Source organism: Vulpes vulpes, chromosome 12 (genome assembly GCF_048418805.1).
Source record: "Vulpes vulpes isolate BD-2025 chromosome 12, VulVul3, whole genome shotgun sequence".
Classification (NCBI taxonomy): domain Eukaryota; kingdom Metazoa; phylum Chordata; class Mammalia; order Carnivora; family Canidae; genus Vulpes; species Vulpes vulpes.
In genome coordinates, this window is record NC_132791.1 from 160,248,296 (window position 1) to 160,536,653 (window position 288,358).

A 288,358-nucleotide genomic window follows, 5' to 3' on the forward strand; every position below is an offset into this window, starting at 1 on the left:
AGCAGTTCTGCTGCCATTTGTCTGATCTTGGAAACAAGGCAACATTATAGGGAATGGTTGAGAGAGACAACTGAAAACCCTCCTACCTCCACAGATTTTTCTGACCAATCTCCCTAGAGGAAAACACTTTCTAACCTGACCCTTCCTGACTTCCTAAAATAAGAAGAAAAAAAAAAGCTGAGCAAGATATAATATGGTCACAGGCATGGCCAGGATGGAGATTTGACCTTGTGACTCCCTGTCCTTAGAGAAAGAGCTTTCCAGTCAGGAAAATTGGCATTCCTATTCTGTACTACACCCGCAGTTGCCCTGAAAGTTGAAGCTTCATGTGAGAGATACATTTATCAAGGACAGGACAGTTTTGATGGTTATGAGAATATATGAAAGTGCTGTTTGGCTGATATTAAGTGGAGCAAAGTAGGTCAATATTGTCTGGAATAATGAACTTGAGTTTAATCAACATATCATAAGCAAAATTATGTGAAAAAGCATAGCAAGTTATTGTTGCTGTATTTGGTTATTTGACTATTTAATCTTCTAATATATGCACATAATAATAACATAATCTTACATGTGGATAGAACTCATTTTTCTACAATCATGCAACTGTATTTAACAATACGTTAATAATGCATCATGCTATATTTGTGGGGAAAAATTTTTAACATTGTACTTGTTGGATGACATTGGGTTGCCCTGTGTCCTCACACCCATAGGCAGCACAGTGGTCTCAGCACATAGTAGGTAGTTAATAGAAGTGGGCAAAATTAAGTTGAGTGTATACCTGTTTCCCAGATCATCAGCTGTAGCTGGATGAAAGAAGAACTTTTTGCTGGTATTGTGTGGTTGTTCCATGATACATAACAACCTACAAAAATTTGAGGATGTTCCTATAACCTTGAGAAAAACAGAAATGTGAATCTGGTGCTTTAAAGAGACCAGTCTTTAGCAAGCTGGATCCTTATCTATGTCCCTTATAACTCTTGCACACCTTGGAAGATGAATCTGAGTAAGGCAGGGAGGAACAGAGAGAAAGATTCAGGGACCTCCACAGATTAAGTGCTAATGCTTGGGGAGAGACTGAATCCCAGAGCAATCCCTCTTGGCTGCATGGCTATAGGGAGGTCACTTACCCTGGTTAAGCTTTGGCCCCTCTTATTTTGAGAAGGGCTAAATGGAGTAATTCTTGTTAAGTAAGTATCTGGTGCAGGTAAGTGCCTTCAACAAACATTGATTCTCTTGCCATGATCATCACCACCATCACCAGCATCATCACCACCATCACCATCAACATCACCGTCACTACATCATCATCATCATCACCACCACCACAACCACCATCATCTTCACCATCATCACCACCACCATCACCACCATCAGCAGCAGCAGCACCATATCATCATATCATTGTCATCGTTAGGGTCAGAGAGGAGGCATACCCACATCTAAGTGAATCTATATTTGATTCACTCAGCTTGATGTATTTTCTTTGGCCAAAACAAAACAAATTGATAAGTCCATTTCCATTCTGATCCTATTGGCACCTTTTGCAGGGTGGGGTCCTGTCTTTCTTAGGTGTTACTGTTTCTTACCTGTTGATAGTTCAGATGCCCTTGGGTCTATGACACCTGAAGTAGAGGAGGTAATGAACTGAGCTGTTTGGGGGATCAGGGCATTTGTTATATGACCCCAGGGATGGGCAGTTCAGGCAAAAACCTTGTCCCTCTACAGATACCTAGACTCCTGATTGTGGCCAGCATTGCTCATCAATCCCAGGTCAGAATGAGGAAGGGGCTGGGCCCTAGGGTCACCCACCCTTGTTGTTCTGTTCTTCTTATGAAAGTGACCTTCACAGTTTAATCAGTTGGTAGAAGAAAGCCAGATTGCCTCCTAGTAAACCATAGTTTAAGATCACTTTCAGGAATTTTCTGTGTGTTTTTTATCTTTGCAGTGAAGCCATAACGGCCCTTGCAGCAGCTGGGCAGGCTGAAAAGTTGATGCTTCTGAGCGGCTCATTAGGGTGTAATGGCATTTCTGAGAGTAGACGCTAGTACGAGCAGCAGGCAGAAGCTTCATGCAGCAGCAGCTTGATGTATATTCCTCATCACTGGCATCCTGGCTGATGTATAGGCACTCAGGGACTGCTCTGAGGGCAGCTCTGGATTCTGATGGGGTGCTGAGAACACTGTTTCCCAGAGTAGGGGGTGGGACATTTCCTGGGTGTGCAGGTGCAATTGGAAAAGCAGAAGAGCCTGGTGGGACCAGTTGGAGTTACACCATGGTGGTGGCGGGAGGGGTTAGGGGTGACTTAGAGCTTTTTTCCCAATTCAGATTGAGCAGTAAATTCTGACTCTAATGTGGCTATCATTTTTGTCGGGATTAAGGTTTAGGAAGGAAAGTAGTCTTTGAAGACAGGCAAATTCCCATTTCAATCTCAATCTAACCCATTAATGATCTCATGGCTTCAGATAAATTACTTAATTCTTTTGGGGCTTCACTTTATGAGTACGAGTGGGACAACCAAGTGTTCTTATATTCTTTGCCGTGTAGTAAACCACCATAAAACAATTTAGTAATACCCTTTGTAGTTCTGTAGATTGGGCTCAATGTGATGATTTTTATTTGATATCTTCTGTGGATATATGCAGACTGTGGTTGCATCTAGAGATTTCCAAATGCTTTTCACGGAAGCCTTGGGCACCTCAGCTGGGATGGCTGGCAGGTTCCAAGATGCCTATGTGAACATGCAAATACATTACCAGGATCGGTGACAGGTTACCTATCCTGAAATCTGCCGGGGTTGGATATTTAGGTCAGCCCTAGAGTGCCAAAAACCAAGGGCTCCAAGACATGAGAATCTGTAAAATGACTGATGAGTGGTAGACACCCATTCTCATGAGCGCCTGGACAGGGAGGAGGAGACAGGTGAAGAAGCATAACCTTTGTGGGGAACTGTGATGGGGACCCCAAAGAGAATGTGAATTGTGTGTAAATCACATCCTAGCTGGGATGCTGTTTGTGATTACCCAGTGATGCCACTGCCACTTGGTCTCTCAGGTGCCCGAGAGCAGGTGGAGGGTGTTGACAAAGTCATGCCAAGGTGGGTATCTCTCTGCTACTAATCACCTTCGGTGAACACTGAGTGGACTGTTCTTCTCTCCACATTTAACACCCATATTCATAAAACAAAATGTTGCACGAGACCCATGCTGAAGGGAAGGACTCCATTTGGTTCCCATCAAGTCCAGGATGGCGGTGATGGATATAAATAGCTGACTTTTGCCAGGAAACTGCTGAGCAGGTACAAATATTACCCATACCTTGAAGGTATCTGCTGAGTCTTATTATTCTTGGGTAATTGGGGTTATGGGCAGTTGCTCTGTCTTATCGGTCAAAGTTTTTGTTCTGAAGCATGCACCTCCAGGGTGAATTGGCACCCCCTTTCATAAGCAGCTATCAGCCAATTAACCCTTCGTCTCTACCAGGGCAAGGAGAGTTGCTCCGAACTTCCTCAGCTGCCCCTTCCCCACAACAGCCGCCCTATCCTGCCCTTGCAGCTGTGGAAGGGGAAGGCACCAGCCAGGAACAGGGGGCAGGGGTGGATTAATTAGGTTGCAGGAAGCAAAGGGATGCTGGAGCACTGTAATTGGTTTCTGATGAGCAGATAACTGGCCTGAGCGCTCTGACTCACTGGTTCACTTTTTAGGTGAGAGCAGAGACTTGGAGGGCCAGTTCACCTAAACAAAATGCACACACGATGATCTGCACACACCTTGCTCATCAAATATGATGGAGCAGTAGATCTAGTAGGAGGAGTAGGGAGCAGAAGTTACAGGATTGTTCCTCATCTGGAGTTTTCATCTTCCCTGTGTCTGTTCGGCTTCACCCTCCCAATGAATAAACAGGTCTAGGCGGGCCCCATTCTCCTGGGTGAGCGTGGACTCAGCAGGGAGGGTCACAAGGATTCTGCAGAAGAACATGTGAGACAAGGGGGCTCGGCTGACGTAGAGCCAAAGGCAGAGAGGAGAACAGAACAGCTTTTAAAAGTCTATGATGGTTCCTATGAAAAACTGACTTATACAAGGTCTCATAAAGTATTTTACCCCTTTTTAAACAACTAGTCTTTGAAAATGAGAGGTTTTATTAATTTTGACTGTCCATGTTGTGAGTAGCTAATTTGTCACCAGCCGAATGACCTGGCCTCAGGCATGGGATGCAGACTTACGCGTACATCGTCTGTATCATTTTCCCTGGAGTCACCAGAACAGAGCGCCACAGGCCGAAGACCCGGGGAGTTCAAACTGCAGAAAGGTACTGTCTCACAGCTCCGGAGACCAGAAGGCCAAGATCAGGGTGTGCACAGGGCGGGTTCCTCCGGAGGCCTCTCTCCCTGGCACCTGGGTCTCCTGTTCTCCTCATATGCTCATCCCTGGTGTGGGTCTGTGTCCTCATCTCTTACCATGAAGACATCAGTCACATGGGATCAGGGCCCAGCTCAGGGGCCTCATTTAAACCTGATTAGCTCAGTAAAGACCTTATCTCCAAACACAGTCATGTTTTGAGCTACTGGGGTTTAGAATTTCAAGGTATGAATTTGAGGGGGTACATAATTCAGCTGCAGCATCCTGCCCCTCGCTGCCACTTGGCACAGCCCCAGTGGGGGGCCGGGAGGGGTGTAGGCTGTGGAAGGACCCCTCCACCCTTCACGGCCACCTGCCTGCCCTAGTGTAGCTCCGTCAGCCCCAGCCAGCTGGCTGGGTTCCGGAGGGTTATACACCTTGTGATAATGACCTTCGCCTCCTCACCGTGGGGTTATTTAATATGGCAGCTTTTCTTTCCACCTCCCACAGCCATAAACGAAGACAGATTGCTCCTCTCATGTTTAGGGGCCTTTGAATATAGAATAGAATCGATTTTATCTATGGGGGAGGTAGCATTCCTTGTATGCGCCAGCACGAGGCTGCGTCTGATGACAAAGCCCCTCGCTCAGCGGATTCCTTCTCCCGGGGAGATCATATATGAACCCTCCATACGGAGGTGAGAGCATAGCAGAAATAATGCTTAACTACCGCCCAATGGGTCTGAGTTAAACCTTCGTTCCCTGAATCCCTTACCAAGGATCTGCTGCCTCTCGAGCAAGCAATTCTGCAGGTCATGTACGTCGTACCCGTCAGCAGTTTGCCTCACTGCTTTCCCGATATTGTGGGTCTCGGTCTTCCTTCCCAAGCGTCTCTTTGTTCCAGAACCCTCTGTGGCTCCTCATTGCCTCTTTGGACAGGTCCAAACTCCCACTCCCTTCACACACCCGGTCTCTCTCTCTCTCTGCCAGTCAGAACTTTCTTCTCTGAGCAGACCAGCTCCCCACCACCCACCCTCTCAGCCTGGCCCTGCAGACTTACCTGGAGGGTGCCGGTTTCATGTGCGTGAACCTTGTTTCTCTGAATTGTGAGAGAAGACATGGCTCTAATGCGTCTGAGCATGTGCTGGAGCTCGGTATGGGCTAGACAGGGTGTGTTTTAGGGCCCTGGTTTCTACTTCACCAGTCTCCATGCTGGAGTGGCAGCACGGTTTATGAATGTGGAGGCTCCCAGTGTTTCACTGTGCAGGTGTCATCTCTGTGGGACTCGGTGTAGCTCCCTTCAACAAAAGGGCATGGAGGCAATCATCCTCCTTGCTCTCCTGCCACCCTGGGGCAGGGGCATCTCGCCAGAGCGGAAAGAAGAGATCCCCTGTCACCTGACTTGCTGAGTGACAACTCTTGTTATTTCTAATTAAACTGTGAGCTTCATGGAGAGCAGATTTCTCTGGCTTCTGTTTCTCCAGCATACTTTCTGGGCTTGTTTTTATGAATAGCAGATAATGTAGAAATGGAGGACATGGGCTGGAGAGCCACGCTGCCCAGGGTTCAAATCCTGGCTCAGCTGCCTACTGGCTGTGTGGCTTTGGGCAAGTTACTTAACGTCTCTGTGCTTTACTTTGTTCAGTAGTAAAATGAAGGGCAATAATAGCACCTACCACAAAAGATGGTCGAGAACCGAGACACTGACAGATCCATGGCTTAATTATCAGCACCACATATTATTTGTCCCATGAAATTCTTGCCCAGGAAGACATTTCTGTCAATGAGTAAATCACAGAGTCATCAGTTTCATCAACATCCTGAAATTCGACTTCGCTGAATAATGGTTTGCTCACATGGGCAAAGAGCCTCATTCTCAGGGCAATCGTCGCTCACCTGAGCAAATCCACTTATTCACCAAATGACTGTTTATTCATCAAAGTTTGGGCCAGCCCCTGGCCTGGCTGTGTCCCCCAGGTCCAAATGGCCCAGTCAGGTCTATGCATTGAAAAGCTCGCCTTCCATGACTCAAATCAGACCCCAAACTTACAAATCTTCACCTCTCACCTCCCAGCCATTCCTGCCAAGATGGGGTTTTCCCTCACCAGTAGGAACTGAGGTGAACTGAGGCATCCCCTCGGCTCTGTCCACTTGACAGGCTGTCCCCGGGGCCGTCTGTGCCAGGAAACTGGCAGTTAAGAGCATCCACTGAGCGGTCGTCTGTTATAATTTATAGTTTCTAAGAAGCACTTAGAACGCTGCTTGGTACTTAACAGGCAATGCAGGTGTTAGGTATTCCTATTATGCTCCACTTTAAAGCTGACTTTGGCGCATAAAAACAATTATTTTGTACTCTTTGTGTCCTACTAATGCTGGAGAGGGACTCAAAGTGAACAAGCGAACAGAACAAAGACAATTATGTCTCAGGGGAGAAAGCAACAGTGCTTGCTGGGTCCGGGGACGAAGACCCTCGCGGCGGCTCCCGCTCCTGCCTCTGCCTCCCTGGCCACGAGCGTGGCTCACGCAGAGCCGTGATAACTGCCCTCAATTCTGCAGCGATCCTCGTGCGGGTGACGGAGGAAGGCAGCCTGGGTGTAGGGCCCGGTCTCCTCACCCCACCGCCCTCACCACCTCTGGAGACTCTGATGCACCCCGCCCACCCCTGCCGATACCCTGAGGGTGGAAAGAGCAATAGGAATTCCAGAATTTGCCCTCATTCCTAGGTCTATGGGGCCTCGATCTTGGAAACTTCAGTTTTGCTGCCCAGCGTACTTTTGGGGAGCGTGACCTCCACACCAGTGGGAGAGGACAGGAGTCCGCAGAGCCTCCGTAGGACGAGCTCACAGAACGGACCCACCTGGACAGGCAGGTGTGTGAGAAGTCCAGAATGCTCTCTTCCGAGTTTTCTCTAATCTTTTGCATTTGGATGCCAATTCTGTTGGGTGGAGGGTCCCACAAGGGCGTTTCATCAGTGGCAAAGTTTGAAGAGGATGTTGTGTGTGCTGCACGCACATCGAGCTTTCTGATATGCTGACATTTTCCATGTTTTGACCAATGTTGATTTTTGTCTGTGCTGACGTTTGATGTTTTTTGTTCTGACCTGATGCTGGAGAAAGTTCTGACCAGGACTGGGAGGTGGGCACCATGATGATCACGGATGAAGGTGGGCAGATGTAGGGAGTGATTGGTGGTGGGGAAGCTCAGGGACTCACTCCACGGAGGGCTGGTGTGTCCAAGCTAAAAACATGTGCACAGAAGGCTGTCACGCCTCCTGTCTAACGGCTGATGACCCCGTTTCCACTGGAAGATGGTATCTGAGACGACTTTACAGATTTGTTGGGATGAATTGTCTTTCTTTTTTTCTGTTAAGTGCACACCACTAAATTACTTTTTCTTTTCCTTCTAAAAACAGGTTTTATTGGAAAAATACAGCTATCCCGACCTCCCTTTCATGCCCTATCCTAATATGCAAGCTGTAGAATTCTTTTGAAGTATGTTTTCAAAAGTAGGACGTATCCCTTTGTTAGTAAAGCACAAGGAAGGTAGAGATGTTGATCCCGATAGGAAATGCCAGGCCCTTTGACCATGTCATTTTAAACCTCAGAGCACTTGGTTGCTGCTCTTGCTTCCCGGCCTGAATCTCCCAGAGGGACTCTTACGAGGCCACGCTAGGTGTCAGATGAGTCCTCAGTTGCTCAGAGGCCATTCTCAGCTTGTTTTGCCAGGAAACTGGAGCTAACAGAGAGACTTATTTGTATGTACCCACATCTGATCTGAAATGTATGATAATTTACATGGATAGAAGCTATGGCAAATGCAGGCAGCTTGCAGAGAGGGCTTCAGCTCCCTGGAGCTAGCAGCCTCTTCCCAGGGCCTGAGGGACACTCCATTTATTTTATCTATAATTGATTTTCCAATTACCAATTTATCTTAGCTGGTTTTCTACCAGACTGTAAAGCAGAGGCCTGATGAGGACCGGGACTGGCACGATGCTTCATACTCTAAGTTACTTGCCGATTGAAGAAATGAATATTTTTTTTATCAACATAAGCATCGAAGGGAAACACTTAATTTTGGTAGTTCAGTATTTGACTAATTCATCTCCATTTCTTTCTTTATTTTTTCATCTCCATTTCTTTTAAAATATCACATATTTCAGAATCTTCACTAATCTAGATCAGCAGTTCCCAGCTGGGAGCAATTCTGTCCCCCAGAAGACATTTGGCAATATTTGGAGATAATTATGGTTTTTATAAATTGGGAGGGATGGGCAGGCGCAACTGACAACCAGTGAGTAGAAGCCAGCCCTCACAGCAAATGTCACCAATGCTGGTGACCCAGACCTTGAGGGGGCCTTCTCAATTCATCAGAGCAAAGGAGCCTCTGTGTTAGGGTCTCTACTGGTGTTCACCATGGTTCTAGAAGGACTTGACATTTTTGCTTCCTGTCCATCATCTCAGACTCAAGGGGACCCATAAGATAGTAAAATCTGAGGAGAGCTGATTCATCACTGTTATTTTATAGATGAGCAGGTTAGAAAAGGGGAAGAAAGAGACAGTTGTCACTGTCAGAGAAATCATGTGTCTCGTGAGAAATCCCATTTGTGCCACCAGGGGCATTTCCCCTGGGAAATGGTACCTGTGAATGGCAGCATTGTTCTGGGCCTGTCTCTCACTTCTGGAGAAACTCTGGGAAGGGAGCAGATGCTGACCAACAGCTGGTGCAGTGCAAGGATTGAAGCCCAAGTGAGAGAGATGGCTCTGGAATGTCCCCTAATTAGTGGCATGAGAGACTTCTGTAGCTAATTTGCTGACCTAATAAATTATCCCCTTGGGTAAACTGGGGATTTGTTAAGTCTTGACATCTTTTCCTCTTGGTTTGGCCAAGAGTTTCATAAAATGCAATTTTGTGGCTTTAAAAATGTAAAGGGAAATCTGTCCCAAGGCCATGACTTGGGGAGCATCACAAGGATGCAGATGTATAAGTGAAGCAGAGGTCTCACCTTCTCCAGAAAGCCCTAATCTCAGCCATCTGTCAATTCCCTCTACTCCCAGGCAGGCAGAGCCTGATGTGAAGTCAGGCTCTGCACTGGGTTGGGATTTTCCATTGGGTTCACCCTTAGGATCAAGGGCAAGACTTGCAGCGAGGCAGCCATGGGGAGCCGTCCAGCTTCATCACGTCTGCCCATATCACACGGGGCCACTTCAATCTGGCACCCCTCAGCGTCTTCATATTTGAAGCTGCCCAGCCTCTGGGATTGTCGTGGAGATAATGAGCATGTGAAGGCCAGCCCGGTGTTTGCCATGAGGAAGTTCTCAATGATGAAAGCTGCATACCCTCTGAGGTAGTATTTCTGAAAGTGAGCATTAATAGGCATAAGGCAGAACTAGTGTCTTATGTCCAACAAAGGCTAGAAATAGTAAGTGAAAGTTACAGAGGTTTCTTTTTCACTGTAGGACTTCTCAGAAACATTAATATGTTCATATAAATTAGGGCTCTCCAAGACAGAGGGATAGTGGGCAGTGTTTTCCAAACCTAATTCATTTCACACCTAATTATTATGTTCTTATATATATGCAAAACATCTTTTGAGGTGTTTGGGATCACTCAGGAATAAGACAAAGTATGCTGTTCTGTAGGTCTCAGGTCTCGTAGTAGTGAGCAGGTGTGAAGAAAGAAGGAGAGGAGGGCAAGAGGAGGAAGGAGGAAGGTGTACATGAGTGAAAGAAGCAGTGCAGAGAAGGGAAATGACAGAGTGACGGGGGTAGGGACTACTTTAGATCACAGCATCAAGGCAGGACTCCGAGGGGATTTCGGTTGAGGGCTCAGTGACAGCAATATGACCAAGGGACAGTGGGGCAAAGGACATTTCATGTAGAGGGAGCAGCTTGTGCAAATGTCCCGCAAAGAGACTGAGTATGATATATTCAAGGAACAGAAAGAAACTCTGAACAGCGGGAGTGGAACGGGTAGAGGACAGAGCAGTCTGAAATGGGGTCAGAAAGGCAGGAAGGACCCAGCCGTGAAGCATGGGATTTAGGTTTTGAAAGGACCACTCTGGCTGCGCTCTTGTGAAGAACACTGCAGGAGGCAAGGTGAGAGCGGAGAAGCTGTCAGGAGGCCATTGCAGAAACCCAGGTGGGGGGTGACAAGGACTTGGGACAGAGGAGCAAGGAGACTGATGAAGGGGAGGACTTCCAGATCTATGTTATTATTCCTTTGAATCAACATTTTATGCTTAAATGTGTGCTCATATTGTGCAAACCCTGTGTAAGCTCACACAGCTCGATGAATTATCATGAACTGAAATGTTCACATTTACCACTCAGGTCCGAAAGGTCTTCCCGGCACACCGTTCCATCACCCACCCCACCATCCACTTCCTGGGGGCGGCCAATACCTGAGCTATAAAGCCGTAGACTAGGTCCCCCCGCTTTTGCATTTACACAATGGAATCAGACACTATGCCTTCTCCTCCGTGAGGCTGCTCTGTTCAACATCATGCAAAGTTCATCCAGTTGTTGATTCCAAAAAGAATTCATGCATTTTATTGCTTCTCATGTTCAATGGGAGTGTTTAATTTCATTTAAATGTTCAAATATACCACAACGAATTTATGCATTCTGCAGCTGATGGTCATTTTGGTTGATTCCTATTTTGGCTACGATGAGTAATGCCGTGACAACATTTTGCTCATGCAGTTCTGTTGTGTACATATCTAGGAGCGAAGCGGCTGTGCCATAGGCTGTGCATGTACTCAGTGTCAGTACATATTACCAAACACATCTCCGAAGCACGTGTACTGTTTTCCAACCAAAAAGGCAAGAGGGTTTCTTCTCATTCACAATCATCAGGCTTTTTAACCTTAGCTTTTCTGGCTAGCCTGTGGTAGTAATCTCTTGTGACTTTAATTTTCATTCCCTTGGTGATTAATGAGGTTGAGCATCTTTTCATGTTTAATGGACCGATTTGGATATCCTCGTCTGCAAAGTGCCTATTTAAACCTTTTGCCCATTTTCCATTGCATTTGTGTCTAAGTACTTAATTTGTGAGTGTTTATTTCTAAGTTCCAGAATTGCCTTTTGATTTATTTTGTATAGCTTCCAGTTTACTGCCAAAATCCTGTCTTGTGTGTATGGTTTTTTTTTTCAGTTTCCTGAACATATTAATCACAGGTACTTGAAGGTATGTGTCTGAAATCTCAGCATCCGTGTATCACTGTGGGTTTGTTTCTATTGTCTGTTTTTCTCTTGGTTTTCATTTAATTCTCACATTTTTTAAAGCAATAAGACATTGAGAGCCAATTGGGTTTAGTAGGGCCTCTCATGGTTGGAAGGTCCTGGATTTCCATTTTATCTCCCTGTGAATCTATCTCCCTGTGAATCTCTCAAGATCTGTGTTTTTCAGCCTCAGGACTTGTGCTAATAAATCGTCAAATGCCGTCATAGAAAAAGCAGCACTGCCTTAAGCCCTGTTCTCTGGAGTGTGGGTTTGAAGTTTGTTTTATGGTTTTGTTGTTACTGTTGCTTTCCTGCTCTCTCTTTTCCCCTTCTTCTTTTGGGGGCGTGGGTGATGAGTCTATTTCGGGTCTGCTCTCATTCTCAGGCCACAGCACTTCCTGCATCCTAGCTTGATGCCCACATGCTCACTGGGACATATCCTGCTTGACAGCGGTGAGAGTCCCTCACCCGCCCACCCCTGTGAAAAAGCTCTGCTTGGCTTCTTAGCCTTCAGCCCCCTTCAATCAAGTCAGCAGGTGCTTCAAGCAGAAAAGCCATGCCAGATTCTTGGCTGTCCTCCCTGAGATGGACTGCTCCCTGGGATGGTGTTCCCACACGTCCCCACTACCTTGATTGCACTCGGATGCCTTCAAACTCATGCTTCTTTTAAAGACATTTTTTCTCTGAATTTTCTACACAAAAGAAATTTTCTGTACAAAATTCTTTGTACAGAAATTGCGTTATATGAAGATCATCCAAAACAAGCTTGTCTAGCCAGGTGTGGAGCATGTGAGCATATTTTAAAGGGAGAGCCAGAGAGTTTGTATGTGGGGTATGAGAGAAAGAGAGTCTTCTTCAGGGATGAACTCTGAGGCGAGGACCCTCCAACCATGGCCTCAGAAACCAGAAGGGCAGAATGAAAATAGTTTGGGGGAAGTAGAGGGGTTAGAATTAAGTCTTGACATGTTGAATGTGAGATATTAGATGTTCAAGTAGCGATGCAGATCAAGGCTTTGGGTACATAAATCTAGAGTTAGGGGAAGGATTCTGTCCGAATGTGCAAATGTACGGTGATTGAGCAGAGAGTCAGTTATATGGATTTGGACTTTTGGAGGAGGTCCTGCCTGCAGATGTAAATACAGAGTTGCACAAAACATGACATTGATCACCTAGGGAGTGAATAGACATAAGAAGAGAACCAGGGTCAGCTCTTCAGTACTGTCACTACAAGGAGCTGTGGAGAAGAGGAAAAACCCAATATGAGAAAGTGCAACCATTCATGTAGGGTGAAAACCAGGAGCATGTGCGGTGTCAGAAGCCACAAGAAGAAAACCATCAATGAAACAAGAGAAATAATCAATCTTAACAAAAGATGGTGTCAAATTGGAAGAGTATGTAGTTAATTTCTGGGACACTCCAAAATTTTGGGACCAGTCACAGAGGGAAGAACTAACAGAAGACTGTATAAGAACTTCCCATGAGATAGGAGAAAACCTAGAAGAGTATGGGATCATGAAGGTAAGGAAGATACAAATTTCAAGAGAGAGGAAGCACCAAATGAGCCAAATGCTGCTGACAGTTCAAATAAGATAGAGATAAAAGCCACTATTGTTTTGACAATATGGAGGTCATTGGTGAGCTCAGGAAGAGCAGGCATTGTCAGATGGTAGGATTGGATGTCCAAGACAGGGGCCTGAGGAAAAAGTGGTAGAGATTATATTAATCAGTGTTCCCAGAGCACAAAACCAGTAGGATGTGTGTGTGTGTGTGTGTGTGTGTGTGTGTGTGTGTACGCGCATGTGTAGGGGGGAGAGAGAGAGAGAGAGAGAGAGAGATTTATTTTGAGGATTGGCTCACATGATTGTAGAGGCTGGCATGTTCAAAATATACAGGGCAGACCAGCAAGCTGGAGACCCAGGAAGGAGTTGATGCCACAGTTCAAATCCAAAAGCAGTCTGGAAGCAGAACTCACCATCCCTTGATGGAACCTCAGTCTTTTACTGAAGGTCCTCAACTGATTCGATGAGGCCCACCCACACTATGGACAGTCATCTGCTTTGCTCAATGTCTAATGATTTAAACATTAATCACTCCAATAAGAAAGGACTTTATAGAAACATCTATAATAGTATTTAACTAAATAGCTGAGCACTGTGCCCTAGTCAAGTTGACACACCAATGAACCATCCAGAGGTGAGAGGACAACCAAAGTCTCCCTATAAACAGCCTAGAGTTAGGGAGGCAGAGAGAACCTGAGCATGGAATTATATCTACAGAGGAGATACTTGAACATGTTTGATCACCGAGCCTTTACTTTTGTAATAATTGCTAATATTCCTCTGATGAAGTGTTCTGGGAAAACCAGTTTGGAAGATTCTGGCTTAAGGACTCAAAACTCAGTTTGTACCTTTTTTTCCTTAATCACCAGTGAATCAAGCAAACAAACCCCTACACAGCTTCCCAACTTTCTCTGTGCTCCATCTGGGCATGCTATGTGATGAATGTATCAGCTAATTCCCATGAATGGTTACTGCTAATCTCTTCAGGCTTTCTACTGACAGCGTCTCAGCATCTCCTAGAGAGGAGCACTGCCCTCCCATCCTCTGAGAGGTCGCCCCAGGTTGAATGTCATGCTCCTAGACAACTCACGGATTGATTCTGAGGGATGGCCAGCCTCATCACTCGTATAAAGGGCGCTGGGATAGCAGACCAGATCCACCTACACATCATGGGAAGAGGCAGCCCTGACAACTTCCCAAACATACACACAGAACCATAGGGCTCTCATCCTTATTTTCAATATCACCTTCTTGCTGAATACATTCTCAGATATTTATTGCAAAGAAAGTTTTGGGGAAAAGATAAAAACAATTCAGACTGCCTAGTCAGTGCCTAACTCCTAGAAAGGGACATTAACTTTTGATGAAACAAACAAATAAACAAACAAAAATAGTGATTAGCTAACCTCAGGCCTCCAGGCCCTCCTGGCTCCTTTCATCATTAAGGACACAGATGTCCTTGGCTTGCAGTTGTGTTGTGAAGGAATGTAAGTTTCCGTTTGTGGGATCGGATGTCACCTGTTGCTCACCCCTGGTAGTGGCCATCGTTCTTAGTTACAAGCAACGGAAACTAATATTGCGATGGTTTCAGCACAAAGGGATTTGCTCAAAGGAGACTGGGCAGCTCATGGAAAAACAGAGGCGTGAAGAAGCAGGCCAGCACTTTGGAGCCAAGGACAACACACACGTTGGTACTGTGGAGCTGCTGGGGAGGACCTGGCATTGGCCCGGAGCTGTTGAAGTTTGTAGTATCCACAAGAGTGAGATGCCGGACCCTGGAGCCACGAACACTGTACTGCTGATGCTTCGGGAAAGTTCTGGCAACCCTCTCCTCCCTCAGATGGCCCCCTGCCTCTACCCTCTTTCCTATGCCCCAGCTCCTCACTCAATATCTGCATAAATGCTTATGGTTGGTAGACTCTAGGTCATGTACTGGTGCCATAAGGAAGGTTAAATTGTCAACGTCTGCCTCTATATGAAAGGCGTCTCTGCCTGTGTGCTAGAAAGCCTGGAGCTGTGTGTTAAATTAGGAACATGCCCATTATGACCTGCTGAATAAGAAGCATAAGCCACCCACTTGGGGCTGGCAGGTGACACCCCCTGGCAGCAGAGCTCCCACGTTGGGGAATTGAAACCCTGAGGCCAGCTTGATTGAAGACAGAGTTTCAATACACCCACACACAGGAAGTAAAGTCACAGGGTTGTTTCTTACAAGTCCCCGAACAGAGGCTCAAAGAGCAGGAGGAAAGAACAGTCCTCCATCCCCGTCATGAGTGAGCAAGAATGAGAGAGCGAGCGGGGTTGCAAGCACCTAGTGGTCATTTCTAAAGATGCCCTGGGAAAAGCAAGGTGGGAACTTGTGTCAGGAATCCCAAGCTCGGGTCCTTAATACTGAGACTGTGGGTGTGAGCGGGATTGTTACGCCATAAAATGCCCAGGCGGCAACTCAGAAGGGCTGCTCTCTCATCGCAGCCTCCCACCGGGACCCATAATGGGAAATTCTTATTCTCAGAAAGAAAGTTCGGAAGCTCAGCAGCAGGGAAAAAAAGGCTTCATCCACTACAGAGACCGCGCGGCTGCTCGACATCAGCACGAACCCTTCATCCCACCCCTGTGCCTCTAAGACTCTAAGACAATGCTCCAAACTAATGCATCTTTCTCTGATACAGCAGAAGACTCACCCCCTTTAAAAAGAAAATAAAGGACGATTCCAAGTCCTGTTGATCATTGCATCCTCTTCCAAGTTCAAGCATGCTCTAATATGGATCTTCTGTAGCCTGTGGTCTAAACCACAAAAAGAATCACCCCCAACAGACCCTGTAGATAATAAGGGCTTACATGGAAAGAGAAGAGGAAAATTAGTAAAAAAAAAAAAAATCAAAACCCCAAAAAACCTATCATGAAGCATATACTCATGAGTCAGGAAGTGAGAAGACATGAGTGTGTGCCCGGTCCTCACGCCTGTGATTCATGAAGAGGCAGTAGCTTCTATCTGTGACCCCTCCCTCTCCCACTACCCATTCCCACTGCTTTCCACCAGCATTAAGCCACCCTCGCTCTTCTCTTGGTGGCACAGTCTAGTCCTTTGTTCTGAGGGTTCTGAGCCCAGAGAAGCTGCCCAACAGCGATATAGCTCTATCATTGACGATTCAGGTTTCATTGACGATTGCCTCTAGGCTTGGTGGTCTGAGGAGGCACTCAAGGGCTCCCCCGAATTCCACACCCTCCCTCTCGCCACTGTTTATCAACTACTTATTTCTCCTTCACTGTCAAGATCTACCACTTGAGCCAACCTCACAGTATATTTTTAAATGTTCCACCTGGTGGCTTGAGGATCACGAAATCTCATGAGCAGTTACTTTGCTTCCACTTGGTCCCTCTTACAGCGAAGGCTTTCGCATCACAGATCGATAAGACAGTGTGGGAATTTTGTCCCTGATGTGCTTCTTCCAATTAGACATTTGGAAACTGGATTGATTCAAGGGTCCTCTGGGCATCCAGAATGGGATAGGAGTAACTCTCCACATGTCACCTGATCCCCTTACTACTCTACCCATGACAGGTGTGACCTTGGTCCATTTGCAATAGTCCCTGAAGGGCTGAGTGCTTCCCTTCTTCAATCCATAGCTGACCTATTACAAGGCTGTTGGCCTTTTTTAGGAGAGAACCAGGAGAAACATTCATTGTTCTTATTTGTGAGATTATACCCAGATGCATCCTCGAGTGTGTGTAGCTGGGTCTTCCTTCAAGAGTACCTGAGCCTGTGGAGTGAGGTCAGGGGACTGGGTCAGGGGCTGAGACTACATCACTTCAGCTCAGCTCTGGTTGTGTTTATCAGTACATACAAATAAAATGAGGTCCTGGGCGCGCTCTCAGGGAGCTTCCTCCAACGGCGTACGTACAGCTGACCATTTCTGCAGTTCCAATTACTCCTTGTGCTTACGATTGTAACCACATCCACGTTGCCCAAATGGTGAGATGGTATTGTGCCTCCTGCCCCCCAGGACCCTAGAATTCCTACTCAAATCAGAAAGCCTAGATCAGCTTCAGCGACTCTGCCAGTCTACACCTCCAGCCTACAGACACCTCCGCTGCAGTTCTTTTAGATTCAGCTCTTCCATCCGCAGAGTATTTCTCAGTGCTCTGGTGAAGGCAGTGCTCGGAGCCCTCCTGTAGAACATAATTAAGAAGTCAGAGAGGGGGTGATAAATCCACTCCAGTATTTTAATCTTTCTCATCTTGGATTCCTTCCTCTGCAGTAATCAAAAGAAGGTTGGCACCCCAACTTCATTAGTGTGAGCCTCTGGTGAAATGTTGGGTCCAGGCTTTATTCAACCAACTCAGCAAATAATCAGAACAATTTCCAGAGGTTTGACCTAGCACATTACAATCAAAATCTCTGATACATGCACACATATTAGGACAAAAAAAAAATCAGCCTGTTCAATATTATGTTCTCCTCTGCTTGGACAGACACTTCGGTATCTAGTATACCCCACTTCCCCTCATCCCCAGATACAATCTTTGTGGTTATCAATTGCTTACTATTCTTTAGATATTTACCACGTTTTAAAATCACCAGACAGTATATTTAAAATCAAACAACAGGTTGAATATTCGTATGCCTTCAACCTGACATGTAATTGGTTCTGTGCTTTATGTCTCTTTGTGGGCCTTCTCATTATTAATCCAGAGTAGGGGTGCAACATATTTTTTTCTGATGTAAATGAATAAAATATTACAATTCTCTTGGTATTTTAGTTTGTAATTGGTCCCACCAAGGATATCCTGCAGTGCAAGGATTGGGGAAAGGGAGCGTGAGTGCAAGTAGACATGGCTTCTCACACCAGTCCTCAGGCAGTCATAGTGGCATCTTCAAGCAAGATACGAACCTTGCACAGAGGGGAGGTGGGGTGCTTCCGCTCACCGGGAGTCCACTGAGGTTCAGTGGTCCAGGGCCCCATGATTCATCAGTTTTTTTCTCCTGTGTCTTTATTCTGGTCCCATACATTTCCACTCTGGTTCTTCACTCCTGTAAGGACACCACAGCTGAACACCCATTTGCTTCACCATACACTGTCAGGGTCCCTAGTACTGCATATCACCAGTAGCATTGCCACTGTCACCACTCCTAGAACTTAAGTTTGCTACAAGGGCACCGCACAGGGAGTCCTCACCTCGTCCTTCCTGGGCATCGTGAGCCCCTAGTCCTAGGTCAGGTGAGGACCTCTGATTGGGGAAGCCTTGGTGGTACGAATAGCTGGCATTTTCAGCTTTTCTAATGGGAAGTAACTCAGCTTCCCATCAAACCCCATAAAAGTGGAGAATTCTCCACATAGGAATGGGGCTCAGTTGCAAGGCAGTCCAAAAAAATGACAAATAGCTACCACTTCCTAGCAAAATTGAGTGTTCCCTTTACTTGCTAGTAAAAATTGGTTTCAAAAACTTAAGTTTTTTGGGTAAGATTTATTTTATTTATTTTGAGAGAGACAGAGAGTTCACGAATGTGGGAAGGGGCAGAGGGAGAGAATTTTCAAACAGAATCCCTGCTGAGGAAAAAACAAAAAAGAAGAATCCTTGCTAAGCGTGGAGCCCAAAACAGGGCTTGACCTGAGATCATGACCTGAGCAAAAATCAAGAGTTGGATGTGCCCCAGTTTTAAAATTATAATAAAAAAAGTAAAAATTAAAATTTAGTGAGAAAATCCTGCTTTATTTGATCACACTGGTGATGAAGCCCTTAGAGAGCTAGAGGTTCATGATTTTCAGTTCAAGCAATTATTTATTGAGCACGAACTACACAACAGTTACCCTGCTGGCCTGGGAATATAGTAATAATTGAGCCAGAAATTGTCCAAAGTCCACTAGATTACTCTTTAGTGGGGTAAAAAGTAACAAATAATAATTGTTAAACAAATAATATTTGTCAAAGATAACAAATAACACAAAAACCAAAAAAAAAAAGGAAATTTCATAAGAACCATGAAGAAAAAGTACATGGTGATATAAGACTAGGTAAGAGAAATAGGAACTTGTCTGGACCTCAGCACCCGGCTCTCTGTGGAAGAAGGATGGAGACAGAGAGTAATGACCCACCGAGGGGGCAAAATGTGTCTATGCCCCTAAGGTAAGAAGAAGTTCTGTAAGCACTTGGAAAAATTGGACTTGAGTATTGAAAGTATAGTGAGCAAGGTGGGGAAATACATAGCAGGGCTGGGTCTGGAGCTCCGGATCTCAAATACAGCACAAGGGAAGTAATAGAACATTCTTCACGTGGCTTCTTGGAAGCTTTGGAGTATAAGCCTGAACGTAATCCAAGTCACCAGCTCCCCATCCTCCAGCCAGACTTCGTGATCTGGCTGGTTAAGCTTGGGCATGATTAGATTTAAATTTTAGGGGTGACAAAAGTCTCCTGGCGTTGGAGGGGGAGGAAATGTGGAAGTCACTGGGAAGACCCCAGGACACACTATGGCAGTCACAGCAAGAGATGGGCAGTGGGGCCCGTCCATGGGTGGCAGACCGAGGACGGCGGCAGGACCTTCCGGACGCAGAACTGAGTGGATCATCCCACAGTCACGATGCATTCTCAAATATCAGAAGAGGAGGAAAATGCTCAGACTGAAACATAAAAAATATAAAAATATAAATCATCTTTTAAACCAAAGGGATTACTTTCTGGGACATATAAAATACTCTGGCTTTGGGTTTTTTCACCCATCCTCCCCTCACTTTTTTCAGACCCATGTCTTGGGACTTGTATTAGTCAGAGTTCTCCAGAGAAACAGAAATGATAGGATGTGTTCATGTAGAGATAAAGATGTTATTTTAAAGGATTGGCCTATGTGATGGCACAGGCTGGCAAGTCCAAAATCTGATGGAGGAGGCTGGTAGGCAGGAGAAGCAGGAAAGAGGCGCAATTCAGGTCCAAAGGACAAGGGGGAGCCCATGCTGCAGATGAAGTCTGAGGGCAGTGTCCTGCAGAATTCCTTCTTGCTCAAGGAGGTCAGCCTTTTGTTCTAGTCAGCCCTTCAACTGATTGGATGAGGCCCACCTACATTACAGAAGGCAATGTTTTACTCAAGTCCACTGATCTGAATGTTAATGCCATCCCCAAACACCCCCCTGGAAACATCCAGAATAATATTTGGTCACATATCTGGGCACTGGCCCAGGCAAGTTGACACACAGAGTTAACCATCACAGGGCTGCTCCTGAAACCCTGACTATGAACACCTCGGAGAACCACCTGAAGGCCCCTTGGCTCACTTGCAGGGCCCCTTGTATGAATGCTTCTCTGTGGATCCTGAGCCGTTTCCAGGAATTAGGCAGGAATGACCTCTCTTTCCACGCAAACAGTATTCCCTGAAAGCTTTATGCCCAGGAACTCAACTCAAACAAACCTTTCTATAAACGGCCATAGGTGCCTGAGAGATTGTGGCGTCCGTCCCCAGGGACCTTCAGTGAGAGAATGTAGCCTATCTGTCCTGCTGGGCTTAGCCCGGGCACCCGCCGGTTTGTGTAGGAGACGGGCAGATGTTCTCTTGAGATCTCCTCTTGATCAAGGATTTGATGACACGGGCCCTTCACTTCTTCTGAATCAACAGCTGCTGATTTCATTCAAATAATCTAATTTGAAATTCTGTTTCTGGAACACAGACAGCTTCTTCCGCCCAGGCAGAACAAAGGGAGTGGAACAGGGGGCCTTAATGGGAGATATTTTGGGTGTTTCCAGGCATCGAAGTCAACAATCTGTTCACTCATGGGGGCTCTGACCTCTTATTTTGAAGGCAAACAGGAAAAACAAGCCGGGTATGAAGAATATAAATATTTTACTTTCACCAATTCCACAATCTGGGCTGAAACAAATGTTTCCGCTGGACCCTCCCAACCTCCCCCCTCCCTGAACACATCTTCCAAAAGCGAAGAGAAGAATATCAGATGATAGAAAGAGATTTAAAATGTAGTTTCCTAGTTTTGAATAAATATAAGTTGGAGATGCATCTATTCGTTTTGGAGAGAAGAAGGGAGTGCTCTCAGGTGTGTATAGGAGCCCTCGGAAGAAACGACGTTGTCTTTCCACGTGGGTGCTTGGCATTGGTCACGGGACGGGAGGGCAGACAGGCTGTGCCCGCTCCGCGTTAGGGTCTGAAGGGCAAGTAGGTGGAGGTAGGCAGTAGGAACTAGGAACCCGAAGGCTCATGCACAGATGGCTACGCGGAGCCGCAGGTCTGTTTCTGGGTGATGCGCCTGGTCTCCCGCCCCTGGTGGCACATCCTGGGACTGCCTCTGCATGCTGTCCCTGCCTGTTTCACCTCTCCTTTTCTTTGCTGTCTGGAAACCCTCCAGGAAATTTCCAGAGGAAGGTCTGGCCAAATCCCTGACGACAACAAGGACAGGTAAGACTGGTCCTGGTTGAGACACCAGACTAAAGCAAGGATCGGTTGTGTGAGCTGCTTAAAAACACAGCCAGACTATTAGGATTCTTATACACCTGGTGTGTGTGTGTGTGTGTGTGTGTGTGTGTGTGTGTGTGTGACTGTGATGGGTTTTCCCATTATCACAAAAACATTAAGATCAGATTTTTTTTTTACAAGGCTTATATTTATTTGAGGGAGAGAGAGAAAGAGTGAGTGCCTGGGAAGGAGGAGGGACAGAAGGAGAGAAAGAATCCTAAGCAGATTCCCTGCTGAGCTCGATCCCAGGACCCTGAGATCACGACCTGAGCTGAAATCATGAGTCAGACACCCAACCTACTACAATGCCCAGCCACCCCCCAAAAAATCAGATCTTTAAAAATTAAATATATAGATGATGGAATAGAGGAGATTTTGTCCCTTGGGATCAAAGTCATCGACAGCAGTGGTTCCGGAAGAGGAATCAGCTGCCGTATGTACCACTGCTCACATCCTTGCTCCTCCCCTCTCTGGGCTCAGGAGAAGGACCTCCTTCCAGTCCACCTGGCCTTTGGGTGGTTCTTACCCGAGAAGCCTAACTATTCCATTACATCAACAGGGGCCCTGAGCACCACCCTCGAGTCAGGCATGATGTAGGTACCAGCCACGTGAGGATACATTACATCCCTCTTTTTAAGGAGAACATGGTTTTGTCAAGAAAACAGATACAAATTGTATCGTCATTAGTGAAGTAAAAAGGAAATGGAAAACACACTGTAGGAGAATGGATCAATGGTACCATGGTTGCAAGACGGCGCCAGGAAGGCTCTCAGAGGATGGACTTAGGACTGGGTGTCAGAGGGTATAAGGTGTGGGGGCAGGTGGGGGATGGGGAGACGTGCTGGTAAAGGCTGGGGGAGTAAGGTGAATGGGAGCAGCAGGAGCAGAGGTTGGAAGCAGGAGTGGAACCTGGAAGCAGATGGGAAACCTTGTATAAAGACCCTGGGCCCTAAAAAAAAAAAAAAAAAAAAAAGACCCTGGGCCCTGGCACCAGGCTGGGTGTGCACTTGTTGGTTGGCCGGTTCCATACCCGGGGCTGGGTGGGTGCCGCTGAGGAAGGGAACACCCGTCCGGGGTAGAGTGCTAGACCGTGAGAAGCCCAGAGCCAGCGGCCACGGCAGCAGATAGGAGTTCGGAAGGGGGTACGGGCCTTGGTTCATTCATTCACCCCTTCACTAATTCATTGTCTACGTGGCAGGGCCCCTCAGACCTACATTTCTGTATCTTGGAGGAATTCACCTGTGTGTGCTCAGAAAGAGGCGAGAGGCTAAGGTGCATGCCCGTCGGGGGCAGAGATGCAGTTTAAATGGAAAGGCGCGAGCTCTAGCATCTCACATCTCATTGTGTTGGGAGAAACCCTCTTGTTCACAGATTCACATCTTTCCTGTAGCACGCTCCCTAGGTGCATACCACCCACGCTGTGTAGACGCAAAGCTGCACACAGGGGGCTTTATGTATGTTTTAGGTTTTCTAGGGTGATCTTGACTATTAGTGACTCTCCTCTTTTTTTTTTTAAGATTGTATTTATTTATTTATTTATTTATTTATTTATTTATTTATTTATTTATTTATGAGAGACACACACAGAGGCAGAGACACAGGCAGAGGGGGAAGCAGGCTCCGTGCAAGGAGCCCGACGTGGGACTCGATCCCAGGTCTCCAGGATCACAACCTGGGCTGAAGGCAGCACTAAACCGCTGAGGCCACCCGGGCTGCCCTAGCGACTCTCCTCTTGCAGGCAGGCCAGCTTGACAAGTGTCCACCTTGTCCTGAGTGTGACTGGCATGGTCTGGGGTACCAGGCCCCTGCAAGGGCTCTGGGCACACACCACCAGAATCAAGCCATCCTGAGGGCTGATCCTGATCCTACAGCCCAGAAGAGGGTAACAACATCTCAGTGGCCATCCTCTTTTCCCTTCCTTTCCTTGCCTTGTCCTCCAAAAGCCTGTGAAGGCAGCCAGATGTGTGGCCTTGGGCCACCTGAACAAGCTGAGTGGAAATGGTGTGGCTTCAGAGTGAGTTGTGACTCACCTTGCTGAAGCTGCCAAATGCCAGGGTCTTAGGGTCCAGACCACCAGAATCCCCTCTGTCTACCTGCCTACCTCAGCTTAGCCCAGAAGATCAGCTCTCCTCAAATCCCTGACCCTTGGTCCTAGGGTCAGATGGGGCCGTGGCACCCAGAAGTGCTTTCATGTCAGGAACAGAAGCACGTCCCTGTAACTCGGAAGCTCTTCTGAGCATCATCCCGGCAGGGAAATCCAAACCCCCCCACCTGCGGGTGCATCTAAGACCAAGCAAGCACGAAGCAGGTGCCTGATTCCCAAGCAGCGTCTCTGCGTTGCAGCAGGTAGATGTCTTAGAGGAACACCAGGTCATCCCCAAAGGAAGGGGCCTCTCTCCCCCGGAGCCAGGCCTGGCTGCTCTCATTCCTCTGGGCACGGGGTCCTGGAGATGCATCATTTGAAACACTCACTTTGTCTTGGTTGGACAAGATCTGTGTTCTGCTATCCATATGCATCAAGCAGGCTTCGAGTAAATCCTCTTTAAAAAAAAGGAGCATGAGAGATGGGGGAAATCCTCTGCAAATGCCCTGAAATTGGCTCACACCCTGGGAAAGCTCTCTTTTAGGTTGGGGATTGTGTTTGTGCTACTCACCCCGTCTACTAGCAGCACCGGGAAGCTGCTGGCTCGTACACAGACTGAGGGGTCCCCAGGATTGGACCAACGCTGCTCTGTAAAGTCCACCCGGACCCGCTCTCAGCCTGGAGGGCCAGGGAAGCTGAACCAGTTGGCCACCTGGTTTTCAGGAAAGCTCATGATTTCAGGCCTCCTGTCAGGGCAGCTGCAGAGCCCCAGGCCAGACTGTGCGGAGGAGGCGTTTCCTTTTCACTTTGCTCCTGGGGGTTCCTGGAACACTGGGCTCTCTCCCCCCGCAGAGCCCTCTCCCTGGCTGTCCCCTTTGCCCCCAGACAGCTCTGTGGCTCTTATCCTCAGCTGCTCCCTCTGGTTTTTGTTCAGAGGATGGCTCCCCATCACCCTAAACTTGGAAATTCTCCCAAGCTCACCCCATCATCCACACCCCTGTGCATCTCCCCCGATTTGTTCTCTACCTCATACTTATTTCTGGCTAACATGCTCTTTGCTCACTAGGGTTCTTTGTTTCTTGTCTGGCTTCGTCCACTGGGCTGTGAGCTCCAGGAGGCCTGTTTTCTGTCCTTGTCCTTGCTACTTCTCTCCTGCCCAGAAGACTGCCTGCACATGGCTGTCGTGAATATCTGTTGGTGAGATGAACAGAATTGTGGTTTCTCTGGCCACCGCACGTCTGCCAGTCCCCCCAGTTTCCTGCCACCCTCGGCCTCAAGGCTGCAGGATCTATGCACACAGGTAGGGTGGGGCCAGCCAGCCTGGACCCAGAACATCCACTCTTCACATGGGCCTCCTGGCTCCTCTGTGTCTGGAAGTGGACTGGAGACCCTCCTCCGCGGGGAACGTTGCACAGCCTGGCCATTCTTTCCAGACTCAGCCGTCCTGGAAGAGCCACGAGTTAACAAGTCTGAGCCATTTCCTCTGACTCCAGAGGTGACTGCACTTTTGAGGCCGTCAGTGGCCCTGTAACCATAAGGGCTTTCTCTCTACCCTGGAAGCCCAGTGGTGGACACTTAGGTCTGAGAACAGCTAGTCCTGCCACCCTTATTACCCCCAGCAGTACAGGCGAGGTTCCCCCTGAGGACACAGAGAGGAGATCCAACTCCTTCTCAGATGCCAAAACCCAGGCCTCCAGGGCAGGAGGGGCAGAGAGAACTGGGTGGCACCAAATGCCCCACAGGGATGCCAGGAAGGAGAAAACCCCTCCCGCCACCCTGCTGGGTGTCCAGTATGCTTCTTGCTACACTCTGTCACTGGTGCAGTAGTCGGGTTTTAACAGCTAGCATCTTTGGAGGTTTTGCAGGCACAGGATGGTTCATTGTGCCCTCATGCAAGTTCAGTTACGGAGCTCACGGCGGAGCAGAGAGGTGGACAGGGACACAGCAGGTGGGGTGGGGGTGGGGGAACAGGGCCCTGGGAATGTAGACTGCCTAGGGAGCAGAGCTAGGTGAGCAGATGGGCAGGGAGGGCTCCCTGGAGGAGGTGAGGTCTGAGCTGAGCTAGAAAGAACAAGAGGGAGTTGGCCCCTATCAGGGTCCTATGGCCACTCTGACAAATTACCATAAACATGCTGGCTTAAAGCTGCACACTGGGAGGTCAGAGGTCTGAACTCCAGGTGTTCGCAGGGCTGTCCTTGCTCCTGAGGCTCCTGAGGAGAATCTTTTCCTGCCTCAGCCACATTCTAGAACTGCATTCCTCTCATTTCTTGGCTTGTGGCCAGCAGGGCAGCATCTTCAGGTGTCCCGTGGCCTCCTCTGTGTCAGGTTGCCCGTTGCCTCCTGTTTCTAGGGATGCTTTGCAGGTATCCAGGCCCCACCTGGCAGGACAGGATAATCTCCTCATGTCAAGATCCTTAACTTAATCACAACAGCAGAGACCCATTTTCCATATAAAATGACATATCCACAGGTTCCGGGGATTAGGATGTGGATTCACTGGGGGACGCCAGCCACCCTGCTATGGGATTCACTCTTGATCTCCCATCCCAGGAGAAGCTGCTGTTATTTCAAAGACGATAGATTATCCTCTGATGCCTCCACTGCATGAGCTTGTGGGCGTCTCAGGAGACAGCTTCTGGGGCCCCTGGGGCTGATGTGACATGGAGGTGGGGGGCCTGATCTGGGGCCGCAGGGGCAGCAGGCACCTTCCCTATCACTGCTCCCCCAGCCCAGTGAGACAAGAGCCAGCAGAGGGCTTCAGAAGCAGCCCTGCAGGTGACAAGCAGCCCCGAGTATTTGAGGAAAGGAAAAGACAAAGGACAAAGATGTCTTAAAAGAAGCCCAAGATGATGCACTTGGGGTACATCCACTGAACACAGAGCTGGGGCCTCCTAGGGGCTCCGAGTGCCTCTGGAGACAGGTTGAGGGCACTGCGGGCAGCCGGGGCCCTCACTCAGCTCCAGGGGCAGTGAGGCTGTGCAGGCCAGGTCACCAGGCCTCCCGTGGGAGCTGGGGCGGCCTGCACGCGAGCCTGAGCCCTCTAGTGGCAACGCGGGCCATCCGGCCACAGTGTGCCTCACCCTCCTACCGCTGTCTGCTCACTTGCTGCTGGTCACTTCCACCGGCAGCCCCAGGCTGGGCAGGGAGGTAGAGACCCCCCACTACCTCCCACCTGGGGGCGGACACAGCTCTGGCATCTCTGGGGGAGACAGGGTCTCAGCCCATCCGCCAATCCCAGGAACCACGTCTGGGCACTGATACACAGATGTGTCCCAGCCCTGGGCGGCCACGGCTCCTCTTACCGAGTGGGGCCTGGACAGACCCGGCAACAGTGTGGCCTGCGCCCCACGGCTCTCTGCTGGTTCTGATCCAGTCAACAGGGCCTGAAGACACCTGGCGACACAGTCTTAAAAGGCACAAGATGTTCCTTTAAGACTAAGACAAAGCAAAACAAAATAAAATAGAAAAACTCACCAGTTGGTGCAAATGTGGCCACCTGCATATTTTGGAATTTAGAGAATAATGGGCAAAGGTCTCCGGAATTAAAAACTTTAAGAAACATGTCCCTCTTCAACCCAAATGCAAGCATAATCCTCCAGTAGAAGAGACGGCCTTGCCAGAGTGGGAGCCCCAGGAGGGGTGCGGCGTCTGTGTGCTTGCTCACTGCTCGCTCCTCATTCCCCAGAGGAAGGTCTGGCACACAGTGGGCCCTTCCCACGAATATTTGTAGACCGGATGCTACATGCACTCCAGAGAAGCCCGCAGCACTGGCAGGGGCCAGGCTTCAACAACATCCTGGAATCTCACGGTGGAAATCCCTGGCATCCGTGGGCCACATACCCTCTTTTCCCTGACGGTTTCTCTAGACCTCAGGTTTTCCTTCTGCAAAATGGAGCGTACACTCATGAATGCCTGCAACTGCAGAAGGAGTTGCCAAATATTTAAGAAATTCCAGGTGCTGAAATTCCAGAATTTCAGTTGACAGCACAACGTGAACACCGGTGACAGCATTTGTTGCTGGGCAGACATTCTTCAGGCATCTGTGATGCTGGCCACACCGGATGAGCAAGGCGGGGCCTCACCTGGAGGGGGAGGGGCCTCACCTGGAGGGGCTGGCCACAGACCTCCCCTGCAAGGACCAAGTGGACTCCTTAGGAGTGTGGAGGTGGCTGCCACCGGTCCCTCCTTCTGTGTCACCTGCTGGAACACCAAATCCCAGGAGTGCTAGAGGCTGTGCTATAATCAGCCTCAGCCTAGGGCTGTCATTGCTGGTCTTGGGGACCCTCGTGGGTAGGATCAATGCTTTGTCCATTTCTACGGCCCCCACCACCGGGGAACTGGGTCTGAGGCTTTCTCCCACCTCAACACATGCAATAAATGAGAGTTGCCAGTCTGTCCCCCACCATTGGACATCTGAGCTGTCTGTCCACTATAGGCTGAACCAGACTGAGCTGGTCATGGGGCATGTGTCCTGGGCAGCTCCCCAAGTCCAGAGGAAGGAGGTAAAAAGCAGTCCCCTTTATCGCAGTGTCTCCCACATTGCTGGGCTTGGTTTCCTGACCTGTGGAACCTGCCCCTCAGCTGGCACCAATCAAGCAGCCCCCCTGGGAAGCCCCGTGGTTGGTCCTGGCATTCCCCTCCTGGAGTGTGGGGCCAGGTCCCAGGACGGGGAGTCAGTGGGTACCCCGAGGACTCCCCCCTTCTCTTGGGGGCATCAGAGCTCAGCAGACATGCCGACATAAGCCAGGTGGGCTCAGAGTGGGTTCCAGGGCCACTGGGAGACAGAGGAGCCCTCACAGGCTCCAGAAGGCCGAGCCACAATATTCCAGCATCTCCTGGCATCTCCCATGCTTCACATACGGCCTTCTCACTGGCTGCTCCTAGAGGAAACCCCCAGGGGTGCTCTCTCCCGTGAGTAAGTGTGAACAGGTGTGCGTACGTGTGTGAGCTCGCCGCTCCTCAAGTGCACAAACGCAGCGCGGTGGGTCCTTTACCTCTTCTCCTTCTACTTCAGGTGGGCATCGCGCCTCCCACGTGAGAAACTGGCTGTGCGCCACGGCAGTCTAGACCCCGTGAGAATTAGTGGTGATGCGCACATGAGAGCCTCACTTTAGCTAATAGAGTTCTTGGACGGCTGGATATAATCACACTGTTTATAAATAAAAAAGCATATTTTAGGTGCCCCAGGAGATGTGTTACTTAAGGAAGGTTTGCAGAAAGTCTTCGCTGATCCAGCTCCAATCCAGGCAACGGGACATGGACGACGACAGATGCCCCTGCGAAGAGCTCACAGACCCACAGGAGGGAGGACACGGGTCCGCACGCAGCTGGCGTCCGGGTACCGATGTGTAGGAGGTGCCCTCGCCTTGTGAGTTTAGCACTTGGACTCCCGTAGCTGCTCTCATTCCAGACTCATTTTTTCCAAAGAAGTGAAGTTTTGATGGTGTCATCAGATTTTCTCAGTGGCACCTAGTAAATTGTTTAGCCACCAAAATACTAGGTACACCTCGATTAGGTAGAGGAGACGTGCCTAACATTGGAAAGGCTGGGATTTACGCTGTGCCTACCAGGTACTTACCTACCCAGGACCTGGGGAATCACAGGTGACCCAACAAACATACCACAGGCAACACATGATCAGCTACCGACGTGTGGGTGCTCGGCACATGGCTCGAGTCACTTCTTAGCGAAGTGATTCACTTTTCCCCACACACTTCATGGTCCCTAACTTCCAAATCCTAACAAAATTCCAGTAAACTGCTGTCACCTGTGGGATTTTTACCCACGTCTGCCAGGGGTCTGCTGTGCCAAGCACGGAGATGGCAGAGATCATGTAGCTGGAGGCAGGGGGCTGTCCTGGGCAGCTCTGGGACCTGAGACGTGGCTGGGAATTGCTGGATGGGCAGGAGTTCCAGCTGCTCTGGTTGAGCAAGCTGAGTTTGGCTGAAAATTGGCAGGACCGGGTGACAGCGGGGGCTTAGGGGTCAGACACAGAGGGAGCCCGCTCTGGACGTCATCTAGAGCCAGCTATGTGTCCTGGACTACTGGCTTAGTCTCTCTGGGCCTCGGTTTCCCCGACTGTGAAGTGGGAATCATGAAGGGATAGAGCAGGTTTGCAGCCAGAGACCCCATAGCCTATTATGAGGGTGCGGTGATGGTGGTCTAGAAAGGCCTTGAACGGGGTGGCGGCACTGGGAAGAGGAGGGCCTGCAGTTCAGGGACCCTCAGTGTGTGCCGAGTCCACGGCCACCTCATCTGACTCACTGAGTCCGGGAAGATGACCACGCAGGCAGCACCGCGCCCGTGCGGAGGATGCAGAAGCTGGCTGTGCACTATAATCTGACTTTTTCACACTCGGAGCATCAAGATGGGGAGGTGCTTGTGAAGCATTTGACCGAGATCCTGCAAATACATCTCCCATTCCACCGTCCTCCTGGACACACACCTGTTGTGTCTGCCCTTCCTCTTTCCCCAGGCAGACCTCTGAGGTTCCCAGCCTGACATTGGAGTGCGTGCAGCCTGGGCTCCTGCCGTCCTGGGTAGGGGAGTCCATGGCCCCTTGGAGCCTAGGATCATGATGCTCATGGACTATCACAGCAACCCCAGACCCTAACGGGAGGTGGGGGCCACCTCTGCAGATGGACCAGAGTGAGGAAGAAGGGCCACTTACACTTCTGCCCAAATCATCACTTCCATGGACCAGACAGCTGTGAGGCTCCTGGGTCAGTTTGGAACTATGTGAGGGGGGCCCCGAGCCCCTCCTGTGCCCTCTCCCCCCTGTCCCAGCCAGCTCATGAAAACCAGTCCCATGTAGCACTCAGAGCCTGCAGTTCCTTCCCATATGCAGCCAACCCATAAGTCAGCTCACCCTGTCCTGCCTCTTCCTTTTTGTCCTGACATTTGACATTGCCTGTCACCCTACTTCTGAGCCACCGGATCCTCTGCTGCTGATGGGGTGATTGTTGTGTGTCCCCATTCATCCTAGTCAGGTGAGGTGGCTGCTGATAGGAACATGCCATGGGGTGGATGTCACCGTCAACTCTGAGATAGCCAAATAGAATCAGGTGTCAGTGAGTTCTTGTTTGTCACTCCTGCCAGAAAAGGGGGGCCAGGCGTACTTGTAGAATGGGCTCACTCCTCCTCCCTGACCTCACTCGACCTGACATCTTGAGGGTGTCAGGAAAAGCTGTGCTGCTCAGGGTGAGTGTGCAGGCTGTGGCACCTCCCTGGGTCCCCTGCCATTGGGTACTGTCTCTATGGGGCTGCTTCTTCCTGGCAGACACGGTAACACACCTCCACCTGAATGGGGGCTACAGGAGAACACATTGTTGTCCTCCAGAGTGTTCTAGAAACCCCAGAATTGTCTGATGCTCTGAAAACAAGGGCTTCCCAATAGCCACAACTGTAACCCCTCCAACAGACACGTATTTCCACCCTAATTCCCTCAAAGAGCAGAATTCCGTGGGACTCAGGGACCATAAAGAAGTGGCCTTTCCAGCCAGGAGTCAGCTCCCCGAGCCCCCCTGCAGCCTGCAGCCTCTCCCCCCGACTAGGCTGTGCCCCAGGGGCCCAGGGCTCAGTGAAAGAGCTCCCCGAGAGTGGAGTGCCTTCCCCAGGAGCCAGGGTGCATCGCCCGAAAGGCTGGACCAGGTGTATCAGCTTCCTCTTGGAGCCGCCCCAGGCCCCCCGGTCCCCGCGGACACTTTATCCTTCCGTCCGCCTCGCCTCTGCTTTTGTTTGTTTTCACACTTGTCATCCGGGCAGGTTTCCAATTGTTTTTTAGCAATCTTCTGTTTGAAAGAAAAGGGACTGCACCCAACGGTGTCATAAAAACCAGCGTATCAGCTGGCAAAACACAATTCTTTTTAAAGCCTGAGAATTAAGATTTTCTAGATGGCTCATGGCAGAAACTTCACAGATAAAAGCAGGCAGACGCAGACAGCAGGAGAGAGATTTGCGTAACGCAAGAGGCCCTCTGAATGTGGACGTGGGAGTGGGAAGCTGGGTCGGAGGCGTCCTTCCGGTGGCCTTTGCCGGGAGACGGACGCCGAATCCCCAGTGAAAAGAGCTTTCCCTGTCATAACGTTGGACATAGCCTGTCCCTTTCAATGGCACTTGTGTTCTGACAAATGGCAGAGTATGGAGCAGGCCAGATTGATGCCCTTTGCAAATTTTATTTTAAATAATTGAGTCACTGAATGATGATTTCCAAGGGCCTCTTGCTTGTGAGTTTCTACCCCGGCAGTAGTGACATGAGGTGAAGTGGGGAGCCCTGCCCTCACGGAGCACAGCTGGGGTGCAGCCGCGAACACGCTGGGAGGAGAAGCTCTGTCACCCTTCAACCAAGAGTCAACAGCACCTCGTACATCAGACCAGACACGTCCCCCGAGGGCGGTTTTAGCAAGGGATCTCAATTCCCACTTTTGTCTTATTTTTTCCGTCTGCTGTGCTCTGTTAGGGGCTGGATCTCTGCAGAGGCGGAGATGGGAAGCATCATGCTATACCCAGGCAAGACCTTGATTCCAGACTTCTCTGTTCTCTGCTCTAGCAAATTCAGGGACACTGGGAGTTTCATGTCCTATTAGCAGAATTATAAGAATCACTATTAGAGTAGAAGTCTGAGGTGTGCACATCAATTCTTAGAGGTAAAAGAGGGTTATTGTTTTGGGAACGAATCCAGTCCTGCTTGGTGTCAGATGTGCCCATGAGACCCCGGGCCACTGTCAGGTGAATGGAATCTGGCTGCAGTGAGGGGATACCGGCCAGTCCCCGTTGGGAGCCACGTTGCACCATCCTCTGGAGGGGTTTGTTTTCATGTTCTTGAAAATTCCATCATCGGCTGTAGACAGGAAAATGTCAGAATTAATCGTTCAATTCCAGCTGTATTTTGAGGACATCCCCTTGGGATGAGTTTGAGAAGATTTTCAGGTTTAGAGGAGTCACATAAGAGACCGTGAGGCAGCTCTGGTTTTGAATTTCGTTCCTACACATGGACAAAATCAGGAATCTGTGAATTAATAGGTGTATAATTACATTAACCTAGCACATGCATATGTAATATTTAGTAGTCACACTAGAGCAAGGGGTGAGGAATCTATTGAGCCAGCTGGTCTACCTTCCAACCTTAGTTTCATGACTCTCAGGAGTGACTTAGAAAGGAACTTAGGAATTTGGGGGTTCCAGCTTCCAGACTGCAGTTTGCATACCTGGTCTTGAGCCTCTAATGCAGTTATTGGGGGTGCGGGAAAGGCTACTCATCCTGACACATTTAGGGTATATATATTTTTTTACATGTAGACTTTCTTTTTTAGAGAAGAGAAGTTTTAGGTCCATGGAAGAATTGAGGGGAAGGCACAGAGTTCCTATACACCCCTGCTCCCCCATATGCACAGTCTCCCCCATTATCAGGATCCCCACCAGAGTGGTGCCTCCATTGTGATCCGTGAACCTACATCGACACGTCATGATCACCTAGAGTCTATAGTTTACATTATGGTTCATTCTTGGTGTTGTATATTCTATAGGTTTGGACAAATAGGTAATAACGTGTGTCCACCATCACCTAAAAGTAGTTTCTCTGCCTTAATAATCTCTGTGCTCCCCACCTATTCATCCCTTCTCTCCCCCATCACCTCCTGCAACCACTGATCCTTTTACTGTTCCATGGTTTTGCCTTTTTTCAGAACATTATGTAGTTAGAATCATATAGTATGTGGCCTTCAGATTGGCTTCTTTTACTAAGTGATATGCATTTAATGTTCCTCCATGTCTTTTCATGGCTTAGTAGCTCATTTCTCTTTTAAAAGAATGTGGGATAAAATTCCATTGTCTGGATGGAGCACTATTTATTTCCCCTTTCACCTATGGGAAGGACATCTTGGTTGCTTTCAAGTTTTGACAATTATGAATAAAACTGCCATCAACACTCATACGCAGTTTTTGTGTATGTTTTCTACTCATTGGGTAAATACCGAGGAGAGTAGCTAATGGAGTGTATGATAAAAGTATGTTTAGTTTTGTAAAAACAACACAAAACAACAACAAAAAACCACAAACCACCAACCTGTCTTCCAAAATGACTGTGCTGTTTTATATCCCCACAAAGGAGATGAGGGAGGACTGAGTCTCCCTGCTGCTCCACATCCCTCCCTACTACCAATATCTGGTGGTGTTGGTGTCCTGGATTTTGGTTCTTCTGATAGGAAGGTGTATAGCAACATCTCATTTTTTAAATTTTCATTTCACTGGTGGCATATAATGTGAAATATCTTTTAATATGCTTGCTTCCCATCTCTCCAGGTTTTTTGCCGAGGTACCTGCCCAGACCTTTTGCCCGTTTTTTTTTTAATCCAGTGATTTGTTACTTTCTTGTTGAATTTTTATAGTGCTTCGTGTATTTTAGATCACAGTCCTTTATCGGATGTGCCATTTAGAGTACCTTCACAACGTGATGAGCCCCCATGACTGGGACACAGTGACCTTGGTTATCAGTGTTTTAAAAGAGCCTTTTCCCTGGATGCCAGTGTTGACCAGGCCACCGTAAAGGAAAAAACAGACTGTCAATCGGGTGGCTCCCATATCCCCCTGTGGATTTACTGAGCCAGCACCCAACAGCTGCCTGGTAACTCTGAGGACCTATGCCACTGGAGGGAGAGTTCCCTGTGCACCTGCCAGCACTTCCACCGACCTCGAGGCTCAGAAAATCTCAAGCATGACTCCCTAATAACTTACTCTCAGGAAGGGTGGCGGCTATGACTGATGCTTTGCGTCGGGTTAAGTGGATTCCAGGAACTGCTTCAACTTCTCATCAGCAGCAACCTGTCTGGCACATGGTCAATTCCATCCTCACGACTAAAACCTAACCTTCTCAAGGTTGCCAAGGACTTCCATGCTGCCTCATGCAAGGAACGCATCCATCTTCATTACATTAGAGCTTTTGGTGCATTTCCTGGACCCCTCCTTCCCTGAACACCCCTGTCCTCCCACTTTCACCCTCCCCTGGGCACTTCATACCTCACCACTCACTCTTCCCAACCCTCTTTCCTTGGATTCCTAGAATCTTCCCAATCCTGCCTCCTGTTCCTTGGCTCAATCTTTAAGGGTCGGAGAGCCCCATGTCTCCAACTGCACCCACCCTATGTGTATCATCTGGCCCCATGGCTATGAATAACCCCTAGCAGCCAGTGATCCACAAGAGTCTATCTCATCCCTGGGGCTCCAGACAACACACATCTAACTGCTTTGCTTGCTTGACTTCTCCACTTGAAAATAGACCAAGTGTCTTAAGCCCAGTGCAGGTCTGTTCTCCGTAAACAGCCTCCATGGCAGGTTTGTTAACCTGTTTGTTTTTAATGTAAGTCAGATCCATCTCTCTCCTCATTAAAACACTTCAATACTGTCCTGAATGCTTGGAATAAAACCTAAACCCTGAGGTGTGGCCAGTGTGGTCCCTGTGGGCTGGTCTCTGCTCCTTCCCCTGAGCACTGGCCCCCAGGCTCAGGGCATTTCAGGCTCCTTGTGGGAGAGGGGCTTTATCACTGTCCTCTTATGGAAACCCCCTCTGAAGGAGTATTTTGCTCTTACACCTGTGTATTCATTTGCTCTGGCCATCATAACCAAGTACCACTGATGGAGGCTTAAACAGCAAAAATGTATTCTCTTCTAGTCTGGGATCCCGAAGTCCAAAATGTAGGTATTGGCAGGGCCAAGCTCTCTGGAGGTTCTAGGGGAGCCTGCCTTTTTTCAGCCTCTGGGGGCTCTGGGTGTCCTACAAATCATAGCTCTTCCCATTGCCTCCTCCATACTATGTACTGTCTTAAAACTCTCTCTGCCCTTCTCCCACAAAGATGCACATGATCACATTTAGGGTCCACCTGAATGCTTTGGGATAACCTCTTCCTCTCAGGATCCTTCTGCCAGAGAAGGTCACAGTCACACATTCTGGAGATTGGGATGCAGTCATATCTTTGGGGCCACTGTTTGGCCCCCTACACTCTCCTTTATGAGTTTCTTAAATAAACATGAACACCTTCCTGTGAGGATAAAAGGAAGGTCCCATGCATATCCTATAACCTGGTCAAGGCAGCCACTGTAGCAACATGACATTTGAGGTAGCTTTTCTGCCTGTTGCAGGAATATCCTCCATATGAAAAGATAAGACCGTGGTATTTGTTTAGCAAACAACACTTCTGTCTTTTAGGGCAGGAGGGCAGCCCTGTGCTCAGAAGAAAGGGAGGTGGCAGCTGCCCTTGCAGGCACAGCTGCTGGATGGGGTGATCTTTCCCCAGTGGGATGAGCTGGGGAAGAAGAGGACCTGGGGGGATGGTGTGTCAAGAAGCATCTGAATGGAAACCACAGGACGTTTCCTGGGTAGGGAAATGCAGCAGTGGGTCAGTGGTCCTCGTCTTCCTTCATCTGTAGTGGGATACATCGACCCCCCCCCCACCCATGACAATCACCTCTAGATCCCCTTTGAGTGGGACAGCTGGGGAAAGAGGGAGGGGGTTTTCCATTGCCTGAGATCCTCATGGGGCTGGCCTCCTGGCTGCCCAGCTGCTCCCTTCCTGGCACACATATCCCTGTGCCACTCAGAAGTCCACTCTCTTGGGACATGGGGCCCCTTTTAGTACCTACTCCAGGTCTAGCTGCCTTGCTCACATTGTCCTTAGGGGAGAAGCCTACATGAGAGACAGTAGGAATACAAGTTAGTTTATCATACTGTGGAGTAAGAAGGTGCAGACCCTCTGTGGGGAAGAGGTGAATGCTCACTTCTTCCTTCTTGCTGGAAAGCAAAATGCAAATAAGTCCTCTGAGAAGTACTTCCTCATATTAAGATTTTTGGGTCATGTTCTAGAACACACAGGGAAGAGGGAAGGATACACAGATGGTGAATTGGGGATTAACCAGGCAAGTCCTCCACTCTGCCCCAGACCTTCTGTACAACCATAGCTTAGGCTGTAACCACACTGGGCCTTTCTTTCTTTAAAACCCCCAGGGATGAAGCGCGATCCAGTTTAAAAAAAAAAAAAAAAAAAAAAAAGCATGAACTTTAGAAACAGACAGACGTTCATTCCAAAAATACCTAATTGTGTGATTATACAAAGTTATTTAACTATTTCCTGAGCTGAAATAAATGGGAGATGTGTTCCTCATCAGGTTGTTATCAACAAACAGTTGTTACTGCATTTGAAAATGTGTCATCCAAACCCCATGATACAAGCGCTGAAACGTGGTGGCCTATCCTCCTCCTCAGCGTGAAACAGGATTAAGCAGTGAAGGTGAGCTGTCTGTGAGGAGTGGTCTCATGCCTTCCACACTCAAGAGCTGTATTTTCTTCTCCATCAATAAGCACTCAATTTTTATGAACTTTAGTAATAGAAGTTGAAGGAATGTTTATACAGCATATTAAAATGTTGCTCAGAAATAACACATTTTCCCCCAATCATTTAAGATGAGACATCGGAAAGTCTTATTTTAAATGTTGCCGTCTAAATACAGCCTTTGATAATGAAACCAGACAGAAAGGATCGAGCCATCTGTGAATTCTTAGGTGGCTCTTCTGTACTTTTGCTTTATTCTGCAGCATGGAGGTCTTTAAAGGCAGGGCCTTATTGGATCATCTTTGAGGTTACAAGGGTACTTGGGGGGGGGGGGTGCCTGGCTACATGCTGGTTGCATGACCCGAGCACATGTCTCCCAGGGAAAACACATACACCCCTAGCTCCTGCCCAGACAGCTATGCCCCTGCATTCATTACAGAGACTGTTTCAGTTAGAAATCCTCTCTCTGGTCACAAGTCACCAAAACCCCATGTCACACTGGCCAAGCTGAAGCAGGTCATTTATGAGGCCTCCTGATGCCATGGTCCACAGGTTGGACAAGCCTCCACACCAGACAGCTCAGCAATACTTTGCAACGAGCTCCTTGGGGCTGCTCTAACAGAGCACCTCCACCTGGGGAACTTCAGTGGCAGGGATTTGTCAGAGTGTCAAGCGCCAGCGTCAGAATGCCGGCAGCTAGAGGTCTGAGATGAAGGTGTCCTCAGGGCCATACTGTCTCTGGAAGCTCTTGGGGAAGATTCCCCCCTTGCTTCTCTCCTGGCTTCTAGGGGCTTCTAGCAATCTTTGGTTTTCCTTGGCTTGTAGATTCATCTTTCCAGTCCCTGCTTATTTGCTATGTGGCCATCTTTCTGCGTCTGTGTGTCTCCTCTTCTTAGGAAGGTCCAGTGTGACCTCACTTAACCAATCAGATATGTAAAATCCTCACATTCAAAGGTCCCAGGTGGGCACGAATTTGGGGGAACACAAGCTTGACTTTCTGAGTCTCCCCTCATCATTGCAGAATGATTGCCCAGCCAGTGGCCACTAGGGTCCACCTCTCTGTAGCTCATCCCATGGGAGACACTGGAGTCTGGTCTCTGCCCTGCCTTTCCCAGAAGATGCTCTGACGTCACCAGAACCAGGCTAGCTTTACTCTCGTGCCCTCCCGTGAACAGATCCCTGTTGCCAGGGAGGTGAGAATTGTCACCTGGCTGGAGCTGGTCAAGACCCCACAGGACCCCTGAGAGAGCACGAGATGGGACTTCCAAAAGGAAATAAGGGTGTCCTCTCCCTCAGACAGGAGTGCATGGTGGGCAGCAAAAATCGGGTGCCCAGGGGAGAAAGGGAAGGTGACAGCCCTTACAAATATTAAGGACACCAGGCAACGGGACTCCAGCTGCCAAGTTGAAAAGAAGCCCCTTCCTCCACCCACTGCAGAAGGGCCTGACCTACTGCCTGAATAATTTAAATGGCAATTAAGAGGAGCTCTGTCAGCAGAGACAACAAAAGGGCCCTATAGACCCAGGCCCCTTTCACCGCACCCCAGGAGTAATCAGGGGCCTGGCTTTGTCTTTCCGAGAGCCTGAGGCAGCTCTCTATTATCAATTGGCTTTGTTCCCTTCACAATCTCAGGTGCTTTTCTTTGTTTTCAAATAAATACAAATCCACAGCAATGAATTATCATTTCACCCTCGTGCAATTAGAAGAGAAAACTGTGCAGGTGGGAAGGTAGATAGTTGCCTGCCCAGAACTCCGGGTGGGGAGCCTTCTCCCCAGTGCCTCCTGCTCCCTTCAGCCAGGACGGAGTGGGTGAGAACCCAGAAAGAAGGTCTCTGGGCTGGCTGTGGAGCCTGTGGCCTGGGCTGGATGTTCTTGTCACCCGGCAAACCAGGGGGCTGCCTGCCTCACCCCCCACTCCTGCCACCAGCTCCCGCTTCTGCTTCCCTCTGCCCAGTAGCTCATCTATCTGGGGATCAGCACACAATGACAGCTCCTCTTTGACTACCAAGGTCAAAATCCTTTCTGGGCAAAATCCTCCACTGCATGGTCTCTAGGTGCTTCCAGGCCACGGCAGGCTGTGTTTGCAGAGGGACAGTCTAGGGGGGATCACACTCACATCCAGAGCCCGATTGCTCACACTGGAAGGACATCCAAGAACGGGAGGGGCTCCTGTGCAGAGATCAATCCATTCCTGTTTGGGGTGCCCATCCCCCAGGTGCCACGTCATGGGGCTGGTGCCACAGGTCCAGGTAACAGGAGCTCTGGGGGAGGGGTGATGCTGGAGCCACACCTATGGGGGGGCCCTTTCCAGTTGGCCCCCTGCTGCGTCCTGCCCCCTCCCTCCCCACCCCAGGGCCTCAGCTATAGTGGCTCTGACGTGTCCACACAGGTCTCCAGATGATAGCATGTGGACCGTTGGACCTGCCAGGGGCATTCAACCCTGCTCTGTGTCAGCCTCATCTGGAAGGTTCTCCTGTCAATGAACTGGGTGAATGCAGACCCCCAGGCAGGGAGGAGGGGAGGAGGGGTGGGCCCGCTAAGTAGAAGCACGAGTTGTCAGGTGCCCAAGTGGGGGCAGTAAATGAACAGTTTCGCTGTAAATCAGGTTTATGCTCTGCACTTTACATGTAATTGTTAGATTGCTCTAAAAATAAGTAACCGATAAAATGAATAATGATCCAATTTGCCTCATCCCTGACTCGGTTTGAACCAAGAGCTGACATAGACACTGTCGCTTTCACACTCGTCATTTGGCAGCGGCAGAGAAAACGCTTTTATTCCACCGGGTTTGGGGTCCGCTGCAGTGAGGGAGTCGACTCTGAAGTCAGCCGCGGCTCCGAGGGCAGGGGCGCAGGGCACCTGCCCCGGGCGCCGAGTCAGCCACCCCTCTGCCGCCGCGCCCGGTGCTCGTCCCGGCTCTGGCCGCCCCTCCTCACTCCGGGCCTTGACTTGCCGACCTTCACACTGAACTCGTGCCTCCTCGCCTACTGCACAGCTGCTCGTTTGGGGCTTGGTGGACACTCCCAGTTACCTGGACCCAGAGGATGAGCCCCAGACCTAGAACCTCACTGACAGGCGAGCACAGCCTCCCTGGCCTCCCCGAGGGCTTGGCCTCCAGCCACGTCGGCCTCAGTCTCTTTCCTGGACTGCTGTATGCATGGGGCTCTCATGGATGTTTTGGGGTGCTGCGGAGCCAGGGGGCCCGGAGCCTGGACACCTGCTTGTATGGCCGCTCCACACTGCACATGTCCTGTTCCCCCTGTAACAGAGGACCAACAGCAGCCCACAGAGCCGTGGCGGGGGTGGGTGGGCTGTACGCAGTGTGCCCGAGCCCAGGGTCACTCCATTTGTTCAAATGGGTTGGAAGAAAACCTTACCCTTCTGGTTGTGACTTTTCCAAGTGGCACTCCCACTTACACGAGAGCTCAGAGCCAGCCTGCTGAATGTGCATTCTGATAATCAGGGTGTGCAGGTGGGCGGCCACCCCAGGAAGAGAGGACCACGCCAGAGGCACAAGGATGGTGACACCCACTCTTGCTTTCAAAGCATCAAGGCCAGGGCAGAGTTTGCCCCAGCTGCAGGGAGCTGGGGGTGGGCAGGAGGGTGCAGGGTGTGGGAGAGTGGGAGGTTCGGGGAATCCTGGGAACTGGGCCCCAGAGCTTGGAGAATCCAGAGTAAGTAAGCACTGGAGAGCTGATGAGGATGGTGGGCTGCTGGGGCCAAGGGGACAGGGTGAGCAAAGACCCCCAGGTAAGAAGCCCCAGGTTGTGCAGCAATGTGGCAGGAATTCGTTGCAGTAGAGCATTGGGCAGAAGCTGGCAGCGAGGAGCTGAGCGGGCGGAGAGGGTGGACGGCTCTGCTCCCTGTGCTGCTTCCACGTCAGGGTGCTGGGGAGCCACAGCTGAGCCAGAGAAAGCAGAGGCGCGTTCATTCTGGGCCCTGAGGAGGGGAGGCAGGGAGACTGCAAAAGTGAGTCGGGGGACAGCTGATGAGCCCTGAACCCAGGCGGAGGGTGGGAATGGGGACCAGGGAGAGATAAAGACGGTCAGATTGCAAAATCTGCAGACCTGGTCACGAAATCAGCAGTGAGGAGGAGAGATGGGTGAAATACATAATGATACTGGGGAATATGTGACACCTGTCCCTAACAGCAAGGACCACGCACATGCAGCGTGCAGTTTTGCAAACACAAGCTCCACCGTATTCATTCATTCATTCATTCATTCATTCATCTGTTCATCCAGTGCTCAGGTTTTGAGCATCTAGTCTCAACCTCCCTCGATCTTGGAAACCTGGGAGATGAAGGTATAGCTCATGGGCCCCGGAAGATCCTGTTCTAGAAGAGGAAACATGAGCAGACAGGTGCCCACAGACCCTGCAATGTGTTCTGTTCACATACAGGCTGGCTCTGTTGGGGTGCAGAAGGCGGCCCTCCTCTCCACTGGGCAGGGATCTGGGAAGGAGCCACCAGCCAGGAGAAGGAGGTGCAGGGAGAGCTCTGAGGAGGCAGAGATGGATGCGGCCTGAGAATCCGGCTGGGTGGCAGTGGCTTGTTCCACACTCGGTAGAGGGAGCCTGAGCACCCCAAGGGGGCATCCTCCCAGTGGGCTGACCCTGGTCCTGGAGACTCCAGGGATTAGTGCAAACCGACCTGCATCATCCCCCAGGCCATGGTACTAACTCTGCATCTCCCTCTGGGCCACCCTGATGCCCCAGGCTCTCCCAGTGCTGTGCCCAGGGGACACAGCTGCTCGTGGGCATCAAGAAACAGAGCAGCCCCCAACCCCCTGCACACTCAGATCCTGTATCAGAAATAGGGGCGAAGAGCCGGCCGGTTGGGGCCCACAATCCAGCGGAGGATGGGCTCCCCATCCCACCACACCTGTCTGTGCAGGAAGCCATCAGAAGGCTGTTTTGATTGGCTCATTTCAGCAGGGCTCGTTATTTTTACAGGGAACAATTTCTAACAATTTTCCTTGTCACTCAGGGCGGTTGTTACTAGCTGAGTTCCTCGGGCCGTTATAAATACATTATCAGACACGTTCAACAAGCCCTTGCAAGGTAAAAATAATTCCCTTGGCATTTGCATTGTGGGACACAGATGTGAGACTGAGTTTCGGTGAGATGTTTGCTGTTCTTCATCGTCTCTCCCCAGGGGGGTGGGGGTGGGGACCAGAGCCCCAAGGGTCTGGGTCCAGGGAACAGGGGCTCAAAAAGCCAGGAAATGTGAGCCCCCCATTCCCTCTCCCGTTTGTGGCCACAGGTTTGTGCAGGGACTGAGCGCAAGTGAGGTCAAGCCACTGAGATGGGACAGGGCTCCCCTGCGCTCCAGACTGGGAGCCCCAAGGCTGGCGGCACCTGCGTCCCTTGCCTTAGAATCTCCTCGGGACTCCAAGTAGGCAGACGGACTGTCACAGCCAGACCTGCTGAATTTGGGTTCCTGGGAACCAGGCCAGGGAATACTCCCAGGTGGTTTTGGAGCCCAGTGAAGGATGAGACGCAGACAGGATGTGCACACCCACATCTCCATCAGGCTGGGCAGGACAGAGCCAGCCTCACAGTCTCGATCCAGCACGTTTCAGCTGGTGGTGTGGGTGGCCAACCTTTACTGAGCTTGTTTTGTCATCCGTAAAGTGGGCACAGTAGGGTTCCCTGTTTCCCATGTAGGATTGCTTAGCATTCAGTTTGTAAAACAGCACTTCGTGGGCCCCCGTAAGCACGGTGTTCTGATGAACCAATCACGGCGGTGGAGAGCACGGTGACACAGGTCAGTGGGTCCATTGTGCGGAGGCTCACTTGTCTTGTGTCTTTCTGTTTGTGTCCGGTGGCTGGAACACCAAGGGCAACATGCAACAGGGACATTGGGCTTATCTTTATGGGGCAACTAGTACCGCATGTCCCATGGGCCATGGCAAGGGGCTGCAGGAGGGGGACTTATGCATGGGGGGTGGGGACCTGGCTCCTTCTTGGAGTGTCAGCAGAGAAGAGCTTTTAGGGAGAGGATAGAGCTCCAGGTGGTGGAGATGGCCACAAGTCTTTGTGTCAAGAAGACAGGTCGGGGTGGGGGTGGGGGGGTGGAGGGCAGACAGGTAGGGCATCTGGCAGACAGGTAGGGCAGAGCAGGGCACCATGACGGAACTGCTTGTGGAATCTCCTTCTCTCGGACCCTCCATAGTGGTAGCATCCTGCACTGGTGCGAAGCTGTTCTGCTCCATCCTCAGTCACCACTGACCGTGCTCTGGTTTACTCAGCGCCAATTGTATGCCCAACACCGTGCCAACACCTTAACTCGTGGCATCTCTCAACAACCCTTAGTCTTCATTCCATGGATGGAGGGTCCACATTTGGAAAGATTGAGCATCTACCCAAGTTACCGTACACAGCCAGCCCGTGACTGAGCCAGGGCCCAACCCAGATCCTTCTGCGTTCAGATAACAGGAAGAGTGGTCACCTAGAAGGTCGGGGATTAATGGCAAAGGGGCATAAAGAATTTTCCAGAGTGATGGAAACATTCCATATCCTGGCTGGGTGTTGGTCATACGGGTGTACACACAGGTCAGAGCTTGTTGAATTGTGCACCTAAGATCTTAGCATCCCACGGTATTAAAAATATAAAAATTTTTATATCATAAATATAAAAAACACCCTGATTGAAGACACAGCAATGACGTAGGTCTCAGGTTCCCTGCGTCAGAATGGAATAAGCTTCCGGGAGATTCCAAAGTCCGAAAATCTTTGTGGCAGACAAGCAGGCGGATTATTCAGTCTGCCACCAAACTGGGGCATGTTTCAGGGTGAAGGGGGCACTAAAAATAATTACAGGTATATGTTTTTGAGGTATTTTTTTTAACTATGTGGGTTTTATTATATTTGTGGACCCACTGGGATTTTTCTAAAGAATAACATTTTTCATTAGAATGTTAACATTTAAAATTTTTCCGTAAAACTGCTTACGCCCTTCCTCAAAGCTGTAATTTTTTTGTTAGTACATTTGAAATTGTTGACACCTTAAGATGACTCCTCTCTGTTAGACCATAACATTTTTAATTGAGATAATTTTCTCTCTGCAGGTGCAGGGGTACCTGGTAAGCTCAGAGCAAATTCAGCTCCATAGAGGAGATGTTCACAGCTATTTTTTTCTCTGCATTGAGATGTGTAAATATTTCACCCAAATGCATCTACAGAGTCTGGCTACTTGCTACCACCCTGAGAAGTTTTCTTTGACAAATATTCTTACAAGATAAAAACTCATCAAAGAAATTGTTTTGCTGTTGTTCTCATGTATGATTGTCTTGAACGTTCCTTTATATTTAGATGCAGCAAACTTGCAGATATTTTAATTTTGTTCCATTTTAGTACAGGATACTAATTTGCTTAATTAAAATTAGAGCTTCATTAAAAGATGCTGTCTACTAGTTGAGCTATTCCAAAGCACAATCCTATCATTTCCAAACCAAATCCTACATATTGTCAGGATTTGTCTTGATTCATTTCTCTCCACACACCCCTTCCTCTTGTACATTGATAAATAAAACGTCTTCCTGTTTGCAAGCTTTGTTTTCAATAATTATAATTTTCTCAAAGGCTCCAAAGCGGGAGTTGCTGTTGTGATTGTCATTGTTGTTAACTGGTTTGATGCAACCAACAATTCAGAGGATTTATTTATAAAAGTTTTCATGCCATCACAGGACACTCAGATTGATTTACAAAGAAGCTCTCCAAAGGCTCACACATTTCTACAATCTTCATGGTAAACAGAAAGAAGAGCACAAATTGCCACATGGAAGAGTATTTTTTTAAAAATTCATTTTAATTCAGTATCTTCTTGTTCTAACATGTTGCTATTTAGTTACTTTGAATGCATATAAATATTTATAATTTGTCAAGGACAATTTATGGGATTTGGTTGTTAGATTGTCTCAACTCAGTGGACACAATTTTGAATTATGTGTTCCTCCTTCCTTCCTGTTCCACAGGTTTCTTACCATCAGAACATGGCTTTTATCCTGAAACTTGTATCACACACGTATGCATACTATCACCGCAATAAAACAAATAATTTTATCTTCAGCGAGGAACTTCTTAAGTGAATTTGCAACAGCGCTCACAATAGTCTCAGGTGTGTTGCCTCCAACAGGATGAAATTCTGAAAGCTGCATTTTTGGTTCATAAGTGGGATTTAAAACTTTGAGCGGTTCTTGGAATTTACTGATTTCCTGTCTGAAGTTTCTGATGTCATCCTTTAATATGAGCTTCCTTGACGAGTTTACAAAGTCTTTCTTCTGCTAGTGGCACTGGCATATGAACCGCTAACTGCTCACCTTTCACGCGTGCACAAGAAAAATTAGAAGCTGAAATGAGCAGACGGAGTTTGGAAGCACAGCCTGTAATCTATAAGAAAAATGATGCTTCAAGGCATGATGTGCAGAACTGCAGCCACATATGGTGGGATCCCAACTCGGGGCAAGGTCCTCCTCAAGCGACCACTAACGTTGGCTGCAGAAGCTGCTGCGTGATCGGCGTCCTTGCTAGGGTCCGTGGACTACGTGAATGAGCATTTTGCGCAAACTCCAGCTTCAGCATAATTTTAATGACCATGAGGAGTTCAGTACTTGGTTTTCAATAAAGGTGTACTTTCATTATTTTAGCTCATTGCTGCCAAAGGGGTTTATTGCAAAATTTTAAAAGCATTGGCAAAAAATAAAATTAATACTTGGTTGTGTCTTTATCCTTGCAATAAAGAAAGGTTCGTTTGTGGCAAGAGCATGCCTGCTGCTCCCTGTCTGTATGTTCTACGGCAGGGCAGCTTGGCTTGCCTCAACCTTCACGTTTGGTTTGTAATGTCCTACCGATCTCAGTGACTGCCAACTGGGGACTTTGAGGAGTTTGGGGTGTTGGCATGGACCATAGCACACCTGGCTGTCCACCAAGTGTTGCCCCTGCTGGGAGGCAGGAGAGACAGACATGGGGTCTGGAAAGGGTCGAGAACAGGCTATCATCACTGGTGGTCTCTCAGCTTGGACCACATGTTATTTTAAAATGCACCAGCTACAAGACCATCACCGAAGCCAGGGACCGAAAGGTGGCTTTACCAGACTACACTTACTTACTTTAATGTGAATGTTCACTGTGATGTTCGGTTAGAAAGTGAAAAATCTGGCACAAAAGCCAAACTGACAAGGTGCAGTGGCAACAGGTATAGACCAGGACTAAGGTCACTGCTGTGACCACATGTTTGTGTGACCCCCAAATCTATGATAAAATTCTAAGCTCTAGTGTTTTGGTATTTGTAGGCTGGCTTTTGGGAGGTAATTAGGTCCTAAGAGGGGTCCCTTGTGAGTGGGATTGGTGCCCCTATAAAAGAGAGCCCAGAGAGCTCCTTCACCCCTGTAATGAGGACACCAGCCTTTACCAGAGGCTACAAGCCTGGATCTGTCAGAACCAGTGACCTGCGGTGCTGTGTGCTTTACAGCCAGCCTCAGAGTGCTCCCACCATGACTCTGGAAGAAAAGCAACCCAAACTCCCTGAAGTGACAGAGTGAGTCTTCACCCTGAGTCTGGGTTGCCTGGGGTGCAGCTAGCTCCCCATGGGCTGGTCCCTGAACCCAAACCTTGTGCCTGGGACTTCTCCTGACCACTCACAGGTCAAGATTCTCACTATAGGATCTTGATCCTCACAGGCGCTCTTTGCACGGGCAGGCCAGGCTTATTCTCTATCCAGCTGTTCCCTCTGTTTAGCCCCAAGTGTCAGGGCCTGGTGTCTTGGCCTCATCTGGGAGTAGCTTTTCTGAAGCTTTTCATAGCATTGTCTCTTAGCAGACTCTTTCTGGGCTCTTCCCTTTTCAACACATTGCCCCTGAGGCCACCCAGGGGACATTCTCCCCCCCAGCCACCAGAATGGGGGAGCCCATGGAAGGGCTTCTTTGGGAAGGTTTGATGGCAGCCAGGCCTGGACATGGATGCCACCTCTCTGTCCAGCGTCCATTGGCTGGCAGACACACGGCCTCGTCTACAGAAAGGGAGGCCAGGAAATCTGGCTGGCCACGTGTGCAGAAGGAAAGGAAGGAGGTCTCTGTGAATACACAGCAATTTCTGGAGCCCTCTCCTCTGGCCTGTGATCATAGCCGGGTGGGCTCCCACTGGCCCTGCTCTGCTTATGTCTCCTCCTCCTCCATGTGGGAAGAAGAGCTTCTGGGGTGCAGCTCTAGGGACATTCTCATCAGGACCCACAGCATGTTTAGAGGTGTGGTTCCCTGGGAGGGATGCTGTGCAAACACCACCCACTTTGGGCGGGTCACCCCTCTTCCCCCTACGTTTTGCAGGTGAACAAATTGAAGCCCAGATGCTTTCTCTGTTTCTGCCTGGGTCACATGGCTGCTTCTCTCATTCTCTCAGGTTAGAGCTTTAAACCCACGTGTGCCTGACTCCAGAATCCGTGTCCAGGTGACCTTTCGACTCAACTTTCTGTCCCTTCCCTGGCTTCCTTGGGGACAACCCCTGCCCTCTGTGTGGAGCCTCTGGTGCCCCCTAATCCCCATGACCAGCACCTCTGTTTATTTGTCTGGCTTCCCCCTAAGACCCTGTTTCCTTACTCCTGAGGCACAGCCAGGGGACCTGAAGTAAGTGCATCTCCCTCCAGGCTTCCTGCTCTTGGGCAGGAGCATGGGAGTCCCATCTGGGGAGGGAATGTACTTGAGATACTTCTGCTGCCCTAGGAAGGCCACATCCATGCACCTGCAGGAAGCAGACACTCACGGGGGGCTAGTCTCACAACAGAAAATAAATCAATACCTCCCCAAGGCACATTGCACGCAGACATGCGTTGAGAGAGGATACAGGACAATTTGCCCAAATTATAAACAGGAAGACTTTCCAGACAGATCCATGGCAATTAATGGAGATGCTTTCATTCCATGTGTTTCTGTGACGAGAAGAGCAGATGCAGAGCAAGCCTGTAATCCCTTCTCTCCGTGACCATCCGGTCTGTAAATGACCGAAAAAACTGAACCGTCTCATGGGAGACTGCCCTTCACCTTCTCACTGATTGTGCTTTGATTGAGCACCTATTATGTGTGTGGCAGAGCCAAATGCACGGTGTTCTGGGGCCTGCCCAAGTGAGTCTGGGGAGAGAACAGAGGACCAGAGCTAATCCCAGAGAGGAGGTGATCAAGTAGCTTCGGGGGATTTCCTGCCAAAGTCTCCTACTACCCCTAATGCCATGTGTGTGGCCTGGGGAGACCCCACCCTTTCATTCGACAGAGGTTTACCAAGCAATTGTGCTCCTGGACACCGGGATGGTGTTCAGAGACACGGGACTGCCGCCGAGACCACTCATATAGGGGAAACAGGACAGGTAATTACAGAACCTAGTGCAGGGAAGGTGCTGGCATCTGTGCTGCGTTGAGGGGGTCTTTAAATTTGGCCAAGAGGTGAGTGGTTAGTGGGGCTTCCTGATGAAGGCCACCCGTCCTGATGCTACAGGGAGTAGGGCGGCATGGGAGCCAGGACATTAGAGGACCGCCTCTGGAAGGTGTGGGGGTACAGACAGCAGGCTGTGTGCTGTTGGAGCTTGGAGCCCAAGGTGGGCATGCCCGGTGAGGGCGGGGTCTGGGAGAAGGCAGGGTGGGTGGTCTGCATCACCAGGGGTGGGTGGGGGACCCGTTCACTGGATGTCCTCATCCTGGCTCTGCGGGGGCAGGATGGTGGAGAAGACGTGGATCCCCCATCCTGGGGCAGAGGCAGAACAAGTTCAGTGATTGGGTTCACTCCGGGGACCTGCCATCCGGGGATGGTAGTGATCAGATGCAGCCCGCATAGGTCCGCACAGCCCACTGTCCAGATAGCCACTTTCGTGGTGAGCAGGTTGGAAGCTGGAATGGGTGTGGGCAGGAGTGTGTCATCACGGGCCTCGGCAAAGACTGCAAAGCAGGACTCCTCTTTACCTTCCTCTCTCCGGGCGGCCTGTTTGCCAGCGCACCTGGCCCAGGAGGGGCAGGATGGGAGCAGGGACAGCAGCCCAAGATAGTTCTCTTGGCCAGCCCAGGGGATGGATGGCAAGGAAAGGCTGGACACATGGTGGCAGGGGCGTGGTGGCCTCGGTCGCCCACTGCATGCAACACCTGCCCATGCAGCCTGTGATCCCTGTGGGCTGGGGGTGCTGCTCCTCCTTCCAGGATGCAGCTGGGAGCAGCAGACCCCGGGGCTTCCTCTGTGGCCGCAGGGGATGAGCAGCTCCACCTCCACCAGGCACAGAGGAGTCGATGTCCTCACGGCTGTGCTGGGGACGGGCAGCTCGGAAGCTGGGACCAGCCACACATGGACAGTCAGCCGACAGTCCCACCACCTACATGGACATCGAAGACACTCCAAAAAAAGCTCTGCATTGCCAAACAGCGTGCATTTAGAGATGTTCCAGGATGAGAAGTTGCTGGGTGTGGGGACACTGGCCGGGGCCACCTGTGCGGGGCCCTTGACGCCCCTCCTGAAGTGGGCTCCGTAGGGCGGGAGGGCCTGTCGTTGCATGTGGGGGCGGCGGCCTCCCTACCTCCCGAGCAACTGGCCCCTGGGGCTCTCATCGGAGCCTCTCGCTGAGTTCTGAAGTAACGGGGAAGGATTTTTATTGTGCCACTTCAAATTAAAATCTCTCCATTTTGTGGAATTGTCAGCTGCTGGAGGAAATAAAACTGTTTGTCGGCTTAATCATTTAAATACGACGTCTCAAGATGGGTGGTGGCGTACCAGGGAGTAAAAGGTGCTCCACTCCCAGCAGAGACAGATCACGGAAATGACAGGGCCCCATAACTTTCTGTTTGAGGGTTTAATGGAACAGGCCTGCTCTGCATTGATAAACAGCTCCGGCAGAGAACAAGGCTGTGGGCTTCTGGAGGGGAGGCAGCCGGCCTCTGCAGGGAGCTGGTGCATGGGGGCGGTGGTCCCAGTCTGCTGGTCGCTGCAGCAGAACACCACAGCCCGCAGGCTTAGGCCACTGACATTTATTGCTCACAGTTCTGGAGGTCGGGAAGCCCCTACCTAGATGGAGGTATCGGCACATTTGGTGCCTGGTGAGGGCTCGTTTCCAGGCTTACAGACGGCTACCATCAGGCAGTGCCCACACACGGTGGAGAGAGACCCTCTCTCCTGTCTCATCCTATAAGGGCACCAATCCCATTCACAACAGCCCCCACCCTCAGGACCTCCCAAAGTCTCTACCTCTTAACACCAGCATACTGGGGATCAGGGTTTTGATGTATACATCTGGGGGTGGCGGGGGGGGGGACACTAGTCTGTGGGGTCATCAGGACAACACCAGCAGGAATGTCATCTTGCCACCCCCAGCAGCCAAAGCCTGCTGTCTCATCCGACTCATCCACAGGCATTTGGCTCTTGCCTCTAGGCGACCACGGCTATGACTGAGGACCCCACTGGCAGGCAGAGGAAAGCAGGGTGACAGATGTCAACATGTCTATGTCCTCAAGAAGATTGCAAAGCAAGGGGGAGAGCCTGGCCTCTGGAGATGGATCTGGGCTCCGGTTCCTGCTCCCTTGTTTGTCACCAGCTGTGAGATACAGGATGCCCGGCTAAATTTGAATTGCAGATAAACCACAAGTACATTCTGATGTAGGTATAGACTGTGGAATATTGGGGATATATTTATAAAAAAAAAAAATACGTGTTGTTTATCTGAAATTTAAATTCAACAGAGCGTCCTGTGTGTTATCTCGCAATCCTAGACTGAGGCAAGCCTCAGCTCTTTTCAATTTCTCGGGTTCCTCTTCCCCAAAAGAAAGTCCACTTGACAGGACAGGATGGTTCCAGGGGACGGGGCTGCAGACCATAGGCAAGACCTCTCAAGCTAGCATTGAGTCTTGGTTGCCCTCCCAGGGTCCCAGACATACAGGAAAAGCAGATAGCCACACAAGGGGACAGGGCAGGCCCAGGTGTGGGACAGTGCTGCCCTTGTCAGTGCGGGCCGGCCAGAGCACTGCTCTGGGGCGTGGAAGGTGGGCTGGACAGGAGCAGATAGGTGCAGGCGCTGAGAATGGCCCTGGAAGCTGAGCAGAGTCTTGAGTCCAAGCCTGGAGGGGACAGTGTCTGCAGAGCTCCTCAGGCTGGAAGTGGAGGAGGAAGCTCAGTGTGGGGAGGCCTTTGCTTTGGTTTTCAGAGTGGATAGGAAGTGAGGGAAGCAAGGCCCTGGGGATGTCCTGGGGTGGGGAGGCCTGAGGTGGGCTGGGGAGGTGCCCTGGGGGTAGGGTAGGGTGAGGCCTGGGGCTGACCTGAGCTGAGTGCAGAGTGTCTGGGGGCATCCTGGGTCAGGCAGTTACAAGGGCAGAAGAGGGGTCAGGCCAGAACCTCCAAGGTTCCAGACAGTGATGAGGGGTCCAAACATGGGAAGAAAAGACTGCCCTGGGACATGCTGTGCAGGCAGGATTCTGAGATGGCCCCATGATGGAGTCATACCCTGAGTACAGCCAGAACCTGTGACTTGCTTCTCACCCATAGAATACAGACAGGGCTCTGTGGGTGTCGTGGAGGTCCCTGATCATCTGAGCTCAAGCTTATTAAAAGGGAGGTTATGGGGGATCCCTGGATGGCTCAGCAGTTTAGTGCCTGCCTTTGGCCCAGGGCATGGTCCTGGAGTCCTGGGATGGCGTCCAACGTTGCGCTCCCTGCATGGAGCCCGCTTCTCCCTCTGCTTCTCTCTCTCTCTCTCTCTCTCTCTGTGTGTGTGTCTCTCATGAATAAATAAATAAAATCTTAAAAAAAAAAAAAGGGAGGTTATCCTGATTGGGCCTGGCCTAGTTAAGTAAAGGTTCTTACAAAGGGGCCTTCCTGAGTCAGGAACCGTCTCTCCCACTGGCTTTGTAGAAGGAACTATGAGCTCTACAGCAGCAGGGAACTAAATTCTTCCAACAACTGTGGGAGCTCAGAAGAGGACCCTACACTCAGGTGAGACCCCCCAGACTCCACTGATACCTTGATTACAGCATTGGGAGACCTGCCCAGAGGACGAGCCTGGACTCCAGACCTGTAGCAAGTAAGGGATAATAAGTGGGTGCCATTTAACCTGCTGAATTTGTGGTGATTTGTTACACAGTACAGGTAGGAATGCAGATGCCGAGCTTCCTGCCCCTGCAAGAGCTCAAGAAGCAGCCAGTTAGCTACCCAAGAGGGGTGCTGTTTGCATGCAGGGGTGCAGACCACTCACCGTGGAACCTGGAATCTGTCCTTCCAAGTGCCTGGACAGACTGGATGGGCTCCATTCATTAATGTCAGGACACTGCAAGGTGCATGTAAGAGCAAAGCACGGGTGATGGCTGCCCTCGAGGACCTAGACACAGGCGGAACCATCAGAAGTCAAGACATGGATGGACGCACAGCAGCTGCAATGTGCTGCAAAACAAGGCATGTGGTGCAGGGAAGTGGGGAGGAGAGCTTCCCGGAGGAAGATGAGGAAGACGTGGCTCCGTGAAATTAGCTTCATGGGTTTGGTGTGTTGGCCCAGAGAGGACAGAGGTGAACCTTCCCCCAGACCTACCAGGGGTGTGGGCTGGGCTTGAGTCAGGGTCCCCAGCGCTCCCTACCCGGGATCCCTTGGGGTGTGGCCCCCCAGGGGTGGCCCTCACGGCACCTCTCGCTCCTGCTTCGCCGGGGAGCTGGAGGCCCTCCAAGCACCGCACGCTCACTTCTGGCTTGAGGAAGGGGCGGCGAATGGAGGGCCACAGGGAGTAAGCAGGCTGGCGAGGGCGCAGGAAGGCGGGCCCTCTTCCCTCTCAGTGAGGGGGCACTGGGGTGCGCTCTGGCCTGCCAGCTGAGCCCAATTTCCTGACAGCACAGCCGAGCTGGTGCAGCAGGACGTGGCCACCGTCCCCGGCCCCGGCTGCGCCACACCTTCTTCCTCCATCCCAATCAAGGGCTGAGTTTCTGGTGGGATCCAGAAAGGTCCTCCTGCCCCTGAGTTTTCTTTCTAAACAAGGCACTGTTCTTCCTTGCTCTCTGCACAGCAGGAAATTTGCATTTTTAATGCTCAGTGCTGCATGTATTGATTGAAATTATACTGATTTGCATTTTTGAGGTGGTCAGCCACTGGAGCTATTTCTAATTCACAGTTCTTCGAGAGAAGACTCCATCATGAGCCATAATGAAGAGCAGAGGAGGACCCGAACGTGGAAGCAGCTGTTGGAACCCTTTTGGGGATGGGGAAGGCTGAGTGTTCCTGCGACCCTCTGCCCTGTGCGAGGAGGCTGGTGCTTGGGGCCTGGGGTTAATGTTGGGCATCCCTTCAGGAGCAGTGTGACTTCCTACACAGGGGCAGGGAACCTAAAGTGAGCGAGACTGCTAAGGTCAGAGGGAGAGACTGACCCCACTTCTGACATGGGCCCCCATAGTTGGGGGGATCCCCAAACCACCGTTGGTTGGATAACTTGTTAGAAAGGCGCACTCACAACTATGGTCTACACTGCCGGGGTGTAAGTAGAACGAGCCCAGGGCATAGGCATGTGGGCATAGCCTGGGTGGGCTCCCCACATGGAACTTGCATTGCCCTCTCCCCATGGGGGCAGGACACATCTGCCCTCTCAGCACCAATGTGTGACAGCATACATTGGATGTCACCAACCAGGCAGGCTCACCTGAGCCTGGGGCTTTATCAGGGCTCCATGAGGTGGGCACAACTGAGTGATGATTAATGGATTGGCGATTGATGGCCTTGGACTTCTCTGTCACCAGGTTGGGTGATACTGTAGGAACCAACCCCCACCCTCCACCCCCAGCCAGTCCCATGTTGATCTTTCTGATGTGGCCAGCCCCACTTTAAACAAAGGCTCTCTTATCAGGACGACACATGTCACCTCTCAGAAGCCAAGAGCAAGGGCCAGACCACTCTCAGGGCAGGACTAAATTCTTTACGGCTCCGGACTCCATGGAAGCCCCTGCCACGGCCAGCCCACACCCTCTCTAAAAGACCCCCTGAAACCAGGAGACAACATTTCAGGACACTCAGAGAAATAGTCTGTAGTCTGGTGACCAGGTTGTGGGCAGGAGTCGTGAGACTGTCTGGGGCTGGACAGGAGCACCCACCCTGGTGCTTGCTGCCTCCACTGGCAGGAGACTCTGCCTCCAGCCTCAGCAGTGCTGGGCTGACCCCTCCTCACCCATCCGGTCTCCTGCCTGAAGCAGCCATGAGCTCATCCTTCTGATCCCAGTCCCTCACTCATGGACTTTTTTTTTGGGGGGTGGGGTGGGGAGGTTATTAGTTTCCAGTTGCTGCTCTAGTCAAAGCCCACAGACTAGGGACTTAGCAGCACAGACTTACTATCTTGCAGTTCTAGAGGCCAGAAGTCCTGAATTGAAGGCGTCAGCAGGACTGCATGCCCTCTGGAAGCTCCAGGAGAGAAATTTGTCTTGTCTTTCCAGTTTCCAGAGGTTGCTGGCCTCTTTGGTTGGTGGACCCATCCATGCTCCTCACAGCCATCAGGGAAACATCTTCCAATCTATCTTTGGTTCTGACCCCCAGTCTCTCTCTCAGGAGGGCCTCTTTGATGACATGGGGCCTGACTGATGATCCAGGGCCATACTAAACACCTCTGCAAAGTCCCTTGGCCGTGTAAGGTCATATATTCCTGAGTTCTGGGGGTCAGGACATGGGGACATTGTGGGGACCATCTCTCACCTGACCATCTATGTCTATAAGGTACCTTTGCATTATCTTCCATCACTGACTGTCTGCTTCCCACCCCCACACCCAACTAGATGTCTCCTGGGGGCACTGGTGCACTCCCAGGTCCTACTAAGTGTGGACACATAGTTGGGGGCCATCCAGATCCATGAATAAATGGTTCCAGGGGTGCTTGCTGAGTCCCTGACATTGAGCTTCTTGAGAAGGTTCAGAGGGAATGTAGAGATGGACCCCAGGGAGGGCTGAGACTTTACTCCACACAGCTGGGTAGATGCAGAGCACCCACCCAGGGTACCGACCTAGGGGCTGGCAGGTCACACCCTGGAGGCTGGACATGCCCAGCACTGCTTCTGAGAAGTGTGGACAGGTGGTCCCAGGGAGAAGCTAGGCTGTGATCTGTCATGGAGGTTGGTTCTCCCACCTTGTCCCCATGACATGGAACACAGAGCTACATCCCCTCTCTGGCAGTCCCACCACCCATGGGATGCTATTTTAGCTGGGAATCTGAGATACAGATTACCTGGAACTCTAGGAAGGGCTCTGGCTTTGGGGTGCCTGCCCCCCTCTCACACCCTTGTAGCAGGAAGACACCAAGCAGAACTCAGGTCTCCCAGCATTCCATCTGCACTGGAGAGTTTAGGGGTGCCACCACCTCCCACCATCCCATTAACCATCCCTCAGTTTCCAGAAGGTCCTACATCATTGCTCATTAGTCACCCGCATGACCCGGAGTTGGGAGGGAAGTGTGGACACCAGTGCAGATGATGGTGTTAGTTCACAATGAGCAGATGTCTCCACTACTTCTCCGGGGCCAAGCCCCCATGGCCTGTCCTCCCACAGGGACCCCGTTTCTCTATACTTTTAGTCTCTCTTCTCCTAGAAGGTGGGCTTGCTTTCCTCTAGAGTGAGTCACACATCCTGAGCTATTGTGCTTTGCTTTTCATTTGTTTTTAAAAGTCTCCAGAGCCCAAAATAGCATAATCTTCCTTGGGCACATAAAGGCAATTTATGAGAATTTGCGTGCTTGTACAATACCGGTGTCAGAGAGGCAGAGCCGCGTGGAGATCCTGTCTGCAAGCAACCCCTATCTGCCTTCCCTTCCTGGCTAAACCAGCGTCTTGTCCTCAGCCAGTTACTCCCAAAGAGCAGTCAAAAGCCTGGCGTTTAGCAAAATCCCTGTGTGCTATATGCTTCCAGGACGCATTTGCCATTTATGATCTTTAACAACAATGAAAGGAGAGGTCTGCTCATTGGGGACCTCCCTAGAAATGACTTCCATTAATGTGTCAGAAGGTTTTATGATGACACAGGAGAGTGGGTCTGCCAGGTGCCCCAGGGGGCCTTTCCTGCAAGACAGAGGAGATGGAAGTAGCCTTCCCCCAGCCTTTGCACGGATGACCTGCACTTCCCCCTGAACACCTAGCCAACCGCTTACATCCCTGCTCATCCATCCAGGCATCCAGTGCACCACCAGCATTCAGCACCCTCAAGGAGCCAGGCCTCAAGGGGCGCTTCCATGGCATCTCTCCATGACCCCTGAGACACCCCTGAGCTTCCCAAGAGGTGTTTGTGAACACCAAACTCCATGGTGAGGCTTGTCTATTCCTGGCAGAGCTGGGAAGGGCATCTGCATGGACCAGCTACTAAGATCACAGTTCGAGTTCTACCCTGGAGGAAAGAGTGGACCAGTGGGAGGAACAGCAGATGATGGTGATGGTGATGATGATGATGGGGATGCAGGAAGATGGAAGAGAAAGTGTTATGTCTAAGAAGAGGACCCATGGGCACACAGAGGTGGGACATCTCATCTCACAGGGAGGTTGGAGAAATGTTCCAGAGGAGGGGACACGTATGAAGTGAATCCTCCAGGACCAGGGCGAGTTGGCCAAGGAACACCAGCACAAGGTGCAGGAACTCTCCTACAGGGACCACGGGCCAGTAGAGAGGCCTAAGGACAAGTGGGGCAGTGCGGGCAGTGGCAGGGATGGGCCAGGTGGAAGGTGGGGCAAGCAGTGCAGGAGGGGAAAGAGGCCCTGGCCCTAAAGAGCCACGTGTGTCTTGTATCGGAGCAGCAGGAAGCCACTGTTGAATTTTAGTTAGGAAGTAGCATCATCCATGTCACCATAACATAGCGAGTACCTGCTTTATGTCAAACACTACCTATAGGCTGGACCTATACAGTATGCAGAATTCCCAAGGGATAGAAACTAGTGTTAATTAACTTCATTTTACAGAAGCACAGACAGGTTAAGCGACTTGCCCAAGGAAGCACAACTGAAATTTCATGAGCAAAGCCCAAGCTGGAACCCAAGCAGTCTGGCCAGAGCCACACCATCGCTGTGTCTCTCCTTTGCAACATGGATCTGGTGTGCCTTGACCTTCGACGGATGCCGGGGCTCCAGGGAAGGGGTGGGTGTGAAGAACACAGAGTTGGCTGCAGAGAATTTCAGAAGCTTAGACACTCAAGGTCCCCCGTCCTGCAGCGAGTGGGGACCTTTTGCCTCTGACATCAGTGCCTGGGCCCCACTTACCAGACACATCCATTCTCAGGGACTCTGTCATCCTATTAATCATGCTGGGTAGAAATCAGAAGGGTTTTTTTTTTCCATCAAGAGTCTGAAAGCTCCATTTTCAAAAGATGCTTCTCATTGTGCAAATGAATAGCCATCTCCTTATAAAGCATTCTGCTTTGAAATTCTGGGATGAAAGGGCTGGAGCACCAGTGATTGGAGTGGTGGTAGTAATGGGAACAATAATCACGATCATCATACTGCATGGTGATTTTATTTTTGAAGTTAGGGAGGGCTAATTAGTGCTCTCTGACTTCATGCTCAAACCCTGTGCCATGCCCTTCCTAGAAGTCGGAATCCTATCAGGCCCAGGAAAGTGGCTCATGTAAGAAGTAGGGCTTTGGAAAATTAATGCTCTCACCTTGAGCTTTCTCTTCCCTGCCTTGGACTTTTTGAAGATCTGGCAAAAATGCATTAATGGCACACATGAGCCCCTGGGACCACTGGGGACTTCAGTGTGTTAGAATCCAAGACAATTTCCATAGCAGCTCAGGGTCACATGTCCATCCTACGCTGCTGGCCCCTGGATACAGTCATTTGAGTCGTTGGAGCCCCCCCCACCTAGGGTGGGATGAGGGGAGAAGTGGACCCCTTGCCAGGGGAATCATCATTGGCCACATTACCCTCCTGTCCCTGATGTCTGCTCCCCTCCCCACCCCGGGAGCACAGGGAGCTGCCTGCTAGGCAGGCTGCGCGGTGACAGACATCATAAGAGGCTCACATCAGTGAACCATCCCTGTGGAGCTGCAGAAAAACAAGGGACATCTCGGCCAAAAGCATAGGAACAGAGCCTTCTGCGGTGGGATATGGTCTCCATCCAGGAACCTCACTTAGGCACGCCCGTTGTGGGGGAAAGGTTTGAACGGAACAGGCAGGATGGCCCTTCACTCTGTGCATTTCAGAATTCAGTGCCCCATGCTGGCCGGGTTCTGAATCTGCAAGAGACAACTGGAGGAGCAGAGAGCACCCGAGGACGGCTGCGTGGGCTCCCTGAGGGCCTGTCCTGGGGGCTCCGACTCCTGCAGCAGATACCACCCTGGGGGCTTAGACAACAGACCTGTCACTCTCACAGCTTCGGAGCTGAGAGTCCAGGGCTCTGTTCCTGGCAAGAACCCTCTTCTTGGCTTCTCGCTGGGTCCTTGCACTGCAGAGAGCATGAGCTCTGGGGTCTCTTTTATCCTTGTGGGACACCCTCATCACCTCATCCAATGCTAATCATCTCTCAAAGGCCCCACCTCTAAATACCATCACACTTTAGGGAATAGGGCTCCAACATTCAAATTTGGGGAGCACAAGCATTTAGTCCCTAGCAGCTCCCAACAATTGTGAGGCAGATGCACCCATTATCCCAATTTTGCAGGTGAGGATGTGGGGTGATGTCACTGGCCTGAAGCCTTACTGCTGCTAGGTGGCTTGTCTGCCAAGATCCGGGTCTGGCAGCTGACTCTAACCACTGGGTAGCCCTACCCAATAGGCCAACCAGGTAATAGGCAGGTGCAAAGCAAATGAGTCAGGACACGAGCAAGGTGGGCAGCCAAGTGGATTTTCTAACTTTGCCCCCAGAACTAAATTATTTGCACTGGAAGACCCATCTGGAAGGCTGGGGAGGGGGCCAATGTTCCCCTGTATCGATGATCACAAACATCCCCTGCATGCCTAATCCATACCCTGCTAAGGACGAGACAGCCACTGACACACATACCCACCTCTCCAAGCCTCCCAGAGAGGATCTGGGCATGAGCCACAGTGGCAGAGGGCCATGCCTCATACCTAGAACGTATCCTGGGCTCTCTCCTGGGCTGATAATATTCTCATACTGCAGCGCTGCTGTGGGGGATAAATAGCTCAAATCCAGAGAGCACTTGACACATGGTAACTAGTTTATAATATTAGCTAGAATTAATACAGTTATAAACATCTTCCTCATCACTCTGGCAGAGAGTGGGCATTCATTGATTTTCTGAAGGAATAAACGAATACGTGAATAGCTGTGCAAGATCAGTGATCATACTATGCCAATCTTTAGCCAAGGCCAGTAGCTTGCCACTGAGTCTCCATCTCCTTTCTCCTTAAAAAAATGTTGTTGATGTAAAGAACATTTTTTTACTAAGAATAATGTTTCCAAATTAAAAATAAATTGCATAAGACATCTGGATTCTCGTATCTGTGTCCTTATTCAGCTTCATAGTTGCTTTGGTTAAAGTATATGAAGAAAATCTGGCCTCAGACATATATGTAGTCAGGACATTGCCTTTTCAGATGATCATGGGCTTCTCGTTTGATTGTCCGCTAACATTTGACAAGTGGTCGTTTCCTAAAGTTTAGTTGCAATGAGAAATTCCATATCCATGCCTTTTGCCCCATATTAAATTAAAATCTATTGGATTATCTTACTTTGGATGGCTATTTCACCCATGCATGATTTTTTATTAAGTTTTTAATTTTAATTCCAGTAGAGTTAACGTATAACAGCTTTATCGAGATATAGCACCCACACCAAATATTTCAGCCATTTAACATGTACAATTCAGTGGTTTTTTTGGAATATCCACAGATATATGCAACCATCACCATGGTCAATTTTAGAAGATTTTCATCATTCCCAAAAGAAATTGTTCTGGAGAGTTTACATCAATAAACAGTACGTGGCTTCTTTCTCTAGCATAATGTGTTCATCTATGCTGTAGTGTGTGTGTCAGAGCTTCATTTCTTTTTATGACCAAGTACTTCTCCACTGTGTGGATGGACCACGCTTGTTTATGCACTTGCCTGTTGATGGACATTGGGATTGCGTCCACCTTTTGGCTATTGTGAATCATGCTGCCATATATAGGCATGTGCAAGTTTCCATGTAGACCTTTGCTTCTCATTCTTAAGACCCTGCTGGTTTATAGTCCCCAGGTGGGCTTTCCCAATGCCCGGTAGCTTTTGATGTGGGAGTGCTTGGTTGATCAGGTCAGCACAAAATACACAGTCCAAACTGGGACACTTTGAGGGGAGATGGGGCATGGTAGACAGTTACTACAGGACAGCGGCCCCAGGGAGACTGGGACATAGGGTCACCCTACTTGCTGAGAGCCTCCCTCTGCAACACCCACCTCCCCTTGATTGGTGCTCACGCTCTTTAATACTGTGCAGATGAGGATAGATGCCCATCTCCCCATTTCCAAACAACCTTTAATAGCAGATGCCCCAATCAGAGAGTTTAACAAGTATCCCTCCTGGATGTTCAGGGCTGGAGATTTGACCCAGGAATCTGGGCATGGCAAATGTGCAATCGCACAAGCCCCTAATCCCAAGTCCAGGTTCCAAAGGGATGTTTGTCCAGTCTACATTTTCTGGAACTCACTGGAATGAAATAGTGAGCCTCCTGAGCAGACGCCTCACTTGCCTGATTCAGCAGTCACAGAACACATTCTGGCTAAGTGAGTGGATGAATTTAAGAATGACCCTAAGATGCTGGGCACTCTGCCTGAACGGAAGCTGACCCAAATGTGCATGCGTCATCCTCTCCCTACCGAGCTCTCAGGGCACAGGTGGATTGACACCCCCCTGCAGCACTTAGCAGATTCTCATCGGCAGTAGGTGGGCACTCCATTCCTGTCGGGTACGGTATCACGCTCCTGGACACGCATGGACGTAGCACCTACTTTCCAACAGTATTATTCTGCTGACTCTCTTGTGAGACCTGGACACGATCCCTCCACAGCAATTCACAGGATCATAGGTTCCTGCAGGAAGAAAGTCTAGGAATATAGCTACACGCTGTAGCCCCTGAAAGCAGACAGAGCTAAGAAGGCGGGTGGGCTGAGGACCAGGCAGTATCCAGCTGGTGGCCTTCGGAAGGGTGTCAATGGACAATAATGCATTTGTATCTCCTGTATCCGTTTATCGTCTGAATTCCACCCTGAGCTGTAAATCCTATGAGCACAGAGATTAGGTGCATTTAAGAAGGTGCAACTGGCACATGGGACCCTGCACAATAAATGCTCATTGCAGGAAGAAAAGGTTAATAAGTCGTTGATGCTGACCATGGGCCTCTTCCTAATAATGGCAACCATGTGTGCCTAACACGGAGGAGCGTTCCGTAGCTCATCAAATTTAATCTTCCGAGGCAGGTTGCCCCTTTATGTTCCACTTTCAAGATGTGAGAACCAGTATGGGAAGTGATGTAACTGGTCTGACATCATGCAGCTGATGAGTGGTGGAGGCAAGACCTGAATTCCTTGTTCCTTAAACACACACACACACACACACACAGTGTTGTTCTGGCTACCATAGGCTTCCTCTAGTTGGATACAAGTGTCCGCGCTGATTTTGCAGATCTCTGCGGTGGGTGAGTGGGAGGGGCTGCCGGGGGTGGTGGGGGGAGGTATTCTAGTACAGTTGCTCCACGAAAAGAGATCCTGGATTGCTACCCTCGCTTTATATAGCCGGGAGAAATGAAACTCCTCATTTGGGAAGTCGTGGGCCTGATTCAGCTTTTAAACACCTGCTCCAGACACGGCAGATCTGTGCTGCCTTCTCCAGGGCCTTCTGTTGGCTCCTGCAACAAAGGAGAGCTCAGGAGCACCAGACATCAAGCCCAGAGCCAGGAATCACCATCTCCCAGGAGACTCAGCATTTGCCTGCTCCCTCAGCAAAGCCTTCAGAAACCTGGGAACAAAAAGCCGAGAAGGAATCCATAGCTCCATCCCATCCCCACCCCAGGTCAGAACTCAGCCAGAGATGCCTGTTAGGCATTGGTGAGGTAGGCCGGGCTCAGGATGTGCAGTGGGTGACGTGAAACCCACGTGGTGTGTCTCTGTTTAGCTTCCAGATTTCTGTCCCTCCTTTTTGGCTAGGATATTTAGTGGGGGTAGTAAAATTCCTCCCCAGACAATTGACAAGAAGCTCAGTCTGTGTTCAGGTATTCCCAGCCTTGCAGGGAAGCACTGACCTGCTCCATTACATTTGCCCAAAAGTTACAGAAATCTAGAATGAACTGTAGCTTGAGCTACAACTGATTTGTCGTTCTTGCCTGCTAGAAAGTCTGTGGACCAGTTTGTACGGATGTCTATGACACCTCAGAGGCCCAGACTGTTTCCATCCATTCACTCTGGCATTCTTGGGTTGTAGCTTCAACCCACATACCTGTCACTTCAGGTTGACAATATGGCTGCTGCATCTCCTGCATCCCATCTGCATTCCAGGCAGGAACGAGGAGAAGAAGGAAAATAAAAGTTGTGGGCTAATGGGTCAGCACTCTCCCAGAGAATTTTGTGGGAAGTCCCATCAAGCAATGCCTGTCTGAGTGTAGCTGGCCAGGACTGTGTCATGGGCCACCCCAGGTACAAAGAAAGGCTGAGCTAGATGCATTTTTGGCCTGGCACATTTGTCACACACACACACACACACCCATAAGTTTTGTTGGTAAGGATGAAGGGGAGAATGGATATTGGGTGGCCAGCAGCATGTCACTGTAGGCACGCTCCCTGGAAGGCTAAACAAAATTGACCATTTCATATAAGCACAGTTTCAAAGGTGAGATTCAGGGACCAGCTATACTGTATTTAAGAATGAAATATCAGGAAGGGAGACAGAACATGAAGACTCCTGACTCTGGGAAACGAACTAGGGGTGGTGGAAGGGGAGGAGGGTGGGGGGTGGGGGGGAATGGGTGACGGGCACCGAGGGGGACACTTGACGGGATGAGCACTGGGTGTTTTTCTGTATGTTGGTAAATTGAACACCAATAAAAATTAATTTATTAAAAAAAAAAAGAATGTAATGACCCAAGGTAGCGACTGGTAGTCTTTGAATATTGCAACCTATCAGGGGTTCTGTTTTTTGACATATTCAGAAGTGGGGGCGAACATGGGGGAGAAGTGATTTTGCCTGAAGTGTCCCCCATGTGGTACACTGGATAGAACCCTGGCTTTGATTGGCTGGGGCTGGATCACAGAGCCATCCCCTCCCTGCTGGGTGATCTTGGACAATCCTCTCTGAACTACTTCTATGTGCATACCTATGTGAGCAGGCTTGATATCCAGGCAGCATGCCCAAATACTACACTATTACAATATTGAAATGTCTACATGCCAGTTGGAAACAGCCCCTGAACTTTCTCAGCACCACCCCATATAGCTTCATCCCCTCACCCATAATGCCTGCTTGGCTCTGTGGTCACAGCCGGCCTCCGTTCCAGTGTTCAAGCTGCACAGTGCTTAATATTTTAAATGTTAGGTCCACCTAGGATGATATTATTAACCTCTCTGCGTTGTTGTGGTGGTTAAATGAGATTAGAAATGTAAAATTCATCATGGTGGCTGATGCTTATAGGCTGGGGTGAATTTCAGGCCACACTGTAACAAGCCAGCTGGGTATTTGCTCTGCATCAGGGCACTCAATAAGTGACACGTCTTCCTCCCTCCTTGGCATGTTCCGGAAGCCTCTTCAAGCCTGAGAATAACAGCTTGGACAAGGCATCGTTACAGGAAGTGGCTTTTCTGCTTGATTACTCTCTGGATTGGCTGTGAGCAGCCTTGACGTCACATGAGCTGCTGCTTGGGGAAGATGGGCTATGATGATCACAGGTCAAAAACGGGTGGCCATTGAAGGGTCAGAGCTTTTGGGTGTGCTAAGAAAGTATCTCTTGGGGATCCCTGGGTGGCGCAGCGGTTTGGCACCTGCCTTTGGCCCAGGGCGTGATCCTGGAGACCCGGGATCGAATCCCACGTCGGGCTCCCGGTGCATGGAGCCTGCTTCTCCCTCTGCCTGTGTCTCTGCCTCATTCTCTCTCTCTCTCTCTCTCTCTCTCTCTGTGTGTGTGTGTGTGACTATCATAAATAAATAAAAATTTAAAAAAAAGAAAGTATCTCTCGGTAGATCCTGAGCACCAATAAAACTCTTAAAGCTGATAATTATAGTGATGATGATGGTGATGATAGTGATGACGGTGGTGATGGTGGTGATGGTGATGACGGTGGTGATGATGGGTATGATGATGGTGACTATGATGATGATGAAGGTAATGATGATGATGGGGATGATGATGATGGTGGTGGTGATGATGTTGGTGATGGTGGTGGTGATGATGGAGATGACGATGGTGACTATGATAACGATGAAGGTGACTCTGATGATGATGACGGAGATGGTGATGAAGGGGATGATGGTGATGATGGTGGTGATAATGATGGTGATAATGGTGCTCATATGGTGATGATGAAGGTGACTATGATGATGATGATGGTGATGGTGATGATGATGAAGGTGACTATGATGATGGTGAAGGTGATCGTGATGAGGGGGATGATGTGATGATGGTGATGAGGGTGGTGATGATGATGGCAATGATGGTGATGATGATGCTCATGATGATGATGATGATTTTTCTTGACTACTCAGAGCTCTGCCCTCTAGATAGAAGCAGAGCCCCTAAAGATGCATTGTCTGACTGTGGCTATAGCTAGGGGTAAGCAAATCACCCCCACCACCCAACTATAGTCAGCAAGTGTGTCTGTTTTTCCAGCATTACTCTTGGTTCAGGTCCAGAGTCCTCCCATCCTTCAAAGTCGAGGCTGGAAGGACTTTAGAGTCTATCACTCTGGAATCTGGAGGTAGAAAAGATATACAAACTCAGCATGCCTCCCAGAAAACATGCTCCTTCCTTTGAACAGATTCTGGCATTGCAGAGTTTAGGGGCTCAGTGAAGTTGAAATACAAACTATCTTCTTGAACCATTGACATCTACTGGTGAGTTTAGTAGACTGTATGAGTATCCAGAGTGTCGTCTGTCCCTCCCTGTGTGAGATTTATGCTTCATCATCCTCTAATATCAGCTTGGCCATGTTACTTACTTTGGCCAGCGAAATGTGCACAGAAGTGACACGTGTTCTTTCCCTGCAGAAGCTTTAAGGGCCACTGTGAGCTTCCAGCATGACTCCATGCCCTGTGTTATGTGACTGGGGATGTTCAGATAAGGGTAGCTCCTTCAGGTTGGGTCCCAGAATGAAGACAACGTGCGGCAAAGCTGATGGCAACCGTTGGTGGTTGTGAGCAAGAACAAGACATTGACCTTTGTTGAGTTCAGCCACAGCTCTGGGGGTTGTCTGCTGATACAGCATAATCTAGTCTGAGCTGACTGATGTGGCTTATGAATCAATGTGGAAGGGACATCAATAGTGGGGATGCACTGGCACCCAGCTTTGCCTTTCCTGCTTGAGACCAGTCAGTAGCAGCAACTGCTCCGAGATCAGACTTCCTTCCCTGTGAGGTCATCCCCATTTGAGGAGCTTCTCCAGCCAGGCATGCTTTTGTCCAGGGAGCCTCCCTCACTGGTCCTTTCTGTACATGCTCAGAGCTCGTTCAATGGGATGAACTCAACCTCTCATCCTCCTACTAGCAGGTGTCAGACCTTTGGATGCCAGCAAGAGACTCATCCCCCATAGCAACCAAGGGTCTGATCTCCCATGTCCCTGATCTCCTCTCCCCTCTTTTAATATCCACATGAGCTCCATCCTGAGTATTTTGTGAAGCCCAGTACCCCCTTCCTCTACCTCCCAAGGCCCAGCGTTTTCCGAAGTATGGGAGAGGAAGGGGGTTTTTCCTCACATCCTCTGGCTTCGCTGGCCACTGTTCTCTCCCCGGCCCCACTGCAGAGTCCATCATCACTCACCGACGTGCCTTTAACACAAGCACAACTGCTTTGGAGCAGAACCATGACACAGGACAAAACCCTCAGACTTTGGTTTCAGCCACAGTGACGAGAAAATGTAAGGACTTAGGTGGGCCCTGTGGCCTCTCCCCTGGGGACACCCCAGCCCCTGCCTGGCTTTGCATGCCTCCGCCCACCTCTGGACTTTCTCATCTCTCCAGCTCCAGGCTTCAAACCTCCAGACTGTCCACACTGCCAAGGGAAGGTGTTCAAATTGTCACTTTACTTTGCAATGCAAATTCATCCTCTTTCTCATCATCCTTGCCCATCCAAAAAGAAGAAGCAAAACTGTCATCACAGTGAATCCCTAAAAGCCTTAAAATGGGCTTTTTTTTCCTTCATCCCAGGCCAGCTCAAATTTTTAGGCAGTCCTTTTTTCCACCTGCCTTCAGAGTCCATCACTTGCTTAGAACAAGTGGCGGGAGCAACTTTGCCTCTTTCTGATACACAAGTGTGTTTGAATGGACAGTAGGGACCTGGCATTTTCTGTTGCTGGCCCTGGGCTGGGCTAACCATCCCGGGAGTCATTTTGTCTGGGGGAGTCTCTTTTCTGGCCCTTGACAAGGCAGCCTTACTCTTGTGCTCAGCTGGAGTGGGCAACTCCATGCCAGCCTCACCTAGGAAGCAGCTCAGAAGACCAGGGAGGAATTCCAAAATCTGGGCACTTAACCCCAGCCCAAGGCAGAGTGATTGGAGTTCATCCCTGCCCCCACCCCACCAGAGGCAAGTTTTCTTGTGTGGGGGAGCCACTAAGGCAGGGGGCAGAGAAGACAGTAGTGTGAATGCTTTAAGGAAACTTATAATTTTAATCAGCATTTTTCTTTCCATTTAAAATCACAAACTTAGCTACTTAATCAAATGTCATGCTTAAGACACATTTACCTCCTTGGGAGAAAAATGAACAATGGCAGCTCAATTTGGCTTTGGATGGGTTTTAAAAATAGTCGACTCTGGGAAGGCCATTAGGTAAATGGCCTAAGAGAGTTTCAAAGAGGACCACCTGCAGGGGGGTCCGCGGACTCCTTTGTTGGGAAAATAGGGCAGGGCAGAGGCGAAGGGGGCTCAGAGGGACCCGTGTGATGCCCGCTGATTCTAGGGTTTCAGGGCGCACAGCTAGCCCCTGAGTAGGGGGTAGCAAGCAGAGGTGGGAGGGCACTGGGAGAGCTTTCCACAGCGGGTGCCTCTAGAAACCACCCTTCTGCACCTGCTGAAGCTGGGAGGCCTGTGTGTGCGGGAGTGACAGTCTGTGTGTGGGGTGTGGGATGCCATGCACCCACCCTCCCAGTTCCCAAGAGAGGAGGAAAATGAAAAGGTCAGAAATATGAGATGTCCTCAAAGTACAGGAAGTCAGTTACAGTAACGGTGACATACAGGTCCTGGTTTTACTGTTTTACAGCATGTAAAAAACGATAATGTTTTCATCAAGAGAAAAATATAAAAACCAACAGGATACCAGGTGGGTGCTTTATTGGAGGGACTTATGCTGTAGATATCGGTGCCCGGAGGAAGAGGGGAACTTGTATGCCCAGTTCTTACTGATATGCTACTGTCCAGGTGTGGGAAGGGCAGCCTGCTGGCCCAGAGATTTAAGAGCCCTGCACTCACCTGGTGAACAAGGTGAACAACTACTGTGTACTTTAGACCCTGACGTCCCCCGCTACTTATGCTCCCTCGCTCTGTTGTTTTCAGGACACACATTCCTATCTATCCAGGGGTTCATGCCCGAGGTCCAGGGAGCCCCAAGGTATGTGGGTAGAACCCAATGGGCCTTTATATATGGGTGGAAAAAACTGATATGTTTATTCTTACAAATTCCAAAGGAAATCCAGCATTTCCTTCCATTACAAGTGAAGGCAGCAGGCTCCTGTGACCTGCTCTCAAACCGGGAACCTGCGGGCATCCCCTCTCCACTCACATCATGGACATTTCGGATGTCCCAAACTACCATTGCCACCGTATCTCCTACAGCGTGGTGTGTTTTGATCCACTCATTCATTACTGGGCCTAATATTAAAGAACACACATTGCTGTTTCAAAAATTTGTTTTAAAAATTTGATAACGCATTGCTATATAATTGACTTCCTAATGATTCTTCCTGGTGCATTTCAGGGCATGCTTTTGTAAACATTCTGAGACGAGGTCTGTGGGTTTGCACACAGCCACTGACGGGGTCCCTGGAACAGAAGGGCCAGGACTTGCCCTCACCCCTGGGGGCCTCACTCCTGGCTGTGCCGGCTCCTGCAAGGGCCTCCCTGCCGCAGCACCCCCCACTTCGTCCCGCTAGGTGGCAGCACTGTGGGCACCCCCTTCTCCCCTGACTATCCTGAGCCCAGCCTTTAGTGGGATCTGTTTCCCCAAACTCCTCAGGCAGAGGGGTCCGGGGGAAGACCACCCAGGAACGGCCAGGCAGGCAAAGTGCTGATGCAGCCTGGTGCTTCTTTGAACCCTAAGAATGACGCTGTGTGTGAGGCCACCTCATTTACTCCCCACAAAAGTCTGTGTGGAACCGAACATGAAATCCATTTTACAGAGAAGGAAACAGGATCAGAGAAGTTCAACCAGGCACCCAGGACCCCTCAATGGTGAACAGCACTGGCTGGTCTGCTCCTGACAAAACTTGGTTCTTGCCACCGTGCTTCCTTGCCTGCTGCCTTTGTCGTTGGGGATCGTGGTGGGGACGCAGGTCACCCGCATCTTCTATCTGGGCGGAGCAGAGTCCTATGGCTCTCCAGGACCTGATGCCCAGGGATGAAGGCCCTGCCTGGGAGTCCAAGTCCTGGCCATGCAGGGCCTGGACCTGCCCCGCCACCAACTGCCCCTTCTCAGGGAGGCTTGACCAGCCAAGTGGGGTCTCTGCTGACCTCACAAGAGCAGGTGATTCCAGAGCTGGGCTAAGGGAGGCCGCTGGATGGCTCAGGTCTGGAGTGAGTTAATGACCTTCCTTCCACTCCCGGACCCCGGTTGCAGGCTTGCTGCAGAAGAGCTGTGCTAGGCGGCCTCTGAGGCCTGTGATTCTGCACCTGCCTCGGGGGCCCCAAGGGGACAGCTGGGCTTTGTGGGACGTTTCCCAGGTGGCAGAGCAGGGCCGGCCTTCGGAGGAGCAGTTCACCGTAGGTCACTCCTCTCAGTGAGAGGCCCGCAAGGAGGCCCTTCGTCCCGGGGCCGCTGTCCTGCAAATAGAGCCTCACCCGGGGAAGGCAGGGACAGGTTCTGGGATGGGGTAGGGGGGCCACGATACCCGCTGCGGCAGAGACCCTGGGAGGCCGAGGACCCTGAACTCAGCGGCTCCTCCCGGAGCGAGGGCCTGGCCAGCAGCGGCTGCTGCCTGCTGCTCCCCCCCGCCCCACCCCGGGGGGCTGCGGGATCCGGCGGGGGGGGGGGGGGGCTGCCGGAGCGTGGAGGTTCGGGTCGGGGCTGGGATGCGATACAAGGTGCTAAGCTCTGAGCTGGAGCGCAGGGGCCCAAGGCGGGGGCCGGGAGGCGGGGGCCGGGAGGCGGGAAGAGAGGACCGCGGGCCGCGGACCCCGCGCTTCAGCTGCGCCGGAGGAAACTTTCCGCGAAGCCTCTGGCTCCAGACGCCCCCTGGCAGCGCCCCCTCGGGAACGCCCCCTCCCCACATCAGCTCTCCGGGTCCACCGGGCGCACCCGTAAACGGGTCGGAACCGCGAACTGCTCCGCAGGCCATCCGGTTACCGTGGCAACGCCATCCGGCGGCGCCCGGCGGTCCAATCCGAGCCCGCGGCCTGTCTCGAGCCGCTCCCAAGGTGGGGACTGGGACGAGGCCGGGGCCGGGGACGCGGACGGGGACGGGGATGGGGATGGGGACGGGGATGGGGAAGGGGAAGGGGACGGGGATGGGGAAGGGGCGGCCGGGGCCCCCGCCCGGGGTGTCGCGGGGCCGAGCACAGCGCGGCGGGGCGGGGCGGGGCGGGGCGGGGCGCGGCGGCGAGCGGCAGCCGGCGCCGGGCAGGGGGCTCGGGCTCCAGTTCGAGGGGCGGGGAAGGCGGGTGACGTGAGCCGGGCCGGGCGGGCGGAGTTGGGACCCGCTCGGGGAGGCGGGGGCGAGCGCGCCGAGAGGCAGACGCGCGGAGGGAGGCGGCCGAGCGGGCGGGCGGCTCTGCGGCGGGCGCGGTGGGCGCGGGCGGCGGGGCCCCGGGATCCCCGCGCGCCTCCTCCGCGCCGCGCCGCCGCCGCGCGTCCCCACGCCCCGCGCTGCACGGCGCCCTCGCCCCGCGCCCCCCCGCGCCCGCCTCCCGCCTCCCGCCTCCCGCCTCCCGCCGCCCCCGGCGCCGCGGCCGTCTGCAGAGCGAGCGCTCAGACGGAGCCCCCGGCCAGCTCGAGCGGCGCCGGCCCGCGGCGCGCCCCCCCGGGAGCCCCCTGACCTGGCCCGCGCGGGGCCCCGCGTCCCGCCGCGTCCCGCCGCGTCCCGCCGCGTCCCGCCGCCCGCACCCCCGGGCCGCGCCGCCCCCTCGGCGCGGGGCTCGGACCGCAGGCGGGCGCGGCGCTGCGAGACACGCGCCCTCGGCGCCGCCCGGCCTCCCTCCCCGCCGCCCCGGAGGCGACGCCGCGTCCCCGCCGACTCTCCCCGCGCGGCCGCAGCGCCGGAGCGCGCCCCTCCCGGGCCGGCCGTGGGCGCCCCGCCTCGCTGCCGCCTTCGCCCGCTCGCCCCCGGAGGGGCGGCGAGCCCCGCGCCCCGCGCCCCGCGCCCCGCGCCCCGGCTGGAGGATGTGCGCCCCCGCGGGCCGCCCCGCCTGAGCCATGCGCCCCAACGGCGGCGGCGCGCCGGCCGGCATGGAGCCCCGCGCGGCCGCGCTCTGACTCGCTCTGCGCCCCGCGGCCGGCGGGCGGCGGGCGGCGGGCGGCGGGCGGCGGGCGGCGGCGGACGGACAGCCGGAGACCGGCGCCGCGGGACGGAAGCGAGCGGGCGCGGGCGCCGCGCAGATGGCCGGGGCGAGCGAGGTCTGAGGCTCGGCTCCCCGAAACGTGACCATGTGGATTCAACAGCTTTTAGGACTCAGGTGAGCCACCCGGCCAGCGCCGGGGTGCGTGTGGGTGCGTGGGTGCGTGGGTGCGTGGGTGCCGGGCCGGGCCGGGCTGGGCTGGGCTGGAGCAGCGCTCTTGTCGGCGTTGCACACAGGGGGACCCCCTCCCCGCTCCCTGCTCCCCGCGCCCCGCTCCCCCTCCCCGCGCCCCGCGCCCCGCTCCCCGCCGGCGGCCGGAGGGGGTCCCGGGAGCCCGGCCGGGCCGCGGTGCCAGCCCCGAGCTCAGAGCTCCGCGACCCCGCAGGGAGCGGCCGGCTCTCCCGGCTGCGTGCGTCCGGGTCCGGCCAGGGGCGCGCGCCCCGGCCCCCCGCGCAGCCGGGCTGGCCGGGGCGAGCCCGCGGCTCCAGGCGCCAGCAGCGCAGTGTCCTGGCCTGCCGCCCCGGCGCGCCTCCTCCCCGGGGCCCGCCGAGCCGTGGACCCGGGGCGGGGGCCAGGGCTGCCGGAGAAAGCTAGAGCTCCCCCGGCTTCTGGCTTCTGGCTCCCGGCTCCCGGCTCCCGGCTCCCGGCTCCCGGCGAGAGAGCCTGGCAGGAGGAGTTGGAGGAAACCAGAACCCAACAGCCACTCCGCCCTCTCTCCCCCTTCCCCGGGGCCCCAGGGCTGAGCAGGGGCCGCCTGGGCGCCCAGCTGCCGATCCAGCTGTTTGCCGGTGACCTCCGGGCCCGACGGGCGCGCACAGCTGGCGGGCAGCTGGGGCGAGCGACGCTGGGGCTCGGGGGAGCGCGGGCGGGCGGCCTGGGGCCCGGGAGGGCACTGGCGTCTCCTTGGCCCGGCGGCTGCCTCCGCACCGTCGCCCGCCGGCCTGCCGGGGGCTTCTCGGAGCTGGTGCGCGTTTTGGGTCCCGGGTTGCAACCCAAAGCTGGGGACGACGGAGGCGGAGGCGGAGAAAGCGGTGCGGTTCTCGAGTTTGTCCACTGGGATGCACTGCGCTCCCGCGCTGGGGAGGAAAGGCCGCCCGAGCCGCCCCCACCGTCGCCCCATCGGAGCTGGGGGGAGCGAGCCGGAGGGAGGATCGAGTGCGCGTCCTGATTTTGAGAAATCGGGAGAGGTCGGAGCGCCCCGAGCCTTCTCCAGCTACCCTTGGTTTACGAGACCACCCCCACCCCGGGGGAAAGACTGCTTTTACAACATCTAGCGAAAATTGTCAGATGTTATTATCCGCCTTTTTCTGGAAAGCGGCATTCCTTCTCCTGGTGGCTGGTCTTGTTTGCCAGTGTGGGCTTTAAAGGGTTAATGGCGAAGCGGATCCTGTTGGGTACTGGCTGGCCTGAATCGATACCGTGTGCTTGGACTAGATAACGTTTAGGCTCCCTGTTCTGGGACACGGACAAAATGGAGCGGGGCAGCCGTGCCTGGTGACCCCTGCAGGTGCCCTGCCATCCGCCTCTCAAGTCTCAGCCAGCCCCGCAGGGCCTCAGGAACGACCCCCGGGGCCCCAGCCTTGGCTCTGGGGGCCCCTCTGGCTCCCAGATGCTTCCTGAGCTACTTTCTGGCCGCCTGGCTGCTGACTGAGTGCTGGGAAGTTATGTGTGCTTTTTTTTTTTTTTTTTTCCCATTATTACTAAGTTGCTAGATTGAAAGATTAGTATATTTTGATAAGGGGAAGAGAAGAGTAAATACCATGGAAGGAAACCTCTGTGCTGGTTCAAAATTCACTAAAACAGTTCCTCTAAAGCATCCCCAAGTGAGATCTCCTTGGGATTTTGCTGTAGGAAATAGTTCTGTTGGTGATTTTGAAGTTTGACCTTTTGTGGGTTTTTTTTTTCCTTCAGTGTTAGCACAAGAGATTTTCTGTAAGTGTGCCTGTAAGGACGAGCTGTCACCCATCTAGGAGACTGACAGGAGAGAGCTCCGTCATGCCTGGGAGAGCCATCCCCTGGCCAGCAGAGGTGCCTTGCCAGGAGGGTCAGTGTTGTTTCCCCATCACACCAGGCAAGGGTAGTAATAACAGTAACAAAGCCAGGACTGCTTACTCGAGACCTGGACATGCACTTCTTCCTCGATAAAAACCTGTCACCTTTGCTTACAAGCTCACCTGGCCCTCCAGGTGAGCACTGGGCATCTTGCTGCCAGGCTTCCAACCTGGTTGTGTCAGGCAGTTCCTGACCCGGAGCCCAGGTGAGAGGGGGCAGCCTGGGCATCACCTGAGTCCGAAGCTCTGTGCTCAGGCTCCTGAGATGAAGTCTGGGCTTGGTTTTTCTGCTTCTGCGTTTGACCGGAGCTGTGCATGGAGCCTTTTCTTCTCACGAGGCAGAAACAGATTGAGTCTTATTGAGCTGTTTTCGTGCCTTTTTGGCGGTAGTTGTATCAAAGCACTGAGCACGGATAAAGGTATCTCTTGAAGGCAGCCAGGAGCTTGACCAGCTGCTCTGGAGCTCAGACATAAACGAGCACCGAGCCCAGCGTGGAGGGGTGCTTACTCAGCACGCAGCAACGAGTTTGGCTGCCTCGTCGTCGTGGTGAGTGGCCTCTGGGGCTGCAGCCCACAGCGCCGCAGCTTTGTCAGGGGCTGGGAGCTTGCGAGGCATTTGCTAGGTGTCCTGGGGCGGGCCTCGGCCAGCCACCGTCACGGCTTCTTCCTGGCAGTGCTCCTCGGGGCTGCTCTGCATGTTCTCCCGCCCCAGGGCCCTGGGTGTGCGTGTCTGCGTGGGGGTGGGTGTGTAACTGAGTGCTGTGGCTCTCTCTTCTTGTGGGGTGCTTTGCAAGTCCCCCGAGCTCTGGCCGTGCACGCGGTACCATGCTTGGGCCTCACCATATGGACCCAGCGGGTGGCCTGTCACCCTCCCCGCCTCTAAAGTCCAGGAGCTGGGGCTGTGCAGAGCCTTTACGAGGACGGAGTCAGACGCTCTGTCCACAGACATGGCCCTCCTGGTGAATCCTGGCTCGTGCCCATTTCCAGCTGCTGCTACCAAATTGATTGCAGCCGGAATCCACCGAGTGTCAGCGGCTGGGATGCTCATCAGGGAGAGTGATGCTGAAATAAATGGCCATTCTGAGAGGCAGCTCAAACCTTTCCACCACTGGGGTGCGTCCCCCTCCCCTCATGCCACGCCCACCCTGGGGATCCAGCATCCACACGGAGGAGGGGCCGGCAGGCTCCTCCTAGTCCGTCCCTTCTGCTGATTTATTGTAATCACCTGCTTCCTTTCCTTCTGTGCGTCCAAGAGGGTGATAAGTAGGGAGCAGGGCAAGCCAGCTCCGAGCGGAGACAGCTCCATGCCTCCCTGAGATGTCTGTCTCTGCACTTCCAGAGGGGGAACAGCCCACTTCCCCACAGCATCCTGCATCCTCTTAGCTGGGGTCGTTCAGGTGTCAGTGGGAGTGGTGGCAGCCCTGCCCGGCCTGGGCACCCCCCAGCCCACTGGCCCCGGGCACTATCAAGATATCTGGCACGAACGGGCTGGGTGTGCTCCCTGACGCCTTTATTTCCCTGGGCCTCTAGTGGGAAAACTCTGCTGCCCAGCCGTGTGGATAAAAGCTGCCCCCTAGGTCACGATGAAGTGGGTAAACAGCAAACCCCGACCCACCCGTGACTGCCCAGCCTTCCAGAGCCCAGGGGCTCCTGTCTGGGGTTACGTAAGAGTCATCTGCTTTCCATATGCGTGGTTGCCAAGTTTTCTTCAAAGGGCTACAAGTCAGTAGAGACCAAATTGGATGTAAAGATTAGCTTGGAAAGCCAAATATATCCTTGATCTAGATTTTCATGTTTGAAGTCTGGCTCGAGAGGGTTCCTCTTGCCCGATGCCAGTCAGACTCGAGGGGGAGCAGGAGCCGGGCTCACTGGAGCTGGAACAGACAGGCCATGGGGCCCACCGACATTCTTTCTCTAAGACCCCCTTCCAGGAATTCACAGGAGTCGGTGAGTCATAAGGCTGCCGAGTGGGGAGTGGCAGTTACATAACTCAGATGAACTCTCAGGTAATAGAAAGTCAGAGGCTGCCGTGTGCCCATGTCAGAGCTTCGGGGGCCCTGGTGTGGGGTACCCCCGCTCTCTGAGCACATCAGGGCTGGAGCAGATCTGGCTGTCTGGAGGAGACCCCCTCACTGGGGGCAGTGCCCTGTACTCCGGCAATCAACGAGAAAGTGTAGGATATTTCTTCAATGCCGAGTCCCCGAAGCCCCTTCCAGAAGATGGTGTGGGATTCATTCCCTTCTGCTGCTGGGGTGGGGGCAGCTGCCTAGGTATCTCCCAGCAACCTCTGCATGGGCTGAGTTAATTGGGGCACCTGGCAGGTGCGGAGAAGTGACCTGGGGAGCTGTGCTGGGCCTCCTCTTCTCTTTGGCAAGGGCCCTAGGGACAGTGACAATTCAGAAACCCAGCATTCCTCTGTGGGGGTCTTCAGCCTTATCAGTATCTCCGATGTGGCCGAAAGAGAGCCCAGGGCAGGGGCGGCATGTTGAGAGTCGCATGTTGGCAGAGGCCAGGGTCCTGCGGCTAGACTAAGGGGACTTGGTGTTGGCGGGGAGGAGCTGGGGCTCGTATTTGCATTTCCATCCCCTGCGTGTGCTCTGCAGAAGGGTGCCACTTTATTTCTTCACCCCCGCCCCCCACCCCTCCAAGAAAAGGTTGGTGGCAGCCATGCTGGTCCCATCTGTGCCTTAGCCTTACAGCCTGCCATTCACTGTGCTTACTCTGTCCACTCACTGGGACGTCTGCCATTTGTTGCACTTTCTCTTGGGTGGCCAGCCAAGGAGGGCTGGCGTGGCAGGGCCTGCTGCAGCTCTGCCCTCCCACCATTTCCAGTCCCGTGTGGGCACTTGCCTGGGCCATGTGGCTGCTGAAGCCTGGTCGCCTGCCCTCCCCAGGGAATCCATGCTTGGGCCTGTGACAGCCTCAGGGGCCTCTGGAAAGGGCAGCATCTGGACCTTGTAGTCTCAATGGAGACTGAGGGGGTGGGTGTGTCCACCAGAAACCCGTGTTACACCAAAGAGGAGTCCTGGTCTCTGCAGTATGGGCTCATGAGGGCAAGGACTGAGTCTTATTCTTCAGGAGCTCGTGAGAAGAGTGTGTGGCACACAGCAAGTGCTCAGGAGATGTGTGTGCATGAGTAAATGTGTCTGCCTGGCTCAGTGCCCTGGCTTCATCTAGTCTCGCCCTGTGGTTACTCGTCCTTAACTCCACACTGAAGCTTAGGAAAAGAATTCACAGCCAGGTCCACTGTGTGTTTAGGCCCTGTCCTGCCCCAAATAGATAGACTACTTCTTCCACCTGACTTACTGAGGCTCAGGGTTCCACCATTAGAGATTCTTTCCTTTGCTGTAAGATTCCATTGCATTGGAATGCAGACATGTCTAGCAAAAACAGTCCTATTGAGCTCTTTCAGTTATTAACAGTTCAGTAGGAGTGAAAATATCTGATTTTTAAGTGTCTGGGAGGAAGAATGGGTATAGATGGGAGGAGAACATGAAGGGTGGTGGCACAGGTATGCCAATGGGATTAAGGGGAAAAGGCATCACCAGAGAAGGAGATACGGGGTGAGGGTGGGCTTGGGGCCAAATGCAAGCTATTAGCCTTACAACTGCAGAGTCTTCCCTTCCCTTTGGCTTTCTCAGGGACTGGGACAGTTCATACCCTTACTGGGGACTAGGGAATGTTAAATCGAGACAGAGCTTGGCTGAAAAAGAAGGTTCTGGTCAGTATGTGAGTCCACAGGTGGGCAGGTAGGTAGGTTGGTAGGTCCTGAGGACAGGCAGTGATGTGTACAAGTCTCTGGCACTTTGGCTCCTGTCCTGAATGTGAGCTACAGAATTTGCACTGGACTCCGATAAAACATGTCTGCTTTTTTATGAACGTTGAGGTATAATTGACCTATGACATTATATTAGATTCAAGTGTCTAGCATAGGGATTCAGTATTCGTATATTGTGAGATGGTGGCCATGGTGAGTCTAGTTAGCATCCATCCCATCACACAGTTACAGAATGTTTTTTTTTCTTGTGATAGGAATTTTTAAGGTCTGCTCTCGTAGGGATTCCTGGGTGGCTCAGTGGTTGAGTGTCTGCCTTGGATTGGGCTCAGGTCCTGATCCCGGGGTCCTGGAATCAAGTCCCACATCGGGCCCCCCACAGGGAGCCTGCTTCTCCCTCTACCTATGTCTCTGCCTCTATGCATGTGTCTCTCATGAATAAATAAACAAAATCTTAAAAGATCTGCTCTCTTAGCAACTTTCAGATATGCAAAGCAGGCAGCAGACTGGTGGGTGCTGGGATGGGGGTGAGGGCGTGGGCAAAAGAGGTGAAGGGGATCAAAAGGAACAGACTTGCAGTTATAAAATAAATAAGTCCTGGGGTGTCAGGCACAGCATCGCGACTCTATTTAATCACACATGTCCACTTTAGATGTCTTTGTAACATAGAGAAGATGCTCTGATCTCTGATTTCATTCATTTCATCCACACTTTTCACTCACTGCTCAATCCTTGCATGCCTGGGGGGGGTGGTGGCTGACCGTGAGCAGGTGCCCTGCAGCTCCAGAAGTGAGTGGGTTTCTGCTCTAGAATATGTGTGAGGATAAAGATACTGTTAGCATCGGGGAGACCAGCACTATCCAATAGAAATGTAACATGAGCCACCTTTAGGGTGCTTGGTAGCCTCATGGGGCTGCCGATTGTCATATCGGACAGTTTCCTGGGGAAGCACAGACATGAGAAAAGTAAATGTTTTAGAGCCTGCCAACCCCCGCTGCCCCACCCATATCTAGCTTGGGCACTGGTTCTCGTAGGTATGAGCCCTGAGAAGGGCCAGGTTGGCTGGCTCTCCTCCCCATTTGACATCTGCGGAGTGCCAGATCTGGGCCTGGCTGTGCCAGTGCTGGGCGAGAACGTCGAGCCAGGGTTGGGGCAGCAGCTGAAGGGGCGAGAGATCTCAAGCGAGAGAGAGCCGGCCAGTGAGCATGGTGCTCTTCAGTAGCTCCCACCCTGGGTTGTTACATGGAGTGACAAAGCCTGCTCACTTATAACGGAGTCTTGGAGGCCAGGGGACAGTCAGTGGAGGGGTAAGATCAGCAAATAAAGAGCAAGACAGAAGCCAGGCTACCTTCCAGACGGGAGAGCTGACCTCCTAGAGGGATGGTTCTAGGGTTCTGTCCCAGTGTGCCCTGGAGCCAGCACCCTGCTGGAACCAAGCAACACACCCTGGGGTGACAGACGTCCCAGTGGCTTCTCTGACAATGCACATACACCAGACCTGTGCTGAGGGCAGGGCCTTCATCCTCTGCCCTGCACTCAGCACTTAGCACTGACACGATGCTGAGAGTCTGTGCCACCCCGGGCTCGTGGGAGGAGGAGAGATGGTGAATTGCCAACGTCTGGTTCCAATGAAGACACTTACAAATATTCTTGCAGATATGGGGGTGTGTATGTGTGTATATGTGCGCATGCGTGTGTGCGTATGTGCCTGTGTGTGTGCCTATGTGTGCGTTGGGCATTTTGAGGACCAGTGGGTACCAAAGCACTTAGATCAGGAGCTCCAACTCCAGGTGAAAAGAACAGTTTTTCAACAAAACAAAACTCCTCCTGCAGAAGGAAACTTGCTGTGTTCACACAATTGAGAGTCTAAATAAGAAATGATGGAACACGCCGCATCAGAACTTGGCTGCTGACAAAAAAAAAAAAAAAAAAAATCCTTAGCAAAATATTAGCACACAAAATTCAACAATATATAAAAATATAAAAAGAATCTTATATCGTGGCCAAGTGAGGTTTGCTCCGTGGATGTCGGAATGGTTCTGTATTTGAGGATCAATCACGGTAATCTATCAAATGAAAGGCTAAAGAATATCATACCTCTGCATTTGATAAATTCAAACCTATCCACGAGAAGGCATGTCAGAAAGTCAGGAAATAGAGGGGCACTTCCTCAGCTTGATAAAGAACATATACAAAAGCCTACAACTAAGTTCACGCTTAGTGCTGAGAAACTGGAAGCTTTTCCCCTTGAGATGAGGAACAAGCCGGGGGTGTTTCCTCTCCTCACTCTGATTCAGCATAGTGCTGGAAGTCCTAGCCAGTGTGACAGAGGAAGAAAAAGCAATAAAAGACATACAAAAGGGAAGAAATAGAACTGTCCTTATTTGCAGATGATTGTCGACATAGAAAATCTTATATAATCCATTAAAAAAAAACTCCTCGTATGTTGGTAAATTGAACACCAATAAAAATTAATTTATTTAAAAAAAAACTCCTCGAACTAATGAATGAGTTCAGGGAGGTTGGAGGATACAATAAATGTATAAATATGAATTGTATCTTCCTCTGTTAGTAATGAACATGTGGACACTGAAATAAAAAATGCAGTGCCATTAACAGTCACCCCCAAAATGAAATATTTCAATGTAAACCTAACAAGTTGTGTTATGCTGATGACTCACATGCTCAGAGCAACAGGGTGCGGATGGTGGAGATGAAAGGAGGTCTAAGTGATGGAAAGTCATACCATATTCATGGACGGGAATACTTAAGGAAGGAAGTCACTTCTCAAACTGATATAGGAGGTTAACATAATTTTTATCAATATCCCAGCAAAATATTTGCACAGGTAAGATTATTCTAAAATAAAGGACCTAGAAATACTAAAATAGTTTTTTGTTTCATAAAGATTTTATTTATTTATTCATGGTGGGGGCAGAGACATAGGCAGAGGGAGAAGCAGGCTCCCCGCAGGGAGCCTGATGTGACACTCCATCCCAGGACTCTGGGATCATGACCTGAGCCAAAGGCAGAGACCCAACCCCGGATCCCTCCCCCAGGGACTCCCTAAAACAGTTTTGATAAGGTAATAAAATGAGAGGCATCAGTCTGATGACCAGACTTATTATGTAGCTGTCATATCAAGACTGTGTCACATTGATGGAGGGATAGATTATCAACGAAACAGAGCAGAGAATCTACAGGCAGACTCCCACAAATATGCCCAGCTGATTTTGGTTAAAGGTGTTAATTCAGTGGAGAAAGGGTAGCCTTTTCAACAAATTGTGCTGGAACAATGGGACATTCAAAGCCAAGAGCAAGCAAACAAACAAGAATCTCAGTGTTAAGTCTTGTACCTAATACAAAATTAACTCGAAATTGGTCACATAATTACATGTAAAATGTAAAACTAGGAAGGCTTTAGAAGAAGAAAAAAAATGAAGTTATTCACGATGTGAGACTCAGCTGACAGCTCTTTGACTTGCCACCGAAAGCACGATCCATAAAAGGGAAAAAATGATAAATTGATTAAGATTTTATAAAATTATATATTTTATATAATTATGTATTTTATAAAATTATAAGATTTTATAATTTTCTCTGTGAAAGTCTCATCGAAAAGGGTGAAAAAGACACTACAGAGTGGGAGAGCATATGTGCAAACCATATACCTGAAACAGATCTAGTATCCATAAGACAAATACCTCTCAAAACACAATCCAGTTAGAAACAGGTGAAACCATGAAGGGACATTTCAGTGAAGAGGGTAGTCAGGTAGTCAGAAAGTACATGGAAAGATGTTTGACATCGTTACTCATTAGAGAAATGCAGATTAAAGCCACAGACATCACTGCTCATCTATGAGAGTGGTTAAAATGAACAATACTGACAACACCAAGTGCTGACAAGGATGTGGAAAACCTGGGTCTCTTACATGTTGCTGGTGGGAAGGTAAAATGTGACCATACAGTTGAGCTTTTCACTCCGGGGCATTTATGCCAGAGAAATGCAGACATGTTGACCCAAAATCTGCACACCTGTTTTATGGCAGCTTTATTTGTCCTAGTCTCAAATTGGAAACTACCCAGATGCCCTTCACACTGTGGAATCATGCTGCCCAGGCATAGCAATGAAAGGACCGTTGATACACCCAACAACCTGTATGAATATCTGGAGAGTGATACTAAAAGAAAAAGCCGATCTGGAAGGTTGTGTGCTGCATGATGTCTCCATAGCATGCTTCAAACGGTGAAATTACAGAAATGAACAGGGTAGTCATTGCTAGGAGTGAGAGAGGGAGCGGGGAGTACCAGAGGAGATGATATGGGCCACGCGAGGGATCTTGGTGGTGATGGGGATGCTTTCTGTCTTGATTGCATCGATGCCAATATCCTGCTTATATTATTGTACCCTCATTTTGTAGGATGTGACTGCTGGGGGAACCCCGTAAACAGGGCAGGTTCTCTCTGTTATATATTACAGTGCTCGTGAATCTACAATTAACTCAAAATAAAAATTTAATTAAAAACCAAAGAGCCTCTACTTATCTGCCAAGATAAGCAGAGTGTTGGGTTTGTGTGTATACCTTTCAGGCACCGTGTTTTTAGATTTAATGACAGTTGGGCACTGTGGAAATGGGGAAAGGGGTAAAAACATTATGGAATTTGCTATGTTGTGGTTCTGCCACATTTTTAAGAAAATACAGTAGCCTATGAACGGTGTTGCTCATGTTACCAGATCCATCATCAGTGACAGCAATAAATGACCTGGTGCATATTTATTGGATAAGAAGAGCTGTCCAGATTCTTGTATAAAGCAGGTCAGCTCTGAAAATAGAGCAACCTTTTTGGGGACAGTCCCACTTTCCTACCCCGGTACGTAGGGTGGCTTCAAGACCATGCTCCGAAGATTTTAAGTCAAATACAGGAACAGTTGGTTTCTTGTTTCTAGACGAGTAAGACATGAGCCTCTAGTTCTTGAAGGCAGAGCATTGGTTTGTGGCTTGGCTGTTTTCATTTTATTTTGGTCTTTATGGTAAAAGAATTGGAGTGTATTGTGTGTGCGCACATGTGCGTGTGTGTATACATGTGTGCATGCGTGCACATGAGCACACGCACTCTGTAAACATTTGTTGAATGGTGTCGGTTAATGCAGCGGGAGGCTCTACCTTGGATTTGACTGTGAGCTTCTGAGACACCCATGGACTAGACCCGCTGTCTTTCTGTCCTTTCAGGTCCAACTGGGAGGTGCTGGGCCACCATAGTTCCCAACCTTCTCATAACCCAGGCTTTGTGCTGATGACGTAGCCAGGCTACATCCTCTCAGTCTTCAGGATCCCCGTGATGGCTCTGTGGCGTGGGCATTGTTGCTTTTATCTTACAAAGTTGGAGACGGAAGCTCAGAGAGGTTTAGTGACTTGCCCAAGGTCACAGAGCTAGCCAGTGGGAGAGCTGAGATTTCGACCCAGGTTTCACGGACTCCCAGGTCCACTTGTGCTCCTCCCATGGCTCTTTATGGCTCCAGTGTTTTATACAAAATCTCCTTCTTACTCCTTTGGTTAAGTTACACATTGCCCTCTTGGGACAAACAAAACAAACAAACAAAAAACAAAACTAGAAGGACCTGCTTGCTGCGATGTCAGGCCAGCACTCTGAGGATCCAGCTGTCCTTGTGTCCAGCAGATGCTGGAATAACAGGTCCTAATGGCAACCAGAGTTTTGGGTGCAAGTTTTATAGTCTAACTGAGAGATCATTTTGTGGCCAAGAACTGAGGAAATGTCATGAAGGGGTGAAAACACGTCTGTGACACAGATACTGTTATTCAGTCTACTTAATAATTAAAAATAAATGTGTCACCAAATCCATGGAGGCCCCTCCTGAGAGCTCGTGTGAAATCATACCGCAGAAGTTAATGAATGAGCCCATCGACAAAGCTGGGTTAGTGTGACACAGGTCTGGGTAGCGGGATGGTCTGCCGTGTGTGTGTGCACATGCATGCTTACTTCTGGATTATAATTTATATTCTGCGACATTCACCCATGTTAAATGTACGACCCAGTGATTTTAGCAAATGTGCCATGTGTGCAAACATTTTCGCTGTCCTGCAAAGATCCCTGCTATTTCCAGATAACCCCCATTTCTACCCTCAGTCACACGCAACCGCTGGCCTGACGTGCATCTCTGTAGATTTGCCAGTTCTGGGCACTCCCTGAAGGCAGAACCAGGCAACGCTCCATTGGTTTGTGTAGCTTTCTTCACTGCGCCTTCGTCCTTGGGGTCTCTCAACGTCGTAGTGCACTTCTCTGTCCTCTGCATTATTTCTGAGGGGCACTGCATTTTTGGATGTACCATAGTTGGTTTGTCCATTTGCTGGTTAATGGGCACTTGGCTTCCTTCTGCTTTGTGGTTCATGCACATAATGCAGCTGTGAACACCGCTTTCATTTCTCTTGGCACCCCATGTCCTCCGTGGTCATAGACGGAAAGGCTTTGAGGAGCTTCGAGGAGCCCCTTATATCACCAAGTTGGTAGAAATGCACGGGGCAGGGGTCCAGGATTCCACCTCTGGTTTTGGATTTGTTCCTTCCCTTTGCCCTAAAGGAAGAGCTGACTACACACAAGCCATTGTTTATTTGTTCATTTTTCATTTGATAAACATTTATTGAGTGTCAACCATGTCTCACTATGGTGCTGCGTCCTGGCGAGATAAAGAGCAGTACAAAGCTTTCTGTTCTGCCTTGGTGCAAAGATACCGTGAAGAGGAACGTCTGAGTCATTAGAAGGGCTCCTGGCTCACCTGGGTGTGGTCACCCAGGCAGGAGGAGGGTGTGGCCTGGGACCAGAGCAGAGGGGGCTGGCAGGTGGCCCTGCAGCAAGTCCCCCAGCCCCTGAGGCTTCTGCTGCGTGAGGGTGGCCTGGCTCAGGGATCCAAGGGAGGCAGCTGCATATCTCATCGTGGGCTTCCTTCCAGAGGGACAGTGCTGCCCGTTTAGTTCATCCTCTGGGGTACCTTTTAGCAGAGGGCTTTAGAGCATCCTTTCAGATGGAAGAGATGGTGCCGAGTCCCTATAGACACAGGACAGCGCTCACAGGAAGCTTCCCTGAGGACAGGTTAAGTTGAATTATAGGTGCCACGTGCATGTTCCAAGGTGGGGTCAGTTCCAGGGGGATCTGGGAGCTTTGAAGAACCTGATTTGATAAAAGGAAAAGGTGAAACGAGTATTTACCATTACGTGGTGAGACAGCGCATTTGCCTGTTGTCCCCGAGCCTGGGCTCCTGGCATCCCTCCTGCATGGGTCCCATGTGCCTGGACAAGAATAATGGCCATGCTGGCCCTGGAGGGCCTTCGCTCCCCGGTGCCAACTTAGCAGCTGGTGTTGAGAGCAGGGGCATCCCAGACAGACCTCTACTGTGGGACCAGTGTGAGTGGTGGTCGCTTCCTCGAGCCCCATGTTGAGAAGAGATCTGAGTTCTCCTGAGGCCCAGAGGGAAGTGTCCTAGACCATTCATCATATCTGTGCTGGGTAAGGGATGGGGGTGTCAGAGAAATTTCCTCCCTCCCTCCCTCCTTCCCCAGAAGGATGGACAACAGGGCTTGTGAGTGGTCATGGGCTGAACACCTTGATGGAGGCCCATTTATATTAGTGAGCGCTTGTGATTATGGCGTACCAGGCACTGCTCCAACACTTGACGCATCTTAACTCATCCCTACGACCCTGCTGTAATGTAGACGTTTAATGATGTCCTGATCCCCAGGGAGGCTCAGAGAGATTGAGTGATTTGTCCAAGTCACACAACAAGGAAATGACAGAGCCAGGACTCACACCCAGGCAGCTAGCAGTAAGAGCTACTCTTACTGGTCTAGAAGACAATGCATGGGTGTTGGTCATATTGAAGGAGCATGATGTCCACCAGGCCCAGGCAGGTGGCAAAATTGGGGATTTGAGCCCAGTGTGGAGGGGTGGGGTCCTTCCTGCCTGGCTCAGTGTGGAGCACGCATATGGAGGCCCAAGATACAGAGATGAAAATGACACATCCTGACCTTCAGGTGTTCTGAGCCTGGTAGGAAAGATGATGGTTTAGGAGTGCCCATGTGACAACAGAAGTCTCTCCATGTGGTTGGGGGGCCAGAGCCCTGAAGTCAGGCCTGCCTGAGGACCAGCTGGGGAGCCACAAGGAATGAATGCCGCACGGTTGGCTGCAGAACCTCCAGACACACTCTCCTGCTGGGAGTGGGTTGGGAACACTGTCCTCATACAGTCGAGGATGGCCCTAGGAAATAACCGGCGATTTGGGGGAGGGAGCAGGTCAAGTCCATGACTGCTTTTCTTTCCCTAGAAAACATCTGGTGACCTCCACTACCGCTCTGGCATCTAAATAATGCAGCTCACCTTTCATGAGAGTCCCATCACTGGCCTCCTGGACCTGTGACCAGAAATAAACCTTCTTCTGTGGATTCAATCTCCCAAACTGTTGCAAAAAGCCATAGTAGGCGAAGGTGGAGAAATTGCCCAGGGACAGCCCATACTTGACGTGCAACTACTATTTTCTAAAACTGACTTTTCTAAAACAGAATCAGTTGGCAGGCAGGGGCCTTATATCTTGCCTATTGCAATGAACCTCCTGAAACCACAAGGCCAGCCTTGTGACAAAAGCCCCAGTCTCTAGACCCGCTGAAAACTGTGTTCCAGCACTTGGCAAGGAGAACATAATAATGAGGAGGGAAAGAGCCCACCTAGGAGTCTGCTTTCTCTCGCTCCCCCCATCCCCTCTTTTTTGTAAAGAGAAAATGCAGGACTGTACCCAGATGCTGAAAAAAGCTGTACTTCCTGCCGAGGGACATGGTGGCTTTCAGAATGCAAGGATTCTTTAGGGAGCCAATTATGCAAGACAAGAGTAAGCATGTTTATTTTTACGACACCGCATTTCAAAATCCCAGAAAACGTTGATGGAATGGCCCCATTAGGCGCCTGGGTCCCCCCCGATGCTGTGGCATTACACCTTGCAGTTTGCAGGGGGCATGTGCAGGCTCTAAGCGAAAGCTCCACACTGGGCTAATTTACTGCCCGCCACTACCCCAGAGGTCTCTTTCAGTTCCCACATATCCAGGTTCCTTCTTCCCTCAGCATTTTTCAGGATAATTTGATTCTCTTCACAGAAGCTCGATGCTCAGAAACCCGGAGCCCCAAGCTCACTCTGATGGCATCTGTTCCTCAGGTTCTCACGTCCAGGGTGACAGGGGAGGTCAGAGCTATGGTTTTGTAGCACCAGCTACCCAGGTGATCCCCAGGATTGCAGCCTAGGCTGGCTCTGGGCCTGGTGGGGCAGAGGAAGAGTCCCTTCTGATGCCTCTATTTAGCAGACAGAGATGGTGTGCCCACTGCGTGCAGGTGCTGTGCTGGCTGGGGAGACAGGAGAGCCCGATCCTGACCCTGTAGGAACTTTTAAGGGGAATGAGGGCAGAGGTGCAAATGAAATTTCAGGAGCCAAGGGGAAGAAGCATATAGCTCCACCTGGAGCAATTGGGAAGGCTTCATGGAAGAAGCAACACTCAACTCCCATCAGAAAGAATGAGAAGGAAGATGCATCTGGGCAGAAGTGGCAGGGTGGCTGCTCTTCATCGAGTGCTTCTGGTGTCTGTGCTCCTTGGGGCGTGGAGGCACCCAGCAGCTAGTGACTTGCTGAAGACTTCCCACCTCTTGGCTTAGGGGGGAATCCAGGTGCAAGGCGTGGGCGGAGCAGGTGCATTTGGATCAGGCTGTAGGTTTTGCACAGCTGAGGAAGGAGTGTGTGTGGAGCACCAGAGGGAGGAGCCTGGACAAGCCAGCAGGGCTAGCCAGGACTTGGGCTTCTGTCCTCAGGCTGGGAGCCTCAGGAGGTGCCAGGGGCAAGGGTGCTGCTCCATTGCCCCAGTGTGCTCAGGTGTAAAGGGAAAGACAGATCCTGGGGAGAGAGGTGAGGAGGAGAGTCACTGAGAGCAGGGGAGTGAGCAGATCTATGGGAACCCCTGCCCCACAAGCAGAGTCTGCTGCCCTGGCCAGTCAGTGCAGTCCTCTGCCAGCCCCCGCAGAGGCCTCGAAAGACCCCAGGTGGTGAGGGGCTCAGGACAAGAAGACAGTCTGGCCAGGTCCCTCAATCAGAGATGTGGCTGCCTGGCCATCCTCCAGCTGTTTTCACTCAAAATTACTCTTCCGAAAAGCGCTGGCTCGAGACCATATGGGGACAGCACACAACTCGCTCCAACCACCCCACCTTTCTCCCTGTCCGCCCCCCCCACCCGGGAAAAACCCATCCCATACTCAGACTGTGCTCAACCCATCCTGCCCACCCTTGAAATGCATGTTTTCATTTTGAGAAAAGACCCCAAGATTCAAGGTGTCAAGCAGCACCATCAAGTCAACATGGAATCTTTCGGTAGAAAAGGGGAGCTTTGGGGGGAATTTGTTTCCCCCTCAAATAATGTGGTCAGGGTGGCAGATCTTTTTGTCACCTATGGGTCTAAACGTGTGTGGCAGTGAAGCTAAAGTAGCCTAGGAAGAAAGCTGTGTGTGTGCATGTGTGTGTACATGCATGGAGGGTGTATGTGTCAGTGACTATTATGGGTCTGTGTGTTGTAGAGTATGTGTATGTGTGTGTCTCTGTGAAGGTGGAAGTGTGTATGTGTCAGTTTCTGTGTCTGGGTACCTATAGGGATGTGTGTGGAGGGGTGTGTGTGTGTTGTATACATGGAGGTGTATGTGTGTCAGTGTGTGTGTGTCTGTGTGTACATGTGTGGTGTGTGTGCAGTATGTGTGCAGGTATATACTTGTGTGTATATGTGTGTGCACGGGTGTGTGTGTCCATGTCTGTGTGTTGTAGAGTGGGGCAGAGTGGGTGTGGGGTGTCAGTGACTTGGAAATAATCAATTAATAAATCTGTGCCCTGTTCATCCATCAGGTGCCCAGTAGTTCAGAACCTTAATTAACAAAATCTCTCAATAGCCCTCCATGATCAGAAAATGTCAGTTAGCCTTATTTCACAGGTGGGTAAATTGAGGCATTGCATGGTTCAGCAGTATGTCTAAGGCCGTGCAAGGTCAGCAGAGTGGCACCCAAGGGCTCCCAGAGGAGCCTGACCAGACCCCTGAGTGTCCTGCTGTCCCGTTGCAGTCCTGGGCAGGGACACCTGGGGAGCATGGGCACATCCTTTCTGTGTCCTGACGTCTGGTATCCCCACCGGGGAGATGGGCTGGGTCCAGGGCTGATGTACCTGAGGCGCAGCCTTCACTACTGGGCCTTCTTGCTGGGCTCTGCTTGCACTTTATTGTCCCTCACTTATTTTTCAGTGGCAGTCAGCAGTCCAGGGCAGCCCTGAGAGGCAACGGGGTGGGTTGGCTTCACACCTCCCTCCCCCCCTATCATCTCTCCTAGCCCCTCCTATCAGTCTGAGACCCTGTCTTGTGTAGGAATTCCAGGGTCACGGTGGGTAGAGTATGTACCGGTGGCCATGGGGCATGTTTGGATTTCACAGGGACTCAGACTCAGCCAACAGGAGGGACTCAGACTCTGTCAACAGGAGGGGTCCACACTCAGCCAATAGGAGGGACCCAGACTGAGCCATAAGGAGGGGCCGAGATTCAGCCAAAAGGAGGAACCCAGATTCAGCTAACAAGGAGGGACCCAGACTCAGCCAACAGGAGTGACTTAGACTCTGTCAAAAGGAGGGGCCCACACTCAGCCAATAGGAGGGACCCAGACTCAGCCAACAGGAGGAAGGACTCAGACTCAGCCAACAGGAGGGGCCCAGATTAAGCCAAAAGGAGGGACCCAGACTCAGCCAACAGGAGGGACCCAGACTCAACCAATATTTTTAGTTTATATTTTTTTTCATTGAGGTGGAATTCACATAAAGAAATTAATCATTTTAAAGTGTACGCATCAGTGGCACTTAGTAGGTATACAGTGTTGTGGGGTAGCCATCAGCAGTAGCTGGTTCCAAAGTATTTTCGTCTTCCTCAGGAAGCCTGGTATCCCTGTCGTCCGCACCCCACGGTCTACTCTTTGTCTCTGGATTTACCTATTCTGGATAGTTCCTACCACGGAAGCGTGCCGTGCGCGTGCCTCTGGGGCCCGGCTTCCGTCGGTGGCTCACCCACACCGCAGTGCATGTTCCCGTCCTCCGAATGGCTGAGTATATTCCCTTGCTTGCGCGGACCACGCTTTGTTTCCGGCTCGTCCACCGAGGACATTTGGGTGCTTCTGCCTTTCAGCTGGAGTGAGTAGCGCTGCTGGGAACGTGGGCGCACGGGGTCTGTCTCCGGTTCTCTGGGGTGTGTTGTCCACAGCTGCACCTCCTGTGTGGCCCTGGGTGGTTCCCGGACTCCCTCCCAGCCTGGCTTCCTCGCTGGAGGGATGGGGAGCGGAGGGGTCACCCTGCCCGGGGCCTGGCGAGCGCTGGTGGCTGCCGGTGGCTGCTTGGTGGCTGCGCGGTGACAGCCGGCCCCCCCCCACCCCCGCCCCATCGCCGAGCAGCAGCCGGGCCTCTGCTTTGCCTGTGGGCCGCGCTGGAGCGCCCGGCGAGGAGCAGCTGTTCTGTCTTTACTCCTAACACATCCCCAGGGAGGAGGCTCGGGTGAGAAGCGGCACTTTTTATAAGCTCTACACTAAAGAGGGATTATGAGCCATTTTGGGAATGGATTAAAGCAATTGCCCCTGGGATGAATCTTATTCTCGGTGACTTTTGCTTTCCCCTCTTCCTGGACCTCAAAGCTAAGCTGTATGGTCTATTGAAAATACCTGAGCCGACGTTTATCCTTTTAGCCAGATCCCAGCCCAGACCCCGCAGGAGCGTGGGACCTCTGTGACCCAGCCACGTGCCGTGAACTTGGAGCTTCTCCGGTGACGGCCCGGCTTGTTGAGCCTGTCACTTCTCATTGAGAGCAGCATCTTGCTGGCACAGAAGTGCGCTGCTGCGCGGCCGCTAGCTCCCAGGGAGCTGCTGCCCCTCCACCCGGGCACCCGGTCCCCGAGCGGAGTCACCGCCAGCCTCATGCCTCCGAGGTTTCCTGTCGCAAGAACCCGCAGGGTCAGCTGTTCAGGAAAACATATGAAACCGAGAGCAAACCCAATGAACCGGAACACAGCTTTCCAGAATGTTCTTCCGCCCTCTCCCTCTTTGGAGGAAGGCAAAAGAAAATGGCCACAAACTTCATCCGTGTTGGGGATTTAAGTTTCTGGAAAGCCCCTTCTAAGGGATGTCCTGGCATGGAAACCATTTGAGATCGTCCTGAACTTTACCCATCATTACTTCTCTGTAGAGACGGTGGTAGTAGTAACACTTGCTGGCATTTTAAAGTGTGCATCACACTTCCCATGCATTGTTTCCGTTTGTCTTCACAGCAGTGAGTAGACTTGGGCGATTTTGCTCACTTAGAAACTGAGGCCCAGAGTATGATAGTGATCATAATATTGACATGATGATGACAGTCTTCGTGAAAGAGCAAACCACCTGTGACCAGGGCCGAGGTCGTATGGCGTAGAGTACACACATCCTCCCCCTTTATCCGAGAGCCTGCCAGGAGCATGGAGCCGGGTCTCCCATCTAACAGGTGCGGGGTCACAGGCTCGGGACAGCCCGCCCTCCTGAGTGCAGTCTGCAAGTGGGGGGATGGACCTGCCACGGGTCCGGCTGTCCTCTCCAAGCATCTCCGCTGGTCCATGCCCCATCATATCCCCATCCCTCAAAGGATGATGGCATCAGGACGTGGAAGCCTCATTAGCTGCTTCTAATCTAAAAGATATTGGCCCATTATTTTTCCTGCTTTTGTAAATCCAGAGACTGAACAAAATTGAATCCCTGGGTAACCAGAAAATGTAATTAATGGGAACACAGCATTTCAACAGGGAAGCTGGTTAGCGTCTGCTTCATTGTAACGATCTAACCGGGGACCCGTCGCACAGACGTCCCACCTGCGCTCAGGTGCCCGGGAAGAGCAGAGACACTCTCGTGAGCCCTGTTCTCCCCTCTTTGGTGGGGTCCTCACAGCGCCCTTGCCCTCTGTCCTGGGGTTCCTGTGGGGTTGGGCACAGTGGGTCTAGGGGTCTCTGGGCTGCTTGTGAATCATGTGATTTTGTGCATGTTGAAGCCAGGCAGCCAGGCGTCTTCCAGGGTTGGATTTTGATGGGGTGTCATTGTGGGGAGTGTGCACTGTTACATCAGGTAAACGGAGCAGTAGGGGGTTGCACGGGCCTTGCACAGCCAGACCTTATGCCTGCCAGCATTGCCCCCATCACATAAAGGATCTCTGGATGAAGCAAACAGGGACGAAACAGCCAAGCCACTGGGAGCCTCAAAGGGCCACACTTAACCAGGACTTTTGTCTGGATGGAGGGATGTCTCCACCAGCTTTGCCCCTGTGTTGTCGGGATATAGTGGGTTTCTGCTGGGGACCGAGCACTGTCCTGCCAAATGATGGTAAACCTCCCATCCTCGGAGTCTGGGAACAGAATGTCTGGCACAAACTCCTTGGGAGGCCCCAGAGCACCCATTGCTGGGAACTGGAAACCAGAGTGGGGGCTTTTCACTGCAAACACCAGCTCTGTCCAGAGCCATTTCCATGGCTGAGGTCACATCTGCCCATGGGTGATGTGGGGGGCACTGTGAACCCATGGGTGATGTGAGGGGCACTGTGAACACTACGTGGTCCTACCCCGTTCCTGGGCCAGGACTGTGGTGTGATGCCACACCCTCAATATGTCACCTGACACACCAGTAATTAAGATCATTAATCAGCTAGCCTGAAACTAGGGAGATGATCCCAGATTATGCAGAAGGTTCAATGTGACCACATGTTCCCTTAAACCCAGAGACAAAGGATGGAGAGATACAGGGATAGGGGCATGGAGATTGGATGTGATGTGTCTCAAAGGGCAGGAGATAGGACCTTGGTCCTGAAGCCTGAGGGACAGGAGTCAGCTTTCCTAGGGTCCCCAGGAGAGGACGCAGCCCAGTAGTGCCCTGATGATGGGAGTCGTGTGACCCCGAGCAGAGGACCAGCACAGACTGTGAGCTGATGAGTGGGTGCTGTTCTAAGCTATAAATTTTGTGGTCATTTGTCACTGCACAACAGACAACGGGTACATGTAAATTAGTTGATGAGATGCCCCTGGCTATCCAGCCTTCTCCCCGACTCCTTCCCTCCCAGATGTGGGGTGTGGCGGGGGTCCCCGAGACCCCTTTGCTCTGTGGGCTGTGCACACAGATGTAGCTGGCAGCCGTCCCAGGAGATGGGCTCACTGGTGGCCTGCAGTGTCCGGGTGGACCAATTAGGGTGAGAGTTCTGGTTCAGCCTTGTGCTTCGTCAGTGACAGAGTGAACTCACCACTGGCGGTTTGGATTCATGAGTCCTCTTTCCTGCTCCAGTCGAGGCTTTACCAGAATCACTGATGCAGGGGAGGCTCTGCTCCTGAGAGAGGAGCAGAAAATTTGACATCTCTGTGGAATGCATTGAACTGCATTGCCCCCCCAGATAGGGGGCTACCAGATAAAATATGGGAAGCACAGTTATTTTAATGTATATCCAGTTATTATTTAATTTCAGACAAACAACAAATACTTCTTTGTTGTGTGTCCTAACTTTTGCATGGGATATTCTTATACTTAAGAAAAAAAAAAAAAAGCTGTTGTTTCTCTGAAATGCAAATGTAACTGGGCATCCTGTACTTTTATTTGCTAAATCTGGCTGCCCTGTTCCCAGGGATTGCAAACTGGCCGAGGGGCTGGGTTAGAGCACGGATGGAGCAGTGGGCAGGGAGAGGGCTCTGGAGACAGGATGCAGGGGGAGCTGTGGGTGTTAGTAACCCTTCTCAAGGGCAGGGGTCAGCAAACTATGGTTCCAGGAGCATATCCCACGGCTGCCTGATATCTGTCAATAAAGTTTTATTAGCACATGGCCGTGCATGCCCGTTTGCATATTGTCCGTGACTGCTCTTGTGCTACAAAAGACAGGATGGGACGGTTGTGACAGAGCCCCCAGCCAAGCCTGCAGAGCCTTAAGCACTTGTCCTCTGGGCCTCTCTAGAAATAGTTGGCGAATGCCTGCTGTGTGGTCAGAGATTAGCAGGAAGTTGTTAGTGTGGGGAGTGGAGGGAAGGACTCAAGTCAGACGCGAGGGGGCACTTTCTGACCTGGGGGGCCCCTGGCCTGGCCTGCTGGAGCAGTGGGCAGAGGCTCTTGGCGGCTGGTCTCGGGCCCCCACTCCTGGGGCTCTGGTGCCATGGGAGGCTCTCGGGGCTCCTGTTCTGATGGCACAGGGACAGGGCAGAGTGAGCAGCCTCCACCCTTCTCTGCCTCCCCGCCTCCATATTTTGGGGTCTCTGGCAGAAAGTTCTATGCAAACAAAAGCCTCGTTTTATCTGTGCCCTCCTATTTCTGTCTCGTTGCGTACTTCTGCTGTTCCTTCTCGACATTCAGCATTTTCAAACCCAGATTGTGCGCAGGGCATGAATCACGGTGCCATGTGGCTGTGGAGACGTTGTCCTGGGTCCTGGCTCGGGCATCTTCCTGCAGGCGGGAGAAGGCTCTCCCTTCACTGTGAGGCCCAGGTGTCAGAGCATCAGGACTGGGTGGAGGGGACTGGACGCACACACAGCCTGCACCTCCCTCTGCTGGGCCACGTCTTCCTTCCAAACCCCCCCAGGGGTGAGCCCAGGAGCATGCCTCAGCGAAGTCCAAGGGTGCTGTCCCCGGGGATTCCCTCACTCTGACACCCACTCCAGGCTTTGGGGGGTCCTGGGACCCTCTAGTCCCGACACCAGCTGCAGCCCTTGGGGGTCTCCAGTGCTACCCCCAGGCTCAGTGATTTGCTAGAGGGACTCGCCCTATACTCACAGTGAGGGTTTGTTCCAGGGAGCGGATCCAGATTAAAATCAGTGAAGGGAAGAGACACGGGAAGTGGAGTTCAGGGAGGAACTAGCCAGGTCCAGGATCTTGCGTAATCCCACTATGGATGATGGTGTCGCTAAAGCCAGCAGAACCCTGCCCCAGAGGTCTTCTGGGCAGCAAAATGGGAGAGAGTAGACAGAGAAGTTTCTCCATTAATCAGTGAGACATCCCTGAGGCACTTGGCGAAGTTGCTGCCGAAGCAGCATCGGGGCTGCTCTCCCACTGGGACCTGGACACCTGCAGCGTGAGAGGGTCCCCCTGTGGCTCCCAGAGCCGTGTCCATGTGAGGACAGCCCGTCCTGTGGGTTGCCTGCTGCACTTCCCCTTCTGGGGCCGGTTTCGGGAGAGGACGCTCTTCCAGTCCGTCGGCTGCTGCAGGATCAGTGGGCACCGTGTGTTCACCACCTCCTCGTGTCAGCTTGGTGCCTGTGTATTACTCACGCTCCTTCAATTTCCTCATCTTCTGTGCACTTGCTCGTTTTTTCCCCCCTTCCCTTTTTTTTTTTCTTTAAAGCAGTTCCAAAAAAAGATGATTTGTGTGAAGGCAGTAAAAACTGAGTTTATTTACAATGAATCCAAGCTTTGGCCAAGGATCCCAGAAGAGGCCACACTGGCTTCTGGAAAGTGCCTGGTCGTGTCACCGTGACATGAGGTTGTGACCTGACTGGGTGAGATCCATTCCCTCACTGCCGTCCTCCTGGGCTCCCCATGTCCACTTCTATGCTGCCTTCTTGGAGACACGTGAGCCAGTGCTGACCGAGGGACTCCGTGGTAACACATATGAGAGAGAAGGAAGGTAGCTCCTTGGGAACTCGGGCCCACAGAGCACCTGGATGCTGAGCTGGGGTTGGCAGCAGACCAGGGGAGAGGCAGAGGGTTGCTGGGGCCCCCGCTCATCAGACATCCACGTTTTGGGGTTATGTGGCCTGCAGACATGTCTTCTCTACCAGTGTCCGCACCCAGGGGCCAGTGATAAACAATGGTAACACGAGGAATTCAGCCTCTAGATTATTACGGTATTGGATTTGCTGTGAGTAGGAAACCCAGATGCAATGGTATTGGTTCCAGGAGTTAAAAAAAAAACAAAAAATCGTGGATGCATGGCTATCAGTTGGACGTGGGTAGAAAGCTGGCCATCCCCCAGCCTGGGTGGAGGGAGTGTGGTGATGAAGAGCTCTTGGGCCCACAAAGAAGCAGGCTCACACGTGTGTTCTTGCCTCCTCCTGGCTTTTGTGGACTGAAGATGCCGGGTCCTTCTGCAGAGCACGCCAGCCAAGTGCTGAGCTTGACCCCACCCAGGGAGTGAGGAGCTTGTGGAAGCCCAAGGGGCAGGTCGAAACGTGATGGTGGAGATCCCGACCCACATCCACTGCTCTCCTTCTGTGCCCTCGCAGTGATGACCAGGCCAGGCCAGTGCCACAGAGTGCTAGGGAGAGAACATTCTGGAAGATAGAATGAATCTCTGGTGTACCCCGCTGTGTCGTGTTTCCCTTGGCTCGTCTGTTCTCACTCCTGCAAGTGTCTGTTCTGATGTTTGTCCCCGGACATCGTATCTCAAAGGGCCTCCCTGAGACTGGGGCAGGTGCTCCAGGAGCGTTGCGACTCCCTATGGGTCCTGCTGCCTGGCTCAGACCTGGCACATCCCCAGTGTGAGTCTAGACAGTGGCCCATGGATGGAAGGGTGGGTGATGGAAGCACTGAATGTGTGGACGTGTTGGAGGAGTTTGTCATTCAGGAGGAGGGGTGGTCTGGGAGAGTCAGGAGGATTCCAAGGCCAGGAGAACGGAGCTTATAGGTCAGGAAGGCTGTCCGGCAGTGCTTGTGGACCTCAATTATGGTGGTCCAGTGGTGAGACAAGTCACCTGTGGTGACAGTGAGTTCCCCACTGGAGGAGGCATGTAACCCAGGTTGAATGACAGGTGGCACGGGTGCCGCAGAGGGGGCACCCTAGCAGACTGTCAGGGTGGGCTTTAATGATGCACCTTCCAGCTCTGACCGCACACACCCTGCTTCCGCTAATAGAGAGGCTGCCCCAGCTCTGCAGCCGCCCTGCCGAGCGTGCTGCTAAGATTAATTGCTTTTATTTGTAGTAAATGAGCTGTTCAGATAGAGGAGGGCCTCGCCGGGAACTGGCCAGCGGCCTCTCCTTCCTCTTCCCACTGGGGATCTCACCCTCTCTTGGCCTGCTCTGCTACACCAAGTGTAAGACAGAGGGGATGAAGGAGGGAAGGGAGGGTTTAAAAAACAAAATCAACAACTAACATCGGAAACCACGGTGTGCCGTGCAGGGGGGGTGTGGAACCGTGGCTTGCAGGAGACACTCTTTGAAAGTCAGCCAGCTGACGTTCACAGCAGGTGGAAGAGTTGTTTCCTAAAAATGCTCCAAATGGAAATGCCTTGAAGTTCAAAAAAAAAAAAAAATGTGTACTTGTGAGTGTGTGTTCAGGTCATTAAGAGCCCATAGTTCAATATATCCCATCAATGATGAGATGGAGCACTCCTCTCTTCTGGCCACGGTGCTCCTACAGCTAACTATCAGCTCACTTTGGAATGCCAAGTCATTATCTTTCAGAGAAATGTAAATGTACAAGTACATTTACATATAAAGTAAATATAATATAGAAACACATATAGGCATCACACGGAGTGAGCATGTGCTGTTCACATGGGAGGTGTGTCCTGTTGTTCACATGAGAAGTGTGTCCTGTCCCTCTTGGTGGCCTGGGGAGCGAGGACCAGCCTGGCTGGCCGGCAGGTGGCGGGTGCAGCCGCCCTTCCTGGGGGCAGGGAGACGTTCCCCCCCCCACAGTAGGGATGTCCTGCCAGCCAATGTGACAGGCGTCCCTTTGTCCAGCACTAGAGGTTGCATAGAACTACTTCCCGATGAATGTCCCCTGTTGCGTGGGGATTCTTGCGGGTTCCGTGTATCCATGACTCACATAGAAAGGTGTCTGGCACAGAAAGTGCGTGTCACAGGCATCAGTAAATCTGGCCCTGGTTCATGCCTTGTGGAGCCGGCCTGTTTCTGAAGATGTTTGTATTAGTGAGTGACTGCTGTAGAACCAGTCATCACAAGCTCACACCTCCTGTGGGTCCGGGGGCAGGGTGGAGGGGAGGCCTGGGCCTAATGTAGTGGCCTTCTGCTGCACAAAGCTGCAGTCAGGATGTCAGGTGGGTCTGGGGTCTCCTATGTGGCTGGACGGGGGCGGGGGTCCCTGCCGAGCATGGGGCGGCTGCAGCACACAGTTCCTTCAAGGCTGTCAGCCGAGGGTTCCCTTTCTTGTTGGCTGTGAGCTGCCAGCCCTGTGGCCTTCCCCCAGTGGTGGCTCACAACAGGGCAGCTTCCTCCCCCAAAATCAGTGAGCCAGAGAGCCCCCCACCCCCAGCACGATGGGATGCTGTGATCTTATGTAAGGTTATCCTGGAAGGGACGTCACTGCCTTTGCTGTTTCCTGTTGGTTGGAAGTGGGTCAGGTCCCTCCCACACCCAAGAGTGGATTATAGAATGTGTGAACACCAGGAGGCGGGCACCCTGGGGATGGCTCTCTGCTACCCGGTGTCTGCCCAGCATGTGGCAAGTGGCACTGTCTGGGGTTCTCCAAATAACTGCTAACAGTTGTAGACTCCACAGGACCCAGTCCAGGTGCACCTGCCCTGAAACATCTCATTGCATCCTCAGACAGTCCAGTGACCCTGCCATTATCCCTGTTCGACGGCTGAGAAAACCAGCTCACAGGTGGGCTTGGGAACTCAGCCAAGGCCACCCAGTGAGTATTGGGAACACGGGATCAGGTGTGCATGCCCTGATCTGTGTTAGCCCTCGAGACCAAGGGTGAGCTGCTGATGAAGACCCAGGCCCTGGAGGCAGTGCTGGGCTGGGCACCTGAGCTCCCCGGAGTGGTAGATGTAGCCCTGTTTCATACACTCTCCCTGCTCCGTGTGCCATGTCCTGTTTCCTGACACAGCCTCCTCTTGAGAGCTCTTGTCACCCTCTGATCGGCTGTACCTTCTGCCTGGTTTATGTCTTATCCGTCTCCTCTTTCTAGAATGTCAACTTGTACCTCTACAGCGACTTGTACCCCGTGTCTCAAGATCCCAGAACAGGGACCCTCAAGTACACCATGAATGAATGAATGAATGGGAGTCTTTGGTAAGGGGCCTCGGATCCTAAGTGGCCATGGCTGATCAGTGTCCTGAGGCCGCCAGAGCAAAACAGCACAGACTAGGGGGGCTTCAAACAGGGAGACTTTGTTCCCTCCTGGTCCTGGAGGCCAGAGGCCAAAGATCAAGGTGTCCATGGGGCTTCACTCCTTCTAAAGGCTCCAGGGAGGAATCCATACTCCCCTCGTCTAGTCTTTGGCGACCACCGGCAGTCCTCCGGGCATCTTGGCTTGTGGCTGCATCTCTGCAGTGTCTGGCTCGGTCTTCCCAAGGCCTGCTTCTATCTGTGTTCACGTCTCCTTCTTGGAAAGACACTGGGGTATGAGGGCTGTCCAGAGAAGCAGGGCCAGGAGGACGTGTGTATATGTGTAAGTAGACATAGATTTACTATGAGGAATTAAATCAGGTGATCACGGAGGCTGAAAAGTCCCCAGATTTGCAGTCTGCAAGCCAGAGAACCAGGAGGGCCCCCTGCGTTAGCTCCATCCTGAAAGCCAGCGGGCTCGTGACCCGAAGAAGAGCTGGTGCTCCAGTTCAAATTGGAGGCAGGAGATGACTGTTGTCCCAGCTCAGTGCAGTCAGGGAGAACCTTCTGGGTTTTTTGTGTTTTGGTTGTTGTTGTTCTGTTCAGCTCTCCAACGGGTTAGGCAAGGCCCACTCTAATCAGAGAGGACACTCTGCTTGACTCAGTCTACTGATTCCAATATTAGTCTCATCCAGACACAGCCCACAGACACACCCAGAATGACCTTTGAGTGTCTGGCGCCCCAATCCAGCAGACATGAAATTCGTCCTCACACCGGGCCTTAGATTCATGGTCCACTGTGACCCAACAGGACCTGTTCTTAACTGACTCCATCTTAAAATACCCTATTTCCAGATAAGGTCACTTTCTGAGGTTCCAGGTGGACATGAATTTGGGTGCTCCATCCTCCCACTGTGGGTCTGCTGGGCCTGGCCTTCCTCCATCCCTGGACACCTGCATTGGTGGATGCTTGCAAACGAATAGACCAGCATGGGATTGCATGGAGCACCATCCTGCTGGCCCTGTCTCTAGCCACCATTCAGGTCGCTGCTGTCCATTTTGCTCCCTTGCAGAGTCACCGTGGGTCTGCTGCTACTGCCGGGCAGAGATGACTGTCTGGAGACAAGAATCACAGTTGTGCTTTCAGGCACACTCAAGTTTTTATATATTAGACATACAAAATTTGTTTCCATCCCAGGAAGAATGGTGAAGCTCCACATAGCATTTCCACGTAGGAACTTTGATTCCAGCACCGGCGTCTTCCTAGAGGTGTTTTTATATGGACTTTTGGCTGAAGGGGAGTAGAAAGAGAACATTTCTCTGCAGGATTACAGTTTAGTGTCTTATAACCTATACGATATGGGAGCTAAATAATAGATCTTTGACATTAGAATGCGGGAGGATTTAGAAATATTGCAAAGATAAACTTCTGAGCAAGTTCTGTTTGAAATGGAGTGTTTTCCAGCACCCATTATTGGCTTAAAATCCTGAGGGAAGAGTTAAATAAATCAAAGAGACAGGTGCAGGTTTCAGATTAAACAGCCAAACTCATACAAAATCCCTTTGTCTAGACTGGACAAACATCAAGTGTTATTTCAGAGAGTTTGATGAAATGCCCCACTGTTAACCCACAGCCCGCTAAATGCCCGCAGTGTTTGGTGAAGCCCTTCGGAAGCCCGTGTTTTCGGCAGCACGGACAGTGTGCAAAACCGCCACAGACTGCAGCAGAGAGGGGTGTCAACTGGACCACCCTGTCAGCGTCCCCGTCTGCTAGCCACAGGCCAAGGAGAGGAGGCCAAGCGCCTGCCAGAGCGGGGCCAGGACGCCCGCCACACCCTGCCCAGAGCCGGCCTCTGGGAGGAGCCGCAGGCGGGTGGGCAGGCGGGCGCTTGAGAGCGGCCTGTGTCCAGAGGCTGGGAGTCTGGCTGGAGCTGGCCAAGCTTCTCTCTGTTCGGGGTGTTTTTGCTCACCTCGCCAACAAGCCCAGCTCGAGCAGAGGGGACAGGCCCAGGCTGGGTGGCTCCTGGGGTAGAAGAGTCCCCCTCTCCTCCTCCTGACAATGCCCTTTGCTCCAGATAAGCAAGGCCTTTTAGAAATATGGTGTGTCCCAAATTTGCACCTCCTGTCCGTCTTCCATAGGGAAGAGGCAGCCGAGTGCGGAAGGTGGCATGTTTGGGGTCTTGGGGACAGCCTGGGGAGCGTGAGTCAGTTCCGTGGGCTTCCTCACATCCTCTGTCTCGGTCCCCCCATCTGCAAAGGGCAGCGGGTTCCAGGCGCTACTCTGCGTGCTGGACATGGGCTGTGGGCCTTCCTCAGCACCCTGTAGTGGTCCCCATTTCGCAGATGACAAAACTGAGACAAAGGAGGGTCAGGAAGTTCATGAGGTCACACGGCCGGGAGGGGCCAGGATGCAGCCAGGGAGTCTGGCGCCGAGTGCCTTGACAGTGCCATAGTCGACTGGCACCGCAATGCCAGGAATGGGCAACACATCCCCATCTGCCAACTTGGCGATGCTGAGCGTGCCAGCAGCGTTAGCCTTAGACGCTGCGGTTCACGGCGGGCTGTACTGGGCATGGGGCTCTCCACAGCTGGCGAGCCATTGTCACCGCTGTGGGCATCCTGGCTACAGTCTCCTTGCTCAGGGACACTCGGGGGTGCCTCGCCCCCTGTGGCTGCCTCCTTCCACCTGAGCCTCCACCTAGACCCCCTTTTCTCCCCTCTCCAGCCTGAGGCCGATCAACCCGCCCAGGCCAGCCTGATTCCAGGCCCCTGACCTCCCTCCAGGCTCACTCTTGAACATGGCTCCACAGCACCCTATAGAGTCTGCCTGGATTTGTGCAGTCTGAAACCCAGGACTGCCCCACCTGAGTGATTCCTGCACGCCCACCCCCATGGCATCCAGAGCCATGCTGAGCCCTTTGTGGGGTTTTAGACTTGTGATGAGGATGGCAATAAGCCCCTGTGTGGGTCCAGGGCCCCAGCTCTCCCTCTGCTCCTCGCTGTGGCCCCAACTGCTTTATCTGCCAAAGTTTGGGCATCCTTCACCCTCTTGGGCCTCTTTCCTGTTATCTGTAGAATGGGGTTCATTAGCATCTTGTCCTTCAGGGCTGTGGGAGGATTGGATCGACCAAGGCCATGGATGCCTGCCTGTAGCACACACTCTGTGAAGGTCAGCTGAGATGCCCACTTGGCCTGCAACACTCGGAGTCAGCGCCCTGGAAGGCTTGTGGAATGCAGATTCCTGGGCCCAAGCGTCTGATGCAGCAGGACCAGAGTGAGGCCCAAGAACTGCAGTTCTTACCGGGGCCCAGGTAGCGGTGCTGATGCTGCTGGCCTGGGGACCCCCTCTGAGGGCCTCTGAGCCTGTCCCTCCTGCTTTGGTGGATCTTCTGTGACCTTGATGTGTGCGAAAAGCAAGTGTGACTTCACAAACTTGGGACAGCAGGGAGACATAGGACATGTGCTTTCCGTGTGTTTTAGGGAATATTGCTTCCCATGCTGAGCGCCTGCCGCCCTGGCTCCCCCTGGGCATTCTGGCATGAAGTACTTGGAAGACCTCCCTGGGGCACCTGGCTAGCATGAAGCTGCACCCGCTTTCTCCCTGATTCCACAACCATCTGGGGTCACGGCCTGTGTCCCAGCTCTAGAAGGGGTGCAAGGGTCACGGGCAGAAAAAAGGGCTGTCACTGCCCTCAGAAAGCCCCAGGGATGGAACTAGGTGGGTAAGGCATGAGAAGGGTCAGGAGAACTTGATACACAGGGTCAGGGGCAGGAGGCAGGGGGTTGGGCAGGAGGCAGAGGGTTGGGGGCAGGAGGCAGGGTGTCGGGGGCAGGAGGCAGGGGTTTGGGGGGCGGGAGGAAGGGGTCAGGGGCAGGAAAAGAGGAACTGAGTAGAGGGAGGCCAATTGGGCAGAAGGTCCCCAGGAGCTCCACAAAGGGCCTAGAGGGGCCGAGCCTTGGGGCTTCCAGGGTGGGCATGGCGGGCTCAGTCTAGTGATTTAATTTCCTGTGGTCTGCAGAGCTTGAGGCTCCGAGGTTGTTGCCACCCTACGCCTGTGCAGGGCCAGGAACTCACCCCCAGCTGTGCAGGGGCAGCTGTGAAGGAGCTGATAATTTTCCTCCACAGAAACCGTCCTCCGTTCATTTGCTTTTGGCTCAGCACATCTTGCAGGTTTAAGAGTTCACAGGGAAGGCAGGAAGGAATAGGCCGCGAGGCTCCCCTCGAGCCTTGGGCAAGGGACTACATGGCCATCTTTATGAGGGCCTGCCTTCCTGGTCACCAGCTTAATGAGCTGCAGGAGGGAGAGTTCAGGGAGCAAGGTCCAGGGCAGCTACAGGCCTGCTTGCCTGTTGGGAGGACCGGTGGGAATGGAGGGGGGGCAAGCAGCTTGGGAGAGGAGGGGAGGAACTGGGAAGGGATGGAGGGGCTGAGCAGCCTGGAGGGGGAGGAGAAAGGAGGGGATGGAGCTACTCAGGCAAGTTGTCAGCACATCCTCATTCCAGGGAGCTCTTTCCCTCCTGCCTCTTAGGCATCCAAGCCCCTTGCCTTTCCTGGGTGCAATCCTGGGACAAGAAGCTTTCTGCAAGCACGTCTGGCTCACCATTTGCTTCTAAACAGAGCTGCATGTTAAGTGTCAGAGGCCGACACGTGTCTCTCCCATTTCCCAGGTGGGAAGGCTGAGGCAGGGGGCCTACGGCTTGTCTGAGGGCAGTGACCAAATGGTGAGCAGGGCTGAGATGGAGCAGAACAGAGGGTCCAGTGAGCTCTGCTCCCCGACCTCCAAGCAGCCGGCCGTCGACGGCCTCGGAGAATGGAGTCCGACCCGGTTCCTGGCAGTTGTCCTCTGCCTTTGTCATCATAAGTCACCATAGCAGGAGGAAGAAAGACAAAACAAGACAAAACCAACCTCCTCCAGCTGGGGCCTCCCCTCCTAGCAGGGCTTTTCTGGAGGACATGCTGACGGCCCAGCACCCTGTCCATCCCACGGCCATCCCGTGTCTATGCGGCAGCCAGTGTTCCCTGGGCACCCGACGCGTGTTAGTGAGATTGTGTCCAGAACCAGGAGCTGTGAAATGCTCCAAGCCCATAAATCATGAAAAACAAGGACATAACCTTGGTTCTTTCTGCACCATCAATACATTACCTAATTCAATCATAAAATGGAAGAGCAGTTCCATTTGTATAATTCCGTATGAAAAATCAGCAGATCTTTGCATTTTAAATGCTGCCTGCACAGCCTCTCCACGGGACGAGCGGGGCCTCCCTTTGATGGAACAGGTGTCAAGCAGAAAGGATATAAACAAGCTCCTATGTCACTACCTTCCGTGAGGATGCTTATTTAGGGGATCTTTTAATGCCTCGCTGCGATGGTTTATTTGCAAATGGTCTGCAAGCTGCTAACAATTTGTATATCACAATTTGTGGGAGCCTGGCGGCAGCCACCATCCTAACTAATAACGTTGACAGATCACCAAACGCAGCGTCTCTGTCTTCAAACTGCTGCTGGCAGGAGCTCCTTCCTGGGACCAGAGCTCCTTCCTGAGATCTAGATCTAGACCCCACTCCAGGGCTGCCACCCGCTGCCAGGCAGGGGACACACAGGCTCATTGGTGCCACCTTAGCATGCACTGTGGGTACCTCCCCTCTGCCTCCCCTGCCGCACATCCAACCGTGGGGGCAGGTGTTGTTGGCGGCCAGTGATAAGCCATCTGGTCAACCTGAGGCCATAGACTCCAGGTCTGTTTGCTTGGTTACTGCAGCCTCCGCCAGGTTGGGGATGGCAGGAAGTGTCAGGTGACAAACAGAGGGACCCAGGCAGCACACCAAATTTGGCAGGACTCATTCCTTTAGGGATTGCCTTCTGTTTTCCCTGGGTAAACCCAAACGGTGCCCTGGATGGCAGGGCCTTCTCCTTCTTCCCTGGGGTCTTCTCCCACAAAGCAGATACAGGCACGAGGCAGCTAATGCTGAACTAGTTGCTGAACTGGTAGAGTGATCGACCCTCACTGTCCTCATAGCCAGTAGGGCTGTCTCCACTCTGCGGCCCCGAATCCAGTGATCACTGTGGTGTGCATTTCCTGGGGTTATGGCGATGAAGTGCCATGGATGGGGAGCTCAGAACAACTGGAACAGCGTCTGTTCCAGCCCTGAAGGCCAGAAGTCCAAAATCAAGGTGTATGCAGGGCCATGCTTCCTTCTAAAGACCCAGGGGGACGATCCTGCCTTGTCTTCCAGCTCCTGGTGGCTCTGGGTGGCTCCAGTGCATCTTGGCTTGTGGTCACATCACTCCCTTCTCTGCTTCCACCTTCACATGTCCTCCCTGTGCCTTCTCCTGTAAGGATACCTCTCACTGGATTTAAGGCACTCATGGGTAGTTCCAGGAGAGTCTCAACTCAAGACCTTGAACATAATCATATCTGCGAAGATGCTTTTTCTGAATAAGGGCACATTCTCAAGCTGGGGGTTAGGATGTGGATGTCTCTTTCTGGGGGCTGCCATTTCACCCACTATAGCAATGTCATCCCTTGGAGCGCCTGCTGTGTGCAGGGACTTGTGTCCCTCACCCTCCTCTTCCTGAAAACCTCCCCTATCACTTGTGATTGACAGATGAGGACATAGATGCATGGTGGTCTGTGTGCCATCGTCCCAGACGCGTCTACCGTGTGGTATAGCAGGGAGCAAGCAGATGAGCCCTTTGGGCTTCAGGGTCCAGATTCCTACCCTTGACCTCCCTGTCTCCCTTCCTGCAGCCAGAACCTCAAGAGGGGCTGGCTCCAAGTTTTGTTTCTTCCCCAAGAGTGCAGGTAAGTCCCTTAATCTATCTGTGCCTCTAGAACAGCCCCATCCAAGAGCATGCCCACACAGTTACCGGGCTTCCGTCAGTGAAATGATAAACCCCAGTCCTCTGCCATCCCTCACCGATTCTGAGGAATTTTTTTCCCTTCCTACTATTCTACCAATCTCAATGCCAGCAAATTAATAAGGAGATTGGCTGAAATGCTAATGTGGGCAGGCCATTATTCCAGAAGGTTCTTGCCTGCCCTTCCTGGCTATGGTCAGGACACCATGCTGGCCCCAGCCTTTAGGTCTGGGGTAAGATGAGCCCCTGGGTCTGTTTGTCCCCTTTGTCCCTCTGGAAGTCACCAATCCCTCCAATCCCTCAGTGTAACTCATTGGCATGTATCAGTCTCCTTTTAGGATTGCAGCCTCCAAGCAAAGGGTGGTCTCTGCTCTGCAGAGGGATCAGAACAGAAGGTCAGCGCCCCTGAGCTGGACTAGTGTCCTTGCTGCCCACTCCTTACCCCTGAGCTGACCAGGACAGCTGTCTGCCAGCCGTGAGCCATGTCCCCCACAAGAGCCCTGCTGTAAGTGTCAGGACTGGGGCAGTGGGTGGTGACAGGAGCCAAGAGTCCTGTTCCTCCTCTGACCCTTGGCTTGGCATCTTCCTGCTAGGAGACTGCTGAGTGTCTGTCTGTATTCTTTCTCTTTACAGAGTCTATTCAACAGTGTAGGAAGTGTTTGCTTTTTTAAACCATCATCAGAGTAAGAATATAGAATTGAGGGCTTGAAAACCTCATGAAGTCCACCACAGACACTCACCATATAGCAGAATCCTGGGGGATGTTTTTGAAGGAAACCATGGATCATTTTTGCAATATCTCGTAACTATCTGTTGTCTCAGCTGAAATTCAGAGTAGGTTTCCCTTAAGCCCAGCACAGAAAAATATAGAGATGCTGGCACACCTTCTGTCGGCTTCAACACACTGATTCAGCCCTAATCCACTGGGCCCGGCGTGAGGGCAGATCCTGGGTGGCAGCAGCCTGGTGGACTGCCTCTGGGTGGGAGCTGGAACCCCTGGAGTTTGCATACTAGATCTTCTCCCTCTGGTCCTAGTTTTCTCTTTGATTGGAAATAAAAGACCTAAATAACTTTTATTTTATTTTATTTTATTTTATTTTATTTTATTTTATTTTATTTTATTTTATTTTATTTTATTCTATTCTATTCTATTCTATTCTATTCTATTTTATTTTATTTTATTTTATTTTATTTTATTTTATTTTATTATTTTATTTTATTTTCTCATGAGAGACACAGAGAGTGAGAGGCAGAGACATGGGCAGAGGGAGAAGCAGGCTCCATGCAGGGAGCCTGATGTGGGACTCGATTCGGGGTCTCCAGTATTAGGCCCTGGGATGAAGGCAGGCGCTAAATCGCTGAGCCACCCAGGCTGCCCCAACATCTTTTCTTCATTTATTGTGGAGGGGGCAAGGGTTAAATGTTGCCAAGCCAGGCAAAGAACATACAAAGAATAGAGACAATTTCTGTCCTTTGTAATTATGGCTTCTTTAAGAAAAGAGAACATTCACATGTGGAATAGACCACTCAGCCACACTGTTAAGTGCTGAACTGAATTATATGTGAACATTGCTGTCATTGAAAGAAGGAAGAGCACCCAGGACCTGAGTAGTTGGTGCAGATGGCAAATGTAGTGCAACATCCCATGAGAGGGGAGACACACTGGCACCATTCGTTTATCTGTCCGTCCATTTAATCCATATGTCCATCAGTCTTTTCGTCTGTCCATTCCTCCTTCTAGTCAGCCAGCTATCCATCCATCCATCCATCCGTCCATCCATCCATCCATCCACCCACCCACCCACCCACTTATCTATCCAACCATCCATACATCCACGCATCCACCTGTATGTCCATCATTTGTCCCTCCATTCACCCATCCATGTGTCCATCCATCCATCTATCAGCACTTGTGGGGCATCTCTGTGTGTGGGTGTTGGGTGAGGTGCTGGGGAGGCCAAGAGAATAGAGACTTAGAATGTTGGGGCCACCAGCTGAGGGAAGGATTGCAGCTCTAAGTAGCGTTGATGAGGGGGTGCACCTAGGAGGACATTTCTCAGGGGCCCAGCCTTTTCTGGGGTGACAGGAGGGCATTCAGAAGAAAGGACCTTTATGTCAAGGCCAGGGGATGCAGGAGCAGGTAGCCAGGACAGGAAGAGGAATTCAGGGCTAGGCTCTGTTGGAGCCAGAGTGTGACCTTGTGAGCCCCATGAAGGTGGCTGTGGGTTTGGAGAGGGTGGTGTGTGGCCCAGGGTATTGGCTGAGCCATGGTGAGTGTGGACATGAACTCGACTTGACCACACATGTGTGCAGGCTGGGAGGAGGCTGGCCTGGCTGAAGCCTGGCTCCCCCATGTACCTGGTCACTCTGTCCCCAAGGAGATGTTCCTCCATCACCTGGTGGGGCTGTAAGGATGTCTTGGGCTGCCCCGGGCCTCGGTCAGCATGATACCAATGTACAGTCACCAACCAGGCCCGTAGGTGTATTTTACCCCAGGGCCCGAAGGGATCTGGCACGGGCAGGCCTGATGGCTACTAATATATATATTAGGGGATTGGCAGACTGACCCCAAAGAGGGGAGAGACAGGGAAAGGGGAGAAGAGAGAGGAGGGAGAGAGAGACAGAGGAGGACAGAGGGACAGAGGGGAGCATGGGGAACAGCAGGACAGAGGGGGACAGAGGGGGACACAGAGGACAGGGAGGGACATGGGGACACAGTGGGACATGGGGGACAGAGACAGAGGGGGACAAGGGGGACATGGGGATGGGGCAGTGGGGGACAGAGGTGACGGGGACAGAGGGGGACATGGGGGGAATGGGGACATGGGAACAGAGAGGGACACAGGGAGATGGGGGACAGGGGGAGTCCTGGCCTGAAATGCATCCTGGGAGGAATTTAAATACACTGATCAACCGGCAAACACAGACTTATTTAGTGAAAACACTCAAGGTGTAGCTTCTTGCTTAAAAACAAACAAGTGATTAAGTTAAAAATAGAATTCTGAAAACAAGGGCCTGGATGATGCTCACTGCTCGGCTCCCAGGCTGTGAGTTACCCTCGCACTGGAGTCACACCCACGCGGAGACCCAGGCCCGCCCCTCCAGGGACCAAGGACAGGGAGCAGGGCACACCCCTGTGTGAGGTGCTGGCCCCCCCAGAGTCTGAGAGGCTGTCCTGGCCACAGGGTGGGGACAGTGGGTCCCCCTCCCATGTTACCCTGAGCGTGGGGTGGCGAGAGCTCCGGGCCCAGCAGGCACGCTGGTGGTGGTTGGGAGGTTGGGACACTATTTCCTGTGGAGTGTTCCTAAGATCGCCTAGAGGAGCCAGGCCATCCCGAACAAGTCCTGCGAGTGAGAAGAGAGTGACACACCCACATCCTCTGCTCCCAAACAGGACAGGGTTACTGAGAAATCAGAACAGACCCGGGGAAGAATTCAACTGACTAGGGTGGCCAGATGGTTCTCCCTTGCCGGAGGGCTGCCCGGGCAACAACCAGACAAGCAGCTGGATACACCACCATACGTGCCTCCGAGTGGAACGGCGAGTGCGGGGGTCTGCAGAGCCACCGGGACCTGGGGGCGGCAGAGCCAGGACTGCTCTCCATGCAGAAGGGGGAGGGGCCCTGGTGGAATCTTGCACACAGCAGAGGGGCTCCCCTGCTGAGCCTCCAGTTCTGCGACTCTGGGCTGGGCCCTGGCGCGGGATCCCCCCTGGAAGTGGTGGCCTTGGGAGCCGGGAGGAGTTGGGGACTGGGGCCGAGGCTTGGTTTCAGCTCCTTTGTTGGGGGGAGCTCCCAGTGAGATGCTGGGCCTCTGACATCGGCTCCCCAGCCCACAAAACACGACTGGGCTCTGACATCCAGAGCAGAGGGGATGTCCACTCTGTTGAGGGCTCGGCACACGTGAGGCTGGCTGCGGACACGCGGAGCGGTGGGGAAGTGGGCTGGTGGGAAGCACACGAGCCCAGAGGATGGAAGCCCCTGGCGGGGCTTTTTTTTCCCCAAGTGAACTGTGTGCTCCTGACTTGCATTCATTCATTCATGCATGCATTCACTCAGGTCCTGTCTCCCCAGGTCAGGGCAGAGGGTGGTTCTTTCTTCCCTTCCAAGGACAGGAGGCGTTCCCACCCTGTCTGGCTCCGTGTCCTCCCTGATTTCATGGCTGCCCCAGTTGTAGCACAGAACCTCACCGGCTCTGGGCGCGTGTAGTACCCTGTGCACCCCGTGCACCCCCGGCAAATGGATGGATGTATTTCCTGCTCTGTGACAGAGACCAGTAAGATTCAGTCCCTTCCCTGGACAAGATCGGGTCAAGGGTGGGGCCTCACCACTGCCCGTTCCAGAAAGCTTCCTCTGGGACACTGCACCCAGCCGGATCCCACAGGAGGGCACGACATCAGCCCGCTGGGCCCTGCTTTGTCCCCTAGCCAGGGCTGCTCACTCTGCTACCATCAGTAGCTGCGGTCTGGGGTGCTGGGTGGGGTCTGCGGAGGTGCCCGGGGGGTCCAGATCTTTGCATTAGCTCCTGTTTTAGAGACAGAAGCAGGTGGAGTGGCAGTCAGTGGTCCTCTTGTCCTTTGTGGATCCAAATCCAGGAGCTGCCCCAGGAGCCCTGGGGAGGCCCAAGAGGGAGAGGACATCACAGATTCTGTCCTCACCTTGGGGCCTGCTGGGGACAGATGCTGTCCCAGTCGGAGAGGGACAGGGCTCCTTCCCGTTTATCGGGCCCCGACAGGTATCTGGGTCCTCCCTTGGCTTTGTTTCCTTTAATCCAGTCTGCGTAGTATTCTAGTCTATTCATGGATGGGCCCATGGAGAGCCTCCACAGCTGCCCCCGCCTCCTGGTCTACACGGAGAAATGGCACTTGTGGGACACTTCCAGCAGTTTCTGGTAGAAGGGCCATCTCCATTCTGCATGACCCCGTTCCTATTAAGGGGGCACACCCAGGCTGCAGCGTGTCCAGTGTTCTCGAAGCCCCCGTCCCTCCCCCAGCCCTCTCAATCCAGACGGGGGCCTTGCAGACCACCCCCCCTTGGTCCAGGGCTGGGCAGCAGGCCTTGGCCCCTGCAAGGCCGTGGATGGGGTGCTCTGTGCTGCTGGTTGGTCGGGGGGCCAGTGCTGGGGGTGGATGGAGGATGTGCTCCCTTGACCCTCTGCTGCCCACCTGCTCTGGGAGTGCCAGACACACAGATCTCGGGGAAATTCCTAGACCTGCGTGCTGGGCTAGCCAAGGGGGTGTCCAGAGAGAAAGGTGGACTGTGGGGTTTCAGGCTCCAGCTCCAATGGGAGCCCAGGAGATGCTGGGGTTAGCTGGTCCTCTGCAGACACCCCGACAGACGTGAGCACCGGCTGGGCGGTCAGAGCAGTCAGCTAGCTCACTCTGGGCACCGGGAGCGGGTGTGGGAGGAGGAATCCAGGCACTAGGAGATGACCAGGTGCTCCCAACGGGGAGCGAGCCATGGGCAAGTGCTTTGAGACTGGGTGTGAAGACCGTCTGGAGGGACAACCACAGGAGGGGCCCCTGGGGTCCCCAGATGCCCCATCTACAGGTGAGGAGATGGAGGCTCCTGCTTGCCCTTAGGTCCCGCCCGCACCTTCGTGTCTGGGAAGAGGGCTGTCGGGGGGGCCTTGGCGTGTCTTTCTGCTGCCCGTGCCGTGGCCCTCTGCCCTCCTCCACATGCCTCTCTCAGCTTTTCCCTCCCTCTGGCCCCAATCCCATACTTGGGGCGATGGGCAGGATCCACCAGAGAGAAGTGGTGTTGGTGTGATTCATGGGGTGGGTGAAAGGAGGTTCCTAGTCAGGAGAGGAGCAGCTGAACCCCCCTCCCCCACCCACCGGGTCTAGTCACGGGGACTGCGAGGCTTCATGGTTGCTCTGCTCCCTTGGGATCATTTTCCAGACACATCCCTTCACGTTGACGACACAGAATGTGGAGCAGTGGCGAGCCTGGGCTCTGGGGCCTGAGAGCCTGGGTCTGAAACCCCGGCTCCCGTTTTCCTGCATGTTCTCAGAAGTTCGCCTCTCTCTGTGTTCAGATGGGGAGGCTGAGGCACAGGAGGCAGGTGTCATTCCATCATCACTTGCCGTGGGGACCGATGCAGCTCGTGACCATAGGAGAGGTCCCTGTTCCTGTGCCAGTAGTGACCTCCGTGACTTCTGAGGGGCCACCCAGTGTCCCCAGAGGAGATGGGTGTTGGGACTTCCTGCTGCCTGCCCTCCTCTGAGGCCCTCCTGACCACTGTTGGCCTCCCGAAGTAGCCCCCGCAAATCAAGCCTGGGTTCCTTCAGTTCTCACGTGTCCTCCCTCATAAACTTATACTGGGAACTTGAGACCCATCACTGCCTCTGAGCTGCCCTCCAGGATTGCCCACACAGAGCTGAATCCACCCCAGCACGTTGACTGACCCGCCTCTGGGTCGTTTGTTACCCAAAGCGCCTGTTTTCCCCAAGTGAACTGTGTGCTCCTGACTTGCATTCATTCATTCATGCATGCATTCACTCATTCTCTCCCTCCGTAAACGATTGCTAAGGGCACATTTGTGAGCCTGAGCTGCACATGGGGTTGGAGACGGTGAGGACATCACTCCCTTGCTCCTAGATCCCCAGAGACCATCGTTGTCGTTGCTTAATCAATGGTTATAGAATAATTGGATGAAAATTAAAATTATGAAGCATAGTTAAAGGTTGTATTAAAGTGTAATTAATATTAAATAATAATCAAACTTAATAAGCTCCCACCTCAGGCTGCAATTTAGTTTTCTGTGTCCTGTCTCCCCCACCACAGCCCTGAGGCTGGGTTCCTCTCTTATTTTATGGGGAGAAAGCTTCCGAGGGAACCTTGATGCTGCAGGATGCAGAGACCCACCTAATGGGGTGTCACAGGCAGATACTAGTCGGGATGGACTCTGGGCATCAGAGGAAACCCTATAGGAGGTGGAGGGCAGTCAGAGAAGAGTAGGGGGTTTCCTGGAGGTGGTGAGGGGGGTGTTGGAGGCTGGAGGGTGTCCAGGGAGGGGCAGGGGGCTTCCTGGGGGAAGTGTGCCAATGTCTAGACACACTTGGGGGGAGAAGGGAGCTGTTAGCATCTTGTGGGTGGAGGCAGTGCGCAGGACAGCCCCCAAGGCAGACAGATCCCACCCAGAGGAGGGAGTGCAGAGGCTGAGAATCCCTGCATGGGACGGAGGGAGGGACGGGACTTGCTGAATGTGTGCTTTTAGGACGAGGAGGGAAAGGTGGGATCTGCTGGCTTTTAGATTTCGGGCTGTGCTGCCATCTGAGCGCGCTGATGGGTGCTCCGTTGTGCGGTGAGCAGAGGTTCTCAGAGGCCGTGTAGGGTTCTGCAGGGCTGGCCCGGAGGGCGGTTAGCCTGGGGCAGCCAGACGACTGCAGACCTAGGAGGTGGGACCGTGTTTGCGAGCGACCCCCGCATGCCCAGGCAGGATCCAGAGCCATCCCCGGCTCTCCTGGGGATGGCGAGCAGACAGCAGCCCTGACCACCCCCAGGGGGAACTGAGGCAGAAGCAGCAGGGGAGGGAAGGTGCCCGCATGGGCCGGCTCCTGCCATCCAACAGAAGTTAGTTTGTCCCGGTCCTGGAGGCTGGAAGTCTGAGGTCGAGGTGTCGGCAGGGCTGGTTCCCTCTGAGCCTCTCTCTGTGGTGTGTAGACAGCTGTTTTCTCTTCGTGTCTTCACGGAGTGGCCCCTCCAGGCGTGTCTGTGTCTGGATCGCCTCTCTTTATAGGAACGGCAGTCCCTTGGATTACAACCCACCCTAATGACTTCATTTTAACTTAATCACCTTTTTAAAGACCCGATCTCTAAGTACTGACCCGTTCTGACGTCCCGGGGTTAGGACTTCAACATATAAATTTTGGAGGGACAGACCTCAGCCCACAACAGGGCCTCGGGGACGCGAGAGACCCCGAGAGAAGACAGCCCGTGGTGAGAGGCAGTGGGCAAGTATTGTCGGCACTGCCAGGGGTCAGGCCCACTGAGTTTGAAACTCAGCGGTCATAGGTCACCCTGACAGTGTGCATAGAGCGGGGTGTGGCAGCAAGGCGAGGGCTCCAGACTCCCCGGGGAGTGTGGAAACGGGCCCTTTCCAGAAGATCTTACCCAGAGTCCCACCACGGCAGACGACAAGACGTCTCTGGGCTCCAGTGTTGGGGTGTATTCTTCACACCAAGGAATGTTCCCTGAGGGCCCAGCTCATGCATAGCAGATCCACAGCTTCTGTAGGTGGCGTTTCTCTCCGTCCTCCCCACTCCCATAAAAATCAGCATGGGTTGTCTTCGGGGAGGGGCATGGAGCTCTCACCCTGGCCCCCAGGGGCCAGCGTTGGGTCTTGTGTTCCTGGTGAATGATGTTCAATGACAACTGAGGATCATTGATTTCTGTGCCGGGGAGCAGCCCCCAAGATGGTGGAGGGTGGTGTGGGTGACAGGGAGACCAAGCAGACTTAGGTCCTAGCTCTGCCCCTCGTATCCCCATATCCCTCCACTTATCCCTGTCAGTGTCCCCGTCTGTACAGCGGGAATGACCATTCCTGCCCCGCCTGTGACGGAAACTCTCTTTGGAGTGCGGAGCTCAGATGCATGCATGTGAGAAGATACAGACTCAGGCCTGCTTGTTATTGATGCCACAAGAGAGAACTGTGGTTCCAAGGAACTTGTCAGTAGCCTGTGGCCATCCATGCTGGGGCACGAGGTGGAGAACTTTCCAGAGAATCATTTGAAACCCTCTCGTGAGATGTTGATGCTGTGTGTCTGCAATGGAGCCCCTCTTGGAAGTAACTGGCAGGTGGTCAGGGACTTCGCACAGCACCAGCCAGAGCTTGAAGCCAGGTGCTTTGGGATGGGCATAGGGACAGAGGCCTCGTTGGCCCTTGGTCCATCAGAGCCCCGCACTGGGGACTTGGCCTTCCCAGAAAACAGAGACCTTCTTCCCCTTTCAAGTCACAGCTGCCCAGAAGCCCTGGGCCTTCCTGGGAAAGCTCTCATGCCCCAGCAAGACATTCCAGCAAGAACTCCTGCGACACCTGTTCCTCGGGACAGTGTCAGGATGGGATGACCTCGTCAGGAAGAACTGGAAGCTCTGACCCAGCTGGCTTGGCTCCACTGGGTTCTTTTGGGAAGAATTTCCCCAAATGACAGTGTTTTGTCCCCACGCCAGCGGTGGCTGTCACATTAGCTTTGTGCCAAGCCGTGTTTGCAGCCAAGCTCCGGACACTCCAGCGGGAGACTCAGGCAACACGGCGTTTGCCTGGTGGAGGTGGCCAGGACAGTGGGGTTTCTCAGCTCCGCTGCAGGAGACGGAACCAGAAAGGGGTGGATGGGAATGTGTGTGCATGTGTGTGCATGTGTGTGTATGTTTCTGTGTGTGAGTGCCTTGTGTGTGAGTGTGCATGTGTCTGCATGTGCAAGTGTATGTGTGTGGTGTGTCTGTCTCTGGGTGTGTGTGTGCGTGCCTGGCTTATCTGTGAACAAGAACGTGTGTGAGTATGTGCATGTGTCTGCATGTATAAGTGTATGTATTATGTGTGTCTCTGAGCGTATGTGTGCATGCCTGGCTTATCCTTGTGCAAGCATGTGTATGAATGTGTGCACATGTCTGTGTGTGTACGTGCGTGTGTTATGTGTATCTCTGGGTGAATGTGTGTGTCCCTGGCTTATCCATGTACAAGCTTGTGTGTGAATGTGTGCACGTGTTTGTGTGTGCACAAGTGTGTGTGTGCATGTGTGTCAGGGTGTGTGCGCGCGTGTGTGGCTTATCCATGAACAACTTTGTGTGTGAACGTATGCATGTGTTTGCATGTACAAGTGCATGTGTGTGTGTCTCTCTGGGCGTATGTGTGCATGCCTGGCTTATCCATGTACAAGCATGTGTGTGAATGTGTGCATGTCTGTGTGTCTGGTGTGTCTGTATGTGCGTCTGTGTGTATGTGTTGGGGTATATGCCACCACAAGGATGTAGGAGTGCTGCTCAGGGATCGGATTAGTCCTGTGTCCCCCACAGGACACAGCAGGACTGGGAAGCAGAAGCCCCCCGGATGCGGTCTTTGGTTCACACGCAGGCTCTTCTGAGACACTGCCCCGCACTTGCTCAGTGTTGCTCTCTAGAGCTCATGAGTGCCTGTCACCGTTTGTGTTCAGAGCCTGGGGACCCTTTGATGGTGGCTGCAGCAGAGATGTCTGAGTCAGGCAGAGCTCCTTCCAGCTCCCTGTGACTGTGAAACCGTCTGGAAGCTTGTCCTCGCCTCACTCTGCACCCAGGCCTGGGACAAGGTGGGGCAGGCAGCCGCAGAGGGTGCCCAGGGTGCCGTGCACCAGGGGTGGCCCTAGGCAAGCCCACTTACAACTCATTGATGACGGGGAGAGGGCCTGCGTCTCTAGGGCCGTGAGTGGGTAAGTGGGAGCTGCCCGGGTGGGCTGTCCTGAGGCTGTGGCCGATGCTCGGGGTGGGCACTTCCCTGGGGCAGCATTCCCATGGCCTCGCCAACAGCCCCTTTGTGGGGGCTTGTGTTAGGCCCACTTGTGTTAGGTGCCTCCCATTTGCAGGTTGGGCACAGGCAGGGCATCGGGGTGGGGCGAGCAGGGCTTCTCTCCTTGTTGCAGCCTCTTCTGACGGGGACATGGGGACTTTCTGTGGCTGGAGATGAGATGGAGCCGTGACCTACATTGGGGGATTTGCATGGATGATTCATGCACTTCTGGCAAGTCCAGCTCATCTCCAAGTTACCATTGCATTTTTTCCCTAATCGTGGATCAAAGGTGGGATGTCAGGTGGGCCACAGAGGAGCCCTGACTGCCCCCTCCCCACCACAGGCCCTGCACCCTGCAACAGCCACTGAATGAGTCCCTTGATCGCCTGCGAGGGCCCGTTTCATTTATTTCAGTCTCATTTATGCCTGGGTGCAAAGGGCCGAGGATGGTGAAGTATGTGTGGTGGGCTGTGGACCTCGGGGCTCCTGCAGGTGCGCTGAGTCTGCTTGGACGGTGGAAGGTATGAAATCTGCACATCACAGATGCAGAAGGACCTCCAAGGTCATCTGCCCACCCCCAGCCCCAGGTCCCAGCCTCAGCCAGTCCCAGGCCCTCTGCTAAGAGCTTTGCTGAGCTCTGGTTATCATCCTATCCCCCTGAACAAGATGAGCACGTGACCACCTTGGGAGACGGTATCCGGACAGGTCCCTGCCCCTGTGGTTGGTAAGCTGGCTGTGAAGTTGGGCTTTCGGCCCCCGTGGCCCTGGCCACAGGGCTTCCCTCAGGTGGCTTGCTCTCCTGTCCCCATCAAGCCCTCCACACCGCCACCGCCACCGTCCTCCCCCCTCCGCCAATCTGGGAAACCCATGGAGCCCATCATGTGTCTGCTTTTGTTCTGAGAAGCAGCGACTCTATCCCTGTCTTCCGCCATCCTTGGGTGGCTTCGACACACCTTGAATGCAGTGATTCTTGTACACGCCAATGTCATGATGGCAACAGAACCAGAAGGTAGAAGGCCTTCGGGGGGGGGGGGCTCTGGAAGCCGGGCATTCGTTCCTGTGAGTCCCCGTGTCAGGGCTGAGATCACGGGCAGTGAGTGTGTATCCCCAGGAGCCGCGCGTGAGCAACTGGGATGCGTACTTCGCAGTGTAAGAGGGATGACGGTTCAACACCTGGAGCCTTGGAGGAGCGCGTGCTGCCAGCACCCCTCCCGCGGCTCCGTGCCTGCCTCCTCCATGCTTTCCGTTGTGTCGAGAGACTTCTTTCCAGAGAACACACAGCTGCTATTTTTGTGCTTCTCTTTCTTGTGAAAGATGAGAGTAACAGCCCTTCCCCCAGGGTTCCCGGAGCCAGCCGTGCAGTGCTCTGAGCCCCGTGCCCGGTGTGGAGCCGCTGCTCAGCCCGCGTGGGCTGTGGTTCAGTGTGCGGTGCCATCCTCTCTCCCTGAGCTCCTTTCTCTTTAGTCTAGATTTCTGTAAGTGTGCGTTTGTGCACTGGGTCTTTTTGCAGGATTGCATGAGAACTTGCCCATGAGCCAGTTCCTGAAGGAGATGTGACACAGGGGAAGGGACCGCTGTATGCCTGTGCTCTGCCCAGAGCCCTGTTCTGAGGGGTCACCCCGTACCAGGCATGCCCCAGCATCCCTGCTTCCCTACCACCCTATCCTCTATCTCGTTAAAGTTGTACTGAACTGGGTCCAGGTGGGGATGGACTGTGCCCTGGGCTCTTAGTCCTGGATGTCTAAGAGGCATCTAAGGGGAGCTTCTCAAGACAAGACAGATGCTGGACTTCTCCCCCAAAGAGGCTGGTTAGTGGGGCCACAGTGGGGCCTGGGTCTCAGCCTTTTGTAACAACCCTCTCCCCAACCAAGTGATTCTCACATGAGGCCCAGGCTGAGAACATGTGCTGGGCTTTGCAGAACTGCCTTTGGCTTTCCAGGGTCCTTCCAAGCTTCCTCATTCTGCACTGACTTCAGTGTGGGGATTCATGTTACCAGGCAGCAGGATTCTGGTCCAGCTCCTCTTACTCTGTGGCTTTGCCAAGTCTGTTCTTTTGCCCAGAGGGATATGACGTGTCTCCTGGGATGGGCCAGCTTGGGCTGGGGGCCTATCTAGATCTTTGTCCCCACCTGCAGAGGAAGCATGGGAGGTATGGCGCAGGGTACCTGGAGAGACCGCATAGCTGCTGGGGCAGGTGCTGGCCACATCCAAAGTGCTGCCCAGAGAGGACACAGGCATGATGTAGGAGAGACGGAGCTGAGCCGAGGGGACATACTAGTCCTGGATGGCCTGCCTGTTGTCCCAGCAGAGTGGAGGGCACTGGGGACCTGGCCGCAGCAGCAGGGCTGTGTGTCAGACTCGCAGAAGCCCTGCTCCCCACTCCTGGGGAGAGAACATTCCCACCCACGGTGCTACCCACCCACTGCTTGTCACCACTTCACTCCTCCGGAATGCTTGCGGGCACGTTGCCCAGGCAACCAGAACGCCAGCGCGTTGCTATCCTTCAGTCTCCTTCAGGCACCTGCGAAGGCTGTCGAGAACATCCCCCGTACCTCCGAGTCCTGCAGACACTCTGCTCCTCCTCCTGGGGAGGGCAGAGGGTCCCTTGGCATCCCTGATGGCCTCAGGGGAAGTGGGGGGCTTGTGGCCAATGCCTGTGAGTGCTCATGGGGAGCTAAGCCTAAAGGATTCACAATGGGATCCTGGGACATCTGAGGTTTGGGGAAACTGAGGCACAGGGCGGTCACCTGAATTGCCCAAGCTCACGCAGCCAGCATATTGCAGTGCCAGGATGGAAGCCGGGCAGCAGGCTCTGAGCCCCTGTGTCTCCACCATCTCCTGCTCCTTCTGGAGCCTGAGTGGTTGGGTCATCTCTGAGCCTCTTTACTCTTGGGATAAAGATGCTCATACCCCTGTCATCAGGCCCTGGGGGGGCAAATGGGACATGGCAATACGGCTTCTTGACCTTGGCCCTATGGACACGGGGCTGTCCTATCCCCTATAAGGTGTTCTTAGCATCCCAGGGCTCTCACTAAATGCCAGTAGCACCCTTGGATGCTGGCAACCAAAAACATCTCCAGACATTGCCGAATGTCCCCCCCGGGGTAAAGTCACTCCCAGGGGAATGTCACTGACACATAAAATACATTTCATGAACCACAGGGCACCGCAGAGGTGCCAGGGGTTATCATTTTCAGGAGCATGTGAGGCAATTCCTTGGGACTGCAAGAGGTTGGACCCTATATGCGTGGTGGCTCCGCCCAGAGGGGGTGGGCCCCAGACCTCCCCTCTGGGCGGAGCCACCACGCATATAGGGTCCAAGGGGGTGGAGCTCCCAAAGGCCACAGGTCACGAAGGTTTTGTTCCCTCTACTTTTCTTATCATGTCTCTAGTCCCACAGGTCTGGGCTTGTTGGGACCTTACGTCCCTGAGTCCTAGACTCGGGGTCTGGGTCTGATACCAGCTCTCTGTGACCCCGAGTAGGCCCCTTCATTGGTGGGTCTTGTGCTGTCATCATGTGAGTATTGAGTGTTTGGAGTGTTTGGGATGGGACAGGGGTTCGGTAGCATGGTGCCCGTAGAACGCCCATCCACAGACACTTCAAGAGAACTGGCTTTGTCAAGAAACTGGCGTTGCATTGGCCTGTCCACTGCTTCTCACACGAGCCTGACCCAAAACACTTTCCTGAGGTGGGCAGACCCGCTCGGTTCCCAAGCACGAGGGGGCTGAGACACCCACTTTGGGGTGGGCTGAAGCAGAGACTGTCTTTGTTGCTTCCAGCTAGGACTTCCTGTGATTTGGGTACAGCAGAAAGACCAGTAGAGCAGCTAGTGGACACACATTTGGGACATGCTCAGAGTCCTCTCACCCTTGCCTTGTCATGATCCCCGGAGGAGGCCACTTGCCTGCGAGTACCTTCTCTGCAGGGTGCTAGCCCTTGGCTGCCCCTGCGCGGGCAGGATGCACATCCCTGGGCCACCCCTGGAACCTGACCCAGGGCTGGGACCTACTCCAGCAGGGGAGGGTGCTAAGAGACCCCAGAATCCAGCCCCAGGCCCCCTTGCCTCGCAGCAGGCAAGTAGCCAAAAACTTCTTGTCATTCTGGAGGTTTCTATCCCACGCGAATGAATGGCTCCTACACGGCTCCTTCCCCGTGGATCAAGTATCACGTGTGTGCCTGACATCCATGGGGCCACCGAAGATGAAAGCCTCATGGGCAACCAGAGCACCTCTCCTGAAAGAGAGGGATGCTTGTAATCATAGTAAGTCACAGGGTAAGGCGAGCGAGGGGTGGCTCTAACAGGACACTAATGACGACAGGCTGGGGAATCATTCAGGTGAGTCACGGCTCCCTTTCTCTCATTAGGAAAATGGGACCAGCGACTGCCTTCCAGAAGACTGTGTGAATGTGTGTCTGCTCCCTTCCTGGGCCAAGGCCGCGGTGTCCTGCCCCGAGCGGGAGCGGTCTCTGCTCCTGAAATCTAGCGGGAGATGCCACACATCCCGTTGGCAGTCGGGGACACGGGTGAAAGCCTCCCGAGCGTGTGATGGGGAGAGAGGAGGCAGCCTGCTGGCCTCTTCTGTGTGGGTCTCTGTGCCAGAGAAGTTGGAGCAACGGGGGGTGGGGGACCGAGGGGTCACTGGGTCTCTTCCACACCAGACACCAGGGTTTTCCCTTTCACCTAAAGCCACGTTTCTCTACCTGATGGAAAGCACACGTCCCATCAGGAGGAGACACGGTGATGAGGCTGTGCTCCTTGTGGGTGCCCCCCACCCAGGCCATCCCTGCAGGTGGACGTCCCTTCACCCGGGACCCAGGGTCCCCGGGGAGCCCGTGAAGGTGAGTCCACCTTCACCCCTCAGCATGACCCCCTTGTCCTGACGCCTCCTGATCCGCCCCCCTCCACTTCTGTGGGTGTGTTTGCTTACGTAAACTCTTTATTTCAGAATAGTTTTACATATACAGAAATTGAAAAAAAGAAAAGAAAAGCAGATAGAAATCCTGCGTTCTCCGCCCCCAGGCCGCTGTCGGGCTAACATCTCACATCACCACGGTGTGTCTGTCCTAACTAGGGAAAAACACCGCTCGTGACCATTCGTGAAATCCCTCACTTCGTCCGGATTTCCCCGGTTTTTCTCTGACTTCCTTTTCGTCTTCCAGGATTGCGCTCAGGGCACCACATGACGCGTAGGCGTCACGTCTCCTGAGGCTCAGTCTTGGTGCTGACAGTTTCTCAGACTCACCTAGTTCTTGATGACCTTGGCAGTTCCGAGGAGGACTGGTCAGGGATGTTGCTGAATGTGCCTCCATCCGCACTTGTCTGGCGGTTTTCTCGTGGTGAGACTGGGTGACGGATTTCGGGAGGAGGTGCCCTGCCCTCCCTGTCACGTCACGTCAGGAGCACCTGCTGTCAACATGACTCACCACCACGGATGTGACCTTGACACTGGCCAAGGTCCTGCTTGCCAGGTGTCTCCACTGAAAAGTGACTTCCCTCCCCTTTTCTTGTGCTAATTTTGGGAAGCAGGTCACTAAGCACAGCACACGGCATTGGGGGACACCCGCTCTTCGTAACTCTTCAAAGCTCACCTGATTCCTAGCCTGAGGAGATGGGATGGGACACATCTAAGGAAGTCACCATCCCAAACCATCGGGAACCAACTTCTCCATCCAATAGTTATGCACACTGTGGCTTGTGTCCCAGGCCAGCTGATGATGAGCTCAAGAGCGGACACTGTGGGGGCAGGGGTGTTCCTGGGACTAGGGGGGCGGTGCCGTCGTCCCCGTGGCCAGATTCCAGGGCTCGCAGGAGCTCCTGGCCCTGCGGAGTCTCACTGGCCCGGGCCCCTCCATGTGGGAGCCAGCCGCTTGCAGGAAGCATTCCCTGCGAGCCCCCTGGGGAACCGTGTGACCATAAGTGGGAAAGAAGTCTTTCTCTCCCCTAATTGACCGCAGTTTTCTTCTGTGAAGAAAATAGAAGGTAGCGAATTCAGTCTCAATCCACTGAATCATAGGGAAGTGTTGTTAGGGGGAAAAAGATTTCAATAAAAATTTAAAAGGGGGAGAAGCAAGAAAGCCATGAACCAGAAAATAAGGGGGATGGTGCCGCGGCCCCTATGTGGACGTGGCTGGGTGGGGGTGGGGGTGCTCACTCCTCACAGCTGGGCCAGGATGCTGCCCCACGCGGGCTGAGGGCCAAAGGGCCAGGCACTTGAACAAGCCCAAGCGCCCGTGAGCACTGCACACAAGCCTGAAAGGTCTCTAGGGCACCCTCTCTGCACTTTGCTGGCAGCTCAGATGCTGGCTGCAGCCTGAGCACCCTTTCCCTCCTCCCACCTGCCTGTGCCCGCACCCGTGCCAGGAGCTAGACACCCTGCAACCCACCTCAGGCCGGTCCACCCTTGCATGCATCCCCTTCTTGAGCTGCAATCTTCATACCCTAGGTTCACCCCACTCCATACTGTGCAGTTCAGTGGTCTACGGATTCACCAATTCTGGGCATTTCATAAGCGTGGACACTCAAAGGATGTGGAACCTGACATAATCGGCTTCTTTTACACCATGTAATGTGTTCAAGCTCCAGCCATGTTGAAGCATGTGTCGGTGCTTGCTTCCTTTATGAGGCTAAAGAATGTTCCCCTGTAGGGACAGATCACGTTTTCTTTGTCCATCCACTTGAAGGACACTTGGATTGTTTCTACTTTCCACTCTCGTGACTACTGCTGCCGTGAACATTCGTGCACACCTTTTTGTGTGGACTTTTGTTTATTCCCAAGAGTGGAAATGCTGGTGCAACTGGTAACTATGTCCTGGAGCAACTGCTGAGCTGTTTTGCGTAGCAGCTACACCATTTTACATCCCTATCTCCTTACATCCTTGGCAGCACTTGGACCTGTCTTCGTGCTGTGACCGTCCCCATCGGTGTGATGAGGGCGCATGTCCTCAAGGGGCGTGTGGATGCCCCCAAGCTTTGGGGGAGCTGGCATCCGCTCTGTCTACTCTGTGGCCTGGCCTCCCTGGTGTGTCCCGTGGCAGGTCTGACGGCTAGTGGTGGTGCTGGAAGCCTCAGGGCCTCACTCCTACACCTGGGAGAGGTCCTTCACCACCATGGGAGTGGCGGACAGCACCCCAGCACCTTCCTGGGGTGTGCTGGACTGGGTCAGAGGGCAGAGCGGTGCCGGGTCTGGGCCAGCTGGAAGGATGGAGAGAGAGGGACCGCATTGCCCCCCATGGGGTCTTTGCACATGGGACTGTACCCCCTGATGCCAGGATGCCCTGTGTGTATCTCTGGAGCATGAAGGTCCAGACAAACATGGGCTGCCACTTCTGGTGACAGAGCAGAAGGCTTGGGACCTTTGGCTCCCCTTAGAGAGACCGCCAGTCCCTGCAGGCTGCAGGATCGGCCCCTGGCCTCCCTAAGGAGGGGCTCTCTCTGCCCCCGACGCTGACAGTGAGGACGAGGCTCTGTCCCCACTCGTCCACCTGCCCTCCTGATAGTCTCTCTCTGACAAGTCCAGCACTTTAAGAAGGAAGAAGCCGGACTCGAAGAGAAACAAAGCAAGCTCTCCCTGCTCTTGCCATCGGTTGGTTTTTCTGCATAACAGCCGGGCGGTGTGGAAATGAGGGGGTTTCTATGGTAACCAATTACAGCTCATGATTGGTGAAAAATGACAGAAATATCCTGTGTGTGAAGTTATGCTGGGGCAGGCAAGCAGGCACAGGCTGAGGTGCGGCGGGTTTCATTTCCTGGGGCGATATTTCTCCAAGTACCGACGGCACACAGGTTTGCCTGTGGCTGCTCTTCATTCAGCCTGTCTGGTGGGGCCAAGCAGGGCCTGGTGGGGTGTGAGGGGCCTGTTGGGGCCAAGTAATACCTGGTGGAGCCTTATGGGGCCTGGTGGTATCTGGTGGGACCTGGGGGGCCTGGTGGGACCTGGTGGGGCATGGTGAGGTCTGGTGGAGCCTAGTGAGGTCTGGTGGGACCTGGTGATGCCTGGTGGTACCTGGTAGGTTCTAGTGGTAGTTGGTGGTCCCTGATGATAGCTGGTAGGGCCTGGTGGGATCTGGTGGTGCCTGGTGGGACTTGGTGGTGCTTGGTAGGACCTGGTGGGACCTGGTGGAGCCTGGTGGTAGCTGGTGGGGCCTAGTGATAACTGGCAGGGCCTGATAGGGCCTGGTGGGCCTTAGGTGGGGCCTTCTGGGCTGAGGCATCGCTCTTGCTTGAAGGAGTGTTAGTTCCCTGGGACCTGGACTCCCATCCAAATGTGCAGGGTGGTGAGAGAACCAGAGGGTCTAAATCATCCATCCTCACTGAGCCACCTGTGGTCGCCCTGGAGCTGTGCTTACCATGTGCATGGGGATGTTTCACACTGACCTAAATTTCTGTGTGTGGTGACAGTGGCCTGGGTCCCTGCACGGGGCTTGGTTGGCTGTGCAGAGAAATTGCACACCGGCAGAAACTCAGTGCAGAGGCATTAGCATAATGAGCGATTCCTAATTTCTGCAGCAAAGCACTTTCATTCTGATTAAAAAACTGGGCCCTTTTTATTTGGGGATTAGTCCTTTTCGGTAATTAGCGTTCATTAATACAAGTTTCTTCCTTTCAACATCCAGATGACAGGCAGGGAATGGCACGTGCCTAAGTACCCACCAGAGAAGAGGTGGCCCAGGCACGTGGGGCTCAGTGCAGAATGAGGAGGGAGCTCACACGCAGACACACTCACACACGCACCGGCATGCAGACCCCACACTCAGCCACACCTGCACGTACACACATGTGCATATATGACAGGCAGGCACATAGACTCACACTCTTGCACACTCACTGACACACTCTCACACACAAGCACCAACAGGCAGACCTCATGCTCAGCCACACCTGCACACACATGTGCATATATGACAGGCACACAGACCATCCTCCATAAACTCAGTCTTGCACACTCATTGACACATTCACAGGAACACCGACATACATGTAGACCCCATGCTCACTCACACCTGCACATGCACATGCTTGTGCATATATGACAGGCAGGAACACAGACCACCCCCCCTAGGCTCACACTTTTGCACACTGACACACTCACATGTGTGCACCAACATGCAGACCCCATACTTGGTTGCACCCGCACAGATACACACATGCATATATTACAGACAAGCACACAGACACCCCCCCATGGACTCACACTCTTGCACACTCATTGACACACACACACACACTAGACATGCAGACTCCACACTCGGCCACACCTGCACAGACACACACACACATGCACATGTGACATACAGGCACACAGCCCCCACAGACTTATGCTCTTACACACTCACACATTTACACACTTGTACTTTGGTCTTTCACAGGCACTGATGCACTATCACACAGCAGCAGTCACACAGGCTGACACGCCATCCTGAGACACACTCCCGTGCACACATGCACACATGACTCACACACACCACACACTGCTCACTCACTGATTTATTCCCTTTTAAAGTCACGCGAAACCTCATAAAGAAAAACTGCCAAGCCTTTTTTTCTACAGGGCTGGTCTTGAGCAGCTTTTCAGGCTGGCGGCTCAGCACACCGAACGCCCTCGCCCGCCCCCGCCCACAGTAGTCACTAACGTCCTGGATCCGTGTCAATTTTCAGACGTGACGCCGGTGACAAGTACCGACTTTGAATGGCGCCTGTGCCCGGTCCTCACTTACCTAAGCTGGTGGGAGAGGGAGCGTGGGCCCGGGGCCCCCAGCCCTCCACGTGGCTGGCTGCTATGCTCTGGATGCTCACGTGACGCTCCGTGCACCCACCTGGCCTCATCCTCCCTGCAGCCCCCGCCACTCTCCTGGGTCTTGTGGGGTTTGCCCTTCCTCCCGCCCTGCCTGGAGCTGAGGAGGTGGGGGATGCGGTTTCAGAGGGCACCTGTGCTGAAGATAAATAGGGAAAGCCGAAATGTCAACAGAACAGCACTTGGGCAGAGTTGGCGCATCGATAAACTTCCAGCTTATCCACAGCAGATCTCATTTTCCTGAACAAAATCCAGAGGCCAAAAATAAGAAGCTTTCCTAGCGTACAGCATCCAAGACCGCAGCCTGCACATTTGCCTGAGGAGGGGGTAGTGGGGTTTGTGGACCACACCGTGGGGCAGGGGCTCAGCAGATGCCTGGCCTTCGTGCCCCCTGTGAAGTCCAGCGGGCTCAGCCCCACAGAGAGTGGAACCCCCGCCCCTCCGGGCCTCGGGGAGGGGAGGCTGTGTGCTCAGAGACAGCCGCCTCGGGCCGGTCACTTCTGTGACACAGAGGAAAGAGCCCAGCCCTGGACCCAGGGGAGGGACCGAGCTCCCAGCTCTGCCATCCTCTTACCACACATCCTCACCACTTCTCCGTTTTACTCAGGCCAGAAGCTGAGCGGGTCGCAGAAGGTGTTTGAGATCATCCTGTCGGCCGAGTTGGGGGTTTTGAGACTCAGTTTCCCTCCCGGGTCACGTCCGCCGCGTGCGTTGCACACTCCCGGGGCGAGATGGGCCGTGCAGGCGGGGGAGCCGGCTCCTGGGAGCAGGTGCATGGGGACGGTGCTTCTGAGATGCTGATGAAGTGGCACCCGCACGGGCCGTGCGGTCGGCTAATGGAGGGTTTCGGTTTCCCTTTTGAAGTTAGGATCAGCGCTCGACGGCAGAAGAGCGCTCCGGTGCCCCGGCGGGGGTGGAGGGACAGGCCGCTGCGCCCCGCGCCCCCCCCTGACGCTGCTCTCTCTTTTCCACGCAGTTCCATGTCCATCCGCTGGCCGGGCTGCTCCCTAGGAAGCCATGCTTGGATACTCATAGCCATGTTTCAGCTCGCCTTGGATCTGCCGTCGTGTGAGTCCCTGGGCCCGGGCCCCGACTTCCGGCTCCTGCCCCGGCCACCGCAGCGGCCGCCCCGGCTGTGGAGTCTGAAGAGCGGACAGGCGGCGCGCATCCCCGTGCCCGTGTGGAGCCCGCGCCCGGCGCGCGTGGAGCGCAGCCACGGGCAGATGCCCAGCCCGCGCGCTAAGCGGGCGCACAGACCCAGGGACCAGGTGGCCGCCCTGGTGCCCCGAGGGGGGCTCGCCAGGCCCCCGGCCGCCGCCAAATCCAGCCCTTCCCTCGGCCCCTCGTCGTCGTCCCCGTCCCCCGCGGCGGGCGGCGGGGCAGCCACGGACCAGCAGGCCCTCCTGCGGCGGGGAAAGAGGCACCTGCACCTGCAGGGGGCCGCCTTCAACACCTTTGACTTCCGGGGCAGCAGGCCCACCACGGAGACGGAGTTCATCGCCTGGGGGCCCACGGGGGAGGAGGAGGCCCCAGAGGCCAACACGTTTCCGGGGCTTTACGGCCCCACCACGGCCTCCATCTCACAGACACGGAAGACAACTGTGGCCACGGCCACCACCACCACCACAGCCACCATGGCCACCTCCACGACGCTGCAGACTAAGGGGGTCACGGAGCCCCTGGGCCCCAGGAATAGGATCCCGGTTGGGGTTAGCACAACGGAGCCTTCCACCAGTCCCAGCAGAGACGATGGTGAAGACGTCAAGCCCCCGCGGATCCTGGGGGAGACCTCAGGTACAACCGCCTCTTTTCTGGTTGGGGTTCCGTTGGGGTGGGAGGACATGGGGGTGTGGCTCACGAAGGATGCCGAGCAGTGCCCCGGGACGCGTTTTTTTTTTTTTTCTCGGTGGCAGAAACTAAAAGTGTTGACAGTTGGGTGGCAGCCTTGGGGACGGAGGGGGGATGTGCGTCCAGGGACTTGTGTGTCCTGGCAAAGGTGGGTTGTGCTCCAGTCATGCTCCAGCCGGCGTGTGGCTAGTAGAAGGGAGATGGGACAGGGTCTCTCTTTAGTGGTGGCCTAGAAGGGGACATGGTGGCTGCCTTGCCAGTGTCACGGGCATCTGAACCCCACCAGGCACAGGGCCACATCTTCCCAAATGGCAGCGCCTTGACTTCTGGGCCAGCCTGGGAATAAGATATGGCCACAGCTGCTGGTGTAATTAGGGCCCATGTGGAGTCTCCGGAAACGTGCAAGGGTGTGGCCCTGTGGAGGAGTGACTGCCAGATTAGGGATCCCTTTAAGCAGCAGAAGAGATTGAGGTCAGGTATAAGGAAGAACTTCCTGTGGTTTCGCTGAGGTTCTGCACACCAACTCAGGTTGGGGAGTGTATTCTCTGGAGATGGTGTCACAGGTGTTTGGAGGACAGGGGTCAGGACAAATGGCTCTGGTTCCTCCCCCTGTTATTCTAGGTGCATAGGACGGTTAACATTTCCTGGCCTCGAAGTAGCCACTGCAATGTAGTTCTTGTTTTTCTTTCTTCTCCTCTACCTCCTCTTCCGGTTGCTTCAGAAGGAGTAGCCCTTGAATATCTGCCAGGCCATAGCTTGTCCCATCAGGGGTAGCCACAGCAATGTCCCCAGCCCCACGGCTGGCTGAGGGAGATGCAGAGCCCAGGACCCCTATGTTCCAGCCTGCCTCTGGCTCCCTGTGCCACTGTGAACAGGCCCCCACCCCACGCCCCACCAGGACCAGGATGTTCACAGGTCGGGCCTGTGCTCGCACATCCCAGACAAGCGGCGGTACTCGCTAGCTCTTTTTTTTTTTTTTTTTAAGATTTTATTTATTTATTTTCATGGGAGATGCAGAGAGAGAGGCGGAGACACAGGCAGAGGGAGAAGCAGGCTCCATGGAGGGAGCCCGACGTGGGACTCGATCCCCGGTCTCCAGGATCATGCCCTGGACTGAAGGCGGCGCTAAACCGCTGAGCCACCCGGGCTGCCCACTTGCTAGCTCTTAAAATGGGATGCAGATTGCAGGATATCAGCACGAAGGGGTGGTGGTGCCGTGTGGCCTTCTCCATCCCCTGTCTGTTTGCTTCTCCACATCCTAAGGGTTCAGGGCTCCTTGGTTCCAGGCAGACCCTCTTTGGGACCTGGGAGAAAGAAGACAATTGCTCCCCAGCGCCAGTCGGCAGCATTGGTGCTCCGGTTTTCCTACAGGCCTCATCAGCACTGGACTCTGCGTCTGGCCATAGTCAGGAGTTGGATAGGTTTTCACAGAGTGGGTGGCTTTTGTTCGATGACCTACTTCCTTCCTTTACCTGGACAAGAGAACTGCAGTTTTTATTATGAGCAATTCTTCCCTAGAGAGCAACGTATCTATGAAAGCAAACCCAACTCCATCTCAAAGCCAGGGGCCAGGCCCAGGGCTGGAGGCTGTGAGCTTGGAGCACGGAGTGAGGAGGTCTGCAGGGGGTCGCAGGCCATCTTCCGGGTGGCCTTTGTCTCAAACCTATGGACGCACAGCCTGCAGCTCATCCTGCCTGTGCCAGATGCCTGAAAGCTGTTTACAAAAGCATTTGTTTTTACCTCAATAAGCTCGCAAGCCATCATCATAATAGACTACAGTGCTGTGTTCATTTCCTGTCATCCCCTCTACATACGTCACTTACTATATAGGCACGGATGAGAAAACAAGTTCCCATTTATTCCAAATTACATTTGTTATTACTAAAGTTAAATGCTCGGGACAGCATTAGAAGGCTTAGCAAATTAATTCACAGTACATTGGATGTTGCTAATCCAACTCGACAGATGCTTATCTTGGAAAAGATTTATGGTTCTTCATAATATAATCTGGTGCTAGATTAATTTGTTTAGCAAAACAAATTTAAAGGGTGGGGGGAAATATGTGTGTTTGCTTTTAGTGCAGAGAAATGTTAATTCTGGGAAGTGATGCTGGATGCTGAGAAAGGACGCCAGCAGCCTTCAGCATCCAGGCCAAGGCAAAGCAAGACAGGAAGTGCTGAGCTGATGCCTCTAATTCAGTGCATCACAACCCAGCGGATCCCACATAAGTGGCCCAAGCCCGGGCACTGAGAGCCCTGGCGGAAGCCCCACGAAGCCAAGTCCCTGCTTGTCCTGGCAGTCACCACACATAGACCGGGGCTCCCAACTCTTCATGGAGCATGACTGCTGTTCACTCTTCTCAAACAGATTTAAGGCCGTAAGAGTAGCCTTGGAGATCCCAGAGCTGTGGTCTAGGAGGCCCTATGTGCTTGCAGGCCACAGACCGCCTGTGCATTGGGCTCTCCTGCAGGTAGCTGTGTGACCCTGGGGAAGTTCTCTTCTCTCTTGACTTCATCTTCTTCATCAAAAAAAAAAAAAAAAAAATTAAAGCTTAGAAATATCTCTTCCAAATGATGGTCATGAGGATTCAGCAGAACAACACCAAGCACATGCCCAGGTGCTTCTGTACCCAGCAAGAATGACTCCAAGGAGAAGTTTGCAGGTGTCAGGGGCCAACAAGCCACCAGGGACATGGAAGTCTTCTCATCTGAGACACACCCAGCTCTGCCCCCTCACTGCTGAGGATACCCCAAAGGACAGAGTTAAGGTTTTGGAAAGTGATAGGAAGAATTTGTTAAGTCAGCTCTGTTGTCCAAAGAGATGTCTTTGGAATCAGATTTGAGGAGTTGTGAGTTTTTATTTTTGCTTCTGTAGAGAGGTATTTGGAAAGGAAAAGTTACGTTTGCCCATCTGTCCAGAACACAGATATCCGTGGGCATAGAAAAGTAGATGGCTAGAGATTTGGGGCACTCTGAAATCCCTCAGGAGCTAATACTGCGTGGAATAGCTACTGGAATCATCAAATGGTCCCTCTCCCAGTGACCTCCCTGTAAGTGAGTGATTGGGAAGTCTCTTCTAGTTTTAGTGTAGTGGCTAAGAGTGTCTGCCTTCAAATTCCTGGCTTTATCTTGTATTAGCTGTGTGGACTTGACAACCTGGTTACCTGTTCTGTACCTCAGTGGGAGTAATAGTATTAACGATCTTATAATGTTGCAAAGATAAAGTGAGATAGCATATGCCTGGTAGTCAGTGCCTGGCACATAACAGCTATTCATTACATGTTTGCTGCTGTTAACGTGGTGGTGATGATGGCAGTGGTGATGGTGGTGATGATGATGGTGATGAGATTGGTGATTGTGATGATGATGGTGATGATGGTTTTTTTTATAATAAATTTATTTTTTATTGGTGTTCAATTTACCAACATACAGAATAACACCCAGTGCTCATCCCATCAAGTGCCCCCCTCAGTGCCCGTCACCCATTCCCCCCCACCCCCCGCCCTCCTCCCCTTCCACCACCCCTAGTTCGTTTCCCAGAGTTAGGAGTCTTTATGTTCTGTCTCCCTTTCTGATATTTCCCACACATTTCTTCTCCCTTCCCTTATATTCCCTTTTACTATTATTTATATTCCCCAAATGAATGAGAACATACACTGTTTGTCCTTCTCCGATTGACTTACTTCACTCAGCATAATACCCTCCAGTTCCATCCACGTTGAAGCAAATGGTGGGTATTTGTCATTTCTAATGGCTGCGTAATATTCCATTGTGTACATAGACCACATCTTCTTTATCCATTCATCTTTCGATGGACACCGAGGCTCCTTCCACAGTTTGGCTATTGTGGACATTGCTGATAGAAACATCGGGGTGCAGGTGTCCCGGCGTTTCATTGCATCTGAATCTTTGGGGTAAATCCCCAACAGTGCAATTGCTGGGTCGTAGGGCAGGTCTATTTTTAACTCTTTGAGGAACCTCCACACAGTTTTCCAGAGTGGCTGCACCAGTTCACATTCCCACCAACAGTGTAAGAGGGTTCCCTTTTCTCCGCATCCTCTCCAACATTTGTGGCTTCCTGCCTTGTTAAGATGGTGATTATGTTGATGATGATGATGTGATGATGTTGGTGATGGTAATGATGGTGGTGGTGATGATGGTGGTGATGATGATAGTAATGATGATGGTGATGATGTTGGTGATGACGGTGATGATGATGGTGATTATGGTGATGGTGGTGATATTGGTAATGATGATAGTGATGTGATGATGAAGATGGTGATGAGGCTTCTGGTGATGATGGTGGTGGTGATGGTGGTGATGATGGTGATGAGGCTCATGATGATGATGATGATGGTGGTGGTGGTGGTCGTGATGATGGTGATGGTGATAATGGTGATAGTGATGATAATAACGATTCTTACCCTTGTGATGATTTGCTACCACTAACTTGCTGCTACATTTACTGCTCCACTGATGAGGTCATTTGATGAGATGATTTGATGGAGTCCTGCATCCTCATCCCTGACCTTGGTGCTCTTTGTGGAGGTATAGATGGCACTAGGTACGAACTACTTGGGATGGAAAATCACCTGGCTGAGGTTCACTGAGGCATTGAGCTCCAGCCTTGCATGGTGCTGGCAGAGGGTGAGTGTCAGATGGGGCAGAAGTTCACTTGAGGTCGAGAGACGAGGACTCCCCACTGCGAAGCACCATCTTCCTGTGACAACTCTCTTGCTGGTCATGTTCTGAGTCTGGAATCACAAAGTCTCCTGGGAGAAAAACACAAAGTCATTTCCTGGGCTTTAATCTTAAAACTCGTAAAGGGAGCTGTGGGGAATTCAAGCCAGCTGATTTTGGTTATTGCATTTGCCCACTGTGGATCTCCTAGGCTGTGGGTGCTAGGCATACAGCTAGTGCTCAGTAAAGATTTCTGCGACCTGATGTTCTTAGACCTTCCTGCTGGCACCTGGACCTTGAGATTCCCCAGCCTGCTCACATACATCTGTTGCTTTCCTCAGTCGTCCACATTCATAGCTCTAGAAGGCATGCCACCCAAGAGGGGCTAAGAAGCCCTGAAAGGTCTCCAGTGTCATTCAAGGTTTGTTCCCATTTGGATTAATCATGTATTCATGACACCCAGCAGCTCAAGGAAAAGATGGCTCGGATGTCATCCTAGTCCTGCCTGGTAATTTTTACATTGGGATTCACTCATGCATTTCCAGGGATGATTTCCAAGTTGCTTTGTCCTTGTCACCAGGGGGCCTTCAGTGTCCTTTATGTGTGTCCCACTGTAAGCAAGAGGACAGGCCGGTGACATCCTCTCTCACACCGATAGTCAGCTGACCTAAACAGCAGAGCAACCTTGGGAGCAAGTCTCACGTTGGGAAATATTTTCTAAATGCTGGGGTAAAAGTGGAAGGGAGTTAGGAGCAGCTGCGACAGGGAGAGATGGGCTCTTTTCCTTCTGTTTAAAGCTGTGATGGTGGTTTAAATGCTGAGCCCCTTTTAATTAACTTGCTGGGTGTTTGCTACCAGGAAAGTGAATCCTTCCTTAATTTAAAGATATTTGAAGCAAATGACTCATGAACTTCAAAAGTTTTGAGCGGCTTAATTGGGCTAAGAGCAACCATGAACAAATGAGTGTTCAGAGCTCGCTAAACATCCTGCACTCAGTAGCCGGTGAGCCTGGGCTTTAAAGGGTCTTAACTGGGACTGTGGAGTGGATGTGCCTGGTTTTGCGTGGTGACCTGTCGTGGCATGGGTGGGATTGCGCGTGTCAGCCGACAGCTCTCTGCACCCGTCCAGCCTCCCAGAGCGCTCCTCTGCTTTTGCTGAGCAAAGCTGTGTTCACACCAAATGGATAAATGAGCTCCAACTCATTAGAGCCAGCCTCAACGTCTTCTGGAGATGACTGTCTCACCAGCTTATTGCATCTAGCACTTCTTATGCTTGTTTGGTTTCCGCCAGAACCTCCTTCTCCTCCCAAGAGCAAGTTAGGCATCAGGAAGGTTCTTGAGTTCTTGCAGGATTGTGGTGCCTGTCCTGGCAGCCTTTCTCTGTTTCCCTTTGCCCAGCCCTCAGGACTGTGGGAAGGGGCCTGAGCTCACACCCCCTCAATCCAGGCACCAGTCTCCTCAAAGGGCTGTAGGCAGGGTTGTTGGCAATGCAGGTATTGGGGGATTGCCCCCCACCCCTGCAGAATGTGCCTTCCTGACATCTAGTGCTTCACTAAACACTGGATGGGTAACAGACCCGTTTGATATACTGTGGATTGAATTTATGGTTTTCATGCACTCACAGGGGAATGATTCTAAGCGTAGAGATTAAATATTAGACAGAACATTATTTTTAGAATTATTTGACGATGTGAAGAGGACTGGTTTTGGAATTTCTAGCTTCTGATCTGTCTTGCAGGGAACTGTCAGCTCCGTGCTTGGTTGATATGAAATACCGCGCTTCAGGATGGGGGAGGCATGAAAGGGTACGAAAACCTGGGCCCTTGCTGTCTTTTCAAGGAGTTTAAAATCTATTTGGGAAAGTCATACAGGAAAGGACACAAGCCTGCCTAAGAGAGTAGTGACAGTTAAGGACGGGAGCGGAAATGTCAGAAAGCCCCAGCTTGGGCAATCATATAGCAATCCTGAAAACCCAGTAAAGAAGGAGGGGGCCAGTCCTGGTGGGAAGGGCCCTGCCACGCTTCCTGGAGAGGGTGTGAGGCTGGTCCTGACTGACGGGGAGGGTATGCATGAGCAGAGCATCGGGGTGGGCAGAGCACACGGAGCACTCGGAGACTAGAGCCTGGAGGCCTGCGTGGTGGAGGCAACAGAGCAGGAGGCCTGGGACTCAGTCTCCTCACATCTAGAAAGACACTGGAGGAAAAACCCCCGAGGCCTCGCCTCCAGCTCTGAAGGTCCATCAGCACGCTCGGGGCTCTGTGTTTCTTCTGCCCACAGCCAGGACAGTGGCCTGCCCTGCCCCTTTCATCATCAGTGAAAGGAGAAGGCTGATGAGCATTGGCCCACCCCTCTTCCGGTCCAGGGTCACTCCAGGCACTCAGCCCAGTAGTTCCCATGCACAGCAAGCTCTGAGGTTGGTGGGGGCGGGCAGCTGTGGCCGGGATTTCCCAGCTGTCAGTTGAAGTGAGAAGTCACCTGTCCCTGAGCAGAAGTCACCCACCCCCATCCAGGAGCAGCCTGGCGGAGCTGGTGTCCAGCTTGAAAGGGCCCCATGTGCATGTACTTGCTGGAAGAGCATAGCCCTCACCTCTGCAGCAGGTGGGTTCCAGGTGAAGCACCAGTGTGCCCCAGAGGTCACTGCCTGGTCCTGGAAGCTCAGCCAAGATCACAGGCACACGCCTGTTGGACATGCCGTATGGTCCGACGGGCATACAAGGCCTCCCGTCTTGGTTTTCACTGTGGTCCAGTGAATCTCTGCCTGGGAGTCTGTTGCAAAGAGATGAAGAAGATCAACAATGCCAGAGGATTAAGTATCTCTTCCAGAACTTTCCGTCAGCAGCAGGAATGCCCAGTCTCTCTTAGGAGAAGAGGTGGAAGTGTCTGCTGAGTGGACCAAGGGTAGGACGTGGGGGCAGTGAAGCTGGTGCTGATAGGGGGAGCCCCTGCCTTGACCCAGGCATGACCTGGGCCTGGGCTGCCCGCCGTCCATGGCCCTTGCTATGCCCCATGACCTCAGGGACAAGTGGCTTCTTGGGCAGCGGACTGGGAAATGATTTCCACCTCGAGGGGTGCTTCTGAGACGTGGCTAAGTTTACCCACATGGAAAGCTGGACACACATAGCAAGTGTTGGGGCCCTGGGCACTTGCAGGTCCCCTCACTCTGTGACAGCATCACAGACGGAAGGACACTTATGCTGGGGAAGTGTGCCTCCTGTCTCCTTCAGCATCCCCCAACCGGGCTGGGGTCAGGACGTGCAGGGGCCTGGCCAGTGCTGTCCTAGCTGCCTCATGACCTTTCTCAGTCCCAGATGAAAGGGAAAGAGACCCACCCGGGAAACAAACCGTCAGCAGAACCCCATACCGCACAGAGTTAGCAGCTCCCACATGTGGTTTGTGGGAGCACTATGTCCAGAGCCCCTGCCTAGGAGAGGGCTGCGTGCTGGAGCACCCATCAGCATGTCCTTCGTCAGGGGCCAGTTGGTGTCTCTGCACACTGTCCCTTGCACACGTCCCTTTAAGTGGCTTGTTACCAAAGCTGTGCTTCACTCTTAGTGTTCCCAAAACTGCCCTCAGAAGGCTGTGGGGCTGATGTTCAGGGAAGTTCAGCCTCTCGCGTGAGTCGGAGGGAGGTGGGTTGGGGCCCTTTCTATGATGCTGAGGGTCCCTCTTCACCACACACCCCTGCTGCCTGGAGCATCGGACATCCTGACTGGGACCTGAATCCAACAGGGAGCTGATGGCCGTATTCACTGGGAAGTCCTTGGCCCATATGTGAGGCGTGGTGATGAAGGAAACTTCTAGAAGCTCCAGGGAGGCCCCTCCATCAGCAGAGCCCATGCCAGGTGGAGGGACGAGCTGGACGCCTCCATTCTGTGGTTTCACGTGCTGAACAGAGAGGCTGGTGGCTCAGGCCAGAGGCAGAGCCTCTGGGAACCGTGCCTGGGTCCCCATCCCTGTTCCTACCTGTGCCAGGAGAGAATCACCATCGTCTATGCAGTGGGGCAGGAAGAAAGGCTAGCTCTCTCCAGCCAGCAACCTGCCCTTCCAGACCCGGGACCTGGGTTTACAAAGCATGTTGGCAAATCCCCTTTTACTCACTTCAAGTGCACCTTTTCGGAGAAATAATAACTGACCGTATTATGTCCTCCTGACTCGTATGAGTGGACCTGAGAGGAGGTGCAATGTGAAGTAATGTACGATAAATGCAGGTCTGTGCACGTCCTCACTACAGGCTCACCCCCTCACCCCCGTGTGACGTCAGCAGGAGCCTGAGCACAACTCGACCTGAGACAGGTGTGTCGTCTGAGCCTGGGGGGCAGGTGACTTTCTGAAAATGGTGAACACCTCCCGGCAACGTTCAGTACGAAAATAACACAGCCTTCTTTCCACGTACGTGGTGGTTGTGTTCTTGGAAACTTTGGTGCTTATTAAAACCATGCAAAAAATACTCTGGGTCTGTACGTGGAACAGAAGGAGCCGCTCTGGGCTCAGCGCATTTATAGCAGGAGTGAGCAGAAGGATGTTCGGAGTCGCATGGAACGGAGGGCTGGCCGTGGGTGAGCACGTCTGTCCCATACACCACGGGGCAGGTAGTGTGCTGGCCCCACGCCACGAGTGTCACTCATTGTGACAACCAGAAACATCCGCCACAATTCCTAGATGCCCCTGCCGCCCAAGAACCCTCATTCCCATCCTAGACGTTCCAGAGGCAGCCTCCCACCCCAGAGACTGGTGGCCTTGCCCCTACCTGCGTGCTGCACAGAACGGACCAGCTTCCCTGTGCACCCGGGTGTCCTGGGGCCGCAGTGACACATCTCCGCCAGTGCAGAGTTTGAAACTCTAGGCATTTGATATCTCCTAGTCTCAGGGCAGAGGCCTTCTGGAGGCCCCGGGGTAGGATCTTTCCTGCCTCCTGCCGCTTGTGGTGCTGCAGGTGTTCCCTGGCTCATGGCCGCACCGCCCAGCCTCTGCCTCTGTCTTCACACAGCATTTTCCCTGCATGCCTGTGTCTCTCCTCTCCTTGTAAAGACACTGGCCCTTGGATCAGGGCCCAAGCTGGGAATCCGGGATGGTCTCATCTTGCAATCTTCCATGTCATCACGTCTGCAGAGTCTGCTCTTCTAAATAAGGTCACATTCACGAGGTGTGGGGTTAGAATGAGAACGTATCTGTTCCATGAGGCTCCCAGCCACTCCAGGGGGAGCTGCCATCTGCTCCGCCTGGGGGTTGGCAGTGCCCGGGGATTTTCTCCAGAAGCTGGGAGAATTGCAGACCCATCATCTGCTGCTCACCCCACTGGAGAAGAAGGTGGGTCGGCGTGCGGCAGAGGGGGGGTGCATTGGCCCCATCCTTACTCCTACCCACACTTCATGAGGCCTTGGAAGCCACCAGGGCTTGGAGAAAACACTACCTCCGTTTGTATAAAATGCTCTGTATAAAGTGAGACCCACAAACAGGTCACAGATGAAGATGCCTAAGGTCTGGTTGGGCTCATGCCCTGAAGAACCATCCTTCACTCACCCACCCGCCTGAATGTTTCCTGAACACCTACTATGTGGCAGGCAGTGCGGTCATACCGCAAGACAACACATAGTCCCTGTTTCTTCCAGGGGCAGCAGACAGACAGACACACATGCAGAACATGTGTAAGACCAGCCCAGGTATGTGGAGAGGATGCCTGGAGCATGGGGCAGGGAGTGGGATTCTGGAGTTGAGACCAGCTGATGAGAAGACAGGGTAGGAGGGAGAAGGAAGGTGGCAGCTGGGCACTGAGGTTGTCAGAGCAGGACAAGCAGTGCCAGGGCTGTGGTGTGGCAGGCCATGTGGTGGGGGCAGGGGGCGTCGGAGGTTGGACTGGAGCAGGGTCTTCAGGGCTTAGAGGCTGTCATGGGGGCTCCTGGTTTTAGTCTGAGGATAGTAGGGTGAACAGAGCGTGGCCTGACTGGTGGACCCCCTGAAGCCCTGCAACTCTGGGAAGACAAAGTAGGGTGGGAGTCCAGGTCAGAGCAATCTAGAAGGCCTCCCAGGTGCTTGGTCTGAGCAGCTGGTGCCTTTGACATAGTGGGGCCTGTCCTGAGCTGGGGTGGGATGGGCACAGATGGGAAAGGGCGGCCAGCAGCCCCTTGGGCCCTGCCTCCCTGCCCCTGCCCATTGGCTGTCAAAGGGGACATCTGTGGGCTCCTCTAGCCTGCGTGTGAGCAGCGGGGGGAAGGTCTGGCCTGCAGTGGAGACCCCAGAGCCGTTGGGGAGACATATGGGTGGTTCCTGAGATCACCTGGAGGGAGTGTGGATGGTGTGCGAGGGGGACAGAGACAGAGGACAGGGCCCCAGGGAGTCCCCAAAGTATAGGAGGGGTGCCCAGGATAGAGGAGTGCAGGAAAGGAGGAAGAAGATGGAGGAAGTGGTTCTGCATCAGGGCTCCTACAGGGCCAGAGCACAGAGGTGACTGTCACCTCTGTCCCCCACAGAGGAGCCTCTTGGAGGCTTGATGGGAAGGCCCGATGGAGCACATGGGGGAGGACGGGACTGCGGGTGTGCAGGCCCAGGTGAGTGGTGGAGCGGCTGGGCCAGACGGGGTGGGAAGGCCTGGTGTGCGGGGCCCAGAGGGGAAGGACACATTTGCTGCTGTTCTGTCACGAGCGAGCAGGAGGCAGGTGTGCCTGCCAGTGTGGAGGGTGCAGGACAGGGTGACACTGGCTGCTGGTGGTGTGCAGATGAGAACGGCCCCGATGGCTGCTGGACGGCCAGCACCTGTGCACACAGCAGAGTGGAAGGCAGGATGGGCTGGGCTTGTGCAGGGAGCAGGAGGTGAGGAGGAGGTGGTCTGTCTGGGAAATCCTGCTTTCCTAGCTGCAGAAGTCTGCCCTTATCACTCCTGTTGGCTGGAGGGGCCTGTGCCCCTGGGGGATGGCACAGAGGGGTCAGGGATGGCCGCCGTTCCCAGGGGGGACAGACAATCAGCAGGCACCCAGACATAGTCTCAGGTGGACGTGGGAGCATGTGAGCTGGGTCTGACTGGTGGGAGGGGGTGTCTGGGAGGACATGAGCTCGGGGCTTGGGGCAGGGGTGGAGGCCTCCTGGCACTAGGGAGGCTGGGGATGGGGATGGATGGTGTGGAGGCCAAGAGGTCATGGTCAGGGGCAGGAACCGGTGCTTCCTCAGTGCAGACAGATGCTGTGGGAGGGCCGACCCCGCTGGCTTTGGCAGTGTCCTCGGGCCTCTCCTGAGGTCCCTCATCTGGGAGGTGAGGTCGGTGTCCTCACCTGGTCATGTAATGGGCCAGACCCACCAGCAACCAGCAAGAAGCCATCGCCCTCAGTCCCATGGCCATGAAGAAGTGAAGCCTGGAATGAGCTTGTAAGCAGGCCCTTCCCATGTCAGGCATCCAGGTGAGAACGTGGCCCAGCCATGGAGACACCAGGAGCTTCAGGTGGTGGAGGTCTCTGGGCCCTATTGGCCCTCAGACCCAGGCAGAGGACCCGGCCAGGCCAGAGTGGGACTCCTGACCCCCCGACACTGACATGATTGGGAGGTTTAAGCCTCGGAGCCTGTGGTCGTTTGTTACTTGGTGTTGATGACCACCCCAGCCTGGAACCCTGGGATGCCAGCAAGCAGGTTGGAATGAGGGAGTAATCGTATGAGTCGGTGGTGGTCATGGATGCTGGGTCCAAGTGGGCTGCAGGCCCTAGCCGTCCCCTGCTGGCTGCTGTGGCCCTTGCTTTGGCCAGTTTGGAGAGAAACTCCATCTTGGGCACAGATGGCTGTGCTCTGCTCCCCACCCGGAGCCTGGGACCTCCTCCTCCTCTGATCTATGGTCCTGGGGGCAGGGCACTGTCGTCATTCCCATTGGAGCCGACCTCGCTGGGCCTGTCACCGGATGTGTGGGCTTTCAGGCCGTCCGCTGCCCTCCAGCCCTGGCCACAGACCCCCTGTTGGTCTCCCCATAAGACCCCTCTCCCCCACTCCCTTCTAGCCTGGGCTAGCGCGGGGTCCATGTTGTGCTGTGTCCTGGGAAAGATCATGGAAATGAATTATACATCAACACCAGAGATGGATCATTAATTAATAAACTCGGCCATCTCAACTTCCTGCCCGTAAATAGCACTTACAGTGAATGAATAAGCAGCCTGGCGCCCCGCCTGGGTATTGACAGGTCCTCCCTTGGCTGGTGGCAGGAGAGCAGGTCAGAGCGGGAACTGCCCTCAACTGGACGCGTGTCCCCACGGGTGTCCCTACACCAACCCAGACGCTCTACCAGTCGTGCTGCAGGACGTGCCTGGCCCTCGAGGCGAGAGAGCCCCCTGCCCTGAACTGCATGCCCAGGCCCCTCCTTGGGGCACTGAGCTCCCCCTCAAGAGGACGTGCTTGCCCCATCTGCACACCTGTTTGCTGGAGCTCACTCTGCTGCCCCAGCACGTCAGCTGGAGCCAAATAGGAGCTCCACAGGCAAGGGGCTGGGGGTCTTTCTATTTAGGGACCCATGAGTGTCTCTAGAGCTGCTGCAGCCCGGATGACTTGAACAACACATTTATTGTCCCCACTCTGGGGGCTGGAGGCCCAAGGTAAAGTCCTTCTGGGGCCATGGGGCAGCATTCTCCAGGCATCTCTTCCAGCTTCCCGCGGCCTCCGGGCTCCTGGGCTGCAAGTGGCCATCCCCTCCATGGTCCCAACATGGTCTTCTCTGTGTGTGCATCAGTGTCCACATTTCCGCCCCCCCTCTTTATTTTAAGATTTTATTTATTCATGAGAGACACAGAGAGAGGCAGAGACATAGGCAGAGGGAGAAGCAGGCTCCCTGCAAGGAGCCCAATGCAGGACTCAATCCCAGGACCCCTGGATCACAACCTGAGCTGAAGATAGATGCTCAAACACTGAGCCACCTAGGCATCCCCACATTTTCCCTCTGTATATGGACACTGGTCATATTAGATCAGGGCCCACCCTGATGACCTCATTTCAACTGGATGACCCCTAGAAAGACTGAATTTCGAAGTAAGGTCACGTTCTGAGGTCTGGGCAGCTAGGACTTCAACATGTCTTTTGAGGGGAGCACGGTCCAACTCATAACACATGTCACTGGACTTAGGGTGCACCTAGGTAATTCAGGATGATGACATCTAGAGACCTTAGTTATATCTGCAAAGGCCCTGTTTCCAAATATGGTGACGTTCACAGGTTTTGGGGGTAGGGCTTTAGCATCTTTGTGGGGGGACAAAGCTTAACCCCAGATGCACCCCATTGCCAGCCAAATCCCACTCTTCCCTCTTGCCTCTGAGCAAAGGAATTGTGTCAGCAGACAGCACCTGTGTGGCCCTGGGACAAAGCCTGAGTCTGAGCAGGGAGGGGCTCTTCACCCACAAGAAGAGAAGTTTCTGGAGTCTCCCTGACCGCGCATGGATTATTTCACGTCTTATCAGAGGAGGAGACGGGGAAGAGGGGAAGCAGGCTCGCTGTTGTGCTGGTGGCAGAGGTTCCTTGTAAAGTTTGATGTTATTGTTAACTTTGGCTTCAGGGGGAAAAATAACTCACCAGACGTTAGGAGAGAATCATAGACAGAGCAGCTCAGCGCGGCTATTCCAGAAGCCAGATTAATCTGCCGCACACCCAGCCCGGTGCCGAGGAGGAGGAGGTGGCGGGCGGTGGGAAAGCGCTTTACCTCCCTCTTGATCTTGTCTCATTTTTACAAATTTTAAAGAAAAGCAGAAACACGAGCCTCTCCTTCCCCTGCTGGATTTGTCATTGGTGCAGATTGATTCCTAGAAGGCATGCAGTGTTTCCCTCTCACCCAGGTGTTGGGAATGTTGTGGGCCCTCTGCGCTTGGCAGCGGGAGGTGGCACCACGGAACCCAAGGCCAGCCTTCCAGGCCAGAGTCGAGGGGGCACGTGTCTCTCCCAGTGGGAAAACACCAGCTCCTTGTCTGTCCTTTGGCACTGAGCCTGCAGCTCCTGGCCTGTGGCAGCCCCATCCGCCATTGAGACGAGTGTTTCATGCATACCTGTCAGGTACAGCCGGGAGTTGGGTGCGCACAGGTGCTCAAGGAAGAACAGACACCTGGAGCAACACTTGGCACTCATCCTGACCCCCTCCTGCATTCGGCACTTGAGCAGCTCTCGTCCCTGCCTGGCTGGATCAAACCTTGCCTGCACCCCACCTTCCCCCTAAGCAGAATGCATGTTGCTTCTCCCTTGGGTATCTTCTCTTAGTCTCACTCAGATTCAACTCCCAAAATTAAAAGGAGGTTGAGATTGCAAAACCTTTTACTGTGAAGACATTTTACTGGTTGTTTGTTTTTATTTTTTAAGTAACTGAAGAGCTGAGGTGCTTAGACTCCTTCCATTGCTGCCATCTCTGAGCCATGCCTCCGCCCTTCTCTTTGCATTTTTAATGCCTCCAAAGAGTTGAGAAAAGTATAAGATATCAAAACATCCCATTGTTCATGCTAAATATATACAATTTTGTTTGTCAATTATACGTCAATAAAAATTACAGGGGTCAGAGCAAAGAAGAGCAAACCAAAGTATGAGGGGAGCAGGCAGGGGCTGTGGGGCTGGGGTGGCAGCAGCCTAAAAGGTACCCATTTGGGCAGCCATCAGGTTAGGCTTGCGGGGACAGCTCGAGGAGGAGAAAGAAGCAGGTGCTGTAAGGGCCTGCAGTGACATAGGGAGCCTGATTGGACTTGGGTGCTGTTTGCACGGTGCTCTGCAAGGGCTAGCCCGCTGGGACAAGGGCCGAGATGCCCACGCAGTGGTCTCCTTGCCTCTAGTTTCGACGGAAAAGCCCAAGTCACACTGGGTTCCTGGGAGGATGCCCTCCTCCCCCTCTGTCCTGGGAGGCCAGAGGCCCGTCACCAGCAGTGGTGCTCCCCACGCTGCCTGTCCCCCAGCACCCCTCCTGAGAGGCTGGGGTTTCAAAGTCTCTGGGGTGGCAGCAGGATGTACCTTTGGAGAGAGAGGCTCCACCAGGAGGGAGTGGGTGCCTCTGCCCTTGGGGCCAGCAAGGAGCATGTTTCCATAGGCCTCCGAGGGTCCAGGGACAAGCTTTCTGCCAGCCTCCCTGCTCAGAGAGCCCCTGGCGCACCAGGTTGGGGAGAGCGGGCTTCCCCAGAGGACCTGAGGAGGGTCAGGGCTGGTAGTGGGACCCCTGGGGTCTGAGCATACTGAGAAATCTGCGCAGGCCCACAGAACCCTAATGCCTCCTGTTCTGAGGACCTTCTGGTGCTGGGGCACCGCATGGCCAACCTGGGCAAGGTGCAGCGTGTGGGGAGGTGGGGGGGAAGGAGTGGCGCAGGGGCTGGAGAGAAGCATGCCCGTGCCCACCCTGCGTTCGGCCTCCCTGACAGCTCCAGGACGGGTCATAGGGCCCCGGCCTCTGTCCTGTCTGTAACATGGGGTGACCTTTAGCACACGGATTATGGAGCTAGGATTGGACCCAGGTGCCCACCTGTGGCCCTTCTGCTCCAGATTCCCACAGAGGAGCTGAAAGAGGACTCTGGTCTCTCTGCCCACAGGGCTACTGCAGAGCCGTTTAGCATGGAGGACGATTGAAATGTTGTTAAGACACTTACTTTCAACTTGGGAATCTTCTTGGGATTCCCTGGCCCCTGAGTGTGGGCTGCCCCCTCCCCAGTCTTTTCTCTCTGTTGTAGTCGAGGCTCGGAGGCAGCAGCCACCACAACCCCCTCCCCCCACCCCGCCCCACAACCCCAGGCTTGGCTCAGAGTTTCAGTTGATTTACTTTTTATAGGAACAGTATGCTTCCCCCCAGCCTGCCTGCACAACCTGGAGCTCAGATCACAGGAAGAAAATGTGGGTCTGCACTTGCCTAAGGCCCCACCTGCCCTGAGAGTCATCGTCTCCAAATCCTGGGTCTGGAAGCAGGTTACACAGTAAGGAGAAGCTGCCAAGAGAATCCCATGTGCTTGCTCATCTGTTCCATCCTCCATTCATTCCACCAATGAAAATACACCCAGTGCCCAGCTCTGTGCTGGGGGCTGAGGCCTCCGCAGCCAGCGGGATGGCGCCCGCCCCTGTCCTCATCAAGATGTATCCAGGGGGAACCAAATGCAGCCGAACAGCTGCCCTCCCTGTTCCGAGAGCCCCGTTGACGCTGTTCTAGAAGAATGGAGCAAGGAGAACCGACCCTGCTCCCAAACATGGGAATTCCCAGCAGGCTTGCCTTGCGGGGCAAGGTCCAGGGTGTCCTAACCCACCCGTGGCCGGTCCAGGACGAGCCCTGTCCCCCTCCGGTGGCAGGGGCAGGAGAAGGCCACTGTGACTTGTGCTATTTCCCAGAGACCAGAGAAAATTCTGGCATTATGATCTGCCCACACGCCGGCGTCTGTGTCAGAGCCAGAAATAGAACGCGGAAGATTCTTGCTCTGATTTCTGTGCTCATAATTCTAGGGCAAGATGCCCTTACGAAATGTGGATCAAAGTGATGGTGGGGGAGAGAGCGGGCTGCACAGAACGGTTCACGCGAGGTCTGAGCGGTGTGAGCAGGGCCTCGCCGTGCTCCAATTAGCTGCGTTCACAAGCGATCATGTCCCAAGCCTGGACTCTGCTCAGCCTGGGGAAGATGGGTGTGATCTGCAAAAGCCCCTTCAGTCATGACAATTCGAATCCAGATACAGCCCACAGATCCCCCCGAACCCCAGGACTTGTTCTGGGTGGGGGGAAAAGATGCCAGCTCAGATACCGCACTCTTAGAAGGAAGGAGCACATCCCCTGAGTGCTGCAAAATGCAGGGTGCTCCAGTTGGTGACTTGGTGACTCCCGCCTTCCTATTAAGGGTTACCTCGGCAGGGGGGGAGGTACTCACCACAAGCCATGCTCTAAGTGCTCGACTTCAGCCAAATCTTGTACATCTGCAGCACTCCTGGGAGACAGAAGTGATGTCCTGTTCAGCATTGGCTGAAACAGAAGCACAGAGAAGCTAAGTGACTTGCCCAAGGTCACACAGCCTGTACAGAGTAGGATTGTGATTTGAATCCAGCTTCCGGGGTGTTCTTGTAATGTACTGCACTGCCTTGGGCCTTACCTCATTCAATCCTGGCCACAGCTCCTTAGGGTATATAGTATATCTGTATTTTTTTAAGTTGCCTTACAGATCAGGAAGTGGAGAGCAAAAGAGATGAGGGTGTCTGAACACCATCTGTGGTGGGGCAGAGGCAGAGGTGGAACCTGGGAGCACTCTAGCCCTGCACCCTGAGGGACCGTGCCATCCCCTGGGGAGGCCTAGGCCTTCCACTGCCCTCCAGACCTTTCTGGTCTCCCTCACCCCCGCTGCAGCCGACGCCTGCCCTGGGGGATCCCGGTGACAGTGCTTAAAGCATCTGATGCAAAGGGAGGGGGGCAGGCAGAAGGTATGTGAGGGTGGCAAGAAAGCCACCAGCACCCCGACATCACAGCATCCCTAAGGTCCACTTTGGGAAACACTGTCTCTTCCCAGCAGCCTGGAGACCCAGCTGGACAGCAGCACCGGTGGTTTGGTGACCTTGCCACTGTGTGATCTCAGACCCCATTTGATTTGGGGGCGTGAGCCTCAGGGGCAATGCTAGATGCAGCGTAGGAGCCGACTTTGTGGGTGTTGGCAGAAGGAGCAAGAAGGCAGCCCCAATGAGGAGCCCCTATTGGCAGGGGTGGGCAGGGGCTAACTTTGTCTCCTCCTTCCACATAGAGTACCCAAGGTCCAGGGCTGTCCTCGGCTTCCAGGGCTGTGAAAACCCTCACACGTGGCTTTGCGGGACCCTCCTTGTCCATGGCTCTGCACCTTGAACCCCCTCCCCACAGCCTTGAATCCCTTCCCCGTAGCCTTGAATGCCCTCCCCACCCTGCTCCAGAGCCCCTGACCACAAACATCCCCCCTCATGCAAATCATTCTCAATCCCTTGTAGCCAGAAGTAATCTCTTCCTTCCCTCAGTGCTCCTGAGCATGTGTCAGCTTCCTGGCCAGCCTTGTGCATGGGGGGAGCATGGGCAGGGGACGTATCAACATTTGGGAGGCACAGCTCAGGTGGGCTCCCCTGGGTCCTTCCCTGGACACGGGGTCCCAGGGCCAGATCTCGATTGTGGAATGACGCCTGGAGGTTCATCCTGTGATGGTTTGTCTCCTTGCCATGGTCAAGCAATGCAGCTTCCCTGAGGACAGGGTAAGTCCGCCAGACCCGAGGTGACATGCATACATTGGATAAATGGAGATTATTTGTGCACGGTTTGAAGCAAAAGCACAGTTAGGGTTATTCTAAGTTGTTTCTTGAGAGGAGCTTGTCCCTCTTCTACTGTAGTTACTTCTGGGGTAGCGGACAGAGCACCAGTGAGACTTGGGGGCTCTCGTCAGAGCCCAGGCCTGGGCAGGAGCAGGGCCCTTGGAGGCCGAGCCCCGGGTTGGGCTGTGGGGGGCTCTGCGGGGAGCACCTTGGACCAGCCCACCGCTCCACCAGCCCGCTCCTCATGTCTCATACAGAAACGGAGCAGTACTGATCACCTGGAAGGGGTGGGGTGGGAGGGGTGGACATGCTGTGTTCTCTTTACTCTGATTGGATTGAGACGCACAGGGCTAGGGCCATCGGTTTGGGTGTGCCCTGGTGGAGAGTCAGGGTCGTGGTGCCAGGGCCCAGCCTCCCGGGGCCCATTGCCATGGGCTTGGCCATAACTAGGGAAACACCAGCTGCCTAATTATGCCCAGGGACCAAAAAGGGGGCAGGGAACTCAAGGGTCCGACGCCATTTGGGTTTTGGGGGAAACCTGGAGCCCAGTGTCGCAGAGCTGGCTGGACGTGTGCACCTGCCAGGTGCCTGCCCGGGGAGACAAGGGCCTTTCGCTGGTGCCGGGGACAGTCTGCTCAGCCTTGAAGCTGCATTTCTCTCCTCACCCGATCCTTACAACATGCAGTGTCCTAGGTGGGATGACCAGAGCTCAGGTGACTGCCCCAGAGTAGGGGAAGGTCAAGGCCAAAAGAGGTCGCAGAGGTCATTCACTCATTCATGTGTCAGATCATCACTGACCTCCTACATGCAGGCCATGGTGGCAGGGCCTGGAGAGACTGTGGTGAGCTAGCCGGACTCTTCTTGTGAGTTGATAGTCCAGGCAGGTGGTGATGTGGAAATTCACTCAAACAAATGCCTAATTGCAAACTACAGTGAGTGAGCTGAAAACATGTGGAAGATAGTGGGAGAGCTTACAGAAGAGGTGTGTTGCTCTGCCCAGGAAATTTGTGTGCCTGAAAAGGGAAAGGGCAGTTAGGAGTTGTTGGTCAGCAGTCCAAGGGGAGAGCCCATCAGGCAGCATAGAACCTGGTCCCTGGGGCAGCATGTGCATGCAGGGCCTGAGGAGTAGTCAGGAGGCCTATGTAGTGGGGCAGAGCATGCACAGGGACAGAGGGTGCATGTGGTGTTGTGTGCAGGGGGCAGTGTGTGCATGGGGTATGAGGTGCAGGGAGCAGAGTGTGCATGGAGCAGATTGTGCACAGGGACACAGTATGCACAGGGCAGAGTGTACATGGGGCATGGTGTGCAGGTGGCAGAGGGTGGACAGGGGCAGAGTGTGCATACAGCGTGGTATACAGGGGGGAGTGTGCAGGGGGTCAATGTGTGCATGGGGCATGATGTGCAGGGGGCAGAGTGTGCACTCAGCATAGTGTGCAGGGGGCAGTGTGCAGGGGGCAGTGTGTACATAGGGGCAGAGTGTGCACAGAGTAGAGTGTTTATGGAACAGAGCATGCACAGGGACAGAGTGTGCATGTGGTGTCGTGTGCATGGGGCATAGTGTGCAGGTGGCAGAGTGTGCACAGAGGTAGAACGTGTACATGGTGTGGTGTGCAGGAGGCAGTGTTCAAGGGGGCAGTGTGTGCAGGAGGCAGAGCATGCATGGAGCAGGATCTGCATGTAGTGTGGTGTACAGGGGTGGAGCGTGCCGGGGGCATGGTGTGCAAGGGGCAGTGTGTGCATGGGGTATGGTGTGCAGGGGGCAGAGTGTGCATGGGGTGTGGTGTGCAGGGGCCAGAGTGTGCATGGGGCATGGTGTGCAGGGGGCAGAGTGTGCATGGGGCATGATGTGCGGAGGGCAGAGTGTGCATGGAGTGTGGTGTTCAGGCAGTGGAGCATGCAGGGGATGGAGTGTGCAGGGGGCATGGTGTGCAGGGGGCAGGCTATGCAGGGGGCAGAGTGTGCAAGGAGCAGGGGGGAAGAGTAAGGTGTGAGTGGGATGGTGAAGTCACCAAAGGGTGTTCAGGGCATGGGCAGTGCTTCTGAGGCATCTAAAGACCAGGAGAAGCCACTGGAAGTCTGAGCTGGGGAGAGACAAGGTCTGATCTCTGTTCTCAGGGATTTCGCTGGCTGCTATTTTTCAAAGCAGCGTAGGCCCAGGGAAGCCTGCTGGGATCCAGGTTGGGGCGGGGGGAGAAGGGGAAGGACGACAGGACCCACGTGCAACCCTGTGACTCAGCGGGTCAGCGGTGACGGAAGCTCGGGGAGGACACGGATGACACCGAGGTCCTGCCGAGCCTTGAGCTCGAGAAATGGGGGATACCTCGGCGTTAGACACATCCAGGTACAGGGCTGAGACGTGGGGAGGCACAGCTGTCTGTCCCCCTCTGTCACTCACGGAGGACTACATTTCCCTCTTCACCAGCATGAGACTCCTGTTACTGCCCAGATCTGGATGACACAGGTGCTAGCGAGGTGCTGGCCAAGCCAGTAGACCATGCTGGGCCTCAGGATCTGCCAGCTTTGGAACTGGTCCACGCAGCACCCACAGCAGGTGACAGCCAGGAGCCCCGTGCCGGGAATGCATCTGCGACTGGGTCCCCTCTGTGCAGCACCCACTGCAGGTGACAGCCAGGAGCCCCGTGCCGGGAATGCATCTGTGATTGGGTCCCCCACGCTTCTGTGTCTCCCCCGCAAGAATGTGAACCTGGGGTCTCATTGCTGCCTTTCCGAGCTTTCTGGGGGAAATAAGTCAAAAAGTTAATTTGATTTTGAACAGATTCTTAAATCAGTTCCCAGGAGGCAGAGATCAATTTGCATTCCGTCTTCTCTTACTTAGTCATCTTGGCTGGTATTTTGCATGGGTTCTTGGTATTTTTCATGTTCTCTCGCTGCACAGACTTGACCCTTACAGCATTTTTTTTTTTTAAAGAAGCCATCTGAGGAACGAGAGGAGGCAACAGATTCTGAGTTGTTGTGTGTAGGTAGTTTTTGTTGTTTTGTTTTGTTTTTCCATTTTCTTTTGTACTTTGGTTTCTGTTCCTCTAGCCGGGAGTGGATGATGTAGCCCTTGACTCTGACTTTGACTTGGGTATTTGGTCAAATGCACATTTCCTTCTGCTTCCCAGCCAGAGTCCAGGATCTCTTCCTGTGTTTCTAGCTTTCAAGTGGCTCCTGGAGATAGGGATCCCCTGCCACATAGCCCATGGCAGGCACCCACACCCTGACCCCTGGGAGGGCTTCCAGGCCCATCCCCTTCCCGAGGGCATCTTCGTGCAGCTCGCAGACCCTCTTGTCTTGGGAGAGGAAAAGGATCTGACAGGTCTTGTGCCCAAAAGAACTGAACACAGGGACTTGAATAGATATCTATATACCCGTCTTCACAGCAGCATTTTTCACAATCACCAGACATTGGAAGGAGCCCAAGTGCCAATTGACAGATGAATGGGTAAACAAAATGTGATAGATCCATATGATGGAGTATTACTCAGCCTTTAAAAAAAAATAAAAAGGAAGCAGATTCTGAGATACCCTATGGTATGCATGAACCATGAGGACATGATGCTGAGCGAAATAATCCAGACATCAGAGGACAGATACCATATGATTCCTCTCCTCTGACGTCCCTAGAGGAGTCAGTTCATGGAGGCAGAGAGGAGAGGGTTGGGTGGGCACCAGGACCAGGCGAGAGGGTGGGTAGCTTGTGGTTAATGAGGGCAGAGTCTCGGACGTGCAAGAAGCGTTCTGCAGATTAGCCGCCTGTCGGTGTGAATACACTGAACACTACTAAACTGTACACTTCGGGACGCCTGGGTGGCTCAGTAGTTGAGCATCTGCCTTTGGCTCAGGGCATAATCTTAGAAACCCGGGATCGAGTCCCATGTTGGGCTCCCTGCATGGAGCCTGCTTCTCCCTCTGCCTGTGTCTCTGCCTCTCTTTCTCTCTGTGTCTCTCATGAATAAATAAATAAAATCTTTAAAAATAAAAAAAAAACTGTACACCTCAAAATGGTTAGGGATAGATTTCAGATGATGAGTATTTTATCACAAATTTCTCAAATTAAAAAAAAAATAAGGGACAATATTTGGCAAAGCTCTGTACAGTGTAAGGACTGAGGTGTCCTGCTTCTGGCACCGGTCCTTGTCCTCAGGTGGAAGTATCCGAAGCAGAGAGACTTTCCAGCAGCAGCAGAGGAGAGTCACCTGCAAGTGGAAAGCTGTTCCAGGGGTACATCAGAGCAGGGCAGTGGCTGGTGGAGCTTAGAGGGTGGCCGTACCCAGGGGAACAGTAAACACACACTGAGGGCAGTTTCTCTGAGAGAAGCAGGGAGCAGCTGGAACCATCTCATGGTGTTGGGCTGCATTTGGAGGTTGTATTGGTTTCTTGGGGCTTAGGTAACAAGGTCCTCCAGGCTGAGGGTTTGAAACAAAGAAAATGTATTCTGTCCCAGTTCTGAGGCCAGGAATCCAAGATTGGGGTGTTAGTGGGGCCATGTTCCCTCCGGAGGCACTAGGAGGTGATCCTTTTCTGCCTCTTCCAGTTTCAGGGGGCTCCAGGCGTCCCTTGGCTTGTGGCCACATCTCTCCAACCTCTGTTCACACGGAAGTACTCCCGTGTGAGTCTGTGTGTCCTCTCCTCTTCTCACAAGGATGCCAGTCGGTAGAGTCCGGGCCCACCCTAACCCAATACGGCCTTGTCTTGTAACTCAGTCTCATCTTCCAAGAGCCTACTTCCAAACAAGGTCACATTCTGAGGTTCCAAGTAGATGAGATTTTGGGGCGGACACTGTTCAACCCACTGAACAGTATTGGTGCACTCATGGTTTTCCAGGTGAGTGCTCATAAAGACGTGTCCTGGCTCTCTAACCGAGGGGCCTGAGAAACTGAGACACCCCAGTAGCAATGAGCACACCTAACACATAGGCCTTGGTTTCCAGCAACCTCTGTAAGAGGACCAGGGCTCCTATATGCTCCAGCTGGTAGGAATCTCCAGGAACACAGCATGGCTTCATGGCTTCCCTCCCTGAATCCTTAGTCCATGAGGAAGCATGGACAAATGTTCCAAATGACTGGTATTTCTGTAGCCTTTAAAAATGTCGAGGTCACAAAAGTCTAGGAGAGGCTGGCAAGGGGCTCCAGATTAAAGGAATTGGAGACAAGCTGTCACTACACAGGACATGTGGTCTGGGGTCAGGTAGTTCTGGGACCACTGGAAAATCCAGGGCAGGGGTCTTGGTTCATCCTCTCCACTTTTTTCTAAGTTTGAAATTATTTCAAAACACAAAGTAAAATAAATCTCAAAATCTAAAAGCCCATCACCCTTTTCTACTCCACCCTAAGGCTTGCCTTGCACACATGACATAGGACAGAGTTATAAAAGTAAAGATCTGAATACCTGACTCTGCTGAGATGGGGCCCTGTGTGGTGGGGTCGGGGGCAGAATTAGAACTGGGAAGGCAGGTAGTTAAGGAGCTAGAGGGTACGCTTCAGGTTGTAGGGAGTTCAGGGCAGAAAGGCTCAGCACAGGTGCAGAAGCATAAAAAACAAACTATCTGTGCCTTCTCTCCCTGAACCCCCATTCACCCAATTGTCTGTGTCTCCTTCCATACTTTCATCCATCTGTCCATCCATCCATCCACTCATCCATCCATCCATTCATCCATCCACCTATCCATCATCCATTCATCTATCCATCTATCTTTCTATCCATCTATCCACTCATCCATCTATCCATCTGTCTTTCCATCCATTCATCTATCTGTCCATCGGTCCATCCATCCATCCATCCATCCATCCATCCATCTATCCTTCCATCCATCTGTCCATCCCAAAAAGGGATCAGCCATCCCAGAAAGGCTCAGCACAGGTGCAGAAGCACAAAAAACAAACTATCTGTGCCTTCTCTCCCTGAACCCCCATTCACCCAATTGTCTGTGTCTCCTTCCATACTTTCATCCATCTGTCCATCCATCCATCCATTCATCCATCCATGTATCCATCCACCCACCTGCCTATCCATCTATCGATTCATTTATTCAGCCATAGGCCATCAAATAAATGCTGAGGCTTTGCCAGGAGATCACAGCCACATAGGCCTGAATGGTTTTCTCATTTTTTCCTCTCCCCACCCCCCCAGTGGACTTGTCTTTTACATTTTGACCTGAGCCCTTAAATGCTCTGTGCAGCTGGGGCGGATTTGCAAAGTGAAGGTCAGGTTGGCTCAACCCCATCTATAGGAGGTCTCGCCAAGAACAATTCCTGACTTACCTACTCAAAATTGATTGGGGAATAATTGGCCTCCTGACTTCAATAAGGCTTGTGTGCTGATTCAGTCTTGATGATATAATTACAGGAGAAGATGGGGCCATGGTGTGCCCTGAACTGTCACAGCATGAGGCTGGGACTGCAGTTTGGGATGGGGAGGCAAAGTGAATGGGTGCTTTCATTTGGGAGGGAATGGGGTCTGTGTGGACAGGCTAGGGGGCCGTTGGGAGGAGTTATAGGCCAGAAGTAGGAGGGAGGACGCACAGAGGCACATGGGCTTCCAGTCAGTGCCACCATGACTTTGAGGGACCTCTGAGTCCAAATTGGCCCTGTGAGTGCCTGAGTCATTTGTCCAGGGCAGCGAAGCCAGGCCAGAGCCTCATAGCACAGGGTGCGGCCACTTGTATGTGTGTTGAGCCCAGAAGGAGACCCGGCTCCCAAGTGCTGGATGTGGCCATTTCTTTTGTTTTCAGCCTTACACGTAATCCTTACATTTGTATAATGCTTCATGATTTTTAAAGGACTCTTACATTTTTTTTTCCATCTGGCAGATGAGTAGGCTGAGAATTTAAGTGATTTGTCCAAGGTCAATGAATCAATCAACAGAGCTACAATTGCACTCTGTCAGAGAGCACGGTGCCGAGTGCCACGGAGAGGCCCCATGCAGGAAGACAGGCCTAGCTGAGCTCGGCCAGACACAGGGTGGATCTGAATGCACATGCAGGCACGTGTGTGCGCACACATGCATGCACCCTGGCATGCTCAGCCATCTGCACATGGCACACATAGGCACGTGTATGCATAGGCGCACAGTCCCACATGCACACACCCGCACACATGCATTCACTTAGACAAACGTGCCTCCATGCTCAGCCGTTCGCATACAGCATGGCACACACACACAGGCACACACACCATGCACACACACATTCCAGCTTCCAGCCAAACACAGAGGTTTGCCCCCGGCGTACTGGTAGCACCATGGAGAGTGACCAGAAAGCAGAAGACATGTGGGTGACAGGGGCTTTGGGAGAGAGGCAGACCTCCACAGGGCCTCAATCCTGCACTCGGCAGCTCTCAAGGGCTGCATGGGTCCAGACTCTCTACCCGCACCTCCTCCATCCCAGACCAACAACACCACCACGCCAAGGATAGAGCCCCTTAGACGAAGCGCCCTGGGAAGGAAAGAAACGAGGCAATCCCAGTGGGACTTCCAGCTGTGTTTCCCCTCCACTGCTAGAATTGAAATAAACAAAATAATCACATGCAATCATGCTAAATAACAATGAATAACAATAACAAATGGTCATCAGAGACACCCTCAAAAGCTAGAGTTTGTTGGAGAGCCCGGGATGACAATTTCCTAAATTAATTGTCCCGGGGCCTCCCGCTCAGCCAGCGTGGGGAAGCGGCAGGCGTGGGCTCCGGTGCAGAAGCCGACTCAGGTGTGATTTCGGGCTCCCTTCTTCTGAAGAGGAACAGGTGTCCCCGGCTCTGCTGTTTTCTTTCCCCCATTATGAGCCTTTGGCTTCTCTCCATATCTTTGGGAGGAACGCCGCCCCCACTTCCCAACCTTGATGGCAGGTACAGATCTGGGTGCTTTGATTAGAAAATAATAAAGCTCAGCCCAACACTGAGCAGAGAGCCTGAGGGAGCACTCCTCAGGGGTTCCCATCTCCTTCGGCCTGATGCACGCACCGCCCTCCCCTGCCAGTCAGCTTCTCAGATTGATTTAGCTCGGGCATGAATGATGCATGTCTTAGAGTTTCCAGAACTCCCTCCCCTGATGGAGGGTGGGGATGAAAGGCTGTCTGAAAGCTGTGAGGCATGCCCTCTGTGTTTGGCTTAGAGTCCAGGGTAGGCAGATCATTTGGGGATCTGAGGTAGAATCGGGCTAGCGGAGGCCCCTGGGAGCTGGGAAACATGTTCTCTTGGAGCACTTCCTCCTTCCAAGCCCCCTGTTGCTGGGGTGCATGGCCTGCCTCGGTGTTTGGCTGGGACTTGAGTACACATGGAGAGGGAGGGTTTTGGAATCAGGCTGAGCTGAGTCTGAACACGGGCTCTGCCCCGTTTGGGACTACAGGTGACCTGGACAAGCCTCATCGTCCTCCCCATAAGGTGAAGACGGCAGAGTCTACTGTAGGAGTTTCCCTGGGCCACTGGGAACAGGTCTCCACAAAGAGAGGCGGGGTGGTGGTGCTGGTGCTTAAAACAACAGAAACGTATTGTCTCACAGTCTGGAGGCCAGGAGTCTCAAACCAGGTGTGGGCAGGAGCATGAACCCCCTGAAGGCGCCTGGGGAGGATGCTTCCTGCCTCTTCCAGTACCTGGGCGCTCCAGGGGACACGGCTCCAGCCTCTGCTCCATCTTCCTGTGGACTTGCCCTCTTGTCTCCCTGTGTCCCAGTCCCCCGCCCCCCCCTTGTCTCCACCTCTCATTGGATTTAGGACCCACCCGAAGTCCAGGGCAATGGAGGTCCTTAGCTTATTATCTCTTAAAAAAAAAGTTTCCAAATAAGCTCACATTCAGAGGTGCAGGGAGTTAGGACTTGGGTGTGTCTCGGGGCTGCTCCTCAGCCTGCTACACATACTTTTGTAAGCTCATTAAGGTGAGATAAGCAATACTATGTGTCACGGGCCTGCCACGGCACCCAGCTGCCCAGCCAATGGTACGGGGCCATCGTCATCTGTGGGAAGACTACAGGTCGGCTCTGAAGCCCATTTCCCACCATTGTATGGCTTAGGAGAAAACAGTTTTACTTACTACAGACTATTTCCATTGCATTCCGTTGTTTTGAATTTCTGTTCTCTGGTGGGCGCCAGCTGGGGCGGTGGTTGTGGGGAAGGAACGCCAGGCTTTACTTTGCCTGTTCACTTGCTTGTTTGCAGCTTGGCCTCTGGAAATGATCCCTGAGAATCAGGGATCCCTGCCCTGAGAAATTGCATCTTGCACATTGGAGTTTTAGTTGAGGAGGCAGCCAGTGACCTTTAGTGTCTCAGATGAGACAACAGTGCACCATGGGTCACTGCACATGGCATTAGGATGGTGCTGGGTCCCTGTAGCCCCTGCACTGCTGGCACAGAGGGTGCAAGTTGTCTACAAAGAACACTGGCCCCATGGAGAGGGCAGGGCTTTATGCCCCTGCCACAGAAGACCACCCCCCCAAGAAGACTTGGCCACCTGACCCCACAGAATCCAGCCTTTACCACTAGTGTCCGGCTCTCAGGACTGATGTGACTGAGCCCCAGAAGCAGGACGCTTAAAGCAGCAGAGATATACTTGTCACAGTCTGCAGGCCGAAGTCTGAGATGCAGGTGTGGCCAGGGCTGTGCTCCCTACAGTCCCTGGGGGGACGATCCTGCTCACCTCTCCTATTCCCAGGGTGCCTGGGAGTCACCCCGACCTTCGCCTCTGTCTCCACGTGGCCCTCTATGCTCTTTGTGCATCTCCATGCATCTCTTCCTTTTCTTCCAAGGACACCTGTCACATTTGAGTAGAGGCCACCCTGCTCCAGTATGACCTCAACCTACTAGTCACAGCTGTGGTGACCCTGTGTCACGCCAGGTCACATCTTGAAGTTCTGGAAATGGGGACACCCCCAAAGCCTATCTCTTATGGGGGCCCACTCAGCAAGTAACAGCAGGCGATCCTCTCACACATCCCTAGTCCCCCCAGAACACTTCAGCCCAAGAGCCTCCTGGCATTTTGATCCCATTAACTCTGTATTCCCTGCATGGTTATGAAGACCCCAGGAAAGCTTGAACAATGGACAGGACATCCTCAGACCCCGAGGACCTATGCCTCTGCCTTGCATGGGGCATGGTGTCCAGTGCTGCCTGCAAGCCACGCTGTGCTTCATGCTGAGGAATCGCCTTGGAGAAGTCACCTTGTCCCAGAACCTTGGTCCTTTTATCTGCAAAACTGAGATAACATCTGACTCCCCACCCACTGGGCCTCTGCAAAGAGCGGATGGAGGCAGGGACCCTGCTGTAATGCCAGGGTGTGGGGCCACTTGAGCACCTCAGTGCTGCTCTGCATTTGCATCTGCCCTTCTGAGAGCAGGCTCTCCAGGACGAGTGACTGGCCTTCCCCGGACACAGGAAGGAGTGCTGTGCAGGAGATGGGGGCTGATGGGAGGCAGCCCAGGGAAAACAAAGGGATTTGGCGTGTCTGCTTCTCCACCAGTAACGTACACACAGAGGTGCACAGTGACCTGGGTGCTGAAGGCACACCGGGGCCTCGTGTGAGGAAGGACGTGTGTGTGTGTATGTGTGTGTGTGTGTGTGTGTGTGTGTGTGTACCGGGGTTTGCCCGTGTGCAAGCACATGCCTGCAGCAGAGGGAGACAGGATACGTGGACGCACCTCACCCTACCAAGGCTGGACTGCCTCCCTGCCCTTGACAACTGTCCAACTAAAGGACACAGGCGTGACCAAAGGAACCCGACAGGGGACCTCATCACCTCATAACTCTTTTAGGAATGATTTTTGAGCAAGCCTGGAGTGAATGACCTTTGCCAGCTGTCCTCCCCACCAGGCCAGAACTAGTGCGTCCCCTAAGGATGAGCTGAAGTGGGGTCTGTGCCACAGTCGGGGGGGGGGATGCACAACAAACCTCAGAAATCTCCTGTAAACCCCCTCACCCTCCATCCTTGCAGAGGGACCCCTGCTGTCCCCTCAGGAGGAGGGCGATGGTCTGATTAGGCTAGAGAGGAAGCGATCCAAGCTTGCAAGAGACAGGGAGGGAGGAAGGAGGGAGGAATGATGTGCATGCTCATCTCCAATAGCACCGTCTGCGGCCCCAGGGAGAGGGTGACATATCAGATGGAGCAACCAAGAGATAGGGATGAGTCCCCCCACCCCCCGCACCCTGACCTGAGCTTGGAGGGGGCCAGTGAGGCAGCGGCCAGCTTTTGCTGGTTCCCATTGTAGAACCCAAGACTCTGAGTAGTCAGTTCAGTTGGACTCCTTGCCCAGGCCACTTCTGCATCCCAGTTGGGTGGCCTGAGGCCAGCCCTCCGTTGCCCCCAGGGGCCTCCCATGCCAGTGGCCCCTGAAGACCCTGCCTGGGCAGGTGCTTCTCCTGCAGACCACCCGTTTCTTCCCTGTCACAATCATTTCTTCACCATCATCCTGAGATGACATCATGGTTACTGGATGGGACAGAGCACTTTGTGGCCTGGAAAGGATTTTGGTGTCTTCGTCCAGCCCAGCCTAAGGCACATGGGGTGACTGTGAATGAGTCCTACAGCTCCAGAACGTGGGCTCTGTGATGAGCCTGGGGCAGCGCTGTCTGCAGGAGCGGAAGGAAACAGCCCGGCCCACAGCCAGGTGTGCTACGGTCCTCATGACTGTGCACATTCTGCCCAAGTGTCTCTTCTCCGATTTCATCCAGGATCCAGCATGTCATCCAAAGACAGACCTGGTGAGCAGACCAGATGATAGTGTTTTGTCCAAGAGGACAGAATGCAGTAGAGACAAAAGCCAAAGGGAAAAGCATCCCTGCTCCCTGCAAAGTGTGTTTCAATTTCTGGAGTGATAAGAGCAGGTCACTGGGCACTGACACATGGCCAGGCCTGGACAGAGGCTGAGTGCACAGGTGACTGCACCCCCAGAGGCTGAGGGGCTTGGTGGGGGGCCTGGCTCCTGGACTGGGCCTCCTGCTCGCCCCCCTGCCCATCCTAATGCAACCAGATCCCCATCCCATGCCATGCACCTGCCATCTCTCTGGATGGGATGGCAGTGCCCCCGGTGAGACAGGGCGAGTTAGCCAGGAAGGCTGCTGTGCAGAGTCCAGGGCTCACTGTGTGGAGGAAACGGTGTCACAGATACCTGAGGAAGGTAAAGCCCAGCAATGTCATGAAAGGAGGGTTTGAATGGGCAGGAGGAGGGGGGAGAGGGCAGGGAGGAGGGGGAGGAGGAGCAGGAGGAGAGAGAACGCTGGTGACATCCACTGGGATGGGGGACAAGGAAGGAACAGATTTGCTTTCTGCTTGGGGGTGCGGTTACCCCAGAGGAAGCTCCCAACAGATAGGAGAAGGTAGCCAATGCAAGGTCCCAGCAGGAGAAGGTGCTGTGGCCACTGTCAGGATAGACATGGTAACCCTAGCTCCAAGAACAGATGGGATTGCCCGGGGGGGAGCGCAGTGCCATCTCCGTGAGCCCCGTATTTGCCATCCCACGGAGCTGGGAAGGCTGAGTGGTCCGCCTGGCACACAGTAGGTGCCAAGCAAACGATTATTATGTTGTAGAGTGTAAATCAGATACCTAAGCAGAGCCTAATATAGCTTCTGCGTGGGGTCCTCGGGGAGGGCTGGCCTCCTTCCGTCCCTGGCTCCTCAGTGACACCACTTGCATCAGGACCCAGGATTCTCTTGCTTCTCTGAATCCCTCCAGCCAATAAGAAATGATCTTGACTTCCCACGCCTTCCCACACACCCCCACCCAATTACACTGTCACCTGAATGATTTATCCCTATAAGGAATTGCCTCTCCAAAGACATCTATAAAACCAGGGCCAAAATGGTGAATTCAAGGCCTGAGACAAAGGCTGGGGCCCCAGGAGGAGAGAGGCCTCATCATGCTCCTGTGGATCCTTGGCCATGTGGCCCCTGTGCTGGCCACCAGACAGATCCCCCTCTGGGGACTCTCCTGACCATCCCATCACTCCCAGGAGCTTAGCTGGAGCCTGTCACAAACCTCCTTCTTTGACAGAATAGTAAGTCGTTGCTGCTGTAAAGGCCCCCCACACGGATCAATCCAAAAAGATTTTCACAGTTGTTTTCAGTGAAATCTTGTATCTCTCATATGCAGAACAGCTTGAAGGGAGACAGCACAGTTGAGGAGGGAGAGAGGACTCCAGCCCCTGAAAGCATAGTGTCCCGGCTCAGGAGGATAGTTGGAGGACCACAGCTGGAGACTCAGCTACTCGTTGCATGGGTGGGGAAGCCAGGACCCAGAAGGGGAGCTACAACCGCCCACGGCCAGTCCCACAGGAATTAGCAGGAATAGATTCTGTTTGCTTCAGAAATACCCACATGCATTATTTATGTGTACCTATGTAAATTATCAGCGGACATGATTTATATGTAGATGTTAGTATTTATGGATGTCGCAGGTCTCTCTGGAAGTTGTCCGTCTTGCCATCTATTCTCCTTACTATATTAATCACCTGTAATTTTCAAGTTAGCACCTGATAACACCAAAGCCTGGTCATGCTGTGAGACCATTTCTTTTGTCTGTTGTGCCTTTGCTGCTGGATTTTGTTCTTCGGTGCTATCCCCTGCTGTGCCTGGTAAACTTGGGTTCAGTGCTGGACATTGTGGACAAAAAGCTATAGACAAAAATCTGATGAGAGGTAGGCACAAAGCAGAAGGATGCTGTTTCATAGCACCTGAAAATTACTTGGAATTCTAAAGTCAGGGCATGGCTGACCCATTTCTGTGCCTGGCCCTATGGCAGGTTCAGGGCTACAGTGGCAGAAGTGACCAGTTGCAGTGTAGACCTTATGGGCCTCCAAGACCAAACTGCTAGCCCCTGGCCCCTCATAGGAAACATCTGCCAATTCCTGCCCCAGCCACGTAGTTTGGGATCACAAGGACTGGAATCTGGGATTCCACCTTTCTGGAAGGCCCATCCTCCTCAGAAGGCTTCAGCCCCCATCTCTGTCTGCAGCCCATACATGTCTCCTTGACTCCAAATGGCTGTGATCTTGGGGGCAGGAGCATGACACCTCTTCTGTTCTCCAAACTCACAGGGAGTTCCTGGCTTCAGGTCCCCCAGACTGAGCTTGGACATTTTTCTGTTGGTTTCTGTTGGTTCTCTTTGATGGGGCCTCAGTCTTGGGCTTTGAAAGGCTGTCTTGCAAACATGGGTTCAGATGTCATGAGGACCACACAGCAAAGCAAAGGGCAGATGTTTCCCTGTCAGCCTCTGTCATCCACCACACGCCACTCCTCCCCTGTACCTCCCACCCCTTGGACCCTCCTCCGTGCTCTCCTGGCATTGTGGGGACCAGTGCCCAGAGGCACCACTGCACTCCTCAGCTGGCCCTACAGGTGGCCCTGGAGCTGGGGTGGGTGAGGACAGCAGTTATTCTCATCGTGCGCCCCCTCCCAATGGGAGAAGAGAGATCAGACCACTGCCCAAGGGCACTGGGATGGGTACACAGGGCCTCTAGATAGAGGGGGTGGGTATTGGGGTCTGTCAGATGCATCTATTTGTCTGTTTATTGTTTTTAATAAAATGACAGTTATCAGCAGAAAAATAGTGGCTGCTTTTGGGATTAAAGATATTCCCCACCAGGAAGCTTTTAAAAAGTGCTCAGAGCACCACTGTGGGAAGCTGGTGGGCACTCTTGCATTTCCCCTCCTCTCCTATCCTCCCTACCCCATCAAAATTGCATTGCAATTTCCCCAAACTTTAGCGCTTCATGGGGATTTTAATGGCACACAGGGATAGGCATCTCCCTCCTGCTGGCTCCATTGACACTGTCAGTGAATTCTTAAGGCAGGGCTGACAGCCAGCTGAGCCACCAGGCTGTTCGCGAGCTGCACAATGCTCTGCAGAGACTATGCTGGACTCTCCCACCCTGCCCCTCGGACTTGGTCTGACCCTAAAGGTTTGACTCAGAGCTCACCGGGTCACTGAAAGGAAGCCGTTGATGGGGTTCCATAGCTCTGCCAGTGAGCAAGGGTCTCTCCGCACGCGGACGGAACAGTGGCCACCATGGGGCCCTAACCAGGTGCCAGCTGAGGCGAGGGACTTGACGGTGCAGAAAACAGCTCGGTGGTGGCTCTACACAGCAAGGCCACCCGGCTCGGAGCCCAGGACCAGTGCCCGGGATGCTCTGGGTGGCACTCCTGTGACCTCTGATTATGAACAGAGGCTCGTCTGAGTAGGGGCTCGTCCAAGCCAGGACCAGACAACAAGGAACGTCTGTGCTGGATCATGTTTCCTAAGCTGAGTTCTGTTTCTTCACCCCACAAATGTTTATTGAGGGCCAGGGGTGCAACAGGTGGCTGGCTGGACATGAAAATGCAGCAGAAATAGGACCACAGGCTAGGGGCTCGTTCCTCTCCTGAGCCTGTGTGCTGCCGAGTTCCACGGACAGTGAGCTGTGCCAGGGTTCAGACATGCATAGTCTGTCGGGGGAGAGTACACGTGTGAGGTTGTCCGGAGGAACGCTGGGTCAAACCAACTTCATGAAACAGGCTTCTTTACAGGACAATTCTCAAAGTCGTGCATCAGGAGTCTCTGGCAGGGAGTGCCTGGTTCCAAGGACAGCACAAAACTCTTGCTTCAGAACTCTGAGAAGGATCTTTGGGGAAGGCCGGGCCTGCGTCCAGCACAGCCTCTGTGGGCAGGTACCTTCCGGCTGCCCACAGCCACCTCCCTAAACTCTCCTCTTTTCAAAGCAAATCCAGTGTGTCCCATATCCTTCTCCTTCCTCCTATGTGTCAGAACTTGGCTCCCAAAGGGAGACCTTGAGACCGTGGCTCATGAGTGGGTAGCTACTCAGGGACTTGGCAATTCTGCGTCTGGTACCATCTGGCACTCTGAGCTCTCTGGACCTGAAGCTGCCCTGCCCTGCCCCACAGGGAGCAGTGACCCCTGTGTTGTGTCGGTGGGGCCTCCTCTGACCTTTCTCCCTGCAGTTCTTCCTCTTGGCCTGGAAGACTGTCCCCTCCCCTCTTCAGTTAGCTGGAGTCCCAGAAATGACAGCATGTAACAAATAGCACCTGACCTCAGGGGCGAGCACCTGTGGAAGCACCTCGGGGTGGCTGTCCGCCTGCTGGCTTACCTGGGTTGGCTGCAGTTCCTGTCATTGAGGCCATCTGCCCTGCTCTGTGTGTTTGGCCTGGGTTTGTTCTCCTGGTGACAAAAGTGCAAAAAGAGCCAAGGCCTCAACATGCCCAGGGCCAACCTCTGCCCCACTGCTGGCATGGCCTGGGGGCAAGAGCAGGGGTAGGTTGCCCCGTTCTCAGGTGGGCGGCCCTACAAAGTGATGTAGCAGCAGAGTGTGGCTGGAGGGAGGGCTGAAGACATGGGACCCCCCCTCCCTGCCTTCAACCATGGTAACATGCCTGACCTGTGGTGCCCATCTCAGCCTCTCAGGGCCCTGACTTCCATATGATTGGCTCCATATGGGCCATCATGGTACCTCTTGTGGTGAAGCCTTCATTACAGATGCAGTACACACACGCTCCTGAGCATGCTTGGTTGGCCCCTGCCCTCAGCCTGCGGGAGCACAGCCTGTGCAGACTGGGTGCTGCTGTCCTTGCTGCAGCTTATATCCAACCTGGTGTCTGCACATAGTAGGTCCTCAGGTGTTGAACAGGCACATAGCACTTTTCTATCCAACAAAGACCTTACAGAGATGAGGTGTGTCGCTGTTCCATCGTGTGACATTGGGGGACTGTCATTGCAGTACTGTCATCCTGCACGGGGATGAGGGAGAGAAGTGTCCTGCAGGTGCAATGCAGAGACTTGTCCCCACCCACCTTACTCTTTGTGTAGGGCAAATTGGTGTGTCGCTGCTCCAGGACAGTGTGGCCCCCTTGGGATGGCCAGAGCACAGAAGGCACCTCATGAGCGACCCTGTGGGTGGGGGCAGTTTCTGCCAGAAATGGGGTTCTCGGGGCTGAGTGCAGACACCATGCTTTCCTCTGCCTGAGCAACTGGGACAGGAGCAACGATCACACCTGCTCTGCCCCGGGCGCTGGCTGGAGGCTTCCTGTGTATCCTCTGCAGCCTCTGAGCCGGGTTGGGAGGCAGGCAGCTCAGAGCCTCAGAGCTGTGTGGGGGGCAGGACGCATGTGTGCCCGCTGCAGGCCTGGCTGAGCTCCTCAGGACGTCTGTGGCTGTCCCGTGGTTCTGTCCTTACTATGACGCACGGACGGATGAGGGCTTTTCCCACTGGAGCCCACGAGTGCACCTCCTGAATGCAGCCAGCATCTGAGAGCCGCTCACTCCATCCTCAGGGTGTTTTTGCCTGTAGAGGGGAGAGGCCATGCCTAGATCTGCCCCTGTGAGATGCAGCTGCTAGACAGCGGCTCTGTACCGGGTCACAGTCAATGTGCTGAAATGTCGCTGAAAATAAGTAGGAGACAAGCACATAAGCCATAGGAAACGGATGCCCTGCAGTGTGGGCCCGTTCCTCAGGCTTGGCTGGGAGTCTGAAGTGCAGGGACTGTATTTTTAAAAAGACCCCCAAATAAAAAGATTAGCAGGACAAAGGCCCCCAGGATTGCCCCTGGGTGGGAATCTGGTCATGGGGCACACCTGGGCTTTCCAATACGGATGAGGCTTTGGTCCATCCCTTTATCTAGAATGCATTTGTCAAGCATCTGCTTCAGGCCATGCATCTGGTGGGCGTGCCCAGCCCAGCTGACCTGCCCTGCACCAGGAAGGCAGCCTGAGCCTCTGCCCACACTCCCCGTAGATACCAATAGCCAGGGTGAGAGGCGCACCCACGGTGCTCCAGCTCGTGATCTGGAGCACACGGCAGTCCCGGAGCATCATCTGCGGGATGTGAATATCCAGGTGGCACGGCGAGGATGCTCTGAGAGGGAGGGTGGCCAGGTTTTGTGGGGGAGGGCAGCACTGTTTGCTTAGAGGTTTGATCCATTCACTACTGTATGGGCTAAATATGTACTTTACTGATGGCGGGTGCTGGCACTGCTGCTGAGTAATCCAGCTACTGACTCCACACCTGACTCGTGGGACCCAGAGCCCCAGCCACTGGGCCCGTGCCCACGGATCATGGTGTGTTCATAGCAGAAGCCTCTCTGTGGGTCAGGAGGGCTGGCTGATGGGCACCACGGGGGTGTCCCTCCCCAGCCCCCAACATCTCCTTAGCGTGGAGCAATGCTGGCTTCCCCTGCACACTCCTTCTTCGCCTGCCATCCTTTGTTGAAATATCCAACGTGCTTGGGAGTTAAGTGAAAGAAGTGGGTCATTTCCATATTGGCTACTGAGCTCAAAGCTGAATATCGGCAGCGTCTGTTCTTGAATGAGATGAGCAGTGAATTCAGTGTGTGCATGGGTGCACCTGAGTGCATTTGTGCCTGTGTGTGTACGTGTGTATATGTGTGCCCATGTGTGCATGCATGTGGTGCATTGTGCCTTGTGTACATGCGGGGAGTGTGTGCATGCACATGTGTGCCTGTGGGTGCATGCATGAGTGTGTAAATGTGTGCACATGTGTTCCTGTGTGTATGTGTGCATGTGGTGCCTATGTGTGGCTGTGTGTGCATGTATGTATGCATGTGTGCCCAAGTGTGCCCGTGTGTACATATATGCAAGCATGTATATGCGTGTGTGCCCGTGTGTCCATGCCTGTGAGTGGGAGGGAGGGAGCAGCAAATGATGCAGGGCAGAGGTAGAGGCAGGGGAGGGCCAAAGAAGCCCTGGTGCTCGTGCTTTCAAAGCTCCTGAAGTTGAGAATCTCATCCTCTCCGAGGGGTTATGTTCACGCAGGACTGGCCTTTCTACTCAGAAGCGATGCTGCCTGTGAACGAGCAGGTCTGACCCAGCCTCTGAGGTTGCCAGGGCCCAAGGCGGAAGGCCTGTTCCCTGGGCCCCGCTTCAGCATTCCAGTCACTGCTGACCCGGGAATGTGAGTCCGAGGGCAGATGGACAGGGCCTGGCCTCCGTGTGTAACCCTCCTCCTAGCTGTTAAATTCAGCTCAGAAGTGCTCATCTAGCCTGTGCCCTCTTCCATGAGGGGTGACCGTGTGTGTGCAGTCCTGCGGTGGGAGAGGCCCCAAGATAAGTGGTGGGCAGGGTCACGGAGGGCCAGACCACCCTCTCCCCAGCTGCCCCCACCCCATCCCCGCCAGGCACACACAGCAGCATCTACCGTGGAATTCCCGGGGGTCCTCTAGGGCAGGGGTCCCCAACTCTTTCCTAAGGGGAAATGATAGGATATTTTAGGCTTTTGGGCCACACGAGTGAATCTTGCCCTGGTAGCACAAGAGCAGTCTCAGACATTTAATCTCATGTGGCCCTATGCCACTAAAATCTTAGTTACCAAGTCACATGGTGGGCTGGATTTGGCCCTCAGCCACTTTTCTGACCTCGGCCTCAAGGCTTTTCTACTCAGTGTGGTGTCAGCGACCCCAGGGAGTGGGAGAGATGCAAACCTCAACCCCATTTGCCACCCTGCCCCAGATCTGTGCATGTGTGGGGGCTGGCGGGGGCAGAAGCAGAGCTTCTAGAGGCCCTCCTTATGGCCACCGGGGAAGGACACCTGCCCCCACTGAGGCCTACTGTGCCCGGCCATGTGGCTAACGATGTTTCCTCATCCTCTGAATAAATTCTCCTGGGATCTTATTTGCAGAGGAGTCGAGTGAGGCAAAGCAAGTATACAGATCTCCTGGGGCCGCCAGGGCCAAGTCCCATAGCCGAGGTCTTGTAATGACAGAAGTTTATCCTCTCAAGGTTCTGGAGGACTGAAGCAGAAAGAAAGGTGCCAGCAGGGCCATGCCTTCTCCGAAGGTTCTAGGGGAGGGTCCTGTCTGCTTTCTCCAGCTTCTGGTGGCTGCTGGCGGCCCTGGGCTGGTGGCCTCACGCCTCCAGCCTCTATGGCAGCCTCCACGCCCCCATCGCAGTCACATGGGTTTCTTCCATGTCTCTCTGTGTCCCCCTTGAGGTTTTGTAAGGGCACCAGCCATTCATTGACTGTCCACCCTAAATCCAGGATGATTTCATCTCAAGATCCTTAGGTAATTAATTAAATCGATGAAGAGCTTTTTTCCAAATCAGATCATATTCTGAGGTTGGACAGGTGGACCTGAATTCGGGGTCAGGAGGGTGATGCTATCCATCCCACTACAGGGAGACCAGGTCACTTGTCCAGGGTCTGGACTCCCAGGGGCTGATGCCGGCTGTCTCAAGACTGGTTGAATCCAGCTGTGAGGTGGGGCCTGGTTTTGCAAAGTATTGTAAGGGCCATGGGCTTCTGTGGCTCTAACTGACCACCCCCCCCCAGGTTCCTGGGTCCCTACGAAGCATTTCCGCTCAGATGTGTTCAGTTCCTCGCACCATCATCACAGCTTACCAGAGAGTTGGTGGTGTCAACAACAGAGATTTACTGCCTTATTGCATCTGTAGGCCAGAAATGAGAGCAAGATAGGGTTACGGGAAAGGATGCTCAAGCCTCTCCCGGCTTCTGGTGCTTCATGGGCTCTGATAGAGGGGAACCTGATCTTGTCCCTGTGGGAGTGAGTGTCTCCAAATCTCCCCTTTTTATAAGGACACTGGTCATACTAGATTAGGGCCACTGACCCCAGCATGACCTCATCTTAACTGAGTCTGCAACAACCCTATGTCCAGATAAGGTCCCATTCTGAGGCAGCAGGGGTCAGGACTTCCACATGTGAGTTTTGGGGGAGACACAGATCAACCCCAAAGTGAGAACCACATTCCTGGCAGCGAATGGAGTTTCCCCAAACTCTCTGGGGATCTCAGTGTGTTTGGCCTGGCCACTGTGTGATCTTTTTGGTCCCTAGCTCCCTGCCTCCTCACTAGGCTCTAAAATTCAGAGGAGTCTCCGAATGCAGAGATGGTTCTCATCATCCGAGGAATTGGCCCCTGGATGTGGCCAACCTAGGATGGGATAGCATTGGTGGGGCCTCATATCAGGGGCCTGAGTCTCACTTCAAGTCCCTTTGGGAGCCATAGTCAGAGAGGTGTGCACAACAAGCCCTACGTTCTCTCACACTCACAGTGGCATGGCCACAGGCCATCCCCCTTTGGAGAAAGGGCCTCTGTTCTCTAGTGGGTGGTGCAGGGGAGCCGCTAAAGGCACGGGCCCCAAAGGAAGACTTCTGGGGTTTGAGTCCTGGGTTTCCTGGGCCTTAGCTATATGTGCAGGGAAGGGTTAACCTTGCTCAGAGAAATGACCTTGACCCTGGCTCCCAGGAGGTCACTGTAAGTCCTCCAAATCTCCTGCTTGATAGGAGTATCTTGGTTTACCAGATAGTCTGCACTACTAGTGGGACTGACAGTAGAGGCCTTGGGCTGCAGGGTGTCTGCTCTACCTCTCGTCTGGCTGGGGTGAAGACCAGCCATTCTGACGTGACCAAGCCATAGCAGAGACCCTGGATGCCTGGGCTCAGGGCAGCTTCCCTGGCTGGCCACATCCTGTGCATGGTGTCACACATCATCACTGGTGGGAGCAGGGCTGCCCACGTTCCTCCACCAGGAGAGGAGGGCTACAGGCTCACACCTGGTCTCTTCTGCACTCTGCCCCCTACGCCTCTTCCCAGTGTGGATTTTAATATGTGTGTTTTCACAGTAGTAAACCAAAACTGAGCGTAACAGCTCAATTCTGTGAATCCTTGAGTGAATTCTTGAACCTGAAAGTGGTCTTGGGGACCTCCCAAATTACACTATGCAGTGTTGAGAAAGTCCCCTAGCCTCCATGTGGAGATGGGGAGCTCTCTGCACCCACTTCATGAGGCTGTGGGTAATTCGCCCAAACCAGTTGGACACCCACTACTATAAGATGCATAGGACTTCCTTACATGGCCAACTCATAGCCGCAGCAGGGGATCAGTCCTGTATGCCTCCCCCAGCCTCATTTGCTACTAAGAAGGAAGTAGCTGGAGGGAGCACAGGAGGCATGATGGGCAGAGGATCCCATCTCAGTCTCTGTGGCCATGTAAGGTGTGATGGGGACATGTCTGAGCCACTAACCACATGCTACCACAGTGATGGTGTTCTGGCAACTCAGTTTGGATGGTGTGACCAGGTTAGGATGGGGACACCTGTTTCCTGGTGTCATTCATGCATCTCTTTCATTAGTGAAGAACTTCAGCATTGTTGACATTTTGAGCCAGATCATTCCTTCTATGGGGTTGTCCCATGCGTTGTAGGACATATGCCAGTATCTTTGGCCTCTATCCACTAGATGCTGGTAGGACCCCCTCACCCCTGTGTAGTCACAAAAAAAAAAAATGTCTCCAGACATGGCCAGATGTCCCTGGCTGAGGACAGTCTGACTTGGGTCCTTTGGGCTGATTGCTCGAGGACTCACCTTCACCGTGTTATCATGAGTTGTTAGCACCGCTGTTTCCAGAGTGTGGCTCTCTTTCTGTATGGGGTGGTCCTGCCCTAAGCTGGAGAGATTTCTAACAAGAGGCAACTTTATCTCCATGGAGTCCTGGTTTCAGGCTCCCCCATCACCTACCACTTGCAATGCTCTGTAGGGTCACTCAGAAGATGGCATGCTCCTTGTGTCCCCACCACAAAAGTGAGAAGCCCTGATCTCTGAGGACACCCTGGTTTTGGAAGACACATTTTCCCTGAGCAGCCTTCTCCCACCCCAGGAGGCGGCCAAGTGCCTCAGAATGAGCCCAAACCGTGGAGTGCCTCCTACTCAGAAAAGCAGGGCCACCTCTCACCAGTCTTGCAGTGGATGCTGCGAGCTTCATCGTGTTCCCAGAGACTGTCAAAGATGTGCTGTGGAGTCCATGTCTTCAGCCTTTGTGGAAAAGCAATGGTGTTTCTACAGTGGGATTTGGGAACCCCCTGTACTTTGGGAACCCCCTGTCACCTCTCACCTATCAAGCCCCTGAAGACAGATGTCCTTGGATCCATTGGTCATCTGTTCTTCATTCCCACAGTGCTGGCACATGAGATCCCTGCTTGTAAAATGAGCTACTGTTGACAAAGATATGTCATCCATTTGTTTAGCTCAGCAAATTCCAGGGCCATCGTTCTGCCTTCGTCCAACTGTACCACTCCTCAAGTGCTAGGAAAGAAGGCCCTGGAAGGGTTTGTTTTTGCCATGGACAGTGGCCCATGTTTGATTCAGCCTCATTTAATGAGAAAGTCTTCCAGACTCAGAGATGGATTACCAACTCCACATCAATCTCCAGGGCCTGATCTTATTACAAACCACCACAAATATAACCATAAAAGCCCTATTGATTGATGCAGAGTTTGCTAATCCATCTGTCCCCATCCATTATTCCAGGTATAATTTTTCATTATCTGGATGGCAGCTGATTCCTAGCACATTAGTATACAGTGGCAATTACCAGGAGCAGAAAGAGCCCCTAAATTAGCAGGAACAATAACACCTGTCAGGAAGGGGAAGCAAGGACCCCCACACAGTATGCTCTGCACTCTGGGACCGAGTCTGAATTGCAAAGAACTTGAAGATGGATTCAGTATTGACCTTGTAAATGGAGAGGAGAAAGTTTGTGTTTTCTTCCCTTTCTTGGGGGTTAGAGTGTACATTCTCTTTAAGGTGACCTCGTGGTTCTCCCGATTACAGCTTGCCTGACAGCTGGTGTAGATACTGTTCAAGGATTGCCTTGCCGGGAGTCAGTAGGGTTTGTGGGACAGATGTTCCTGCCTGAGCTGAGTAATGGCCATAGGGGACCTGACCTGAGGAAACACTATTTAAGGTGGGACTATCGGGAGAAATTAGTGAGGAAGGAGTGAAGCTGGGGAGATAACCTCCCAAGAACCCTGCTATTTTCGTGGGGCAGGGAAAGCCAGTAGGCTGAAGTCCCTCTTGACACACCAATTCTGAGATCTGAACATTCTTGTCTTTTGGCAAAATGCAGCTCCTTTTCAGCCAATGGAGAAAATTGTAAGACCTGTAGCTGAAATATTTCTAAGGGTCCTTGGACTTAATTGTTGAAATTCTCCCTGGAGTTTGGTTTCCAAAAATCAAGAATCCTGTCTAATTGAGTTCTCAAGGAAACTGTCACACAAAATGATCTGTGGTCAGGCCAACCTCACATCACAAACCCAGCAGGGCAAAGCTGCCCGTTGCTGATTGTTATGGTCCAGCTTGCTAAGATGGACCCGTGGCTATATTTGAAATCACCTTGGCAGTGGCCAGTAAAATTCTCAGAATTCAGTAAACCTTTGATGATGGGGTGTGAATGTTCTAATCTTGGGAACCAAAGGTTTGAAGATTGAGTTCCAGCCTTAACCAATCGTTCAAAATACATATGTATTCTACTTAATTTATAAGACAAACCACCCTCAGCTGTTCACCTAAATCAGAGGCCAGAAAACTATAGCCTGTGAGCCAAATCCGGCTGCTGTCTAGTTTTGTAAATAGTTTTATTGGAACATAGCCACCCTCTTGTTTGCATGTTGTCCGTGGCTGCTCTTGCCCCGTAATGGCCGGATTGGGAAGTCGCGACAGAGACCATACTGCCACAAAGCCTTAAAATATTTATTCTCTGGCCCTTAATGGCAAGGTTTGCCTACTCAGCATCCATGGAAAGACTTAAGGGATTTATACAGATGAAGAAAGGACTCCTGGCATTTGGGGAGGACTCAGTGACAGGGCAGATGATTGAAACAGGACACCACTGCTCACTGCTGTCCTGTTCTCTCCTTAGTAGCCGGTCTCCCAGAAAGAGGAAGTGAGGAGGCATCCTTATGGTTTTTCTGTCTTCCTACCTGCTTCTTACCAGTGTCATTCTTGCCACATGTCACAAGGCCTGATCCTTGTTAAACCATCATAAGAATGGGGTCTATGGGCTCTTCTTACATAGCTATTGATCTTTTATGCATGAGCCCAAGAGCCCATCAAAACGCATGGGAAGGCATTGAAGCATAAGGCAGTTTGCCTTGCAAGTAAAGTATGTAAGAAGTAGTCAGATGTTTGCCTCTAGCTAGCTCCATGACCAGAATGTAGCTACAGATGGGTCTGTTTGGTATTAGATATTTGATTTTCTCTAAGGCTCCAGAGCAGAGAACTGTCTCTCATCCTGGGTCTGCCAAATGATGATGGGAAAGTCACTTTACTCCTCAGCATCAGGTTCCTCATCGGTGAGGCAGGTGCAAAAGTGCAGGATGCTGGTGGATTAGATTGATCACATGTGAAGGCTTGGCAAGGTACCTGGCATAAAGAAGTCCTTCTAGAAAGCATAGCAGATGATCCTGGCTAGTTATTAACCCACTTATCATTTCCTCCAAAATTTAATTTGGTGAGTTCTATGGAGGAGTTCTGTACCGAAGGCAGAAGGGCCTCCAGAAGAAGGCAAGCTTTAGGGTTATATCATTACCCTTTTCCCTGTTGCCCCGGTTTTTATTTTCTACTTTTCAGTTATACATGTAATAAGTCACCCAGCTACAGTTGTGAGAGACTGCATTAGATTGTGTGCGGGGTTACGGGTGGGTTTGAAGATGATGATGATGATGCTCCTTTCTTACAGAGCCGCAGGGACTTATGAGGACCTCAGGCAAAGAGCTGGTCTTCCATTCTGAGAGTCATCAGGGAGGGAGAGAGTCCCTTGAGCCCACTGTCTTGCCCTCAGGCCTCAGTTTCTTACATCTAGCAGATGAGGAGAGGCAGTGCTTTCCCAACCTCACCCACAGGGGAAATGGGAGGCAAGCAAACATCTAGGATTCAGCTGGTCATGGAACTTCTAACTTCCAAGGGCATTAGCCACTGCAGATACTCAACCCAAAAGAATTCCCATAGTAAAAAGATAAGAGGTCAAAATCTGGCAGTGCCCTGGGCCTCCTGTGGTCCTGCAGGTGCTGGGGCCTCTCAGTGCCTTCAGCTGAGCCCACCCTAGCAGTTGAACCAACCCCCACTGCCCATCTTGGCTCACCCACTCAGTGTGTACTTCCACATTGCCAGTCTCCATAAGTTGAATTCTCCTGACCTAGAAGATGGAAGGCTTAGCCCAAGAAATGAAGACTCAGAGACTGGGGTACAACCTGCCAACAAATGACTGAGAAGCTTTTGGCATGGGCCTGGAGCCTTTCCCATGGGGTCTATCCATGGAGGAGGTGGTGAGGCTCGAACCTGCCTCTGTGATGTAGAAGCTTACTCTCCCCCAGGAATGTAGATGGGAGAGGTGCCAGCCTCCGCCTTGGAAGAAAGAGGCCCAAACTGAGATTAAAGAAGGTCAGAGCAAAAACAGAAGTGAAGGCTGAGCTCAGAATCGTATTATACACTACTGCTCTTAGTATGGGCTTTGAGCCAGCAGATCCTGTGTGATCCAAGGAATTTACACCAAGGGGGCCACATAATTTTTGCTTCCATAATGGATGATGACAGTGTCTCCCTTTGAGAGCTGTTACCAGGAATAATTTGGACAATGCACATCTGACAATTGTTACAGTTACTGAGCATGTCTGAGATCACCATAATCACCATTATCACCACCACTATCACCAGCACCATCATCATCACCATCATCACCGCCACCACCACCACCATCACCAGCACCATCAACGCCACCATCATCACCATCACCGTCATTTCCAACCCTTCCTCTGCCAACAAGGTCTTAGTTGGGTGTTGGGGAAGCTGCTGAATAGTTGGGGTCACTGAGGCTGGTGGGTAGTGCATTGTTAATGAGACTGAGGGTGATCCCTGGGGCATATCTAGCTATCAATCCCATTGGAAAGCTGATTTGCAGTCTTATATGAGAAGGCAAACTGGCCCAGAGGTTTATTGCAGGTGTCACAACTTGGGCACATGTGTATGTTCAGCCATTGGCTAGAACCAGCAGTGAAGGCTGCCACTTTAGAAAATGGGCACTAGTGCAGCTGCTCCCTAGAAGGGGGCACTGTGGCTTAGTTGGTCAAAACTGATGCTGCTTGGCATGCAGTTAGGTGCTCAATAACTGGTTCTTGAATTAGTGGATAAAAGAATAAATGAAGGGAGTTCCATTACATTCATGTGCCTTCTCCAGTTTCCCTCGTGGTGCCTATGCTGTGGGCTCAGGATGGGAATCCCTCATGACAAACAGAAATAGTCCAGAAGATAGGCAAACAGGAAGAGAAAGCTTGTTTTCTGGTCATGCCAACTTTGAATCATTTATTAGCAATTTCCCCCACGAGGATCATATTCAGTAGAGAGGTAACATCTGTTTGCAAGCCTGTGTCCTTGGGAGACCGCCAGAAAAACCTTATATTCTGAAATCCTCCACACTGGGACCTGCATGCTCCTTGTTCTCACCCCAGAACCTGCTGGGTTCTTCGGGGGTGATGGGCGGGACTCTGCAGGTAGACTCCAGAGGTGGACAGAGGCAAGTGCTTACACATCCCAAGTGCTTGAACATGGAGAAATTAATGTTTCCGTGGGACAGGGTGCTGCCACTTGCAGGGCTCGCTGCAGAACCCCCAGGACCTTTATGGTCCAGCTCCTCAGGTAGGGCTCCTTCTTATCAGAGAACAGGGCCTTTGCAGGTGGCTTTTTTGGACCAGTGAGTCCGCTGGGCATGCCCCTGTGTCCGTGTTCCAAGAAGGATGTGACAGGTGTGTTGTCTCGGGTGGGAGACCGGAGGTAGGAGCTTTACCTCCTACCACTTGCATCTGTGGTTAGTGGAAGATAGTGCAGGGGGGTGGGGGCAGAGGGAGAGGGTGGGAGGGAATCCGGGTCCTCTGCTACCCCTGTCTGTGGTTAGCAGACAGCTCTCAGGTGGGGCTCAGGCTGCCCTTTTTCTGTTTCTGACTTGCTGTTTCCACTCCTCACCCCCCAGGGCACCCCTGCTCCTCCTACCCCATGCATACACACATTGCAGACACAGGGCAGTGAGGCCCCACTGCAGATCCTTTTCTGGGCCTTTGGAAAGTATGAGTCTCTAGGCCTGGGTCTTTTATTTTGGGAACATCACCAAGCTATGAGCATCTTGGAGGGGACTCTGGAAAGAGGAAGACATTGCCCAGTGATCCAGTTATTCCTGGGTCTGCCAGGGGGTCAGTCAACCCATGACCCCTCTCCCTTACCTTCCCAATAAATCCTGGGCTGCCCTGGTCCCTCCTGTGTCCCCTCAAAGGCCTGGTGCTCAGAATCGAGAACTTACCCAGGTGGGAGGAAACAAAGGAAGTATGAGGTCCTGGGGGCATGCCTCAGCCAGAGCTTACCTGGGCCAGGTGAGGAGCTTGGCAGTTGCAAGAAAGGACACAGCTGCCTATGGGCTAGGTCATAGCTGGGGAGCCAAGAGATGCTGAGGCTGGGGCTCTCTTCCTGGACTCCAGGTGAGAGCAGTCCTGGTACCCAGGGCACCTGCCAGGACCTGCTCTAAGGAAGAAAGACCCTTGCCCTTCCTGGGCTCCTTTGTCTCCTGCCCTGGTCTCATGGCTGCCCCCCTCCTTCCTTTTTTCCAGGTCTGGCTGTTCATCAGATTATCACCATCACTGTCTCCCTCATCATGGTCATAGCTGCTCTGATTACAACTCTTGTCTTAAAAAACTGGTAAGGCTCCTCAGCCCCTCTGGGCTGAAAATGGGGGCTGTGGGGGGCTCCTGGGGAAGTGTGCACAGAGAGTCTCCTACTTTTCAAACCTGGGCCCCATTGCATCCCAGGGCATTGTTTTTCTCATTTGGGCCAGAGAATGGGGTGCAGCTCTGGCTCTTGAGACACCTTGGGGAGCATCCTCTGAATGTGGGGTTTGTGTGCAGGATGTGAGCGAGCCTAGCTCCCTCCTCCTCATTGGGCAGCAGGTGCTCCTCTTCCTGAAGCCAGTGGCTGCATTCGCTCATGCCTTTCCATGCCGCCCAGCCAGTCCCAGCAGCCCCAGCGGGTCCGCACCCACCTCTCGCTGCCCCCGGCTGTCCAGGCGGCAGTGCTCAGTTGGAACCCTTCCTTCCTCTTGCAGCCGCTCCGTGTCTACTGAACTAGGTTATTGCTTTGCTCCAGGGAGCCTGTCTTTGCCTATTTCCTCCTGGAAATTGGCCTACTTTGAGGTTGGCCTTGCTAGGTTTACACACCTGCTACACCCCTGGGAACACCGGGGCCCTGCTGGGTGACCCTGCTGCACACACACCTCTGAGGCCCCATCTGCCTGCAGCCACTCCTCCAGCAAATGTGTCTCCATTTAGCATCAAAGCTCCAAGTCCCTCGTAGAATAATACACCCAAATGATCCCCCTGTCACCGGCAGGTGTTGAGAGGAAACCATACGGGGCTGATGGGTGGCAGCTGCCCCGAGGGTCCAGATAATGGGGATTGAGAGAAAGCCAGTCCCCAGAGTTAGTGAAGGTGGGAGGGTAGGGATTGGCACAACCTCAAAACAGACCTCAGAGCAAACCAGTGAGGCCTCCCAAAGGCCAGCAAAGCCGGGGCCTGGGGAATTTTCCAGGACAGGTGATGAGGACAGCACTCCGCTTGCCACTGCAGGGCGTCTTGGGCAGAGGCCGGCCAGCGGGCCGGAGGAGGGACTCTGGAGCCTAGGACCAGGGGGATGTGCGGCAGGACAAATTCCATCGATCATCCTGATGGACCTCAGAGGGGACACTTGCAGTGTGACAGGCGGGCCAGCTCCCTCTTGGTTTCCCACATTTGGGTTTGCAGCGAAGCCTCAGAGAGCTCTTCTGAGGAGGCCAACCCAGGCAGTGGATGAGGGGGTTCATGACCTTGGGGGGGCTCCCCTGGCTTTTGCATTGATCATTCCACCTTTGTTTATGGGGTGGGGCTTCTGGACCAGGAAGCAGCTCTCCTCTTACTGGAAGGTTGAGACAGGGCATGTCCATGACTTACAGGAAGATGGGCTCATGGACCCTTGCCACACACGGCCCTCCTTCTGCATTGACTCTGAGCACAGTGGGGCAGGGGAGAAGGGGAGCTAGGTCCCCAGACTGGGGGCACCCCAGATTTCCTTCTAGCTGCCCTCCTCCATGGGGATGGGACTCATTCTTGTGACTTGCTGGAAGTGAGTGGGAGAGGTCCCCCATTGTTTCCTCCCTCAGCTCCCGTGGCTGATGAGGGTGGGGTTCCGTGTCCATCCTTGGTGGTGTTGGGTGGCCTCTGTGGTCCAGAGGATCAGGAAAGTATCCATAGGGTGTTCAGGACAGTTCTCTCCATAGACTGACAGCAGGTGGACATCACCCAGTGAAGGGTGGACGATCCACTTTCATTTCCAACTTGGGACGTGGGCAGGGGCGGGGCTGAGGAGGCAGGGCTCCCCACTTAATAATTCTCCCCAAAGATAGTTACACAGTCCATTCCAGAATGAACCACCAGACCAGCCCCACCAGTACCCATCAGCTCATGGGGAAACTGAGTCAGCACCACTGCCTGGCTGACATCATTTGGCCAGACAAGGCCTCATCCCTGGGAGAACACAGCTGAGACACTTCCCTCATAATCTGTCCCACAATAATGGCCACACTTAAAATTCAAATTTTATTAACAAAAAAAGAGAAAGAGAGAGGGAGTGAACTGATTGTTTGATTGTGGTTGATCTTTCTGAAGAGGCTGGGAATTACCATTTAATATTAAATGACGAATAATTAATGCTTGGAGACAAAGGTCCCATGGTCTAAGTGCCGGGTTCTGGCATCTGCCCACTGCACCCCCACCCCGACTTCTCTGTCACCAGCTGTGCCCAAAGCGGGAACACGCGTAGGAATAGCCACCAGCGGAAGATCAACCAGCAGGAGGAAAGCTGCCAGAACCTGACGGACTTCACCCCTGCCCGGGTGCCCAGCAGCCTGGACATATTCACGGCCTATAACGAGACCCTCCAGTGCTCCCACGAGTGTGTCCGGGCGTCTGTGCCCGTGTACACCGACGAGACGCTGCACCCGACCGGGGAGTACAAATCCACATTTAACGGGAACCGGTAAGCTCAGGCCTGGGCCAGACCCCGGGGCCACAGCAGTGTCGCAGGGGCCCTGTTGACCAGTGGGGGGCATCCTTCACGTGTTTCTGCAGGGCAGGGAGGGGCGAGCAAAGGGACACAGCTCCTCTAGTGAAACGAGAGGGGCGGGCAAACAGAAGGTGTGTGGCACCCAGAGACAGAACGGAGCAGCCAGCGTTGACCTTCAGACTCCACACTTGGGGAGGAGACAGGCAGCCCCCCACCCCCTGGACACCCTGGGGTGGAGGCTGGGCAGGCGTGATGCCAGCCTGGAGCGCTGGGCCTTCTGATATCGACACACTACCCGTCCGTCTCTCTGAACGCCCAGCAATAAAATGTCAGCGGCGCATCTAGCAAAAATATCAAATACCAACCAGACTCCTGGTTATTAAATGCTTTTTTTTATTAATCATGTGTAATCCTTCAAAGAAGACATGACCCGAAAACCATCCCTGGGAACATTTAAGAAACCCTGGAGTCAGCTTCCGAGGTTTATCCAGAATTAGATTAAAATATCAATAAGCTATTTTTTTTTAAGGGAGCATGCACATATGTATCATTTTGTAAATTTAAACAACAACCACTTAAAAATCTTAGGAAGAAACCAGTAGGAAACCAGGTGGACCTAGCAGCAGCTAGGGATAAATGCCCAAAGGGACCCAAAGCTTGCCTCCCAGAACCAAGGTCGAGGAGACTCAGGGTGACGTTTGGCTGTGCTGCCCGTCATTCACAGGCACCTGTCCTGGCTGTGAGACGGGGCCTTCCTTAGGCTCCCCCGCTTGTGTCTCCACACTGGACTCTGTAGTACTCCCCGAGATGGTCCTTTCCCAGCCGAGGAGACTGGAGAGCAGGATTCTTGGGACTGTCCCTCCAGCCCACGTGGCTTTTACTTAGCAACATTTGGGGAGCACCTTGGTTCCACCCCAGCCTTCCAGAAGGCCTAGTTAGCAGAGAACTGGCAAAAGGATTTTCAGACCATTTCACTGAGTGCGTGTGTGTCGGTTTGGATATGGATGCTGGCCAGCCAAGGCTTCGGTTTTGGGGTGGGGAGTGGGTTACCAAGGGGCATTGTTGTTTCCATTTGTCCCCCTCTGGCCTTGCCCTGTCCACTGCAAGGTGGGCACAGCTGGTGCTTGTAGCCCTGGTTCCGAAGCATCGGATGGAATAGGTTCTTATTTTTTGGCCTGACGTGATGCACTGTTGACTTTCACTGGCCTTTGGAGAGGGGAGCTTAGGTCTCAAAGGTGACCAGTTACAGGGTAGCCGCTTCAGAAGTCAGGCCTGCCCACTCCATAATGTGCAGGAAAGTGGGTGGCATTTCTATCCTCGGAAGTGGAAACCCCAAACTTTGTGCATGTTCATAAATTAAAAAACTAAAATCTGGAGTGCCAGCTTCCTTCTGTGCATGGCTCCCTCAGGTTCTGTGTCCTCCAAGGCCTTCTAGGGTGGACGTGAGAGTGAGCTAGCCACGGAGGGCGGCGGGGGGGTTTGCCTCCTGCCGGAGGCCAGTGGGTCCACACGGAGCTTGGCCTTCCTGGGTTCTTCTTGGCTCAAGAAGACAGTTTTCGGCAGCAGGTCTGAGCCCACCTGCTTGTCGGGTGCCCCGTACCAACACGTGCAAGCCCATTTTTCTGCTTGCTGCAGACCCTCTTCTTCTGATCGACATCTTATTCCTGTGGCCTTTGTGTCTGAGAAATGGTTTGAGATCTCCTGCTGACTGGCCGAAGTCTTGTTTACCTCCTGGGGGCAGGGCAGACGCCATGTGTCTGTTTTATGGTATGTACCTCTTTTTCTGGACATTGATTGATTTTTTCCCCCCTTTGCCTCACCTTCCCCATCCCTGCCTTCACTCTGGGACACCTGGGAGCCCTTCTCCACATGGCAGATGGAATTCCAATAGTGCTGCCGTCCAGAGTGTGAGCCGGAGAGCTGGGCTTGTGGTCTCTCTGCTGCACTTGTTAGAAATGCCCCGGTGGGAGGGAGGGACAGACACAGAGGACTGGCCCCAAGGAAGGCCCCAGCCTGTGTGGCCTGTGTGGCTGGCCACTGGCAGAGAAACCCAGTCTCTCAGCAGGCAAGACCAGGGCAGTGGCTGCGCCGGCAGGCATCACACCTGCATCGGATGTCTCTACATCGGCGGGGAGGGCGTGGGGGAGAATTAAAATACAATTTTGGATATAAAAATAAGAGATAAGAAGGGAAATGATAAAGGAAGAAAGCAAAGAGTTGAGACATCTACTAATTTGAAGCCAGGGACCGGCACCAAAACAGGATGAATTTTCCACGCTCTGCTGGATAGGAACATTTGGTTTGCTTTCAGTGATATTAACTTTAATGCTAACGTTAAATTGCTTTCTTCTGCACCAAATCTTCCAAACACGCAGGCTGCTGGGGGGAGAAAGAGCATTTCGCCCCCATGACTGCACATGCTTGACGCACAGTCAGTAGAGGCAACCCGGGCTTTGGGCTTTCTGGTTTGTTTTTCTTTTTTGACGTTGGGTTTTCTAAGGATCCTCATTTTTTCTCATCCACAGATACTCTGTGACATCAGATCCCTTCCCTGAGTAGGGAACTCGGTTTCTAGGACATTATCAGTATCTGAAAATACTGCTTCTTCCTTCTGCCCGCCTCCCAGTGCAGGAATCACTGTCCAAGTGGGCAGCAGGTGCTTCCCCGGGGGCGCAGGTGTGCCCCTTCAGGGGCCAGCTCTCAGCTCAGAGTCCGGGGGGAGAGGGCAGCTGGAGGAGCCTATGGCTTTCAGAAATAGAACTCAACGAGTCAGTCCTAATCCAGCCCTAATGAATCGAATGTTTGCTCCAAATCAAATCTCCAGCCCTCACTTCCTGTCCTGAAGCCAAAATGACCTGCTTAGCTTGGTGTTCAGCCATCAGGCAGAGAACTATGATTAGATTAGAATGGAAAGCACTCCTCCCTACCCGCTCTGAAGGCCTTTGTTGGGGCTGTGCAGGCGTGTTAGGTAGGATGCCCTCTGTTCCCGATCATTCAAGGGCCAGATGCACCTGCATGGCCCATCCATCAGAAGCTCGTGCCTCTGACTTCCTCAATGTGACTCACCTCATTAAGGCCAGGGACAGAGCTCCCATTGGAGTTCCAACCAGGCTAGCAACAGGGAGCTTCTTATTAGTAGTGGAGTTCCCGCCTGCCTGGTGAAACTCTGCAGGATGGCTTGGTGGTCGCCAGCATCCCTGTTAGGATTTTAAAAATGCATAAAAGCATAAGACATTGATCTGGCCCTGCACATCGAGGCTTCTGCTCCCTTCTTTCAAGGGCTGTAGGCTCATGGCCTGGAGGTGGGCATGCCCTATGCTCCAGGGAGCCCCTGCTGGTGGAGGTGGGGACAGGTGCCCTAAGGTGGACTTTCAGAGGGTACTTATGGAGCACTCTTTACATCTAGGGACTCATACTGTTCTCCCAGAAATGCCACTTTACAGAGGGGAAGCTGAGGCATGAAACAGTTAAGTGACTTGCCTGAGGTCAGTCAGGTTGCAAGTGGTGTGGCCAGATCACCCCCAGGTGGCCTGGCTCTGTCCCCTGTCCCACACCCAGCCCAACCCCAAGTGGGAAGAAAGTTGGTGGCAGCTGAAGATGGGCCTTCCCAGTAAGTTGACATCCTGGGACATTCATCTCAATTCTGCAGGGCAGAAACCACATAGACAGGAGTGCCCAAAAGCCTGAGCCACCAGCCTTCTCATCCACATTGGAACAGGGAGCCACAGCCCTGACTTAAAAAAAAAAAAAAAAGTAGAAAAAAGTGCTTTTATTGACTCTTCTGCTCCAGAAAGCTTTTGTGTCCCAGTTCTCTCTTCTAGCAACAGAGAGCATCAAAGGACCCCATGGACTATTGGTGGGCTCTCCCCATCTGCTACTTGTAGGTGGGCCCTGCCTGGACCACGTTCCTCTTGGGGTGTCTGGACCCCACCTGCCAGCTCACCCCAGCAGCTCTCAGGACCACCTCCATTTGTAGGAGGTGATGCATCTTGACCCATTCACTGTGGATCCCAGGTGAGCCATCTGGGGAGGTGAGAAGTGCCAACAGGACCTACTCTGAGTCCCACCCTGAGCAGCTGCCACATCTGGGTGCTCCAGCCACCACCTGTTCCCGCAGATGCAGAACAGGAAGGCCACGCAGTCTTGTTAGCCTTTGATAAATGCTTAAAGATTCCTTCACCATGTGCCGGACAGACTGTTTATCACTCACGGGGAGGAAAGCATTCGGATTCTAAGTATCCCTGATTCTTGCAATTAATGCCTGGACATGAGCATCGAGCGGAGAATGGCCAGGAAGATCGCTCAGATTTACTAGGGTACTTATTGTCCCTTAAATAAATAGCAATTAATACTAAAACATTTAATTAAGGTTTAAGAGCCAGCGGAGATATTTATCTCTTGCATAGCTTTTAAGTCTGTGCAAATGCATTTTTAATGATGATATAGCAGTTTGTTAGCACACCATCTTGTCGGCTCATGCTAACCCCCACACACATGTGGGACCCAAAGGTGGCCACGTTCGCTTCCCTGCAGGCAGGTGGGTGGTGGTGCCTGCACTCTGGGACACAGCACTCCAATCTGGGCAGGTGTTCACCCTGTCTTCCCTATTTGGCCTCTACAGTAGATTCCAGCAAATTCGTGCCTCAGACCACCTCCAGAGTGGCACCCGGCTGTTCTGGATGTGACACCATGAAACTGGCCTTTTCCATACTCCGTGGAAAAAGGCCGGGGACACCTGCCTGCCATTGGCTCTTGGGCTAATTTCCTGTCGTTTTTCATATAACAAGTAAACTTCAGAAAACCTCATTAGTGTTCAGATCTTTGCATTTGCCAAGGCCACTTTATTCCCCACAGAGACCAAAAAGTAATAAAAGTTCTCGCATCTGAAGCCAGTAAGAAATAAATCATGTTTTATTATTATTTTCAAAAACACACTGAAGACATAACTAATAAAACCCGAGAAATGCACCTGAGCCTTCTCGCTTTGTTCTAAAAAATACATTAACAGAATACCCAGCTTTTGCAATTCAGAGGAACACTGTTTTCCAAGCAGCATGCAGACCACTCTGCAAACTGATCTAAACTGAGCACCAGCAGCAAGGCAAACTTGGTGGCAAAGTAGCCCTTTCAGGATGCGGAGAAATTTAACTAGCAGCCAGTGGCTCCAGGGCCCTCTTGCCATAGTCTGTTCATTGTTTTGCAAAAGCAGTCACTGATCTTTGAGCCTGGGACCCACCATGTGGTTGGCTGCTGGTGGGGCCAGGCAAGCCCACAATCTCTTTCCAGGCAGCAGAGGGCACTAGTTTCTCCAAAGTCAGAATTTATCCCAGATCCCAATCTCTCAGATCACTTTGCAAGGCGCAGCTTCTCTTTCTGGCCGGGAACCAGGTGTGGACGCCTTCGCCACGTTCCTCCAGCCAGGACGTGGGGGTGGGGGTGGAGGGGTTCTCTTGGCTATCTTTCCCGACTGGCCTGGGATGCACGTCCCTCTCTGGTCCCTATCAGGGTCAGTGTCCAGCTGGGAGGTTCACACACCAAGCCTTGAGAACAGAAAGCCGCAAGCCCTCCCAGGAGCTGAGTGCAAGCAGCAGGAACCTAGGGCAGACATGGAAGGTGGCCAGGGTAGCCTCACGCCCTCCTCCTGTCCTATCAGGGCGATGCCACCCTTGTTGGGACCCCTCACAGGGAACCCGTGAACCTCTGCGGGAAGCCAGTACTGCTCTTCAAGTGGATATTCAGGGCACAGGGCTGGAGCCATGTCCCTGTCCTTCCCTCCCTCTCTTTCTCTCTCTGCCCTTCATCCTGAGATTTTTGGGGAGAGACAGATGCCTGTAGGTTTGGAAGAGGCTCTGTCCCCGAGCAGCACAAGGGCCCCTCTGTCAACCCTTGCATGAGGCTCTCCTAGTCATAATCCACCTGTAGGCAGCATGTGAAGGTCATTTCAGGCTTTAGTCTCAAGGGCTGCGGACAAGGCTACTTCCACACAGGTGCCTCTTCCCTTAGCTGCATCTAGTACTGAAGGCCCCAGGCCAGGCACAGAGCTGGAGCCCCAGCGAGCCAAGGTGGACCTCGCAGGACTTGTGACAGCTGGGGAGACACATGGCACATACACACTCAGGTGAGAGCCCGTGCAGCTCATCCTACAAGAGCACGCTCTAATAGACAAACTTGAAATAGAGATCACAGTTAGGAAAGGAAGAGACATCCAGGAAGGCCTCCCCAGGGTGGTGACCAACCACAGAAACCTGAAGGACACAGAGTCAGAGATTTGCCATCGGAGGCCAGGCAGCTGCCTGGAACGTTGAGGCAAAGGGATGCAGGGCAAAGAGGCAGAAGCACTGAAGTCCCTACGGAAGTCCCCCTACGAGATGGCTGGCCCGAGGGGAGGGGTGAAGCAGCGTCTGGCACCTCCATCTGTCTGGTTAAGCTCAGAATAAAGGATCAGAAAGCAGCTCTGCCAAGGTTCTCGCAGGAAACCTCCCTCCGTCCCGGGGCAGCTAGTGTGACCTGTGCTCTAACGCAGGACCCTCTGCCAGTGAGGAGGGGGCGCTGCTCGTCCTCGTCCTGGGACAGGGGACAGCTGCTCAAACCAGACACTCACCAGGCACAGGCTTCAGTGTCTCCATGTTTTTTTTGATGTACATTTCTTAAGTTTTTAGCGGTAACATGTCCATAATGTGAAACTGACCATTTTAACCATTTTTAACAGCACAGCGGCATCAAGCACGTTCACGACATCATGCATCCATCACCACCACCTGTCTCCAGAACCTCCTCATCGTCCCAAACCGAAACTCTGACTCCATGAAACACCGACTGCCCCCCAACCCAACCCCTTCCCCCAGCCCCTGGTGCCTCCTTCTCCTCTCGGGCTCTATGCTTTTTGCTCCTCTAGGACCTCATATGAGTGGAGTCATAGAAGATTTGTCTCCAAATTCTTAGCTTTCCAAAAACTAGAATGAAGATAGACACACAGGAGGGACATCTCTCTCTGTTATAATGGCTTCATTTTTTAAACCCCCACCCCCACCCCATCCTAGAAAGTGGAGGTGAGCAAGTGCAGAGCACAGCTGGAGAACAGCTGCCGAGGGTGGTGGCACCCATCTGGTGAGATGTCCTGTTTCTTTACACAACATGACACACCCCCACCCCCCACTCATGGTGGAGTGGGCAGCCCCACAAGAGATGAGTAGATGTTCTATTCAGGCCTCCTGGACTTGCCCAAATGTGTCGTTTGGAGGTGAGGAGGCCCCCAGGGGCCCTGCCTTCGTGTCCAGACCAGGAGGGTTCCTGGAAAGGAAATGAACCCCCACACCCCCTGCCCAGGTGGAGGAGACTGTGCTCAGGCTCCCAGTACAGAGGGGTCTGAGTTCCTGCAGCCTGAAGCCTGAAGATGTGCCCCCCACCCCGCCCCAGCCTGGGTGCCCTGAAGCCCTCATTCTTGGGGAGGATCATCCCACGGGCTTAACTCAGGATGAAGAACCCTACCCCCTAGTCTGTTGAAAAAGGGGTAATGAGCCGAGGCCGGGCACATGATCAGAGTCTCCCGGGCAGCTTGCAGAAACCCATCTTCACAGTTCCCACCCTGAGGAGCAGAGGCGGGTGTAGGACCCTGTTTTCTGAAGTGCTCAGCTCAGCCTATGACTAGGATGGGGCCAGGCCGGCCGCTGTGCCGGGAGGTGCTACGGAGATGCGAGAGCCCCAGCCGTGTCCTTCTGTGTTTCATTTTAGAATTGTTGCCTCCATTCTAGTTGTGTCATCAGCATAGATGAGGGTGCAGTGTCACCCCCCTTTATGCTGTTTGCAGGTCCTCATTTCCTGTAACTGTGGGTGCAGAGGGCTCCAAGTGACAGCAGAGAGAAACAATGCCCCCTCCTTCCAGCAACAGCGCCTCCAGGCTGAGCCGTGACGTGCTCCAACACCCACCACCATGCCCAGAACAGCCGTAGCTCCCTGACTCTCTGGGAGATGCTGGCCTCTGAGATCTGTCACGGGGGCGGGAAGACTTTGGGGTTCCTACTTTCTGAGGCTATGCCCGGGCTGGTTAAGAGCCACCCCTCCTTTGCAGTCAGCTAACTTGGCCTGCAGGCACATGTGACTCACCTTCTTCCTGTTGTCAGCAAGATCATCTCTTGGGGAGACCCAGGACGTGGTTTTTCTGATGCAGTCCATGAATCTCTCCAAGTCCCAGCCTCACTGAGCCTTCAGCTGAGCAGTGGAGTGAAATGGACTCTGTTGCTTCCCACCATCCATAAATGGAGTGGGCAGCACCTGCGCTCTTGGCGGGTAGGAGCTGGAAAGGGACTCAGCGTGGTGCTATATGCGCTCAGTCCCACAGGCTTGGGGTGCGTGGTGCCCTCATAGTTAATGCAGGGGTGGTCCCAGCCCCTCTTAGGAAGCGCAGGCTCACTCCTGATGTGGGCAGAAACAGCCCCTTCATCAATTACTATGATTAGCACGAGGTCCCTGGGACTCCTCGCATGTGCACCAATTCCTGGTGCCTAAGGCTGGCAGACACCCTGCCTGCTTGGGGACACTGGTGTCTGTAAGCCAGCGAGCAGCCTGGGGCTTGGTTGCAGAGGCTCAGAGGGGCTGCACAGACTGATCCTGCCCTTGGCTCCCTACTATTTAATCTCTTCTTGTTTTCTTTCCACACAGGATTCCGTTGGTGAACCTGTAAAAAAAAAAAAAAAAAATTAAATTAAAAAAAAACACACACACACACAAAACCTAAAACTAAACTTTCTACGGGGAGGGTCCCCATACCTACCGCTTCAGTTTGCCGGTGGGGAGCTCAAAGAGCAGGACGCTATAGGCCAAATATATTTTTATAAAAATGCTCACGCCTATGGGGGACTGCCTTCTGCCAGAGTTTTCTTTGGAGAACAGAAAGAAGAAAAGCAAGAAAGAAGCTGGAGACAGAGAAGGCCAGCAGGAAGCACCTGAAGCCTGGGATTTGTACTGATTCTGAACCTGTGCCAATAATACCATTATGTGCCATGTACTGACCCGAAAGACTTGGTGACCAAGCCGAAGCCAAGCGAACCACGCGTAGAAATCTTACAGAAAATGGGGGGTGGGAATCTTCCAATAGAGTCGCTATTTCTGGTTAATATACATATATAAATATATAAATACACACAGACACACACACACACTTTTTTTGTACTGTAGCAATTTTTGAATATCTTCAATGTTCCTTTTTAAAAAAATGTTATCGGTTACAAAATCTGATTTATTTAACATGCTTAGTATGAACAGAATAAACTGGTGTTTTCTACTTTGGCAACATATCGCACACACAGGCACACACATGCACACATACCCACACACAAACACGTACACGCATATATATGCATCTATTGGAAATGCAGTTCCACGAGTGAGCACATTCCTTCTGGTGACCTGGTATCCCATTGCCATCCATCCCGGGGGATAGCCTGGACCCACGCAGACAGACCCCTCAATGACACATCCTGCATTTGCTGGTATTTGGTGAGTGGCACTAGATGTATAATTTATTATCTTGGGCCAGAATTAAGAATGCCATGGTTTTATATACATACATATATATAGAGAGACACATAAATACGATCTTTTTTCATTTAATTGTTTGAAGAAGCTACCTAACAGCCACACACACATTTATGTAGCCAGCTGCTTACAAATGGGGCTGAGCGTCAGATTGGGTGGGTGGTGGATTCCTGACCATCTTTGTGTTATACAAGCATAGACCGAATTAAAGAAAAATTTCCAGTTCCAAAAATTAAAGGAATATATCCTTATAATGTGTGTGCGTATGTCAGAACAGAACCCAAAAATATACAAGGGCCCCAGTTTGTTTGAAAAGGAGGAATCATTCCATGTGTGAGGGACCCAGGCTACCCCCATGGGAGCTGTGCCCTGGCGTGTTTCACTTCTCTTCCACACACATTGGTGGACAGGTTGCTGCTCTTTCTAGAACCCAAGCATGAGTTTGAACCTTGATGGGGATTGTAGCAGAGAGGCTGTGTCTCTTGCTGGTGCTGGTTGATCAACATTTCTGTTTTGCCATCAAGAATCCTACAATGGGGCTTCCCAGTGGAAATAGGGGCTTAAGGCTGGAGCCTTGTGGAAGGGAATCCCAACCACACATACTTTGCTGGAAATACTGCCATGTCTGGGGCAGGCAACTCCCTCCCAGTCCCAGCCATATAACAGTGCCCTGGTGCCCCATTGTGCGGCATGTAGGGGCACTGTAAGGGATGGGAGGCTCCGTTGGATCTTGTTTTCTCCTCACAGGGATCCCAGATTAGATGCATGTGACCTGTCTTCTATGGATGGCCCGCATGTGACTATGATTTCACCAGTAGGGTGTGCGAACCCATCTCGTGAAATGACCCGCAAACCAGGTCAAAAGGTTGAAGGTTAGGTGGGCAGTTAGCCTTGTGCCCACTTCTTGGCCAGGCTGGTGACCTCTTTCTTCCATCAGACTCAGTTCCCCTCTAGAACACCTTGAAATGTACTTCTGCACCTCCTAGCATATGGGGGAGCAAAGCAATGCCAGGGGAGGAGAAGACCATAGTGCTAGGTCTATTTTGTTTGGAATGGCTTACCATCTGGGAAAATCCGATTCTTGGTTTTGGTTTTGGTTTTGTCATTTCCCAAAGCTTCAGCACTTATGGAGACAACACACACACCTGCCACTGGCTCACCTGCATGGCATTAGAAAGCACACGTTTCCCCATCCATCATCCATCTCATTACCCTCAGGTGGCTGGAGGTGGCATGGAGGCCCTCCTGACTCAGGTGGGCACAGCTTGGTGTGAGCATGAGGCAAGAGCTGTCTGTGCCTACTAGGGCAATGGAAGCTGCTCTCCACTCTCTGACACCCTGAGCCAGGGAGCCTGGCCGAGAAGGAGGTAATGGCAGGGTATCTGTTTGCTCACTAACAGCAGGAACCTGGGATTCCTCATGACACCACAATTTGGTGTCCATACCTCTGACTGCTGCTCAACCCCTTCCTCAGACCTCGGGCTGCACTCCTGATGCCTGAACTCTTTCCAGAATGCCATGTGATGCCGAGCTTTTGAAGGAAACTTACGATAACAAAGCTCCCCACCCCACCCCAACACACACAGAGCCCCAGCCCACTGGGCACATGCTCAGGGCGGGACTGGGCGCTGCACACACGCACGGCCAAGAGATGCCTGCACATTCCCCACCAGGAAGTCTGTTCTGAGTTGACATCTGTCAAAACAAATCCAACTCAGTGAAGGCTACTGTTTCGTGATGATGGAGGGAGTGTGTATAGGGATTTTAGTTTTTAAATGGTCACCTGGAAATGTGGAAGCATCATCTCTGTACAAGAGGATAGCAGAGGCAAGTGAACAGGCTTACAGAATTCAGCTCTCCCAGGAGAACGTCTATAAAGTGAGATAGCACAGGATTTCCAGAGTCAGGACCAGCGCACACGTCCTGCATGGTGTGTGTCCATGTGGTGGGTGTGGCCGTGCCCCTGCAGCGGAAGGGGGGGGGCATGCTCTGCTCTGCCCACTGCTCTCCTCAGCCTCCTGCAGGCCTGCAGTGCTCCGCCAGAGTTCCGTCTGCCTGGTCCTTAATTTGCTGTAGATATTTTTTCCCTCAAGAAAAGCACTCAGAGGAAGAGCCTTACAGTTTGGTAAGTCCTCCAATTTTTGTTCATCTCTATTTCATCCCTGAGGTGACTGAAATCCAAGGTCAAGGCCCCTGCCGGCACACAGAGCACTGTCCATCATCTACTGTTTAAGTTTTTGGAACAACTGGGTTGGGTGTTGGGCACTCTGCTGTCCAGTCAAGTCTGTTTCTAGGCTTAATTACTTCTAATCTTTGTGCATTTGTCATTTTTATCTGGTTGAAATAATGAGTATAATTACTTTTGTTGACAAGCTCTGAGTGCCAAGGGGAAGGGGCTCCAGGCTCGGCTGGGAAGGCTTCCTGGTCATTCCCCACTGGGCTCGAATTCCAGGAACATCTAGGGCAAAGCCCAGCCATGTGCCCACTGCATTTGTCTCCTTGGCTACAGCCTGCTTTCACGGGGTGTGGAAGTGTAGGGACCCCTGGGGCACATCAGAGGGCTGTTAGTCTCTACAATCCATGTCCTTCTTGCGCGGGAAGGACACACCACTTAGGAAGCCTTGAGTTTTCCCAAGTGTGTCTGGTCCTTCCCCATCCTGAATTTAGGTGGACATCTCATGCTGCATTTGACTAGATATTTATCTCAATCCTTCATGGAGCATTTGAAACTTAGGAACATGGACTTACCAGCAAATCCTACCAACTCTGAATTTGACCCCTGAGAATTCAGTAGTTACTCCCACTACTTTGACATCTTCGAGCACTCTTCCTTCTTACAGATACATTGCTCTTTCTCAACCACATTTCAGCACCGAGCAGAATCTTGTGTATAGGCTTTGGTCTTTTGAAATTTTGTGTGAGGACGTCCATCCCCATTTGTCATACCAGGGAAATGCACATATCAGAGAATTGACCCTTTTGCCTTGTAAGTCTCCATTTGACTCTTATTGTCTGAGGAGTTATTCCATCTTTTTTTGCTTCTTTTCCCAGATTGTCCAGTCTCATCAGCAGCTCAGGAAGCTAGGCTGACCCCAGTCTCTTGGGAGATAAGATGAGGAGCCAGGGCTGAGGTTCAGAGTCGGGACCTGCAGCCTTGTCAGGTCAGGCTGGGTCTTCCCATAACTTACATCAATCCATACCTTTCTTTGTCTGTATTGTGACACCGTCATCTTGTCTCATCAAGGAGGTCCCAGCATGAGTGAGTGTCGGCACCCCCCTGAGCTGTCCTTCCACACACTGCCCTGTCTCCACCCAGTCACCCCACACATCACAGTGGGGAAGGGCACTGAGGCCATCCTCGTTTCACCACAAGAGCCCCTTAAGAAGACACTATTCACAGAGGCAGTTGGAAGAGAAGCAATTCTTTGTGGCTTGCCCGAATTTGTCATTCATCTGCTCATGCAAAGACTTGAACTTCTGTTATGTTGGCCACATGGTGAAGAGCAAGATGGACACGATCTTACCCTAATGAGTTTTGCTTTCTACTCTGGGAGGAAGCAGATAATTAACATAGAATAAAAAATTAATGATTTCCAGAGAAAGAGATATGTGACAGGAAGAGAATGGGGCAAAATGATAGCAGGAAGAGAAGGCAGGGCTGTTTGTGTCTCCTGGGAACCGTCACTTGCTTAAGGAGGGCTGGTTTGGGGTTGAAGTGAATAAGGAAACCTTGCTCCTACCTTCTGGATGAAAGTGCAGTGCAGTGCCGAGGAGGAGATGTCCCAGTCATTACAAACCATCCACCTAATTTCCCCCAAAACTCCTCACCGTTCTGGCAGGGAGTGGCCCTGCAGGGGAAGCAGAGAAGCAAGATGATGAACTTCCCTCTCCCTTGACCACTGCCTCTCTCCATGGACCCTTCCTGTGCACATATGTACATTGCCAAGTCTTACTTAGGTCAACCAATTCTCAAGGAAGACACAGGAATCCAAGGACAGAGACGCAGCCCATTGGGGACTGGGGGGCCCAGAGAGAGTCATTCCTCCTGGTAGGAGAAGAGAAGGCAGCTGCCTTTTCCAAAGCTCACCCTCAATACTGATCACACTTAGCAACGTACTTCTTAAACAACATCTGCTTTTAAGTAAGCAGATACTCCAAAACACGCCATGATTCATGTAATTTTGGAATGGTTATTTTGGTGCAGTTTGTCAATTTGCTATGCCATACTGTTTTTTGATCGTTTGTTTGTTTTCCAATGTAAATAGCACAGCCCACATAAATGAGCAAAACTCTCACCATCTGAGAGTTTTTGATTATTCTTCCTGACTTATTTTACATCGATGTGCTTCCGGCTATGAAGACAAACTTGCTCTTCATCCCCTACTCTGAGCCAAGATTTTTGTGTTAGTTACACTCAGCATAATTTGTGGGGTTTTGGCGAGGTCTTAAATAGTTGTTTGACATTTTGAAATATGCTGCCTGCCCTTCCTTCCTAAAAGTGTGGAGCATGGTTGAGTATAGTTTTGCATTTTGGGGTTAGAGTTTCCGTTCGATTACACTCGAAGTGGGTAAATAGAGGTGTGGGCAGAGAATCATTATTGTTTAGATCACCCTGGTTATCAAGCAAACAGAAGTAAACTTCTTTTATGACCTCAGATGATTCTAGAACGATCTCAACCAGCAAACACAGGATACTCAATTTCTAGAATTCAAATCAGTCACCATGTGAGCAGACAATCCCTGGCTGAGGAATCAACTCTGCACAATCTCTCCTCCTGCCAAAGGGCCATTAGTAATGCTTGTGCTTAATCAGAGTAGCTGCCACACCAGAACAGACAGCCAGGCTCTGATGTGTTTGTACATACTCCCCTCCACTCCATTTCACTTTGGCTGGAGGGGGTTAAACACACAGGCTGCAGCAGAGGAGAAAGCTGTGCAAGCATTGGCACCATGAGTGCAGAACAACCCAGGAGCAGGAGGACAGATGCTTGTCATGGGCTCTTTAAGGCAGTAGTGCATGGACAGCAGGCACGTGGAGGCAAGCGGCTTCTCTCCATGGATTTTCAGACATCATGCCAGTGACAGGTCTACACTTCACCCTTGTAATTGCACAGCCCATGCCCAGATGTAAAGGCAACTGAAGAGAATAGTCAACTTGGTTATAATATGTGTCTGTGTTGGAGCTGAAATGCTAAAATAAATCTTTCCATTGCATTTCCCACTTGATGGATTCTTTGTCAAATGCTCCAAGAGTTAGTGTGCATAGAATCAAGGGAATAATTTTGAATGAATCCATAAATCTAAGTCATGTAGCTTAGAGACATGGTTTAAGCTGGCCAAACTTACCCATCTGGGACACGTGGGTTTATGTGGGGTAGGGGTAGTTTAAACAGCTAGTAAGTATGGGGCAGGGGTCAGTGGATGTATAGTCATGTTATGTCTTCTGTGTAGGGTAGAATCAGAACACACACACGTACCATGAATAGTGTAAATTAAATAGGTTAATATAATAAGCCGAGAGAGTTGCTGAGACATCCCCTGAGGCTGAGTTAACTCTTGCCAATATCTTGAATCTCAGAGTAAAACATCTGGTGAGAAACGTGTGGCGAGAATGATGCAGAGGATCAGATTTAGGAAATTCTGTATGAAAGTTAATTAATTTTTTCCCAGGTGGTCTCTCTCTTAAAATAGAATACCCTGGAGACCTGGGTTTTCACACATAAATCAGCATCTAAATATCTGCAACACCAAATAACAAATCCCTACAAGCTTCATTCTTATGTGGACATTAGCTCAGCTGATCACACTGGTTATTCTTTATCAGATTTCTTAAATTCTGCAATAAAATGCTTTAGTGTTGATGCTTATAGCTTTTGGGCTGGCACCTGTCAATTCTTGCTAGTCTGGCTAAATACGGCAAGTTATTGCTTCCAGAGAATCGGAGAGAATATTAGACGTAGGAGAAGCTAGAACACTATATGCAGTCCTAACATCTACTTTTTGGCACCATCGTACTTTGTACCATGAAGACTTATAGCCACAAAAGTCTAGGAAAGGGGAACCCCTTGCGGACCCTCATATAATGATTTCAAATCATTATACAAGGAACTGTAAAGTCAGATATCACTATACCAACTTCCTGGGCCACTGTCCCATTTCTATGACAACCATCTGTTCTTCACTCTTCAATCATTACAAGCCAAGAGGGCCAATCTCAAAGCCATTATAACATCCAGCCTCGATTTTCAAATTCTGAGAGACCATCAGGAGTAAGAGACAGGGGCTTTGCTGACATCGTAAGCTGCTGAAGTCCATGGAAGGGTGTAACAGTAAGCCCGCAGCACTGTTCTTGACCAAGTTTTGTGAAGCAGCCACTGCCACTGGAAGGGACCCTCCCCTCTGCCTCCAAGGTCTATTTTGGGCTGGGAACTCCACTCAATATTTTCTCTCTTATGCATATAGATTTCTAATATGTTATGTGAGTACCTACTACTTAAGGTCTACAAAGCAACTAGAGCATTTTTCTTGATGAGTTTATAGCAGGAAAACACAAACTTAATGGAAGTCCCAGAGAGGAGGGGTCTAAGGTGCTCCAAGGTACTACACCAGTTCTGCATAAAAGCACAACTCTTCTCCCAGTGAAGGGCACTAAAGACAGGGATGGGCAGCTGGTTTTGAAAAGTCAGCGGGCATGGCGGATCCCACATTTGGTCACACACTCCTTGAACTGAACTGTCATGACCGACAGACACATTTTAAAAAATAGGCTTTTTGTTTCCATTTCACTTGCATTTGGGTTTCTTCCTCAGAAGGATGAAAGGTCCTTGGCAAAGTTGGTTTTCAGTCAACTAACCATAGAACCAATTCTTAGAGATGAATTCCCAGCCCAAGATGACATGGAATGGCTTGAGGTTCAGTGAACGTTTCAGAGACCCCCGTGTTTGTACTTCTCGGTGGGAAGACAGAACAACATCCATGGCATTTGTTGCTCCCAGAAACACTCACCAGTCGTGGTGAGAGGGACATGTGGGAACTTGTGAATTTGGAATGAAAATGAGATTTAGGGGAAACATGTGACCAGGTGATTGTTTTCTTGAAGACTAGAGTTTTGTGTTGTTTTGTTTTTCCTTTCTTCTGGCAGCCCCATCTGGATCATTTCCTTCTCTCACCTTCCCTGCAAAGTAAGATGGTGAGTGCTGGAGCCCAGAACTCAGTTACCCTTCAGTTAAAATGAGTCAAATGAAAAGCAGAGCAACAACAACAAATCCTTCCCCAATCTTTAACAACCTTAACTTGTTAAGTTGTTTAAGTTTACTTACCTTGTGATTGAGGTATGGATCAGCCATAGATTAAGGTTTTCAGTCTCTCTAAACATGATATTGATCAGGACTCTTCTTGAACATCAGTTAAACCCAGAAAGTGTTAAAATGGACATTGGAGGAAACATGGATCATATTTTTACATTATTTTTACATTTTCTCCCAGAAGGAATAAATGTTTACTGCAAAACATTTAGAAACTACCAGTAACCAAACAGAAGGGAAATATCTGAAACGCTGGTTCAATGCTGAACCAGTGAGGACCAGTTGCAGAGATCCCTCTGGAGTTGCACACTTGACAAATCTGGCACCTATGTATGTTTTATACAAAAAAAAAAAAAAAGTCCTATTAGCTTTGGAACGCCTCTTTGCTGGTTTAATTTGTCATTGACTAAACTCATCATTGATCATTGGAGTGCCACTAGGAAGGAAAAGGCAGTCAGCCATTTGGATGTTTTACTTTCACATCACCAAGCCATTGGCACACCTGGGCATTTTGGTGAGATAAAGAGAATACTCAGAGAAACATCCGGATTATTGGCTGGGTTTTTCACATGGGGCATCTTTGTGACACATACCTGAGAATCAGAAGGATCCATTTCCATTTTCCACATTCCTAGTGCATCTAAATAACACTTGAATTTGCCATGTCTAGTTACATAAATTTAAAGACAGGCCCATCTCTCTCCTCCTCCTCTTCCTCCCCAGCTCACCCATGGAACTGGAAAACTCACAGATCATGACCCTGAACCACAGGATGAGAAATTAAATGCTTATGGCCAAAATGGCCTATTTTCACAGGTTTTAAGTTAAATGTTGTAGAACTTTATCCACCCCCCCCCCTTCCTCATGTATAGTAAAGCTGGGTTTATTTTGATTTTCCTAAATTATTTTCTGATACAATAAACTGTTAACTGTTTATTTATACTTTTACATGGAGCACTTGTTATTTTTCAACAGCAAAACGAAAGCCTCTCTGTTTAAGTGTTATACATATATCTATACCACAGCTGTCCTTATAGACGTATTTATATACCATCTTCTTGAAAGTTAAACTATTGTAGTTTACTGTTGTGTTTTTCTTTAAATGCATATCATAATCATGTTAATAAACAGAAATGACATGATATATTTGAGTGGGGGTGGGGGGTTGGGTGTGATTTCCATACAGGTGAACTTTTATTCTAAATTTTTTTTAAGTTGTTTCTGTATCTCAAAGCTATGTATTTGGAAAACATTGTACATGCAACACCTATATCAACTTTCCTGTGTATATTTAGTACTCTGATGTTGCTATTAAAAAAAAACCATAATATGGAAAAAAAATGAAAAAAGAATTGCCATGAGTTGAGGCCATGACCTCAAAAGGGCTTTTTAAAAAAATATTATTTGTTCATTTATTTTTTTTAACAATATTATCTGAGACCAACTCTAAGAATGTGGGCATTTGTGTTTCTATGCCATAGTTCACAGATTCTAAAATTTCCTCCCTGGATCATTATTTTCAAGACAAAGCTTTCCTACCTCAACAAGTAAGAAAACATTTCTGGGTCTCCATGTGTGGGTCCTGGGGTTGGGTGTCACTGAGTCTGGACCAATTGAAATGATTCCCCAGTGTTGTGCTTGAGACCACAAATATCCACAAGAGCAGGCTTGGGCATTCCCTTCGCACTTTTATGAAACAGTTTGAGTCCAGCTCACATCTGCAGAGATTCCTGCAGAGGAAACCACCTCCTAGGAATAAGATAGTCCCCAAAGCTTATAATTGTGTGCCTATGTGCAGGCAAGAAATTCCAAAGGGCCTTCCTTATTGGAGCCAAGAGTCCCATGGAACACACAGAATTTACAGAGGTTCAGATCAGGCTATTTCTGTGTGAGTAAGCGTCCTACAGCCAGAACAGCAGTCCTTCACCACAGCAGTGTTGATCTCCAAGGAACCTCTAGCAATGTCTGCAGAGTCTGCTGGGAAAAAGCAGGGATACTGCTAAACACCTGACAATGCACAGGGCAGCCCCCCAAAGAATTATCTGGCACAAAATGTTGATAGTGCTGAGTTCAAGAGATGCTGCTCTCCACCTTCAGGAGTTGCAGGATGGAGGCGGGGGCTTTGCTTATCCTGATGTAGACGTCAAGGTGAAGTCCCTACCCAAACTGCTGAGGTTTTCATGCCCCTAGACCAGCTGGTACTAAGGCTTAGTCTAAGAAAACAAAGACAATAAGGCAGCCTTCTTTTCAGTAAAGCCACACTGTTCAGCCTCAGCACATTCGATATCTGCTAAGCACCTTCGGACATGTCTGATGTATTTTCAAATATTTGGAATTATTTGAACACACCACCAAAGTAATATGCTTCACCAATTGTCCCATTTAATGGATGGGACAGACCAAGTCACCCTGAAAGCACACAACGTGTGAACCGCCTCTAGCCCAAGATGGGTGAGACCATGCTGGACCCAGCACCTCACCCAGTCCACCCTCAATTCAACCACAACCTCACCCACCCCACCCCACCCAGAAAAAAGTGTCTATGGCATTATTAACCTTCTGCTAAGTTTTACAGTCCTCTTTGTTGGGTGAAGCCATTGCCAAGACCAAGAACCAACCCCAGAAGGACAAGAGGGATGCAGCCAGGAGCTATGGTTACTAGGGATCAGTCAACACCAAAGAGCTGGTGTGCACATCAGCCAAAGTTCTACAGAGCTGGAGAAAGAAAGTCTAAACCATCTTTTCTTAAAAGGAAAACATTTTAAGATTCAGATGGTCCAATAACTGAAAGCATTCCTTACAACTAGGATGGACCATTCCTTCCCCCTAATGAGCTCAGGAAAGCAGGCAGCACTCTGTCTCCTGCCCCCACTGCATACCCACTGCAGAATCGATAGACAATTTATGTGTTGCCTTCTCCAGCACACAGGACCATCAGCTTCCTTTTTATCTTAAAGTGATGCCTTTGTCTTTGCTTCTCAAACACACTCCAGGAGCTTCCATGTGTTTCTGAGGCTGTGAACTGGCAGATGGCTGAAGTGACCACGGGCTCCCCAGGGAAATCCTCTCCTGAATCAGTGAGGGGCTGAATGCCCTGAGACATGTTGATGAATGGGATACATAACTGTCTTTAACAAGCAGAAAAAACAATACCACTTTGGTCATTTAATTGATTTAAACAAATCAACAGCCTGTATACCATTAAAATAAACTCAATTTGCTCACCAGTGAGAGGAGGAAATTGGGATTCTAGTATCCATTTACTAATGCATAGAGCTCTTGCTTTTGAACTCAAGCCAAGAAAATAAATATGGGGACCCAAAATGGGTGAATGAATTTGGCAGAGTTGACTGTGAGGGGTTTCCAATATACAAACACAGCAGAAGCCTCTTGGTGTGGGAGGATGGCTAGAGAGGCTTCTCTCCAGCCGCAGGGAGATGGCTGAGTGTCCCATGGTGTGGCTTATTACACAGGATCTCATTAGCATCTGTCCTGCCCCAACTCCCAAGGACCAAGATGGCAGGAACATAGGTTTGCGGGGAGCTGTAGGTCCCCATGTCACTTTACTCAAGAGGAAGCCAATTCAGGAGTCTAACAATCAAAGGGGGCATTAGGTTCTACAAAACCAGCCAAAGGAATGGCTGAGAAAGACTACACACTTCTAGGTCCCACAGCCCCCTAGTCTACAAGGGCTCTCTAGTTCCAGCTTCACTCCTGATCATTAGCTTCAGAATTAAGAACATGGAGTCTAAGAAAGCATGATGGGCTCCTTTAGGACAGTGTGCTCTCAATCAGGGTGGATTTTCCTCCCCCTAAGGAGAAATCTGGCCTTGGTCATCTCTGCAGCCGGGGAGGGGTGTGCTGCCGGCATCTGGAGATCTACTGTATAGAGGCCACAGATCTTGCTACACCTCTGTCATGCACAGGACAGCACCCCACCCCCCAGCAAAAGTGACCCAGCCCCAAATGGAACAGTTTCCACACCGAGAAACCCTGCTTTAGGGAAATTATAGTTTGCTTCTTTCTACAGAGAGTAATTTTAAATAGACTGGATGTTGGTCATTCAAGACCTCTGTCTGCCATGATTGGCTTCCAGGACTGACCCACACCAAATCTTCCCTAAAACAGTGACCTGGTCAGGAGGCCATTACGGCAACCCCAGAAGCAAAGCATAGGTTCCCTTTTCCACATTTCCTTTTTGTTTTGTTGTTTGGTTTGTTTGGGGGTTTTGTGTTTTGGTTTTCAACATGGATTATTGGTTTTCTGTGACTGCTGGAGCAAAGTATCACAAACTGGGTGCCCTAGAACAACAGGATATTATAGTCTCATAGTTTTGGAGGCCAGAAGTCCAAAATCAAGGTGTGAGCAAGGCAGTGCTCTGTCTGACCCCAGCCTGTCTCCTGGCTTCTAGTCATTCCTTGGCTTGTGGCAGGAGAACTCCAATCTTCCTGTGGCATTCTCTGTGTGTGTGTGTGTGTGTGTGCGAGTGTGAGTGAGTGTGTCTGTGTCCAGATTTCCCCTTTTCATTAGGATACCAGTCCTTTTGGTTTAGGGCCCCACTCCATTCCAATGTGACTTCATTAACTTGCTATAGCCACAGTACCATATTTCCAAATAAGGTCTCGTTGTGCGCTAATGTTAGCTAAGACTTGGCCTTGTGACACAATTCACCCCAGAACACTGGGGAGTCAGAGGGCAATGCCATCACTAGTCAAACTTATGTCCCCTTATCTTGTTCTGTATCTTCTCTAAGAAAGAGTATGGGGAGAGGGGGTTGGCAGGTGCATCCAGAAGGAGGTTCAAGCTCCTTCTCCTTCCCCGTGAGGCTGGGGGCTGGTCCAGGGAAGACTGGAGCAGCGGTGGCACAAACTTTTCCCTCCATGGCAGCTAGGTTTCTAGTTGGAGGCCCAGCTGGACTTCAGAAGGAGATGCAACTTCCTTTTTAAAGTAAGTATCCCCAGAATGGTGTTTTTATTTTGGTTTCAGGTTTCCAGACAAAGGTGAAGCAGTTGCCACTGTTACATGCTGTCATAAAACTTAGGAAGAAAGGTAACTCTGAATACACCACTCTTCACTGGGAGCAGCTGCCAATGCAAAGATGTGCCTCCCCCCTCCCCGCCCCATGTTTGCATCTGTGATTCTTTATTTCTTTTCACTTTGTCCCTGATGTTCTGAGCTCCCTATCCTGCTCCTGTATGCTCCACCCTGCAGCATCAAAGCATGCCCCATTAGGCACTGCTGCACCGATCAAGAAGGAGGCAAACACTTTTGGAAACTCTACCTGTGACCAGCTGGCTCTTCTTCACATTTCTCCCCCTGCTCACCTTTGACAAGAAAGCCCAGATGTGGAAAGGACCCTCTTCTCTCAGATCTGTCCAGACCCCATGCTCTGTACTCCCTCTTCACATCTGTCTGTGCATCCTAACTATCAGGCTTTGAACTTGGCAGAACGTATGCAGCCAAATCTCTGGGCTTGCAGGGTTTGGGAAGTGAGTGGAGGTGCCAGAGCCAGAGGCAGGGGTGAGAGGGTGCAGAGGAAGCCACATCCAGCTGTGACTCAGAGGGAGTCTATACTTTAACTGTTCTGGTTCTTGCCCCTCTGCTTCATCACCTATTAGGGGAAATCCCCCCTGGAGCTCTCCTTGGTGCTGGAGGTGCTACGGTTGGGTCACTTGTTCTCTTTGGCTTGATAACAAGAGCTAGCTGTGTAGACATCCTGCTGATGACTGTAGAGACAATCACCCAGAGTGTGGTCACTGAGAACACTTCCACACAAACGAATTTTGAAAAATTACAAGATCCTGAGTTTTTTATAATGACACTGAATGAACTATGGACACAGGCTAGATTTTCCTAGGAACACAAACCACCTCCAACTGGTCTCATTAGTACCAGCAGGCTTGGTGGGGCTTGTCATCACCAAAGGCAGCTGAGTCAGGAGAGCACCCAAGCATTCTGAGAATGCTTCATCCTTGCCTTATAGAAGTCTTTGTTCCGTGTTGAGGTGGTTCAGTCTGTGACCTGGATTATCATGTGCCCTCCCCAGGTAGTAAGAGGCCCTCAGTATACTATATTACTTTGGGTCATGGAGAAAAAAAATGATGAAGTTTTATCATGAGCGGAGCTTTGTCCTTCCCATGAGAGAAGAAATGACACCACAATTTCCCAAGAATAAGACAGATACCTGATTCCCCAAACCAGACCCCAACCAAGCTCCCAGACCAGGCACTGTGTCTGAGTAATGGTGGGGGTGTGAGTGTCCCTCAGCCCAGGTCCTTATATATGATAACATTATGCAGAAAAGTAATGAGAACCATTGAAAGGGGGCTGCTCACTTTGGGATTGAATTACCACTTAAATCAAACTGATAGTGGGCAGGGGGCTTGCAGAATGAAATTAAGAAGAAGGCTGTATTTCAGTTGGGAAGCCCTGGGTGCTTTCCAGGAGAGCGGGGCTCCGCTAAATGAAAAACAACTCTGAGCTCTCATTCCATTCTCTGTGATTTATCTGAGCCGAAGAGGCTTGTTTGAATGGCTCTGAATGCTATTTTCAAAGAGCAAATGAACATCTCATTCTGGAATCAATGACACAGGAAACGGACTTGGAATGATGTGGCACTGGGAGAGAGCACAGAAGGCGGGGGTGGTGTGGGGTTTGCACCTTCCGAGGGAAGCCCCAGCTTGTCAGGCTGGAAGAGTGTGTGGAGAGAAGCTCCATGGTCACACTGGGTGAGAAGTGTGACACTGGGGCTTTTCCTCTGAATGTCAATAGGCATAGACTTGTCTCTTGTGATTGGAGGGCAGGGGTAGTGCAAATGGCCAGGAGCCCAGGGGCAAAGGTAAACGGGCTAGGGGAATATGAGAGAGACCATCTCAACTGAGACCCAAGCTTTCCCAGTTGAGTCCCATTGATCCCAGACCTCCATGTTGGACACGTCCTACCCGCCTCTTCCTGATGGTCCAACCCAGGTAGCAGATGCTGCACTTATAAATGAGAATTTTTCACTTGTTCTTCTGAAAAGGAGGCCAAAGATGATGTGTCAGTCTTGCTGACAAAGGGCTCTTTTTGACAGCTAAGCCTCTGCCAACCGCCCACAGGTGTGGCTCCCAAAGTGAGTAGCATCTTGCAATGGTTGGCAGTCACCTTCTGTGTCATATTATCACATAAAAGCAAGAAGGCACAATGTACGACAGTGGGGCAACTTGCTGAAGGTGAGGAGGGAAAGAAAGAAATGTCTTAGGGCCAGACAGTGTACAGCCCTCCAAGAACTGAACTTCCCCCTCTCCTTCATGGTGCCACCACAAGAGGGACAGAGCCCTTCCTGACCACAGATCCGGCCCTCAGCATACCACTACCACTTGCACTGCCTCATTTGCCCCTCACAACCACACTAGGAAGGAAGCATTGGCACCTCCCAGCCTTACAGATAAGGGGACTGAGACAGAGAGGTGAGTAACTCATCCATGGTCATGCATGCTGACCTGGATCCAGTGGTCCTACTCTAGCTCTTCTCTACTCACTGCCCTGCTAAGCTACCTCCTAAGGAGGCCACTCCAGAATGTCACTTGCTGGTGGTGGCTGAGAGGATCCGGCAAAGTCCTCTGGAGGAAAGGTCTTCTTTGATCAACATTCCTGGAGGACTTGTAGGTTCTGGGAAGAAGACTCATTGACAACTGCAGAGGGGAAACTGAGTCAGATAGATTCAAAATGTGAAGTCCAAGGCAGTGTGTGCTTCAGGCATGTGAAGTTTACAGATGAGTGGGTCTGGGAGGTCCAACAAGAGTGAGGATGCCATACTCCCTCCATTTGCCTCTCTAGATCACCTGACCAGGGTTTGCTAGTGGAACACAGGAGTTAAGACCCTACAGGGGAGGGAAGGAAAGAAGGGACTGTGGGTAAATTATTTTCCTTTCTTCCCCCAGTGTGTCTCTGGAGAAGCCCTGCCTGATCAAGCAACTCACTATGTGTTTTGGGGAAGCTGTGGCAGCATGGTAGCTCATCAGCATCTTACATTCATTTCCCTTCTACGTCACCTCCCTTCCCCTCCACAACTGTTGCACTTATGGAATCCAACCCCTCCAATAGAGCATCCTCCTCAGGCTGGTTTCTAGGGAATCTAAATGAAGATGGAGCTGGGTCTTGAAAATTATGGCTTCCATGTGTAGGGGGTGGGTGGGAAGGTATCCCAGCTTGGTGGCAGCATCAGGGAAATTGAGGGAGACGAGTCTGCTGCAGAGGTTTGTCCAGGATATGATTTCAACAAGGTTATGGAAATGGGTCCAGGCCTTGAAGGATGAGTTAGACATCCCCACTTCATTCTGTGGACTAGTGGGACACATTCAGTTGTCACTTACTGGATCACCTGGACAAAGAGTTCACATTCAGATCAAATATCTCTGGTTTTGGAAGGTACTCCAGGTATGCCAATGTACCCCAGGGGGCAGAATCATTTCTTCAGGTGATGAGGACCCACTGGTACTTTGAGCAAAGGGCTTACATGGACAGAGCAGAGACTGGGGGACAAAGATGTAGGCATTGGGGTAGGAGGGCAATAAGACACAACCCAGCAGTCCGAGGGAAGATATGACAGCCATCAGCCAAGGGAAAAGGCCATCCAAGGCAGAGCCATGGCCCCGGGGAAGCGTCTGTGGGAGGAACAGAACACGGAGCTGTCTCCATGGCCATCTGGGGTGCTTGCCAGGAAGCTGGCTGTCCGTGCTGGAAATGTACATACATAAGGCTGCTTCAGGCACACTTCCCAAAGGCGGTGGGACTGGGTTTGCATGGAAGTGAACAGATACCAGGGATCCAACCAGGCCCAGAGAGCCCCATGGTCCCAGACTGCCCACCTCTCACCCACCACCCACTGGGATTTCTGTCTCCGCCTGGCAGGGGGCTGGCCACAGAGAAGGAAGGGACACATGCTGGTGAGAGAAGAAGGGTTTGGGGTGTGTTCAAGTGAACAGAGGGCGGGGGCTGGAGCAGAGTGTGGGGGCTACCCAGGGCTCAGGAAGGCAAGGGAGTCACCAAGGCTCCATCGCTGGGGAGCCCTATTCTCGCCACAGGCCATCTGCATTCCTCAGAAATGGCTCTGCAACCACCCCTCTCTCCATCCCTCCTGAGTCATTCTGATCACGCTGCTCTGCCCTTCACCCATCCGTCACTGGCATGCCCACTCTTTTGCCTCTTCTGCCCATCACAAAGCTGGCCTTAAATAATTTCTGCACAAAAATCTCCAGTGGCTCCAAATACCTTCACAGAGCCTTCAAATCCATTCATTTCCTGTCTTTGTGTTAGTCCTGGGAAACAGCTGGGGTTTTGTTTCATCTGCTCACCCGGGGAATGAACACCCTTGAATTCACTTTTTGCCTAGAAAAGAGCAGTCCTTTGGAAATTGACAACCAGGAGAAGTTACATTTTATTCAATAAAAAAGATAAAGCCTAATTATTTTAGGGGTATTTCCTACCTTCTCCTTGATGGTGGCTTCTTACTTCTCAGGTACAACCAGATTCTCTGGATCTACTTTAATTATGGTTAGACCTGTGGTTTTCTCCCAAAGCTGCTCTTCTGTCATCTGTGCTAGTCGGAGGGCCAACCAGGGAGAAACTCACCATCAGAAAAGGATTTCTTCCTTCCCCTTTTGTTAAGGTTTGGGCTCTGGCTGGTGATGGGTGTAAGACTATCAAACGTCACTAAAAGCCTACAAATCAGGCATTGGGAGGCCCTGTGCTGGGTGCCTGGGAGGGGGAGCTTCTGTCTGCACTCTTTCCTGGCTGTGTTCCAGAAGCATAGGCATGAACTCTGCAGCTCCCTGTCAACAGCCAGAGATACTGGGCTGAACATGGAAGGAGTCAGAAGGAGAATCTGCCCAAGCAAGACCTTACAACATCAACTTCTGAAAATATGGCGGGCCAATGGCCAAATCAGGGTCATATCTTTTACTGCTGTAGCCCTTCTGCTGGCATCTCATAAATCCCCCTGTTTACTCTTCAGATAAGGTGGGTTTTTTCTTGTTTCTGACACTGGGGTAAGATAACCCCACACAGAAGAATCAAATGAAGGAGTCTCCATAGCCTGGATGCTTCTTGCCAGTAGGAAGCTGCTGTCATTCCTCAAAAGGCACCAGATTGGACAGACTGCTCCCTACCCTCCTAGTCTCTCTTCCCCCTTCCCTACTCATCCTATGAGTAGGGAACAGTGTATAGTACTGACTCAGCAGTACTCAAGGAAGTGGTAGCAGCAGCAGATGGCATCTGCTGAGAATTTACCTAATGCACACCTAACCAGAGTCTTCCCTGACTCTGGCCTAAATGGGCAGTACAAGATTATGTCAGTGGTCTGGTTCCCTATTACATAACAAGCCACCTCAAACCTAGTGACTTAAAACAAAAATGTTCTTTTTTTAATATATAATCTCTAATACTTCTGGGTATTGACTGGGCTCAACTGCATGGTTGTCTCTCAAGGCCTCTTATCTGATTATAGTCAGATGGTGAGTGGACCTGGAATCCCCAGTAATCTTCATTCATGTGTCTGGAGCTGATTTGGGGAGCCCTTAACAGCTGAGGCTCCTCAGGCATCTCTCTTTATCTCTATGTGGTCCATCTGTAAGCTTCAGTTTCCTCATCTCTAAAATGGTACTTATAATATGAACCATCTTTGCAGGATTGTTGTGAAGTTCAAACAAGCAGGTAAATACTTGAGAAATATCAGCTGATATAGTGATAATCATTGTCATTAGCAGGAAGATTTGGAGGCTACAGGAAGTCTTTGGACACTTGATAGCTGTTATTGGAGTATAAGACAACTCTTGCCTACACAGATTCAGAAGGAATATTGAGACCAAAGGATGCAAGATATATAGAAGATTCTGGTGCAATTTGGAATAATAAAATGGCTGCTACGACAAAGATTAAATTCCCATTGTAAGTAGGTTCAACATAGTTTATCTGATTATTTACTAGGAAGTGGCAAAAGGACACATGTACTGAATGGAAGATTAAGTAAGTTACTTCTAGGTCTTTCTGTAAGTATCTAAGTCTGTTTTTAATTCATTGATGGAATGGAGAATCTACAGTGTAAATATCACTCTTGTTTATCTGATCATTCATTTATTCAGCAAATATGTACTGAGCATCCTGCCGTGCTAAATCCTGTGCCAAGCACTGATGAAAGGATGGTGATTGTTGCAGCACCAGGAATACATGGGACACATGAGCATCAACCCAGGATTTAATGAAGGATATAGACAATTGTGAAACTTAGAAATAGGATAGTTGATCCTCAGTGGAAAAAAAAACCAAGGAGAGGACACCAAACCTTGTCTGTGGAAGAGGAGAGAAGAGAAAGCTTTCTGAAAGAAGGAATATCTGGTTTGAGACCTGAAGGATGAGTAGATGTTTGGAAATAAAGTAAGGCTTGTGGGGAGTAAAGAAGAGTAGTCTAAGAAGAGGCAACAGTATGTGGGAAGATGAGAGAACATGGTGGAGGGGATTAATATGGCCCTCCCAGTACCCAGGACACAGGATATGGGGGGACTGGACAGGTTTGAAGAGCACTGCTGACCACTATGAGGTGTTCTTTGCCTCTGATGTACATATTATCACCCAGCCTCCCCCACAGTCTTATTTAGAAAGCTATTATTGGGTGGATGAGAGCCTGTTCCAATAAGAATGCAGTAGAAACAAAGAGAAAAAAAGTAGATTTAAAAGACCTTTGAGGAAGAATTGGCATGACTTGAAACTAGAATTGATTTTAAAGAGATGGACAATTAAGTTAATGTTTAAAGATGACCAAGATTTTGAGTTTAGCAGACAAAAGGAAACTAGAAGGAATAGCAGATGGGAAGGGAAAGATAATTCACTTGGAACACGTGACTCAGAGATAATGGCAGGGCAGGAGATGTCTTCTAGGTAATTAGGGATGAGAAGCCAGACATTTAGTGAAAGGTTGGGCTGGATTTACTGACTCTAGAATCAGAAGAAAGATACATCTCTGCTTCCACCAATCCAAAGTAAACAGTACCAGGCTTGTACTCCTGTAAGAAGAAACTAGAAAACTGGATGAAATGTATGAAACATTGGAGAACGAGCAGTATAGGCCTGTGATCTGTGAAAGAAGAAAAGTGAGGTGATTGTTTTCTCCCCAGAGGTACTTCCCATACTGTAGCATAGGGAGAGGAACCAAGCAGACAGCAGGCTCACTGAGGTGAGGACAGAGAAGTTGGAATTGGAAGGAGCTCAGAACTAGAGAGAACAGAGAGGTGTTGAAGCAAAGAGCTCAAGAAATCTGCCTAGAGTTTCTCAGGAGTGCATTGCTAAATACTAAGCAGCATAGGGTAATATTCTGTAAGGCTTCTAAAGAACTACCAAGACACTGCAAAACAAACATTTTTTGAAATCCACACAGTATTCCTGGAATCGTGAACTCTGATCAGCCAGAGTGGCATTGCATAACATCTATGACACTCCAGAGAGACTCCAGCGTTACATCTCATTAGTAAGACTAAATCACCTAGACTAAAAGTTACTCCAGGCTGTTCTAAAAGAAATTAAAAACAAGTCCCAAAAGGATCACATTTTTTAAAATCCACAAATAACAATCCACCCAGAACAAAACTCAGTGTATTCTAAAGGGTAACAAAATGCAGACATTCAACAATGTAATAGTCAAGATGTCTAGCATCCAATAAAAAATTACTATATATGTGCAGAAGCAGGATAATGTAACCAATTACAGGGAGGAAACATATATAACAGAAACAGATTCAGAAGTCACAGAGATGATCGCATTATTAACCAGTCTTTAAAATAGTAATTGCAAATATGTTCAAGATATGACAGGGAAATATGAAAATAATGAGAAAGTAAAAGATATAGAAAGTAGCAAATGGGACTTCTTGAAGCTGAAAAATAAAATACCTGAAATTTAAAAAATTTCTCTGGATCAGCTGAGCATCAGATTAAATGCTTAAGAAGAAAGAATCAGTGAACTGGAAGAAACAGAAGCAGAAATTATCCAATTGAAACCGGAGAAGAGATAAGGCTGAAAAGAACTCCAAAGGCTTTAGTGATCTGGTGAGCAAAAATCCAAGCCGTGTAACATGTATACGATCAGGGTCCCAGAAGGGGATGAAAAAGGGTCAGAAAAATATTTGAAGCAGTAATGGCTGAAATTTTCCTAATATGATACGAATACAGCCCACAAGTCTAAGCAGCCTAACAAACCCTAACAGGATTAACATAAAGAAAACCACATGATGGCACATTGTCACCCAGTTCCCAAAAACCAGTGGCAGAGAAAATCTTAAAAATACTCAGAGTATGGAAAGCTACGTCCCATACAAGGAAACAAAGTGAAGACTTATCATAGATGTTTCATCGAAAACAACACATGACAGGAGACATTGGGATAATATATTTAAAATGGGAACTAGACACTTTTAGAGACAACAGAAGCTGCAGAATGTGTGGCCAGAGGGTTCATACTAGAAATGTTCAAGGTTTTTGGGCTGAAAGAAAATGATAACAGGGAGACTCAGATCTACTCCAGAAATATGTGGGTAAATTTAAAATAAGCTCTTTTTATCTTGCCTTAAAAAAAATACTTTACTGTTTCAATTGGGGGAAAAAAACTCTATAGTGTTCTGTGGAGTTTAAACAAATAGAGAAGCAAAACATCCTACAGAGGGATCCCTGGGTGGCTCAGTGGTTTAGTGCCTACCTTCGGCTCAAGGGGTGATCCTGGAGTCCTGGGATCGAGTCCCACATTGGGCTTCCTGCATGGAGCCTGCTTTTCCCTCTGCCTGTGTCTGCCTCTCTCTCTGTGTCTCCCATAAATAAATAAATAAAATCTTTTAAAAAATCCTACAAACTAATATCTTTCATTAATGTATGTGCAAAAAATCTTTAATTTCAAGAAATCAAATCCAAGCACATGTAAATAGGATGATATCACCTGGTGCTCATCCCAGGAAAGTGAGTTTGGCTTAGTATTCAAAAACTCAACAGATATTTCATTATATTGACAGTAAAAAAAAAAAAAAAAAAAAAAAAAGAATATCTGATCCTTTTGGTGGATTAGTAAAAATCTTTTGACAAAATTTACCACTCTTAATGTTAAAAACTCTTAGTAAAGTAGAGATAGAAGGAAACACTCTCAACCAATAAAGGGACTTCCAAGAAAATCCTAACCAACCAAAGTGTATTGTTAACATGAAAGCCTGAACATTTACAGGAATGTAGGAATCACATCCATTCTCACCATTTCTAGTCACTGTTTTACTGGAGGTCCTGGCCACTATCATAAAACACGGGCAGAAAAATAAGAGGCATACAAATTGGACAAGAGTAAACTGTTTTTATTTGCAGATAATATGATCATGTGTGTAGAATATCCTAAGGAATCTAGAATAGATTTCCTAGAACAGATAACCAAATTTACCAAGTTCTCTGGAAACAAAATCAATATGCAAAATTCACTTTGGCCCTATTATCACAAAAAAGGGAAAATAAAATTCTAAACAATAGCATTACAAAAGCAAAATATTTAAGGATATAGATTTATTTACTATAGTTATATATATCTAGCATAGTATATATGTATACTATATATGTATATATACACGTGTTGTGTGTGTTTATATATACGTATATGATATAAATATTTGGGAACATATGCATGTTTGCATACTTATATACAAGAACTGTCCACTGACAAACTACCAGACATTGATGAAAGAAATAACAACCTATGTGACTGAAGAGGAATATCTTGTCCAAAGATTGAAAGACTCCATGTTAACATGTTAATTCTTCCCTGATCCATCCATAGATTCAATGGAATTCTAATCAAAATTCAAGCAGACTTTTTTTTTTTTTTTTTTTTGAAATTGACAAACTGATCCTAACTTCATCTGGAAGTTTTTAAAAACCTAGAAGAGGCAAAATGACTTTGAAAAAAAAAAATATCTTAGTCTGTTGGTGCTACTCTAACAAAATACCATAAATTGTGTCTCTTAAATAACATGTGTTTCTCACAGTTCTGGGGACTGGTGAGTTCAAGATCACATGGTGGGGGGGACACTCTGGTGAAGGGCAGTAACCCTAACTATCCCCCGGGCTCCATTTTCATGACCTCACCTAAAAGTAATGATCTCCCAAAGGCCACACCCCTGAATATCATCATCACATTGGGGACTAGGGTTCCAACATATGAATTTGGGGGACAGGACACATGCATGAATCCATACAAATAGCAAAGTGGGAGCCTTACCACTTCTTGATTTCAGTACTTACTATAAAACCATGGTAATCACGATAGCGTGGTACAGCCATATGGACAGACATATAAATCAATGAAACAGAATAGAGATTCAAGAAATAGGATCACATTTATATGGTCAATTAACTTTCAATAAAGGTGTCAAGATAATTTAGTGGAGAAATGGTAGTCTTTTCATAAACAGTGCTGGAGCAACTGAACACCCATATGCAGAAAAAAATTAGCCTTGATTCTCACTTTACAACACATTCAAAAATTAATATGAAGTGGACCACAGAATTAAAAGTGACAGCTAAAAGTATAAACTTTAGTAATAAAATAAGGAATAAATAAATATTCATGGCCTTGAGGTAGGCAAAGTTCTCATAGGACACAGAGGGACCAAAGCAGAAAAGAAATAATTATAAATTGGACTTAATTCAATATTCAACTTTTGCTTTTCAAAAAAAAAAAAAAAGCACTGTTAAACAAAGTTAACTCACAGACTGAGAGAGAATGTCTACAATATATATTAGGAAGGACCCAATAAAAGGAGGTAATTTGATTTTTAAAAATGGTCAAGATGTTTGAACAGATAGATGAGCAGCTGATGAACACATGAAAAGCCCTCAGCCTCCTTGTCATCAGAAGACGCAAATTAAAATTGGTAAAAAGAGGTACAACTTTATACCTCTGGGACGGCTAAATTCATGCTGAAGATACCAAGTGAACAATGGGAATGCTCACGTACTGCGGGCGGTACCCAAATGCTGAGGAAAATAGTTGGACAGCTTCTCAGGAAGATCAGCATATACTTTAGAGAGATCCTGGCACTGCACTCTTAGCCAATTACCCAAGGGCGATAAAAACATGTCCACACAGAGATAGTCACACATGTTCATAGCAGCTTTATTCATAATAGTCCCCAGTGGAAGAGACCCAGCTGTCTATCAACATGTGACAGGGCTATGACATCATGGTATCTCCACACTAAGGAAAGCTCCAGTGTTGCAAAGGATGCAAGTGCTGATAAACAATGATGTGGATGAGAAAATAAGGAAAACAAGATGCACTTACTATAATGATTCCATGTATGTGGAATTCTAGAATAGGCACCAATAAACACAAAGCAGATCAGAGTTTGTCTGGTGCAAGGTCCTGGGTGGGGGCGGGGGGTTTACTGCAAGGTAGCCCGAGGCTACTTTTCACAGTATTAAATAATTCTTCTTCTTCTTCTTCTTCTTCTTCTTCTTCTTCTTCTTCTTCTTCTTCTTCTTCTTCTTCTTCTTCTGTAGTGGTTACACATGTCCACACATTTGTCAAAACTCATCAAAGTCTGCACTTAAAATGGGTGTTTTTTATTGTTTGTAAATTAACCTCAGTAATACTGCTTTTCAAAAAAGTGCAGGATATTCCAGGGACAAGTAGCTGGGTGTCAGAGACTAGTGAACCAGCCAGCACACAGCAACCCATGGGGCACCTGCAGCCGGGTTAGCATTCTGGTGTCATAATATTGACAAAAAGACTCTCCAAAGCTGTTGAGAAGGTGGGTGAGGCCAGGACATACAGATCTTCAAGTGGCAGCTAAGAGATCATTTCCTGTACGGTGTGCTGATGAAGGGTTTTATGCAGGGACTGACACAGGGAGACTTGCTTTTCATGCTCACATCTGGCACTCGTGTGGATGGTAAATTGTAAGAGGCCGTACAGAAGACCAGGATCTGAAGTCAAATATGAAAATGCATGTTGAATGAGAAGTAGGTGGTTTTGGAAATTGATTTGCTGAGGGGTGAGGGAGAGGCAATACTTAAAAAAATCTACAAGTAAAAAATATTTTAAAAGGTAGATAGCTCATAAAAAAAAAATAGGGCAGGTTGCCTGGGTGGCTCAGTCGGTTGGACATCTGCCTTCGGCTCAGGTCATGATCCTGGAGTCTCAGGATTGAGCCCAGTGTAGGACTCCCTGCTCAGTGGGGAGTCTGCTTCTCCCTTTCCCTCTGCCCCTCTCTCTGCTTTTACTTACTCTCTCACTCACTCTCTCTTTCAAATAAATAAATAAAATATATTTTTTTAAAAAAGCAAACATCTTGAACAGATACTTTACAAAGAAGGACCTATAAATGGCCAATAAACACAAGAAAAAGTGCACAAAATCATTAATCATCAGAGAAATGCGAAAGGAATCCCAAAACATACCCCTCTGCGCTTACGTGTTTGGCAAAAATTTGACATTATCTATTGTTCGCTGAGGATGTAGAACAGAAACACACATTAATTGTTGCAGCTACTTTCTAACACGGTGAGCATTATCTACTGAAATTGAACATACACATTCTCCATGACCTACTGATTTCACACTCGCAGGCATACAGCCTGGTGCCTAAATGCACCTGGTCATGTGTACAAGATCGTCCATAGCAACCCTGATTACAATAGCCCCCAACTGGAAACAAGCCAGACAAACAAGCCATGAGCCGTAGAACAGATACATGAAGGGTGGCATATTCTTACAATGAAATGCTTAAGCAGCAATAAAAAGGAACGAAAGGACATCGATATGCATGGATGAATCTCACAAATGGAATGTTGACTGAAAGAAGCCAGACACGGAATACACATGGCATGATTCAGTCTATACTGCGTTCCCGGCAGGTATGGTGCTCAGGGATGTGCATCTAGCCGGCTATACTGTAGCAACAGCAACAACCAAAGCAAGAAGTAGTCATCCTAGAAGTCAACATAAGGAGTGCTCTGTGGAGGGAAGACTTGCCATCTTCCTGGGCCAATATTCCGTGTCTTGATTTGGGTGGAGGTTACTTGGATGTATGCTTTACCACTGTTTCTTAATCTGAGCAGTGATGTTTTATATGCACTTTTATGTATATTACACCTCACAACCTAAAAGTTTTGAAAGATCAGCAGAATATGGGGCAGTCACTGAAAACTTCAGACACACAAGGCCACCATGCACTGCTGCACAGGCTGTGTACCCTACAACACCTGTAGGAGCCACTCACACAGACACCAGTATTGCCAAAACTGAGTCAAGCGAGGGGACCTGAGGAGGTCTCAGTAGATGCTTCAGGGAGAGAGTTGAGAAGCCAGGAGGAGACATCCAGCCCCTCAAGAAGCCATGCCCAGAGAACCTCCCCTGCTCTCAATGCTCCCTTCTGCATCTCCTGCCAAGGTCTCTGCTCTGGTCCAGTAGCCCAGGACGGCTGGCTACTGGCTACCGAGAGCCCTGGGAGGTTTCTGATGTGAACCCCCACTTGCAAGGGAGCTGTTCTTACTGCATCCATGAGATGCAGGAGAGAGTATAGCCTCCTGTCTCCCCACCCAAATCCACCCAACAGTCACCCAAATCAGAGCGGCACAGGTCAGAGCCCCAGGCCCTTCCAGGGAAGAAGCAAAGGATTTTCTGTGAGAGTGAGGGAGCCATCAAAGTGACCAAAGGCGTGGCTGCAGCCTCTCCTGCAAATGGGGACTTGGGGTCGCCTTGTGCACACACAAGGCAGGGTCCTTTTGTGTCAATTCGTTTCACTGGGGACACAACCCGAAGCTCAGAGATGAGATGTCACCTCCTCAGGGTCCAGGGTTTAAAGTCAGGCGGTGCCCCCAGGGGCCTTCCCATTTCTTATTCTAATTCTGTGGATTAAGTCAGGTTAAGGATTCCAGACCCAGAGAAATGCTACTCTGCTAACATATTAGCATGATAATAGGGATTCAGCGTCTGACGGAGAAACTCCAGCTCCTGGGAAAGTCAGTGAAGCAAAACTTCCCTCAGGGCTTCCGGACTGGGCAAATTTGAGAGAAGCCACAGCCCCGCCCCCCGAAGGTGATGCAGGCCCAGCACTGTGCACATACCCTAAGGGGATTCACAGAGGCTCTCTACCCCCAGCAACCCATCCTAGGCCCAGGCCGATACCTGCCTGGAGGGCTAGCGTTGGTCCTTGAGACCCTGGGAATGTGACTCAGGAGACAGAGGTCACCCCGCCATTTGGAGAGGGGGGCGTGGAGGAAGAGACACAGACAGACAGAGGAAAGGAGAATTTCTCTTCTGTAATTTATGAATAGGACACCAGGAAGTGCTCACGATTAGGGAGCACTCACAGTGGGTCAGGAGCTGCAAGGTCTGAGAGGAACAGTTTCCTTGCAAGTGGGGGTTCACATCAGAAACCTCCCAGGGCTCTCAGTAGCTGTCCTGGGCTACTGGACCAGAGCAGAGACCCTGGCATGAGATGCAGAGACCTTGGGTCAGAAATGGGCCTCGGCCTCGGCCACGGTGCTCCTGGTCTCTGTGGGCTGGAGGCCAGCTGGCTTATTATGAAAGCAGGGCAAAGAACACAAAAACTCCAACAACAACAGAACCCACCCATCATTAGCCATTTTCCAAACCTAATGATTGTAATTAAGGCAGAGAGGAATGTCTGGGATATTTTAAGCCACAGTCAATGTATCATTTTGAGAAAAGGCGAGCAGGACCGGGAAGCTGCTGGTAGCAGCCCCAATATGATGTAGCAATCCCTTTCGTAAATAACCACGGGGACCTCTGGTTCCCAGCGCCCGTTTCACTTCACTCAGACCCAAGACGAGTTGCCAGCATGGTACGGAGCCAGGGTGCCATGTAGGGTACCCAGGTGATGCCCAGGAAGACCCAGGGCTTCAGCCCCCTACAGGCTAGCATCCCCTCACGCGGACTCCACGGAGACTTGGACATGCCTGGATGGATCTGCAAATTCCCACTATGCACTTGGTTTGCACTCACTACTCCCCCCAACCCCACAGACACGCTCAACATGTTTTGTGCAAATGCACAAGGAGGCCCCCATCGACATACCCTGCTCATCATGAGCACTGTATGCAGTCGGTACCCCCAAGGCTTTTAACCCGCACCTGGCCTCCTGCAGGCTGCCCGAAGGTGAAGGTGTGCTCAGGCACTAATTCAGGAGCCCTGGGAGCCCAGGTAACAGAGGCTCCTCCCCGACCTTGGAGCCAAGAGTCCTGTGCCTCTATGCCTCTTTCTGCTTCTGTATCTCCTGTTAGAACACTGTTCTCTCTCCTTTGGGGACTCTCTGAAGGGGCTGCTGCCAGTCAGGAGCAGGTAATATCCGCCTGACACCTACTGGGCAGAGATGTCAATGCAGCGACATGTTGATGGGTTGGGATTGTCTCCTGTTTGTTCCTGGTGATAATGGTGTTAGTGGAAGTGTAATTGCTGGGGGCTTGCACAGGTGTGGACCCCGTGAGCCCATGAGGATGTGTAGAGGGCGTTGTGGGGTATGTGAGGGAGTGGGGTGTCTGCACACACAAGGCAGGGGCAAGTCCGTGTGCAGCTGCCACTGCAGGAACTTGGGTGTGTAGGAGTGTGTGCGCACACTTGTGTGGGGGAGTGTGGCAGAGACTTCTGTTGGTCACGTGTCCATGAGCATGTGGTTGGGGCCACCGAGGACCTGCCTGTCACTGAGTGGACAGTGGATTTGAAGGAGTGGCATCAGTGGGGGGCGTCTGTGTGTACCCGGCGCATGTGAAGACGTAGGCTTATGCAAGATGTGTCAGATGGACGTTGCTACTGGTCAGGTTTAGGGGCGTGTGAGACGGTCTCTGCGTTCCCACCTGGAGGCTCTTACTCCTCAGTGGTGAGCTTTCTCTTCTTACCTGCCTCCAGCAGAGGAGGGACCTGTGACTTTATTTAATATATGAGAGAGGTGGTTTCTTAGGCATTTTCATATTCTCACCTGAAGAGGGAAGCATGTGTCTCAGTGTCTTACCTACAGACACACGTGTGTGTGCACACCCACATGCAGTCACACATGCCCCGCATGGCCTCAGGCACACAGAACACAAGACAATGAGAAGCAGTCCCCTTACCCTCCTTCTCTTGGACATCCCCATGCCCTGGCACCTGCACAAAGTTTGGGGCCTCTGTGATGACGACCAGTCTACTTGCCACATCATAGTTCTGGTTTTTAGGTGCAAAGAGCCTGAGGGTCTGCCCCAAACCCAGGAAATGGAGCTGGTAGGGATGAAAACTGTAAACCACAAGTGCTTGTTGTGTGGCAAGCAAGCTCCCCATGTTGGATGAGCTTGTGGGGTCTCCACAGCATTGCAGTGAATGCATTTGCCCTCACTGGGACTTAGCAGGGAGAACTAGCCCCCAGCTACGTGTGGGAGACCCTGGCTGCCTTGTTACTTCTCTTAAACCTCTCAGTTTCCTCTGGAAAGGACTGTGGCCGGGTGGGCGGCTTCCTAGAAGTGTCTTTTCCATCCATCCTTGCACACAGTGAAGTCATCTGACTCAGTTCAGGCCAGTGGATGTGGATGTGAGTGGGAGTGAGGCACCCAGCTTCTGAGACCTTTCCCTGAAATGGATCAGCCGTGCCCTCCCCTGGTCCTTCTCTCTCCTGGCTGGCTCAGGGGTGGCAAGAGTCGGTGCCTCCCTATGACCCACAGGAGGATGTCCTGAGTTGAGGATGCAGACATGCCCAGCTGGCCATGAATTGCTTACTTCTGAAGTAGAACACGAGAGAGAACATTTCTACCATGATCATTCTGGTCCCCTAGCTGGAGCACTGCAGGCTGTTCTCTAATAAGTACAGAAATGGGAGCTGCCATAGTTACACCCAGGAGATGTGGGCTGATTCAGGGAGGCCCCTGCTCGCACAGGCCTGCTGAAGTGGTGGCCCGTTAGGGTACCATGCAAGGCAGTCTCACAATATTGGGACCACCAGTGACAGTCAATCACCTGCTGGAAAAGTGGTTGGGAAGAATCAGAGAATTAGAACAAGTAGGCGGCTTCCCATTGATTTGAGCAAAGTCCAACAAGAGAGGAGCCCAGATGAGGCCAGTGGCTCTATGGGGAGGGGTCTGGAGGAGGATCACAGCTCTGCTTGGGGAAAGTGCTCTGCCCATGCCCACACACCAAGGGCCTGAGTCTTCAGAACCCACGACCTTGTTGGCTTGAGGAAATGGTCGGCTTTGAACCACGAGTAATTGGGTGTAAGCGTGGGGCCTCTGCCTTCCACAAGACTTCCCATGAATATTTCCTGGTCACATGGTAGAGCCATTCCAGTGGGTGGTCAAGGGTGGGACCTCCACACCCAATTCTACTGCTTCTAATGTTCTCAAAGAAGCCATCCCTGAGGAAATGAGCCAAGCACAGAGGCCCTAATATGAGTAAGGACTGCAGGCTTAAGACTCACGCATGAAGGATGACTGTCTGTGGTTACCCAACACTGCAGCCACTAAAGTTATGAGAAAACCGGTTTGCCAAATAGAAGGCAAACTTTGCTTGCAAAAGCCATGACCATTTGAACCTTAAAGCAAGCTCTATCTCCCTGAAACTTCAGCCTTTAAGGAAGCATACTACAACCCTTCCCTCAGATGCACAGGGGAGTCCAGAGTTTGAAGCCGAGGGCACAGGCAGTGGACAATGAACTCCCAGAGAGCAGAAACAGAATCTGACCAGTGATCATGCATATTCTGGGGACAGAGAACCTTCAGAATCATCACCGGAGAAGCAAATCAAGTTTGGTGGTATAAGAAACACATAATTTTAGGGCCCTCATATTTAAAATACAAATATATATACACACACACTCATTTATGTATATACACACACACAAACTTAGATTATGAGATGAATATTTAAAATGAGAAGAAATCATATTGCCTTTGAAATATTAAAAGGCTGACAAATACATTTTCTCTTGGTCTACATTTTTAGCTTCATTTAGAATACTATTTTTCCTCGTTTTTGAATTTTGGGTATAATCCATAAACCTGAACAAATTGTAAAAATTAGTTAGAAACCAATGAGTCTTTCTGCTGTTGCTGTGTTGCATGGAGCTGAATCACTGTAATCAAATTACCCCACACTGTATAGGTTGAATCATTGATGAATTTGTATCGCTTTGTCACTGAGACATTTATTGCATTGAGACGCTTCATGTGGCTTGGTGGCAATGCCTGTTCCTTCAGCTAAAAATTTCAGCCTTGCTTAAGACAAGGGACACAGGGTTTATCAAGGCTTGATCCAATATCTCAGCATGTTTAAAGCCCGCCAGGTCATACACAGATGTTGCTGATGGTAGTTGCACTACAGGCTTGGGCCTCACAGATCCAATTCTAATTCACAAGTCTTGGTGAGAGGGCACACAGGGCAGCAGGAGGGTTTCTAGAAATTGTTCCCACACCAGAGTTCGTAAGCCCTACACCGGAAACATGCCCCCCCCATCCCCAGGGCCTCCCCAATTCAAAACCCCTCAGCCACAATCCCATGGCCACTGCCATGTCCCCAGACAGGAGGGGAAGTGCAATGCGGGAAGTTGAAGTGGCTCACAATTGTGCTTGCAGTGTCTTCTGTGGGTCCTATAAACACACACCACCACACAACCCTCAAGAAACCCACAGATTATTTAAGTAAGGAAAACTGTCAGAGCTAAAGGGTAGGCAAGAGCAGTTGCAAAGGTTTGGGGCTGATGTTCCAGGGACAGAAGCTCTCAGAAGTGATGTGAGAGATGGAAAAGGAAGGTACCCTGGCCTCAGGAGATGAGGTCAGACCCCATCTCCCCACTGCCTCCCTGAAACCTGGCTGTGCCAGTTGCCTCTGCATGTTCTTCTGGTGAGCAAAGCAAGCAGTAAGAACACCAGATCCACATACCTCCTCCAGTTGCTGCAAGGATCAGAACTCTGAGCACTGTAGGGAGCGCTTTATAACCATGCTGGATTCTAGGGAGCTCAGTTATTATTGATGCTGACGTGCATGGGGGAAAGGTGGGCACCAGCCTCCAAAAAACCCCCTCCATCACCACAGATCAACCAGCAGGGCAACCTTGATGCCAGGAAAAAGCTACTTGTCTGGGCATTTCCACTTGTAAAGCCCCTCTTCATATTTTCCATTGTTCATTGGCTCAGACATATGTCTGGAGCACCTGCTCTGTGTCAGATGCTGGTGTTACAGAGGTGGAGAGGCTGGTAAAGTTCTTGCTTTCAAGGGGTTTGTATTTCAGTCTTGGAAGGAAGCCGGGAGGTGGAGGAGATTGAATTGGATGAGCCCTTCTTCATTGCTTGACAGTCATGGGCTGGACTCCATTCGGCCAGGAGCCAGAGTCAAAGACAGGTGAGCCATAAGCACAGTGGTGTCTACACAGTTCCATCCTGATGTTCAAACCAGGCTTCTTATTGTGGTTTGTGGTAAATGTGGTGGTGGTGATAGTGATGGTTATAGTTGTTGACTTTGCAGTTGTTGTACTGGTAGTGGTTGCGACTGGTAATGTGTTGGTGTTGGTGATGCTGGTAGCTGTGCAGTTGTTGCAACAATGGCAGTGATGGTGGTGGTGGTGGTTGATGGTGGTGGTGGTGGTTGATGATGATGGTAGTGGTGGTGGTTATGGTGGCTGATGGTTGTGGCTGACGGTGATTGATGGTGGTGGTTGATGGTGGTGGTGGTGGTGGTGGTTGTGATGGTGGTGGTGGTCGATGACAGTGGTGATGCTGGTGGTGGTTGTTGATGTTTGGACTATATCTGTTTCCAAGTGCATCAACTACAGCTCTCTTTTCCAGAGAGCCAGATTTACTTATTTTAATTATTGATAGAGAAGTTAATTAAAACACGGAATTTCTGCAAACCCCAGAACACTAGTCTTCAAATGCTCTCTTTTTTGCCATTCATTATGACCCTGTATTCACCGGCAGTAATCCAGCCTTCAATCTTTGTGACAGTGTTCTAAACCCAGCCAATTTAAATAATTCTACCAGTAAAAATTCCACAAGATGCTATCAAACATTTTATGAGTCTAAATATATAGCACCAACTGTGTCTAATCATCTTTTTTTTTAAATCCAACTGGGAAGAAACAAGCAATAAAGAATGTGGGACATAATTTGTTCTTGTGAGTCCCTCTTATTATTGTTCAGGATTCCTGACTCTTCCATTTCTTCTCCCAATTTTTTCTATTATTTTATTCACTTGAAAATATCCTAAGTAACATCTGAGAGCACTTTTGTTCAACACTGTATGAAGGTAGGACTCTTTCACACATGCATTATTTACCAGCTAGCTGTGGTCTTGGAGCAATGGACATCTTGGCCTTGAGAAAACAGAGAGACACTGCACCCCAGGGAGTTATGCTCCGACCCAGCTGTCAGCTGCTTGACCCTGGGCTGGGGTTAATTGCTGAGTCTCAATTTCCTCATCTATAACTTTGGGGGTCATGGTGCCAACTTGTTGACTTGAGGATGACATGCAATCAGAACACTCTGCTCCCAAAGCTAAGCCCTGCACAGATGAGCAGGAGCCATTTGATAGGAAGGCACAATGTCCTCTATGACAGGAGGACTGAGAGGCCACTTCTCCAAGTGCACTACCCATCCCTCCCTCATGCCACTTGTCAGTATATCCATCCTCAGGGACTGACAACCAGGATGGAACACCCCTTGGGGGCATGAGCATTTCCTCCCTTTCTCCATTGTTGCATTCTGATCTTTCCTTGGAGTCTTCCCTGCACAGAAAAATAACAAGAAATCAGTATTTACCCCGAAGCCCATGTTCTGGTGGAGAAATAGCTTCTTAATGTGTAGGGTTCATGGCAAAAGGAAAACTAGGGCCTTTTGTTAATGAATTATTATGAATTTCAAAACAGCAAGAGATTAAACCAAACACAGGCCCTTCTAAGCATAGGCCTTTTTGCAACTGTGTAGGTTGTGTACCAATGAAGCCGTTCCTGGGGGGCAGGGATGCCTCTCACCCATCCTGCTCACAACAGGCTGGGCCCTCTACATGCTTTATTTTATGCTCTTGAGAACCCCAAAGGGTAGTATTTTTATTCCTCATTTATATAAAGGGAAAGCAAAGGCTTGAAAAGTTGAGAGATTTCCCAAGCACACATATTTCCCAAGCCATGCTCTGCTGCAGATACTTGATTCTCTGTGATACCTGCATGGCTTTCTTAGGCTGCAAAGGCAGTGAGAAGCCTGGACCAGATCCTCCCTTGCAGCATCAGGAGGAGGAAGCAACCTGTTGATACCTTGATCTTGGAACTCCAGCCTCCAGATGGGAGAAAATAGCTCTCTGGTGCTTATGCCCCTGGCCGGTGGTGCTTTGTCATGGCCACCCTAGTGACTCATTCAGGATGTGCAGTAATTATCTGTGCTATTCACCAAGTATTTCTGGTTCTTCTTCTGCACACATGGTAGAACCAAGTCTCCCTGCACCATTCAAGTTAGGAGTGCCCATGGGGTGTGATTTGGTCAGTGCAGTGCAGGATGAGCAAAGAGTGCATTAACTGTGGCACACAATCCCACACCCATGTGCATTTGGCACATCCTCTTTAATCTGTAGAGTGATGCGGGAGCTGTGCTGTCACAAAGCCGCACCAGCCTCCATCTCAAGGAATGACAGTCCTCACAGATCCCCTACACACCTGCAAGGACCTTGAGTGAATGAGGAATGGCTTTGGTTACGTTGAAGTACTGGGTTTGGGGGCTGCTTGTTACAGCATCATAACCTAGTCTTTCCTGGCTGATACAAGTAGAATGGAAAAAAGATGAGAGGAAAGGTAGAAAGGAGGAAAGATGCTTGCTGGATGCTCACTGGCTTCCATCCAAAAAAAGTTGAACTTAGGAGGTTCCATGTGGCAGCCAGGTGTGTCCATTAATTTCAGTCACTGATCCCAGTGGTTTAGAATGAGTGAGCACATGTATGCAGCATTTGCACATATGTATATGCACATACAACATGTGAGTACCTATTCCTGTGTGTGTGTGTGTACGTGTGTGTGCCCATGTGCACGTTACTATTCAAAGGAGTTCCCTTGGAAAGCCCACAGTCTGCTGTGCTCAGGGGACAGAGTGTGCATTAGTTCAACCAAGTCTGAAACCTCTGAGCCAGAGACACTGAGTGTCTGAAACGAGGTATCTCCCTCCTGCTCTGGAGCCAGAGCGGCTCACCTGGGGCTGAGGTGAGCTCTTAGTAAGGAGCTAATGTTATAAAAGAGCTGATGTCAAGGTAATTTGTTGTAATAAGCCTTTTCCACCTGCAATCTCCCTCAGCAGAGGTTTGAAATATGGCAGAAACTCATTTGAGGCAGAAGAATGATAACAGACTCTGAGCTCAGGAAAACCAGCTACTTTTGAGCAAAAATCAGTCTTCATCAGAACCAACCCATTAAAAAAAAAAAAAAGCAGAATGCCTGGTTCTATGCAGGGCATTTGCATATTTTTCAAGTTCTTAACAGAGAAAAATCTCAAAGTGTCAGCATAGGAACCTCAAGACAGCTCCCATTCCCTTCAAAATGAACGAGAGGTGTCACTTTTAATGAAGGGAGAGAAAGGACCCCTTTGATCCTCTCTCCAGCTCCCTCCGCCTCCCACAAATTGGGAGCCTCTCTTTGCAAGCTGCAGCAGAGAAAGGAGCATGGAAATTACCCAGGTTGGTTTGAGTGGGGCTTATTAGTCTTTTTAAACTCAACAGCTGATTGTCTCCTGAACTCGGGCTTATGCGGGCTGGCAGCGAGTCGGACACTGATTCCACAGGACGACATCTCCTGACCTCAGCAGGGTTTTTATGGGGCACTGGGCTCCTCTAAGGCAGCTCGCACCAGCTTGCTCTTTCATTTAAGTCAGCAGCGAGACCGCAGGGCACATCGTGCTCCTCCAAAGACACGGACTAGAAAGATGGCAGGTAGGTCCTGGGGCTTCCTGAGCAGGGTCTTATTGTGAATCTTATAGAAGGTGCCAAGTATTGGGGCAGGGAGTCCACATAGAAAGGACCTCACACATCCAGTGCAGCAGAACTGGCTGAGCTGCCCTTGGCTGGCTAGAGCCAGCACAGGGCCACCATGGTGCTCCCCAACCCCACACCCCCACAATCATTCTGGTAAACAGACCACTCTAGCTTTGACTCTGTTGCTTCATTACTACCCATGAATGCGGCCTCCATAAAGGTACTCCTTTAAAAAGAAATAGTTAGTATTAAGCCTTCATTCACTCCAGAAACTTTCCTACACCAGTGGGTTGGAACTTTGTGTCAAGCTGAATTTGAAATTCGTCTTTAGGAATCCTGGCTTCTGGTTTGCATATCCTGTATAACTCCCTTCCTGGTATAGGTGGGCCTGACCTAATCAGGTGAGCCCTTTGAAAAGACAGTCTAGAGATCAGAGAAAGGAGAAGTCATAGACACTCAAAGCCACAGAGACACTCTCCTGTTGGCCTTAACAGAAAACATTGCCAAGGTGTGAGCTACGTGAGCACTTCCTGGCCATGGGCTGCAAGAAAGCAAGGATGTTAGTCCTAGAACAGCAAGAAATTGAATGTGTCAACACCACACAAGCTTGAAAAGGACTCAGAGCCCCACCTCGCTGATCCCTTGATTCCAGTCTTATGAACTGCTGAAGAGAGAGCCCAGCTGTGCTGCGCCTAGACCCTGACCTCTGCAAACCTCAAGATCGTCAGTGGATGCTGTTGCAATCTATCAAATGTGTGGTCATTTGTTACACAGCCTAGATAACTAATAGACTTTTGACAGGAAGTGGGCCTGAACCCTGATGACTATACACAGATGCATGGCTGGCAGAGTGGAGAGGGTCTGGACCATCTTTCCTCCCGCCGTCTCTCTGCACAGCCACAGACCCACTCTCCCATACCAACCGAGTGTGCCCCAGTTTAAGGAGGGGTTTCATGTGGCATGCCTCTGTATGAGCTCATGCTTTATTAGCGTTGTCTGGCAGTGGCTTGTCTCCCAGAAAGCTGTGAGCTCCTGGAGGGCAGGGGCTGTGTCTTCCATATCTAGCCTGGCACCCGGCCCAGCACTGAACAGGTTGATGACTGCTCTCGATTGTTCAGCAACATTTTTGTGGCCCTATGGGACAACCACTCAGGCAATCACTGCATCCTCCCTGTTCTGCAGCAGCTGTGGTGTGGGCAGGGCTTGTATCACCCTCAGCTCCAGGCTCAGGAGTGGGCCCTGATTAGTCTGTATCATGTTGGGCGATCCTGCTCAGAAATGGGCAGAAGCCCAGACAGAGGCGAATCAGTGCATAGAGTTGTCTTCACCCAGGCACTGGTGAACTGGGTGCTGAGAAATTCTGCTGCTTGATGGTTGGAGGAAAAGACGTGTCCACTTGCATTGTGGATGGTCAGACATGCACACAGATTTCCTACAATAATTTGCCCTTCATGAAAGTAGTCATTCTTTGCACGGAGAAATAGAGAGTCAAGATTATCATAAGGAAATGGTCCATGATCAAGCCATGCCTGAGAACCACCCATTTCTGGATTGCCCTTATTATATAATCTAGTTTGGGCCTTAATTACATCTTCAAGATCCCTTCACTTTTGTCATATCACATAACCTGACCCTTCATGGGAATGACATCTCATCATATTCATAAATTTTGCCCACATTCATGGGGAGGAGATATCCAGATTGCATACACCATGGTGTGTAAACTGTGGGGACCGTCTTTGAATTTTGTCTACCACTCATTCGAAAAAATTCAATAGGAGAGCATCCTTGATGAGCCTGGCCTAATCAGGTGATCCCTTGAATATGATGCGAAGCAGCAGGTGCTCCCCTGCTGGTCTGGAAAGAAGCAAGCTGCCATGCTGTGGAGAGGACCACATGGCGGGGAGCAGTGGACAACCTCTAGAATCTGAGGGCCTACCATTACAAGAAACAGAATTTCACCAGCCAGTGAACTTGGAAAAGAACTCTAGTCCCAGGGGTGACTTAGCCTCGGCTGGCTCCTTTATGTCAGCCTGGTGACACCGTGAGCAGAGAGCTGGGCTAACTCCACCCAGACTCCCAATGCACAGGAACTATAAGATAACAGATTTGTGGTTTTTTAAGCCACTAAATCTGTGGTAATTTGTTACACAGCAGTAGAAAATTGATACACAATATAACTAACTCTGCCTGCATCTACCTTTCTATCTATGCAGCCATTTATATTTCTCTATATATAGAACCCAGGTCGACCCAGGATAGTCTCCCTTTTGAGAAACTCAAAGCCAGCCACTGAGGGACCTTACCGGCACCTGCAGAGTCCTTTCATCTTGGCCAGCTAATGTATCCTAATCACAAGAGCAGTTTTCCATCACATACACACTTACGTGGAGAGCTTCCCCACGCCAGACACCTTCCAAATACATGAGCTCCCCAGTGTTGCTGGTAGCCCCATGAACTAGACACTGCAATCCTTGCTTTACAAATGAAGTGGTGGACACTCAGACTCAAGTGACTTGCCCGGGGGTGCAGGTTCTGCATCTGCATTTGACCCTTTACTCCAACTCATGTGTTCATCGGAGAGGAGCCAACAACAACATGGATGTGAGAAAGCAAATGCAGGTCTGAATCCTGACTTGTCACTTACTGGTTGGTTGTAGGATTTGGGCTAAGTGACGGCGTCCCCTGGTGCTTCCTCCACGGTAAGGAGGAAAGATGTGCTGTCGGATAAAATGCGCTGTTATGTGTGAAGTGCATTGAATGCTGCCTGGCGTGCAGGACTGGTTACAGTGATCTGTAGCAACTCCACTGGCAGGAACATAGGATGAGAGATGGGACACCATCACAAACTAATGGACCAGATGGGCTGGCCAGAACCCCAATTCCCTACTCCTTTCCACTTCTTGTTCCTCAAAACTGTTTCAAATCCATAAACACCATCACAGGACTCAAGGGCCCAGCGTTCAGTAAATACAAATCACTGGAGTTATGTCTAATTAGGTAGTCTCAATTGACATTAAGATAAATAACTTTTCAAATTATTTTTCCCTGTGAAATTAGGACTTATTGGAGGGCAACCATCTCTATTTAAATCAATGAATTACAACAAATGTGATTTTCTTGGACTCTGAAAGAAGAGGAAAATTTTTAATGAGCTAATCAACTCATCCATGTTGATAGTTGGAGGAAAATTCTAAAACACATTAATCAGCTGTGGATGAAACAGTTTGGAGGCATATCATGTTGTCAGGAGCATGCACAAGCAATAATGATTTAATAACAAGCGGCACTAGATGTCTGGTCCCCTGTGGGAAGGGCTCACTCACTTCATCATCTCGCTTTCTCTCATTTATAGTTGAAAAGGTGGTGTGCCCGCTGTCTGTAAAGAGCACAGCTACCTCTCACTCACACCATCTCTTTTCTTATTCTAGGCTCCTGCTAACATCCATGTCTGAAATTTTAAAAAGTATCAAAGTACATTTCCTCTGCAATCTGATTGTGTACCCATAGGGGAGTAGCACATTTCAACATGGAACATGTGGGGTGGTGGTCCCCTTTCTGCACATGCTACAAGTTGGGGTGGCCCAAAGCTGACGTCAGAGGCAAAGGCATAGCCAAGTCCTAGGGTTGCTGGCAGTGCCGCACACCTGCCTGTCATCACGGAGCTAGCCCCAAGATGCTGATCGTCTTGTTCAGCTTTTCCGTTTTCGGCTTCTATCTTGAGGAAGAAAGAGGCCAACTTCATCTTTAGATTTCACATGCTATTTAAGTTGTGAAAAATGAGAGAATATTGAATCAGTTAAGGTTCTTTCTATTGAAAGTGACAAAACTTGATAGAAACTGTCTTAAGCAAAAATGGGGATTCATTGGCTTATGCAACTGAAAATCTTGGGATGTATTCAGCTCTAGACAGAATTATAACCAAGACACAAACAAAAGCTCTCAGAACTTTTGTCACTTAGCCCTGCTTTCCATCCGCCGGTTCCAACCGGGGAGTGCCAGCTCTCCCGTCCTGGTGGCAGCGTGGATGAGCCAGCTCCAGCCTCATTGTCTCTCACATGAGATAAGCTGGAAGAATGAGTCTTTTCTGCAGGTGGACACTAGAATCTTGCCATTCACTAACTCACTGGAACTAGGGAGGTATGCTTTAGAGTGTGATGGTCAAGAACTCAAGATCTAGGGGATTTTCTGGATTCCCCTCCCAGCTCTATGACCTTGAGCTAGTTACTGAACCTCTCTGGGCTTCATCTATAAAAAAGGATGGTGTCCACTAAGTTAGAGTAAATATGAGGTTTAGAGTTGCAGACCAAGTGCTCAGGGTAGCACAGGGCATGCAGTAAGAGCCCAGTGAATGTTAGCCACTGCTCTCTGTCATAGGCTGAGGAGAGGCATTGTCTGGACTGGTTGCTGAGGTGGGGTCCTCTGTGCTCTGGATCACCGCACACCAGCCCAGTTCACCGTGGTTCTCCTGACTTCGGCAGCTTGTACTGCACATCACTCCCACTGTGGATGTGGTTGAGGAAGAAGCAAGCCCTTGTCTGCATGTAGGACTATCCAGAGGGTGCTCAGAAGTCAAACTCGCCAGCCTGTCGCACAGTTGCAAACACAGCTTTATGCTCAAACTCTCCAAGCCCAAGGGCATTTATGGAGCTTGGCTTCCATGGAGACTGCTTCCACTGATGGGGAAGGGCTTCCACCTGCTGGTTCGGAATTACGAAGGATGTGAAAATGTTTCCCCCAGCTGGAAGCTGACAACTCCCTGCTTTGACTGAAGTGGCTTCCTTGGTCTGCCCCGACCTGGGCAAGGGGGTGGGGGTGAGTGGCGGCCATGGGGCATGACCTCTATGACATGACATGGGGAGTCAGGATGGAAGGGTCGAAGGGGGGTTGGGGTGGAGTGAGGGCTCCGATCCTTGTAAACTGTGACCCTTGGAGGAAAGTTAGGTAACATCTCAGCTTCAGTTCCTTCATCTGTGGCAGTGGGGGAAATAGCCCTTACCTCACTGGGTTGATGTGAAGCTGAACAGGTGATGTGTCTGAGGGGTGTGGTGCTCAGCAAGCCCGGGACATTTTAAACATGTAAGATTTTAGCACATCTCTAAGCTTTTGTTAGGAATAAACTTGACTTGTCCGTCCATTCATTCATTAAACAGCACCGTACCTGAGCCTTCCTGGATGCACCTGCCCTGTTCAGGCTCTCCTGTTCCCCACCAGGGTCCATTCATGGACAGCCTCTGTTCCAAACTCTATTTTTTTCAATTAACTTTAATTTTTTTTTTTTAGTTTTAAATTTTTTTATTTATTTATGATAGTCACAGAGAGATAGAGAGAGAGGCAGAGACACAGGCAGAGGGAGAAGCAGGCTCCATGCACCGGGAGCCCGACGTGGGATTCGATCCCGGGTCTCCAGGATCGCGCCCTGGGCCAAAGGCAGGCGCCAAACGCTGCGCCACCCAGGGATCCCTCAATTCACTTTAAAACCTATTCCCTTTGGGCTCCTGGGTGGCTCAGTGGTTGAGCATCCGCCTTTGGCTCAGTACATGATCCTGGAGTCCTGGGATCAAGCTCCGCATCAGGCTCCCTGCATGGAGTCTGCTTCTTCCTCTACCTATGTCCCTGCCTCTGCTGTGCATCTCTCATGAATAAATAAATAAAATATTAAAAAAAAACTATTCCCCTTGAGGACTTTAGTATGAGGAAAGAAGGGTTGATAAAACCCTTTAAATTAGACCAGATTGCAGAAGAAGCCATACAAATAATCCTTTTCCACATTCACCAAATGCTGCTGTGACATCACAGTCCCAAGTGTACTCAGCAGCCACCAGCTCAAGAAATGAGTTGTGGTCACCAGGCCCTCTAGACAAACGAGCTGATTGCTCTTCAGCAAAAGCTCCCCCGTGGTTCTCAGCCCCATGACCTGATCTCCCGTCTGCAGGACAGTCCCCTCACATACTCATGGTGTGCTCAGCGTGGAGGTCTCTCTCTTAGCTGCTTTGAAGCTGAGTATTAAATGTCTGTGGGTCTTGGACAGGCTGGCTGAACTCCCTGAGCCTCTGTTTTCCCAGCTGCAAGACAGGGAGGACGTCGAATCACCTCTTGGTGCTGTTAGTGGTACAGTGGCCAGCACATGAGCCATCCCAGTCTGACTGCCATGTGCTGGACAGCTGGGGCCTGCACTAAATTGCCTTCCTCCTCCTCCTCTCTCCAGTCTGTGGGATGGATTTAAGGATCGCTTAGGTAATGTAAGGGAAACATCTCTGCAAATAAGAGAGTCCTATGGTGTTCCTACCCATCATCGATACTATTCAAAGGCTACTTGACAATCAGGGAGGAACAAACTCTCTCCTCCAACTACAGTCCCACACGGAGAAAAGCAGGTAGGTTGGAATCACATGTCCCCATGTTAGCTTTCCCTGATAGCTGTGCTGTTTCCAATCTTTATTTTTCCATCAAAAAAAAAAAAATGTCCTGCCCCAAAGCATCACTGCAACACTTTGAAAATGTGCTCAGCCTACGCTGTTGCAGGCCTTAAAAAGCAGGGTCTGGGTGCATATTTGTCTCCTACCGTAAGGGCTTCGGTGAACCCACGGGTGGAGTTATGATGGTGGCATAAACTCGCGGGTCACTCAACCAGCCTCATGAGGAGCCTGGCAGGAAAGAGTAAGGAAGCCACAGCCCACATCAGGCCAGACATGTCATCGCGGCCACCAGCACAGGCACAGAGGTGCTGATGAAGAGCAGCCGTGTGGCGCTGTGTTAGAGTAAATTCTGTAATTGTTAATCAGGCAGGCATTATCATCCCTGATGATACCCCATTCACCGCCTAAGTATCCCGAGATGCTCACCTGCACTCTCGCTATTACACATTCTGCAGCACAATGCGCCGTGAGATTATAATTCACAATAAAGACCATGCATTTTTATTCCTTTCTGCCTGTATACATCACTGAGAAACATGAAGCCCTAACAAGGCTTTTCAGATGTAAAATAATGTAGAAGAAAACTGTGTTCATTGTGGGGTTTCAGAGATTGATGGCAATTAGGAAGCCCTATGCCCCTGATTAATGCGTGTTTATAAACACAGGCAAAGTGCCTGCCTCCCGCGGCACGCACAGGAAGCAGGGACCCGGCTCTGATGAAACGGCTCAACGTGGAGGCTTGTTCTTCAGCGTCAAAGTGAGCCGTCCAAGAAAAGGCTCTCCTGTCTGGCTCGGGAAGGTCTCTTGGAACGGCCGCCAGATCTGTCATGGGAAACCGAGACAAACGCGGGCCTTGGCTTTGGGTGCTACTGATTGGGCCAGGCCCACCCAGGTTATCGAGGGTGATGTCCTCTGCTGAGAGCCAGCTCATTGCAGCTAGTGACCACGTCTGCTGAATTTCTTCACAGCAGCATTTGGACTCGTGTTGGGTTGAATCACTGGGGATTATAGCTTAGGCAGGCGGCCTCGACCCACTGGCCATCACAGGAACGACATCTCTCACGAGGTTGGAGAAGGTGGTGAGCATTTTGGGAAATTAAGTACGGGAAAATGACTTGCAGGAGGGATTCCTGTCATCTCCAAGAGTACCGGATGTGTCATGGTTGTCTCACTACATTGACACCACCAGCCACAAGCCTGCACCTACACACCGGCTCTGCCCTCCACCCTGCGTGGCTGTGTCATTCTGAACAGCCCAGCTCTGGGAGGGAGATCCCATCTCCTTCCCACATCCCCGATGAGGAAGCACAGGTGAAGTGCATCTCTGGGTCATGCAGCTAGCTCACAGCAGAGGCAGGATTTTTTTTTTTTAATGATTTTATTTATTTATTCATGAGAGACACAGAGAGAGGCAGAGACACAGGCAGAAGGAGAAGCAGGCTCCATGCAGGGAGCCCGATGTGGGACTGGATCTCAGGACTCCAGGATCACACCCTGGGCTGAAAGGAGGTGCTCAACCACTGAGCCACCCAGGCGTCCTGAAGAGGCAGGATTTGAACCATACACCCCAGCACCAGAACGCTTAGTCACTCTTTTATGAGACATCTCAGTGATCCCCCTATTTTGAGGCAATCCTGAATTATTCTTCAAAGGCAGATAAGAGCCAGCATTGATGACACCAATGATCACCTGTGAAATTTCCAACAAGTCCTTGTGCTTCAGTTTCACTCACTGAAAAGGGAGGTGCAGGCCCTGATTTGCCAGACTGACCGAAGTCTTGAAAGGCATGAAGCGTGTGGCTCTGTCCCTGAAAGTGTAAGCACTGTGTGCCGGGAGGGGACCCTTCCCCTCACTTTCTCGTATGCACAGTTTTATCCACCGCTGCACCCGTGTTCAGCCTTGTGCAACGCATCGCCCTGTAGAGATGCATGAGCTGCTCCACCGGGTGTGAGGTGCGATTAAAAACATGCCATTTCCAAAATGCAGTTCTTGCCAGCTCTTTTAGAACCAAGACTAGAGACGAGTCCACCACAGCTCACTTTTTTCCTATTACCTCGTCTCCCGTGTCGCCTGGAGTAGAGTGCTCTGGGCGACCCCCAGTCGGAGCCTGGAAGCCTCTGCTCTCCTTGCCCTGCTTGGACCCTGTTCCCAGGATTCTCTTGTGCCTGAGCTCAGCCACAGGGCACTATGCAGGGGACCCTGAGGCCTCACATTCAGAGACCGACTCTCCATAGGTGCCTGCTGTGGGGGCCCTGTCTCCTGCAGGCCTCAGGGAACCCACCACATGGGGTGGCCCTCTCCTGATCTTCGGGCATTGCCTGCCCAAGGTTTGGGCCATTCTTTGTTCCCCTGACTACAGACCCCAGTGCCTTCCCTTCCAGTAACACAATTCTGACGGGCTTCCCCCTGCAAAACAGCTCACGCCAGCTTCCCCCGTCATCCCGAGTCATAGGACCACTCTCCCGGGAGTAGAGGAGCCTGAATCCTTAGAAGAAAGCCCCATCTCTCCTTGGCAAGAAAGTCAAAAGAGATGCTCTGCTCCTTCCTCCTCCCCTTGCTCCTCCCCCTTCCTCCTCCTCCTCCCCCTCCTCCTCCTCCTCCCCTTCTCTTCCTTTTCTTTCTCTTCTTACTCTTTTTCTATTTTTCTTGCTTAATCTCAGACTGTAACTACAAATCACCTATCACTTTTTTTTCTTTTTTTCTTTTTTTTGCTGGGCATCTCAGCCTGCTGTGTGCACACATCGCTGGGCATGGAGAGCTGCCCAATCTCTAGTGCTGGAAAGTGCCCGCGGCCCCACATGGCATCTCTCGCCCACGGCGTTTGGGAGGAACCCAAAAGTGAGGATGAAGCCCGTCCTTAATCCTCTGGGGAAGTCTGTCTCGGTGAGAACTCCAGCTTGCCACTGTATGCAAATACCTGTCTCCCTAGAAATCCGCTTGACAGTGATGCTGAGCAGAAAATATGGAACATGGTAAAATGGGTTTTTAACTTTTACGTAGGGACTGTAAGGCTGTGCTGCTAATTAATTATGCACAAGTACTCAGAGAGGCACCTGGTAGACATGTCTGCAGATAATGGCCTTTTGACAAATTCCCTTCAACTTTTAATTTTTTTCAGGGAATCTTTTTTTTTTTTTTTTTTTTTCCAGTAGAGAGAGTAAGAAAAGGAGAGTCAGTTCATTTAGAGCTGGCTGCTCTGGACACCCATTAGAGGAGCTCTCACTGCACACACTCTCTCCTCATTAGTGTGACGAGGACATGGGGCTGAGGGGCCACCTGCCCTGCCTCGTGTGCTCCGGTGAGTCCCATGGGAACTGTGTCTACTGAGTGAGGAGCAAGGCAGGAGCTCCTTCCACATTAACATGAGCCACCCCCACGACATCTGCCACCCGAGGGTACCCAGGGGCTTACCAACGTCGGCCAGTGGGACTGGATCTCAATTCCAGTCTCTGGAAAGAGCTCAGAGACAGGGAACATTGAATTTGGGTCCTGAGCCCTCCGAAGTGATGGAAGACACATCTAGGCCTAGTACAGCTGTCAGTACAAGGCCACTGGAGGAAGAGTCCCATGAAAGGGGTACTGGAGTTTGGGAGGAGGATGGAGAGTTGGGCAGAGATGATGGTGTAAGTGGGGGAAGCCCGGAGAGCCTCTCTGGATGGAGGCAGTTCTGCCGTCAGGATCCCAGGTCAGCCCCTCAGCATAGTGGGGACATGAGGACAACAGCACAGGCATCTGGGGGGTGACACCAGGAAGGGAACTTGCTGGGGACCAGGAGGCAGGTGCCAGGACTTACCTGGCCCCATTTCATCTGCATGTGCCTCCCTGGAGTGAGTCCCACGTCCCCTTTACACAGGAGGAGGCCAAGGCTCACCAAGGTGGGAGGGACCAGTCCAGCACACAGAACAACCCTGGGCACTGTCTGCTGAGTTCCCCGGGGGCATGACAGGTAGGACCACGACAAGGGTGCACTAATGTTTTGGAAGGGGGAGGATCCCTTTGGGAGCTAGTCTGCAAGATTGAGGGACAGGGTGGCTCTCAAATTTGCATGGCCCTCTGGCACACATCCTGAAGCTCCTCCATTATGGATGTGCCAGTGGGAGGTGGGTTAGGTTGTGGACTGGGCTGTGTACCTCCCCCCAATCATATATTGGGTCCTAACGCCCAGGACCTGAGGAGGAGGCCTCATTTGGAATTATGGTCATTGCAGATGTCATTAGCTAAGACGAGATAGTGCTGGAGTGGGGTGGCCCTGGTCCAATGTCCCTAGTGTCCTCATCAGAGGGAGGTGTGGATGGGGAGAATGCCATGTGGACCCGAGGCGGGAATGAGGCTTCTGCAAGCCGAGCAATGCCAGAGATGCCAGCAGACTGCCAGGAGCTGGAGGGGGGCTCTGGAATGGAGGAAGCAGCCATGCCCACACCTGGGTCTTGGACTCTGGGCATCTAGACTCAGGAGAAGATGGATTTCTGTTGTTAAGGACCCCTGCCCTACATGTCACTGCAGCGTAAGGAGGCTGGCACAGGTTAGACCACTCCTGAGATCCACTCTAATAGGGCAAATGCAACCCATTGGTGCTTCCTGGGAGTTGTTTGTGGACCACACTGGGCACCAGCCAGTCAGGGGTGAATGGGGTCAGAGTGGCAAACGGTCAAGGTCATAGGAGGAGAACAGCAAGCACACTGGGATGCCCCGTCTGGGCTTTGGAGATTCAGCAGGATGCTGCGTTCATGGGGCTCCCTTCCTTGGGGCTGCATGCGGCTGTCTCCTAGGTTAGGCTCTCTCCTAAGTTACATCCTTTGATTCTCTGGACCCTGTGGTACGCAGTGAGGGCCAGGTGTTTCAGGAGCCGACCCCCCTCCCAGGGCTTTCTACCTGTGGCTTCACGGGTGCTGGGTCTCTATCCAAAGCTGACGGTCTCGACATCAGAAATATTTCTCCAGGGGAATTTCAGTTGATGAATTGTTTAGTCGGTAAAATTCACCTCCTCCATAATTGGAGTGCAAACAGAAGTGATTGTAGGCTGATTTGTAGCAATTTGGCAAATTTAAGGACTGCACCATCCTGCTGGAACCTAGGCTGGCTCTGTGGGCTGTTTCCTAACGCAAACTCAGGGGTCCTTGCCAGGGCAGCTCGGTGAGGGGGGTTCCAGTGGGCACCCTGCTGGCTCTGCATGGTCCCGAGCTCGCTTCTTCCACTGTCGACCTAGATGCTTTCAGGATTTAGAAGCAAGACTGTGGGTGTCAGGGACACTCGGAGGGACCATCTTTTACCACAGCAAAGCCCCAGGTTTTTTTTTTCTTGCACTTCCCTGCACATGCACAGACATCTCACACAACCAGCACACATGTACACACACACACACACACACACACACATGCACACCACACATGCCTCTTCTGTGACCTCTCCCCTCATTCTGTGTGGGACCCACTATATTCACTTGATCCTTTGAGATCACGGTCCTCTTCCACAATCTCAGGGATGCAGAGAAACTGGTAGATGTTTCCTCCATTCCCTGGGCAGTCTTACCTGGCCATGGTTCTGCTCATATCAGCTCAGGCAGAGAAATCTGCCCTTTGAGACACAAAGGGACCTGTTTTGTTTGTGAGGGTCAGGCAAGGTCATACAAGGTCATGCAAGGTTGTGCTTCTCCTCAGCCGAGATCTGTGTCACCTCAACCTTAACCACCAGCCTTACTGTGTCCCCAAGCCTCTCATCAGTTTCTCAGAGAACACCCACCAGGTAGAGCAACTCCTGCTCTAGTGTTTGGGTCACTCCGCCCACCCTGCCTTGACCCCAGTGCCCCCGCTGGCATTGCGGAGAGGCCATTGCTTTCTCAATATTGACAAATGGGAAGTAGAGGCCAAGGCTTAAACCTGAAGAATCAATCTTTCAGTGTAGAATGCTTAACTTTTGAGGATCTTTGCCAGGAAGCTTGGATGACAGTGTTTTATATAACGGCTGCATGTCCTCTTGTCCAGTTACTAACACTGGACACCAGCTGACTCCCTGCTGGCTGTGCCCTCTTGAGGCTTGAAGTTGACATCCCCCCCTGCCCCTGGAGCACTCGGGAGGTGCTGGGCTCAGTAGCACACTTGGCTCACACAGAGAAGGGTGGTAAGCTGGATGCTCTTTGGGGATCCTTCCAGCCCTGGGATTCTAGGATGGATCATCTCACCACAGAGGATCTTCCTCAGCAACCCCATCCATATGCACTCACATGCCTGGGGGTGGACCCAGACCTTCCTAAATGGCATCCTGCAGCCTGATGCTTCCTTGTGGGACCTTCTCCATTCTCAACCCTGGAGAGAGTAGGCCGTGCCTGTCACACGTTGAGGTAACAGTACACTAAGCAAGTGTCATCCAGAGGTGAAGTGATTAGGAAGAGTAAATTGAAGCGAAATATTTTAAGAGCTCTGGATTACTAAAGCCGTGCTCCGCTGCTGTCCACACGGTTTTGTCTCTGATACACATTATGCAAATCTCTCTCCCTCTCTCTATCTCTCTAATGGAAGAGTCTGGCTGGGTTTCCCCGGATTTTTAAAGTAGAAATTTAAATACAATATCTGAAGCTTTTAGCCTTACTTATGGCAACACAAAAAATCCAATTATCAATTAGAACTGATAATGTTTTATAGACTGTTCTCTTTATTAGAGCCATATTGCAGCTAATTCTAGAGAACAATTTCTCGGAAATGTCCCTGGGTTATGGTTTCGCTGACTCCATTTTGCAGAAGATTTAAGATTCCAGGGAGAGCCAGCCCGAGCATGTGGAAGGTGGCTGGGGATGGCTCCCCTGTGCTCGCATAGCCCTGTGCTCCTTTGGTGCTTGAACAGCAACCACAGATGGCCCCTGTGGTCCTTGGTCCTCCAGTGGTGACTCGCCAATTCCTTTAGGCTTCTAATCATTGTTGGGTGCACCCTAAAGTCCCTGCCAAGCAACTGCAGAAACAGGAGAAAGCAGCCTCCTTCATAGCTTCCCCACCAGCATTTCTGACACCAGATAATAGGAGCCAACCTCTGCAGGCCCATCGGCAAAACTCACCATTCCCAGCTCCCCAGGCTCTCTTCAAGGCCTGTGTTCACAGATTAAATCTCACACCATTTGGCACTCGGCTCACCCTCTTGCCAGCAATTTAACCCAGCGCCAGAGCCAGGGGCTATCAGCTCTGCACAGGGTCATTTTCCCAGGCTGAAGCCTGAGGGGAGAATGGGCAGTTTCCACCTCAAAATGCAAACCCTGCTGGGTGAGTAGACAAAAGCAGTGTGAAAGGAGCTGGTTCTCAGAGCCGATCTTTCCAAGGAGAGGGCTTTCACAACCTTATCTAACTGGGTCCCTGGTCCTGGTTTTCCAGGGGAGAAACGCTTGGGATGGTCCAGGAGCTTGCTCAAGGGGTCAGAGCAAGGAAGAGGTGGAGCAGGACTCATAGCTGAGTGTTCCCTGCGTGAGTTTCAAATACTTGCCAAAAGTTTCAAAGTTTCAAAGACGCTGAGATGCTGAGATGCTGAGATGGTCACACAGAAATGCTTCTTTTTAAATGGGATGTTTGGTTGGTACCTATTTGCTCCAGTGCCAACTTTGCGTCTCTGTCTTGTGCCACGTGAGACACATTGACACGCCTGTAATAGCCGGTACTGACAATTTTGTTTCCACTCTCATTACAAGGCTGATTAGTAATTAGGACTGAACTAAAATTAACTCACTGTTCCCAGAGCCCAGCACAGCCTGCCCCCATAGAGGCCTTGCTCGCTGGATGGGCGGGTGGTGAGTGGGTGAGTGAGTCAGCCATGGAGGGGGGACAGAAAACATTATTCATTCATTCATTCAGTGCATTGATATGGATAAATCTGGGCTTATACAGCTTCTTTTATTAGCTCTCTTAGGACGTAGTGGCAGAGCTGTCCCATCCATGGGATAAAAGAGGACCTAGGTCTCTATCTGGGGTTCTCCCTCCTGCCCACACCCCAACACCATAATACCACACAGGCAGGTCAGTGGTGGTGGCTTTCAACATGAGAGAAAACCAAACCTCCTTTAGTAGAAAATAGAAGTTGTTAAATTTGGCCCAAGTGCCAACATGATAGCATGTGCTGGACATGGCAAAGCCAAGGTCAAGCATCTCCCACTCCCAAAGTGATAGGCTGAGCCAGAGATGCTTGGAGAGTATTCCCAGCAAATACTGTGGCTGCCAGAGTCCAAGGTTATTTATTGATTATTTATTATGATCGTGGTTGTATAGAGATTCACATCCCAGTCTAACCACTACAGAGGGATCTCTGTGAGTTCCATTTTATGGTTTCTGCAAGACAGGTAGGTGGGCTTTTCCCTTTATCTATTCTGAAAGCCCCTGTTTCTGGCTGGTTTGTACCCGTCTCTCTCCTCCCCAAGGGACCTGGGGGGACCCTTGGCGTTTTGTTAGTGGCAGTCTTAGCAGAAGTTGAAGCTGCCTTCTTAAATCACAAGGGACAGGAGAGAGGGATGGAAGGCCTGAGGGTCAGGGTGGCAAATTGAAGAATGAGACTGAACATCCAGGAAGGGTGGCAGATCCACATCTACCCCTAGTCACAGATGGAAGTGTTCTGTTTTCTCCAGACAGGCCAGTTTCCTCCGTGACAGGGCCAGCTCACTCAACAAGGTTCAAGAGGAATCTATTTACATCTTGGCAAGTAGAGAGGACTTCTTGACCAACACACTAGACAAGGTCACAGCCATGGGCTTATAGGATCAGACAGATGGTGAAACCTTTGGCAGGTGGAATATGGGACTCAAGCGCTGAGGTACCGTGTATCTTAAGGGACAACTCTGGGTTGTTCCTCCAAGTGTCTGGAACCCTCTTCAGGAAGTGGGGGGCAGAGAGATGCCCAATGCAAATCTCATTACATATATCAGCTCATAGCAAACACAACTTGACCCTATATTTTAATGAATAAATTAGTGGTGTGGAAGGAGTTTGGAGCATGTGAACTTGTCTTCAGTTTATTGGGAGGTTCGTGTGTGTTCCTAAAACCCCAGAGGGGAAGCCCTTCTATGCTTTCCTTCTGAATTTACCACAAATATCCCAGCCTAAGCCTGGTTTCATCCCAACAGATTTGGGATTCGCTAGATACCAGTTCCAGTGCCTGGGTTCCCTAAGCTGAGAAGGCCTTGGGGCCTCTAGAAGGACACAAATCACAGCAGGGCCATTGAATGAATGGATCCCTGATCTGTGGGAAGATGTCCTTTCTCTCTTTTAGTCCAGGGTCCTGGCCTGTTAAGTGCCAGCACCTGCAATTAATGCCTCTCTTCCAAGTAGACATATACCAACCCAATGAAGAAGAGCTCAGAATTGTATTTAATGGCTTTTCAGCAGTGCAAAGACCCAGCTGGCTCCTGGGCACAGGTGAGGGATGGGAAAGGGGTCCTCAAGAATCTTAGATGGGCACAGCCTCCCAAGGCAAGGAGGAGAGCACGTTCAGGACAGGACTCTCACATGACTGGGTGCCAACCTAAGAGAGGGAGAGGGAGTCATCTTCAGATCCTGATTCATAACGTGGGGGTGCAGTGCCAACTCTACCATCAGCTGGTGGGGGGTGAAAAGGACATCAGTGCAGAGATTTTGGATGGAGACTTGGTTTGCACAGGGATTGTGGATGGAAATTCAGGGAAGATAGAGGACTGAGTGCCTGTACCTTAATTATTGCCCTGGGGACCCCAAGGCCAAAGATACCACATCTGCTCACTTTCATCTAGGGACAGAAGACAGATCCTAAAAGATAAATTGGGAAGATGCTCTTGCTAATGATAGCTCTCAAAGGTGTGTTTGCTTAGAAGTGTGACTTGTCTGGTCAGGCTACTCGCCCAATCAGGAGGGCCCAAGGGGAGGCTGACAGGGCAGCACTGCCCTCTAATTGGGACATTTGTTTCTTCAAGCTGCAAGGACCTGGCACCAGGATCTGGTCTTCAAACAAAGGTTCAGAACCTTCTCCAGGTGGCTCAGTTCTAAGGACCACTCAAGACTGGCTTGGTGCAGCTGGACACTGTAATGAGCTTGTTTCATTCTGTTTACTTCTATTTTTTTATTTATTTAAATTCAATTTGCCAACATATAGTACATCATTAGTTTCAGATATAGAGTTAAATAATTCATCAGTTGCATGTAACACCCAGTACTCATCCCATCACGTGTCCTCCTTCGTGCCCATCATCCAATTATCCCATCCCCCGAACCCCTCCCCTCCAGTGACCCTCAGTGTGTTTCCCAGAGTTAAAAGTCTGTCATGGTTTGTCTTTTTCTCTAATTTTCCTCACTCAGTTTCCCCTCCTTCCCTTATGGTCCCTTGCACTATTTCTTATATTCTGCATATCCTGCTCTGTTTTCATCACCAAGTAAAGGCATTTCACTCTCCTTTGGGCACAGGGAGATTGAACCCCCCTTTGCTTGCTCCCACATCCCCCCCCCCTCCAGGAAGCTCTGAGATGCTCCACAGCCTGGGTTCTCAATTTGTAGACAGATATAGGGTCACCAGCTGGCATTCTCCATGAGAGTCACATTCCTTTGTGTTGACCATGGTGGTCTCTGAGACACCATGTGGCTGTCTGTCTCTGAGGGAGTGTTTGCCAGATGAGTGAACTGGGAGAGGGTTATGAGACTCTCAGGGTTAGCATGAGAACATCAAGGAATGCCCTTGGGGACAAGAGGATGACAGTGAGACCCTTCTCCTAACATTTCCTAAAGACCCAGAGGAGGAGTAAGGAAGAACCAGGCATATCTTACCATGCAAAGACCCTCCTGGGTGTTAGGCTGTTCCTCAACACCTGCCAGGAAAATATATGAGAGAGGAGCTCCCCCCGCCCCAAAAGCTGCAGGGTGAAGGGGGCCTAAATAAGAATCTGGAAATAGGACCCTGAGACTCAGGCGGCACTGGGCCAGCATGGATCCTTGAGGCTGAGATGCCTGCTCCCCAGGGCAAATGGATCAGCCATGCCTATCTTGTTGTTTTCACTTCCCTTATTTCAAATGTGGACTGATAGGGTTCAGAACGCGCTACTCCAAATATGGCAATTTGGCAAATAAAATATTTTAAGCTGAAAGAACTTGAGAAATGACAGGTGTGGGAAGGACCCTCTAACCTCTCCCTGAAGCAGGTCACAGACTCTCCTATGAGAGGTGCCCTCGCTGCGCCTGGAGAAAGGAGTCTCCTTATCTCTGAAAAGCCAGAGAGGTGCTGAGAGGAATCTGCATGAGCTGGCCATGCTGAGTGTGCCCTAGTTTACCAGGCTGAGCTCATACCTTCTGTCCGGTGACTTTCCATTCTTCGTCAGACCTAGTGTGAAAAGGCCCAGGCTTTGACCGGTTAGTGGGGCTCCATTTCCTTATGAAGACTGTCATATAACAGAATCCTTATATGAATTACATTTGCCTGTTTTTCTTAATAATCTGCCTTTTCTCATAGCACCAGCCAAGTCTCTGAAAGGGTAGGAGGAAGACGGGTTTTTCCCCTCCTCTACAGGACTGCATATTTTCCCTTCATTGGTTATTTATTCTGACAAATAATGTTGGTGACTATGTGCGTCCTTCAGCTTGTATGGGCCACCACTTTTTCTCAAGAGGGACAGGGCTTCTTGCTCATGAATGATGGCTGCAGCACAGACAAGGCACACAGCCCACGTCTAAAGGGCACATGCTCCGACCTCGGCTGCCCAGGTGTGCATCTGTGGCTTAGCTCCCAGCTTAGCAAAGGGACTGTGAGAAGGTTGCTTATACTTACTCTACAGCCTCTGTGATCTCATCTGCAACATGGGTGTAATAATAACGTGCATCTTGTGGGGTTTGAGGACTCAGTAAGTTAATATGCATGAAGTGCAGTGATCCAGGCCTGTGACTACTAGGTACGGGCTTTTGATTATTGCCCAAGATTGGTGAAAGTTTAATTAATTATTTTATTTTTTTTTTTATTTTTATTTTTTTTAAATTTTTTTTTTAATTTTTATTTATTTATGATAGTCACAGAGAGAGAGAGAGAGAGGCAGAGATACAGGCAGAGGGAGAAGCAGGCTCCATGCACCGGGAGCCTGACGTGGGATTCGATCCCGGGTCTCCAGGATCACGCCCTGGGCCAAAGGCAGGCGCCAAACCGCTGCGCCACCCAGGGAATCCCAATTAATTATTTTAGAAATAATGGAAGCAGGTATGCTAAGGACAAAATTATTCTGATACTTGTTTAAACTCATAAGTCAGGCTCTATTCAGGGCCATGATGTGATGATAGGGGAGCTACTTCTGCAGGAAAGGGGTCTGCAGTGGCAGGCGCTCAACTCTGAACACAAAGACAGAAGATGGGATTTTTCACAGGGTTAGAAGGAGGCAGTGGATGGAAAAATTAGTGAGAGGAAGAGATAATTCCTCACTAAACTAACCCAATGGGATTCTTGATGAAGGTAAGCCAGGGTTATAAGGGGTTGATCATATGCAATCAATACAGATTGATCATATGCTGAGGGCAGGGGTTTTGGCTAAACCGACTGGACCGGACAGGGTTCTGGTTTCAACTGGGTGGTGCACAGGTGGATGTGGAAATCCAAAAGTAGTGGCTCAGTTGAGAGGAAATTACAGCAGGCTCTGACTAGAGTCTGGTCAGAGAGAAGCTCTGTTCAGGCAGCAGGAAAGAAATCTGAATAGTTACCTTTCAGAGCACTTACTCTACAGCAGGGCTGGCAGCATTAGGTTTACTTTGTAACCAGTGCTTCTAGAGAACCTGTTGGGTGTCACCTACTGCCCTGAGCTCACCCTCATTTACTTTATAACCAATGATTCTCATTACTTTGTAACCAGTGATTCTGGATCACCCCTTGGGTGCCATCCATTGTCCTGAGCTCTCCCCTGCTACACACGCCTGCTTATTCCTCTCCAAACCCTGGGAGGTACAAGCTAAGCAGCAATGCCTGGGGTCCTGAGGTCTGGGAGTTAACCAAAATTGAGAAGGACCTGAGGCCAAGATTCTTCTGATCCAGGGTTTTTTCCTGGAGAGTTTATGGACAGCTCCTTCTCCTTTAGATCTCATCAGATGGCAGGATGAGTCTTCAAAGGCTCTTAAAGATTCTTCTAGGCCTGCTGGTGGCTGCTGTGGGTAAACAGGTTCCTCAGATCCAATCCTTTGGCAAATACTGGACGAAACAAAGCACTTTGAACAGCATCTTCTAGCTTTTAATATGTTGGCATCCACTGGGAGCCAGGCGTGGGATGCCGGGTTCCCAGGTGGATCTGACTACAGAATATTATTTTTTATGGGATCATCTCAGTGGTTTCCAAAGGAAGACCGCTGGGAAATGTTCTCAAAGGCCCTCTGCAGTTATAAAATCTCTGTGACCTGCTAATTGCACAAAACTGCATAGCACCTGGCACATAAGAAAATACTCTTAAATATAATAAAAATAATATCAGCCTTCCTTCCCCATAGATGGTGTTGAGGGTAAAACAAACTGCCCTCCTTCCTGGGCCTGTATCAGGGCAAACAGACCCTGCAAAGCCTTTACCTCGTGCTGGTTGGAGGACATGCATCATTGGTGCCATTTCGACATTTCAACCTTTCTGCCGGGCCTCTGCATTTTCAGTTTGACAAATCGGCCTGCAGTAATGGTCAGAAGCTGCCCTCCCCCTCCATTCCTCCAAGTGAAAGACAAGGACTGCTGTTCTCTCTCCATTGCAACAGTTGTCAAATTAAAGACAGCTCTCCCCCAGATGGTTGACTCTGCATCTTCGGCCCAGACTTTTCCATCTACGAGAACAGCTCAAAGGTATTTGGCACTGGGATCTCAGTGAAAAGATCTGCTCAAGATTTTCAAGATGGAAAGAGGTTTATTATTTTGGCAGGAGCTTGATTATGTAAGTATAGACATGTTATGCCCAGTCCCTGGGTGCCTCCAAACCATCCCAGGTGTGCTTGAGGTGAGAAGTTGTAGACTGTTCCCTATGCCACTAAATGTCAACAGCACCCCCAAAGTGGGTCTGTAGCAGCCTCTGATGGATGCAGCCCATCCCGTCTATACTGGTGTCCACACCGCCTCCCAGATGTCTGAATCTTTCTGATGGAAACTTGCTTCCAGGAAGAACAGGTGGAGCTGACAGCCAGTGACTGTTCCTCTATATTATAGTTTGTCTTGGTGGGTGTTGGTGATGTCATACCAACTGATGCGTAAAACATATATGTTTATAGGCCATATAGGGACTCATAAGCACAAACATACAACTAGGAAGTAAATTAATTGGAAAATGTCCATTTTTGACACTAAAAAAATGCAAATCAAACAATAGATAAAATATGTGTGTACAAGGATGTGCATGTGTTTGCCTATTAAACTAGAAGGAGCCACATACATTTTTAGTAACCAGTTAGTGAAATGATAAGTCTTAGTCACTGCTAGTGGCTATATAAACTGATTTTTTTGAGCAATATTTATCAAAGGCTTTAGAAAGCCTCACGAAAAGAATAGCTAGCACTTACTAGACACCAGGTCCAAATCTAAGTACTGTAGACACCTTGGCCTATGTGGCCAGTGCAATGACTCTTCCGGCAGGTATGCCATAATCTTCCCTTTGTCTTCTGAGGACAAAAACAGGAGAAAGATCTCAAGCAATTGGCCTGAGGTCGTGCAACTAGTAAGTGATAGACACAGAAAACCCTGGGTGAATCCGTAGTGGGTGTCTGCCTTTGACTCAGGTTGTGATCCCGGATCCTGGGATCGAGTCCCACATCAGGCTCCCTGCAGGGATCCTGCTTCTCCTTCTGCCTATGTCTCTGCCTCTCTGTGTGTGTCTCTCATGAATAAATAACTGAAATCTTAAAAAAAAAAAGTGATAGAGGGCAGCCCAGGTGGCTCAGAAGTTTAGTGCCGCCTTCAGCCTAGGGTGTGATCCTGGAGACCCGGGTTTCGAGTCCCATGTCAGGCTCCCTTCATGGAGCCTGCTTTCTCCCTCTGCCTGTGTCTGTGCCTCTCTCTCTCTGTGTGTCTCTCATGAATAAATAAATAAAATCTTAAAAAAACAAGTAATAGACACAGAATTTGAACTTAAGACACGTTCCCCCAATTCTCTCATTGTTCTATTTGGTGTGACTTTACTTATTTGTTCCGTGTCTGTGAAAGAGCCTAAATATGCAGTCCCATGGTGAATTTAACACAAAGATGTCATTTGTTTATTTGTGACAGTGAAGACTTGGAAACACGTTGATGGAATAATACAGTAACTTAAAAATAGCATCTAGGATTTTAGGTTATAGATGTCAGAATGAACGCAAACACATTTATCTTCAATGCCTACCTAAATTCCATTAAAAAGGAGATTCAGTGGAAATTTTTAGCAACACCCAAGATCACAAGGACAATGAGAACAGAAAAGGAAATGGTTGCATGATGTTGAGAGGCAGAGAGACAAGTGTTAATAAACCAGGTTAATTCTCCAAGAAAGGAGAATCCAGTCCATAGTACCTACAACATAGAAAACAGAAGAAAACACAAACATAAAGGAAAACATGCAACACAGAGAAGACCCCCGGGGGCTCAGGGCTCTATGCACCTCACACCCTGGATGCAAATATGGGGTTTGACCATTCCCTCCCCTAGACATGTGCTGGCTCTGCAGGAGACTAGAGGTTTATTCTCTGGAGAGGCTAAAACAGAGGGTCACTGAAAACGTGAGGATTATATGAATAGCCAGATTGAAAACATAATAATTGAATGGAGATTCTCTCCTGGTTAACTCTCAGGCTCCTGGTGATCATACTTCTCCCTTCCAGGGAAGAGATTAGAAGACTCTTTTCTGGGAAATCTCACCAGCTCAAGAGAAAAGACCTAAAGATGTGAATAGCAGAGTCTCCACAGTGACATTCTGGGCAGATTGCACCATTGTAAGACCACAGTTGACAAGTGTCACCATTATTTGGGAGTCCTAATCAACTTTTGAGGGCCTTTCTATTACATATGAGCAAACTTTTAAAAATTTCCAAATATTTGAAGAAGTCTTGTAACATAGACAGATACCAGAGAAGCAGACAGAACCCCAGTGAGAAAATAATTACATAGGAAGATAAAAACCAAAGCCAAACAAATAAGAAACATGCCAATAATATCCTCCAACTTATAAGAGAAGATATTACATCTATGAAACAAGAACAGAATGTCATTAAAAAGGAACATTTAAAAAAGAAAAGAAACAATGGCTTGGGGACATTAAAAAGATAATGACAAAAAATAAAGACTCAGAAGAAACGTTTTAAGATAAAGCTGAGGAAATCTCTCAGAAAGTAGCAAAATGCCATAGTTTTAAAAAGATAAGAAAATTGCAGAATTGATCAAAAAGAAAGAGGAGAAGAAAGAAAGAAAGAAGAAAGAAAGAAAGAAAGAAAGAAAGAAAGAAAGAAAGAAAGAAAGAAAGAAAGAGAAATTGAGAGAGAATGGATGTAGCACAGGGGAATAAATCATCAAGAACAACAGAGATAACCAGTCATGATGTAGTAATTCTAGGTGCCTCAAACTATTCCAAGCACTGCCTATTAACTCAAGCATTTGCATATTTACTCACATGATTCTAATGAAAATTCTTGAAGTAGATATTATTTTTATCCTACTTTATAAATCAAGACAGTAAAACACAGAACTAATGGCAGTCTGATTACCCAAGGTTACCCAGCTGGTAAATGGTACAGCAAGGATTTGAACCCAGTCAAGCTGGCTCTCTTGTCTAAGATCTAATCACTTCACTAGACTGCCTTTCAGTAAAACAGCCTTATAAAATCCAAGAAATTCTTTAGGTTGCTTTCCAGACCTGATGTTTCCAAACTGAAGAGACCATTGGAGTGTCTGGCACAGTGGACAAAATATTGTGCGTACTAAGACATAAAACCATAGCATGGTAGAGCTTCAGAACCCTGGGGATGAAGCAGAAATCTTAAAAGCTGAGAGAGAGATGAGAGAGAACACATTTCCTGTAAGATCAAGAATCAGAATGACATGTGACTTCTTCTTAAGAGCAATTCTGGAAACAAGGAGAAAATGGAATAATGCAACACCTTCAGTTTTGAGGGACAGGGAGTCAGACTAGCAGTCTATACTCAGCCAAGTGGTGAAGTGTGAATGTGGAATAATGACATTTTAGATACACCTGGGCTCATGCATCTTTTCCCTGGAACCTGAGGGAATCAACCACAGAGGAAGGCATAATATTAGGAAATGGAGGGATATAGGAAAGCTGGGTCCCTAGGGTCATGGGGAAGGAGACTCTAGGATGACAACTGTGTATCAGAACAGTGTCCAGATCAGAGCAGGTCAGGAGACTGGGAGGGGCTTCCCCAAGAGGAAGCTTACCAGGTGTGTTTGCATGAACTGAGCAGTGACTCCAGTGAGAGTTAGTTTCTACAAAATTAGGGAAAGACAGGCAGACAAAGAAAGCAAGAGACAACACCCAAGATAATTAACTACATTGAGAATAAACAGTTGTTCAGGAAAAGACAAGAGATCTCAGAGTGTCCACTGAATTGGAAATGCATATTAGCCCTCACATTTGCATGTATATAAAACTGTAAGCACCCAACATGAATCTGACCAGGGTGGTGACTCCATCCTCATGGTGGGATGGTGGAGGAGTGGGCAGTGGGTATTTCTTGTCCCTAGCAGTAAGCCAGTAAATAGAGATGGAAGTTAAAAAAAATTAATGCGTATGTTATGTACAAACATGGGGAAAAGAACAAAAGAAGTGGCAGGAAAATTGGAAAACAGTAAACTCTGGGGGTAGGGAAGAGGCAGGAGTTTGATCAGTCGCAAATGATTCTTATAATAAATCTTATAGACTCAATTGATTCTATAACTATGTGCCCAGGTAACTGGTTACAATGAACAGTCGATAAAAGAAACAATGATGAATATGAAGGATGTTGATAATATGACAGATGAGAATCACGTGGTTTTGGGTGAAAAGCAGGATCCCAATGACATGAGCAGTACTCCAAGTGTGCAAGAAACAAAACCAGAAGAAAGACTCACGGGAAATGCATCAAGTACTAAAGGTAGTTGGTGGTTGGGGGGGTGTTTTAAAGATTTTTCTTTAAATGTTTTCCACATTTTCCATCAGGCGATGAGGCTCCTCTGGTAATGGAAAGTGGAGGAAAGGACACATGCCCCTGCAAAGCAATGGTGCAAATCAGCCTGGTGGTCTGGTGGTCAGCCTGGTGGTCTCAACTGAGTCTCTGTGCTCCGCTTGGAGCCAGGGACGCCCTCTTCTTTGTGGAGTCTGATGATACCCATGGCAACTTGCTTGTCATAGGAGCTGAGTATAAACTTCTGGAATGGCAGGAAGTAGACAGAAGTGAGAAGAGCTGGCAGAGAAAAAAAAAAAAACAGTCCCAAAGAATCCAAATAGAATGGTAGGGGAGACTGTCCATGCTGATGGCATGTGGCTGGTAAGCACCTCTTCAACAACTCTATGCTGCCTGAGAACATCAGAAGCACCAGACCATGAACAGTTCTCTTGTGCTGCTTCCAGATGCACTTATCTGCTGTGTGGACCAATGTGGGGCCCCCTTGCCTCTCCTCTTCACACTTCATCCTGCACGCCCTCAACAGATCTGGGTAGAGAAGATACCCCATGATGGAAGGTCCCAGGAGCCCCACTCTCATTCCTACAGTTGTGAAATCTCTGTCTAACCCATTACACTGTGAGCTTCTTTGGGAGGTGCCTCATAAGGTCACTCACATGGGAGATGTTCAATAAAGGAACAGATCCGACCTCAGGGATAAACAGGAAGTGCAAAGCTTCTCTGGAATCTGGAGGAAGAGAATGGTCCCAGTGGTGGCTGGGGCCCATGTGCTTGCAGGGGCCAATGGTGAGACTCTCTTCCCAATTCTGTGTTTGAGTGATGTCCTGTCAATAGCTTAGAATTAGTCATGGTGGGCATATTTACACAAGGTAATCAGTAAACATTACAAATAACCTCCCAAGTCCCCTGGAGAGCTGGTCATTAAACATGTACTCCCACAATATTGCAGATCAGTACTCAGGTCCCTGTTGGCCACGAGCTCCTTTTCCTAGAATCAATCAGTAGTAGATGCTGGGAATGGCCCCACTGTTCATTCCAAGAGCACGCCAGTGATGGGACTTAGACAACTACAAAGACTTTTCCATCTGGGGATTGTTAAGAGCATTTATTTTTTGAGAAGATTGGAATCTCTACCCCCGAGATAATTCTGGTATTCACCTTTGAGGTTTTCAGAGATCTCCATCACAATCAGGGTGAGAGAGGAGACGGGTGTGGGGTTCCCAACCACTGTCCCAATTCAGTGGCAGGACCAAGTGACCCTCCACAGCAGACTGCAAATCCTGGAGTATAGGTTTGAGTATTGTCATACTTTAGAATTTTTGTGTGTGCCTTGAAGGAAGTGGCAGGTCACAGACCATCCCTCTCTGTACCCCATTGCCTGGTTTAAAAATAAAAATGTAATAAATGAGTCCTGGGTGGATCTGCCAACATGGGTGTAATAAAGATTGATACTTTCCAGGAGGTTTCACCTCAGAATGCAAATATAGTCTCCATGAATCAAAATCACAGTAGGTAATAAAAAGAAAATCATTGTACAGTGCTAGACCTTCTGGGTAACACCAAGTCTCTGAGTCATAAGTCAAGGGGTTCTAGGAGGTTCTGTGGGTTCTTTGGGCCCTTGAGGTCCCTGGTAAGGCAGCCTAGATGCTTTTGAACCCCAGAATTGGTGGAGTGACTGAGTGTCTCAAGAATTACTCCTTCCTGTCTATAGGATTCCATGACAGGCACCCCATGAGATAAGCTATCATTTATTCATTCTGTTCAACAAACACTCACCTCCTTTTGGCCTACATCTTGTGCTGGCTGTTTCCACGGCAGTGGGCTGATTTAAAACTTTGAGTAGCTTCATGAGGTGGGTAACATCCCAGACCCTGTGGGGCAAGACAGAGGTGTTGAGACCTTGACTGACCTTCTCTCCGTGCCTCACTCCTGCCTCAGGAATGTGGGACATGCTGTTTCTTAAAAGCCTGCTTTTCTGTGCAGCTTCAAAGACTTGGCTCTGAGCAGAGCTCGTAGCCCTGCAGGCTGCTCCTGTTGCACTGTTGACTGCACGCACTCCCTGCCCCTGCTTCTGAGGGGGAAACCCATCAGTGCAGAGCACCCCTTCCTCAGACCTGCTGCGGGAGAGCTAAGGGTGCCACGTGTGACTCTGACCATCCCCTCTACTCATCTCATCTGCTTCCATTCTTTTCTTATTGCGATGTTGTCACCAAGACTATGAGTCTTCAGCTGTCCAGGGCACCTGGGAGTATCTATACCTCGTGACTATAGAGTTGTTGCCTCTACTTAGTGAGCTTCATGCTCTATTTGGTTCGCCTCACTCTTGTCCTACTACAACTTTGCAACCCCAGCTGTATATCACTCCATAAAATGATGGGGGACCTAGACACATTCCTCTAAATTAAATGACTTCATATTCTATGCCTACCAACAAACCATAACTTACCTTCTGATCTAATAAAATGAGCTTTTCCTCTGATCAGTATTGCCAGCTAAACAGCAGGAAGCATCTCTCTTTGGGCCACCAGGTTCTGTGGGTCTGTGACACTGACCTGTCCTCTCCTAGAGGATGGCCACTCCAAGGAAGCTGAGGGAGACTTGACTTCCAGTTTTGTCAAATGATGCTCTTTGGAATTGATGGATAAAGAGTCAGGAGGAGAGTCATCCTACAATTCAATAATGAAGAGACAAATAACCCCCCCCCCCCCAAAAAAAAGGGAGGGTGGAAATAGGGGGAAAATGTTTGAATAGATACTTCACAGAAGATGTGCAAATGGCCAAAAGTGCATGTAGAAGGAACATCATTAGTCATAAAAGATGCAAATTAAAACATTGAAATATCAAACTCACAAGGAAATATGAAACATTAATTTGTAAAACCCCAGAAATCCCAAATTTTGCCAAGAATATGGAGCAAGCAGAACTGTGTTGCAGGTGGGAGGTAAAATGGTACAAACACTCTGGAAAACTATAGCATCCCTCAGGGCTAGTACACATTTACCCTGTGATTCAGTGGTTCCCCTTCTAGGTGTTTATCCAAGAGAAACAAAAACAAGTGGTTAGAAACCCAACCTGTATATGAATGTTCATGGCAGCCACATTCATACCCACCCTGGAAATTATCCACGTGCCTACCCACAAGAGGACGGACAAGTTCTATGTTGGTGCAAAAGGATACTTCTCAACGGTAAAAGGAACAAGCCATTGGCACAACCTAGGGAGCTCCCAGGTACCCTCATGCTGAGAAAAGAGGGATACCAGAGTACACATCATTTTGTTCTGCCCATTGGAAGTTCTAGAACAGGCAAAAACCCTATAGGAATTAAAATCAGACTGATGGCTGCCTGTGGGTGTGGATGATTGGCCAGGAAGAGGCTGGAGAACTTTCTAGAGTGAAGGAAATGTTCTATATCGTGATTTGAGTGCTGTATTCACAATGAGCGTGGATATATATATTTGCCAAAAGTCATCCAGCTGGACACTTAAAAACTGGGCACGTTAGTGGATGTGAATTTTGTGTGTGTGTGTGTGTGTGTGTGTGTGTGTGTGTTGTAGGAAGCAATCAGGGTCTCCAGGTATGACTTCCCCTTAAGAACAAAGTGTAGACCTCAGAAAACCTCACTTATTAGCAAGGAGCAGGTTAGGTTGTAGGAGCACATTTGTGGGGGATGGAATTCCTGGCTCCTCCCTTCATCTGTGCCTGGTGCCTCGTGACACAGCAAAGCTCAGCCTAAGTGACCTGAAAAGGCATGAGCAAGAGTCCTTGTTGTACACCTGAGATCTCCCAATTGCTTGTTATGCAGCAGCAGCTGGCCACTATACTCCCCTCTCCATCCATACTGCCTTTGAGTCTTCCCCAAAAGTCACTTCCTGGCTTGTCTTACTTCCTTTCTCTCACAATTATTACTAACCTCGTGCTCCCCACCCCAAACTGCTCCAGTTGTATCACCTACCACCAGAACCAACTCAAGACTTTCTATTGCTTACCATGTAGAACCAACCCAGTACTCCAGCCTGATGTCCAGGGTCCACTTTCACAGTCCCCAACGGGTCCCATCCTCCCAGCACCCTGATATTTCCATACGTCTCACTGCCAGGCATGGACCCAACCTACCCAACACCTACCTCCTGCCAGGATTCCTGTCTCCCCCATGAGTGCACTGGAGCCTGGGCACAGACATAGAGGCAGAGCATCCCTGTGGATATGCAAGCAGAGAATGGGGCCCACCAAGGGGGTCAAGACTGTCACCCTAAAATATGCCACTTAAGTCCAAGAGTTATTTTGAGTCAAAAGCTTTTGAGTTCTTGAAGTCCCTTTTCTCCTTAAAAGGAAAGCTTCCCTAAAGAATCATCTCTATTAATCCCCATCCCTCCCAGGGGCAGCTGCAATCTCCTCTTCTGGACTATTGTAACTCTCACCTGTTTTCCTAAGGACCCATTTCTCTCTAAAAAAAAAAAGTAACTGGTGTTTCCATTAGTGTCTCCCACCACAAATTCATTTATTCTTCAAGAAGGGCTTCTCTGCCTCTCCTATCCCCTAGTAAAATGCATATAATCTCTCAAATCTCACTTATTTGGGCAGTGTCCCTGTACATGTAAAACTAAAAATTAATAAGTGTGTATGTCTTTCTCCTGCCAGGCTGTGTTGTCAGTTTTAATTCACAGGCCCCCAGGTACTGAACTTAAGAGGATAGAGGAGAGGACTTTCCTACCCTACAACCACCTATATATTGAGAAGTCAGATGGTGGAAGCAAGAAGTGAGATTAGGAGACATAAGATTTAGAAGTGGGGGCCCAAAGGATTTTCTTCTGTTTTGTTATAAATAGTTCTGGGTCCGACTAAAACAACTTCCCTCCACGTCTCACATCCCAGTGGAGACCAGGTGGCCAGAAGCACAGTGCATCAGCGACCCCTCGCTCCTCCAGTGGCTCACAGAAGCCCAGACCTGTGATTCATAAGGACGCGGTGTTTAATGAGGCTGGAGGCGCTTGAACCGTGGGCACAGAGGGAGCGCGCGGCAGGCGGTAGGGATGGCAACCGCGGTGTGGGCCATCAATATTAGTTAAAGTTAATAGGTCTTATTGACTATAAGAGTCTTAATTATCAGGAAGAATGACCCTGTCTGTTAGCAGCAGAAAAATGATCAAAACCAAAACCACATAAACTTAAATTGTTTGCTTGTCCTTTTATAAATAAGATTAATTGGCTAAATGGAGCCTATAGGTTAAAAGGGATAAGTGGCAGTTTTTTTTCTTTTTTCCGACAATTGCCTTCTTAACACTCTCAGACTTATGCTCTGGAGGTTTGATGGGGAACATTCATCAAAGAGTGTTATTGTTACCATGTTTTAATGCGATTCTTCTCTGAATCTCTCCCACCTCAGTGCTTTGTCTGCCAGGAGGTTAACAGGCCTCCAGGCTGTCAGGATAAGATGTTTTGAGGGGGTGGGTGTGACTGAAGTCTCCCCGGGAGGCCAGCCGAGGCACATACCCACACGCACACAGATGCACACATACATACATATCTATATGCACATGCACACACACACATACACCAGCATGCACATGCACACACTGCACACATACACATGCGCACACATACATATATGTACATGCATGCACAATGCAACATACACGTGGACACACACACTACACATGCACATGCACAGTACATACATGTGAACACACAATATACATGCATATGTAACAAAGCCCACACATACACACATGCGTGCACACATACATACACATGCACATGTGCATACACATATGCATACATACACAAATGCTACACACATATACACATGCATACACACACGAACATGCATGCACTGTCACACGCACATATGTATATACACAATGCACACACACTTGTGCATATGCACACATCTGCATACATACACATGCACACCACACGCGCATACATACATACACATGCACACCATGCACGCACTCCCACCCTACCCTGTTCTTGTCCTCCACCAGGGCTGCATGTGCCTGGAATGACTGAATACCGGCTGAGCCACCCTTGTGTGGATGTCCCAGTGGACATGGAGGATCGAGAACCCACTTCACTGGTTGATTTATTTTGGAAAGCCTGGGTCCTGCTGTCGTGTGCTTTCCTCTGCCTTTGCTCTGGAGTGACCTCTTTGGGTGGGTGGGTCCTGTCCCACCTCTATTCCTTCCCTGACTCCCAAAGGAGCAGTTACCCACAGAAGTCTTTAGGATGTGATGGACAAGCAGAAGCAGGCCTTTGTCCAGGACCCTCCTCTCAGGTCAAACACCCGTTTCTAGGAAAACAGGTGATTCTTCTACTTCTATGAGAAACTGCTACATGTTAAAAACAATATGGGAAGTAGAAATGAATAGAGACCCCAGGCCACTGAAGAGCACAACAGTGCTGCTGGTTGGGCATCATGCAGAGTTGGACCTGTGAGTCCTTGCAACCTAGGGAGTGGGAGATGCACCGTACCCCCTTCACTGGCCTCCCATCACTGCTCTGTGCCCCAGGATACCAGGTGCTGTGGGTTGCACTGTGCCCACCCCTATTTGTCTGCTTGAGTCCTAACCCCCAGTAGGTCAGAATGTGACTGTATTTAGAGATGGGGCTTTTAGAAAAGCCTCAGGAGGAACCAGCCCTGCTGACACCTGGAGCTTGGACTTCCAGCCTCCAGACTGTTTAGGAATAAATGTCTGCACTTCAGGCCTCCAGGCTAGGGTTTGGGGGTTTTTGTTATGGCCACCCCAGCAAACTAACTCAACATGTCCCTTCTTTTCTCTGTAGCTTTGGCAAAGCAGAGTTTCTGCACTCAGGACTGGGGAGGGAGCAGGTGGGTCCTGCCTGGTTCTTACCCTGCAAGGACATTCTGCTCTGGTCTTAACTTACATGGCATTTTTAAAGGCATAGAAAACATTCTTGTCCCTAAATCAAAGCATTATATTTCAAAGGAAATTTAATAAAGCATGCTTTTGCAGCCTCATGGAAATGTGCGCTATGCAAACAGTGAAGATCCTTGTCTGAAAGTAATTCTCTCCTGGCTCCTTCGGCCACCAAGGGAATGAAATCAAAAGATCGGTAGCAGTTCCAAGCTCACGGTTTGTCAAAGCGAGGAGAAGCTCAAAGCTGCAGACTTTTGTGTCCTGAGCTAAATTTAGTTAATCACACCTCTGAGTTCCGTTCTCTGTCTAGGACCCCTGGCATCCCCAGTGAAAGGATTAGCAGTGCTGACAGCAATAATGATAGTTTGTGCTTTTAGTTTCTTGTTTCAGACAATTTATAAAGGACTCTGCCACCCTGACTTCACTCATGTCTGTGACGGCAGCAGAGACTGCATGAGGGGAGGATGCTGTGCCTATTTTGCAAACCACAGGACAGGTGAAAAGATGCACATCTGTCCATGGACCAGACACATGCAGAACATCAGCCCTTGCATGGCACTGTCTTCTCTCCTCTAGGACCTGCTTGGGATATAGGGTGAGCTAGCACCCCCACTGAGTTCCCACCGTGGGAAGTTGTGGAGAAATGAAATGTGCCACCTCCCTTTGTCTTGGTGGTTCCAAAGGTGGCTGGATGCAGGGGTGATTTGCAACACAGCTCCAGACTTGTCACCATACGCCCTGCCAGAGCAGCTCATGGGTGATGCCTAGTGGTCGGCTGTCCATGAGGACCACGGATGATGCTGTGTTACGGTCATCCCCCAAGACAGCCCGCCCACCTAGAACAACTGAAGTCAGAGAGAGAGAGAGAGAGAGAGAGAGAGAGAACCTTCCCTATGACCCAGGCCACAATTTCTTATCTGAGTGAAGTGGCACAAAGTGACCCACAGTGGCTTTGTAGGGTGGGGATTGGAAGGGGGAAGAGGAATCCTCTCCCCTGCTCTTCCTTCCATGCTGTGTGTGGGGGTGGGAGGTAGGGAAATCTCTACTCTCCTGATGTTTCCATGGTGACAGGTGGAAGTGACATTCTCCAATATGGTCTCCACCTCCTGTCTTACCATCACTTCTTATATCATTTCTCAAATGGTTCAGAATCCAGGTGGAGACATGTGATCGCCTGCCACCACCATGCCCCCTGCCCTGTGCATCTTGACTCCTATTATGTGGGAGTCAATGTGGAATCTGGGTTGTGGTTCTAGATAAGCCTAATCACCTGTGTTGCAGGGGTTCACACAGGGGCTCTCTGCTGGGGGCAGCCCAGCCATCCACCGACTCACACTTTCGCTCAGCCTTTCTTGGTTCCAGAGTTGGTCTGGGGATGTTGGGGGTGAGGAATGCCTGGGTCCATATCTAAGAAGCTCTCAGAATCATGGAGGAGAGGAAGGGTGCATGGTAGCAGTATGATCATGATTCTGTGGCTGCCCAGAGCTTCGTCCTGCCCTTCTTGTTTGAGCAGATCGTCCCTGCACCCCTGCTGCCTCGTCAGCCATTCCTGCCACCCTTCTCTCTCAGGGCACCTGTCAGCTGTGCCTTGTCCCCTAGGTCCCTCTCTGAAAGGAACGTCTGGCCTGTGACACATTCGCCTGTTATTATTCATATGCTTTCTCCGTCCCTGCCCCCTTCTCATACCCCTGGAAATTTTAACCTATTTTGAAATCTCACTCACCTCTTTATTACGTCTCCCGCTCGGGGGCTGATTTTGTCCTTGGTGGATCTGACGGCTCTGATATCGGATCCTGTGCTGCTTTTCCCAAGGGGCGTTCTCACTGGAGTCTCATGGGTCTCCCAGCTTCTCCCTCTGCATCTGCTCATGTTTCCCTTGCTAGCAGAACCCTGGTGTGAATCCATCGGTGATCTGCTCGGGCCGAAGAGTTTGCTCTCAGATGCATGCAGCTGGAGCTGGTGTGCAACCCACACCCAGAGAATGGTGGGGGAGCGCAGGGAGGTCTCTGAGCCTCAGCAGGGCCATCATCCTGTGGGGGCCCTGTGGCCTGCCGTGGCTGTCCACCCCCAGATCGTTGATTGCGTGACAATAATAAACCCCTTGCTCGCTCCATTCCAGACACGAAGCTCTAATAATTTCCCACTTGGGTTCCTACAACAGAGACGATTGTGAACATGAAAGCCACATCCCATATGACCAGTGTGGGGTTCTCAGTTCTACTGATTACTGCCCAGGCCACAGCTGCTCCATGTGGGGCCCCATTCATGTTCCCACAAACAAGGACTTAGATGCTTCCAGTGGGTTTCAAGTGCTTGGCTTCAGGCCTTGGTTCCAGAACCCTGGTGTGGCCTTCAGCTCACACTCACCCCTGGCTCCACGTGGGTTCCTTCTTCATGAGTGACCTGTGATTTTCCTTTCTGGGTTTGGACCTGGGCTGATGTTCTTTGCTATATTTAACTTCTGGCCTCCATAACCCATTCAGAAGTCCCAACAGTAAGGCCTCATACAGTCTAATGAAAGAAGGAAGTCCTCCTCCTGAAAAATGTGCTTATCACCATGGGCCCTCACGGAGGCATCCTCAGGTTAAGAATCCATATTAAAAAGAATAGATCTTGGGATCCAGAATCCCACTGCTGGGAATATATCCAAATGAAATGAAGTCACCGTCTCAAACAGATATCTACACATCCATGCTCATTGCAACATTATCCACAACAGATGAGACCTACAACCCAAGCACCTATCGATGGATAAATGAATAAAGAAAATGTGGCATATATATATAAATGAATAAAGAAATGTGGTATATATATGTATATGAAATTCTTCCATTTGCAACAACATGAATGGGCCTTGAGAACATTATGCTGAGTGAAATGAGATAGAGAAAGACTAATACCATATAATAGGACATGCCTATGGGATTTTAAAAAGCCCAACTGGTAGAAACAGAGTGGAGTGGTGGTTCCCAGGGGCAAAGGGGTGGGGCAATGGGGAGATGTTGGTCAAACAGTACAATTTTCTGGTTGTAAGACGGACATGTTCTGGGGCCCTCACATGCAACGTGGTGATTAGAGTTTAATCACACTGTGTTATATACTTAAAAGTTGCTGAGAGAGTAGATCTTAAATGTTATCACTACAATTAAAAAAAAAAAAAAGCAGGTAATAATGTGAGGCTACGGCTGTGCCGACTGACCGATTGTGGTGATACTTCCTTAAGATACACGAAGGCGATGCCCGCACCATAGCTCAGCTTAGGCAACGTGATGCATCCATGATTTCTCAGTAAAGCTGGAGGAAGGAATATTTGTTAGCACGGCCAGATATTCCGTCTGTCCTTTGTTATCAGCATGTTTGTTTGTTTTTTTTTCCTTATTATTTTTTTATAAATTTATTTTTTATTGGTGCTCAATTTGCCAACATATAGAATAACACCCAGTGCTCATCCCGTCAAGTGCCCCCCTCAGTGCCCGTCACCCATTCACCCCCACCCCCGCCCACCTCCCCTTCCACTACCCCTAGTTCATTTCCCAGTTAAGAGTCTCTCATGTTTTGTCTCCCTTTCTGATATTTCCCATTCATTTTTTCTCCTTTCCCCTTTATTCCCTTTCACTATTTTTTATATTCCCCAAATGAATGAGACCATATAATGTTCGTCCTTCTCTGATTGACTTCCTTCACTCAGCATAATACCCTCCAGTTCCATCCATGTGGAAGCAAATGGTGGGTATTTGTTGTTTCTAATGGCTGAGGAATATTCCATTGTGTCCATAGACCACATCTTCTTCATCCATTCATCTTTTGATGGACACCGAGGCTCCTTCCACAGTTTGGCTATTGTGGATATTGCTGCTATAAACATCGGGGTGCAGGCGTCCCGGCGTTTCATTGCATCTGTATCTTTAGGGTAAATCCCCAGCAGTGCAATTGCTGGGTCATAGGGCAGATCTATTTTTATCAGCATGTTTGAAAGGCAGATGACAAAAGTGTGGTGTGGCCCCACTGTGGGTTTATGCGTGTGTGTACACCTGATGCGTGTACGGGAGACATTCTGGAACGGCTTCTCCCCAAAGATTGGAAGTGCCTTCTTCAGGGTTTTGTGATCGTGAGTGACTCGTTCCTTCCGTCTACGCGAATGCAGCTGCTGAGATTTTATTATAAACGTCTGTCTGTTTCCTCAACCTTGTAAGCTGCTATTGGGAACAAGGAGACTCTCAAGACAGGGATAAAACTTCCTTTCCACACAAACAGAACTGAATTTGCCCAACGCACAAGGGCTACTTTTGGAAAAGGCCCTAAATCTAGGCCGAAGGTCTGACCAGCCCTGAGAATAGGGCTGACACTTTCCATTTAGAAGCTGTGTTTTGAAGTCATTTATGAGCCCCACAGGTAGGCCAGACACAGTCCCCTTCCAGGGGACCCAGCATCCCCTCTGCTCCATCAGCCTGGATGGCTCGGCCTAATTCCATAAAACCAATGTGAAAATCTGCCGTCATGGAAACAGCTTTCAAGAAAGTGGTGCATGTCCTCTGGGGGACATTTCCAAAGACCAGACCTCCTGCCTGCAACGCAGCAGGCAGCTTTCCTCTGGGTCTCCCAGGGGACTGTTGTGCTAGAATCATTCTGGCACATTCCCAGGGAAGTGCAGTTCCACCTGGTGGCAGCCTCCTGGAGGCAGGTTCTCAGGTACAGACACATAGACCATGGTATGGTTCACACTGAGCTGCGAGGTTTTAGGGTTCCACTTGCAGAGCCCAGCCAGGCTCCAGGTGTTCCTTCTCACCCGCCAGCTCATGCATCCCTTCACTCGTCTTCTGTGTTGAGAGTTTGAGCCTCCAAGTCACCCCAGGCACTCCAGACAGTGATTACCAGCCCATCGCTGGCCAATTTAGATTCAGAACGCTGACCCAACGACAGAGCATGGTCCATTAGGACAATGATCAGACCGTAAATGGTCTGTTTGGCCATTGAGAAGGGTCCTCAGAGGACTAATTCTGCTTTTGTTAATGAGGGCTTTTTTGATTTCCTGGTGCTGCTTTTCTTGATGTATGATAGATTTATGATTCATGGAGGACTTTAATATTAATGCTGGCCTGATGGAAGATAAATCGGACACAGAATTTATTGGCATAGTAAAGAATTAGATGTTCCCTCCCCCGTGACTATGAAGACCGCAGTAGGAATTTGTCCATTCATCCAGGAGTTTGTTCACCGAGCCACATTTCAGGAATCTTTAAGTAGCTGCTCCTCATTAGGAAGGAAGTGTGAACTCAGTAGGAGAAAGTTAAGTGAGGAAACACAGCCCCATAGGAGAGGGGAGTGGGTGGGGAGGCTGGTTGAGTCTGCACCTGTTTCTGTGGCTTCCACTCCCCTCGGCTTTTACTGGACCTGTAAATATTACCCCGCAGCTGGAATGGCTGGTGCCTTGTGGAGTGCGCCCATGCAAGAATTCAGAAAGAGAATAAAACTGATGGATGCCTTCAGTGTCTCCTGCCAGCCCATTTCCTCAAGCTCCCTGCTCTCTTCTGGTTTGCTCCATCTGTCTTTCAGGTATAATTTTCATAGCTGAATACTGAGATCCAGGGTTGGATTACTATCTGGTTTTCCGGACTTAAACACAAAGATAAAACAAATAATTCGTTTGGCAGTGAGTGAGTGCTCACTCTCTGTCAGGCCAGGTTCTGGGGCGTTCCTTGTGTCCTCTCACCCAGTCCTTGAATCAATACCACCTATTGGGAAATATTAATACTGATCCCAAGATAACGATACCCACAGTGAGGCCCAATAAGTTTAGGGAGGGCATCCAAGTTTACCAAGCAGATTAAGGGCATAGCTCGGATCTGAAGCTGCCTGTTTCCAAAGTCAAAGTCTTTTTTTCTTTTTTTAAAGATTTTATTTATTTATTCATGAGAGACCCAGAGACAGAGAGAGAGACAGACAGAGACACAGGCAGAGGGAGAAGCAGGCTCCATGCAGGGAGACCTATGTGGGACTCGATCCCAGGTCTCCAAGATAATGCCCTTGGGCCGAAGGCAGGCACTAAACCACTGAGCCACCCAAGGATCCCCCAAAGTCAGTCTTACCACCATCCTGTGTATCCTTAGGTGGCTGTCAAGAGTGAGACCCCTGCTATCCCCCCTGTTGGGCTCCTGTACAACATGTATGTGGGTTTTTCTCAGGCAAGCATTCATCATCAAATTTGCAGGAACATTGTTATCAGGGCTCTTAGCCCCCAAGGCAGCTCCATGAGCACCAGTGCTCTTGGCTCCTCATCAGCCTTCAGAGGCAGAACTGGTTTTCCAGAACTGTCTTTGTGACAGTAATCTATGGACTTCTGCTCTTAAATGGTTCAACTCAGACGATGGGAAAACACAATGATCAACATGACCAATGACTTTCTAAATGGCAGAGTGGCAGTGCCATCCTCTCTGCAGAACGAAGACCTCCAAGTCGAAATGGCAGAAGCTGCTAAGATAAACCAAGCCCTTCTGCTGGTTTTATCCTCACAGAGCTTCATTCTTCCCTTGTTCCCTTGTTCTTAGAGTCTGTTCTGCTTCCACCCAAACTAGGTGGCCGGCAATACCATTCTGACACACACCACCCAGCATTACATGCAGACCCCATAGATAAAGGGGGGATCCTCTCCCAAGACTGCTCCACTTCAAATGCAGCTGCATAAAAAAATAAAAAATAAAAAAAATGCAGCTGCAAGTGGAGCACCCAGGCCACCTGCACTTCTGACCAACTGGCTATGAGACCCCTCCTCAGGTTTGATAATTCACTGGAGACAGAACTCAGGAAAGTGCTATGATACAGTTTTATTATGAAGGATATATAATGACACCCACAGAGGGAGGTCTGGGAGGGAACACAGAGCTTTGGGCCCTCTCCCTGAGGAGCCCGAGTATGTAACCCTCCTGGCACATCAGTGTGTCCACCAGCTAGGAAGCTCCACTGAGTCTGGGTGTCCAGAGGTTTGATTGAAATTTTCATTATATAGACACAGTTGGTGAAATCACCGGCTGTATGATTGAACCCAGCCTCCAGGCACCTCTCCCCTCCTGGAGATCTGGCTGGCTCAAAGCCCCAGCCCTAGAACCACAAGGTTGGTCTTTCTGGTGACCAGCTCCCATCCTGACATTCTCTGGGAGGCCTAACAGGAGTCAGCTCAGGAGCATAACAAAGACACTTCTATCACTGAGGTCATTCCAAGGGCTTCTGAAGCTCCTGCCAGAAACCAGGGATGGTGTTGAAATATATTTTTTATTATAGTATGGAGTCTCCTGCTCAGACAGTCCTGCATCCTGCCCTCCATATGAAGATGGCATTACTGATGCCAACTGGCATCTCCCCTGCAGGTGAGGCACTAAACCATACCTGCCCCAGCTCCATCCCAGCAGGTGGATGCTGCAGGACCCAGTGAACACTCCTGTGATCTTTAAGACTCTCATCAGAGAAACCTGAGCATACCTGGGCCTTAGAATAAGTAAAGATAGTGCCAGAGAAGGACTTTCTTTGATACTTACTTGGTTCTCATTTTTCTCCGGCGAATAGGTCAGGGGCCGCTCTTGCTGAACATATTTTGCATTTTTAAATTGTGGTCAAAGGAGCACAGAGGGTAAATCAGAGACATTATCAACCTTTCAGGGCCAATCCATGCCTGAGCCAAGGGTGTCACTTTCCTGCATAATTATATGTGCGATGAAACGTAGAAAGGGCTTGTCTGCCCCCGTGCCCTTCTGGTTCTGTCTCCTTCCTTGTTGACTTTTCGACTCACTGGCTTGAATAAACCTTCTTACAGGGACGAAAGGGCATTTACTGGACGTCCTCTCCCTGGGTATTCATCTAAGCAGGGGGAAAATGTGTACAGATGAAAGATAAACAGAGATACCAGGGTGTACTAATCGAGGCTGGGCCTGTAACATCCCTTCCCACCATCTGTCTCCGCCAGTGGCCAGCGCTGGTTGCAGGCTCCTGGCTGATGAGGTCCTAGAGCTCAAAGGTGTCCACATATGCCATGTTGGCCAGGATTAAAGTCGTGCCTGGGTGGGTGGACTCTAGGGAGCAAGAAGCCTGACCCAGCAATTTAGGCGTCCTGCCATGGTACACAGAGAGAGAGAGCTCTCTGGCTTCTCTTCTTGTAAGGGCACCAATCCTACAGGATAGGGTCTCACCTTATGACCTTAATGTACCTTAATTACTTTCTTGGAGACCCCAGCTCTAAATTCAGCCACACAGGTGTTAGGACTTAAACTTTGCAGGGGTGTGTGGGGGAGACACAATTCAATTCATGGTACCAGGGGTTTGTGGGCAGGGTGACAAGAAACATTTTAAAATTTATTTTTCGATTCCCTAAGAGAAAACTTTGTGTCTCCCCACACCCCAATACTCTGACATCAGATTTGGGAGGCAGGGGTTGGATTTCCCATACCAGGAAATTCTCTAAATTGCAGTGGACGCTGGTCTCTGCTGGTTCACCCACATGCTCCTGCGTGCATACAGTCTTACACTAAAGCTAATAGAACACGTCTTTCTGCCTAAATGTGCATTATTTCCACGTTAAGCTTGAGGGGCTGCTTTAGGACGTGATTTACATAGCCTTTCTAGTTTTCAAAAGAGGGGAAAAAAAATCTGCAACACGTTTTGGCTGAAAGATACATGAGAATCTTCTAAGGCTTTTTAAGCACCCAGAACATAAAAGGGAAATTGTCCCGACAGAGGCGCAGTGGTTGATTTGGCCAATAATACATATAATATTGCATTCCAGAAATGTTAGTGCCTCCATGGGCAATCTCATCAATAGGCACAACTTTGAATAAAATACTTTGTTATTAAATAAAACCTCCTCATAGACAGGGACCATAAGGGCTTGCCGGGTCAGTCATTTGAGTTTGAAATCTCCTTTAATATGAATTTCCAGAGGATATTACAAAGGACCTACATAGGCAATAAAACATTGTGTGAAGCAGCTAAATATGCATTTCTGCAATGGGTCTCCTTAAATGTCCATAAATACATATGCATGAGGCACAGATAACACGCTTGCTTGTTCCTCACTCTGGAAAGCAGGTTTTGGGGGGATGCTGCAACAAGCCTCCACCTCTTCACTGCAGTCACCCAACCAAAGCCCAGCTCAAATATTCACGAGGAAACAAGCAGCCCTTGTCTTGCAGGATGGGGACCTAGGGTCACTGGACACAGCAGATAGCCGCTTTGTCTTTCTGCAAGGAAGTGGCCCTAAGCCCACAGTGGCCTGGTCAGCCCACCCCTAGGAACTGGCTGTGTTTCTCATTTCCACCTTCTCCTTGCATGAGCTCCAGAGAGAGGCCAGTGTGTCTGTGAAGCATCTCTTTCTAGCACAGCGCCCTCAGGACCCTCGGCAAGTCACAGCCTCCCTGCTTCTCCAAATATGCGTATGTGGTTTTTGGGGATGGCAGTGTATGAGGCTCCTGTGGCTGCCTTAACAAACAACCACAGATTTGTGACTTAAAACAACACAGTTTAGGAGGCCAGAGTCCAAACCCAAGGTATTTGCAGAACTGACTTCTCCTGGAGGCCCTGGGAGCCTCTCTCGGCTGCTGGTGATCCTTGGTGGTCCCTGGTTATAATGGCATCCCTGCAGTCTCTGCCTCCATCTTCACAGGGCTGTCTTCCATCTGAGTGTCTCTCTCTTCTTCTTATAAGGCCCTCAGTCACATTGGATTGGCCCACCCTGCTCCAGCATGACCTCACCTTGACTAATGACATCTACAATGACCCAATTTCCAAGTAAGGTTGCATTCTGAGATGCTGGGGATTAGGACTCCAACATATCTTTTCAGGGGACACAACTCAACCCATAACAGATGGTTTTTTTACTCTGTCGAGGTTGCAATCATGCTTTCAGAACCAGAGACCCATTTATTCAACTTGCCCATAATAATTAAGCACCTGCATGGTATCATGCTGAACTCGGGAATTTAATGGGGAGTAAACGGAGAGTATGCACCTGCTGGAGGCAGCACCAGACACAGGTGAGGATGGAGGGGTTAGGGGAGGGGGATGGAGGGCTTGATATGGAGCTTGAACCAAGGAGGTGACAGCGGGCTTGCCTTAGCCAGAGAGCAGAAAATGGAATCAAGAGACCCTGAGGCAGACTAAGTCATGGAGACAGAGCACAACCCAGCAGGTGCAAGAATGTTCACAAACACAGCACTGCCTGAGTGCATGCACACTCCAGCAAGGACGAGGAAGGAAAATACAACTCAGTGCAGCAGGAGCTGGAGCCAAGCCCCACCACCATGCCTTGCTGGTGGGAACAGTGGTCAGCAAAGACTTCCTAGAAGACCATTTAGTGGAGAGCTCTCCTCTGGCAAGCTGCCATGGAGGACGTGTCCTAAAGCACCCATCACACCTGTGCCACGTGTGGAGGGCTCTGGTGGGGGCAGCATTCCTCTGGGGGCTGAAGAGCTGCTGGTCACCTACATATTCAGCAACCAAGGAGCAGTTGAAAAATTTGGGATGCTCACATTTAAATTATGGTTTAAAAATGACTTAAGTAGTGGGACAATGGCTACCGTATAATATGAGCAGAAAAATTCTAGAGTAAAACTCTACTTCAGCATGTTTTCAGTCTATGGGGAATATTTCCAATCTAACAGAATATTATGCAGAAAATGCTGATGACAAAATTATTGATGATGGGATCCCAAATGGAAGTCTTTGTGTGTGAATATATATGAGTTACACAGGTGTGCATATATTTAGAAAATGGAGTGAAACAAAATACACCAAATTGCTAACAGCAATCGTTTCTGTTTGGCAGTGCTTTGGGTCATATTTAAAGGTTCACTTTTTTGTTTTTACATACTTGTAATGTGGCTTCGTGGAAGAAGCTGGGAGGAAAATATGTACTATTTTAGAGCATTCAAGAGTAACATAGAACATGGGATATCCTCTTCCTTAGGCCTCTTTGCTGTGGGAGACAACCTCCCCACTTTTGCTCTGGGAGCCAGGTCTTCTCCGGCGATGGAGTGCTGGCTGCCAAAACAGCGCACTCCACGGACTGCCTTCTGGATCTAACAGCTTGCTCTTGCTCGGTGGGACCACCTCAGGCATCCGCTGGCACCTGCCCAGGTGAAGAGGCATGAAAGCGCAAGGAAATTTGGAATGAAAGGTGAGAACAAAAAAGGGGCAGTAGGAGTGTGCATGTGCACGCGTGCATGTAAGAAGGGCGTGTGAACCAGAGACTGAGTCCAGGCTGATTCGTCTGGACATAAGGAGGACAAGTCCTATCTCCAGGGACCATCAATCTGGCCATTTTCACCAGTACTTAATCCCCCTTAGAGCAACGCAAATATTTTAGCATTTTCAATATATATTTTAAGGGTCTGGCTTGAAAACCCAGAAGCCAGGAAACCTGGGCTGAGGCTGAAATGCTCTTTGCAAGCAGGTCTGGGGCGTGCAAACGACATGAATTATACCCACCATTACCTCAAGACACGCTGCTCCGAGTTGGCATAAAATTGCCCATTTCCTGTGGTGATATAAGGGCCTTATTCTCGACGCTCGGTCGATATCAGGAGCTACTATTTTGTGCCTGACACATTGGTCATTTTAATCACCCTGGCCTCCGTATCTGGGCCATGCCCCACTCTTCTGTGGCCATATTTCTGACTCTGTCTGCAGTTTCCACCTCCTGGGTCCTTTGGACAGGCTCATATTATCAAGGAAAGTCGAGGGCCCCATCCCTCCAGGGCATGTCAAGAAATGGAGGAAACTTTATAAAAAGATGGAATACATAACAGCATAGTCAGGTGGTGAGGACTTGGGAGATGTAACAGGGGGAGGAACAAGGTGGCTTTGAGCAGGTCCCACACTGAGCAGGTCCCACACGTGTGTGCATGCGTGTGCATGTGGGTGCATGCAGCTGTGTGTGTGTGGGGGGCATATGCATGCACACTCCACCCCCAGCACACAGACACTTCTCCCCTCCAGCTTCCTGATTTCCTAGGAACTCAGTTCACATTCATCCCCACCGAGGTAGAGGGATGGATGTGGATCCCCTTACTGTCCTTCCCCGTCAGTTCTGCTCTAATGCTGGCTTTGCAAACAAGACTTTGTTTCAATGTGCTTAGGGAGCAAGATTCAATCCCAAATTTTGGGTTTCCTTATGTGTGATTCTGTCTGGAAGAAACAGGGGGATGCAGAGAATGCAGCTGCGTGCAGTTCTCTGTGCCCAGCTGAGCAGAGCCATTTAGGAACACACCTCAACATCCATGTCCACCTCCACGTGCCGCATGTGTTAAGAGACACGCCCGTCCGTGGCAGCTGGTACAACTTCTCATTTGACTTCAGACAACCTTCCCTCCACCCACTCAGTAACTCAGGAGCTGCAGATCCACAACCCCCACATCCACAAGCCACCATAGGGCTCCTCCAAGGTGAGGAGCTGCATTGGCTGTGGCATCTGTGGATTTTCTACTCACAGAACAGAGTGCTCCCATGTTTATTCGGCCTGTATCTCATTGCATGCATCACTATCCAGGTTCCTGACTCTTGTCCCAGACCCCATTCCCCATGAGCCCTGTGGGTTCTGCATAGGCCTGAACTGGTGGGAGCATAGATGTTGCCTTACCGCAGAATTGACCATACTTTCATAATTCTTTGATTCAGGAGAGGTTACGAGCAAAATCTGAGTTCTCTGTGGCATTTCATGCCCCAGAAAGATGTGGGGATGGTGCTGGAGAGACACTGGAGAGCTGAATGACTAGGACCTCTCTGGAGGATGAAGATAAATGGCTTATAGTCAAGGATTGGGGGTTGCTTGTATCCCTTTGGGGTCCTTTGTATCCCCCCAAAGGTGGTACCCACATCCCAATCCCTGGAATCTGTGAATGTTTTCTTATGGCAGAAGGAACTTGTCAGATGTGACCAAGTTAAGGACCTTGAGGTAAGGAAATTACCCTGGATTGTGTGGGTGGACACTAAGTGTCACCTGAAGGGCCCGTGTGGACAGGGCAGGGGAAAAATGGACCAGAGAAGGATCAATGTGACCTGAAGCCAGAGGCTGCAGGGCTGGCTTTGAGAAGGAGGGATGAGGTCAGAGTCACAGAAAAGGCAGGGATCTGATTCTCCCCTGGAGCCTCCAGAGGGAATTTGGCCCTGTTGACACCTGATTTTGGCCACATGAGAATGGTTTTGGATTTATTTTTGGATTTATGACCTCCAGAACTACAAGAGAATAAATGTGTTGTTTTAAGTCCCCAACTTTGGGATAATCTATACGGCAGCCACGGGAAACTAATATACAAGCTTTTTTGATGAGGTTCAGTCTTGGAAAGAGCCTGAGGCTGGAGGCAGGAGGGCAGATCTCAATCTGGGACAGTTTGCTGGGTTTCTCTGCTTCTTGGGTGTCACAGCGTCAGAACAACTTTGGCAGGAGATGTAACTGCTCTATGACAATTTGGCCTTTCTGGGTTGCTTGAAGAATTCTATGAAAAATGTCACAGTAAGTGGCACCCCCAGTGTCTGACCCAGAGAAGGCAGGTGACACAGTTGGGATTCTCCTTCTTTCTTCGAAGACGCCTAACCCTGGCTCCCACCCATCCCCTTGCCCCACTCCTCGTCGTGCAGCTCAATGCCATGGATTTCTCCTGAACCAACCCCCACCCCAGGCCTGGACACTTCCGCTCCCCAGACTCCAGCTGGCCCCTACCCCATGCAGCTCCACCCGCCCGGTCTGGCCCACCAGCCGCTCCTCAGTATCACCATTACCATAACCCAGAAAAGTGCTTTAGGATGCAGTTTGCAGGAGAGACATTACCCGAGATAAGGTCTGATGGCATTGGGCTGCTTTTCCTAGCATTCATCTTCCAAATGCCATTAATCAACTGTGCTGTTCTCTGAGGAGGACAGACGCACAGCAGCACTGGCTTCCATTAAGGACAGCGTCATCACCGCGGACTGGGTTACTTTCTGGGCTGCAGCTCAGAATAGCCCAAATCTTATCTAATTTGGGGAGTGTGCAGGTTGGTGCGGGGTGTGTGTGGTTGTCCTGAGCCCCTGAGCTCTGCCCTGGAAAGTTCAAAGAATTCGGTTTACCTGCTTCCTACAAGGTTTGGGAGCTGGGGAGGGGGTGGGGCTGCCAACCAATGTCCTTGGTGGGAAATAAGGTGCAAACGGGACAGACAGCAGGACACGGGCCATGGTTCTTGTGGAAGGTGTGGTATGCAGACTGGACCCCACACCAGTGCTTGATCATGCTGGGGCAAGGATTGTGTTCTAGGACCTGCAGATTGTCCTGACAGTCAGTCCCATGAATGGATTCATTGTCAACTGACCTTTTACCAGGTGACACAAGTAAGGCACACCCTTTATGATCCAGGGCTGTATGTCTGAAGGGGAGACCAGGAAGTCGTCCCTCAGTGAAGAGACAGCTGAACCCGTATCCAGGTCCTCGCGGAGACACTCATATAACAGGAAGCTCTGGTGATCTCTTGCTCTTGAACCACGCCATGCTGGACAAGGAGGACACCTTACCCAGGAGCATCCTTAAACCATGATGATCTCAATGCTCCCAGAATGAAGACAACAGAATTAGTTGATAAAAAAAAGAAAGAGGCAGGAATACTTATTATTATATCTAGTTTGTGTGATTATTCCTGGCATATAGCCTCCTGATTTCAAGTATCTTGTGCCCTTGTGAGCACCTTTTAAAGGGGCTATAAGACAGGGCATGGTGAGTAGAGACCATTGGAATCCCCTATACAGGATGAAGGAAGCAGCCTCCCCAGTGTTATGCACAGACCGTGGGCTTCATGGCTGATTTCCAACGACAGACTCACACCAGGATTCCAGGAGCCCCACACCTTAGCTGTACCCTGAAGGTGCCACCGCCATGTCAGGTCTGGAGAAGATCACCTGGGAAGTGTGAGCAGGGGAGGGGAAGCAGTGGTTCCTACTCACACACCGTTTAATTCTTCATGCTGACACTTAGCCATGTAACTGAATAGGCAGGCAGTTCATTGTTTCATCCGCATCCAGAGGAGGTGAGTATTCCGGATGACCGAAGATTTGTTTGTATGTCCTCATCAGGACACAGGTGTGGGAGGGACCTGGCTATGTACACTTGGGTGAGTAGAGCAAATACTTTGGGCCAAATGCAAAGAGGTGAGTAAGGTCAGGATGGTCTGAGGCCAGAGCCTTGTGAGGAGGACAGCAGGAAAGGGAGAGCAAGCAAGGAAAAAATCAGGAAAGGGTTTCTGGAAGAACCGATGTCTGAGCTGAGGATAGAAACTGGTCTGGGTGAAGACAAAGGGAGACTTTGGAGTGAGACACAACACCCCATGGAGACCCCTGAGAGTGTGGGGTCCTGCCTCAGCTTGCAAAGATGGATGGGACTCTGGTAGGGGGCATGGATGCTTTCTGTGCATGAGGGGGTGATCGATGGAACCTACAATGGCTCCTCCATACTCCAAATGTCCTATGTGTTGTTAAAATTCTCCTCTTTGCCACACCATGGAAAATCACCCCAATGAAGACACTTTCTGAAATGCCCCAGAAGGTAATCTGGGCTCTGACATGACACTGCTTTGTGGGAATGGAGCAGGTGAGTTTCTTAAGTCTAGGAGATATGAAGCTGCATTTAGAAGGTGGTGGGGCTGGACCCAAGTGGGAAGCATGCCAGTGGAGATAGGAGAGCGGGTGTGCCACCCTGATGGGGACCTGGTGAAGGAGGCACATGGTGGCAGTCTTGCTGGGAGGTGGGCGGGGGGTTGGTCAGACTAACAGCTGGTAGGAGCGAGAAACTCAGTGACATGCAGTCATGCAATGTGGAGTCAACTGGCCAGACTGGCTGTCGGCAAAGTTTGATTTTAAAATCAAGACTCCTCCACCCAAAAAAGAAATGAGAACAAGGTGCATCCAGAAGGAAACTGTTTAACTGTGGCATTTCAGTCACCAAGAAGGACAAAGGAACAGAGGACAGGGCTGACAGGCTTTCCCCCATACCATATCACCGCTCAAGGAAAGCCCACCATGGTCTGCCAGCTGGCTCACCTGTGCACCAGCCCTAGAGGCTAAAGGCTGAGGTGAAAATATTGGCATTTATTCCTGTACACCCAAATGTGGTGGTCTTTCCCTCTGATCTGCTCCTGGGGAGCAAAATACTAACCTCAAACATCCATCTTGTAAGAAAAGAGTTACTGCTCAGAACCAAAGAATCCTTATCCCAGTGGAAATCTGATGCAATGGGTCTTGGCCGACCTCAGAGCCCCCCGATTCCACCTGGCCATGGACTGAAAGTCCGTTTCCCAAACCTGACTTCCTCTCCAGTGCAGTGCTGCTTGGAAGTGATTAGACCATGAGGGTGGGTCCCTCATGGAAAGGGTTAGTGCCCTTGTAAGGGGACCCCAGAGAGCTCCTTTGTCCCTTCCACCCTGTGAGGATATGTCCTTCCATCACCTTAACCTTGGATAGACTCTGGTGGCTTATAAGGCTCCCGTCTGCGGTGCTCTGTTACAGCTGGTGGATACACACCGCTCCCCTTGCTGCAGACAAGCCTGGTTCCTGGTCTCCCCCAGAGCAGCAGGAAGGAATCTCATGAGGTGAGTTCTGATCACAAGGGAACAAACCAACTGAGGGCATGATCCTGGGATCCATAGAGCTTCTGTGGGAGGATCAGATTTTTATTTTCTGCAAAGTGGGAAGTCTTTCACTCCTAAGAGTCTCTAACATTATTCACAGTCAGGCCCAGCTGTTGGATGGGCTCTGGGCAGTGGGGACAATCTGGCTTTGGCCACCAACATCGTATGCAGATCAGTGTCCCTCCCAGGTCTTCAAACAGGCGAGACCAAGCACACATGTGTGCACCCACTTAGGGTGCTAGCTCACCTGGAACTGGCTTTGTGACTGGTCTCCTGCCTGTGGCTTTGGTCTCAGGGCTTTAGCCTCCCCTCCAGAGCTGTCTTCCTTTCCTAGGACCCTGAGGAGGATTGCAGAAGTAAATCAGAACTAGGACGTGGAACAGGGGGACAGGCTGTTCTCCTTGCTCACTGCTAAGCAGAGACTTATCACCTTGGAGACTCGGCTACAGATGGTGTCCACTCAGCATCCTCCTGCCTGCATCTGGGGAACACACACACATGGCTCCTGTAGCCTCCCCAGAACCGGGGGACCCATTGTCGGAGCAATTAAGGACAGCATCCTGTCGTAAGGTAAGGGAATCCAGCCACCTTGCAACTCTCATCCCCATGAACAGAGCAAGCAAGCCTTCCAGCCTCCTCTGTTTCATTCAGCTGGAAAACCACTGCTGGTTCAGCTGTAAGCTTTGGATTGTGTGCGTGCACATTTATTATTTATTTATTTATTTTGTTTCCCAGAAAAGGGAAACCACCACAAGATGCAATTTAACTTGTAATTTTATTTGCTGTGGAGTAGCTTAAGCAATGATTGTATTTGATGTGGAGTTGAAATGCATAAAGAGATAAATGGCTTAATTTGAATCAATATTAATTTAGTGCAATTTACTTTTAACTTTACTTCACAGCAAATGAAATTACTCTGCTCAGGAGTCATTTGAAAACTTTTTCCCTGCTCAGAACACTGAGCTGAACTGGCAGGACTGTTTGCTGGTGGAGGTGCCAGGCTGACGGCTGATGAGGACGCCGTGCCTGATACGAGGAAAACAGGGCAGGATCCGGGAACCCACTTCCCCCACCCCATCCTACTAGGACAATTCTCCCCAAAAGAAAGTGGGGTTTGGAAACTTGGGGCAGAGGAAAGAAGACAGCCGTTGACGCCCAAGGCTACCAGATGCTACCACGGCCGTGTTTCCCATCGTGGAAATGCGCCGTGTTGGTTTCCTGGGGCAGCTGCTGCAGCAGCTCCCCATCGACTGGCAGCTTCAACAACCCAGCTTTAACTTCTCGTGGTTCTGGGGGCTGGAAGCCAGTGATCCAGAGTGGGCAGGGTTGGCTCTCTTGATGCCTCTCTCCTTGGTGTGCAGACTGGCATGTCCTCGCTGTGTCACCACCGTGGTCGTCCCTCTACCTGTGTCTGTGTCCTAACCTCCTCATCTTATAAGGTCACCAGTCAGATGAGACCAGGGTCTGCCCTAGTGACTTCATTTCCTTTTACTTTTCTCCCAAAGATTTATTTATTTGTTTAAGAAAGAGAGCGAGCAAGCATGCATAAGTGAGGGGAGAAGCAGAGGGAGAGAATCTTCAAGCAGATTTCCCTCTGAGAGCAGAGCCCAAAGAGGAGCTCAATCCCATGACCATCAAATCATGACTTGGGCTGAAATCAAGAGTTGGATACTTAAATGACAGAGCCACCCAGGCACCCAAATCTCATTTTCCTGTAATCACTTCTGTAAAGATTCTGTCTCCAAATACAGCCAAGTTCTGAGATGCTGAGAATAGGGACATGAATATATGAATTTGGGTGTGTGTGTGGCCCAAATTATCCCATAATAGACTCACTAGGCTCACTCCTTCCTCCAGGAGAAGGGAGGTGGATTTAGGATCTCATGTTGCTCCCATGTGCAACAGCTTCTTTTGAGAAATTCACAGAACCAGGTAAAGATCCTAGAATCTCCCCCTGATGGCGTCACCCATGTGCACAGACCCCATGCAGCCGGGTGGGATAGAGGACACCATACAGTGGCTACAGGGAGAGGCTACAGGGCATGTGGCATTGTGTGCTCTGTACGAGGATGGGACCAGGTGGCACATTGTTACACTCATTCTATAGTTGAGAAAAGTCACTTTTCAGGAAGTAAGATGCCCCCACGTCCCTGCCCACTGCCTTCAGGATGAGGGGCTGCATCGGGAATCACAAAGATAATCCTGTCTTCCACAAAAAAGACATGAAGCATCAGAGCCCATCTGGCCAAAGGATCCCCTTCTCGGCGCCCCTTCCTGTGAGTCAAGGAGGGGCGGAAACACTCATTCAGTGATTCGGATTTTACCTGTTTTATCTGTTACCAAAAGTCTTCTGCAGACCCCTAAGCCACGGCATTCAGATTCTTAAAATGAATGAATTGATAAGGAGAAATCCATGTGCTCAGAAGATCAAGTTTCCGCAGAGAATCCATGGGACAACGCCTGATTTTGTGGAAGCCGTCAAGAGAGGTGACCCCCGCCCACCCCAGGCCCCACTCTAAAATACCCACATGACAGAAAATGGGGAGAAGCTCTGAGGTGATGGGTCCTCCATGCATGAGGAACCAGAGCCCATGGATTGTCAATAGACAGGGAACTGCACGCCCCCCCACCTTGCCAGCTGAATGGGGGGAAATGTGGTGATCGTTTTAGATCTTTCCAAGCCAGGGGCTTCCAGTTCTCCAAAAGAGCCAGTTCCTGCTCAGGACTCAAGAGGTCCAGGAAGCCAGGACACCAAATCTCTCTCACCTCAGTTGGTGGGACCAGCCCACTGAGGTCTTTCCTGAACACCCCACACTGGCCTCAGGGTCTTGGCAGGGGACATTCACCCTCAAGCAGCGGGGCCTTCCTGGGCACCAGGACAAAATTGCAACCTTCCCACCACCCACACTCACCTGCTTGCCTGCATTGCTATCTTCCTTGGTGCTTGGCACTGCCCAACCTTGCAAATATCCTACATCCCCACCTTGTTGCTTGTTAGAAGTAAGCTCAGGAGGGCAGGGAACTTCATCTAGGTTTCCCATGGCTGCATCACCAGGGGCAGTGGCACAAGGTAGGTGCTAACAGATCAGGTAAGGACAGGCCTGGAGACAGATGCCCCAGGTGCAAAGATGCTGAGGTGTGACAGCCGCTGACAGAGCGCGTCTGAGCCAGGCCTACCAGAGACATCATTTTCCCTTGAGGAAATACATTCTGATTTTCATCACACTGGTGAGTGGGAAAATACGATTTTTAAATACAGATGCTCAGTTTATAGCCAACTTTATTGGAATATTTCTGTTCAGTAAATTAATTTGCATCACATAGCATTTTAGTGGCGGGATATGATTTCTGAGAATACTTAGAATTCCGTGGGCGGTCTCCTATTTGCTTAGATACACGTATATGTCCACATTTTTTTCTTGATAGGGAAAGATAGTTCTAATCAAATCTTGGCAATGTACAGATAAAAACGTTTCTTTAATTGGACTCCATCAGCCATCATGTAAAGGTTTGGGATTTGACTGGTGATTCAGGGCAAGTCGGGGGTCGGTTGGTGTCTTACCCTGGTTGATTTGTCCAATTCTAATTGGCATCGGGAGAATTACAACCCTCAAAGGGTCTGATGAGAGGATATAAACCATTTCCTTCTGATATTTTATGCTGAAAGTTGATGGTGCAAAATTTAAGCTCCCCGAAGCCTGACAACTCGTTTGCAATAAATTCTAGAAGGAGAAAATAATGACTCTGGGACGTTGCCTCGTCCCATACAAGCATTATTGCTTTACTTGTTCCAAACCACGGCTGTGGGGATGCATGCACGCAGTAAGTGACGGTCGGCTGGGCATCTCCTGGACCAAAAACAAGGTCCCAGTGCCCTTGCTTCTAATTCGGAACTGACATCTTTCAGAGGATTCATCCCCTGGGGGCCCAGATAAATTGCTGCCCAGAATCAGCCTGTGGACACGGTCTCTTTCTCGTTCTTTCTGAGAGAGGCAGAGAACTCAAAGGCTGTGCTATCATTTGGACCCACACAATACGGACTCTCCATAACCACATCACTGTATTGGCAGGCAACCCGCAGATAATGTGTTTTCTAAATTATGCCATACAATTGGTATTTTCACACTTTTTTTCAAATGCAATTTCAAAATTAAATTAGGCTGGATGTGTACAGGATTGTGGTGGACGATATTCAATGTGGACAGCAGCCAGCTTCTTCTCAGTCCACGTAGAAGGGACAGAAAACTAATTAACTTCCTAGAGCTCCAGGACTGGGTCTGTGTGTGCCGATCCGCCCACCCGTCTCCCCGCTCACCACGACCCTGCCTTTCTCAAGGGTGCAGTGGCCTCTGCGGGCTTCAGAGCAAATCCACTCTCCTTCTTCACCACTGTCTGCACGTGGCAGGAGAGAATGGATGGATGAAAGGTGAAGTTGGGGCCAGTGAACAGCTATTTGGGTCCCCCTGAATCTCTTCCCCTTTCCCACAGCCCTGGCCTCGGGCATTAGTCTAGACTCTGTTGATCAATTCACTAAGGCTGCACTTTGTGTTATAAGGTCTCACTTATTTGCTAAGATTTTGCATTAGAAAATTCATCTTTACAATGAAGTAGTGTGTTTCCTCAAGTCCCCAGGCACATCCCCCACAGGGATGAGGGAGCCCTCATCCACATACTAGCGTATCATTATCCTGGGCACATAGTAGGACCTTCCAAGTCATTCCAGAAACAGCCTATGAGCTCTGACTCTGCAGACAGGTGTGTTAGTCTCTGTGGGGGACACAAAACCATACCGTAGTAAAGCCTGTCCCCTGGGAGCTTATAGCTGGAAAGGAGTGGCAAACAAGCTCTCTGATACACAGCGCAGGAGAGACTAGCCAGCACAGGCACAGTACCCAGCACAGGATAAATTACGCAACACAGGACAGAGTTAACCAGCATAGGATAGAGTACCCAGCATAGGACAGAGTTACCTAGCATAGAATACAGTACCCATCACAGGGCAGAGTTATTGAGCATAGGATAGGGTACCCATCATAGGATAGAGTTACCCAGCATAGGACAGAGTACCAGCATAGGGTAGAGTTCCCAGCATTGGTTAGAGTGCCCAACATAGGACAGAACCCAGCATAGGACAGAGTACCCAGCATAGGATAGAGTACCCCACATAGGGTAGAGTACCCTGCATAGGACAGAGTACCCAGCATAGGATAGAGTACCCAGTATAGGATAGAGTACCCCGCACAGGACACAGTACCCAGCAAAGGACAGAGTACCCAGCAAAAGATAGAGTACCCTGCATAGGACAGAGTACCCAGCATAGGATAGAGTACCCAGCATAGGATAGAGTACTCAGTATAGGATTGAGTACCCTGCATAGGACAGAGTACCCAGCAAAGGACAGAGTACCCAGCATAGGATAGAGTACCCCGCATAGGACAGAGTACCCAACAAAGGACAGAATACCCAGCATAGGATAGAGTACCCAGCAAAAGATAGAGTACCCTGCATAGGACAGAGTACCCAGCAAAGGATAGAGTACCCGGCATAGGATAGAGTACCTGGCATAGGATAGAGTTATCCAGCACAGGAAGAGCACCCTCATAGGCAGTATGTAGGATACCCAGACCGGGTGGAGTAATAAGTATAGTTGGAGTACCCAGAACAGAACAGGGTCCCCAGGAGTAGAATACCTTACATAGGATAGAGTTACCCAGCACAAGGCAGAGTACTCAACACAGGATAGAGTACTCAGTCCAGGAAGAGGACCCAGAATAGGCAGAGTACCCAGTAGAGGATAGAGTACCCAACACAAGCAGAGTACCCAGCACAGGACAAAGTACTGAACATAGGGCCTAGGGGGTTAAGAGCTGTGGGAACATTCCGGAGACTTTTCCTTTTTCTTTTGAAATTCCTTACCACAACCTACCAAAGAGATAACACTTTTTTAAAGTAAAATTCATATAACATAATATTCTCTGTGTCAATTATCTTAGAGTGAAGAGTGCAGCCGTTTTTAGAACACTGGTGAGGCTATGCAACCATCACCACTAGTTCCAGAACATTTAGTCTCCCCAGAAAGAAAAGCTGTACCCATTGGCCATCACTGCCCATTCTTCTCTCTCACAGAGCCTGCAAGACTAGTCCCTTGTCCGTATGAATCTATTTTGGACATTTTCTATAAATGATCACACAGTCTGTGGCCTGTGGGCTCTGGCTTCTCTCACTCAGCAGGATGTCCGCAGGGCTCACTCTTGCTGCAGTGGGTGTCTGCACTTCCTTCCTTCTCACGCCCGAGTGATGGCTTTGGTGCATGGACCCACCACATTTTGATTGCTCATGACACGGTCATGGACATTCTGGTTGCTTCCGTATTTGGCTATCGTGAATGTGCAGCTATGAACATGCATCACATGTTTCTGTTTGAAGATGTTTTGAGGTCTTGAGCATAGACCTAGTAGCAGGTCCTGCAGTAATTTTGTGTCTAGCTTTTTAAGGACCTGCCAACTCTTCAACATATGAGGCTGTCACTCTCTCCAACAGCCTGGCCAACACTCGTTAGTTTCTAAACTTTAAAAAAATCATTACATCTGTTCTCTTTAAAGAGCGGGGGGGGGGGGGGGGGGGGAGCTTCCTAATGGGGATTTTCTTTCTTACCTCTTAGTTCCTCACACTTGATCTGTGATACATTGAGACTGGCCCAACTTGGTCTGGAGAGGAGTCATGGGGCAGGAGTGGTTGAGGGGACTGAAGACTGCTTTGTTGTGGGCAGAGCAGCAGGTACAGCAAACTCACAGCACGTCAGAGAGCAGCCACCCAGTCCGGTGCTTCCTCGCCAAGCTGTGGGCAGAGAACATAGGGTGTCGTAACCCAGGGCGGCTCTGCCTTCACAGCCTTGCTTGGATTCCACCCCAGCAGGAGGACAGAAGGCGCACAAGGGATGCTCAGAAGGCAGGTTGTCTGCAAGGCAAGGAGAGACTTCAGAAGGGGCCGACTCGGCTGGCAGTTTAAACTTGGGCTTCCAGCCTCCAGGGCTCTGAGAAAATCAGTTTCTGTTGTAGAAGCACCCCTCTGTGTGACTGTAATGTGACAGCCCCAAAAAACTAATTCACCATGGTACACGGAGGTATCAGTTTCCCCTCGGTCCCTGCATCGAGTCTCAGGAGGGACCTGCCCAGGGGCAGCCAAGATTGGTGGAAGGTGAGTGGGGAGGGCACGTGGAGTGCTCTGACATCTTAATGCGTGGACTAGAATTATTTACTTTGAAAGTGGCACCATCATCTCCTCTTTTCAGCAGTGTCTTCCTATGGCCAATGGCCAAATGCAATCTAGTTTTGACCCTACTCTCATCTCTATCATTTACTCTTAAGACACTGCCTTAAGACACGGGAAGCTTTACTCTGCTTTACAGGGAGGAATCTGGAGCCGAGAGTAGCCAGGGACCTACCCCAGATCTCAGGGCACCCCTTAGCAAGCCTGGAGTGAGCTTGGAGAGGAGACACGGTGTCCTGAGCCACTCAGCCAGCAAGAACCAGCCCTGGAGGGTGTGGGGGGAGGAAGGCAGACAGAACCTTCCTCCCAGGTCTGAGTGATAAGCTATGCATTGCTGGCTTGAAGAGCAGCTGAGATTTTTGCATAGACTGCTAAGGTCAGAACAAGTCTTAGTCTCTGACTTAATTAATTGTGCTCAGCTAGAGGGAACTAAGAAAGCACGCTCCTAGAGAGAGGGGTTTTCTCTTTCTGCCACGGCTCACTAACAGTGTATCCAAGCACCATGCTGCACGTCTGCTTTCCGAACCATGGGCTTCCAAACCAGGTTCTTCCCAAGTGTGGATGTCAGTTATCCTGTTGACAGAAGTGATGCTGAAGAGGAATTGTATTGGGTATAATAAGATTATAACTACATTTATTTTCCTTACTGGGCAGAGGGATTAGGACCCCTGTTCTATTCACGTTTTAGTGCCCATCTAGCAGCTAGCTCATTTTGAAGCACGGAGTAGGCCAGTTACAAGTGTGTGCATAATTGAGTTCAGTTGGATGAAACCCCTTCAGCTGCCCATCTAGCAGCTAGCTCATTTTGAAGCACGGAGTAGGCCAGTTACAAGTGTGTGCATAATTGAGTTCAGTTGGATGAAACCCCTTCAGCTGCCCATCAGTGGCCAGGGGACCCCAGCACTCAGAAAAGCATGGATCAGAAATGCAAAGGACTGGTTTGAGAATATCAGATTGCCTGCTCACAGAGCTGCTGCTCCACACATGATTTTTCTTTTTTCTTTTTTCTTTTTTCTTTTTTTCTTTTTCTTTCTTTCTTTTCTTTCTTTCTTTCTTTCTTTCTTTCTTTCTTTCTTTCTTTCTTTCTTTCTTTTCTAGTATGTTGGCATGGTCTAACACGGTCCTACCACTGCCTCACTTCCAGCCGTAATGGATTGTTGAGCAGCCGTTCCGTTGTGTATTAAACACAGCACTTATCTTTCTGAAAAATGGGCAAGGACTTTGAACATTGATTTCTACCTTCAGGCTAAGGTTGTTTCTTTTGGGAAATAGTGGTAGAATAAAGAATGTTTTGATCTGTTTTGCATTTGCCTTAAAAAATAAAAATCACACCCAACACTTGGCAGCTCATTCGTTACATCTACCTTCTTCTTTTATTAGGTTGATGTACACATGGAGAAAGGGGCTTTGCTCCACAATGCATTCCCCCTTGTTCTGGAAAGGCCACGGGAAAGAGGGTGCCTGGATTCCTAATGATCACGGCATGTCGGGAAGGAGGAAAGCACAGCTGTGCAACACACAGACCCAGTGGAGATTCCCCATCTGTTGCTCCCATCCGTGGGACCTCGGCGAGGAACTTAACATCTTCCCAGGCTTCTGTTTATCACAAAATGGGCTGTGTGCTGGAACCAGCCTGGGAAGGCTGCTGTGGCATTAACATGAGACCATGTCTATAAAAGTACCTGGAACAGAAGAAAATGTGTTTTTAGCTGTTGTTGACATCATTCTTTCTAGGCTCTGAGATGCTCGGAGCTAAGAGTCCAGTGCAATCGAGGTTCCTGGCTACACCAAAGGCTTGGAGTGCAAGAGGCAGGTTGTCAGCCATGCCTAGGAAAAGCTCTTGGACTCATTAAAATGAGTTGGTGTGAAGCACATGGAAAGTCCCCTGGCCATTGTCCCAGTTAAGTAGACATGCTGTTTGTTAAAGGAACGGTGATTATGCGGATTCTACTGTATTAATAACAATAAATCTGAGTAATGTCCTGTGCATAGCCTCCTGCCCAATGCAATCACTAAGTCAGGGAAGTAATTATGCAAGCCTTCGTGCACAGGATCACAGAGCTCCCACCAGCAAATTTCTTCCATCTCAGCTGGGAAATGGTGCCTCTTTGGATGCACCTAGTGGCATGGCTAGCTTAGGACAGAAAGAGAATAAGCAAATCTCTTTTTGATTTCATTTAAAGGTAAGCTTGGACTAGCTCACCATGGAAATGGGAGAAAGGTGGGGGAGTGGCAGATGAGAACGCATTCCTTTAAAGAAAAAATCGCCTACCTTTCCATTTTCCTTCCCAACACACTTCCATCAAACCCGAAAGATACAGGAATTGATTTGTGTTTTGAATCATAACAGTAAATGCTTTATGGGAGACGTTTATTTGCTTATTCATTAGATTTACATTTACATAAAGAACATTTCTTTCAAAAGAGTGAAGCTATCGCCTATTAAGATTTTTAAAAAATAAGTGACAGCAAGTTTAGCTGCTAGAAATAAAAAAAAGGTTATGCTGTATCCTGTTCTGTAGACATAAACTATGCAGGAAAATGTCCTGGTCCAGAAATGGGGCTCAGGGAACAGAATGGTAGAAGCCTCTTCCACCAGAGCACCCTATCATAGCTAAACCAGCAAACAGGAAATCCCAGATATGGATTAGCAGTCTCAGTTGGGCAATTCTGGAAACACTAGATACAGGAAAGAAAAAGAAGCCAAAAGAAGCAATCTAAGACTTCCTTACTTCCTCCCTCCCTCCTTTTTAAATTTTGAATAGGAGCTGTAGTTGACAATGGTGCCAGATGAGAAAGGATGGGCCAATGGGAGGAAATGTCCAGTGGTCAGGAAGGGACCCAGGAGAAGGCAGGTGCTGTGGATAGGTTTCTGGGACATCATCATGGAAGGTTGGAGCTGAAGACACCACTGCAGAATAGAGAGAAAAAGAACAGAAAAGAAGATGGTGAAGTCGCGGTCCAGACATGGGAAGAGGATGAGGTTCTGGGTCAGTAAGATGGGACATGGCTGCTGCAGGATCCTGGAGTCATGAGTTCCTAAGGAGGCATTGCAACAACAGTGCAGTAAGGGGAAGACGGAAACTTGAACAAGGCTTGTAAATTCAGCCATGGCCTTGGCATGCTGCCTCAGATGGGCTCTGGGTGGACTCCGTGTGTTGAAATGGAGCACAAAGGGTTGGGTAGGAAGGGATGGAGGTGCACAGAAGTGGGGTTGAGGAAGGCCAGATGAACATTGGCACCATGATGCTTGGTCTGAAAAGTGCAGAGCGAGCCCCTGGGCAGCAGCTTCGTGAAATACACAGTCTACTTAGGGGCTGGATTGAGTCAGAGATTCTGCAACTGGTTCACCAGGGAGCGCCTTTCAAATGCAGTCTTTCAGGCCCCAGATCTGTGAATCAGAATCTGCATTTCAGTAAGAGCTTCAGGAGATTTACAGGCACCTGAGATAGCTCTGGTTTAGACCATTCATCTTAAAAGATGACCATGAAAAGAGAGAGGCTGGAAAGCAGAGAGAGGAGAAGGTAAACAAAAGAACATGCTATTTTTTTAAAAAAAAAAAGATTATTTATTAGCACGGCAAATATGAATAAACACCGTCTGTGCGTGTCGAGACAGCCCTGAGTGAGACAGGCTGGTCTCTGGTTACTCAGAACTTCCTTTCCAGGGTGGCAGCAAGCCACACACACATGTGGAAGGGAAGGTGTCATGAACAATAAAGGCAGGCAAGGCAATGGGAAGGATTTGGGGGTTCTGCAGTGGGTATCAGCAATGACATTTGAGCCAAGACCCAAAACACAAGGTGATAGTCATGGATCTAGAGAACATCTAGGGGTGACAGCATGTGTGAAGCCCAGGCACAGAGGGAGCCAATGTTGCTAAGACTGGAAGAATATGGTCAGAGGACTTGGACAGACATTTCTCCAAAGAAGACACAGATGGTCACCGGACACGTGGGAAGATGCTCAGCAACACTCACTGTCAGGAGAATGCAAATCCAAACCACCGTGAGACACCACCTCACACCTGTCAGGATGGTCATTGTCAGAAAGACAAGAAGTAGCAAGTACTGGGGAGGATGTGGGGAAAGTGGGACCCGCTTCCACTGTTGGTGGGAATACAAGCTGGTGTAGCCATTCTGGAAAACAGAGTGGAGGTTCCTCAAAATATTAGGAGTACAACTACCCTACAATCCAGCAATCCCACTTTTGGGTATTTATCCAAACAATTAAATCAGGATCTCCAAGAGATGTCTGCACTCCCATGTTTACTGCATCATGATTCACGACAGCCAAGATATGGGAACAGTTCCAATGTCCATTGAAGATGAATGGATAAAGAGAACATGGTGGATATATGCACAATGGAGTACCATTCAGCCCTAGGAAAAGGAAACCTTGCCATGTGCAACAACACAGATGGACCTGGAAGACTTTACGCTAAAGGAAATAAGTTAGACAAAGACCAATACCACACGATCTCACTTGTATGTGGAATCTGAGATAGTCAAGCGTATAGAAGCAGAGGGTAGAATGGTGGTTGCCAGGGGCTAGGGGAGAAGACAGGGGGAGATGCTGCTCAACAGGTAAAAAGTTTTAGTGATGCAAGAGGCAGGGGTTCTAGATGTCTCCTGCACAGCACTGTCTATCGTTAGCAACCCCGTATTGTGCACTTTAGAATATGTTAAAGGATTTATCTCATGTTGAGCATTCTTACCTAAAAAAAAAAAAAAAAAAAAAAGAAGAAGAACACAAAGAAATTTCTAGAGGTGATAGATATGTTTAGGACCTTGATTACAGTGATGGCACTGTGGGTATTGGCATACGTCCAAACTCATCAAGATGTGTGCGATTGTTTGTATATCAGTGATGCTTCCATAAACATTTTTTTTTAATTGCAGGCAGGTGGAACTGGAGCATGGGAAGGGGGCAGAGGGGCCATTGGTGATGAGGTTGGGTGGAGAGGCTAAGACCTCCTGGTTTACAGATGAGGGTTGTGGATCTCAGCCTACAGTTGGGTCGACCGGGCCACAGCACTACCTGTGGTGAGGTGAAGACAAGCCAGCCAGGGCAGGAGGGGTAACAAAGATCCTGGGACGAAAGTTTGCTGCATGCAGGAAGAAAAACTTTCCAGAAAGACGATTAGGGATTGCATCGCCTCTCAATAAACTGGTGATCATCCCCCCTTTCCAAAGCAATCACTCAGGAAATTAAGTCCGGAAAAAAAAAAAAGGAGAGCGGGGAGACATATGGAATACAGATTGTTTTAGGGGGGAAACTTTGCAGTCCTGGTGTGGAGAGACCTGGCGGGCTGGCTGGGGAGTTGGCTGGGAAGAGGCTATAGATCACATTAGCAGAGTATTTATGCAGCTGTGTTCCAGCTCTCTGCAGCTCTGTACTAAATTCTTCACATTTAGCTCCACCTCATGCTCTGAGAGGGACTTTTATTACCTCTGCACAGGTAATGCATAACAATCCAGCTCTCTAACATTTGCTGATCAGCCGTGCAGGTAACAAGCCAGCCGGCTACCTGGCATCTCTCAGCAAATATTTGACACATATAGGATTGCTTGGTGACGGTCAGGCTGTGGCCAGCCCTAAGTATTCAAGGCCAGTGAAGATAAGCCCGGGGAGGAAGGGGTAGCTGGGGAGACATCTGTGGGGAAGACAGAAGTCCGTGAGGTGTCGGCCCAGCAGGGGCTTTTTGAGGACACCTGCCCACCGAGGAGAAATCCCCATACCCGACCCTCCAGAATTCACTGACCAGTCCTCTTTTGTCTTTTAACAACTTGGGAGAACCTGCCCCACTCTACCCTTCCTGCAGTCCTATCCATCCCAGCAGCCCCACCATTGGGAGGGTCCAGAGGGATCCCAAGGATATGATGGGGTGAGGGGGTCCCTCTGTCAAAAATAACTCTCCATGTGATACGCAGAATTGTACCACCAGCTCCTGACAGGTGCTCCTTCTTGGCTGCAAGTACTCCTGGGAGACGAAGTGTACTGAGACTCCAACACATCACTGTAAATGGTTTTTTTTTTTCCCCCAATTATAAGGGTGGCAGCCGGTGGAACATGACCCCAGAAAGTGGTAACCGAAGATCATCTTTACCTAGTGGATTGTTCTTCCAAAGGTGAGCCCCACTGGGAGTTAAAAGAAGTTAGGTCTCCAGAAGATTTCCTCATGCCCCAGCTGCCAGCCTCAGCTCATGCTTCCTGGGGCCCCACGGCACCTGGTCAGTGCAGGGATGCAGGATTAGGGTATCCCCCATTTTACAGATGGTACAATAAGGAGGGGCACAGCTGAGATCCAGACTTAGCTGTATCTGGGTTCTAAGCCCATGGTCTCCTCAACCCCACGCAGCATTTTCCTGGGAGTCTGTCATTGCCTCCAACAGCATGGGGGCATGTGATTTGATTCTGGACACTCACAACCCTCTTTGCTGGTCTTCAGAGCCAAACTGCTACCTCCAGGACATGGCCTGCCAGTCACTGCCCCAAGTGGTCTTGGGCCCTCTCCTCCACCAGCACCCCAGAATAAAGACCCTATTTATTTATCAGGCAAGTATAACATGAACACCTGTCCCTGCTGATCTGTGGAGCAGCACTGGGGGCATCAGATGGAGGGCACGTGGGCAGAGGCTGGGGTGCAGTGGGGCTCCAGTGAGACTCACAAGTCTCACAGCAGGTGGACCCTCCAAGGAAGGGAGGGGATAAGTGTACAAGCACCACCAAGCTCCCAAGGGGTACATTAGTGCCACCACAAAATGAGCTTCTTAGGCACATGGACTACTTTGAGCCAAAGGCCATGGAGAACCAGCAGGCCCAGGAAAAGATCTAAAAACAGAAAGCACTTTTTTTTTGTAAAGGAAATTTCATTTATAAAGGAAATTCCCACCTGCGGCGATGTCTTCCTGTACCTGGAAGAGGAGGACTCTTCACAACTCTTATCGCTGGAGAAGGCAAGTCTTGCATCTGCTTAAGAAATTCTACCAAACAACCCTTATGCACCATACATTTCCTAGTGCCCTTCCCATAGCTTGAGTCCCGGCCTCCAAGCCCCAAACCTCCTTTCCATTGTTGGCCAGAGTTCTAGCTTCCACTTTGGGTTACCGGTCGCTGGGCGCTCCCATTGGTGTGTGCCAGACGCACACATTCATACACTTCTGTTTGTTTTCTTCTTGTTGATCTGTCTTCACCCCGTCTTATGGAAGTCCGGGCAGGAGAGCCTGCGACTGGAAGAGGGAAAGATCCTCATCCCTCTTTCTTTTCCCGATCAAGGCTTCCTTGCTGTAGGGTAGGGTGATACCTCTGTCTGATTTGTGTGAGACCAAGTGGCCACCCTACCTACTGTGTCGCCAACACGCACTGAGTACCAAGCAAAACACCTTCTGGACAACCTCTTTGACTGTTCCTCATAATCCCATGAGGTGGGAATGATTTGCCCCATGAGAGAGAAGGGGAGACAGAGAATCCAAATGAATAAATGACTTGGTCATGATCCCTGAGAATGAGAGTGAGCCAGAGGCATCTTCTTCATGCACCTCCAAAGCGACTTGTTGGAGTTCACAGCTTGAATGCTGCTGAGCAGAGACGCCTGGGGGGCATGTGACCCCTCATGCTCTGTAGCCCCGCCACTCCACACCACAGACAGCTGCCCCCAGGACACTCACATGGCCAGGGCTGGCGGGGAGGGACCTCTTCTGTGTAGGAGGTGCCCACGCCTCTTCTGCCTAAGCACACAGGTCTGTCTTTGCCCTGCAGTACCTTTCCCACACCATGGCAGCCCCAGGGCCCTGGCGTGCAATGTTCTTTCTCCTCTGGCAGATGAATCGTAGGCTCAGATGAGCTTTAATTTGTGACTGGACACGTTTCAATGACATATTTCCAAATCAGATGTTTCATCTACTCCGTTTATCCTAAATTCCATGACTCTATTTCAGAGTCTAACAGATCTCCGCTTGGGAAATTGACACATCCAAATGGACTATTTGGATAGAAGCTTCCGTCTGACCAAGTGCAGCCAAAGCACCCGGCAAATGGAGAATGCAAACATATGGCAGAAGGAGAACAGCAGATTTACAGCCGCATTATGAGCTCTGTGACAAATGGGGCTCTTGCAGGGGCACAAAACTCTTATTGTGTTCACTCATGGTGGATGGCCTTTGGGGCAGAATAGTAATAACCATTCCTGAGAATTTCAGTTCAAATTACCTCCTAAATGAATTAGCAATGCTCAAAAATGTTAAATTGTAGCATTTCTTCTTACACAGTCTTGTTTTATTTATTTATTTTATTAAGCACTGCAGCATTAGTATGCATGGCAAAAATTAAAAGCCTGAGCATGGTTTCGGTTGAAGGAAAACTCAGTTCCTCTAAAAGCAGTAGCAGAGGAAGAAGGGGGGGGTATTCGGTGGGAAATGCAGCATACTGCAGTATGAAACCCACGTGAAACAGGGGCTTGCCCTCTCGTTGTGGGCATCCTTGGATCCCTGAGAAATTGAGGAAGGAACACAAATAGGATTGAGGAATGATTTCAGAATCTAGAGATAATGTTCCAGGGGAGGGTGCCTCCTTCAGAGCCTCCTGCTTGAGGTCTGAGATCTGTTCTGAAGCTTCTCTGCAGCCAGAGCACACTTCACCAAGACCGGGGTGGAGGATGTCTGAAGGCTGGTGGAAAGAACCCCAGGAGAACACACCCCAGAGAATGCCAGTGCGATGGCTCGTGAATACCGTATTAGTCAGGGTTCTGTAGAGAAACAGAGCCAATGAGATGTCAATGTCTATACCATATCTGTATCTATAAACTTATCTACATCAACCTTTTACTGGGTTGGGGAATCCTTGTGTTTTAAGAAACTTAGATTTTGGTGGCACATCAATTGCCTCTAATTGTTATCACCTGGAAGACAAATTATCTATCTATCTATCTATCTATCTATCTATCTATCATCTATCTATCTATCTATCATCTATCTATCTAGAGAGATTTTTTTTAAGGATTGGGTCACAAGATTGTGGAAGCCAGTAAGTTCAAAATCTGTAAGGCAGGTTGGCAGGCTAGAGACCCAGAGAACAGTTGATGAGGTAGGGTCGAGTCTGAAATCTGCAGTCTAGAGGCAGAATTCCTTCCTCCACGGGAGACCCCAATCTTTTTCTCTTCAGGGTTCCAACTGATTAGATGAGGCCCAGCCATGTTTAAAGGGTGATCTGCTTTAGTACTGATTTAAATGTTAATCACATCTAAAAAAAATACCTTCACAGCAACAGCCAGATGTGTATTTGACTAAAAACTGGGTATCACAGCCCAGTCAAGTTGATCCATGAAATTAACCAGCACAGAGTCTTAGGACTCTAGCAGAGTGCCCTTCGGGCTCATAAGACCCACATGAGGCCAATCTTCACCTTTTATGTCACTTTGGCCCAGCATGGGAAGACAGGGCACTTTCCAGCAACTCTACAACCAGCAACTGGCGGAGAGGACTTGCTCTGGATCAGCTATTGGACACAACCCCCACGATTCTGAGGAATCCAGTCTAGGCTGCTTCTCATCTATCACATGTTTCATCAACAGAATTATTAATCCAAGTTGTAAAAAATGAGGGAGTCTTCCAATGCAACCATTATCATGGCCAATAGCACCATCTTAGCATCTGCAGTGTTCCTGGTACTTCACCAGGGTGAGGAATCCTTGTGTTTTAAGGAACTTGGATTTTGGTGGCCCTTCAATTTTCCTGATTATTATCAAATGTTAATTTATCAATTCCCAAAAAATAAGCATCTCTGATCTTGGCATCTTAATTACTGGGCTGGTCAAAGTTGTAGCTAACTAGGAATTTGAGAGAAATTTCATAGACCTATTGGCTGGGACCCAAGTGGTGTCTGTGGCTCAGAGGTTTGCTTTGTTTACAAGTTGGGGTCTTATGTGCCTGGTGCCAAAACGGCAATAAACGTGGTTTAATGAGTGAAAGAATTCTCTTGTTCAGTTAACTGCCAATCAGTTTCTTGGAAAGAACTCTGGTTTTAATTGCTGTGAGTGTCCCATGAAAGGGTGAATTTCTTGTCCTTGCCTTAGCCTCTGATGAGGTGTAGTCATTGTGTTTTGGCATGTTTGTCCACTAACGTTGCAGAGCATGGACTCATGTGCTCCTAGGGACCTCTGGACATGGAAGCCTCCGAGAAATCTCAGTGGAGAATTGGATCCTGGCACAAGGAGGGTGCCTCCTGGAATCAGGTGGGGAGGTGAAGTAGAGAGTGGGAAAGCACAGGGGCTCATTTATTACAAGGCTGGCTCACAGATGGGCTGTAAGGGAGGAACCACTGGCATGGCCACATCACAGGCTGACGTGTGTTAACACACCTGGATGCAAACTCACCATCCTTTACTCATCTCTCTTGGGTGCTACCTGGTGCAGCTAGAGGATTGACAATCATAGAAGATACTCAAAATGGTATCCATGAAGCAAGAGTGGATTCTAGCCAGACAACTGTATATCCTGCCCCTTTCTCCCAACACTTCTGATCACTCTCGATCAGATTAAATTGATGAAAATGCAGTCTCCTCTATTTCTGGGTCCTATAAACACTCACCTTGATCTCGAGGAACCACTTACAATATAATTTTGAACTGGATGATGTTTTTAAAAATCATAAATGCTTAAAAGAGTACACAAGACACAGCTGATTTCAGATGAAGGCACCCCCTGCTTGCCCCCAGGCCTGTCTAGTTCTGCTCACACAGCTGAGGCTGTTGGACTCAGGCAGAGAATGAGTTTTGAGCTGCAGCCTTGCATCCCATCCACCAGGCCAGGAGACTTCTCAAAGGTACACAAAGACAAGAGGATGGCAGAGACTTAAGACTCATAAATTACAGGCCTGGGGCCCGTGTGGCCCAAACATCTGTACTTTGTTCCATGAAAGTAAATTGTCAACATGAAGATGGTTATCACAGGCTGCCACAGGGGACCTGAGTGTCAATCTCTGCAAAGACACCCCACTGGGAGATAGCTCCAAGCTAATCCTTTATGCATGATGGAGCCGGCAGGGTCATCTTGGATATCATAAGCACAGGTCTGTGACAAACAGCTTTTCCAAGATCTATGGGAAATGGTCCTTTGCAAGTTAATTTTGAGCAGGAAAGAACCACAAGGTCAAAATCATGTGCCATGGGCTTATTATAGGAAAGAAGGAATATTTAATCTGAAATTATCTGTATCTTCCCTATTCTATTCATAAGCAATTATAATTTTTTAAAATGTTATATAGTTCATCACGATGGGTTCAGAATTACAAGCAAGCAAGGACCTAGAAGCCACAATGTCAAAAGAACATCTTCTAGCAGAATGTAACTGCATATGCGTATGTGCATGAATGTATGAGGGTGTGTGTGCATGTGTGTATGTGTATGCCCTGTATGCACACGTAAGTGGGGATATACTTGTACACATATGGGTGATTTCTGAGAATATAGGATGAGCTTTTGCATTGATTTCAAGTAAGCATCACAGATAGAGAATATATAAGTCTTATACTTCAGAGTATGTCCCTCCTTGACATGGAAACAGACCCTCCCATAGGGAACGAATAAGCTAGGACCAGTCTCCCTGAGCTCAGGAGAGTGGGATGTGATGTAGCTCCTCACTGAGAAACAAGAAAGGATACTCTGGAGCTCATAACTCATGTAAGTGGCTCTTAGACCCTTGAGTAGGTCTTGTGCTTAGCTAGTGATAATGATCTGCAACGTAGACTTCACCCTCATTTGACATTTTGATGGGAAGCATCTCACAGACATATTCTCATGGTAGATCTTATCAAACATTCAGATCTCCC

General features: G+C 50.8%; 1 protein-coding gene across 2 annotated transcripts; it reads left to right on the forward strand.

Moving 5' to 3' along the window:
* Positions 1-70,706: 70,706 nt before the first annotated feature.
* Positions 70,707-194,694, forward strand: AJAP1 (adherens junctions associated protein 1). 2 transcript variants are annotated; one of them, XM_072731104.1, is made up of 6 exons: positions 70,707-70,933; positions 125,856-126,673; positions 173,972-174,059; positions 176,184-176,426; positions 178,089-178,220; positions 183,163-185,105. In XM_072731104.1, exons 1-5 carry the CDS (start codon positions 70,905-70,907, stop codon positions 178,159-178,161), a joined length of 1,251 nt encoding a protein of 416 aa, XP_072587205.1. In that variant the 5' UTR covers positions 70,707-70,904; the 3' UTR covers positions 178,162-178,220; positions 183,163-185,105. The 2 variants fall into 2 exon arrangements, with proteins under 2 accessions (XP_072587205.1, XP_072587204.1); XM_072731103.1 differs by lacking the exon at positions 183,163-185,105 and adding an exon at positions 185,112-194,694 and having other exon boundaries at positions 70,708-70,933.
* Positions 194,695-288,358: the final 93,664 nt, after the last annotated feature.

Coding starts and splice junctions, on each gene's coding strand:
- AJAP1 (XM_072731104.1), top strand. CDS start 70,905: ATGTGGATTCAACAGCTTTTAGGACTCAG. Junction 126,674..173,971: donor GATCCTGGGGGAGACCTCAG/GTACAACCGCCT, acceptor CCTTTTTTCCAG/GTCTGGCTGTTCATCAGATT. Junction 176,427..178,088: donor TCCACATTTAACGGGAACCG/GTAAGCTCAGGC, acceptor TGCTTGCTGCAG/ACCCTCTTCTTCTGATCGAC.